Genomic DNA, 288,358 nt, shown 5'->3' on the forward strand with positions numbered 1-288,358 from the left:
ATATCTACCTCTCGGGACTGAATGAGATAATTTGTGTAGAGCACTCAGCATGGAGCGAGCGCTGAATGCTGCGATCATTAGGAAAGAAGAGGACTGGCCGGGAGGTGCGTGGAGCTGGCCCCTGGTCTCGCCCTCCAGAGGCTCTGCCATCAGGTGAGTTTCTCTCCTTCTAGATGTCCTGCTCTTCCCATAGACCCACAGCGGTGCCAGGAGGGGGTCTCAGGGTGCCCACCTGGAGACAAGTCCATCTGCCTCAGGGCTGCTGAGGCAACGCAGGCAGCACCAGGAGTAATGCCCCTGGCACCACCCCACCCGCCGGGTCCCTTGCTCCTGAGGACATCCCAGAGGTGGGGGCGGGGGTGGGTGATGCCCCCCAGAGGACCAAGCTCGGGGGATGCTGGTTAGCGGCCCCGTGGGCACGCAGCCCGTGCCCACCCTTTCACTGTGCTTTGCCCCCAGGCACTAAAACGCAAGCTCCCAAGGCAGGCAGGGCACTTTCTGTTTTGTTCACGGATGTGTCCCCAGTGCCTTAAGGAGCGCTGAGCTCTTAGTAGCTCCTTAATTCATGTTTGTGAGCGAATGAACCTGAGGGCGGCTACCACAAACCTGGGGACTCAGCCCCTTCTTTCCCAGCTCTGCAAAGACAGCTCGGGCACCCAATGTTCTCAAACCAGAGCTGTAGCACTGAGCCAGTCCCCCTTCCTGTCATTTCTCAATGCTATCAGGGAGTGGGCCAACAAGGGGCCACCACCTCCCTCCCGTCCCAGGAGGCAGACGGGCCTGTGGGGAGTTCCCAACCTCACACAGGGGGTCTAACCCCGATAGGGACAGAAGGGCAGTCTACCCACTGCTCCTGTGTACTGAACAACAACATCACCTGTACGCGGGAGGAACTTCTCTAGGGTCTCAGCACCAGGGAAAGCTATGCTTCACCCAACAGCCAGGGGTGCTCCCACCTTCCTGCCCCCTGGCTCTTGTAACAGCTCTGCTTCCCTCTTTGCTCTGACCACCAAGAAGCTCAAAGCTGCGTCTGTGGCTCATCTGCGCAGGATGTTGTGGTGTCATCAGCTCTGGATTCTCCTTGTTTTCTTGCCTCTGCTCTCCACACTCCCCTCCACTGTTTCCTTATCTAGTTTGTAAATAACCCCGAAATGTTTCTTGGAATAAGGTGGGGTAGAAATAAAATGAAATCGTAAATTAATTTATAAAAATACAAAGAATAATAATTTCTTCCTGAAAATTAAAGACTTGTCAGAATCTTTGGGGATCATCTAGGGAAGTCTTCTGTTTTTAGAATTTAAATGAGTTAATACATTCTAAATGGAAAAAATATATATGTACATACACACATATATGCGTATGCATAATATATACATATACACATATATACATATACATACATATAATTATATATATTCCTTACAACACCTGGATGAGTCAAGTACTATTACTACTCCCATTTTATAGATGAGGAAACTGAGGCACGGAGAGGTAAAGTAATTTGTCCAAGGTCACACAGCTAGAAGTGGCAGAGCCAGGATTCGGACCCAGGTGGCTTCCCTCCAGAGTCCATGCTTGAAATCACTCAATTACACTGCTTCCATAAAAGCACATGAGCTCCTAAGACATAGTAAGTGTTAGCTAGTATTTCAGCAAGGATCATTTTCAACCAGGGCTGGCAGCTGGACATCAAACATTTCCTTATATTCCTTCGGAGAAAGAGACATGCATACTTCCCTTGGTCATCTGCTTCAGTCTCACAATTCCTGTAATTAAGAAATTCTCTTAAATCTAGTGCAGGGATGGCCAGCAACTGTCAGCTTGAGTGCAGACTCCAGTGGATTGGTAGTGACTGAGTAAAGCATTCTGTTAAGAAGCCTCTTAATTGATTAGCGATGTCTGCCATGGACAGGAGTGGTGGGGTAGTGGTGGGCCCCACCGCTCAGATGATTCCTGCTGCTGCTTAAATCTATCCTCCATGGTTGTGTTATCTAGGCACTGACCACAGTAACCAGTGTCACCCCAGAGGTGCCCCTGAAAAACACTCAGAGGGTGGCAGACAGGCATTGTGACCAGCTGCCATCTCCCTCTCCCTGCCTCTGGCTGGCGGCATTCTTCCTTTGCGGGAAGCAGAGAGAACGGGCTAGGGGGTGATTTCCACCCCGGCCAGCTTCCCATTTCCTCCTCATCCTGCCTTGTGGTTTCAGCCAGAGTTGGGTGAAGACTCAGGCCTCTTCTGCGTCAGGCTGAGAATCCAGGGAAGCTACCTGGGCTCCTCTCCCTCAGTCCATGGGAGTGGTGGCTGGGCCGGCAGGGATTGTGAGGAGAGGCTCACATCCCGCCCCCGCCCCGGCCCCGATCTGCTCTGCACTGCAGAGCCCCCAGCAGTGACAGCACCCTCCCTGGCTGGGGAAAGTTGTGGGGTGAGGCCAGCAGAAGCTCTCAGGATGCTGCATTCCTGGTGAGGGCAGCCCTCAAGTCAGGCAGGGACCCAGAGCTGACTTGGGTTAGCCCCGCAGCCTGGCTGTGGGAAGGAGGTATATGTGGAAGGTCCCTGGAATGGGGGGAGGTGAGGACCCTTTTTGGCTCTGTCACAAAGAAGGGGAAAAGCAGCCCATTTCCAGCAGGTGGTCTGTCGAAGTTTCCTATGGCAGAGTTTATTTTGGAAGACTGATGACAGGAATTGAGATCTGACGTCCAAAGCATGGATGATAAATCATCCCTCCTCTTTTCAGGGAACGACAGGATTTTCCTCTCTCTCTGTAACTGAGCAGTGAGCGAGCTGGGCGGGATCGTCAGCCCAGGTTCAATGTGCCTTTCAGGACACAGATGGAATGGAACATCATGGTCTTGTTACAGCTTAGGCGGCTGTTCTTGTTGGTTCAGATCGAGAGAACAGCTATGGAAATGACTTCTCCGAGGAAGGGACGATGATAGGGCTGCTTTCATTATCCTTGAGAAAGATCTGATGTGGAGGGCTCGGCCCTTTCAACTCCGATACCCAGCTCCCCCGGCGACCTCTGGGCCTTTTGTTGGGATATCAAATGCTGTCCTCAGAAGACATGCCCCTGTTCTCTGGATCCATTACTTCGAGGAGACGGTCTCCTCGGGCTCTTCTCAGGTTCTCTGGAAATGGCTCAGCTCCCCCGCCCTGCCTCTGGCTTTAGGGTGATGCCAGGGGAAGGAGCCCGACAGGCTGCCTCTAGTTTGTGTTGTTTCCCAATCTAACCTGCTGACATCATTCTCTTACATAAAACCCCTGCCACTACCACCAACCACCACCTGCCCGAAGTGATCTGGCAAGATGGAGATGCCCACTCGGCGGTGCGGACACCGCATCCTCAGGAGCCGTCCACGCTTAGAGCCGCTCACCGACCTGTTTACTGAAAGGGCAGGGGACTTTCAAGGACCAGACCCGACCAGAGATGATCTCTTTCTTCTTTCTAATACCAGGTGCTTCTATGACTCCACTTGCCTCTTTGGGGGACAAAGGAGCAGGCTAACAATGGGGCAAACCAGCCTTTCAGATGGCAACTGGGACGTCTTCTGCCCGGGGCACAACTATGTCTGGCCCTGGAGGCTGCAGAGGTGGGTGGAAAGCAAAATGACTGCCGTGTCAACCTTCTGGAGGGACCCTGCAGACTTCAGTGGAGGGTGTAGGGGCCTCAATCCCCCGACCCAGGGCCCGGTTACCAGCAGGGAGCAAGGTCTTTCAGATGCGTGAGACCAGGCTTCAAGGGAGTACTTACAGGAGGTCCTGAAAGAGAGAGAGAAAATGCCGGGGTCAGTGTCAGTGCCATAAGGGCTGCTTAGAAGCAGCGTCCAAGAATTCTTCAGCTGAGGGGTTTCCATCTGGTCTTCGAAGTTTGTATTTTCCTGGCCCACTGTCACCAATATAATCTCTTCCCCCTTTGTTTCATCTCTGTATTTTTATCACTGGATGAGAAATCCAGAGGTCTGGGCCCCAGGTGCAGCCAGGCCGGGGCCCTAACTTCCTGAACTGTCCTTTCCACACCTCAGCTTCCGACCCCACAAAACGCGCTCCCTGGGACCCGTCCCAGGTTGGGCACACAGTGGCTTTGCCGAACACAGGGCGCTGGGCACCAAGGCTTTTTGCCAAGGGTCAGAGTGTTACAGAACCTGGAAGCTGTGATTATCAGCATGCCCGTTGTCTCTCCACGCTCACACGAAATGCAACAGAAAACAGGCAGGAACAGCAGGGGCCAAAGGAGGTTTCTCACTGGGTTCCCCACCTGATGTTTATCAGGCCTGTCCTGGTTTCTGTTAAGCTCTGAGTCAGGCTTTCTGCCCTCCTGGGTCCGCTGCCCACTCCCTCTTTCTCACCGCCCGCCTCTGTGCCCTGGCCCTACCCTCCCTCCAAGCTCTCTCCTTTCTTTCCTCCTCCTTGTGGCCACTCTCCCTCCTCCCTCCCACAGGCCTCAGCATGAGCCCTATCTCATTAGGACAACAGCGGGCGGAGAATTACAAATTCAAATGGTCAGCAAAAGGGGCAGGAGGACGGGTGGGGAGGTAAGGGAGAGAAAAAGCGGCGGCTGAAAGATAGCAAACTGAAAGGCATTTCTGCAAACGTGAGTCACCAAAGCCCCAGGGCCCGTGGGATTCCCAGCTGGGCCCGGTGTGTCTGTCCAGCCCCTGGTGACCTGGCCACGTTAAGACAGCTGCTACTCCCGTCGCTTCTTTTATGCTCAGCCAATAAAGACTGCTTATGTTTCCCCTTGCTCTTCACATTCCCAAAGCCAGCTTCCTTCTCCGCCTTCATCTGCCTGTTTCTCCATCCTGGTCCCCTTCCAGCAGGAAACAGCCTCTTTCATGCTGGCCTCTGTCAAGCCGTCACATTAAGGGGGAACAAAATGTTTTAAATTAAAAAAAAAAAAAAAAAGAGTCAAGGGGTGTAATGCCTGGGTGAGGAGGCCCCAGGCGGGCCGGCAGTGAGGTTTCAGAACAGCGAGAAGGAGGGAGGTCAAGGGAGGAGGGGACATCTGGGACCTATTAGGCTGAGGGGCAGGGGAATGTCACCCAGAACCTGAAAATATCCCCCAAGTGCACTTGCCAGGGGGGCCAGCCCAGCTGGAAGGTCCGTGCCTCTTGGTGGGGGGACGTGTCCTCGTGAGAAACATGCTGGTGACAAAGTTCAGCCCACGGCAATTTGGAGACGGTTTAGCCACATGGAGAGCAGATGTCCTGCACCCGCCCGGGCTCCCAGAGCACACATTCTTGGTGGTGGTGGAGGTGGGGTGTCCCTGGTGACACAGCAGAGCCCTGGTGATGGCCCGGCCCGCTGTTAGCAGCCTCGGCCGCACAGGTATCACCAGGTGTTGCCGGGCAGCTAACGTGAGACTCGCCACTCAGCCTAGTCCCTGAAGGGCAGTTTGCTGGGTCCTCCCAAGTGATGTAAATTCTACTGGCGATTTCAAGGTTTGTTTTTTTTATAGCCCCATCACCACCGCTGCACACACTTCTGTGGTCCTTTACTACATGCCGGGCACAATTCTAAGTGTTTTCCACTCCAGAGAAGATTCTGTCATGCCTACCTTGTAGATGAGGAAACTGAGGCACAGACAGGCTAAGCTTCTCCCCCAGGGACAAGCCGCTAGTAACCCGCAGAGCTCCTGACTCCTCATCCCACTGCCTCTCTCCATGCCTCTCACTCAGAAAGCAACTCACTTCACCCCCAAATCGCCCACAGACCTGTTCCCTCTCCAATCCTCTCCCCTGGATGCCTGCTGTGTTCAGCCTCCGGCTCCTCTCTCTGGGCCCAACCCTCTCACCTCTCTTTTACGGGCCCCTTTTTCTGATGCAAAGGAATTTGACTCTGTCAAGCTCTTGCAGGCTAGTGTTCCCCTACCTGTCACTTACACAGACTTCAGGATGGGAAAAGCCCCTGTTTGATTCTAGTTGATTCTGTACCTTAGGAAGGGGGAGAGGGATAGAAGAATTATCAAAGAAGACTTTTTCTATCACTAACATTTTTTTCCCCTGTTAATGCTAATCCTCAAGGGTCCCCCTGGAAAATCTTTAGGCGCCTTGGAAGATCTAACTACTGCCCTACCCCTGGCAGCTTTCATCAGACCTCTGGATTTCAGAGTGGATGCTTCATCTCGTGCTGTGTTCCAAGCCCAGCAGCTCTAAGGTGGCTGGGGAGCCGACTGTGAAATCAGTAGTGCTTTGATGTCACTGGTTGGTCTCCAATGTGGGTCACTTGGCCACGCTCAATAACATGGCTATTAACTGACTGGTCACCCTGGCCAAGCACCAAAAGATAGAGTCACACCAAGGCATGACCAAGCACCCATTGAATGGATGGGGAAACAGAAGCCTAAGGAGGGTAGTGACCATGCAGTGTCACTGCATAGATGGGTGGCAGGGATGGGACCAGAGCCCAGGTCTCCTGACTCCCCATCCAGGGGTCTTCCTAACAAACTTCACTGTCTCTCATGGCTGTGCAGTTGATCCTGTCACCTACCACCTCAGTGAGGCCACTGCTGCCCTTCCCAGGGATTGGCTGACCTCCTCCAAGTAAGACAGTCGTGTTCCTCCTAAAGGGACATGTTAGGCATGGACTCCAATAAAGAATCCCAGGTAGTGTTCTATGTCACACCTTTCACTGAACCATTTTTAGTATGTTCATTTATTCATTCAGCAAACATTTAATGAATGCCTGCTGTGTGCCAGTCGCTGTGCTGTTCTATGGCTCTATAAAGATGAATAAGGCACAGTCATTGCCCTCTGAGGAAGGAAAACTTCATTTTTTAAGCACCTAATATCTACCAGGCCTGATGCTCTAGTGATACAGAGATGAGTAACTCATTTCCTCCCGTTGAGAAATCAACAGTTTCCTATGTCAGAGAACTGGAGAAATTCCAGAGAAGAGAACTAAAACGAACAAAAGGATTTAAGGGAGAAAGGTTTGCTGTGTGAGGATTCACCCATTCACTCAATCAACAACATTTACTGAGTGCCTATGACGTGCCAGACATAATGTTAAATATAGTCATTATAACAGCACATTCAATTCTTATAACAACCACACGAGGTTGGCATTATCCTCACTTCACAAATGAAGAACGTGAGGCTCAGAGGTTAAGCAACCTGCCTAAGGTGGTCTCCCTGTCTTAAATGGCAGCATCTGTTACTTTTTGTAGGTTTAATTTCCATGCAGCAGAGCACGGGTTTGAACCTGGTCTCTCTCAGCCGGAAGCCCGTGCTCTCCAGACTGGAGGTCATCAAGGTCATCAGGCTGGGTGGGGCCCCTCCTGTCTCTTCCCCTCTTACCACCCTCCCCAACCCCCGTACAGAAGGCTCTGCCCCGTCCAGACCTTGGATCCAGTCCTGGTCCTGGACAGAGAAGCAGAGAACCACAGAGTGTGCCCAGGTTCTACGTCACATGAGGCGTGAACTGCCCCTGCTTGGCTGCTGGGCTCCCAGCAGCTGGGGTCTTAGCCCCAACCTATGCCGCCTGGTGCCTGCTGCCAGGCCGCCTGCAGCTGACCACCTGCCACTTGGCTCTGCCACGTGCCGACCCGCCCATCCTGCCAGGACAGATGCTCTGTAACCCTGGCTCTCCTAGGACCTGGGTGGCTAACAACAGTGCCTGTCACGCTCTGTCTGGGGGAACATGGGTTCTCAACCAGGGTCGATTTTGCCCCTCAGGGAACAGCTGGCAATATCTGGAGACATTTTTGATGGTTACAGCTGGGAGGCTGCTTGTGGTCTCTAGTGGGTAGAGGCCAGGGGTACTGCTAGACATCCTGCAGTGCACAGGCAGCTTCCTACAACAAAGCATTATCTGGCCCCAAATGTCAATAGTGCCAAGAGTGAGGAATCCTGCACTACCAGAAGCAGTCCTGCCTCTGGACTCCCGCTGTGCCTGCAGTCCTGCCTGTACTCGCCAACTTTGGGGATCTTCTTCTATAGGTTGGCCTGTTCTGCCTCCACTCAAGACCTTGTTAGGACAAATAATAATTCATTTATTGAGCAATTATTGCGAGCCTGACACTATGCAGAGAACTTTATGTACCGCCCAACAAACCAGTGAAGTAGCGACTATTATTATTCTAGAGATGGAAAGGCCGACGCCCAGGGAATTTAAGTATGTGTTCATGGTCATGGAGCTCACGTGTGCCTGAGCGGGTAGCTGAACCCAGGCCTGCCACTACCGTGGCGTCAAGCAGCCTGGCACAGCCTCCCAGGGCCATGGGGCCCCCGTGCTTGAAGGAGGCACACACGTAGGTGAAATAAGGGGGCAAACTCTGCCTCGAGGACTGGTGAAGGAGGGAAACGCGAGTAGCTCAAAAACCATCGAGAGAAATTTGTCAGGGACAAGCATGACGGCCTGTTAAGGGAATCTGAACGGGATCTGAGGCAGCCTCTGCCCTCTGAGGCACACATCAAAGAGAACAGGAAGTCCTTCTCCCGGGCAGTCCCAGGGCGGGGATACTGGCTTTACTGGGGGTCACGGCAGACCTCTGGGCAGAGCCTCTGGATTCGGTGCTGCGGGCGCATGTCTCACAGATCATGCTTTGTGACCAATGCTTCCCCGTATTGAGGTTCACCACGATCCAGCTCCCATTCTACAGATGAGGAAACTGAGGCTCAGAAGGGATGTAACTCAACTATGGTTCACGGCTGGTAAGGGATCCTGAATTCTAGTCCAGTGCCCTTCCTGGAACAGCCCGCCACTGGCAGAGCTTTGAGGGGTGGCAGGCTTTACAGTTCTTAGAAAAAATATACAAGTACTCAAATGGTGTCTTGTGAGGGCCGATCGTGCTCTTCCCAACTCTGTGTTCACATTGGCAGCTAGAAATCAACCACGGTGGGAGTATTCACACCACAGAAATTGGCAAAAGCTACAAAGCAGCCTCACCCCGACCCCAAAAGCCAATTGTTAACCATTTTCCAGCACACTGAGACTCCGATCTGTCCCATGATGACGTCAGCCACAAGACATCCCCAGACCTTTCCAGCTCAGGCTGATGGAGAATAACAGGTCCTGAGAGGAGTGGGCAGCAGCTAAAATCACACACACCACACTTTCTACTCTTGCACTCGTGGCAGACACGGCTAATTGATCACAGCTAGTCTTCCCACAATGCGCCTTGACAAGGCTTCACAATTGTTTCCAACATGGCCACTATCAATCAGCACAAGCTGGCACATGAGGTGAAATCTATTAGTCATCTTGGAACTAGAGCCGTCTGGCTGGTGAGACACAGGGAGACAGGTAGGCAAAGCACGAGGGTCATTTTCTGACTTATCAGGGAGGACTGGGTTAGGCCTGGGGGGCAACAGAGGTGGAGAGGCTGGCTATCCTGGACTCCGCAGCTGTACCTTATGCCAGGGGTAGGAACTAGCATTAATTGCAGCCCTCTCCCCCTGTCCCCAGACAGTTGTCAAGACTGGCAGAGAGACTGGGGAGGTGTGAGCACAAAAGGGACAGGAGCCAGCAAGACCCCCTCCAGTTTAGTTCATGTCCTGGCCCCAGGAGGTCCCCGATGACCTACTGCTGCCACACCTGGAACCACCAGAGGGCAACTCGAATGGTCACCTTCCTGCAGACACCATGGAAGTTGCCTTCCCACCTGATGGGGTCTTGGGCCAGCTCCAGGTGCTCTCGGAGCCCTCTGCCCTTAGTGAACACCCCCTTCACCGTGCAGGCTGTCCCTCTTCGTGACCTTGCTCCCCATCTTACTTGGCGAGGGCCTGGGGACAGGTGGAGGCAGTGGGATGGGGGAGGCTCAGGTGCCCTGCCCTGCACTTCTGGATGTGGAGGGGGTGTCTGGGTAGCAAACTCTCTCGTCTCCCCAGCACCCACTCTCCCTTCCTCCTTCCTACAGAACCTCGATTCTATTCTCGTCTCCACCCACTCTTCACACAGCCCCATGTCTCTGGGGAAGCCAATCCCAGGCCTAGCTGGGAATGGGTGAGGGTGTCTGGGGCCAGGAACCCTCATGAAGATGGCTCTGGGGGGGGTCAGTCTGCGCAGGCAAAGAGGAAGGCCACAGCTGAGGACACTGAGAGGGGGGACATCCCAGTCCAACTACCGCAGTTCCCACCACCCCAGACTCCTGCGTGCCCTGTGACTGGGGAAGCAGCCCCAAGGCTCCAGGGAGTGGCCGTGAGGGCTGCTGGCTGGCAGGAGGCCACAGCAGAGAGCAGCGCCAGGCCCCGCAGAATGGACAACGGCTCCGACCGAAGATGGCCACCGGCCACACCTGTGTCCCCTCCCCAGCACCACGGCAGCTGTAATCCTGGGAGGATGAGAGAGGAGGGGATGTTGTCCTGAACTGACTGAGTGGTGAGTCTGAAGGGCTGAGTATTAAACAGGAAGTGGCTGAGTTTCTCTAGGTTATTTCTCTCCCCCTCAGCAGAGGCAGGGGCTCGAGAGCAAAGCTGAACGCAGTATTGGGAGGGGGAAGACAACCGCATCTTTGCACACGTGAGCTGTGTCCCCTTCATGCTCGCTGCACGAGCATTTATTATCATAAACATCTGCTCAGCCCTGGCTGCATGGGGCTGCTGTGCTGGATGTTGTGAAAGTCAGGCACCGTCCCTGTTCCCAGGGGCTCCTCTAGCGCAGGAGATGCCTCCCCACTCCAAGTGACACCCACATACCCTGTCCCTCAGCCTGAGCTTCTGGCCAGCTTTTTCCTCGAGACTGGGGCCAGGAACCCCCAGAGTCAGACTGCGGCTGTCCCTCTGGGTTCAGGGGCCGGACCCTGACTTCCGTCCAGATTAGAGCCGGCTTTGCTGTGGATCTTGGAGGGATGCTGTCCTCTCTCCCTCTTGGCTGCCACCCACCTGGCGAGCTCCTGCCTGGGGTGCCATGTGCGTGGACTGGGCTGTCTCATTGACATTCAGCCCTCCGCCCTCTCAAGGATCTTGTTTTATCTTTACTCGTTTGATCCTCAAAACAACCCTGAAAGGTTGGAGCAGGTATCAGCAGCCCCATTTTATGGGCGGGGGACTGAGGTACAGGCAGGGGAAGTGCTACCCAGCAAACTCTGGTCTCCCCCTCTGGCTCCAGCCCCCGGGCAGCCCGCTCGCCTGCAAACTTGGGCCCAGTGACCACTGACTGCGCTGGAAGCAGCAAGTGGTCTTAAGACACTGGACCGCCACCCTCCTCCCACCCCGCCCCCCTGCACTGGAGCCCTGAGCCGGGGCTTGCTTTCTCCCTTCGGTGGTCACATGGGTCCTGCAGGAGGACAAGCCTCCGAGGCCCTGCACCTCTGACCCCAGACCTTCTTCCTGACACCGGATCTGGCCACTGCATCCGAGTTCCTGTGGCAGGCCCTGCTCGGGGCAGCTCAAACGTCACAGCTCTGCAGGCCGGGCCCCACCAGGCAACTGCTGGAGGGAGAGAGGGGAGGGGTTGGCCAGGGGTCGAGACCCTGGTCAGACCCACATGGGACGTTACCCCCCAGAGGCCTGGGAGAGGCCACAGGCTTCATAGGTCTTGTCTTTACAACCAGGCCTGGACCTCCCAAGGATGAGCTTTTGTTTTTATATTCAAGTCACAGTTATTGACAACTCATTAAGAGGCTGGCATCCTGAGTCTTTTGTCTCATCATTGTCATAAACGCTAACGTTTATTAAGTACTCACCAACCTCCATCAAGAGCTAAGTCTGTTATACATCGTCTCACCTACTCTTCACAATAGCCCTGCAAGGTGACACTATTATTATTCACACCTAACAGATGAGGAAACTGAGGCAGGGAGTCACATTAGCAGCCCATGGTCATACAGCCGGAGCCCAGGCATGTCCTTAGCTGCAAAGCTATGCATTACCTCACTGACCAGCCACCACAACCCAGGCAGGTTCAGTGCTATTACTGCTATTATTGCTCCACAGGGGGCTCCTGGGGCACAGAGAAGTGAAATAATTTGTCCAAAGTTAGACGGCTGGAAGAGGCAGAGCTGGCACTCGGAATCAGTTATACCCTAAAGCTTTCCTTTTTAACCCCTACCTTTATTGCTTCCGTGAAAGCAAATAAGAGTCAGCACGACAGGTGGTAGGGCGAGAGGGCCAGACTGTTGAGCACGAAAATCTGCAGTAAGTCCTTTCTAGCCCCTTTGAGGACTGTGCATGGCCTCATCCATGGGCTAAGTTCAGACCACTCTCATCTCTCTTAAAGCTGGCTCCCCGAGTTCCCCCACTGAGGACTGATTGTAAACCCCACCGAGACACTGCCTGTCTGAGCAGGAACTACAGCCAGCCACACGCACACTCGGTCTCATGGCTTCATTGTTCCTTTATTTAGAAGTAGCAGGTTAAAAACTTGACAACTTGCATTCTTCACTTATCAAACTGCCCAGAATCATGGGAAGAGCACGAGTTTTGAAGCCAAACAGCCACAGGTTCAAATTCCAACTTTACTACTTGCTAGCTGTGTGATCTTGGGCAAGTTGCTTAACCTCTCTGAGTTCCAGTGTCTTTTTCTGTAAAATGGGGGTAATGATAGTATCTACCTTGTTGGAATTCAAGGAGTAAATGAGAGAATACAGGTAAAAGGTTAAACACTGCTCCCGGCTTAGAGTAAGCATATAGTAAATAATAGCTATGGTAATTACTATGGTTATGAACTTGGAAAAAATGACATCCTATCCCAGAAGGCTATGATACCTTCCTCCGTTCTAAGCACAGGTACGGTTAACACAGAGAGCTCTTTCCATGTGCCAGGCACCATTCTTAGTGTTTTATGGACATGACCATATTCAGCCCGTACAAGCCTTATAAGATGAACATCTTTGTGACCCTCATTTTACAGATGAGAAAACTGAGGCACAGAGAGGTGGTGTCTCCGGCGTGGGGTCACAGCTGGCAGGGGCAGGCTGACTCCAGGGCCCAGGCCGTTAGCCTCTGTGCTGCACTGCCTCCCAGATGAGCCCCCAAAACACTGGAAACCACGAAGAACAAACAGGCAGGGGTCAGGGTAAGCTGAGATAAGCAGAGCAGGATGGATCGGGCTGGGCAAGCATCTGAATAAAACAGTACAAAGTCACCAGCTTTGAACCCGTGGGACAAATTACGTATTTTCTTGCTTCCCTGGGTCCTGACACTTCCAGGTTGGGGTCAGAATCACAAGTCCTGAGTGAGGAAATCTCAGGACAGTTCTCACTGATGGAGAGTGCAGGCCCAACTCTGCAGACTGAGGCCAAGGGCAGGCATTGTTCTCTGGCCGCCAGTTTCCTGGAGTGGCCTCTGGCACAGGGCAGAGGGGCCGGGCTGCCCGAGCACAGATGGGGGCCCAGGGAATGGGGAGAGGTTTTCTATCAAGACACCCCCTGCGTTGTCAGGGTGGAAATCAGTCAGGGCTGGGGCATCCATCAGACTCTGCTGGCTCTGACCCTTGTTTCGATAAGGATCTGGGACCTCACTTGAACTTGTCATCCTTGACTGAATCTCCAGGAAGCCGCGAGATCCTCCCACAAGCTCTGGAGGTACCTCCCAAGAGGAGTTACCTCCTGCCCCACCCCCACTGCTCACCTTGGGTCGTCCCCAAGAAGTCAGCAGTGTGCAAGCGATGCTCCCTTGCCACATCCAAGAGGCACACAGAGCTCTCCAGCAAAGGTCACCACATGTACACCGCGGCTCCACACCATCTCCTTTAGGTAGCTGGCTTTGAGTTACCATGACCCCAGAGTCCTGTGCACGATTCTCTCCAAGCCCTCAAGACATTCAGTTAGTTATTGGTCTCATTTCTATGTGAGAAAGCCAATTCCATGTTTTTCTTCCTTGTCTTTTCTGTTAGACTGCAAGCTTTCTGATGGGTGCAATCATTTACTCTTTGGTCACTACTCTAAGAGAAGCTGAGGGAGATTAGATGCTGCCAACCCCAATGCCTGTGTAATACACGCACTGGAGTTGTACTTGTCTGTACAGCCAGACAAGTAATAAGTGAATGAAGCAGGCCAGGTGTAGTGCGACAGGGAGTGGTAGAGGCTGTGGCAAAGCACTAAAGGCTTGCTTGGGTGCCTAAAACAGAGTTACCACCTATGAGTTCCAGCCAAGTACTGCCAGGTGGGGATGCAGACACAGTATTGTCAGATCTTGAAAATATTTAAGAAAAGCCAAAATTGGATATTTTATGCAAAATCTTCTGATTTCTAAACGTTGATACTAATTAAAAAATTTTTTTAAACTATTCAGCAAGCCAAACAAAGTTGCATTTGGTCCTTGAACTGCTAATTCACCGTACATAATCTCTGGGGATCTTCCAGACCTGATGCGTTCCAATTCCACAGTCAGAATATGTGCTCAGTAGATCCTTGCTGAGGACATGAATGGGTGGATGGCTGGATACACTGGTTATGACGGAGAAGTCTGTGAAGAAACAGTGTCCTAACAGTATTTGCAAACTGAATTTATGTTTGAGAGTTAGCTTTAACCAAGTGTGGAATTGCTTAGTTATGCCACCTTCAAGAGTGTTTACGTCCCTCCCCTCTTTGCCGTCCTCCTTCTGCTGGGCATGGAAGCCCAGAACTGACGACTAGCACTGAACAAGGCCCGAACCTTAGGGTGGCAGGTGAGTTAGAAAGTTGAGTTTTACTCAGGCTTGGAGGTAAAGCAGGGTTATGTTGAGCAGTGACTGAGATTAACAATTAATGTGGTGCTTAATTGCACCTATTTGTGTCTATTTGTATTGCACCTAAATTGTATCTATTTTTCTTAAATCTTACTTTAAAATGCACACAATTAAAAATATATACTGTGATGAATAATTAGTAAATGTTAATGTCTGGTCATAATACAGAGTGTTTTAACTCAGGGGTCGCCAACCCCCATCGCTTGCATTACCAGCCTGAACCATCCCCCGACTCCAGCCCCGTTCCGTGGAAAAACTGTCTTCCACGAAACCGGTCCCTGGTGCCAAAAAGGTTGGGGACTGCTGTTTTAACTTAGAATAGCATAATCAAGTGAAAAATTTGCTTGTCTCTGTCTCTCAATTATGTCTCAAGCAGCTGTGCTATCTGCCCACAAGGTCACGGTTAAGGTGTGCATATGTAATTGTGGGCCATTTAGCCCTAACGACATACATAGCCTCAGGGGCAGCAGCCTGGCAACCCAGCATGGGTCTTCTTCCATGCCACCTGCCTGGATGGTACCACCAAACCCTCTGAACAGGATAACAGCTAGTGTGTGCCAGACAGTAGACTGGGCATTTCCTATTCACTATTTCTAATCCTAATATCACATCTTATCTGCATGTATTCTAATTTACAGATGAAAACACCAAGGCTCAGTAAGGTTAAATAGATTTTCCAAGGTCAAATAGCTAAAAATGATGGAGGTGGCATTCTCTCTTGGGTCCATCAGACTGAGAAGTCCATCCTCTTTCCACACAGCACACTGCCTAAATAAGGGCACATCCTCTCTTCCTTTTACAGGACAAAGTTATTCAGTACCCAAGATTCTTCAGGGAAGCACTGGCAGGGTTGAGACGGAAGCCCAGACGTCAGAGCCCTACTTGTAGTACCAGATTACTCTGGAATAGCAAATGCCTGGGATATGTACCACTCACTACTCATCTATCCAGCGCCCGTGGCAGACATAAGCAATCTATTTCTATGCTGCTTCTCGTACTTGTGGCAGCCACAACCAATCAAGCACAGCTGGCTCCCAAGAGGAAACATATTCGCCATCCTTGGCTAGGCTCTTAGCACAACTGCCAGTCAAAGAACTTTCATAAACTGAAGATGTAGAAACGCTAACTGGAGTCTGGTGGCAGGCAGAGATAGACGGAAACCACTATCTTCTGAACTGAGAGGGCCTTAAACATGTGATAGAAGAGGCAGAAGGAAAAAGAAAGGATGAAGTTGGGCTCTGTGGTCTTATATCCTAACCTAGACAGAATGGGGGTCGGACCCGGTTTGCACTGCGAGTTGGGTGACCTCGTATGTCTGTGCTGAGGCTGCGGGGTACTGCGGTGACCAGGGGCCAAGGAACTGGATACGTCTGAGCTGAGAAGAGTGAAAACCCTTTGGATCTTGCATCTGGCTTTGCTTTCTAAAAAAAGTTTGGTTTGTTTTTCTGACATGTATTTATTGTTAAAACAGCTCTTTAGGAACATTAAAGGACATTTCGTGAAAGAAAAGCATCATCCCCCAGCCCCCCGCTCTCACACGACTGTCTCCGTTTTCCCTCCTCCCCTCTGATCCTCTTCCCCACGCACGGCTAGGCGGGGCTGAGCTTAGCGAGCACGCAATAGGGGAGGCCGCTTTCTTTACTTTCCATGACAGGGTAATCGCATTCCCACCCTTGTGCCGCCTTCCAAGAGACATTTTTTAAATGGCTGCAGAGTATAGCATGATTGGCCTAGATTTGTTGGCTACTACATCTGGAAGTCTCTATGTTTTTCGTATTTTATGCTATGATGAATAACTTTGTGCATTTAGCATCTCTCTTGTGATAAATTATTTTCTTAGGCTAAGGAAGTGAGACTATTGGGTCGACATGAAACCTTGTATGAGCATCGCTCTGACTTTCTGCCCTTGCTTTTGACCTCACATGTGTATAAACCCTTGAGAGTTCTGGAGCACTGAACCCCAGCTGGGAGGTTAAGAAGGCTGCTCCAGGCCACCCAGCGGAAGAGAGGCCTCGATGGAACCGATGCTTGCCTCTCAGGCTCCTCGTCCAAAGCTCCTGCGTGCCCATAAGCCCTCCCTGCAGGGGTGGGGGGCTGCACATGGACAGGGGGTGGGCTGCGGAGCCCACAGGAAATGGGGACACGGCATCAAGAGGAGGGTGAAGCCTCTCTGGTGGCCTCCAGCGTCCCCTTCTCATGGAAGGTCGCCTTCCGACAGGAGGCCCTGCCTGACTTTTCAATTAAGAGAAGATGCTGTTTAGAGGGGGCGGGGCACCCCGGGAGCCCAGGTTGTCTTAGGTGCTGACCCGCATGAAGGAGCTCACAGCGGAGAAGCCTCTACCCACTGTACCCAGCCCCTCCACCCCACCCCCTGCAGCTGGACAGCCTGAGGCCAGGGCTTCGGTGGGGAGGGCAAGCGGTGTGAGAGCTCTGTGCAGGGAAAGGCTGGGTGGTCTCCAAAGCTCTGGACCCTTTCCGCCCGAGGCACCAGGAAAGCACAATAAACACAGGCTGAGCAGCTTCAGCCCCAGCTCAGCCCCAGTCCCCGGCCCAGCCCCTGCCTCAGTTGCTACGAGTCCACCTTGGCTCGGTGAAGAGAGTATCACTTCACTGCCCAGGAGGAACGTTTGTAAGTTGAGTCCAGCCAGTCCCCACTCCTCTCCCCACTCAGCCCACTGGGGGCTCCCAGGACTGGGTGGGTATGACTGCAGGCCACACTCAGCACTACCCGGGACCTCACCTCCAGCCCACTGTTCCAGCCTGGGGTTCCACAGAACCGCAGAGCCGGTGCCCACACCCAGGGCTGGAGGCCAGCCCTGAGCTCACACGAGCCCAGCCTCCCCACCCAGCAAAGTCCTAGCCAGCCCACAGTCAATGGCTGCTTATGGAGCTCTTGCTTTCTGTGTCTGGCTCTGTGCTAAGTTGGTGCTGGGGTTACAGAGGTGAAAATGACAGAGTCCTGGCGTGTGACCTTGGGCAAGTCAACCTCTGAGCTTCAGTATCCTCATCTGTAAAATGGGGGTAAAGCAATACCTACCACGGGGGTGCCGTGGTAATTAAGTGAGGTCATATATGTGAGGCACTTAAGCCAGTACCTAACATACAGTAAGAGGTATGTAAATATTAGATTTTACATTGTCATTATTCTTTCTAGTTGCAAGCAACAGACAAAAAACAAACAAGCAAACAAACAGAAACAAAAAACAGAAATAAATGAGAAAAATCCAGGCATTGATAACTGCCCTGAAGTTAAAATATGGTAATGTACTGGAGAGAGGCTGGAATTAAATGAGAAAATGCTTTAGCTTAGATGGTGGAGGAAGGCCTTTCTGAGGAGGTGATACTAAGCTGGAACTTAAAAAACGAGAAGGAGCCAGTGTGAGAGGATCCAAGGGATGATTATTCCGTTGAAGCCACACAGGAAGTGCAAAGGCCCTGAGGTAGGAACAAGCTTGGGTGTCTGGGAAACAGAAAAAAGATCTTATAGCTGGAGCTGTGATATCTAATTCAGTGTCCATTAGCTACCTGGGGCCATTAAAATTAAATAGAATTAAAATTAAATAAAATTAAAAATTCAGTTCCTCAGTCTCACTAACCACATTTCAAGTATTCAATAGCTACATATAGCTAATGGCTACTATATTGGACAGCACAGGTATAAAATATTTTCATCACTGTAGGAAGTTCTATTAGCAGAGTTATGGAGCTCTTTTTTTCCTCCCAAAGCTCTGCCCTAGAGCTTTGGGAGGAAAAAAAGAGATTGACATGAGATGAGGCAGGAAAGGCAGGTGGGGGCCAGAGCTCAAAGGGTCTGGGAGGCCAGAGCAAGGAGCGTGGCGTCTGTCCCAAGTGTACTGGGAAACCCTTGAGGTGTCCAGACTTTGGACTGGGCTCGGAAAGAGCTCCCTCTGATTCTCCCACTTGTCTGAGCCTGAGGAATCCTCCAAAGCCAGAGCTGAAGGGGAACAGACATATTCACTGAGTCTGACGAATCCACAAGTTCTGAAGCGTATACAGGAATGCCCCAGAAACTCCCCGGGACCCGGCATTTCCCTGGGGGATGCGTGGCTCCCTTAGGGAAGGCAGAGGTGCTGCTGGCACAGAGCCCTCACCGTCAGTGCTTTTCAAGGATTGCCTTGGCTGAAGAGAAGCCTTTTGTCCAAGGCCGCCACAGCAGGCCAGCCCCCGAGCCCAACCTGGGACGGCGCTGAAGGGCCATCCCGGCTTCAGAGCGCCCTGGGGTGGGCTGGGCCTTCCTTGAGACTACACCGCAGCTCAGCTTCTCCCTTTGCCCACTCCTGCATCCTTCCCTTCCCGTCACCCGTTTCAAAGCCAGCTTTCCAGGGCACCCAGTCTGCCTCGGCCCCTCTGCATCACAGGAGAGCAGCTGGTCCTTTTGCCTGCTGGTGGGAGACAGTGGAGGAGTCAGAGCATAACGTACTCCCCATGACGACAGCACTAAGTCAAGCACAGCGCTGACCGGAAGGCAGCCTCCTCTGAGCGAGGGTGGCCCCCGGAAGGTCCCCAAAGTGCCCTCACATTGGACATGCCCCAAGGGGTGAGAAATCATATTCACTGAGTGCCCTCCTGTGCCACGCAGTTTACACGTGTGGTCCCAGGGCCCCTCACCAGGCCTCTAGGAGCAGCATGGTAATCCTCATCCTTCTAGAAGCAAAGCCTGGGCTTTGAGAGACATCATAATGAGCCCAATTCCCACAGCTCCCAGATGCCAGAACTGGGATGTGAACCCGGATCTTGTTGATTCTAGAATCCACTCTTTTTGCCTGTACTGCCCTGTGCAGCCGAAACTCACCGAGTTCCGAACACAAGGATTTCATGCATTGAAGCACAAGTTCATGCTAAGGAACATGGACATTTGGGTCTCCTCTCGCCTTTGCTGTAGTCAAGAACCAAAGTGACTCTCTTCTCTCAACCTCCACCTCACCTGGGGGGCAGGTTATGGTATAGCAACAGTTACCATCTGTCATAGTCACCACTTTTCCAGGCTCTACAAATACTGCTTTGATGTGCTAACAGCCCCTAATGGAGACAATGGCTAATAAATCATTCACTGGAGCCCAGGATGGTCAATCCAAGCTACTCTCCTGACCTCTGACCTCACTCGGGAGCTGGCTGTGGGACCACGGCACATCCCAGGCACTGAGGCAGGACAGCTCAGGGAAGCTGAAATCCCCCGAAGGCAGTGTACAGTGGGCAAGGCCTGGAAAGAGGCCAGGAACATTGCGACTTCAGCAGATGGGAAAAAACGCCCATAACAGAGTCACCTGGGGATGACAGTGGTGACCTGAGCTGGGGACAGGTTGAGGCAGCCTGGGAAGATGTCAGGAGACACCAGCCATGTCAGTAGCCCCTGAACATGACGCAAGACTACACAGTTGGCTTCTGAAGAAACAGGACCCCCATGCTACTAGGGTCAGAAAGTCTGCAGAATAGGGGCTGGGGTTGGTGGCAGGGATGCTGGTAGGGCTGGGGCCAGGATCAAGAAGAGATGTGAAAAAAAAGAAACAACATCCTCTCCTCTTGTTAAAAAAGAACAAGAAAAGAAACCTACCATCGTGAGGCAATAATTCCACAACCCTTCCCAAAGACGGGGCAGAAGGGCTGCAGAGCCTGGTCCCTGCCCGTGGGCTCCGTGCTGGGGCGGAAGGAAACGGTGAGTTACTGTTGCTGCCCGAGTCCCCCTCGAGCACCTGGTCAGGTGACCAGGGCATCTGTGCCAGCCCCCAGCTGCCGTCCTGGAGGAAGCAGGAAAGGAATTCGAGGGGAGGGAAATCCCATCTTGTCTCTGGTGGGACAATGGGTCTGAGGCCTGCACGTGACTTTCTGCAGGTTTAGGGTCAGGAACCTGTTCCTTGTAGGCACTGTGGTTTAAGAACCTTTTAACACTCCAAGACGTTTGAAAAATGGTCTTAATATTTCTCTTTGTTTTTATGGGGGTTTTTTGGCTGTGTCGAGTGGCTTGCAGGATCTTAGTTCCCCAGCCAGGGACTGAACCGGGCCACGGCAGTGACAGCATAGAGTCCTCACCCCTGGACTGCCAGGGAATTCCCTCACTTTGTTTTTGGTAAAATTGTTAAGGCAATTTCAGTCCATCTGAGCCGGAGGGGAATATGGAGATGAACTGCCTGTGTGACTCAGGCAGAGAAGTGGGGCACGGTACCCTGGGCAGCTGGGGACCATGGCAACAGCAGGATACCCCATGGGGATGGTGTTTCAGGGGCAAATGCCGGCTGGATGTGGCAGCCCTTAGCTGTGTGGATGTCCGCACTGCCCGTGATATGTAGGGATAAGGAGAGCTGTTGGATGGGGCATGTCAGGGGGGTGGTGGTGGTGTAGCCTTTCTTGCCCTTAAGCTCCCCACTAATGCTGGTTGTTTCTTCTGTGGGGGATGCTTCATTCGGGTTTTATAAGAGGAGGGGGATCCCCTTCTTGTTCAATGAAACATCCTCGTCCATCTGTCCCCAGAAAGACACAACGGAAGTCTGGGGTGGGGAAGACAGGTGAATCAGATGCCAACCACGTGAGACAGAAAATCAGTCCACACCTGTCGGGCTCTTCCCTCTTTCACTGAGGGGGGTTGTTTACACTCTCAGCATTTCTTATAACACTGGGAGCCATGAGCTTTGGAGCCTTGGAGCCAAACAGACCTGGGTTCAAATCCCAGCGACTCTCAGTAGCTATGGAGCCCCCCACAAGTTTCTTTTAATTTTTTGGGGCCTCAGTCTCCTTATTTACAAATGGAACTAGTAGTAGCAGCGTGTAAGATTGTCATGAGGGCAGGACACATGGATGCAAGGGTCTTGCACTGAATAAGCATTTGGTAAATGGCAGCTTTACTTCTTGTTACTCGGCCACCATATGGGTCAGGATGTTTGCTATGGGTTGATTTTAATTCAATTCAGGCCACAGTTCGCTCACACTTTGTCAACAACCTCAGCTGTACGGCTTTGGCTGTACAGCTGTGATACTCTTTGGCCATCTATCCACCTTCTTGGCAACCTATGCATTTGTCCTGCCCCCTCCCCCAGAGCCCCTGGTGTCAGCTGCTCCAAGGGGCTCCCTTACCTCCCGACTTAGAGAACCTGAGCAAATGATCCTAGAATCCATCAGGCCTAGACAACCCCACTCTTAGAACCCAGACAGGCTAGGAAGGGGAAGGTGGGTGGAGCCAGGGGGCAAGAAGGGCTGTGCTTCCTGCCTGAGTTCCAAGCACACTGGCTCTCAGAAGGTGCTCTCATGCCCGTGGGTCAGAATGTAGCCCTCTGCAGGCAGAGGGCCTCCTCCCCGGCCCCCTCCCCTTGGGCCAGTCCCACCCCACTGAGGACCTTGAGGGGAAGAACCTGTTGAACTTTCTTTAAGTTCTTGGCTGGTTTTGTGGGGCCTGCCTGGTTGCTTTTATGGGCCACAGATGGGGAGGGTAAAGGGAGAGTGATTCAGGGCCCCTCCCCCGCCTAGGCAGGAGCCCACGTCCCTCCCTCCCAGGGCTCCCAACCCCTGTAAACGCCTATCATCCTGAGCTGAGATGCTGCAGAGCCAGAGGCTTGTACACAGTCCCATTATTTATTGGGAGGCTTAGGGCCAGGATGAGGTCAGGGCCACATTCTCTTCTGTCCTGGCTCTTCTCACCTGGGTTGTAAGCAGGGAGAGAAGGAGAAAGGGGGGAGAGAGAGGTGCAGGGACAGGACGGAGGAAGGGGCACTCACGTGTTGAGGACCTACTATGGCCTGGTCCTGTACGAGGTATTTACAGGGGCAACTTCACTGAACAGATCACAGTAGGTCACTTTTACCTGAGGCACGTGCACGTGTGAGCAGTGTGGATGTGTGTGTTTGGAGACAGGATGGTACAGTGGTCAACAGTACAGCTCTTGAGTCAGGCCTGGGTCCACTCTCCAGCCCTGACGCTTAAGGGATGACTTCATATACACACATTCCTTCACCTCTCTGAGCCTTAGTTTTCTCATCTGTAAAATGGGGTTAAGAATGTCTACTTCCTGGAGTTCTAGAGGAGCTGGAGCCAAGCCTCAAGCACGGGTCCTGGCACACTGTACAGCTGCAGTAGACAGATGGTGGCTGTCACGAGGAGGCGGAGGAAGGGGCTAGGAGAGAGGGGCGTGAGAGAAGAGGAGAAAATAGGAGAGAGGCAAGGACGAGTGTCTGGGCAAGAGAAGTCACCCACTTGCCTGGGATTTGCCTGGACTCAGTTTTCCAGCAGCACCCTGTGGGTGAGCCCCTAAGGAGAACCGCAGCTCCCACTGGGAAGCCCCGGCTAAGAATGACGGAGGGGGAACCAGAGGGTCCCAAGCAGCAGAGCTGCAGCCACTGCCCCCACCCCAAATGCCTGCACACCAGGTTTCACCAGGAGCCATTGCACAGAGGAGGGACATCTCGGGGTGGGGGTGGGGGATTTGGTCCCTCCTGGGGCTCCCTGCTGAGATTCAAAAAAGCACCCTGCGTCTTTAAGGAGGCACCTGTTGGGAGCGCAGGAGGGAGGAAGGTTAAGATGATTAGCTGGTGCTAACAAATTTAGGATGTGGAAGAAGTCTTTTCTTGGCTGTCCATCAAAGGGAGGATTGAATGTCCCTGAGGTTGGAGAGAGCAGAAGGAGGGAAGGAAAGGGCTGGGGGAGGGGGGCAGGAGGGTGTTATGTGCTTACCAGCGGAGCCTTCTCCCTGGACTGGCCTTTCCCTAGGAACTGGGGGTGTGTGGGAGTTGGGCAGGCTTGCAGGGCCACGTGCTGCCTGTCCAGCTGCTGGCCTCCCTATCAGCCTGTCTGTCATTACCCCTCCCCCACGGTCCCAACCCCAGCTCAGGTTATGTCCAAGCAGCTGGGCTGAAAAGTGATCCTGGAGGAAGAAGGCCCTTCCTGTTGATTAGGAACCGGGACACTCTCCCCTAACCCCCCTCTAACATGATAGACCCCTGCCTCATCCAGGCTCCCTGTTCTGGGGGGACCCCCGGCCTCTCGTCACCAAGGGCTGTACCACCCTTCATCTAGGTTCCCCTGTAACCAAGGGAAACCTGCATGGTCTCCCAGAGAGATCACAAACCACTCACAAAAGCCTTCATAAAAGGTTATTTCCGGCACAGGCTGGAAGGAGGGGGGGGCACAGGATCCGCGCCACGTCCAGGAATGGTTCATTCAGAACTGCCTGGGTACGGGCTCTGGGCCAGGCCCTGTGCCGGGCACTGGGGAAACAGATAGCAAGGCACCGTTCCTGTCCCTGCCCTAGCTCCTGTCCCCAGGAATGCACCGTCCAGCGGGGAAAAGAGAGATGAGAACAAAACAATGCACTAAAATGAACCGTAGAGACAGCAGCGGTGTTCAGAACTCAGTGGGCAGAAGGATGACCTGGAAATGCCTATCTAAACGCAGGGTTCTAGACCACACCCTCGGAGATTCTGATGCTGAAGGTCTGGTGTGGGCCCTGGGCATCTATCTGCATGTTTAAACAGAGTGGGTGATTCTCATAGAATTGATGGACGTCAGAGTCATGGGGAGGAAGGCTGAAATGGAGGGAGCAGGGGTAGTGCCGAGAAAGGGTGTAGGGACGGGGCACAGGAAGCAGAGAAGGCTTTCCAGATTTGGTGGCCCGAAGCTGATTTCTGCTGGGGAGGGTGGACAGGCTAAGAGAGAGGAAGGGTTGAAGGAGGCCTGCGGGTTAGGGAATGCCTAGGTTGGTGTGGCTGGAACGTAGAAAAAGACCAGGCTGAGCAACAAGCGATATCTCGGGAGCATCCCAGGGGCATTGAATGTCTTCAGCAAGGGAGGTCTTGATTGGGTTGGCAGTTTTGAGAAACTGTTCTACCTGCCAAGTGGAGGGTAGGGGGAAGGGACCAGAATGGACGAGGGGCAACTGATAGCACACTGTGGCAAGGATCTGCAGGAGGGCTGAGGGTGGGAGTAAGACGGTGGCAGGAGCTGGGGGGCGGGGAGGGGGGGTGGGCAGACAATGGGGAATATCAAGGAGGCTGAGTCCGTAGGTCATGGTGCCTGGTGGACAGGGTGGGGGTGAGGGAGAGGGCGGAAGCAGCGTCAAGTTTCTAGTCTTGGTAGTGGGTGGTACGGCCTGCTTTTCCCTGAGGCTGAGGATACAAGAGAAATGAGCTGGTTCAAGAGGAAAATGGGGAATTTCATTTCGGACCCAGTAAAATCCAGGTAGAGAAGGAGGTGTAATTGGAGCAGATGTGAGGCCCAGGGGGGCAGGACACAGTGATGAGCTTCCTCCGGATCACTGATTCCATAAATCCTGAGTGTCTGGCATTTGAGTATCGGGCCTGTGCCCCATGCCCTCCGCACCAGCCATGCTGAGTTGTCCATCATTTCCATTGCACAGACAGCTTTTCTGCCCCATGTGTTAGCACCTGCTGCTCCCTGGTCTGGGTTGCCCTCCTGCCCTCTAAAAATCAAGCCCCACTCCTCCTTCAAGACCGAGATCCAATGATGCCTCCTCTGGGAAGCCCTCAGGGCTTGCTACTCCTTTCTTTTTTGCTTCTGACTCTCCTTGGGTGCTTTTTTACATTCTATACTTTATTTGTGGGCATCTCTCCTGGAAGATGAGGACCATTTCTCGTTCCAGTTTGCGACTTATCGAAAACCTATCACAGAGTCTGGCCCAGAGCAAAGGGTAAGCACCTTTTTATTGATAGATAAACCCAGGTGTACTGATGCCTAGCTCCAGCACCTTTTTATTGGATAGCAACACCTCTCTGGTGGATGCAGCCGGCCGTTGAGAATGTACGTGGAAATGAACAGACTGTCACCAACCCTGTCGCCACCTTCACCATCACAGTAAACATCAGTGGACAATACTCGGGGTCCTGTGTCAGGTTGCTTCACATTCATTATCTCATTTAATCCTTATCAAAATCCATAGGCTAAGTCTCCTCATCACCCTCGTTGTATAGATCAAAGCTGTCCAGCAGGACGTTCTGCCGCGATGGAAATGTTCTACGTCTGTGCTGTGCAGCACAACTGCCACGAGCCACACGAGCACTTGAAATAAGGCTGGGGTGACCCAGGAGCCGAATTCCAAACTTTAATTTTAATTAGTTTAAACATAGTCACATGTGGCTAGGGGCAGTCGTAATGGACATTTCAGCGTAAACGAAAACAGACTGAAGGGGTTGTGTAACTTGCCCACGACCCCACAGCTGGCAAGTGATAAAGGCAGGACTTGTACCCAGGGTTGTCTGGCCCCAAACCCATGCTTTGAGCCACCAGGCTTTAACTCCATCTCCTTTTCTCAGCCCCAGATTGTGGGTGTGGTTGGGAGGAGCTTTGCATCATCACACCAGCTCCAGTGCAGGCTGGTGGCCTCTGTGACCGACCACCAGTCGAATCCTCTGACGGTTTGTGCAGTGTGACTGCCCTGTGTGAGACTCTGGGCCTCCCCGGGGCCCTCCACTCCTGCTGTGACAGTGAGTGCTGGAGGAGATGATCCCACATCCCCCAGCACTCACATCCCACGAACCACGATTTCTTTGCAGGAGGCCTTTGGTCACAGGCTCCGCAGCTGGAGAATATAAACAGTTTACTCTCACTGCATTTCTGCAGCCCAGGCAATGGGGAAGATTTAACCTTGCTTAGTCCTGGCACCGACTTCCAATGTTTGCAGACCTGAGGCCTGTGAGAGCCACTGCTCCGGTGTAAATGGCGCTGGCCAATCACTGCGGCCCCTGTCTGAAACCCCCGCACAGTAGGGCCTGGAAGGAGCAAACCATGAGTGATGCAGTCCTTGCCCCCTGGCTGCTGCTGGGGACACTGGTCCCCTGGCAACACACTGGGGTTAGCACCTGGGCACCCACAGCCCGCTGTGACTGCTGGAGACAAGAGGGTAGAGACCGCGGTGCAGTGGAAAGCCAGCATTCGGGGTGGGGATAATGTTAGTGCCCAAAGCAGCACGGGCAGATGAATGCTCAGGAGGTGGGAGGGGAGAGGGGAAGAGAATCCTTAGAGACGTGTTGACCTCAGCGGGGCGGGGGTACAGAATATGGATGTCACATAGGGACTGGGTGTGAAGACACCCAGGTTCTGGTCCCTGCTCTGTACAGAAGTCAGTCTGAGCTTTCCAATGCACCAATAGGATTAGGTCATGGCTCTGCTCAGCACCCTTCGGTGGCTCCCCATTGCTCTCAAGATAAAGGCAAAAACCTTAACATGGTCCACGAGCCATGTTCCAGCTCCTGCCGACCTTCCAAATCTCGCCTTATGCCACTCTGCCCCCGAGCTCCCTGCTCTGGCCATGCAGCGCCTCCAGTTCCTCATTCTTGCCACCCTCTTTCCCACCTCAGTGTCCTTGCACATGCTCGTCCCTTTGCCTGGAATGAACCCTCTCCCTCCCCTCTTTGCCTGGTCAATTTCTGCTCCTCAAGTGTCACTTCCTTGGGGAACCTTCCTGGACCTCCCTGACACTGAGGACTCTTTCTAGCTTGTCATGAAAGCCTGTACTCCCTTTGGTAGGACCGGTCACCACTGCAATTGTACATTTGCTAGTGCGATCCATGGAGGTGCCTCCCTCACTAGACGGTAAGGTCTGGGACTTACTTTGCACACCCTCGGGTCCCCTGCACCTAGGAAAGTCCTGGCACGGAGCAGGTGCTAGGCAACACAAGTTGAATGCATGCACGGATGAATGTCCGAAAGGATGCTATTGTGATTGTGTGCAAGGCAATTCTGTTCTCTGGGCCTGATACCTTAAATGATGGTTTGTAGAGTATTTACTCCATGCCAGGTGCTGGGGAGGGCACAGAGCTGGCTGTGCAGAGGGAGACAGACATTTAAACAGGCCATGATGATGCAGTGGGATAAGGGTCTGCTTGGAGGACCAGCAGGCTGTGAGGAAGCTTTTAGCAGAAGCATTCGGTGGGAAAGGGGCTGGAAGTCGGGGAGGACTCCCCGGATGGGGATTACAACTGAGGCCCAATCCGAAGGGTAAGAGAGAGTTAACAGGCAAAGATGGAACAAGGGTGTTCCTGGCAGAGGGCAGAGCGAGGGGAAGAGAGCCCTAGCGAGGCTGCAAGGTGGGCGGGGGGCAGTGGGGAGAGATGGGGCCAGATGGGGACCGAGCTGGACTTTGTCGTGAAGGCGCTGGCGCCACTGCGGGCTTTCTGGCAGATGGACGACAGAGGAGTGTCCTCCTGTGTAAAAGGAGAGGACTGAGTGGGGCAGAGTCTGGGGCCCCTCCAGCTCTGGCGCCCGGGCGGGTACGAAGCTAGATTAGGAAGGTTCCTGACTCCATTGCCAGCACAAGCCTCAAGGGACTGGTTTCCTCCCTGACGTCAGCTTAAAGGTCACACAGATCCCAGGTTTCCTCTCCAGAGCCATTTAGGGTTCTGCATTTTGTCCTTTTCCCCAGATCCCTTTGGGATCCCGTGACATTCCCAGCCTGGACCACCTCGAGGGGTAAGCAGTCCCCTGAGCTCCTGAATCACTGTGAGAAGTAGGACTTCCTTAATTTGTCCTAAACTTACCTCGCTCATGTTTCAAAGGGGGCCTATCCTCGCCTGTCCGGAGTCAATGCTGAAGGAAATACACCAGGAGCTGTGCGGTGGGAAGGGGAACTCAGGACATCTTTACCCTGGGGGCCCTTTGCATCATCACATCAGCCAACAAGCTGTATGCCCACAACCATGCAGACAGGCCCGTCTCTCCCTCTCCCCAAACCCAGGCCCCTCTCTGCACCTAACAAACCGGGCATGAGCTTATGAACTGGAAGTGAAACTAGGCCATTCAACCAACTTCTCACTCCAGCCAACAGATGCCACAGCTGGGGGGCGTGTAAATAATAGGGCCACTAAGTAACCGGCGCCTTCACTGCCGCTGACTATCCCTTCAGCTTCTTCTTCCAGGCCTGATGCCATGCCTCCAGGAACCTGGCACCTTGGGCTGCAGCCATGCTCCAGCCCCATGCCCTGCACAGCCCAGCCAGGCAATGGCTCCAGCCAAAAAGCTCTCAGTCTTGCCTGGCTTCTCTCTTTCTCTCCCCGCCGCAGGCAGCCCAGCAGCAAGGCCTGCCAATGTTACCTCCAAAACATAGCCCAAACCTCTCCACTTTTCCAATCTCCTCTGTCACCGCTGCCTGCTCACCCACAGCAGGATCTTCTCTCCCTACCTCAGCACCCTGCCTCTGTAGTCCATTCTCTGTCAACCCAAGAAGAAGGTAAATTGTACTCTGAGTGCGTGGCTCCCCTTTTAAAACCCTCCAGTGGCTTCCTGGTTCATGAATGATGAAATTTACAAACCCCACAGGCCAGAGTCATGCAAGGCACCTCAGGGCTGCCAGCACGACCTCTCTCCCTTTCACTCACTCCATCAGGCCACTCTGACCTTCTTTCTCTTCTTCAGTCACACCAAGCTCATTTCTACCTCAGGGCCTTTGCACATGCTGTTCCTGCTGACTGGAATGCTCACACCCCATCCTCTGATATAATCAGTCAATTAATTAATTAGTTAATTTAATAGATACTTTTATAGTGCTTTGTTCTATGCCAGGCTTAGTCTAAGCACTTTTCAAGTTCTGAATCATTTGTTAACTCTTCACAAGGTAGGGTCCCTCTTGTCAGTTCAAATGTCACCTTCTCATGGAGGCCTTCCCTGACACACCTTCAAACAGATACCATTGCCCACCCCCCCAGGCTCCATGGAAAATAGGCCTTTGATTCATTTTCATCATAATAATCAATGGATATTTTCTTATTTATTTCTTTATATGCTTATTAGCTCTCTCTTTTAGACTGGAAGCCCCAGGAGGACAAGGCCTGTCAGTCAACTTGACCCTTATATCCCTAGAGCCTAGCACAGTGCCTGCCCCTGAGAATGAATGAATGAAGGGGTCACCTGCCCCGGAGAGGCTTCTAAGACCACCACACTCTCTAAATGCCACAGCTGGCATGTACACATCGCAGGATATAAGTGGTGAAATGATTCTTGTGGACACTGCTTAGGGCCCAATCAGGAGATGAGCTTCTAGAAGGCGGGGACAAGATCTTGCTTGTCTTTGTGTAAATTATGAAAATAGCAACTGGTATGTTTGCAGCAAATGGCAATTCACTTTAGAACTTTCAAAGGAGCTGCATACACATGAACTCACTGAGAGACTCACTCAGTGAGACTGTCATAGCTCCATTTTATAGACGCGGGAGCCGAGGCCCAGAGAGTCAGGGCTACACCGTGTTCACAAGAGCCAGGACTCAGGGCAGATCTGAAGCCTTTACAAATGTTGTATCCACCTGAGTGCCCGGTGCTCTGTATACAGCAGGGGCTCAGTGGAGATTTGCTGCAGCCAACAGGCAGCTGTTCAAACAGATTCCTCTGGAAGGGCTGGTCCCAGGGCAGTGGTGTTTCAGAGGCTCAGGAGGAGAGGCAATGTGGGCAGTCAAAAGAGTACTGGGTGGGTGTTCAGGAGAGGTGAGTAACAGCAGCTCGGTACCATTTAGTAGGCACCTCCCCTGTGCCCGGCACTGTGCCAAGGGCTTTACTTACATCTCAGTGCCCACAGCAGTGCAATGAGATAGATGGTATCATTATCCCCATTTTACAGATGAGAAAGCTGAGGCTCAGAGAGGTTAAGTCACTTGCCCAGTAACTGTAACATAGTCAAATCCTAGAACTCAGCCAGCAGACAATCTCACCACTCATTAGTCCAGATGCTTCCACACATGGCTGAAGGAACCTCCTGCCTTCTCTGGGTCTTAGACTCTGTCTATAAAGCCTGACTTCAAACTAGATCCTGTCTAGGCCTGTCCAGCTCTGACACGAGTCTGGGAGGGATGAGAGGATGTGTGGCCCCTTGCAACATGAGGAAAGGGCTGCCTGGATGCCCTGGAGCAGGGGCAGACCTTGCCCTGCCCAGGACTTGGTGGATGGAGTGCCCAGGGGCAAGCAGTCCACAGGGCCCTGGTCGCCTTTGCTGGCTGGATGACAAGGACTGGGTCATACGGGAATGGAGAAGGGCTGGGGGATCTCGGAGCTTCCCAAGACCAAGAGAGTGACTCATCATACCACAGGGGTTGTCAAGGTGAGCAAATGCTGTGAGTACATCCAGCCCTCCCACACAGCTGCTAAAGTGAACATCAGAAAGGGGTCCCCAGCCTGAGCTTCCTCTGGATAATAACATCTCATTGTTCCTTCTCTGTATGTCTCTTTCTTTCTTTCCTTTTTTTTTCTTAAGCAGAATCTTGGAGTTGTTGTTCTATAGAAACACGATCCTACTGCCTTAGGTGTCCACCTTACAAGGAGATGGGCAGAGAGGATGGAGAAGAAGTGAGAGTCAAGGCTGATTTCTAATTCGCAAGGAACCTACTGCCCTCCGCAGAAGCAAGACGGGGGAGTGACACATGCCCCCGGGGAGGAGTCGAGAAGACTGGATCTGGATTCATCCCTGGAAATAGTTGTGTGGTGGGTGGTGGCTTCAGGGGCCAATCAGCTTTAGGGACATGACAGCATCTTTTGTTCTGGCAGGAAGGACAGGCTGTCTAATGGACAGATGAATCCGGAACCAGATACCCAGCTTGGCGGGAGCTCCTGGCCTCAGGACACATTACGGTGTTGGCCGACACTGGCCACTGGGCAACTTTACAGTCCTTCGCCTTGCCTCAGTTTCCACAGAAGTTCTCTCCCCCTGTGGCCCCAGGTGTGCCTCTGGGGACCCGTTTGGAGGACAAGACATGGCGGAGAGAGCACGGCCGCTCCCCATCTGGCTGCGTAGATTGGGGCAAGTTCCTTTCTTCCTCCTAGAGCCTCATTTTCCCCAACTACAAAGTGAACAGGTTGGATGACACCGGTGGATTCTGAGTCCTGCTCCTAGAGCATCGAGCTACCTGGAGGGGTCACCAGTGGGACACCCCGATCCCACCTGTGGGGCTCTGCCCCTGTGTTTACATGACAGGTAAAGTTTGGATTGCAGGGAAGTTTCCTTCAAAGAAAGGGTTTGCCGCTGCCTCCCTGCCCAAGGTGGCCTCTGACGATGTCCCTTTGGTGTCGAGGTCTGGATTTGGCAGCTGTAAGGAGGAGATGTGCCCCCCTCCATCCCTGCAGGAACCCCCTCTTCCGTACCTGGTCAGGATCCAGAATTAGGCCGATCTCACCCCATACCTTACAGGCTCTGCACTCCCCTCGCTCAATGCCCAGCTTGCCCTCCTGTTCCTTCCTCAGCTAAGCTGAGGAGCACTTGGCAGATGCCAGGATTATAATTGTAAGAGTTGGGAGCCGGATTCTGCTAGAGTTGTTGAACAGACTTTCCAGACTCAAGGGCACATGATTTCAAAAGAATAACATGATTAAAAAAAAACTCCGTGAACTTCCAGCGTTGTTTCTCAGAGTCAGCGTCCATTCAGTCCAGTAAGTCATCTGACCCTTCCTCAACCCCACTCCCTGAGGTAAAAACAGAACATCACGTTCCGGTCAACACCTCTGGGCACCAATCAGCAAAGAGCGAAGCAGCCGGGATGATGCTGTCAAGTACCGGGAACTATAGCGACACGGAGACCAGCCAATCGCAGCCAGTGCCGGCGCCATGACTGGGTGAGGCCATGGCAATGGCCCTGCGGCCAGTGTCCAGACTCACGAGCGCCTGAGGGAGAGGAGAGGCTCATTCAAGGAGGACAGGCACCAGCTTCTAAGCCTGAAGGGCCACGAAGAGGATGTTCCGGCTGCCGAAGCCCTCAGGCCCTAGGTGTCTGGGAGGGAGCCTGGAGGCACGGCTGGGACAGCCCCCCACGCCAACATGCTGGGAGCCCACGGCCCCCTGCTCTGTCCCGCTGCCCCCCAAGGTCTGGGAGCTGCCCTGGCCTCCTCACCGTGCGCCAGGCGGCCCCGTGACTGTGCGCAGAGCTGTGTGGAGAGCTGGCGTCCACTCAGCCACCCACGCCTGCTGGGCCCGGCGCCACGCCAGGCGGTCATGCATTTCCTCCCCACTTGGGCTGGCTGAAGCGGCAGGCCGCACTGCTGGAGCCCTCTGCCCGCTCGACCCTCATTCCAGGCCCCACGAGCCTCCCCAGGGTCTCCACCAGGCGGAGGCGTTCGCCTGCCAAGGGATGCGGTGCCAGGGGCGCCAGACCAGCCGCCCCCGGTTCCTCTCGCTGCACGCCCCGCCCACTGGAGACATTCCCACTTGCCTTGCCTGCCATACCTGCCTCGCCGATGGCAAAGGCCAGAGGGGCCGGGAAGGAGCGCCAGGCTGCAGAGGAGTTCGCGAAGCGAGCTGGAAAGAACGAGCAGGCAGGCCCAGGGCCAGCCCTGCTGCCACTCAGCCACTGCAGGGCCAGATGCTTTTGGAATCCTCTCCTCTCTCCCTCCCCTACTCCCGCCGACCTCTGCCACACCCCCTCGTGCAGAGCTGGGGGGCTCTCCTGCTTCTCACCGAGGAGCCTGGTGCAGCTGAGCTACTGGGTCTCTTCTGACCCCCCTGGGCTAGGGCCTTAGGTACAAATGCCAGCTGTGCAGGCCACCGTCAACAGCATCGGTCCCCGCCCTGCTTGTGGCCCACCTCACAAAGGTGACCCCAAGACTACAGCTGGACTGCCTCACGCAGAGCACCCACCTGCCCCCCCTGCAGGGCTGCCCCCACCGGAGCCCTTGGTCTCCGCAGCAGCTGCTGCTTTACCTGTGCATCCCTTCACCTGAACTGTGAGCCCCTCTGAGTCTCCTGAGGACAGGGCATGGCACACAGCCAGTGTTTGTTGAGTGAGTGAGTGAAAGTGACAGAGACAGAGGGAGGGAGAGCGAGTCTGCATTCTGACACTGCTCTGGTTTGCTCCGAGTCAGACTTCTTGGGTTAAAATAATTCTGGCTCCAGCACACGCTAGTTCTGTGACCTTGGCCACATTACATAACCTCTCTGGGCCTCGGTCTTCTCATTTGTAAAAAGGAGGTAATAATAGTAACTGCCACATAAAGTAATTACGAGGATTAAATGAGATAATGTGATGAAGCGCTTATAACAGAGCCCGGCACAGAGTAAGCCCTCGATACATGTTGTTACCATTATTAATTAATGTCCTCCAGCCTTATCTGACACCACCTCCCTGGACAAGCATTATGGCCATTGCCAAGTCCTCAGTTTGCTCTCGGGGAGCACTCTGGTGGCTGGAGAATGTACACTAGAAGCAAGGAACTTCTGACGTTTCAGGGCTTGTTTCAGGTCCCCACCCTGCCACTTCCTAACCCTGTATCCTTGAGCGAAGTGCTCTGAGCTTCAGAGTCCTCATCTAGAAAACATGGTCATGTGAGTCTTAACCTCAGAGAGAGGCTGGGAGGAAGAAGTGAGGTGTACGAGGTATGAAGTGGGCAGTCAGACTAGCTGCTGTCAGAGACCATCCAAGCTGCCTTGATGGTGGACAGCAATCTGCCGGAGAGTAGCTGAGAGGCTGGCTGGGCTGTGACAAGGAGTGGGGCTCCAGCAAGGGCGTGCGCGGCAGGGTGGCTCCAGGAAGAACTGAGGGATGTGTCCACATGTCCAGCGTGCCCTACCTTCTAGCCTCTCGTAAGGGCCATGGCCCTTCCGGTTTACCGCCCCTTTCCTGCAAAGCAGCACCTGGCATTCCTTTAGCATCACTGTGGTAGAAACTTCTCTTGGGACGGTTAAGTGGCCTTTCCGATGCTCAAAAGCAAGGCATAGCGAGCTGGGGTTCCCCCTGAGGGCTCCCACCCCACCGCAAATGCTGCCATCACCTCTTTGAGGGCAGGCATGCAGCTCACCCGCTTCGCAACCTGCAGCGCAGAGCCCCGTGTCCTGTATAAAGGTATCCAGAATTTAAGTCAGTGTTGGAATGACTTAGCCACCAGCAGGGCAGAGAGGGAAGTGGGAGGGAGCGAACACCTTCTGCGGCTTCAACCACATTCCCGTGTTGCCTTCAGTGCGTGATGTGCATTCTCTTCCAGGACCTTCCAGGACCTCACTTTGCAACTGGGCAAAAGCCTTTTCCACTCAACAACATCATCATCATCATCATCATCATCATCACGGCAATGGACAATCGTCAAGAGCCAAGTTTGTGTCAGGCCCCATGTTGAGCCCAATAAGGTGGGTACTATCATTATTCCCATTTTATCTGAGGTCAAGAGAGTAACTCATCCACAGTCCCACGACTAATAGGGGTAGAATGGGATTTCTGGGACTTGACCCCGGGGATGATGGAATTCAGAGCCCACACCTGTAGGCGCTGGGTTAGCCTGATTCTCGAGGGCAGGTCAACTGGGAACCACGGCTACTGAAGCCGGGCAATTGCTTCTCCCTACAGAAAGCACAGCCCTGCCCAGGGTCATCCTCCTGTAACGCGGAAGACAGAGATATGAAAACAGATCCTGGGACTTCCCTGGTGGCACAGTGGTTAAGAATCCACCTGCCAATGCAGGTGACACGGGTTTGAGCCCTGGTCTGGGAAGATCCCACATGCTGCAGAGCAACTAAGCCCATGCGCCACAATTACTGAGCCTGCGCTCTAGAGCCCACAAGCCACAACTACTGAGCCCGTGTGCCACAACTACTGAAGCCCGCATGCCTAAGAGCCCGTGCTCTGCAACAAGAGAAGCCATCACAGTGAGAAGCCCGCGCACCGCAACGAAGAGTAGCTCCTGCTTGCCGCAACTAGAGAAAGCCCGCGCACAACGAAGACCCAATGCAGCCAAAAATAAATAAACAAATAAATTTAAAAACATGCCTCTTATTAAAAAAAAAAAAAAAGCAAATCCTGACAAAGACTCTGGATAATAGATACATAACATTTCATTGAATATTCATCTCTATTAGGTGGGCCCTAGTACCTTCAATTTATAGTGGTGGAGACCGATGCTCAGAAAAGATAAGGACCTTGCAGGGCTGTCAGCCCTCAATGCCTGGATGCTCCCAGGGCCACCAGCTGTGCCTGGGAGAGTCACGGGAGACGTCTCAGAGGTGGTGACACTGAGGAAGGGCAAGGGGGCAGCACAGCAACCAGGGGGGATTGGGTGCTAGAGTCCAGCTGAATAAGGCTTGGCCCCCTAGACATGGGTCCAGGTAGGGCTGGCACTATTGCTGCCAGAGGTGGCAAAGGCCCCACACATGGGACTTAAGCTCCAAGCGGTGGCACGTCCTCGTTGGTGGAGAACGCCAATTAGGTATTACAGAGTCAGGCCCAAAGCTTCCTTCAACATCTTCTAATCCAACAGTATCTTCTAATCAAACTTATGATTAAAAATGTTTAATCTTGAAATGTTGTAGGTATTCAAAAAGGTTTAACATGATGTGCCACTGAGTAATAAAAAGGGGTGGCATACTGGCACATGCTACAATACGGACGAACCCTGAGGACATTACACTAGATCCAGAGAAAGGAAAACAGATTAGTGGCTCTCTGGGGCTGGGAAGGTTGGGGTCGTGGAGGATGGCTGCTAAAGGGTACGGGGTTTCTTTCTGAGGTGATAAAAATGTTCTAAAATTGACTATGGTGAGGGTTGCACATCTCTGCGAATATACTAGAAACCACTGAATTGTATACTTTAAATAGATGAATTGTATATGTGAATTATATCTTTAAAAAGGTTTACAAAAAAATATAATGAACCTGGCATACCCACCATCCAGCTTAATCGTTACCAATACAGCCAACCCCCCAGGACCCCAATCTCTACCTCCTCCTCGCCCCCTCCACTGAGTTTGATGTTCATCACTCCTCTCCCATGCATTTCTTTACATACTTATTACTTATGCATAGACTCCCTGAGCAATGCATCGTGTTGTTTTATATGTCTCTAGTTTTACATAAATGAATTATATTGTAAATATTCTCTTCTCATTTGCTTTCTCCTTCAATAGGATGAGATTAATCTATGGCATTGCTTGGTCTGGAGGTCAAGTACATCCATGCTCACTGTGTAAGGTATTTCACTGATGAAAGTACTGCAATTTGTGTCTCCACTCTGCTACTGACAAACATTTAGGTTTTCTTTTCCTTTTGTCAGTAGCACACACAGTGCAGAGGTGGACACCCTTCCCTCTCTTAAGCACGTGGGAGTGTTTCTCTAGGATGTGGCTGGGAGGGGGGCAGCTCTCCACACTTGACCAGATTCTGCCAAATTGTTCTTCAAAGGCGTTGAGCTCTCTTTACCAGCGAGGAAACTGAGGCCCAGAGAGAGGGCAGTGACCTGCTCAGAGTCCTCAGGGTCTGGGACCGTTTCCCAGTCCCGGGCCCTTCCGGGCACAGCACACTGCCTGTCCGGAACCCTCCATTTCCTTATTTTTATTTTCTCTACAAATCGCTGCGACCACCCGGGTGGGTGTTATCAGAGCCGATCTAGGAGAAACACATTATCAGCGACGTCCAGGAGGGCTGGGGATCTGGAAGTGCTTTCCAGAGGAAATGGGGAAGAAATTAACTTTAGAGAATTCCCCAGGCGGCTCTAAAACTCCAAGCTGAGGGCCTTGAGAGGAGAGGCGCTTCCAGGGGCAGACGGGGGCAGTGTTTTCTTTGGGGGCGGCACCTAGCTCCCAGCTCTATGGCCTTTCCCATGCCTGTTCCCTGACCCTCCCCTTTCCATGAGGGCCGGAGGCTTCCTTACAGTCAGGTGCCCTCTCCAAAGGCAACAGCCAGCTCCTCTTCTGGGGAAAGCTGGGGCTGAAATGGGCCATAAAGGCTCCAGGACGTGCCTTCATCTGGAGCCCAGGGTGCAAACTTTATTGACTAGTTGTCTGATTTCTAAAGCACAAGGTCCCCGCTCCGGTTTGACTGTGGCTCCCTTCACCTACAGCCTCTCCATCCAAATGCCATCAGATGACCAGCAGCATGGGTGTCACCAGGGAGCCTGCTGGGCATGCAGAAGGGAGAATGGCAGGAGGGAGACTTGGGGGGTGGGCAGATCACATTAGGGACTTGGGCCTTTATACTAAGGGTGATAGAAAGCGCTGAAGTGGTTTTTTTTTTTTTTTTTTTGCGGTACGCGGGCCTCTCACTGCTGTGGCCTCTCCCGTTGCAGAGCACAGGCTCCGCACGCGCAGGCTCAGTGGCCATGGCTCACGGGCCCAGCCGCTCCGCGGCATGTGGGATCTTCCCGGACTGGGGCACGAACCCACGTCTCCTGCATCGGCAGGCAGACTCTCAACCACCGCGCCACCAGGGAAACCCATGAAGTGCTTTAACTAGGGTTATGCGTTAAGTTTAAAAAGACCATTCTGGCTTCGGGGTGAAGGGGTATTGGAAGAGGCCAGTTAAGGGCTATTACAGCGAGTAAGGTGAGAGATGGTGGCAGCCTGACAAGGGTGATGGTCGTGGAGATGGAGGGAATCGGTGGAGTGGGATCCTGAGACTCAGTGGTGAAGGGGATGGGAGGGAAAAGGTGGTGTCCAGGCTGATGCCCAGGTTCCAGCCCAGGTGGGCTGACGGCACCATTCCCCAGGACTGGGAATATTGGGAAAGGGCCAGGTGTGGGGGAAAGACACTGACTTCAGCCATGTGCCTTTTGAGGATGGATAGCCGGTAACCCACCCAGGGGGAGATGTCAAGAAGGCTGCCTGGTAGGGTTTGCAGGCGGGGAAGGTTCTCCCTGGCTGGAAACCCACAAAGGCTCCTCTCACTATGTAAGTGCCTCATACTGAGGTTTGCTGTCAAGCACCTGTAGAACCTACATCAAATCATTAACGATGATGGCCAAGGAGAAACCTTCGCAGGTATATACGTCTAGGTCTGTTTTCACTTCTCATTTGAAGACAGATTACTTGTCACAGGCCGTGGTTTTGCCTGGATTATGCATTGAGCACACACCAGGCATTATGTTAACACAGTAACCAAACAGCAGAACTACGCTGGGAGAGAAGGACAGAAGGAACTGCGGGGGGATGCTGTAGCAGGCCTGGAGGGGTGAAGAGTTCATGAGGTAGAAACAGAGAACAAAGATACCAGAACAGCATGAGTGGATGCGAACAGGTAAGACACTAGCGTACAGGCAGGGCGGGTGAGCAGCCCAATTTTACTGAAGGAAAAGGAGTACAGCACGGTGGAATATTGGTCAGAGACTAAGCTAGAGAGATAAGGTGGGCTTATCATTGGGGTAGGGGGTGTATATAAGCACTAGGGAGCCATGGATGCTTTTTGAGCAGAGGAGTGGAACTGATGGAGCATAGGAGGTGCGGGAGAAGGGGACACTGATGCTGCCACAATGGGTTGCAGCCTGAGCATCTGGGAGGTCAGATGGGTCTGCAAAGGACTGCAAAGTCAGGAGAAGGAGGTGGGACGGGGGAGGGGGGAACAAAGCTGACACAGCATGTGAAAGCAGAACAAGGGAGAGTCTGACTTGAATAGGAGGGTCTCTTCCCAGACTGGTCCTCAGGGATGTGTTTTAAGGAATAGCCAAGAATGACTCAGAATTAACCCATCAATTATTTACACGTAAAGCAGTGTTTCTGAGGTACCTGAAAACAGTATTTCTTTAGTTTAAACGTCCTCCCTAAAACAACCACCAGCCCCGCAATCCTTTTCTTCACCCATGGCACCAAAGGATACTTTGGTCTGCATTCTCCCTTTTTCTGTGTTAGCCAAGTCTGAAATAAGGAGAGCCACAAAGGAAGTGGGGCTACGGATCTGCTCTACTGCAGCCCAGTTTGGGATGGACGCTCTGGCCATAGGCTCTGCCCTTGTAAACACCATGAGACTGTTGGGGGTGAAATCTGGTGCCAGGACAAACAGGGCCATGCTAGACAAAGGAAGGACTTCAGGACATGTGGACACCAGCTCTCACCACCTACGGAAAATAACCAAGCCCGAGAGGCAGTTCCAACCTCAACACAAATAGCAGGGCATGAGAAAATAAAGCTCTGTTCACAGAATCACAGACTTTGTTGCTGGAAGGGGTTTCTCTGCCCTCTAAGCCATCCTTCACGTCATTCCTAGTTATTGCTCTAGAATAGGTATTGGATCAGGTCACACTGCCGCTTCCCCAAACCTCTCTGACACCACGTCATCTCCTGTGGGGTAACGGAGCCAGGGCACAGGCATAGCAGCACGTTAACTCCTATCATATCAGACATCATTAAGCAATTGCCACATTTTCTGATGAGCCTGGCTGCAGCCGCAGAATCTCAGCAAAGCCTTGCAGGCGGCCATTGCCAAAACACTACCACTCTCAGGATGACAACCGCTTGCCCCCCACTGAACAGAGACAGCCAGATCTCCTCAGCCTGTCCCTTTGCTGTCTTTTTCCACCCACATTTTCCATCACTACTTCTATGCTCCAGCTGCCTTCAACTGCTTGCCATTCCTAAACAGACCTGCCTTCTTCTCACTCTCTGAGCCTCTGTCCGTGTCGTGATTCAGCCTGGGATGCCCTCTATGCAGAGTTCCTCGGTACCTGTTCTCCTACCTCCCATAACAATAAAGTTGTATCTGGGCATACAGCCACCCAGCAAAAAACACTGCCTGGCCTCCCTTGGACCTGGGGGGTAACCATGTGCTAAGTGCTGGTCAATGGGCTCCGAGCAGAAGTCATGCATGTTTTATTTTTCTTTCCAAGTTTTGCACTTAAGGGTTTGGGCATATACTCCCCTGGGCCCCTCCCCTTTTACACAGGCCATTTGATGGTGAGAAGAGAGCAGCTGCCAGGGGCCCAGAGATGGAAGCCACATGATGAAGATGGCAGGGCCAGCCTCCCAGCCTGGACCACTGTCCTCTGGCCTGCTAAGGAAGAGACCTCCCCCTTTACCTTGTTGGAATCCCTGTGTTTGGTGGGGGTGGCGGGTGGGGTGGGGTGTCTCTGGTTTTGGGGGCAGCTGAGTCTATAACTATATGCCTTCCCACCTGCTTCCTGTTCCTTACAGCCACCCTCCAGTGCCACCTCCTCAGTGAAGTCTTCCCAGAGTCCCAGGCTCCTCTGGGATCCGCCGCACTTCGTGTACCCCTCACGTTGGCAGTCCTAAACCACAGGATGGCTACTGCCCCTCCCACTAGCCTGGCTGAAGGCATCTTCTCTCCTCTCCATCCATCCTGTGGACCAGTGCTGGCGACGGCACTCATGCCCAAACCTGACCACATCACCCCCTTGCCTTCGCTCTTGCAGTCCAGACCTCTTGGCTTGGTGGTCAGCACATGACTCTGGCCTGTTCTTCACCTTAGAGATGAGGCCCAGCTTGTGAGGGGATCTGCTCCAGCGGCTCAGCTGGTCACGGCTCCCTCTGTGTGTGCAACCATGGACCGTCCTGCCTGATGCCCGCCCCACCCAGCCCCAGCGTGGCGGGCCTGAAGTAGCTGCTTCCTTGCCGACTGGAGCCTATATTGTCCTGCTCCTCGTTTGTTACTGAGAACAGGGACAGAGGATGGGGAGTTTCCCTGACCTGTGTATTCTTCTCAAGTGGCCTAGAAAGTCCCACAACCTGTATATGTCTTCCCAGGCCCTTCTCCTGTCCCACCAGGCCAAACGCTTTGCAAATGGCCCACACCTATTCCTCTGAACTTCTGGCCACTGTGACCCTTCTAACAAGGCCCGACCTTTGGCATCCCATTCCAGGGCTGCAGGCCCATCCCTCCCTTGGCAAACAGTGCATGCAGCCCAGAAGCAGGATGCAGCCAGATCTCAGCTAGTAGATGGCTATTTTGGGACAGGGAGGATCCTGGGAGGATGCTGGCGAGGTCAGAGTAGGAAGGGAAAGAGGTGGGTTTTCTGCCCACGATTATGTGTCCCAAGCCTTCTGGATGCTGCCCAGGGGCCCGAGGCTGCCACAAGGAAGAACACACCCACCACAGGGCTCCAGCCGTGGCCCGGCTGGCTGCAGAGGAAAACTGGGGGCAGGCACAGGTCTGGGGCTCTAGGTTCCAAATCCAGTGGCCACAGTGGGACGGAAGAGTGTGTGTTTATTTTCTGTGTCCTAACAGCAAGTGATTTCAGCATCAGGCAAGAGTCAGAGCCGTCTCGGAGGGGGAGAGGCGTCAGAAGCCAACCGGAGGTCAGATGGAGAACACCGGAAAGCTTCCAATCACCCAGCAATGATTATTGATGATAATTTGTTGAACATTCATTGAGGATCTACTATGTGTGGAGCACAATATTAGGCGCTGGCCAGAAAAAAAGTGAATAATGCTTTGCGGCACTTTACAATTGTGTAAGTCCTTCTGCAAGCATCAGGAGCCTTAAAATGTTCATAAGGTGGTTTATAAACTCTGACCCTCAGGAGATAATCGCAGATGCATGATTCGCGTACAAGGATGAGAGTGGTGTTTTACTGACTTTGGGGACCGCAGACATTTCAGAATGCCAGAACTCCACCTTGCCTGTTTCCAGCGTTCCCGAGAAGGTCATCCATCAATGTCAAGTGCTCAGTACTGTGCCTGGCACAGAGTGGGTGCCCAGTGAGGGGCAGGGGCAGTAACCGCTGTTACTCAGCACAGGTTGGCAGCCACGTGGCCCAGGCCTTAGTGTGGAGGAGGTACCTTTACCACGGGGTGCGAAGCCTCAGGCTGGGCAGAGGGGGCAGGTTCAGGGACCCAGCAGGACTCAGCCCATCCTAGGAGATGCATTTTACTCTGTCGTTCTGCTGTCTGAGACACCTCTGTGCAGCCCTCCAGTCCTTCCCTGCTGACTCTGCAAAATGCTGGGAGAGCATCTTACTCTCCTTCTGATTTTGCCTCCGTTTGGGGCCTCTATATTCTCCCGGTGTTGCTCACCTGGCTCTGAGCTATATACTTCGGGCCAAACTGCCCTCTGGGGAATTCTCCAACACTCGGGACACCCTCACTGGTTCCCCTGCTCACTCTCCTCCCATCTCCCGGCCAACTCAGTCCCTGCTGTTGGCCCTTCGCACAGAGGACCAGTGTCAAGCCCTTCTTCCCCCCCAGCACCTCCGAGCATCCTTCCTCTCCACCACCTCGGAGCGGCTCATACTGCTTCACAGCTTCCTCTTCGCCATCCAAGAGCTGAAGCACCCTTCCAGTCCTTCCTCCCTCCTGCCACATCCCTTCCTAGCTCTCAGCCTCCCAGGACCATCCGAGTCAGACTCTCCCAAGCACTAAATGGATACCTATTGGTAGGCCCCCACTTTAATGGAGGCAGGACATGAGAAACCCAATCAGGCGGGGAAGGGAGAAGGACGAGCCTGTCTGCCCCTAAATGTGCCCCCGACACTGGGACACAGTGTTTGATAAGGATTTCAGTGCATCTTTAAAGTGCAAGAGGAATCGAGGAGAAAAACAAAAAAAAATAACAGTAGTGCTCACTAGGAATCAGGGAAGTACTAAGTACTCTCTATGAGGACCTCACTGAACCTCTGCCATATACCTGGAAGGCGGGTATTATCCTCATTTCTCAGACCAGGCCACCGGGGCAGAGAGAGGTTAAATAACTCTCTGAAGGTCACACAGCTGGTAGATGTCAGAGTTGGAATTCAAACCTAGATCTTCCATGGTTCCAAGTCTCCTGCCCTTCACCAGCATTCTATACTTCAAGCAAGAACAATTGCAACTGACCAAGAGCTACGAGGACGATAGACACAGTGGTTTGAAACGCGGGCTGCCCCACAAACCCCGATGCACACAGTTGCTCTGCCCAGGCCGCGTCAACACACCCTCACCTTCATCTCATCTCATTAATCCTGGCATTCTTTCCCCAAAAGCCATCACAGATCCCATGGCTCAATCTCTGGGACCCCAAGGGAGGGAGGGAGCTTCCCAGGGCTCCTGGACACCCTTTTAATTAACCCAGATGACCCTCTTCTGCCTGAGGCCAGCTGAATCCCGTCACGGTCTCACCAGCTCCCGTGGCACCTGAACTGTGACTCCCAACTGTGACTCAGCCCACTCACGCTCCAGTGAATGTGGTCCCTCCATTTCCCCCGTGTTCAGCATCTGTCGGCCTCTTGTCCCTGGCTTGGGGACCCTGAGTGGGGCCTCCTAGGGCTCCTCGGCCTCTGTGTCCAGTGGAGTGTCCTGCCACAGTGGGCATCCAGGGCCACACGCTGAGCTGGCAGTGGCCTGGAGCAGGGCAAACCCTCGGCGGTTCCTCGGGAGCGGTACCTTGCTCCACACCCTGTTTCAGCTTCCTCCCTCAGCCCCAAAGGGGTGCAACCCATTCCCATGACTCATGGCAACGGTGAAACTTGCCCATCTGTCATTCTCGTAGCTTAATAACGATGGTGGGTGACTTAGAAAACCATGACTTGTCAATATTACTAACTGTAGACAATGCAGTTAAACCTCTGCGCTCAGGACCCAGGCCACAGCTGGGACTGAATGAGCAGATGTGGTAAGGAGGCGGCCACACAGCACAGGGGAAGGGCACTGGAACACGTCCTCGGTAGGGAGTTGCCCATACAGGGTAGGAAACAGCAAAGGCAGACTCGGAATCCACCTTGGACTGGTCAGCTTGATCACACCACATCACGCAGCAACCTTAAGCTTGTTTGTGTGTGTGTGTGTGGCCTAGATACCAGGCGGTGAACACACAGGCCCTAAGCCACCTAGCTGGGGCAAGGTTTTGCAATTACAGGGCAATTCATTCATTTGGGCAACAAGCGCTTCTGAACCGACTATGTGCCAGGAGCGAGAGGCACAGTGGCGGGCTTCTCTTCAACTCCACGTAACACCTCACAAGTTGCCACACCCATTATCTTGCCTGATTTCACAGCCCGGTGTGCACAGTACCTGGCCCATAGAAGAGTTGATGAATAAATGAAAGATTGAATAAGCAAAGGAATGATGGATGGGGGATGGGGCCAATCAATCGGTACATGGAGGGTGAACATCAAGGACACTGTCATTTCCATCTTCCAAATGAAAAGTGACGCTCTGAACAGGGTGTGGCATGGCCACTGAGAGGGCCTCTGGTGTGTGTCCCCATCCTTGTCACCCCTTCGCAGGGTTCCTTACCTGGCGGGCAGTGACACCCTGGAGACGTCTTCGGGGTCTCCCGGCGCCTCCGTGAGTGGAGCTTCCATTTCTGCACAAGGAGACAGAGAAGAGCGGTCACTGGGAGTTGTAAACGCCAAGTTCTGGAAAGCGGCTGGGGGCTGGGGGGGGGGGGCGGGGGAGAGGGGCCGCCTGGGGGCTGGCAGGGGGACTGGTCCTGGATCAAAGGCTGGCCACCGGGCATCTGGATAATAAGAAGCAGACGCAGAGGTCCCGTCTTGGTAACCTCGGGGTCTCTCTCTTCGGAGAGCTCTGAAGGAAATTAACTCGAGCACAGGACCCTATAAAGCAGTGTAGCCTTCCTGCAGCTCACGGGCACAACGACCTGCTCTTCTTGGCTCTCTGCTAATTGCTTCCTGTCTAGCTCTGGGCACCTGTGGATCCCGGGAGCAGGGACAGTGACCTCTTTCCTTCCGGTGTTGCTCACAGAGCCAGGTACAGGCAGGCCCTCTGTCCCTCCATCAGAGCCCTTTCTCACCAGCTTGCCTATCCTTGGGCCAATCTGGAAGGCCCCAAAGATGCGGCAACAAGAAGACTGAGACGCCTGCCCTCAAGGACCTGCCACATCCGTGGAGATGAACCGATGACAGGTACACACCTGCCAGCCCTGACACCTGGAAAGGGCAGGGCGCTGAGCGCCTCGGTCCTCACCACCACCGAGGGAGGGGATAGCGGGGTGAGGTGGGGGGAAGACAGAGGTTAACAGGTGTGCCTCTGGGTCAGACCGCCTGGGATCCTAGCAGTTCTTGGCCCCTGAGCTGATAACAGTCCTGACCTTATTGGTTACTGAGAGGATCAAAGTAGTTGGTGCATAGAAAGAAAGGTGCCCAGGAGGCATCAATAAATGTTAGTTATTATTACACTCATTTTATAGGTGAGGGACCTGGGCACAGAGAAGAGACTAACCTGGCCGAGGTCACAGGGGAGGAAGGCTGAGATTTGGACCCCCTCTCTCTGAAGCTAGTGCTGCAGTTAGAAGCTGGTGGTCCCAGAACCAAATTGGCCCTTACATGTTTTTTGTTTTTGTTTTTGTTTTTGTTTTATGGTACGCGGGCCTCTCACTGCTGTGGCCTCTCCCGTTGCGGAGCACAGGCTCCGGACGCGCAGGCTCAGCGGCCATGGCTCACGGGTCCAGCCGCTCCGCGGCATGTGGGATCTTCCTGGACCGGGGCACGAACCCGTGTCCCCTGCATCGGCAGGCGGACTCTCAACCACTGCGCCACCAGGGAAGCCCTAGATGTATTTTTATTTGGTTCCCCCAGTGATTTTTTTTTCATTGAATTTGTCCCCAGTGTTTTGAAGAGGCTGATTTCACATGAAAGTCTGTGTTTCTAACTTCTCTTGAAAAACTGGAAGATCTGGGCCCATGGGGCCTGTACTGTGTGGCTGGCTGTGACTGGCTCTCCTGTGCACTGTGGTCCCCACCCTGACCTGTCAACCGGTTAGGAGGCCGGCTGGCTCCCCACAAGCATTTCCCCAGCACATGGCTTCCCGCTACTGTGGAGTTCTGCCACTCAGGGTGAAAGGTAAAGGAAGTCACGTGAAAGGTGTCATAGGACTTGGTGTCACCTCTGGCTTGGCAGTGGAGAGGGAAGGTCAGGAAAGCTTCTTGAGGATTCACATCAGACTAATGTCTGCTGAGCACCCACTGTGTACTGGCGCTAAGCTGGGTGCTTTCACAGGGAATCACATCTATTTTTCATAATCAAACTCTAAGGTAGGTTAAATAGTGACCTCATTTCTTGCTGAAGGAAAGTGAGGCTCAGAGAGGCTGAGTGACTTGCCCAAGGTCATACAACCAGTATGTGGTGGATGTGGGATGAGAACTCAGGCCTTTTGATATAAAGTCTACTCCATCCTGCTGGAGAAGGGTGTGTACAAACCCCCCTGGAAGAGGGAGCTCAGCCATTGTGTGTGTGTGCCTGTGTGTGCGTGTGTGTGTGTGTGTGTGTTGGGAGAGGGGCAGATCGACAGTGTTGAGGGGAGAGCACAAGGGGGCTGGAGGTCAAAACACACAGGAGGAGGAGAAAGCGAGGAATGTCCCAAAGGGAAGACCGTCACTCAGAAAGGGAGGCTGGCACACAAATACTAGGTGGATGACTATCGAGGTGGGCACAGAGTGGCCACCGGGCAAACCAAGGACATCCCAGGACAAGGTCTGGTGGAAGGCCCTGTGATGCCCAGCTCTGAGCCTAGCTCACTAGTACCACTTTCCAAGGAAGGGACTGTACATACCTGCTTCCACATCCCTTCCCACCAACAACCTGTGGGCTCTTCAAGGGGCTTATTTGCCAGTGGAGGAGACAGACAATGAATAGAGAAACAAATGAATATATAACCCAGGCAGCAATAAGCACTACAGAGAAAAATAAAGCAGGGTAAGGGGACGGAGAGTGACGGAAGGTGGTATTTTAAACTCGGGGGTCAGGGAGGTTCTCTCTGTGCAGGGGACGTTTGAGCAGAGAGCTGGCAGAAGTAAGGAAATGAGTCGTAGAGAGATGTGGAGGAAGCGTGTTCCAGGCAGAAGGAACAGCAGAGGTGAAGGTTCAGAGACGGGACTGTGTGCCGAGTGTTTGAGGAGGAGGATAGGGGACAGTGTGCCAGGAGGGACTCGGGTGAGGAAGGAAGGATGGGAACGTGGTGGGGGGGCAGATCTTTTGGGCGCTGGCAGAGACTTTGAATTTAGCAGCACACAGATTCCTGACATGTCCATGGCTTACTGACAGCCATAAAAATCTAGAGCTAGTACAGATGCTGTGGTGAGCCATCCGGGTCTCCCAGTCAGGAGAGGGTCAAGACTCACCCTTAGTGCCAGGTATGTTGGCTGCTGATGGCTGAGCTCCTCTCTAGGAACCACTCTCACCTTAAGCAGTTGCCTTGACCAGGGTCATGTCCACTCCCCCGGCAACCCGCAACCAATTACTCATAGATACCGTCTGATCCCTAGGCCTCAATTCAGGATGAGCTGCAGAGCCCCACGGGACCAGCTGAGGCCTCTGTCGTGACCGCGTCACGGCTCGACCCTCTGCCCACCCTGCCTCCCTCGCCGTCTCCAATGTTGATCCGATAAGCCTCTTGCTCACAAACCTCAGCTTCAGGCAAACCTGGAGTGACTTTCACATTCCCTGAGCCTTCACTTGACCCTCACCGGCGCCCTGTGCAATAGGCAGGCCACAAATCAGCCCCATTTTACGATAAAGGAAACAGACTCAGAGAGCGAAGGGGAATTGCCTTGAACAGGTAAGCCACAGAGAGCTTAAATTCCGGGTCTTCCACCTTCAAGTTCGGTATTTTTGTTCAATTCATCCCATATACGTGGAGCTCCTACTAATCGAGAGACTGCAAACTGGAGAACAAGACACCATCCCCATCGGCAAAGGGGCTTGCGCCTCCCGTGGGAGAAGCACGTTGAGAAGTGTCCCGCTGACTGCAGACTCTGAATGCTGAGTGGGTGATGGGGGCCTGTGTGCCCAGGTAAGGGTCCAGACCGAAGGAGCCAAGCAAGGGTTTGAAGCAGAGGAGGCACATGGTCAAATCTGGCTGGTATAAGGGCCCTCCAGCAGCATGCTGAGAACAGACAAGGACAGTGAGAAGGTTGGAGGCTGAGGCTCCTCTCTGAAGGCTGTCAGTCACCCACCCAACCAAGAGATGCTGGTGGGCTAGGCTACGGCCTGGCAGCATGACGGAGAGCGGCGGGGAAGGGGTACGCACGAGGAAGAAGGGACAGAGCACGAGGTGGACTTGGTGAGGGGGTAGGGTCCGGGTTCTGCTGTGGGTGGCCGAGATGCCCCCATGGAGAAAGGGCAGGGGCGAGGGCAGGCTTGTGGAAGGTGATGACGTTGGTTGAGGACAAGCTGAGTTAGTGGAAGGGTCCGGGTGGGAGGGGTACATGTGGCTCCAGCACTCAGGAAAGAGGCCTGGGTGAGAAAGGTAGATCCGGGAATCAGGAGCGTCCATCAGGAGGGGCAGGAGACGTGTGAGAGGGCAAAGCCACCGGGGACACAGAGGTGTGAAACTGGCTGCGTTCAGGGTGTGTGTGTGTGTGTTCTCTCCGCCCGCCCAGTGTTTATCTTTGAAAAGCATTAAATCAGAACATCATCGCAGCCCTTTGAGAGTCTGGGCCTCAGCCCCACCCACTGACCCTCGTCTGCAGCTCATTCCTTCTAATACTCAACCCCAGGGATCCTTCCAGCCCCTGGTCCTTCAATCCACGGGTCCTTTCCCCTTTCCACTGTTCCTCGCCTGCCATGTTTCACTTCCCTCCTTCTCAGCTCTAATTCTGTGGCCAGTGACTATAATCACTCCCCAGGCTCCACCCTCGGCTGTCTTGATGCCCTGCCCCGTCAGCACATGCTCTCGGCCAAGCCACAAACCTGGTAGATGCAACGTTTCCACCTACCCCACTCCAGCACCCAAGCAGCAGATGAAGCTGGGGAAGGGGCCCAGCCTTGCTGACCAGCCTCACTTCATTCATGATCATTATCTCAGAGGAAAGCCCAGCAAGCATACCCCAGTCCCTCCATCTCACTGTCCTAGTAGTTCTCACACCTTCTGTCTCCAACCCCAATGTCACTGTCACCTGATGACCGCGAAGAGGCTCCCGCCCCGAGGCACACCCGCCCACCTGCATCTGTGCTCTCAGGTTAGGCCAACCCTCCACCAGCACGCAGGCAGGTCCCCCCTCCTGCCCTTATCCTGGGTCACTTACACCAGGGGTCAGCAAAGGTTTTCTGTGAAGGGCCAGCTAGTAAATATTTTAGGCTGTGTGAGCCATGTGATCTCTGTCACAACCATTCAGCTCTACTGTCGTAGGCGAAAAGCAGAGGAAGCACGGCTGTGTTCCCATAAAAACGTACTTACAAAAACAGCCTTCCAGTGGGATTTAGTGGTCGCTTGCCTACCCCTGATGCAATCTTTATGCAAACATGCTGCTCTTCCTCCCACCATAAAAAATAAATGAAAAATCCTCATGGACCCTGTTTAACTCTTTTCCTAGAAAAACTCCCTGAAGGAGGGTGTCTCGCCTGCTCTCCCCTGGACCACTCCCACCAGGCTCTTACCCTCCCTCCACCTGGCTCGCTCTCCATGAGGCACCCCCCCCCCATCCCGGTCCCCAGCGCCCTTCTGCAATATATTTGCTAGCCTTCCTCCTTGCTTTATTTTCTCCTTCAGATTCTGTTGTTGTTGTTGGCTTATTTATATTGCTTATTGTCCCCATCCCTAGAAAGCAAGTTCCACAAGGACATGAATATTTTGATCTGTTTCATTCATTGCTATATCCTCAGTGCCTACAACATGGCCTGGCACATGGTAGGTGCGCAATAAATATTTGTTGCTTAGGAGATGTCATGTAGGTCTAGATCTCTGATCTCTCTTGTAAATGGGAAGATCCGGCAACACTGGGCTGTGGTAACAATCGGGTGGTGCTGAGTGACGGCTGCCCCTTTTAGGTGGGCATGTGCTGTCCAGCTACCCAGGGTACCACCCCACCCCCAGCCAGTCTCACCGACTTAGGTCACCAGCCTGGCCCCCTTAGGCATCAGAGTTTGAGACCCTTGGTTTGAAATCCCCAGGCTGAGGCTCAGGGCCAGGTGTAAAACTTTCTGAGGCCCTGGGGTGGACCTCCAGCGGCCCTGGACAGAAAAGCCTTCCTGCTTCACCCCTGCTGCAAGCCAGGGCCTCCTGGAATGCCCCACACAGCCAGAGCTGAAATACCACCAGCCTGATCATTGCAGCTATTAAAATGCCTGTATCAGTATCAAAGGGAAAATGCCAAGTGGCCACTTACTCCCCCCAGAGAATGCAGCTCCGGCCTGGCCTGCGGTTTAGGGCCCACTCCCTCCCCACGCTCAGCCACAGGCCTCTTAAAGGGCTCAGGCTCAACCTGGGCCCCTGTAATATGTGGGTGGGTCCAAGTTGTGGTGTGAGGAGGGAGCCCATAGCAGAGGCCAGGTGAGCTCCTCACTCCACAGCCATGACCTTGAGCCTGGCACCTGCCCTCTCGGAGAATCTGCAAAATGGGGATATTACCCACCTGCCAGCCTCTTAAGTGTTGCCGTGGAAAGTGCCTTGGAAGCCATGAAGCACTTACCAGCTGGAATTATTAAATAGGAGTTAATATTAATAATAATATTCAGTAGCTACACATACAGAGCAGTCTATACCGGGCACTGGGCTAAGTGCTTTAGCATTTAATAGTTAATTTTTGGTATTAGTGTATGACTCCTATTAGAAGCCACCTGCCCTTGGAGGCTGTGGTGGGACTCTCTTTTGGGTTAGCACAGCTGGCCCCCAAATCCTGATGAAGCATACTCCATGGGGAGCTCGGCAATACGGATACGCGCTTGAGCTGTCTTTGGGAGTGCCAGGACCTTGGGGTCTAGTCCCAGCATTCCCACTAACTGTGTATTAAGAGAGAGATGGAACCCCTCTGGGCCTTGGTTTCCTCATCCATAAAATAGGAATACTATTAGTTATCCACTGGACCATACTGGACAGCTGGAGGGGTAAAATGAGATGAGATCAGAAAACAAAAAGAGGGGTCCAGATGTGAAGAAGGGTGAGCACCTGCTGTGCCAGCCTGTTTTTCTGAGCAGCCAGATGAAGGCCACTTCTCTCTTGAGCTGGTGCCAGGCCTGCCTCCTTCCACCTGCCACAGTGAGGCTGGCCTGGCCTCATGCACTGCTGCCGACATGTGGTCACGCCCCTCCCCCTCCTGGGAAACTCAGACCCCCTCTTCCCACAAAGGAGAGGGTGATGGAGGGTCCTGTCTGCAACCCTGCCTTTTGACCACAAGAACTAGAAGTTGAAGGAAGGAGTCGCCCATTGAAATGGGCATGCTGGGCAAAGCTCTGGCCCCTGTGCCAGCATCTGATCACAATGCTGGCTCACAGTGGGTGCTCCATTCCAGCTGCTGGAGCCTTCTCATTACCCTGTGCCATAGCTGCTACTGGGCTGGTGCCCCACTGGAGGCTGAGCTGGCCCTTTGAGGGAAGGGCCTGGTCTGGTGTCTCTGAGCCACACTTGAACCAAATTACTTACTTTTAGGCCTGTCCCCCGCTAGGATCTATCCCTGTGGTCCCAGATGGGCTTTGGCCTGGGCTTGGGCAGAATTCAGATCGATGGAGATGAGGGTGGGGGAGGGCAATCCAGGGAGAAAAGCAAAGGCACGGAGGCAGGGCCAGGGCTGCACAGTGCTGGCTCTGTGGGCCGAATCCCAGGGACTGCAGGAGAGGGACAGATGGGTTTCGTTAAGGGGACAGGCCTGTGTGTGGCTGCATGCCCCGGAGTGCAGGCAGCAGAGCCGAGTGAAATCGAAGCGGAGGAAATGGAGACGCTCAACTCACCCCCACCAGAGCTGGACTTGCCCCGTCTGCTCCCTGCTCCGGGAGCCTGTGTGCTGGGGGCCGGACCGGGTGCCGTGGGGGGCCTGAGGAACTGTCTTCTCCCTCCCTCCCCCCCTCCCCTTCTCTTTGTGCAACGGACTTGGCGTCTGATCATAGACTCCCAGGGCCGTGAAGCAGGGCTGGAGGATCCTCCAGATGCCACGAGCTGCCTCTGCCACCCTGCTTCACCAGAACCACGGAGAGATATTGCTCCAGGCTCTGCAGATCAGAAAATTGGGGAAGGAGGCGCCTGTCCCTGTGTGAACTTTCTAGCCTTCATATGAGAAAGTTCTTCCAGCTAAACTAAGTCTCTGCTGCTGCCAGGGAGAAAGGAGCTGGGCCCTGGACTGTGCAGACGTGGGTGGGAGCCGGGTTAGCATGGGGTCTAGGACCTCCGGTTTCAGGGGCTCGGAGGTCATCCATGGACCCAGGGCAGGATGAAGCAGGGTCCCCCACAGTGGAGTGGGGAGGGGCTGGGGGCAAGAGTGCTGGGACGGAAATCAGAGCCTCTGCCCCACTCCTTTCCCTTCCACAAATGGTTATCGAGCACCTATGTCAGCAGAGCCACGCAAAGTGCCGGGGACCCACATGTGAGCGGAGCAGACATGGAGGCTGTCCTCATGGAGCTTACTCTCTAGGGAGGGGCACATAAGAGTCTCCAAACCACACACATCAACGTGAAGCAGCCACTGTCATCAGAGCTCTGGCCAGCGGGGGCCAGGTGCTGAGAGCCAGTCCTCGGGTACCGACTACGTTGGTTCTTCTTGGGGAAGTGACAGCTGATCTGACATCTGAGGATGCGCAGCAACTGACCAGGGGAGGGGCCCAGATACAGGGGAAACGGGCTAAGACCTGATGTAATACTGTGCTTCTAGTGAACCAGGCAGGAGTATTGCACATATTTACTCACTCAGCACTCACAGCAGCCCATTCATGAACGCGGAAACTGAGACAGAGACAGGTGAATTAACTTGCACACAGCCAAGAAGGGCAGAGGCAGGATCTGAGCCTGGCTCTGAGCCCATGACCCTCTCTGTATGCCTGTGCCTGTGTGGGTGGGGGTGAGGGGAGATGGGCTCTTTTCAGGAGATTGCAACATCTATTTACTGGAGAGACAGGCACTGCTCAAAGCACTCATCTTAACTTATTTTAATCCTAAAAACAACACTCATAAGATGGAGATACTCTTATCATCATCACCCCATTTTATAGAGATACAACCCAAAGCACAAAGGGGTTAAACAACTTGCCCAGTGTCACACAGCCAGTAATTAGCAGAGCTGGACTTGAACCCGGCAATCTGGCTCCAGAGTCTGTGCTCTTAGCCATGACCGTGTACAGTCATTTGGCTAGACTTCAAAAGTGAGCGGAGGAGAGCCATGAGGCTAGAGAGGGTGGCAAGGGCCCCATCCTGCAGGCCTCATGGACCATATTAGGAAGCAATAGGAAGTCTCTGTAATCAGGGAAATGTGGAGATCAAATTCAGAGTTTTTGAAAGATTACCCTGGCTGCCATGTGGATGATGAAGAGAGCAGGGCAGGGTGAACGGGTTAGGAGGCTCCTGCCGTGGCCTGGGGGACCCAAGGGTAGCTCAGGTAGGGAGGTACAGGCAGTGAGACAAAGAAGAAGACAGGTTTGTGGGAGGCCGAGAAGGTGCAGTCGGTAGGACATGGAATCAGTGCAGTTAGACGCCAGTGCTGGGCATGCAGAGGTTCTGGGGAGGGCCAGACTTCCTGCTCAGCTTAGAGACACTGAACGTGAGGTGCTGTCAAGACATGCTGGAGGAGTGGGATGACAGGTGTAGAATGGGTCTGGAGCTCTGACAAGATGAAGACCACACACAACATTACAGCCAGAGCTGTCTAATCATGGAACATCCAGCTGCATAAGGTAGTGATCTCCCCGTCACTGAGGGAGTGTAAGCCTGAGAATCAGGGGTGCTGTCGGGGATTCCTTTTAGCACATAACTCCTTTCTTTCTAACATTCTGAGTTCGTGGAGTGGGGAGACGCTAGAGGTGGCAGGACCACCCTCCCCTCCCATGTCACCGAGTCTCCCCCTACCCCTGGGAAACCTCAGTGCCAGCTCACAGGGAAGTCGCTAAGCCTGTTCCTGGAAAAGCCCCAGCTCATGCCCCTTTCTGCATCCCTGTTCCCAGAGGTCACCCTTCCTGTCCTGCCTTACAGGCCCCCTTGTCAGAGCACGACCTGCTGCAGAGAACCTCCAAGTGATGGCTTAAGAGGCACCTTCATGGGGCATCTGCGGCACAAGAGGTGACTGCAGGTGTAAAGTCCCTTGGATGGCAGAATCCCAGGCCCTGTGACAGCCTATGGGGGGAAGATGTGTCCTCTGGGGGCAGCAGGGCCTCCCCTGCTGAACTGAAAGAACAGGTAGGGGACTCCTCTGGCGGCCCAGTGGTTAAGACTCTGTGCTCCCCTTGCAAGGGGCACGGGTTGCACCCCTGGTTGGGGAACTGGGATTCTGCATGCCACGTGAAAAGAACAGGTAGGAATGAGCCTCCTGGCGGGGGGGCGGGCGGGAGGGCAGGTAGACCGGGTGAGCTGCCCACAGCAGGAAATGCCTGAGCTAAGGAAAGACGGAGACTTCCCTTTGGACTGTGGGCATGGAGGAGGCCTGGGAGGCTGGGGATGGGTGACAGGAGAGGAAAGGGGGCTGAGGAGGCCCAGCCCGTGTAGACTCCAGCCATGCGGGATTTTGGGAAAACCCACAATAGCCTCCAGGAGGGGAGACAGGGGCCCAGTGTCCCCTGGAAAGGCTGTGCCCAGCCTCTCAGGCAGGCAGTTCCGCCCCTTTGTGCTCGGCTTGCCCTCACTCTTTGAAGGCTCAGAGGAGTCCCCACTGCCAGCAGGCCCATTCCCGCCCTTTGGGCCACAGAGAGTTTTCTGCAGGGAGGCCCACACCCAGGGCAGGAGGCCTGCAGAGGAGCAGGGAGTGTCCGCATGCCTCTGCTGCTGGGGCCTGCCCGCCACACAGCTGGGACCCCAGCCTGCCCCAGCCCTCCCAGCCCCTCCCCACACCCGGGCCTCAGTTTCCCTTGGAGGAAACTGCTGACTTCCTTTCCTTATGGAGGACTCAACAAGACTGCTTCTGAATATAAATGTTTCAGACATTACATGAAATTCCTAAAAATCTTATATGTTCTGGTATAATGTTATAAGTCATAATTCTAGTTATTATTTTAAAATGTATATCTCAGAAATAACTAAATTTCCTTGTCAATTGCATTATTATGAACTTTCATCAAATCTTTAACCGTGGTCAGTTTTAAGTCTTTTGTTATTTACAGACAGTTCTGGATGTACTCTGAGGCTTTTGCAAAAATGTTCCTATAAAAGGGTTTCATCTTCAAGGAATTCACGGAAAAGACTCTGACAAGTACAGGCTTCTGGTAACTGACTACACTGCTGAACTGAATGAATAAGCATTTTCAGAACTCTAATGGAAAACTGATGAACTCATAAAAGTGCTAACAAAAGATCAAGATAAAAAAATTAATTACATGGGACTGAGTGAACTGATGAGGATGATTATAATTTTTGTGACTTTGTCTGAATAAAAAAAAAAAAAAAAAGAACTGCTTCTGGGAGGGACAGAATCCAACCAAAAGAGGTGGGAGAAGGATTCCTAAGCCTTCTGCTGAAACTTCCTTTCTTCTGGAGGGCAAAGTTGATTTTATTTTTTGAAAAACCAAGACCAAAACCCAAACCCAACAACCCCGCTCCAAAACAATAAATCCCACTGCTTTCGCTTCTTTAACCAACCCATACTTTCAAACTGTGCGGTGTACAGTAGGACTGTTATTGACATCTCATCGTGATCCTCATTACTGCCACCATCAGCCCCTGAAGCGCTGCTCAGGACTCAGGCGAGGGGCCTGGGGTAAACTGCACAGGATGCTCCTGGCTCAGGGGAACAGATACAGTCTCTGTCTCTGTCTCAAGTACTGTCAGCTGTGGAGTTTGTTAAACAACCTACTGCCAGACCCTACCCACGGGGATTCACATCAGGGTTTGGGGAAGGAGGTCAGCTTTGGTGTGTTTTAAAGTTCCGCCGGTGCCACTATGCAGCCTGCCCATCACCAGTCCAGGGACAGGCCTTTGAGGGTGTGCAGACATGAGAGAAGGAGGGGAGAGTCACTTAAAAAAGTTTAGTTACTATAGAACTTTTATCCCTATTTTGCTCCAAAAGGAGACACTCAGGCAGCTACAGAGGCACACAGATAGACACACATTATATAGCAAAGCAGCAGGACAGAAGAGAGAGAAAGAAAAGCAAGGGCAGGGTGATAAAACAGAGCTGAGACTGGAGCTTATGCAAAACCTTCTGCCCGAAGGACTCTGCTCTGCTGTGGGGTGAACACCAGATTTGGGGCTAAGCTTCCTAGAGGACAGTTCAATGTCCAAGAGACAAGACCCAACTCATCCCTCCTGGAAGCCCAAACATTCTGGAAGCCAAGGCTGGACAGGGACTTTCTAAGGGTCCTCATCACCAAGGCCTGCTGTATCAAAAGGCATTCTCAGCTCCATTCTTACAACAAAGATGGTAATGTGAGCTGATGCCAAGTCAGTTCGGTAAATGCCACCTCTGTGGGAGCTGAATCAGACTGAACTAAACAGGTCCCTAGCCCTGGCCTATGTGACCTGCCTCAGCTGACAGTGAAATATGGTACTCTATACAGATTGTATACACATGTGGCTCTGAATGCCAGCTCTGGGGCCAGACTGCCTGGGTTCAAGACCTGGCTCTGCTACTTACTAGCTGTGTGACCTTGGGAAAGTTATGCACCTTCTCTGGGCCTCTGCATTCTCTTCCGTAAGAAGGGAAGAGTAAAAGTATAACCACTTCATAGGATTATTGTGAGAATTAACCGAATTAATAGATGTAAAGCTCTTTGGATACTGCTTAATAAATATTAGCTATTAATAAAAGTTGTAGACATGATACAGCCTCATTTTATCTCCGCCACTGATGAGGGATGTGGTAATGGTTACAGTTGCTATTAACTGAATCTTGCACCAACTCTGTGAGGAGGATGTTATCCCCATTTTGCAAATCAGGACACCGAGACTCAGGTAATACAACTATTTAGCAGCAGAGGTGCTGTGGGCTTGCCCACTTTACTGTTTTGCCCCAACCAAAAACATGCCAGGCAGCCTGGGCAGGTGAAGACAAAGCTCCTGACACTTGGGAGTAGGGGATGGGAGGGGACGGATGCTCCTAGCTGCTCTGTACAGGTGGGCACACATCACACTGAGCTATCCCCACTCTCAGCCAGGACCAGGGGTTGCAGCTCTGACTGAAGAGGAGTTAATCAGTTCATCCTCTACTGATTGCTGTGAAACACCCAGCTCCAGGGCACACCCCCTGAGCAAATGCTGAGCAGACAGCTGGGTCTGGGTTGAGGGCAGTGGGCGGAGGACAGCTGACTGAGACGGCTTCACTGGCCTCCAGCAGTAGGACCTTAAATCAGCAACTAATTGCTGAGGGCTGCCTACTTTGTGCAAAGCCCCAGGCAAGACTCAGTCAAGGACTCAGAGACCAGTGACCTCCTATCCCTGCCACTGGGTTGTATGAGGTCAAATGGAGAGACGAGACGTTTAAAGGCAATGGAGAGGAGGGCACACTGCACAATGTGTTTGAAACTGAGCCGTGGTCGGCAGATAGATTTTTATCTGGTGCATTGACTCTAATAGACTGGGAGTGGCAGCCTGGAGAGCTGTGTCGAGAAAGATTCTGAGGCCTAGGTAGACTCATGGGGCATGGGCTGAGTGATTAGTAATGCCTGCCGTGGTTCTCGGGTAAGAAAAGTCAGCACGTGTCCTGTCTATTTTCCTTCTCTGAGCTAGATGCTTGGCATGGCCAGGCAGTTCTTCAGGAAGTCGGAGCAGGGAGAGGGCCTATTTGGGGTCGGGGTGGTTTGGGAAGACTTTCCAGAGGGCACTGGGGCAAGTCTGGAATGATCAGGAATAAGGGGAAAAGGCATCTTTCTGAGGGTGTCAAATTGTGAAACTGTGCATAAGGCAGATGGCATACTGCTTCAGATGCTTTGACTTTTTCCCACCATCTTCTTACGAGGGCTGGCTACTTAATGAGGTCCTCAGTCTGGTTTGGAGCTACTTGCTAAGTTTAAGGCCTTTGGAGAAGCAATAAAACTTTAACAGCTCTCCCTAGTTTTATCTATGGTAAATATTGCTCTGTATTTTAAAAAATTAATTAGAGTCAGGAAATAGCTCTTTATCTTGAACCTCAACTCTTGCTAGTTGGGTAGCAGTTTCCTGGAACAGTGTTGAAAAGGATTCCGAAGCTGTATGTAAGCTCAATGTGAAAGTGTGCGGCAATCGATTAATAATGTCTGCTGAGGGCAAGAAGTGGAGAGTGGAGTGTATACTTGCCTTGTCTTGGCCACCACTTGGCCAGACAATTACTACTGTCCAGAAAGGAGAAGGTGTGGTGTGGAGGAGAGGTGACTGATGGAGACAGGGGTCCTACCTCCAGCTACTCTGATACCTGGTGTGCAGCTTTGCACCTGTTTTCTCATCAGTAGAGTGAGGGGACTGGACTCAAGGGTCTCTGAGGATCTTCCCTCTATTAATTCCCCATAAGACTAGTCATTTACTCATAGTGTGGAAAGAGGAGTAGTATTAGGATTGACTCAGTGGAGCGCTGGCTGCATCTGAGGGCATCTGGAACTAAGCTCTGTCCATTAACTGAGGTCCAGGCAGCTGTGATGTACACAGGACACTCTACACAGGCCCACACCCCACCATTCACACACTCTCCCTTTAAGAACCTGCTCCTGTCCTCAATCCTAGAGGACCCCATCCAGAGCCCCAATCTCTCAGCCACTGCTCTGATCTCTCCTCCAAATGCTCCTGGAAAGAGCGCAGTAGGGGGCTCCTGTACACACTCTATAAATGTAAAACATTCCCGTTACAATGGTTGCTATTGTTATTTTTAGGGATGAGGGAGTCTGCCTGGGGTTCCCTCAACATTTTAGCTTGGAAGTTTCAACCACTTCCTCGCCCAGGGGTTTCTTGGGGTGGAAAATGCCCTCAACACCCAAAGGACTGGATCACAGATAGTGAGATGGAGGTACAGTGACATCAGTTTTCTCAGCTATAAAATGGGGTAATGAGAGTATCAATCCTTAGGGAAGTCGTGAGGAGTGAAAGAGATAATACACATAGCACTGGGCCATTGTGCATACCCTATAAATGCGGGACACTCCTATTACAGCTGCTGTTACTCTTGCTGTTGGGGATGGGGAGTCTGCCTGGCATCCCTCAGCGTCCACCCTGAAGGAGGCTGCTGACACCCCTTGCTCCCCCTTGGCCTGCAAAATGGATCTGGCAAGTTTAAATTCCACCCTCTTCTCTATCACCGCACACCGTCTGCCCAGCCCTACGTGCCATCTGATTTCCTCCATTTGGGCCATTCCAGTTTCTTTTTTTACAGCAAGCAAATCAAGTAACAGGCAGCTGGAGCGCTCATTAAGGGTTCCAGACCAGGAGAGAGGCGCTGATGGGGGAACAGCTGGAGCTGAGGCCTGGAAGCCACACTCCCAGCTCCCCTGAGCTGGCTTCCTGCCCCCATGCTCCTCTCCTGGCACTGACCCACCCCTCCCAGTGGCTCAGCCACTCAGATCTGGGCCTGTGCTCACATCAGTCCCAGCTCACCTCATTCCAGCCTCTTCTCCCTACTGGGTACCCTCAGCCTGGCCTGCCAGCTCCCTCTTCCTCCTGTCTCACAGTCACAGCCTCTGCCCCCAGCATGCTGCTTTCCCCACTGGGATGAGTGGGGTGCATGTGCCCCTGGATTCCTGCCTCCAGGCCTTTGCCCAGGCTGTGTGCCTCCCCAGGATCGCTCTGCCCGATGCCCTGCCTCCATCCTTCAGGGAGTGGCCCCGGGCTCACCTGCTCCGGGACGCACTGCCTGCCCCGGGTCCCCGGGAGCTCCCCAGACCTTTACAGAGAAGGAATCTGAGGTGCAGGTGCAGGGCACAGCTTACCTAAGGCCACACGGCTGGCAAAGCCCAGCTGGAATCCTGGCACATGGGGTGCCTTTGTGCCCTTCGCAGGCACGAACCCTCTGCATGTCCATTTCACAGAATCATTCTGCAACAAAACCATTCCCCCTCTCTCCTCTGCCAGGCCTTCTCACCCGGGGGTTTCCACTGGTCCCAGTTCTCACTTCTCTCCTCACCCTTCCTCACCTTTGCCCTTTGCTCTGATCTGGGAGAACAGACCTAGGACAGGAAAGGGTGGAGGAAGGGCCTCCAGTTGCTCCTGAACACCTTTGATGGCCCAGAAGCTGCCTGCTCCTAGCACAGCGTCATCCCGTGGACCTTTCTGCGGTGACGTGCATGTTCTATGGCTGCGCTGGTGGCCACTAGCTACAGGTACCTTTGAAAGATGGCTAATGTGACCAAGTAACTACATTTTAGATTTTATTTAATTTAAATATAATGAGTGACATGTGACTAATGGTTACCGTACTGGACAGGGCAGACCTTAGAGTGTCCCTTCCGGAGCCACTGGACTGCAGGCTCCGTCCAGGGGAGGCCTCCTGGGGTTATCACCATACAGACTAGACCACCTGCCCCCTCTACCCACAGGACCGCTCCCTCCCTCTGGTCCCAACGCCCTCTGCTACTGATCTCAGGTCCCACCACTGTGGCTGCCATTTCCATTCATTCCCCTGTCTCCACTAGTGCCCCTGACCAGGTCACAGTCCCCTCTGGCTGCACTAGCCTCTCGTTTGGCCTCCCTGCTCTGCCCTGCTCTTCCACCCATTCTGTGTACGTCGCTGCCTTCCTCAAGACCCTTCCACGGCTCTCCAGTGCTCTTACAAAGAATGAACCGTCTCTAAGGCCCCTCTTGACCTAGGCTGCCTGTCTCTCTCCAGCCATATCTTCCACCACTCAGTTCCCCAAGGCAAACCCCTCCCTCTGGCTTTTGGCTTCCAGAAGTTATTCCCTTTGCCCTGTACTCATCCCCATTTGCCTGGAGAACTCCTATTCACCCTTTAAGTCTCCACTTGAAAATCACTTTCCCAGGAAGCCCCTGCCATCGGGTAGCTGCATGGTAATCCATTCCCCAGATCTCCTCTGCTTCCATTATCGTAGCTTTTTTCACACGACATGGTCACTGCCCATTCTCTTCTCTGTGTCCTATTTGCCTGTAAGTTCCAAAGAGCAGAAGTGTGCCCCCACAATGCCTGACCCACAGCTGGCTCTCAGGTTCAATTGCCGAATGAGTGGATGAGGATGAACAAAGGAAGGTGGCGGGCAGAGTGGGGAGGGCACTGGAGGCGGGGTCACTGGAAGCTTAGGTTCCAGTCCTGGATCTTGCCACATGACTCTGGGTAACCTACTGCCCCTCTCTGGGCCTTAGTTTCCCCATCTGTAAAATGGGGGTCTAGAAGTCAGTAGGAATTTGGAGAGGAGGACTCAGCCTGGCAGATAATAACACTGTCAGCCCCAAGGCCCTGAGAGTATGATGCTTGGCCTGGCTAAGTCTTAAGCAGAGGAAGCCAAGATCTGGGAAAGGGCTGGGCATGCCCTGGCCAGCAGGAGGGGCCAGGAAGGGGAGAGGATGCAGAGAGGAACTGAGCGGAACATCCAGGGTCAGATGTTTGTCCCTCAGCAGCCAGGGCCCCAGGGATCCCTGGGGCAGCCCTCACTGTCCTGACACCCTCCCCACCATCCAGCAGTCCCATGTGCACTGTCAACTAGCCGGCAAAGGCCGCCTGCTGGCACTGCTGAGTCCAGACGCTTCCCTCGGAGTCCCGGGGGACATTGGGTGGCCTGACAGAGCCCTCCAGCTTCCCTGAGGCCCGGTGGGGCATGGGAATGAGCTGAAAGTAGCAGTCATGGGTGCGCCTCTGGCATCAGTAAACTTGTCCTATGACCACCCTGCCTGCTCTGGCCCTCTGACCTCACTCTCCGTGATCACCCTGGAGAGCTACTTTGGCAAGGAGCAGCCTTTGCCTGGTGGAGGCACCCAAGAAGAGCCTGGCTGTGGGGAACTGGTGCACCATCGGCACCCACTGCAGTTAGTGCTGGGCTCTGATGCTTGCTGTCATCACCACCGCTTCGATGGTAGATTGGAACTCAGAGGGGTTAGGGTATTTACCCCAAGTTGCACAGCTTCAGTAGCAGAGTGGGGACAGAAACCAGGCCTGCTGGGCTCCACCTCCTGCTTTTCACTGTTCCATACCACCTCCTACTAAGTCAGAGGTCCCCTCCCAGCTCTTCCCCTCGGAAACCGTCCACGGCCAGCCTGTTCCAAGAGTTCTCAGACTGCTGTGGCCTTTACCTGTGGGTCCTCCCCTTCATCCGGGCCCTGGATCCCTGTGCTGTCCAGATTCTCAGAAGTCACCAGGCCTCACGGTCTCCTGGCCCAGCCTTTACTCTGGTGGCACTAATGAGACCGTATGTCCCTACTTCCTGTGGTCTTTTCATGAAGTCCCGAGATTGCCCTGGCTAAGAGACACTAGTGGGTTCACATTTGGGTTCAAGGACATTTTGGAAATGGGAGAAAGCTCAGCATCCTTTTCCCAGAAAGACACACCGACACAAAATGTTGGGGACCATTCCAGGGAACCAGGGACAAGAAACCCAGCTTCAGAACAAGAGGGTAAGCGCTTATTCATGCCCAAGGACAGCAGAACCAGAACGACCAACACCTGGGCCCTAGCGTTCTGGGCAGGGACCAGGACACCACCCCTTGCAAGGACTGCCTCCCTGTCCCCCTCAGCCCCTTGGATAACTCACTCCCTCTCTCTTCCCAAAGGAACATGGCAATAAAAGGCAGCACTGATCGTCGAGGGATAGATGGGGAGGGCCGCGGGGGCCCAGCAAGCCTCGCCCCCGGCCATCGGGCTCAAGTCCCACCGCGTGGGCGCTGGGCGGCTCTCTCAACACCCTGGCGGGGTGCCGGGAGGGAGAAGTGGCTCCTGGCCGCCTTTGCGCGCCTCCGCGCCTTGCCTTCCATCACCTGCCCCGCGCGCTCAGGGCGATTCCGGCGCGGAACGCGGGAGACGCCTGCCAGAGGCTGGAGCTGACGGGTCCCGCGCTAGCCGCCCGGGTCTTCCTGGCACCCTGCAGGACGGCGTCCATCCCTGCCCCCACCCCTCCCGCAGACAACTGGTGCGAGGCCGGGGCGCACGACGCGGCGTAAAGAGCAAGAGCCCACGGGCACTGGCTGGTTCAGAGTTTGGAGGCTGCGCGAGGGGGCGCCGCGGGGAGGGATAAAAGGCAGCAACAAAGAGCACAGACCTCATCCAGCAGTTGGTTGACTCGTCCCAAAATAGCCGGCTCCATTTGCTGCTCCCCACGGTCTGCTTCCAGGCGCTGCACCCGGGCCTGCAGCTCGGCTGTCCGAAAGTGGGCGAGCAGGCTGAGCGCCAGCGAGCAGAGGGCCAGCACCAGTAGCCCGCACGACCCCGGGCTCGGCAGCCGCGCGCAGCGCTCCACCGGCGCCACCGCCAGCGCCACCGTCCCGGGCGTGTCCAGCTCCCCAGGGCCGCGGGCACCGGCGGCTGTCGCTTTGCGGGAGCGCTCTGCTACCATCCCCTCGCGTATTGAGAACCAATAAATAAATAAATAGAATAAATAAAGGCGAGAGCCGCTGTCCAAAGGCGCGATCCAAGCTGCGGGGCAGGGGGAAAGGGCTTGTGTCGCTGGAAAATGTCCCTATCCTTGGCTCCCGGCAAAGAGGATGGAAAAAATAGCAGCTGGAGGGGGAAAGCCGAAAAAACACAACCAGCAGTAATTGGGGTACACCCAGGTAAGAAAAAGAAGTTACTTCGAAGAACGTTCCAAGTCCAGGAAAGTTAGGGGAATTTGGCCGGCTCTCCTTTCCGCCCCGTCTTTCCCTTCAAGTATCTGCAGAGTCCTGGAGTTGGTTCTGCGCCGTCTGTCCTTCTTGGTGTCTCCCGTCTCCCGGGCGAGCCAGTTTCCGTCCCGGGGCGAAGGGGTGCACGTGGAGGGCCCCACGGGCAGAGGTGGGTCGTGGCCGCTGCCGAGGAGCGCTGGGGCCGATTCCGGCGCCTCTGTAACTTGACACACTGGCTGCGGCTGCACGGATCGGATGAGCAATCCGTGCTACTTCCCAAACTAATCTCTCCCGCCCCGCTCCCTTCTCCTCCTCCCCGCTCCTCCTCCACCTCCTGCAGGGCCGACGGCTTGGATTTGTTTATTTATGCAAACTCGCCCGGGGTGGGGGGCGTGGTCTGCAGCGCCCGCTGCCCCCACCCACCGGCCCTGGGAGCCCCTCTCCCGCGCTCCCTGTCCCCTTTGAAGCGACACTTGGGGTTATTTATAGACAGGAAGGGGGTGTGGAGTGGAGCTGGGGCTTCACTTCTCTCCCTTTCTCCGAATTCACACTGAGGGCCCTCTTTGCTTTCCTCATAAGTCATGGGTGCAGGCATCACTTTGCTTTCTAACAAGTTGGCAAAGCCAGCCTTTGGGATCCTCCAAGGAGCCCGGCTGAGTTACTGTCAGGCGTCTAGATGTGTCTTTATCTCCCGAGCAGGACTATCTGAATCCCTTCAGCTGCCATTGGGCATCCCTGTCCTGTCTCATCCTCTCTCTTCCTACCCAAACCAGCCCCACCTTGGTCTCCATACCTCCCACGTCCTGCAGCTGCCCCAGCGCCTTGGGTGGGGCTCATTTCTCCAACCGCATTTTTACTCCAGTGTGAAAAGTCAGCCCTCCAGCGGGGTAGCAGAACTGGTGCCCTTGTCTCTCTTTTAGGACCAAGACATAAGGTTCAGGTGAATAAAAACTGAGCAGAGGCTTATTCCAGAGTACCCAATGGGCCAGGCAGTCCTGCCGCCTGCCAGTCCTCATGCCTCCTCTTCTTGTCTGCCATCGACCTGAGACCTGTTCCAGCCCTCCGCTGTCAGACCAGCCTGCCCCAAACATCACAGCCATTAAAGGTGAGCAGTTCTCTCCTCTGCTCCCTCCTGCTGTCATTTCCTATGCTCCAGTTGAGAACGCTGCCTGAAGGGCATTTTGTAGCTTCCTCTCTTCTCTTGTCACCTCTCCCATTTTAAGTAACATTTGTATCCCACGAGACTTTATCTCCTTGCACCTCTTGACATTCCTGCGGATGAGGTGATGGGACGGAGTTTATGGAGAAAGCCTACTTCCCAGGAACAGTGCGGGGGCGGGGTAGGGCATAAAAGGCTGGTCCCTGAAATGGAAAACTGAGGTGGGTAGGGTGACAGGGGTGTTTCTGTGATTCCATTTTATAATAACAGGGTTGCCAATTTCACGTTTTATATATTGACCTGATCAGGCTTAATATATAATCCAGTATCACAGCACACCTCAGAGTGTGGCATATTTAATAGAGTAACATAGCAACACAGTACTTGTATCATAAATAATAAACGTTACAACATTGCCTGCCAGGTCAGTTAGCCACTAGGGAGGACTACAGGGATAGAAAGTGATGCTGCGGAAAGGACTGGTGGCCAGGAGCTCTGGGTCAGCTCCAGCTCTAGCATTTCCTTGACATGGGACATTGGGTAAGCATGCCTGTTTCCTTACCCTGTGAAGGATATCTCAATTGAGCTGTAGAGAGTAATTCTTGAGAGAACACAGTGGTGTTGATGACCACCAGGGGACGCCAGAGAATTTCTGCACTGAGAGGTACAAGCCCCGGGATCCAGGGACTTTGATTTGGCTCCACCTTCACACACACCCCCACACCCCCGGCAAGGGTAGCGGGAATGGAGGAATTAAACTAGGAGGGTAGTTTCATTCCTTCCTTATTCCACAAGCTGATCTTTTCCCTTTTAAGACTTTGGGACCCTCAGGAATGCTACGGCAGTGAAACCTAAAAGATTTGGGGCTACAGCATCCTCTGTGATTGGGAGCTGAAGGGGGAGGGTGCAGCAGTACTAGCCTGACCCTTGCATCAGAAGTGACATGTCTGGTGGCTTCCCTGCTGGCGCAGTGGTTAAGAGTCCACCTGCCAATGCAGGGGACACGGGTTCGAGCCCTGGTCCGGGAAGATCTCACATGCTGCGGAGCAACTAAGCCCGTGCGCCACAACTCCTGAGCCTGCGCTCTAGAGCCCGCAAGCCACAACTACTGAGCCTGCGTGCCACAACTACTGAAGCCCGTGTGCCTAGAGCCTGTGCTCCGCAACAAGAGAGGCCACCGCAATGAGAAGCCCACGCACCATAAGAAGAGTAGTCCCCGCTTGCTGCAACTAGAGAAAGCCCGCACGCAGCAACGAAGACCCAACGCAGCCAAAAATAAATAATTAAAATAAATTTATAAAAAAAAAAAAGAAAGAAATGACATGCCTGAACCCTGAGGCATCCAGGGGGCTCTGGGGTCACAGAAACTCGGGAATTCTCTGTCAATGTTGGATCAATGTTCTGTCAATGTTGGAGTTAACATCTCTAGAAAACAGAATTTCTTGCTTGTAGCAAGAAGATAGACTTTCAGTGCTAACCCAAAGAGTTTGACTTTAATCTGTGGTCATGATTCCACTCCCAGATAAAAACAGATACTCTTGGGTGCCAGAATGGAAAGCTAAGAAAAAATGTCCCTGCACACACAAGCTGTACTGTTCCTAAAGTACTTTCTGTGTTTTTCTGCTTCCACATATTTGCTCATGCTGGTCCCTCTGCCAGTGAAGTCCATCCTTCACTCACCTGTTCTCTGTACCTTAAAATCCTGCCAATTGCTCCAAGTTGAGTCCCTGTGGCTCTAGTGGGGTTGACCCCATACCTGGCTCTAGGGTATGTGAACTAATCTAACCAATTAGCATCTCCATCTCTCCTGGCTACAGTGATTGGGCCCAAGATGGGTATGTGGCCCAGTTCAGGCTAAGGAGAATCAGGCTGGAATGATTGAGAAGGGAATGCTATTTCTTTGCAAAGGGTTTTCTGAAAGAGTAACAACTACCGCAGTGGGCAACTTGCCTGTGTTCTTAAAGATCCTGCCTGAGAATGAAACCAACACAGGAGGCAAGCAGAGGCGGAGACACTGAGTCATGAAGACAGTATTTGAACCCTTGGATCAAGTCCCGAGTCACTACTCATCTGCCTGTTTGTTTGGCCCTCAGTTCATTCTGCCTGGAACTGCTGTTCTCTTTCCTGTGCATATAGGTTCCTACACAGGCCCCATGGGACTGCATGGTCTGTGAGCACCTGACACTGGGTCTTGTTCCCACCAGGAGCTCAATGGTAGGTGTGGACTGACTGATGGATCAGTGACCTGCACCATCCCTCCCCTCAGTTGCAGGAACACAGAGTTTGGGAGGAGATGTGAACTCTTGTTCGGTCTTTGCTGTATGTCCCCAGTCTCTGCAGCTATGATCATGGCAATGATGGGCTGTGTTGAGTACCGACATGGCACTCAACATGCACCATCGCATCCAATACTCACAGCGGCCCTAGGAGATAGGAATTGTTCTCCCCATAGTTCAGATTTTAAAAGCAGGTGCAGAAGTGGTTAAGAATCCACCTGCCAATGCACGGGACATGGGTTTGATCCCTGGTGCAGGAAGATCCCACATGCTGTGGAGCAACTAAGCCCGTGCGCCACAACTATTGAGCCTGCGCTCTAGAGCCCACAAGCCACAACTACTGAGCCCGTGTGCCACAACTACTGAAGCCTGAGCGCCTAGAGCCCGTGCTCTGCAAAGAGAAGCCACCACAATGAGAAGCCCGTGCACTGCAACGAAGAGTAGCCCCCGCTTGCCGTAACTAGAGAAAACCCGCGCACAGCAACAAAGACCCAACACAGCCAAAAATAAATAAATTAAATTAAATTTAAAAAGCAGGAGCAGAGAGGCTACACAATTTGCCCAAGATCACACAGCTAGTAAACAGTGGAGCCAGCACCTGAAACCACTCAGAACAGCCTCCAAGTGAGCAGGAAATGAGTTCCAGAGCTGTCCATGAAATGAGGCCAGGTAGGAGATTTGTGCCGAATTATTCTTGAACCACCTGAGACCAGAGGGATGTGAGCTATTTGGAGCCTCCAGCTGTTCCTGCAAGAGGTCATCAGGAGAAAGCTGGGAAGGGTCTGGGAAGTAGAGTGGACAGTTGGGCATGACCTTTGCTAACCACAATATTCCCCAAATCCAACTTTTTAGGGTCAAGTGATTCTATGGACAGGTCCACTAGCCCACCCTACCAGGCATTCTTCTCAGGCTGGGGTAGACAGCTACATCTGTGGATTCCATCTGGAACCAGGTTCATAGGTAGGTCCCTCCCCGACAAGAATCTGGGCTTGGCCAGGTGACTCGTTTTGGCCAACGAGACATTAGCAAGTGTCACACAAGCAGAGGCGTCATAAACACTTGCCACTGGCACTTGCAATCTCCCTTTGAAAGCCAGCCACCATGCTATAAAGAAGCTCGGGATAGACTGTGGGATGATGAGAGGCCACCTAGAGTGGCCCCGTGGGGATGAGAGGCCATCTGGAATGTTCCAACCCCAGCCAAGCTCCCAGCCAAACCTCCACAACACAGCCTCAGGTGTGACCTCAGCTATGTTACTTGGAACAGAAGAATCACTCCACTGAGCACTATCAACTCACAGAATTGTGAGAAATAAGAAATGATCCTGTTTAAGGAACTAAGGCTTGGGGCCATCTGTGATGCTGCTATAGATGCCTGAAATACTGTCCTGGTTACTGCACTCTCTCTCCTAGGCACGGTTGGGGTCCTGACCATTCAGAAGCACGCACACGTTCTTACACACATCTTGACCAAAGCAGATTGTCCACGGGTAAGTCAGCACACACCCGTTCTGGGCACGTGTACGTACGGGTGCACATCCTCATCCACGCACACGCTGGGGGTGGCTTGGAGACAGCCCAGTTGTGCTGTGGGGCAGCTCTGGTCACCCACAGCATTTGCACTCCCCTGCATGTACATCCTTGTACGTGTGTGCAGAAATGTGCATGATCTCATGTACCAAAGCACAGGAGCAGAAAAAGGCAGGTACACACAGTGAGATCCTAGGTTGAGGGAGCTGGGGGGTGGTGGTCACACCCCAACACACGTGCACACAATCATTCATGGCCTGAAACCGTAAGTATCCAAACTCCTCCAAGTGAACAGGGTCCCCCAGCGTTTTCATCAGCGTAGCCTCTGCACTTGGCTCTGCTCTCTACTTAATGAGAGAGTTTGTTTTGGCCCCAGTTAACAAGGCTCCCAGGGCCTCCTGGGCAGGCTGGCCCTCCCCCGCACATCTGCAGCCCCTGTCCCTCGACACCCATCCTCAGCTCTGCAGAGTCACAGCCCGTGAGCTGATTGGCGTGGCTGTGTGGGAAGGAAGTGGGGACTCAGGAAAAGGCATTTCCAAATGTCCTATCTGCAACTCCAAGCAGGGGCCTCGGGCTGGCCCCCAAAACCCCAGTGCACTCTCCTCAGAGACACTGCATGCTACTGTCCTCTAATCTGGGGCAAACTAATTTAATCTCAGAGCCTGTACAAGGGCAAGATTGAGAGCTTGAGACCAAGAGAATGCCTGCCTTGCTCACCTTATTTCTACTGCAGGCCTGGCCTTGGTTCATTCTCTTTGGGATCCCCATCTGGTGCAGGTCAGTACCTCCCAACGCCCAACACAGGGGCAAAGCCTCTTCAGTGGCTCCCCTTTGCCCTCAGGACAAAGTCCAAATCCTCTGTCCTCCTCAGCCCCTGCCCACCTCTTCAGCAGAAGCCCCCACCCTGTCCCTTTGCACTCCACATTTCAGCCTCAGTGAACCACTGACAATTTCCCCCAAACACCACACTCTTTCTCCCCTCCAGGCTTTTGTACAGGTAGGTTCCCCTGTTTGGCGCGCCCTCCCTGCACCCCTTTATCTGATTAACTCTGCTCATCCTTCAGGTCTCATCCCCCGAGCACCCTCTCTGTCCTGCATTGTAGCTCTTATCCCTGTCGGCCTCCACCATTAGTCTGCCTTGTTCACCACTGTGTCCCCAGCACCAGCACAGGGCTTGGCAAGTGCTCCATAAATATTTGCTGAATGGATGAATGTTTGAGTTATGAAGACCCTTATACATCCCAGTTCTCCTTGCCTTCCCTTGCCCATCAGTTTCTAAATCTTACAAAAAAGGAAGTAGATGCCCAGGTTAATGGAGCTGAGAGAGAACCAGAACTAGAATCCATCCATCCATCCATTCATTCATTTGCTCATTCGCTCATTCATTTGCTCATTCACTCATTCAAACCACCATTTCTTGGGCACCTACACTGTGCTGAGTACTGAGCATACAGAGATAAATACGGTCATCCTGATCTCTAGAAACTCATAGCCTAGGGGAGGGAAAAGACACAGGTCACAGTTAGGACATGATTTAGCCTACACAAGACAGACTAGGATAACAGTGGCTCAAATGAAGTAAGTTACTTCACTCGTGTGAAAGTCTAGGCTTGTCTGTCACCTCAACTCCACAAAGTCACCAGGGGCCCAGGCTCCTTCTATCTTGTTGCTCACTACATGCAGGAGTCAGAAACAGAGCTGAGAAGCAGGGCTGTGATGCCCATGATCATAAAGCCTGGGAGAGAAATAAGGAACAGGGAGTCTACAGTGTATGGGAGAAATTATGGTAGGTCCCCAGGCCAGGCCTCCTTGGGTGAGGTTTCCCAGTTGGGGCTACTGTGTGGGAGAGTTGGACCTGTTTAGAGGACTGGGCATGGGGCAGGCAGCAGAGCAGAGAAATCCAAAAGGAAGGACAGATCTGAAAGAAACTAAGCAGGTGGAATCTACGGAACGTGATCCCAATTGGATGAAGTGGGTAAGGGTGAGGGAAGAGGTGAACATCCAGCCTGAGCCTCGGGACGATGCCTATGCCACAGACCAAGGGAATGAAAGCCAGGCAGTGCCAGGGGAAGCTGACTGTGAGGTGAGGTGGTGGGGGAGGACAGCACCGAACAGAGCTGTCAGAGGCAGCTGGAGACACGGGTGAGAAGTGCAAAGACCGAACAAGAGTTCACATCTCCTCCCAAACTCTGTGTTCCTGCAACTGAGGGGAGGGATGGTGCAGGTCACTGATCCATCAGTCAGTCCACACCTACCATTGAGCTCCTGGTGGGAACAAGACCCAGTGTCAGGTGCTCACAGACCATGCAGTCCCATGGGGCCTGTGTAGGAACCTATATGCACAGGAAAGAGAACAGCAGTTCCAGGCAGAATGAACTGAGGGCCAAACAAACAGGCAGATGAGTAGTGACTCGGGACTTGGAGAAGGAGAGAAAGGTGGAGACTTAGAGTTGGGTGAAGGTGCAGGATGGCTTCCTGGTAGAGAAGTGAGTACTGAGCAGGGCCCTTGAGCATGGCAAGATCCAGACAGAGGAGAGGACTGGGATAATAGAGCAAAAGTTCCAAACTTTTGTGGTACATCCTTGCCAGAGATGCATCATGTGACCACCTGACCCCCAACAGCCCTAACCATCTGTCCCTTCCATTCCTCTCTTCTCAGGTGGCATGGTCTGGTCATGTTTGGCATACATACCAATACTCCCATTCCCACATCATCAGCAGACATCACTAATCAACTACAGACCACCACTCCTAACACACACACAAAAACACTCTGCTTAGGCTTCTCAAAGCAGGAAGCTATTATCAATCGATTGAGGTTAGCGCTTGGGGTGAAACCATTTTGCTGACTCAGGCTGAGCTAAAACAAAGCACCATCTTTGAAATCCAGAAACGCTGAATCCTGGCCTCTCCATCTGCCAACTGTGTTCCTTTCAGTTAGTGTCTTCACCTCTCTGGATCTCAGCCTCCTGCCTGGGGCAAGAGAATATTAATTCCTACTCAGGGGAGTGCTGAGAGACTCAAACGAGACCATGTGTGCAAGACTCTAGTAAAGCACAAAATCCAAAAGAGATGACGGTGATGGCCACGCTGCAGCCAGACGTCAGAAGCCTCGAGCAAATGCAGCCATTAAGGCCCCATTTGCAGCTTTTTGGAGGAAGAACAATCATTTCAGGAGTGAGAGTGAGACGTAGCCCCTCTGAGCTGTCAGCCCGTGGAAACAGGGCTTGGAATCTGGGCCTCAGCCGAGGGATGGTGGAAGGGCGCCCCAAGCATGTGCTTGGAGAAGAGGCCTAGGACTCAAGCTCTCCCTCACAGGGAGAAAGAGGGGGGAAGAGCTGTCAGAAAGGCAGGCAACTGTGGGTTAAGAGACAGATGTTTTTGGTTGCTGACAGATGGGTAATGAAGAGCACAATTAGTTTACTGAAGCAGATCCTTGTTTACCAGCATCTGGGAACTGCAAGTTATGGTGTTGTATCTCTGCGTGCTCTCCTGTCCCCAGCCTTCTGCCCACCCCCATCGCTGTGGAATTCTTTGTCTTGACCACGGAGCTCTGTCTCTAAGCCTCAACTTAGGAGTGGCTCTCCTGGATTGAAGGGGAGAGTATACCCCTTGCTCAGAAGAACCTTTATAAATCCCCCAAGCCTCCACTGGCATATGACTCCTGCAGAAACTGAGCACAGAGAGGTCAGAATGTGGTCCAAGGTCACACAGCATACTAGTGGCAGCGCTGGATCTGGGCCAGGTCTCTTCCCTACCAGGTATGGCACAGCCCCCAGGTTCAAGTCTGGCCCACTGTCTGGACTGCAGCCGATGGCCAGTAAATCCAGGGGAGGCTTTGCCCTCCCCACAGAGCTTTGCTCCCTCTTGTTCCTTCACCAGCAGTAGCTGTGAAAGCAGAACAGCCTGGAATATTTGTTCCTGTAAACTTCATTACAAAGGCCTTCTTTTTCTTTCTCCTTTTCCTAAAGCCTGTTGCTTTGTTAAGGTTATTTCTAAAGTTGGGAGGGAAATGCCCCGTTTGTCTTTCCTATATGTCCCATCAGGAAATGAGGGCTCTTGCTTTCCCTGAGTGATCCGTTCCTGACGCTAGCTCGCCAGTGACAGTTGGGTCTGCTGTAGATATATTGACCTGAGTCTTCCTTTGGCTTTATATGGCTCTCGGACAACATCTGGAAACAGATGTTTGCTTGGAGATGGAGCAGGGGCAGGAGGCCTGGATCCAAAAGCAAGCCCCGCCCCCCAGAGAAGGGGGGCAGACGTGCTGAGGGCTCCTACAGGCGCAGGCCATGGGCTGCTGCGGGAATTCTGCACACTTGAAGGAACGGCGCCCTCTCTGGGCTAGGCACAGGCTGCTGCTACGCTGGGCCTGCCCAGGGATTAGGGTCAGTGCTTCAGAGGTGCTGGACTCTGTCCCCACAGCTCCCCTCTTTGCTCCATCCCATGGCCAAGGACTAGCAGTCCAGCTCCTTGAACATGTCAACTTTCTTGTTTTCCAGAGATGGAAAATTCCTGAAGGGCTGGAGACTTCATCAGATGCAAATTTGTTGAGGTTCCAAATGTGAAGTGCAGGGCTTGGCGCATTATAATCCTCAGGGCGAGAGTGATGATGGTAGGAATGGTAGTGATGGTGGTGGTGGAGGTGGTGGCAGAGATGACAGGGGTGGTCGTGTTAGGTGGGATAGGTCAATGTGGATACACACTAGGTTATACACCTGCTCGCCACGTTTCTCCCAGTTGCCATGTCTGTGCTTGGCACATGACCAATCTGGGCTAATCGTAAGAGCACACATTTCTAGCCATTGTGATTGGCCCAGAAGGTAACCAAGCTGAACCAACCAGGGAACTTCCCTGGGATTTTTCAATCTGAGCTTCAGAGATGAAAATTCTTTTGCTTTTGGGTCACTGAGCAGCCAGGATGTAAATCCCTGGCTCCCATGGACAGGTGTCTGTCTACAGAAGAAACTTAAATGAACAGCAGAGAGAAGCGGAGATGAGAGATGGAGCATCCTTTTGGTGTTTGAGTCCCTTGGGAACAGTCATCCCTAGGAAGGTCTTGACCTTTCCAGTTAAGCTAGTTGACTTGGGTTTCTGTCACTTGCTACCGAAGGCTTCTGACTGACCCTGAGCAGAAGGTGATCATGGAAGTATAAAGACGATCATGTGATAGGGAGCCTAACGGTGATAAATGAAAATGAAGGCAGCAAAGACAACATCAATGATGGAGGTGGTTATGGTGATGCAATGGTGCTGCCAAAAATGGAGGTGGTGGTGATGACGGTTCAGATTTGATGGTGACATTGATGGAAATGATATTGGTGATGATGGCAGGAATCATGTAGATCGATCATGATGCTGCTGCTGAAGACGCTGAGGCATTACCGACCTAATCTGGGTACATATCTTAGAAGCACAGGCCCAAAAGACGCAAGAAAGGATTATAAAAAAGGGTGGGAGGAAGAACAAACTCTTCCAGAATGTCAGATGCTGTCCTTTTCCTTAGCTAACTAAGTCCTAGCTGAACCTGGAGAGGAGGGTCCCAGAATGTACCCCATAGAACTTCAGAACCGTGTTGGAACCTTCTGGAATAGAAAGACCCAGGGTCCCCAACCCCATCAGGTCCTTTTGGTCATTGCAAGTGCCTCCAGGGGTTCAGGCAAGAAGAACTTGAGGTGGGACAGCAAACGTAAAAAAGCACTGCGTCTCCTGTCTGACCATTTATACTTTGTTTATATCTGTGACTATTTATTCATCGTGATCTACTTGGTGAAAATGAGTTACTTCTGGAGAATAATAGCAGCTAATTTCTGTTAAGCATTGACTGTGTGCCAGGGGCTGTTCTACGTGTTTTATATACCTCATCTCACATGATGAAATCACCACAGCCATAGGTATTTCTATCCCCCATTAAACAAAAGAGAAAACTCAGGGAGAAGAGGCTATATGAATCACCCAAAGTCACACCATCATAAAGGCAGGGTGGGAAGCCAGGCAGCCTGGTCACCGGGGCCCATCCCCTAACTCGTTACACCCCACTGGGAAATGTGCTCAGGGTGGAACCCCACCTCCAGCAATGCTTCCGATCCAGTGCCCTCCCTGGATGCCTCCTCTTTCACCCCCTTCTACCCAAGAAAGCATTTTCCAGAGACAGGACCTGGGGCCAAATGGGGAGGAAGTGAACTGCTGTGGGTCCCATGGAAGAGGCCACCTGCTGTAGGGAGCTGCCTGGTCCTGCTGCCCCCGCTGGGGAGAGCTGACTGAGGAGAGCTGGGTTACTGGGAAGCGCCTGCCTCTTCCTTGGGGTTCAGTTCCTTTTCCCCAACAGAGGGCTCCTGCCTGCAGTAGTGAGCACACAGCTCTCTGCTTCTGATTCAGGCATAAGACTGTCAGTGTGGCGCTGGGGTCAGACAAACCTGTGTGTAATTCTTACTTCACCACTTTGGGCTGGTAACTACTTCTCTGAGACTTGATTTTCTCCCTTGTAAAGTGCAGATGAGAATTCCTACTTCCCAGGGTTATCGGGAGCATTCAGTGTATAAAGCACACAGCCCAGTGCCCGGGACCCAGTAAGCGCTCAACGAATGTCAGCCAGTGGTTTATAACGTTCTCGCTACTGTAATCCCTGGACTTCAGTCCTCTTGGTCATTCTCCTTCTCGTCCATGAGCAAGATCCCTGCTCTGCTACAAGGCAAGGAGAGAGGCCTAGGAGGGAGGAACCCAGGGCTAAAGAAACCCAGATCCGCCTCTAGTACAGGAGGGTCAGCACTGGTATCCTGAGCCGCCTCCCTCCCCCAGAAGTTATAGATCCCTGTGGCTGGGTTTCTAAAAATAAACACATGCCATTTCCACAATGGAAAATTTGCCTTAAGAAAAAAGAAGGAAAGTAAGTAAAACATTCCTTTGTCATCTCCCTTGGCCAAAGAGAACTAAGAAAGATAAATGAAGCCTTTTACACAGACATGGGAGGTTCCAGCTCTGGGCTCCACCCTGACGTGGTTCTGGTTTTGTTGGAGGCTCCCAAGGCTTCAGGAGCACCCATCCCAGTGCCCCTGGGAGGCCAAGGGGGGAGGGGGGTGGTTAACAGAGGGAATGTGGTCTTTGGGAGGGGAGTCCCGCTCCCTCCTCTTGGTGGTGCCCCCTGCAGGCAGTCAGCACCACGGGGCCGAGAACCATTATCTACAGCACGCTGCATGTTGGTAACCCCACGCTGAGGATGCGCCAGGTAAAAAGACTGAGTCCGAGATCACCCAGCAAGTAAATGGCAGAGCCAGGACCAGAGGGAAGGCTTCAGACTCCTGGCCTGGGAACTCTTCTTCCATACCAGCCACTCTGCCCCGTCAAAAGCACATGCTCCAGAAACTCTGACATGAATCTGTTGTTCTGGGGTGTGGTGAGAAAAGCTGTGAGTCTGGAGTCAGAAGCCATGAGCTTTATCTGCCTGCTGTTTGCCTTCTGAGTAACCCAATAAGTCACTGCACAGCTCCGAGTCTCCCTGGTCTGTTCTGCAGGAAGGAGTACTGAGGCTACCGCATGGGGTTTTGTGGGGTGGGGCATGAACCACCTAGTACATGGAAAGGACTCAAAACATATTTTCAAACTCAAATCACAAGAAACCATCATTGCTTCTCATGGAAAGATTTATGGGTATTAATTAACTTGGCTGTTCTAAATTTTCCTACTATGAGCATATATTCCTTCTCTAACAAGAAAAAAAATTCTGTGTTTAAATAAAACACAAACCCGTTGTCTGTGCTTTTCAACTCCATTTCCTTTCCACCACTATTACCAGGAACTATTACACCCAGGAAAAGAAGAATTGGGATCGGGCCTCTAATATCATGCCACGTAGACAACCACCTACCTGACCTAGTGTCATTTGTTGGGTGGGATCCCCAAAGAGACAGACTTTGAGAAAGAGATTTGTATGCAGGGGGTATACTGGGGAACCAGGGCAGTGGGACAGGGCAGAGGAAGAAGTTTAATTGCACGGCAGTAGTAAGGGGTCTCTGTCAACCCCATGGAAAGCCGGGAGTGGGGATGCCCGGCAGAGTTGCCCTGAATTGAAGGAGGATTGGTCTCTGTACCTCCATTCTCCCTCCAGTCCTGGGATACAGGCTACCCCCCAGGGAGGGAGTATGATCTTGGGTGACGCTGTTCCCTTTAGCCAAGCGTGAGCCATCAGCAGCAACGCCCCTGTGGCTGGGGAGCCAATGCCTCTGTCCTGGAGGGGATCTGGGTGCTGCATCCCAGCATCCACTGCACCAAGGTTAAAAGCTAACCCTGCAGAAGGCAGACTCTTGATGAAAAGACGCCAGTCCTTCTCTGAACTGTCAACTAAGCACACACCTGACTCCTTGCCATCACCTACGTGGCCACCAAGACAGGGAAATTCAAGAATCAGGCATTTCATGGAACTTCCCTGGCAGTCCAGTGGTTAGGACTTTGCCTTCCAATGTCGGGGGTGTGGGTTCGATCCCTAGTCGCAGAGCTGGGGTCCCACATGCCTTGTGGCCAAAATGCCGAAAACAGAAACAATACTGCAACAAATTCAATAAAGACTTTGAAGATGGTCCTCATCAAAATAAAAAGAATCAGGCATTTCAGTGGTTGCGTCTAAGCTCCTCCCTTCTCCTCCACCCCCATCTGAGTCCAGAGCTCCATCCACAGGGTGCCTGGAGGTGCAGGCACACAGCTGACCAGCGACAGAATTCTAACCCTCTTGCCAGGCCACAGAACCTTAAAAGAGCTCTGTATGTCGAGCATACTCCCAGATACCCAGGAACACTGGAACTCTAAAGGAAGGTCTGCGAGGCACTCTGAGGGGAGCCACCCTCCACCTTTTATCTGTCATGACACTCGGAGTAGACAGCCTGTTTACAGCCACTTCCACAGGCTGCCCAGACTTGAAAGCAGCTCAAAAATGTTTAGAATGTTCTGGGTTGCAAGTAATAGAAAGTCTGATTCAGACTGGCTGGAAAAATAAAGTGAAGGTACTGACTCACGTGAGTGAAAAGTCCATAGGCGGGTCTGGCTTCAGGTGATGTTTGATACAGAGTTGCAGCATCACTAAAGACTCAGTTTCTTTCTTCCTTCCCTCCCTCCCTCCCTCCTTCCTTTATCTCTCTCTCTTTCTTTCACTTTCTATTCCTCTCTCTCTCTCCCTCCCTCCCTCCATCCCCCACCCCTGCTTCTTCTGCTATGACACCCTCACCCTCACTTCCTTTGTGGTCCCAAGATGGCTGCCCACAGCTCCCAGCACTACATCCTTTCTCATTCATATCCTGTCAAAGAGAAAGAGCATCTTACCCTAGCATTGCCAGCAAAAGTCCTGGTAATGAGGTTCATTCTAATTGGACTGGCTCGGGTCATGTGCTCACTCTGGACCAATCCTGGTGGGCAGGAGGAGGGAATGTGCTAACTAGTTTCACCCCTGGTGTGGAGTGAGTGTTGGGTCCACCCTCCTGAATCATTATCCTCACACAAAAAACAGGGTTATGAGGCTTCCCTGGTGGCACAGTGGTTGAGAGTCCACCTGCTGATGCAGGGGACACAGGTTCGTGCCCCGGTCCGGGAAGATCGCCCATGCCGCGGAGCAGCTGGGCCTGTGAGCCATGGCCGCTGAGCCTGCACATCCGGAGCCTGTGCTCCGCAACGGGAGGGTCCACACAGTGAGAGGCCCGCGTACCGCAAAAACAAAACAAACAAACAAAAAAACAGGGTTATGGGGAAGCGCAACCAGGTCCTGGCAGGCAACCAACAAATGTCCACATGGTTCATGGTGCTGTGGACCCCATAACCTCTTTATCAGTAAAAACACATTTAAATATTTTAATAGCACAAAAAGTTTTGTGATTCCTCATGTAGATGTAGGTGTTTCTAGGACCCTAACTGCGCACCCATGTAGAATGGATTATGGGCTGCTGATAATGTGGTTTTCTCTTTAGTTGTGTGCTGGATACTTGTTTCTGTTACATCTTATGATCTCCTTATGCTCCTCATGGAACCAGCACCCCAGATTTCATTGGGGGAACAATTTGTCCTTTTCACTCTGTGTCCATGTGATTTTGAATGGGACCATGCAACGTAGGTTGACCATGTGATCCAGGATTAGCCAATCAGTGCAGTTGCACCCTCTTGGCTTCAGTGATTGGTTCAGGGATAGACACATGACCCAATCTGTGCCAATGACGGCCAGGTGAAAACATTGTTTTCCATAATTAGGGGAGGAAAAGCTCCTCTTTTCTGCTGAGTTTGAGTCTGGGAGAGTGTAGCCTGGAGCTGACAATGGCCATCTAACCACAAGTTGGAGCTTGATTATGAAGACAACCAGAAAAGAATAGGACTGAGAAATGGACCAAGACTGCTTCCTAGTGACAATCTGAAACCGTGGAACGTGCTGCACCTGAAGCCAGAGCTATCTATGTTGGATTTTTCAGGAACAAGCCCTAATAATTCTCTTTTTGTTCAAGCTCAATGAAATGGGTTTTCCGTCACTGGCACCCCGATGTGTCCTAACAGAGTATGTGTTTGACTTAGCCCCAACCCCACTCACCGTGGACTAAAAGCTCCTGATTCATCTTGAGCAGAACCCAGGCTTTCAACGAGGGCACTATTTCCGTGTCAAATGCTTCTGCTCCGGGGTGTCGAAACATGGGGCCTGTTAAGAAGAAAAAACATTTGTCTACAGTGGGTCCAAGTCACAGTGTCAGGCCATCATTACTGTGATCATTACTGTGAAATGCTGGAGAAAGAGGTGCTCCAAAGGGAGAAGAGAAAGGCACCCTTACAGAGGCATCGCAGGAGGCCTAGAGGTCATTCCCCAGGGAAATGAAGCCCGGCTGGTGGGAATGTTTCCCAAGAGATCGTGCATGGCTTTGCTGCAAACTCCCACTCATGCCTTTCCTCAAATGGCTAAATAATCTGAAGAGCTTTGCCACGTATTTTTCATTCCACATCCATACTCTGCCCGCCTGTCCCAGGCAGCTAAGTTCAACACGACTGAGACGTTCTTCTTGTGGAATTCAAGTCAACAGAATCCCATAACTCGTGGGACCGTGTGTCAACTCTCCCACTGTGTAGATTGATTTTGTCCAATTCAGTAGATACCACCGGGTGTCTTCTCCTGTAAGGCCTGGGTTCGGCTGGGCCTTCAGCAAGCACGGATGTGAATTAGATGCAACCCTTGCTCCTCAAAGAACTCAGTTGGGGGAGGTAGGATGTGAAAAGGCAGGCTATTATACAGGCTAAAAGAAATAAGGGCAAGGGAGAGTTGGAGCCCTGTGTTTTGAGAATGTGCAGGAGAAGGCGGGGGGCGGGGGGAGACAGGCATGACAGGACTCACTGGGCCTGCCTTGGTGCTTACCCTTCAGCAGTGGGGGAACCCCACTCCAGAGAAAGAAGGGAGGCTTTCTAGGCCCAGGGAAGAGTGGAGCAGAGACTTAGAATGATACAAGGCCACATGTTCATCTTTGCTGCTGCCTTCCTTAGGCCATGTCTCTGCATCTAAAGCTCATTGGGATTTACGAAAACATCGTATCCAATGGGTTAACTGTAGGAACTGAGCCTTCATGGTCACATTACGGCCTTCCCTCTTAACTAACTTCTTGCTTTTTTGGCCAGGACTTTCCTTTCTTTGAGCCAATCTGACAAGCTCAAAGCAAAGCCAAGAATTACATCTTGGGCTTCCCTGGTGGCACAGTGGTTAAGAATCTGCCTGCCAATGCAGGGGACACGAGTTCAAGCCCTGGTCCAGGAAGATCCCACATGCCACAGAGCAACTAAGCCCGCGTGCCACAACTACTGAAGCCCGCACACCTAGAACCCATGCTCCGCAACAAGAGAAGCCACTGCAATGAGAAGCCCACGTACCACAACCAAGAGTAGCCCCCACTTGCCGCAACTAGAGAAAGCCCGCGTGCAGCAACGAAGACCCAACGCAGCCATAAATACATTAAATAAATAAATATTAAAAAAAAAAAAGAATTACGTCTTACGGCATCATGGTGGTTTCTAAATCACCTCCTACATGAGAACCCAATGGCACAAACTATAGCTGCGAACTTTACCTGTCGGGAATTGGCTGTATTAGATCATGAGCCGCTGGTTGTTGCCATTTCCACGTTGTAAGGGTTTGGTTTTTGAGTGCAAAGGATTTGAGAAGAGCAGAGGCATGAGTCAGTTTCCAAAAGAGGTGATGATGGTGGAGGATGGGAGCATGGGCTAAATGAAGATATGGGCCAGGAAGGAGAGAGGTGAGGAAGAGTGGGGGAGCAGATACAGGAGCTCTATCTGGCAGTATAGACACTGAATATTTACTGCTCTGTGGTTTGGAACCACCATTCAACCCCTCTGTGCTTCATTTAGGAAAGATAAAAATATTGGAACTTCTTAGAGTGGGTGACTCGCTCCTTTGCTCAGGGGTGTGGGGGGAGTGGAATTCCAGCCCACCATCTCAGGAGTGACAGAGACAGAACTGTCCCCAGTCTTTGCTACTCTGTTTCTATTTCAAGGCCTTATTCTGCCACAGTAGTAGTGGTATAATCCCAGCCAATTTGGAGTCCTCTCCTTTTTAATTTCCCGGAAGCTTAAGTGGTATCCAGGCATCTGGTCTTCACTGTCATTTGTGATGTCCATCACTATGCCTGTCCCTGTTCATTGGTCCCTCAAGTTGCTGTGGAGATGGCCTTTGTCCCCTTGCAAGACCCTTGCCGGTCTCTCTCTCTCATCTGGTGCCGTGCCACTCTTGGGTCATTCCTGTTCTTTGGGGCCATCCTGGTGTGGGGGAACTTTCTGCAAATTTGAGGAGTAGAATCATTGCTCAAGTTTTCTTCTGAATTTTGCTGGTGTGAGCCCTTTATGCTGCCTTATGGCCCAAGAATTTTCAACTCAAAACCAGGAGACTCCTTTCCCTGCCTTCCGAGATCACAGTCCTCCCCTGAGACAACAGCACAGGACAGAATTTGGGTGCAGGTGAGAGGAAAGGAGCAAAGTATGGAAGGGGGAAATACTAGAGAAGTAAAACATTAGTTAATATTTCAAAACACAACCTGAGGTGTTGCCAAGGCTCCCCTGAAATTCAGAGAGGTTTAAGTGACCTATAAAGATAACACCACGCTAGTCACAGATCCAAAATGAGAATCTGGAACCTCTTTCTCCAGGCCAAAATGCAGGATTCGATCATGCTTAGGGATGGTGAGAAAACTTAAAAGACCACCAGTCTGACTGAACCATCCTGGGAGAGAAAGAACTGGAGAAGTTTCCAGCAATCACCCATAAGCATTAGGTGGTTGTGAGTTGCTGGCATTCATCTAAGCACTTTGGGCGCTCAGAAGAAAGCCATGGCGCCAGGTCACAGCTGAATCTTGAGGACCATTGTTTTCTTGAAGGAAATCTGGAAGAGAAGGTGGCTCTGAGGAGGGGTCAGAAAACCCTGCTGTATGAGGGAGGGTGAAGAAACAGGGAAGATTTATTCTAGAGGAGAAACATCTCTGAAGGCTGTCAGGTGGGAGAAGGACTTGATCTGGGACTTCCTGTAGGACCTGAGGGACACAGGGAGTCAGACTTCGGCCCTGCTGAAGGAAAAGACCTAAGGATTGGATTGAAAATGGAAAGACTCTCCCTAGAGGTAGTGAGTGATCAGGCAGAGGATGGACGATCGAGCAGAGGACGGACAAACCCTTGATGGTAAGACAGACCTTTGCATGGAACGTTCAATGCGACCTTGGAGGTTCCTGCCCTGCCTAGATGTCATGATTCTCTACACGCACTGAGTTATGGCATCTCCCACCCTCATACGTTTCAACCCCACTAATCCATACCTTGTGGTAACTCAGACAGGTGCTATCTGAAGACATCACCAACTACGAAAAATGAGTTTGCTGAGAGATAGAAAGTGAAATTAGATTACAAGGGAAGGGCTTGCCCTGTCTATGAGAACAGACTGTTTCCGAGCCTTTCCGCATCTGTAAGCAATCACCATGGTAAATGACATCACTGTTCACTCTCTGCTCTCTGTGACCTTGCCTCATACCTGAGGCCATCAGCTACGAGTTCTCAATTCCCAGGCATCCTCACCCTCAGGTCTTGCACTAGTCAGATGTCCTGCCTCCCTCACTGAACGCCTCAGAGGATGAGGTGTCTCTCTGTGTAAAGGCAAGCATCCCACCTGTGTCTTTGACCTCTAATTCTCCTGCCTCCTCCAAGAGGCTACCCCATCCGTCATACTGTCCTCTCCTGGATCATCACCTCTTCCGGTCCACTGGCTGCTTCTCCTCTGCCTAAAACTCTACTCAGGCCCCTTATATTCCCCAAAATGAAATCCTCCATGTCCTCCTCTAGCCTCTGTCCAAATCTCTCCTCCTTCTCATCCAACCTTCTCAAAAAAGCTGTCCACACTTGCTGTTTTCCAATGGCTCACCACCCACTTAAACCTCAGTCCACTGCAAACTGGTCAACTGAAGCTGCTCTTAATGTTCTTACTGACCCTGACTGACAAATCCAATGGACATTTCTCAGTCCTTAGCTACTGGTTCCCACTGTTGTCTTGAAAACTATTAAACACTCCTCTTCTGGAACTCTCTCTGTTGGTCTCTGTGATATCAACCCATCTCTTTTGATGTCTTCTTCTCTGTCTCCTTCAAGGGCTCTGTGGTGGCCAGTCTCCAAGATGGCCCCCAAAGATTCTCACCTCCTGGAGTTCATGTTACATAATCACTTCCCACATTGTACCAGGGTTGGACAGTGTGGCCAATGGAATATAGCCGAAGTGATGGCATATCACTTCTGAGATTAGGTTATCAGACAGCGTGGCTTCCATGTTGGTCTTCCTCTCATTCTCTCTCTTGGACCACTTACTTTGGGAGAAGCCAGCTGCCATATATTGAGGACCCTCAGGCTATCCAAGGAGAGGCCCACTGGGTAAGGAACTGAGGTTTCCAGATGATAGCCAGTGAGGAACTGAGGACTTCAACCAATAGCCCTATGAGTAAGCCTTTGTGGAAGTGGATCCTCCAGCCCAAATCAAGGTTTTAGGTAACACAGCCTCGGCCAACAGCTTGGTTGCAACCTCTTGAGAGATCTTAAGCCAGAACTACCCAGATAAGCTGTTCTCAGGTTTCTGCCCCTCAGAAATTGTGAGAACATAAATGTTTGTTGCTTTAAGCTACTAAGTTTTGGGGCAACTTGTTACTCAGAAACTAAGACTCTCTTTCTTTGACCACGTATATGGAGCACCATGAAATGTTAGTTGTCCCCAGGACCCCACTGTTATGACCTTGTTTCTCACTCTTGGTGCTCCTGGGGTGGGGCAAACACTATGGGTTGCCTATCCAATAGTCTTCCCACAAGCCCTATTTCTCCCCTGCTGGTAGAATCCATCTCCCATAATTGAGGCTCAAAATACCAGACACCAGCCTCCCTTGCAGCTAGAATTTGGGCATAAGATCCAATCCTGGCCCATGGGACCTGAGGAGTAGTCTGTTGGGTGTTCTGTGAAAGGTTTCTCTCCCTGATAAAGAGAAGGAGATTAGTGAGAAACTCTCCTTTTGCCTTCCAGCTTTTAAATGCCTTGTGTGAAGCATGATTCTTGGGGCAATAACAACTGCTGTTCTGAGAAGTGCATTCCATCTCCCACCCCATTATCCTCCTCAGCCACATCTACAGTGAGCACTGGAGAATATGCCCTCCTTGGGGGATGCGCAGTTTTCTCAGCCTGTTTCCTGCCTGTAGAATTTTGCACTCCCAAGAATTAAAACTTGAACAGTCACAAGGCTTTTCAGTCCAGAATTGTGATGAGTTTGACAGTACAACTCAAAGACATAGCAGTCTTCTTATCTATTTGATTCTAGACAACTCTATTTACCAACAGCCACATTCATTTATAGTTTTTATTTTAGATATACATTTTAAATTTGCTGAATTTCTTTCCTCTCTTATTCCCATTGGCCTCCACTTCCTTTAAGACACTAAGTTTTGGGGTAATTAATCACAGTTACGTTGGGTCTCTCAGGCTTAGATGGGAGAGCACCCCTTCAAGTCTCTGTTCCCTGAGTCAGTTTGTCCATTTGAAAAGATTCACCTCTTAGTTCATTCAGAGTTTTCAACAATGGGTATGACAGCCATGTCATCAATTTGCTCCTTACCACAGGCTAAGATTTTTCTGGGCCTGAATTTAAGGGTTTCTTTTTTTTTTGCTTCACATTGGTTTTCAGCAATTTGGTTGTGATGTGCCTTGGTGTGCTTTTCTTTGTGTTTATCCTGATTGAAATTCATGGAGTTTCTTGGATATATGGATTTATATTTTTCATCAAATTTGGAAAATGTTTGGTCACTATTTTTTTTCAAATATGCACACCTTCTCTACTCTTCTCCTGGGACTCTAATTACAGGTATGTAAGACCAATTGTCCAACAAGTCACTGAAGCTCTGTTAATGCTTTTTCTCTCTTTGTGCTTCAGTTTATCCTGTCTTCAAGTTCACTGATCTTTTTTTTTTTTCTGTCATGTCTAATTTGCTATTTAGCCTATCCAGTGAAATTTTTATTTCCTATACTACAGGTATTAGTCAGGATTCACCACAGAAACAGAACCAATAGGATATATCCCTATCTATCTATGTATCTATCTAGGTATCTAGGTATCTATCTAGGCATCTATGTATCTATCTATCTATCATGAGATTTATTTTAAGGAATTGGCTCACACAATTACAGAGGCTGAGAAGGTTATGATCTGCCATCTGCAAGCTGGGGAGAACCAGTGGCCTGAGAGCCAGCAGCACTGATGCTCTAAGTTCCCAGGCAGGCAAAGACTGCTGTCTTAGCTGGGCAGTCTAGTGCAAAGAGAGAATTCAACCTTTTTTGTCTCTTTGTTCTATGTATCTGGGCTCTCAATGGGCTGGATGATTCCCACCCACACTGGGGAGGGTGATCTGTTTTACTCATTTCACCAATCCAAATACTAATCTCTTCTGGAGACACCCTCACAGACATATCCAGAAATAAGGTTTAACCAGAGTTGTGCTCATCACATGGACGAGTCAAGGTGACACATAAAGTTAACTTTCACACTGTATTTTTCAGTTCTAAAGCTCCATTTGGTGCTTTTCAAAAAAAATGTTCCATTTCTTTCCTCCTTATATTAATATTTTCCTTTAAATACTTGAATCTATTTATAATAGCTGTTTAAAATTCTTGTCTGCTAATTCCATCACATGTGTCCTGTGTCTGAATCAGTTTCTATTGATTGATTTTTTTTCCTCTTGGTTATGAGTGTCGTCTTTTGCTTCTCATATCCAGTGATCTCTGACTAGAAGACAGACATTTTGAATATTATCGTATTGAGCACTGACTTTTGTTATCGTTCTTTAAAGAGTGTTAAGTTTTGTTCTGGCAAATAACCTGGAGATCAGGTTGATCCTTTCAAGGCTTGTCTTTATGCTTTGTTAGGATAGGTTTATAATAGCTTTTACCCCAGGGCTAGTTTAGTAGACTAGTTTAGCTAGTAGTTAATAGACTAGTCTAGCTCTACTCCTAAGGTGTGGCCTTTCTGAAGTCTCCACTAAATACTCTGGGTGCTCAACAGTCTCTCCACCTTGGTTAGCCTGAACTTGAACATCTCCCAACTGTTTCAGCTCAGAGAGTCGCTCAGTTTACAGCTCCCCAGTAATTGTTCTTTCTCCAGTATTTGTTACTTGTCCAACCTCATGGAGCCCCATCATACACATACACAGTTTAGTACAGTAAGTCCCCGACATACGAACGAGTTCTGTTCTGAGAGCTCATTTGTAAATCCAATTTGTTTGTTAAGTCCAACAGAGTTAGCCTAGTTACCTTACCTAACACAGTCGGCTATATAGTACTGTACTGCAATAGGTTTATAACACTTTTCACACAAATGATAAGTACATAAAAAACAAACACAAAAAATAATACATTTTTAATCTTACAGTACAGTGCCTTGACAAGTACAGTAGAACAGTACAACAGCTGGCATACAGGGGCTGGCACACACATCCGCATCTTTGAAAGTTTGCAACTTGAAGGTTTTTATGTAGGGGACTTACTGAATTTAGCCAAAGACTCAAAAGCCAAAGGCTCCTATGTGATTTTCTGAAGCTCTCTGTCTGAATAGCTCCCTCTTCTCCACTATTCTACTTTGCAAATTCCAGCTGCATTAGTTTTCTGAATTCTGATCTGTGTCTCCTCAAAACAGTGAGATTTCTGTGCTCTGCTTGGGTCCCCCTTCCCAGGGCCATGGTCTGGTAAATGCCTCTAGGCAGAAAGTCAGGTTGATCATAGAGTTAATCTTATTTTTCTTCCCTCAGGGAACACAGTCTTCTTCAGCTGGTTATCCAATGTCTGAAAACAGATGTTTCATATAAGCTACCCACTTTTCTATTTGTTTATGGTAGGTGGGGGCTAGTCTAGTATCTGTAACTCCATCATAGCCCAAAGCAGAAGTCCACACAGGGTAAGTTTTCATCAGCCTTTCTCACTGAAAGCATTTTTAAACTTTACCTTTTACTGTTTAGGGTTAAGAAGCAGCTGCCTCAGGGGCTTCCCTGGTGGCGCAGTGGTTGGGAGTCCGCCTGCCGATGCAGGGGACGCGGGTTCGTGCCCTGGTCTGGGAGGATCCCGCATGCCGCGGAGCGGCTGGGCCCGTGAGCCATGGCCGCTGAGCCTGCATGTCCGGAGCCTGTGCTCCGCAACGGGAGAGGCCACAACAATGAGAGGCCCGCGTACGGCAAAAAAAAAAAAAAAAAAAAAAAAAAAAAGCAGTTGCCTCTTCCAACCCCATAAGTACTAATTAGCAGACATTTAATTCCCTCTCATTCCTGCTTGTCAACCAGCCAGTTCTTCCCTGAGCCTATCCCTTTTTTACCTCTTTCCAAACACAGCCAAAGGCAGGCATCACATCTATTAATCAATTGTTTTCCACCCACCTTCCCCTGGGTTCCAAGTCCTTTAGGACCCTCGTCTGTCTTCACGTTACTGCAGGACATACAGTTATGGATGGACAGAGGTGGCAGAGCTAAAATATATAAAGATCTGGGTCCTTGATGACATATTGAGAAGCAGCCCAGGACCTACCTCCAAGCTTATTAAGTGAAATAAATAAACGCCTTCATTGGTTTTAGCCACTTTTAAGTGTATGTCCTGTTCCTTGAAGCCTGGAGCACGCTGATGAGCACATGAATGATCCCACCCCCTCGGTGGTTTCTAATGCTCATGTCTCTCAGAGCTCTGCCTCCAGCCCGTATCTTCCTTCACAGGGGCAAACTCAAATATCCACCTAACTGCTGGTCTCTCCCTGACGTCCCACCCACAAGGTCCTCCAACTCAACATCAAACATTGATCCTATTTTTTCCCCTTCTAAACTGCTTTCCCTCAGAATTCTCAATCTCAGCTGAAGGTACCACCGTGTACTTTATAACCCAAGCTGCAAACCTAGCTGTCATTCCGCAATTTTCCTTCTCCTGCTTCTCTTTATATCCATAAATCACCAGGTCCTACTAATTCTGCCTCCTAAGCATTTCTCAAATACATCCCCTCCTCTCCATCCCTCCTCCTGCTACCAGGGAGAGGCCCTGCCATCTCTCTCTCCCAGTCTGTCCCAGCTGATCCCCCTGCTACCACCAATGCATCCTCTACACTGCTTTTTTTTTTTTTTTCTGAAACACAGATTTATTTGTATCATTTCCCTACTCAGAACTTTTTTTATGTCCCCCCCACCCTTGTTTATATGATGAAGTCCAAACCCTTACCAAGGCTTTTAGGCCTCCAAGGTCTGGCCTCTGCTGATGACAGGTAGCAACTCTTGCTACCCCCCATCTCCATGTGACATCCTAGCAACACCAATCTGTGGTCGATTACTCTAGTCATCCTGCTTTTCTCCCCTGTGAGCCTTTGTGCATACTGTGCCCTACCTGAGATGCCCCCTGATGGCTCTGCCCCATCCCCCAGCTTTTCCCCTGCAGGCATCTATTCGTGCTACCCAAGTAGGAGGTCCCCTTTTCTTCCCTCTAGAAGTCTTCCTTGGTGACCCCAACCTCCACTCTTGTATGGTTGCTCTTTTCTGTGCTCCAGTAATCTTTGTACACATCACTCTCGCCACACCTACCACTCTGCTTTATGGTTATGTGTCTGGCCCCCGCTCCAGACTGAGCTCCTGGAGGGCAGACACTGAGACTTACTTAGCCTTGAATCCCCAGCCTCTGGCCCATGGTGGCTGTGCAATAAATGTTTAATGATTGAATGGGTCACCCAATAAATCCCTTATAGCAGGTCCCCCTACAGACCATCTCTGTGGAATGCATAGTGGTTAGCTCACTCAAGTAAGTGTATTAATTTTAAAATAATAAAACTATGTTTCCTTAAAATCATTTTTCCACCAGCGCTTTCCTTCAATTAGTACAATCAAGGACAGAAGTGTGTTTGTGGTGAGGTTTCCATAGCACTTCTCTCAGAAGGGGTATTTACATGTTTCCAGAAGCAAAGAATCATGGCTTAGTAAGAGAAAATGTGAAAAGAGCATGGCGTGGGTATGAGAAACTGCTGGAAAACTTTTCTAGGCCATTATAATCAGAATGGGCCTTGACCATCCATGAAGGGGGTGACTACAGATGTGGATGTCTGATAGTCCCTTCTCCCCCAGGTGCTATGCTTATCAAAATTCCACCATTAGACAGTCACTCCTTTCGACTACCCTCACCCTCTCCTGTGGAACCCTTACAAGCCAAATTTCCTGTGGAAGGAAGACCCTCTCTCCTTCCAGGAATTGCTTTCTTCTGCCTGAGAATCATCCACCTCCTCCTCCGTCCACCCCCGTTTTTCCTATTCTTTAAAATGTATATGAAGTCCCTTCTCTCCCACCAATCCTCCCCAGATCTTTCTTTTAAGGTTGGGAGATCCTCAAGAGCAGAAACCATGTCTCATTCAACATTGTCTCCTGGGTGCCTGTCACAGGGCCTGGCACATGGTAGATGCTGAGTAGGTGAAGGGTAAACGGGCCTGATCTCACTCAATGCATAGTCATTTTCCCGTCTTCACACATTCTGGATGCTTCTATCAATGCTGGTTCACTGGTACGCTGGTGATTGATGGAAGGTCTTGTGAAAGGTCTATTGTTGCTCTAATGAGATGTTCTTTTTGAAGTGGATTTAAAAAAAAAAAAAAATTCTTCCTGAATACAGATTAGTTTCCTCACCTGGGTGGCTCCAGGTAGGCAAGGGTTGTGCCTTTGCCCTTCTGGGTTTGCCCTGTGGGTGGAGATTGGGGCTGGGTCAGGGGGAGACACCTTGTGGACAGAAGTTTCCCAGCTTGGATCAGATGGTGAGGATAAAACTTCTAGTGTATGGTATGTGGGACACTATTTGTACTCTTATTCTAGACCCCCAAAGATGATGGGGCAACCGTTCATGGGTACCCAGGGGTGGGTGATGGGAATTTTCTCACAGAGTCATCAGATAGGCACTCAACAAGGTCCAGTGGCCAGGGCGGTGGTTCATCTCTGGCCTGATGATTGGTTCATAGGGATGAAGTGAAGTCACGTGCCAACTAGTGTTGGCCTGTGCACCAGTGATGGGAATTTCTCGCTCTTGGGTTGGCAGGTGGTAACTCAGAGCCCGTGTGGTTCCTGGGCCCTCAAACATGGCTCTTCCACGAAGTCTCTTGCCAGATTAGCTCACTTGACTCTTCGTGGGCCATCTGCCCCCACTCAGGTCCCAAACTTTCCCCATTTATACTTTTCCCACAGCCTCACCTGAGACTCTTGGGGAGTCCCTCTCTAATCCCCCTTCTGGTCTGAGATCTATTCTCTTCCATTCTTTCACCTAATAACCCTCAACTTCCCAGTGACTGAGAAACTGGTTTCCTTTGCTTGAAGACAGGGAGGCCTTAATCTCAAATCTTTAATCCTTAAATGAGGAAGGGAGGGGAGATATTTGCATTCAGTCCGTTCTAGTGCAATAGAGAAAGTGGGGGAAAGTTTAACTTCCCTGTTAAATGGAGCTGAATCATTCTTTTTATGCTGAATTGGCTGATAGGTTCCTTGGCAGCCAAGCCTTGGCATAACCTCACCCCAGGGGAGAGCTTCTCTCTGTCTCTTTACTCTGGGTGAGGTCGTGTGACTTACTTTGGCCAATGGCTTCAGGCAGAAGTGAAAAGGCACTGGCTCCTTAGGGAGCTTCATGTTTCTCTGCTTCCCTCTTACACCTCTATTGCTGTCACAAGAGGAACAATGCCCTGCCCACCCCCTTGTCCCAGGAGGATAAGAGACACAAGGAACAGACCCTCCCCAGCTGATCCACAAACCTGCAGTGAGAAGTAGGGTAAGGCAAGCCCAGCTGAGATCAGCTGAACCTCTGTCAACCACCCCAGGAGTAAATGGTTATTGTGGTAAACCATTGAGTTTTGGGCTCTTTTGTTATGCAGCATTATTGTGGCAATAGCTAGCTGATATACCATCCTTCTAGAAGGCCAGAGTAAAGCACTGAGCACTTAGTGGTTGCACAGCACAGGATGAGTGCTTAGTGTTTTTTTCTCCATTGAGCCTTGCTGGCTGGCATCATGAAAGAATACAAAAATATCAGACCTGGAAGAGCCTTTAGAGGGGTTGTCTCCACTCCCTCTTTGGCCACATGGGGTAAGTAATCCTGGCCTCACAAAGGCACTATGAGGATTATATGAAATGCCGCAGGCGGAGCACTTGGCCTGCACCTAGTACCCAGGGCTTGTTACCTCTACCTTTCTCAAAACTCATTGTTCATGAGAAAGTAGACTTTCTGATCCCTAGTTTAGCATGACCTTGCAAAGGAAGGTTGATTTTATTCAAGGAAGTGTTGGCCCCATCCTAAAGTATGAAGTCTGAGAATGCTCTCTCCTGCTCCTCCCCTGCCTCTTCTGGCTCATTCTCCCTCAGGTGACCCCTAGCCCCTGTAAAAGTGACATCCTTTTTCTTGGAAACCCAGCATTCTCATGTTCTTTCCCTTCTTCGTAGCCAAACCCTGCCCTTGGAAGAAGGTCAGATGAGCCATTTACATTAAAGTGTAAATGACTGGTGTGGCTGGGGCTTTGCCTCTTGTTAGGGGTTGCATTTCAGAAGGAAACAAAGCCGTCAGTGGGCACAGTGTTAAGAGGGTCCTTCGGGGAACAATGTACAAATGACGGAGTCATTTGCAGGTTGGAGAGACCTCCCCAGAGGAGGGCTAGGATTCTGCTCTTCAAGACTTGTCTTTGAGCAAATCAGCTCACAGGGCACCCTGGCTCCAGGTGACCTCAGCCCACCCCTCTGGCCTCTCTTGGACCCTCCTTCTGGTAGCATATATGGACCTAAGAGGCAGCTATTTCAGAGGCTCCCCAGGAACCCCACAGACCAACCATGACTCCAAGCCCTGCTCACGTTCCTACCTGAGCCACTGGCCCCAGCTGACCATGCAGCCCTCTCGTCCTTTTGCTCAGATCCCAGCTTCCAGGAAAACATGTTCTTCCTGGGGTTTGGGAACAAGATGGCCTGATTCATGCTAGGAGATTCTTTGTCTACATTCTCCAGGGCCTTTCTACCCTTAAGAAAAAGGAGAAAGAAAGAAATGAAAGGAAGGAAGGAAGGAAAGAAGGAAGGAGGAAGGGGAGGGTGGAAAGAAGGAAGGAAGAAAGCTTGTGCTTTGGTCAAAAGAGTTTAAAATGGAATTTTCCCTCTTTCTTTCTTCTTCCTTTTTTTCCCCCCAACAGTAAACTACCAGACTCTGAACTGAAAGGGTAGAGACCCCTCTGGCTGTCAGAAGAGACGGGGATGCCAGCCCCACCCGGGGGAGCGGGGCAGGGGGATGCCAGGACCAAGGCCTCGCCCACCTGCCCCCATGCAGTGGACGGTGCGTCCCGCTGCGCTGAGCGGGCCCAGGAGGGACTTACACACCCCTGAGCGTTCTTGGAGCCTCCTTGCTCCCACACCGCACTTGCATTCCCTGCTGCAGAGGAGGGGCGGGGAAGGGCAGTGTGCACCCCGTCCCCACCAGAGGCCCCTACTGCCCTTGATTTCTTCCCACCATGGCTTGTTCCCTGAGAGCACCTTGTTGGTTTATGTGGTGTTGCTGTCACAGAACGTGAGTTCCCTGAGGGAAGAGGTGAGGTCTTCCTCACTCACACTGTCACTGCTATGCCCAGAACGGTGCCTGGCTCTGGAACCACGTAAATGGAAGGAGAGGGGGAAAGAGGCAGCTCACCTGGGATCCTCGGTTCCACAGTCCTCCCCACCCATGCACACACGCACAAGTACACACTCATGCACACGCACAGGTGCCCATAATGGGAGGGTCTCTCTTCTTCAGAACTTCTGAGTTGGGGGGTGGAGGAGAACAGCAGGTTTCTTAGCACCTTGGGAACGACCCTGAGGCCAGAGCCCTGCCCTGGGGGCCTTGCCTGAAGAAGAGGACGGTGACTCAGTTCTGTCACCTGGGGAGGGGTGGGGGGTCCCTTAGCTCAAGGACGAATGTGTAGAGCCACCTGAGCTGCTGTGCCCCTCTTCCCAGAGGCCCAGGACGCTGGAGGATACGTAACTGTATCACTGCTTCCCAGCTGGCAAAACCTTTGGCAGCGATACCGAGGGATACACCCAAACCTGGAGGGCAGGGCGCGGGGAGTCAGGTAGTCTCCCTGGCCCTGTCAGCACCCTGGCTGCCCTTGCTGCCCTTGCTGCCCTTGGCTGGCAGAATGACATTGTTCTGAGGAGAAAACGGGGTCTCTGCCAGAGCCCGTCTGGCCCAAGCTAGGCTGGGTTTGGGGCCCCAGGAGCCCCTGGCCAAGAGTTGTCTGGGCAGTCGCCAGCTTCTACCACGAGGGCGCTAGGGGGACTGGAGAGGTCCCGCCCCCTGCTACTTGCCCCCTAGCCAGCCGTCCTCTGCAGGATCAAGTTTCCCTCCCCAGGCTGAGGCCACCACACCCGCTACTGGCCTTTGTTCAGTGGTTCCACGGTAGATCCCGGCTTGCTGAGTGTCCACTGCATCGGCGGGTTATCCCAAATCCTCCCAATGTGAATGTTGAACACAGGTTGTTTTACAGATAAGGAAACTGAGGCTTAGAGATGTTGTCATGTGTCCAGGGTTACAAAGCTAGTGAAGGGTGGAGTCCGAAGTCAGACCTGAGTTGGTGACGCCCCTTGGTCCACTGGCCTCCCCCTACATAAGTGCCCCCCACCCCGTGGGAGATTTCACATCCTGCTCTGTGAGGCCCCTCCCCCAGCACAAGCTGAGAAGGGAGTGGGAGAAGTGTCCACCCCTTCCTGCCCCCATTCCAACCACACTGGGCCCAGAAGTTGGACGAGCCCCTTGGAGCCCAGCAAACATCTCTAACCCTGTCTCTCATCCAATACACCACAAGGTCCTGAAAGATAATCTTTCCTTCTATGTCTGCAAAACATAGATATCCTCAGAAGTTTCTGGCCCCAGAAAAGAAAATGCTGCTTAAGCAAACAGATTCTGGCACAGCTCCACCCACCATTCCAGTCTCACCCCTGCTGGACTCCACTAACACTACCTCAAAAGGATGAATGGACAAGCCCCATGGAAAGCGATTAAGACTAGGGTCTGGCCCACAAATGCTCAAAAGTCATGTGCCCCTATCATCATCACCAAATGACAACGTTATACAGTGAAAAGAAGGCCAGCTTCCGACTCCAGCTTTCTTCGTCACTGGCTGGGCCTCAGTTTCCCTACTTTTAAAGCGAGGCTGGCTCGCTGGACGCTTCTGATGGTTATCAATGCTTCAGTGTACCCTGAGCTGAGCAAGGCCTGACCCCCAGAGATAACATGTGTTCCAACCACTATAAGCATCTGTTTTCCCAAGTCAGTGTTTTCCAGACACGCTTTCCTCATCTCCACAGAGTAGGGGGGAAGGCAGGGACCAGGAGTTCCTGCTGACAATCAACACAGATAGCTGCCCAGAGAGGTTATGTGACCTGCTCAAAGTCACAGAGCAGACTCCACACCACAGCCCAGCTTCTTTCACTGCCTTGCAAGGGCCGTAGTGGCTCATTTCACACTGAGAGCTGGGAGAAGGAATCACGGGCAGAAGAGTGAAACACATCTAGAGAAAGGAAGCCATGTTGGGGGGCTGAGCAACATCCTGTCCCCTCCCCACAAGAGGACTGCTGGCTATTTAGGGGAGTGAGAGGAAGGCGGGCAGCAGGATAGGTCTGGGTCTGAATGCAGGCTTTCGCCAGGAACAGGGAGCAGAGAGCGCCTAATGACTCCAAGCTGTCCTGGAATGTTCCCCTGGCCGGGGGAGCCGCCTCGGAGTCTGACTGCTGTGCGTGGCAGCTGTGTGAAGCACTTGCTGGCTGCAAGCCCGGCCACCAGGGACCACCGGCGGCCACAGTGATGGGGCCACTGGCAGGTGGGGCCAGGGGAGGGCAGCTCCCTCTTCCCTCGACATACGGGTCTCCAGAGTCAACCTGGTTAGCGAGGGGCAGGAGGGGCAGCGTTGTGTGGCCAGAAGGGGTCGGGTCGGGCTCCTCCTCCCTTCCTGCAAGCTGACAGGATAGGCCCAGCCTAGGGCCAGAGGGCACTCACGGCACCTCTCCTGTCTCACTAGCCCTCAGGACCCACGCTGAGCCACAGGCTCCTGTCTTCCCTCCCATCAGCAGCTAAGTGCTTACATGTTCCACCGAGACTTAGGTAACTGTGGGTCAGGCCTTTGCTGGGTGGTCTATGTGATAAGTGCAAGGCCATCGGGGGGCCTTGGCAGAAATGGTCCCCTGCACTGGCCTCTGCGGTCTCCCTTTTCTCTGTGGGAGTGGAACCCGAGCCAAGCCCCTCTTTATGGTGTAACGACATTAATGATGATGATAATGACATTAATGATGTCTAATGACGTGACCGATGATGGTAACAGTTAGCGCTCGTTGAATGCACCCTATGACGAGCCTTGCGCTGAGTGTTGTATGTATTAACTTAAACGAACTCAGAGTCACCCCAAGATGTTGCTACTTTTATAGTTTCTATCTTATAGATGAGGAAACTGAGCCCCAGAGAGACTAAATAACTGGCTCAACTAGTGGCAGACTTGGGATTCCCATCCTGGCCATCTGGCTTCAGACCCATGAACTTTTTCTTTGGCTCATTTATACTTATATCTGTTCTGTAGTTTTTCACTAACACCTGTTTCCCCAGAAGCTTAGGAGCTCCTTGCCTGTGGAGACCTAGTCTACCTCCTTCACTGCTGTGTTGCAGGGGGCCTGGTACCTGCAGGTACTTGTAGCAGAATATATCAGTGCCCTACCAATAGCTCCTGTGCCTTCCAGCACTGTGTCTCTTTGCCTGAGGCTTCTCTCTGGCCACCGGAGCCAGCTCTGCCCACAAGTAGCTCTCAACCAGTGACTGACGGAGTTGTGGATAAACACCCAGGTCCCTCACCCTTGTGGGGAGATAACTCTGTGTCATGGGTCCTACACAGGCTCCCAGAGTTCTCCAACAAGACGGAGCCCCAGCTGCCCAGAGTGATGACCTGCTGGAAACATACCCTCTCCTGGCTGTCTTCCACTCCCCATCTCACTTCCCCACTCGACTACTAATAAACCATTCCCAAATAAACCTCACAAATAAATCACATCCTTAACTCAGAGTCGGCTCCTAGGGGAGCCCAAACTAAGACAGTGCTTCACGTTTGTGAAACGATTGGTCCTACCTTACACGGTAGGGTTAGAGAGGGTAAACCACTAGCCTAATCGTTCACTACAGTTTTCATTGTCATAAAAACATGTATTTCTTTTACCATCACATTAAAATATATTTGTTTAGAAAACAGTAAACCCCACTTTATAAAGACAAGCTCCAGCCACAGAGAAGGAAAATCCCCTTCCTCCCCAATGGAGCATGATAAAGAACACCAGGAAGACCCAGACAGGAAGGTTATAAGTGTGTTCAGGGGAAAGAGAAAAGGACAAATGCCTGGGAGTGGCATGAAAGATCAGGGAGGGCTTCCTGGAGGAGACAGCAAGGGAACTGGGCCTTGAGAATGGTTTGGAGTGAAATAGATGGTGAGTGAAGCTTTCAGATGTCAATGAGGGTGTGAGCTCCCTCTACAGGAAGGAGCAAAGGAGAGGCGAGGTCTGCTTGTGGGGTCTTGGGAAGCCCAACTCTGCTGCTGACCAGATAGGTGACCTTGGGCACTAACTCAACCTCTCTGAGCTTCCACTCCTCGTCTGTACAGTGGGCATCATGACTGTGCTACCTCAGGGGGTGGCTACGAGGATTAGACAAGGTGATGTGGGCCAACCAAGAGCCTGACACGGAGAGTGTGACCAGGGCCAGATGGTTCCTGGTGGTAGTGCATGTGGGGACACTGAGTGGTTCAGTCTGACCCACTGTCTGCACTTCGGACAGCTCAGAAGTTGCTGGGGTGACATCTGGAGAGGCAAGAGGCCAGCTCTACTCAATTCCAGCCTCCTCTGTAAGTGGTTTCACCTTAGTGAGCCCCACGTCCCTCATGTAATCTTGTGCAAAACAAGATTTGAATTTCAGCTCCACCTGCATCCAAAGCTATAGGGCAGAACTAGATGAAGAAACAGATGTGAACGTAGTTTATAAACTGTTAAGTGCCAATACTTTGGAGAGATTAGAGTGACAGTCACAGTGATTCAAATTCAAGATGAGACTGGTCATAGCAGAGATTTTATTACGGGGCAGAAGTTCCTAGAAGTTTCAAGCTGGAAATGATTCTAGATGATCAAGTTCAGCACGCCCCTCATGCCCCATTTTAAGATGCTCAAACCAAGGTCCAGAAAAAGGAAAGATTTACCCAAGTCCAGACAGCTGGCAAGAGGTGGGGCTGGGAATTGAACTGAGGACTCTGGTGGCCAGCTAGTCCAGGGCACCTTCCTCTCCACAGTGGCTGCCAGGAGCACAGCCACCTTCTAGGCACCCCCCCCCCGCACCCCACTTCCGTCCTCCACTTTGCCTTCCCAGGCTATGCCATCTGTCTGGCTTCGCGCTCTCCCACCGCCTCCTGTCCCCACCTGCAACCCACACACACTCTGCAACTGCCCCACTCCCTCCCATTCTCACCTGGTGACTTGGCTCCCACGTGTTTACCTCGGAGAAGCTGCATCGGCACGGGTCTCTGTAAAACTCCCCACCTCTGTTTACTGGTGTTTATCCGGTTGTATCCTGTCTACCCTCCTAGCCTGGAAGCCAGAACTGCTCGTCCTGCCTGCTGAGTGCCATCATCCACTCCCTGTGGGCTCGGACCTCTGCATGCAGCAGACACTGTGAGGTGGCCAGCAGCCAGCTGACACAGTGCTTGGGCTTGGGCAGGGCTCGGTGGCTGACACGGGTAGAGATGTGAGGACACCCCAGAGGAAAGAGGGCTGTGTTTCTGGAAACAGCGTCCAGATATTAACGATCGTATTCTCGTAATATAAAGTGTCAGTTTATTGCCTTTTACACTATGTAGAGACTGTACTAAGTGCTTTGCACGTATCGTCTTGCTTAAGCTTTACACCACCTGTCAATAAGATTAGTTATTGTTACTCTTATTTTTCAGATGAAAAGGTTCAGAGAAATTATATTTGCTAGAGATCACAGAGCTCATGGATGGTGGAGCCAGGATCCAAACCCAAGTCTTAATGGCTCCAAATCCCCTGCTTGTAATCACTGTATTATATTGATTACCAGGCCCAACTAGAGTCCACCTTTCCACACTGCTGCCAGATGACTTCTCCAGAGGGGAAATGGGTCCCAGCCATCTCAGAGCAACCTGCCAGGGAGCCCTGGACCCGGTCAGGTAGGAGAACCGCTGCCTCAGACTATGATATGGGATTAGTGAGATGCTAAATTGATTCAGCCTTTTAGAGGGCAGTCTGGCAGAAGCTAGCAAAAATAAAAACTGTCACGCTCTTCGACACACCAATTCCTCTTAGAGAAAGTAATCACCCAGGGGTACAACGATACCAATACATGATGTTCATTGCAGAAGACCTATGTGTTCATCAATGGAGGAGGAGTAGTTATGTAAGCCCTTGGACATCCACAGGGTAGCTATGAGGCAGCAGTTAAACTGAATGAGGCCGACTTATATGAACTGATGTGGGAAGATCTTTAAGACATATGGTAAGCAGAAAAAAAGCAAAGTGCAGAACACTATGTGAGGTGTGTATATAAAATGCCCCAAACAAGTCCAAATGATATATATGTGCAAAGAAATGCCAAGAAAATGGACAGCAATGATACATACGGAACTGTAAACAGTAGCTGCCCCAGGGGAGAGAACAGGTTTGAGAGGGCGGAGGGAAAGTAGAATTGTTATTGTTTACTCTGTGCATTTGTGTATTTTTTTTTCTGAGGGCAGCTGAGCAGACGGTCCAGAGGCTGGACTGAGCCTGTGGGAGTTCCCTGCAGCATCCCCAGGGAAACCTTGGCCTGACGCTCCCCAGGGCAGCTCCCTGTCACCCCAGCAGTGGTCTGCAGCGCCTTACGCCTAACCAGCCCATTGACTTTTGACCTTATTCGGCCTGCGCAACCACTACAAGAGGAGCTGCCTGAAACTTACGAGGCTCATTTGGCGGATGAGAGGACTCAGAATCACGGGCGACAGGACCGGACCAGGGGGATCTGGGAGCATATACTCCCACAGCAGGGGAAAAGGAGCACTCTCAGGGACCACTGGGGGTGGCAGTCCCTGCTGGATGAGGGAAAGGGGCAGATGCACATGGGAAGGAGTGGCTTGGGAAGAGTGTCCCTTAGCTGGAGAGTGGAGCTGAGTATCCCTCACCTTCTCCAGGACCTTGTCCCTGCATGTCACCCCTCCCAAGAGAGCCCCTTCCTTGCACCACGATTTCCTGGTCCCCTGCCTGGAGCACCGACTCTGGAGTTGATCAGACCCGGGTTGAATCTGCCTCTTATTGGCTTTGCCTGTATGAGCAAGACACCTACCTTGTGAGCCCCCATCTCCCCATCTGTAAAATGGGAAAATCATAGAAATGTCTCACAGGCCTGTTGGAAGGTTACAATAGATAATATTTACAAAGCATCATCACAGTGCCTCATGCACAATAAGAGCTTGATAAATGTGTTGATTTAATTATTCCTGGGTCACAGCTAAGGCCTGGGCAATGAAGAGGGGCTTTTAAGAGACCTCAAATCCGGCACAACTCCAGACCTTTTTTAAAAAAAAATCTCCTAAAACCACAAATGAATTTCCCCTTCATTTCCAAAAACAGGTTGACAAACTCCTTCCTAAAACCCTTGTAGCTGGATGTGTTCCAGCATTCAGAACTTTTGGGGTTTGAGATGTCTATTTAAACACATGAAACCCCTAACAGCGTCTAGGGCAGCACCTCATGACCAAACATCATAATATTTTTGTGGCAAAATATGTGGATATGGGCTTCCCTGGTGGCGCAGCGGTTGAGCGTCCGCCTGCCGATGCAGGGGACACGGGTTCATGCCCCGGTCCGGGAAAATCCCATATGCGGCAGAGCGGCTGGGCCTGTGAGCCATGGCTGCTGAGCCTGCATGTCCGGAGCCTGTGCTCCGCAACGGGAGAGGCCACAAGAGTGAGAGGCCTGCGTACCACAAAAAAAAAAAAAATATGTGGATATTCACACCAAAGAGGATACATAAATTCAATAAATAGTCTCATATCAGTTTAGCTCAAGTCTTGCTGCAAAATGGGTTACAAAAAGCTTTGTTTCTCAGGGCTTCTGGAGGTTGGAACTATGGATGAGGGCTGGTGGACTGCTTTATAAGTCCATTGTCCACTTCCAAAAGCTGCACTGCGACAACTCCGAGAAAAAGGCATTTTTATCATCACTTTACAGATGACAAAACTGAGGCTGAGAGGTGATGTGACTTGCCCAACATCACACAGCCAGTGAGTGTCAAAGTCAGAACTAGGATCTGGGATCTTGAGTTTCTGGGGACGGCAGAGAGAAACAGGGCTCAGAGGTGGGTGGCACGGAGGGCCTTCTGTCCCTTGCCCTGCTCCCCCTCAAGCCCCTAGGCAGCCCGCGTGAGTGCCTCTCCAAGACAACAGGGCACGAGTGTGCTGCTCCTGGCTGGTCTGTGCCATCCTCCGGCACACGGAGTGCCAGACGCTGGCCTCAGAGGTCTCCCCCTCCATCCACGAGTTTCCGGGGAAGATATTAATGAAAATGTAACAGAAGAGTTTCCATCACACCTATGTTTTCACTTCAGCCGTACAACCAAGATATTTTCTGGCATTTGGGTTCAGCTGCAGGTGGACTTGGGCGCTGGTGGTGGTGGAGGAGGAGGGGGCAGAGGGAAAGCAAGGCTGAGGCATCCCGTTCCCACGGCGGATGCGCCGGGAGCTATCGGGGCTGCGGCATACACTCTCCTTGTCCGCTCGCTACCGCCAAGACCAGCCAGATGAGGTGGATAACCGGGGTGGCAGGGAGTGGGGGAAATAGAGCACAGAGACCTGTCACATTCAGTGGCCGTGCTGATCCGTGCGGGATGTTTGTCTCACGGGGAGGGGTGAGTGTTCAGTGGAGGCGGCCGGATCCTGACCCAGAGTCTCTTGGGTAGATGGAGTTCCCAGGGATGAATCCTCCCTGTGACCTCTGAGCCTCAGGACAGTGTTTGGGTCTCTCTCTGGGAGCTGGGCAGCTCAGCTCAGCCAGACCTACACTCTCCCTGGAAGCTCCAGGAGGCTCAGACACCTAGTTTGGACTAAAAGCACTGGTCTTGCCCCAAGGGCAGCTGAACCTGTGCCCTGTGCCTGCCCTGTCCCAGCACTGGAAGTGACAACAGGCTTGGCTGGCCTGTGACCCCACAGGCTCTGGGGGTTAAGCCCAGCTCGTCTGGGAGGGTGCATCTGTCTTGCTTTACTCTAAACTATGAGCTGGTGACCCTGAGCCAAGGTCTTTACTAGCCCAAATACAAGATGCCCTCCACGTCCTGGTGTGTGCTCTCCCAGGTCCACTGACATTCACTCCGGCAGTCGGTGGCAGATGGTGTAGCGTAGTGACCAAATACACAAGCTCTGAACTTATACAGACCTGAGTTCAAGTCCTGATTGTGTCATGCACTGCCATGTGACCTTGAAGTTACCTAAATTCTCTGTACCTGAGTTTCCTGGTCTATAAAATGAGAGGAGAAATAGCACCCATTCACAGGCTTGTAGGAGTTAAATGAGCTCATTTACAGTAAGTTCTCTATAAATAGAGGCTATTACAGAGAAACAAAAGCTGAAAGAGTTTCTGGACATTCCCCTCACCCTGCAAATGTGTCTCACTGAGACCCAGACAGAGGTAGGAGACCTTGTTAGTGATCAGGGATAAGGTCCAGACTTTCCACCCAGGCCTGTGTGTGCTCCATCTTTCTCAGCCCTTGGGTTGAGTCTGTCTCCATGCCTCCTGGTAAGGCTGTGTGTGTTTCATCTTCCCACAAAGCAGTGGTTATCTGCCATTAAATGAAAACAAACACACAAGGAAGTCTCTTTCTCTGAAAAAGTGGTACCATCTTTGAAAAAATAGATGTATGATATTACATACCTGCACATACTTAGTGAAAAAATCTAGACAGAAATACCCAGTTCAAGATGGAGTGAATACTCATGCTTATTCTTTTGCCATGGTGAAACTTTCCCCATGATTGCGCCAACTTTGTAAAGTGGATGGATGGATGGATGGATGGGTGGGTGGATGGATGGATGGATGGGTGGATGGGTGGATGGATGGATGGATGGATGGATGGTTGGATGGATAGATGGATGAATGGGTAGACGGGTGGATGGATAGATGGATGGATGGATGGATGGATGGATGGATGGATGGATGGATGGATAGATAGATAGATAGATAGATAGATAGATAGATAGATAGAATGCAAACCTTTAGAAAGCCTTCAGGTTGTTGGTCAGAGAATGCCCAAGTCACCACCATGGCCCAAGGGCTGCAAGCTGAGGAGTGGGCTTTGGCTTCAGAAAGGCCTGCATTCAGAATAACTAGGACTAGAGAGGCAGGGAAGAGGGACACGACCTGTCAGGGATGTGTCCAGGAGAGGACAGTGAGGCCTTTTGCCTAGCCTTTGCCATCGGGGGGAAGAAAACCCATCTTTACTCTTCTGGGTGCCAAGCAGCCTGGTCTCTGGCTGCCAGCCTGTTGGGTGTATTTACAGGGCTGACTTAACCAGAAACACTCTGGAACCTGGCTACTTCTGGGCACAGGTGTCACGTGTTCCCAGAACAGGTTGTAGACGGCATCGCTAGACTTGGAGGGGCTGGTGAGGGGGTCCCTCTTCCTTACCATTCTGCTTTTGACTTCCAAGCTCAACGTGTGGCTTGGCTCCTGTCTTATTTCTCAGGGTGGGACAGAGTATGCATGTGTGGGTAGGTTTTGGGGGGCTGAAAACTGAATCATTTCAGTGTCAGAAAGACATGTCTCCAAGAAACATGTAATTGTATTCCTGGGACCCAAGCTCAGAGGAAGGAATCTGAGGCAGGCAGCAGCTAGTACAACGCCAAGAAGCCATTGATGTCACTCAGCCCATGACTGAACACCTCCTTTGGCTGGAATCTCACTTCTGCCTGAGATGGCCCATTCTGTGCTGATTTAACCAAGGACTTCCATTCCCCTAGAAATGACTCTACTTAGCTAAGAAAGGACAAGTGAGTCCAAGGTCCTTCCCCACCCATCTATGCCCAATTATTCTGCACCTCTAGGGAAAACACCATACTTTCCCCACTGTCCTGCCATGCTACCTGTATCATGTATCAGAAAGGGTCTGGATGTGAGTCAAAAGATGCAAGTTCAAACCCTGACTTTCTCACTCTAGCTGTGTGACTGTTGGCACGTCTTTGAACCTCTCTGAGCCTCAGTGTTTCCCACCACCTATAGACGGTAGGAAGACTCTCTGCTTGTCTGTTTCATTTGGGTTGCTGGAAACTAAAGTCATTAAGAAATTGTAAAAATCAAAACATATGATGACAACGACAAAGATGATTCAGAGTGGCCAGACATGAAGGTTTCCTCCATTCTCAACACACAGGGGGAACGACTATTTCAGATTAGCTTAGCCTAGTGATCTGAAAGAACACCAGGGGTTACACAGAGTGAGGGAGGATCTATAGGGAGGAGACCCCAGTGAACAAAAACTAGACTGGGGTGGAAAGTCCTGGAGAGTCAGGGGCAAGTGGGTCCTGGTGCCTGTGATGGGGCAGAGGACCTGGAGTGGGGGAGAAGCCCCACCTTGAATGTTTGGTTGGGCCGCAGTTGGGGGGAGTCGAGGCCAGCTCACCTGAGCTTGGGAGGAGCCCACAGACTGACTAGGCAGCCCTCCCACCCTCCAAAGCCTTCACACAAAGCAGCCTGACGGACAGGCCTGCCCAGCTTCTCTGACCAGCACCTGAACTGTGAGTGGTTCATCTAGGCTCTGTATTATGGGATGTTTTCACACACCATCAGCCTGGAACTTCCAGAGGGTAGGAAGCATAAAGCCTGGCACACAGTAGGCGTTTAATAAATGTCTGATGAGTGAAAAAAAGAATGAATAATTGGGGTTAAGCCACAGGCATGGGGATTCTAAGTTGACCTCACTTGGCCTCAGCACTGTCCATCCTGGATCTGAGAGGAGGTTTGTTTCTTCCTTTAAACATGAGCCACCTTGGGCTTTCTCCCCTGTGACTTCCACGGCACCGCCCTCCCCAAAGCCTCCTTTCTCCTCAGATCGGAGTGTCCATGCTCCCCTGAACTCTCTCTCCTGGAACAACTCTTTCTCTCCCCTTCTCTCTGAAATGGGCCCCCCCTTCATCTTTCTCAGCTCCCTTCTCCAGAAGCTTTCCAGCTCTCCCACAGTCTCCTCTCCCTCCCCCCAGAGTTCCTCTGAATTCACCCACTTAGTAGTTATCTATATGCTCAGCTGTGGGTTTAGCCAAAAGCCAGATCCTTTTGTTTCCCTTTGTGGGGTTGCCATCTGCTCACTGACCTTTCCTTCAAGGGAGGAGAAAGCCTAAAAACCTCCCCCCATCCCCACCCGAACCCTGCTCTTGCACAACGGAGACCCCAGAGTTCTTTGCAGTGCACTGTGTCTGGAAAAATCTGAGTGGCCCACACACAAGGCCAGTGTTCCAAACTGGGAGAAACAATTTCCATCCTGTGAGCCACAAACCACCCCCGGTGCACCCACCACCCCCGGCACACAGAGGCCAGAGCCCAGGACATGGCCCGGCCCAGGATACGCTCCTGCCTCGGCCTGGTGGAAACGGAGGAGGGCGAAGTGGAGAAAATGGGGAAATTGGTGGTAGGGTGGAGCCAGAGAGAAACAGAGAAGCACAATGGGAGCCCACCTTGCAAATATGAGAACACTGGGCCATAGCTGCCTGTCTTCATGCCCTCTACCTCCCACTCCCACTCCTGTACTAGACTGGCTCCATAATGCAGATTCCCCCACAGTATAATAAGTCCTGGAGGAGTTCCCTTCTTCGCTAGGAGCTGGGTCACGCCATATGCGTCTGCTAGATGCTCCAAAGCTATTTTCCAGGGCATCTCTGATGGGCCAAGCCTTCCTGTTCTAGGCTTCCTGTTTATAGACGGACCCCAAAATGTAGAAACACAATGCACAGAAATGTGCTTTTGTCTTATTACTAATCTAGACATTAATTCTAAATACAAAACCTAGAGCCATACCTTCTAGATTATTCCATGGGGCCCTTCTCCCTAATTCCTCCCTGCAACCACTCATTCCATCAATTACTTTGCAATTTGCCCTTTCCCACCTGTTCACCCGTGCCACCTTTGGAACGACTGCTCAACTTTACATCAGCTCCTCCACCTGCCTTTGTTTAGAGGAACCCGGATCATAGCTCCCAGTGTGCCCTGAAACGCAACCCAGGCAGCCAAGAAACACAGCGCTGTCTGCTGCTGTAGGAAATTGAGGAAAGAGGTTTATGAGCCTTGTGTTCTGCTCAATTAAGCTGTCACTGGGTGTTTTGAAACTCTGGGCCAAATGCAAACACACACTTGTAATCACTTTGTATTTATGCTTGGCAACTTACTTTCAATATTACCATTATTACACTGGAAAATATTTTCCCTTTAAATATACAATTTAGTTTAAAAAAAAAAAGTCATTTCATTACATCTTGGAATCAAAATTTTCCCTCCAGAGGAATCCATCTCCAATTTAACAATTAAAGTCAAGGAAAAACTAGGGTACAATATGCAGAAACTACTCTTGAAGTTGATTTCCCTCCCTGCTAATGTCTGTTGCAATCATCCCTCCTCCCCTTTTATTCTCCAGGTCCTCTGGCATTTAGGGCCACCTGTTGTGGATTTCTGTAGTTCTAACACAACCATGAAATCCTGAGTTAAACCCCTGAGAGAAAAATGGTCTGGGGAAGAGATCAGAGTTCACGGTACTTTAAATGCAGCCCCCAAAACACAGACTCACGAGGGTCTGCAGTTGTCAACTCAGAGCTGGGCCAATACTGGAAGCTCATCCACCTCCAAGTAGACAACGATCTGTTTTTCAGAACGACCATCTCTCTTTGTCCTTCTGAAGTTCTCAGGAGGTACCAACTCCACAGGCACCTGTTGCAGGGTTTTGTGGCAGAGAACCCTTCTTCTACAACCCACTGCAATCTCTCCAGCTTTAGCCACATGGCTAGGGTTGCCAGATTTAGACAAAACAAAAACAAAATAAAGAACATCCAGATACATTTCAATTTCAGATAGTCAACAGAAAAATTTTAATGTAAGTATTTCTCCTGCATTATTTGGGATATACTATGCTGATAATAATTTGTTGTTTATTTGAAATTCAAGTACAACTGGGTGTCCTGCATTTTATCTGGCAACCCTTGGCATGACCATATCTCAGGCTGACCCCAGCCCGTAAGTGCGTAACTCATGCCCAGCTAGGGACTGGCCTTGAAGCACTGACTTCCCACTGCAACTTGAAAGGCCCTGCCCTGTCCCACAGGAGAGAAGCTGCTTCGGATGCCACCCCCTAGGCTGGACAATAGTCCCCATCGGGGTCAGTGGAATTGGGGTCAGTCCACATTGAATTCAGAGTGAAAGGCCATGATCCCTGATGACTGATGGCTATCACATGTCAGGAGGGATGAGCGAGGGTGCTCCCATCAGCTGGGCAGGTCCTGGCAGCCAGAGTCGGACATGAGGCATTGGCCCTTCTTACCTGCACTGGTGACGAGATGCCACACACAGTGCACTGACAGCCCTGGGAAAGCCAGAGCAGAGACTGCCAAGAAGGGGCTAGGCAGGAAGCAGTAGCCGAGGGCCAGATCCCAAACAGGGAAGAGGGAAAGGGTGCAGAGAGGTGGGAGGAGCGGTGGAGAGGAGGGGGCAGAACCAGAGCAGAGCCCAGACTTGGACAGCTTGGGGAGTGGCAGGAATTTCCCAGGCAGATGCTCTACAGTTGAAAAGGTCTAGGTGGGCTGCAGGCCTGGAAGGCTTCCCAGAGCAGGAGTGGGATCCGCTGGCACAGAGCTGGGTGGGCTGGAGCCCTACTCTTTGGATATAAATGTCCGAACCAAATATGGTCAGTTAATAGTCCTCTTTCCTGCCAGTCTGTCCAGGATGGGTTCTCAGGAGAGGTGAGGTTGGCCCTTTGCCAGCCAGTGAGTACAGAGGGTCTCAGGAGGCACTGAGTGTGCGGGGCGCTGCCAGGAAAGGCAGGGACGCTGCTGGTGGAGCGGTAAAGGCAGAAGGAGGAGGGGCCCTCTGAGGCCCCAAAGAGAGAAAATGTGGGTTTTTGTGTTTTTTTTTAACACTTTATATGTTTTGGCTACTGAATTAGCATTCTCAGCTGCCAGTGAAAGAAACTCAAGCCAAGCTGGCTTAAACCACAAGGAGAATTCATTGGCTTGAAGAGGCTGGAAGGAGAGTTTGCCTTACGTCGATCTGGATTGAGAAGCCCAAGCAGTGTCAGCAGGCTGTCTCTCACTCTCTGTCTCCTGGATCTCTTTTTCAGTGTGTTGGCTCATCAGATGCTGACTCCCTATGGCTCTGGGCTCTTCTATCAGCTCAGAAGCCCCAGGAGTGTGTGGACGACAGCCCCTGGGCTCAGTCCCTTGGTCTGGCTTGCTTCACGCACTCATTCCTGAACCATCATTAGGCCAGGAGGAGAGAACACACTGATTTGCCAGGCTGGGGTCAAGGGTGAGGGCCTGGGGGCGGGCTGGGGAGGTCAGCCACGCCCACCTCTGGGGCTGACTGTGAGAGATGTGGTCTCTCAAAGGGAAATTGGATACACTTAGCAGAAAGAGTGAGCGGTAAGGAATGGATGCTAGTCAGGTAAAAATCACCAACGTCCAAGCTAGCGAGCTTACATATCAATGCTGATTTCATCTGATCCTTGCAGTGAGGGTGCTGGGTGGGAATTATTCGCTTATTTTACAGAGAATGAAACTGAGGCTCAGAGACTGTGACTTGTCCAATATCATACAGCAAGGTGGAGGCATAACAAGATTCAAACTCAGGTTTCTGGGCCCTGACATGGCCACACCAACATAGCCAACCTAGCCAGATGCCCTCCCAGTGGAAACGTGAGGCCTGGTCCCTACCCTCCAAGGGCTTCACCCGCCAGTGCCAGACCACGCCCAGCCACTGTGAGAAGACCGCTTCCAAATTCCATGCAAAGGAGCGAGAACTTCTCAGCACAAGCCACGTGCATGTGGAAAGGGGTCAGGAGAGCAAGTTAGAGGCCTCAGAGAGAAACGGGGTGACTGCCGCTGGGTATTTACAAGAGCAGGAATGTTTACCGGGAGTGGCAAAGGAACAGGCCCCCCTAGCTGGGGACCCAAGGAGTAGGGCTGGGTAAACAAGCCGCTCAAATGTGGGAACAGCTAGGAAGAGCTTCCTGGGAGCTCTTGCAGCCCTGGGAGGACCCACAAGACCTGGAGCCCCATCACCAGGGAAGTGGCCTGAGCTGCACCTACAGGCCAGGGAGACCTGAGGCTCTGTCCCGCCCCCATCCACTGTACGACCCTGACAAATCACACCCTCCCCTGGGCCTCAGTCTTCTCATCGTAAAATGAAGCATACAGACCAAATCAATGCCTCCCTCCCTGCCTGCCTGCCTTCTCTTCCCTCTCTCTGTCTCTGTCTCCCCCTCTTTCCTTCTTTCTTTCTTTCCTTCCTTTCGCTGCAATCCAAAGTAAGAAACACCTTTGCCACTGACTCAAAAACACCCACAGACAAATTTCACAAAACAATATCGATCCTTACTACAAGCACTATGCTCTGATATTTTCTAGTTCATGTACTGCATTTTTTTTTAAAGCTGGATTTTATCTGCTCACTCTTGGAAAACTACACTGGACTAGATGATCTCCAAGGACCTTCTTAGAGGCCAAGTCTTTTGGGCAGGGCTTTTGATGCTGCAATATCTGTTAGGCACTGCAGGGCACAGGGAGGAAACAGAGGTGGGCGTTGGAGGAGCTGATGCTTAAGAACTGCCCCCTCCATGCCCCCTCCAGTTCTCTCCTTTGCTCTTCCAGCTTCCCAGGGAGGCTGTGGATCAGAGGCGAGTCTAAAACACTTTGAACCTGGACAGTTCCCTTCCTTGGAGCTCCATTTCTTGACCTGTAAAATGGGCTAGTAGACAGTATAAGGCCGGATCGTGGCCAGGAGCACAGGCGGCTCTGCACTCTGCCCGACACGGATCTGTGACATTCTGGTCATCACAGCGACTCTGAGCTCCCCCGGCTCGGCTCCAGGCTCCCTCATTGCTCCTGTCCATCCCGCCTCATGTGTCCCTGAGCGTCTTGTAAATGGTTTTAAGGAGAGCAGCTGCACTGCCGATATTTGACAGGCGGTTTAATCAGACTGCAGTTTCTGTTTGAAGAATGAGGGAGGACTCCAGAGGGAGGCCCAGTGAATTTGCAAGGAAATACCGATGGGTTGACTTTCTGTCTGTCAAAGACAGCCCTGCTGAAAGGGCTGCAAAGCCTTAAGTGATCAGCTCCCAGCTTTTTTCTTGAAGTCAAGAGTCACTCAGGCAATTTCCTCCCTCTTCTCCCAGGGGCCCCCCGAGTTGAACTTTTTGGAGTAACAGGCCAGGTGACTGCCTTTGCTTCTGCAGTGTTGGGCTGGGTTGGGATTAGGCCAAATTTAGGTGTGCTGAAGCTGGCCTCTGACAGGACTTTTAAAAACTAACTTTTAATTACATAAGTGGTACATGAATACAGTCTCTTTTTTTCAGCCTTCCTTTGAAAAATTAAAAAATTGCAGGTAAAGTCCAAGGCCCCTTTGAGTGTCACACCCAAGTCCGTTCCTTACTCCCACACCCCTGCCCCATAACCCCCTGTGTGTGTTTGGTACAAAAACAGAAACATGGGTCGGTTTTCTTTTCCATATAAATTGTACCTGCAGCCAACACTGTCCACCACCCACCCAGCAGGTGACGGCACCCATTTCCTCCCTGCTAATGAAACCTGGATGTACTCAAGTGGTCAGCAAAAATCTCCTGATATCAGGGAGAATAGATGAGAATGAATCATGATAGGCTCCCTGACTTCACACTACACTACAAAGCTACTATAGTCATCAAAACAGTATGGTCCTGGCACAAAAACAGACAGACAGATCAATGGAAGAAGATAGAAAGCCCAGAAACAAACCTATGCACCTATGGTCAATTAATCAATGACAAAGGAGGCAAGACTATACCATGGAGGAAAGAGAGTCTCTTCAATAAATGGTGCTGGGAAAACTAGACAGTGACATGTAAAAGAAATGAAATTAGAACTTTCTTTAAAACCATAAACAAAAATAAACTTGAACTGGATTAAAGACCTAAATGTAAGATCGGATACTATAAAACTCTTAGAGGAAAACAGAGGCAGAACACTCTGACATAAATTGCAGCAATATTTTTTTGAGCCGTCTCCTAGAGTAATGGAAATGAAAACAAAAATAAACAAATGGGACCTAATTAAACTCAAAAGCTTTTGCACAGCAAAGGAAACCATAGATGAAATAAAAAGACAACCCACAGAATGAGAGAAAATATTTGCCAACGATGCGACCGACAAGGGATTAGCCTCCAAAATTTACAAACAGCTCATGCAACTCAATATCAAAAAAACAAACAACACGATCAAAAAACGGACAGAAGACGTAAATAGACATTTCTCCAAAGAAGACATACTGATGCCCAAGAGGCACGTGAACAGATGCTCAACATTGCGAATTATTAGAGAAATGCAAATCAAAACTACGAGTTATCACCTCACAACAGTCAAAATGGCCATTATCAAAAAATCTGCTCTAAACGATTTTTGACAATCTCATCCCTTTAAGCAGAAAGGTCTAAAGGTTAGTGGATGACCCAGTTCTTCATAATGAGATATCAGGGGAATTCTACTGGGGAGGGCTTCCCCTAACAAAGAAAAAGCCACAATTTTATGAAGAGAAAACCCTTTCACTTCTTCCTTCTTCTTGCCTTGAATACAAATGTGATGTCTGGAACTGCAGTAACCATTTCATGACATGAGGCAATGAGCAAAAAGGAAAGGCCAAGAGAATCCCTGAGATGTATTACTGAGCAGCTGACCCAACTCCAGTAATTGCTACTTTTAGACTCCTTGTTATTGGAGAAAAAATAAACTCCTCTTCCTTTAAGCTAGAGAAGGTTGGGTGCTTGGTTACTTAGGGCAAAAAGGAATCCTGACTCCTATGTCAATCTATGACTTGCTTTTTTCCCACTCAACAATGATTCTGAGATCTAGCTGCATAAGTATATAGGGATCATCTTTTACCTAGTAAACTGTGTTCTGTTGTGGAATAAATCATACTTCAGTGAGCTTTTACTGATTGGAAATTTAGTCTGCTTCACATTTTTATTTCACCATTAATACTGGAATGAACATCCTATACATGTGTTAGTATTTCTTCAATAGGTTCCTAGAAGCAAAATTGCTGGATCATACACGATGCACATTTTCAGGTTTAATACATTATTACAGCTGAATTGCTGTAGAAAGTGGTTGTACCAATTTACACTTCTGCCCTGGTGTGGATGAGTCCCTACTTCGCATCTTTATCTACCTTTGTTTGACCATTAATAAGGTTGAGGTTTTGCCAATATGATGATAAAATTATCATTGTGTTTTAATTTCCCTGATTACTAATGAGGGTGAGCATGCTTGACTGTATTGGACATTTGTGTTTCTTTTGCAAAGTGTTCACAATTGCTCACTTTTCCATTTGTGTCATTTGTAAGCATTCTGTTTGTAACATGTTATAAGAAACATTTGTGTATAAATGAAACATTACTGATTTGTAACCATTCCTGATATGTTATGGATGCTGATGCTTTCTGGGTTGTGTCTGTTTCAAGTCTTTTCTCCCAGTGAGTTACTTGTCTTAACCCCAGCCCTGGGGCAGTACTCCTGCCACCCATCCACGGGCACAGAGCACGCAGTGGTAGAGCAAGGACTTGAGGCCAGGTTACCTAACAGGAAGAGTCTCATTCCCTTTCCCTCAGTCCTGCTGCCTCTGCCCCTGGTGCTCTGTAATAACGAGCTGCTTCTCCTCCTCTCCGACCTCCCTGGGTGCTTCCCTCTCCTTCTCCTTTGTCTGAAGGTTCCACCATTTGGGTCACTGCTCTGGCTTAGGCGTCAAAGGAGAGGCACCATTTCCAGAGATGACCTTGAGTTTCCCAGAAGAGGAGGAAAAAGCATGGGAAGGCCTAATGTGGGGGGATGGGGGAGCCCCTTTCTCTCTAGGGTCACAAGGATCTGGGGGGTAGCCTCACTGTCCACCTCCCATGGTCCAGTGAAGTCGGCTGCTCCATTTATTCCTGGGGTCTTTGGCTGCAGCTCCCAGAACCACAGTTCCTGCAGTTCACTCCTCCTGCCTCCCTGGGCCTCCCCATCAACGATCCTTAGGGGCCTCTCAGGGGCCCTGCATGGGAGTGGGCTCTGGTCTCCATAGCCTCAGGTGTCACAGGCATCCTTCTCTTCCCAGCCTAGGGGTCTCTCTAAAACTCTATCTCAACAAGTGCTCCCACCTTTCCCTGAGGTATCCTCTGTGTTCTCCCCACACAGGGCAGTCGGCACAAGGACCCTGTAAGAGCCCGCGCTTTGCAAACAAAAGCTTCCAAATGGGCTTCCAGCCGGCGCTGCCCATTAGGCCCTATATAGCTTTTCCTCCTCGGTCCTACTCTCAACCTCCCCCACAAGATTAGGGTCAAAAAAAGCTCCAGAATTCCCAGCTCTGGAAACTCTCCATTCAGTCTCTCCTTGGCCCCAGATCTGCTGTGTGCCCTTGGGTGGCCTGGTTGATCCCTCTGGCATCTCTGCAGCAGCCCCTGGCCTGGGTCTCAGTCCCAGAAGCAGCAGCTGAGGTCAGAGGCCTCACACCCCTGCCCTGCAGGAAATCCTCCCATGGTTCCCCGTCTGCTGAGGGTCCTACCGGGCTGCAAAGCTCCTGACCCTCTGGCACAACCGCCCCTCAGGCTCACCTCTGTGGTGAAGCACAGGCACCAGTCACACCAACGGTCCTGTTGTCCAGACCTGCCATGTGCTTTCACACCCTCAAGTCTTTCCAAGACTGTTTCCTCTTCCCCAAAGACCCTTCCAACTCATCGTGTCTACCTGGTAAACTCCTACTCATCTTTCAGTACCTTGATTCCCAATATCCCCAGCCCCAACAGTTAATCTTTCCTTCCTCAGCATCTCCAAAGCAGTGTGTAGAATCCTGGCCCTAACCACGCTGTATTTTATTATTTGTTGACCTATATGCCTAGATTAAGCTGAAGGCCAGAGACGGCAACTTTTCCATCTCTGTACCTCAGTGCATTCAAGAATATGGCACAGAATAAATCTCAATACATGTTTGGAGAGAGAGAAAGAGAGAGAGAAACATATACTTCTTTAAAATCCTCATGAAGTGGGTAAAATTTCCCCAAGTTTTCAAATGAGGAAGTGAGTCTTAGGAGGGTTAAGTCATGTGCCCAAGGCCCCACAGCTTGAGAGTGGTGGCAGCAAGGTCTGGGACCAGACAGCTGGACTCCAGGGCCTAAGCACCTTCCCAGAGTGCTCCACTGCTCCCACGGGCAGCCTTTTGTAGACTCCGGAGCCCTGGCATCTCCAGGCTTCTCTGATGGTGTCAGAAGCCATGATATGGAGCCAGTCTTGTAAGGCTGTGTGTCCTGGGGTGAGCCACTTAAACTCTCTGGTCCAGCTTCCCCACAGGCAGAGCAGCAATAACAATCTCGCATGGCCTTTTTCCCAGAGCCTTACTGGGTTCACATCGGATGCCGGATGAGACAGGGCCTTGAAGAGTCTGCAGGGCCAGACTCCTGTTCATAAACACACAGAGCAGAGGCGCCAAGCCCAGACTCTGCTTCCCCTTGGGGGACTCCACCTCCCCACTCCTCACCTGCCTGCTTTGGAAAGAAGCAGGTGGTGAAGCCCCACCAGTGGGGGCTGGCGAGCAGCCTCCCTCCCCAGCCTCCTCTCCCTCCGTTAATGCACAAGTGTTGTCACATTCTGGGAGCAGCCTCAGGCCCCAGACACCCCAGAGGTTTCCACAGTCGGTCTAAACACTGGGTTAGCTAGCTGCTGAGTGGGGAGGGAGACAGCGTCAAACAGACACGCCCCACCTTGCTAAGGACAATGTTACCCCACGAGGCTCTGGCCAAAACAGGAAGGAAGACACTTGGACAAGGTCTGGGAGCGGCATTTGACTGCAGTTCTCCACACCAGGGGCCTTGGGTCTGCCTTCTGAGGAGCTGTCTGTCCCAAAGCCAGCCTCCTTGGAGCCCTCAGGCCTGGGCTAACTTATTTCAGAAAGGAAGAGTAAGGAAGCATGGCCTCCTTCCTGGATAAGTGGAGGGGGCTGGGCAGAGATGGGAGGATGCGTTCACTTATGCAACGGACGTTTCCGGAACAGGCCGTGTGTGCTAGGCCATGTGCTGGGCGCTGAGGGACAGGCACGGTCTCTGCACACAAACTGCTCTGGCTCCTTGGTTTAATTCTCAAGAATATTTAGGAAGGGAGCCCCCTCCTGACCTATCAGCAGCTCTGCATGCTTGCACAGTGTAAAAACAGACTCTCTACTTGGATTTGATTTTAGAGCACGTTCCCTTCACCCAGCTACAATCTTGCTTTATTCCTTGAGTGACCCTGCGAGAAAAGCTGGGCAGGGGATAATCCCCACCTGGCACCAGTTGATTGGAAACTGGAGTGCTGTGTTCAAAGAGATCCCGAGGTTACATTTGGGCTCAGTGTTATAGAGCGCTGTGATTGATGAGCAATGTCTGCAGTGAGGGCAGGAAAGGAGAGGAATAGTACTGGTGTAATGGAGTGGTCATCCCTGTACCAGAGTGTACCTTCCTCAAGGGCATAGGTCAAGTCTTGTTCACTAATGGTCCCACAGTACCTGCTACGGTGCCTGGTACAAGGTAGATGCTCAATAACTATGCATTGTATGTAAGAGAACGAAGAACAGTGAAAATGCTGAGACCCAGAGTGAGGGATGGGACTTGTCCAAGGACACAAGGTGAGTCTGGGTCTCCTGATTACCCACCCTCTGCTATCTTGTCAAACCCCACGCTCTCTCCATTCCCAAGGTATGTATCTGTACTTCCATCTGAGGGCAAGGATTCAAAGCCTCCATTCCCCATTCAACACGTGTCTTTGAAAGCCAGAGCTGCAGGTAGCCCAGGCTGGGGTAGAACCTGGCTAGAAGAGAGGGTCGCTGTGTCCTACGTTTTCAGGGTAGGGTACCAGGATTACACATTGGGTCAGCTCTGGGCCAGAGAGAGACCAGAAACCACAGGCTGGTCAGCCCCTGTGCTGGGCTCTGCATCCAGGAAACCTGGAGAAAGGGTAGGCCATCCTCCTGGGTGTGTGTTGGGGGAAATCCATCCCAGGACACCATCTGCCCCCGATCAGAAAGGGGGCAGACCTTCTCTTCTTTGCACAGATCACCAACAAGTATTTCAGGGGGTATCCAGGCCCAGATCTGGCCAAAATAATCCTAAAACTGCATTTTTAGAATTCAAGAATTTTTTAAAGAATCCTTCCCAGCAGCTAAGGGGTGGATCCCTATCCCCCAACATTGTGTTAACGGGCATCTCTTGATGGGGTTCTTTATTCTTCTCAAAGTGCTCTCATAACCACTCTCTTAGATGGAAGAGAATCACAGGATGTTAATACTGAAAGGATCCTTAGGGATCCTCAGAAGCTGAGACCCGGTGAGGGAAAGTGACTTGCCCAAGGTCACACAGAGGTGGGTAGAGCTGGGCCAATTCCTGGCAGGGGCTCCCAGGCATTTTTCATGGCTGTGACTAGGTGACAGTGCTGAGGAGTCAGGCCTCTCTGGGAAGGTGGGAAGGACTGGGAAATGTGACTAGAAGGAGGGCAGCTGGAGAGAGCCTTGGGGTCAGGCCCCAACCCCACTCAAGCGTTTAATCCCCAGGGTAATGAATGCCCTGTGGCCACCCCATCTGCCCCAGGCCCTGTCCATGCTACCCACAAAAATTTCTCATTCATTCGCTTATTTTTAAACATCTTTTTTGGTTTTGTTTTTCCAACCTTTGTGTTTATAAGGAAAGCTACATAAACAATCCCAGAAAGAGGCCACCAGCTCCAACCAGCTGCTTGGGTTCAGGGACGAAATCAGTATTTTTGGGAAATGGGTCTTTCCTCTGCCTCTGCCTCCATCTAGAGCTGAGGCCCTGATGTTTAACTCAAGGGCAGGGAGAAGGGGCATGCAGGGAGGGCTGTGCTCTACACGCTGGGTCCCAATGTCCCTGGAATCACCCAACATCCCCATTTTGCCACTGGGGAAACACACTTGCCCAAGATCACATGACCGGCAAGTAACGGGTAGATCTGGAATTCAAACCTAGGCAGTCTAGAGTTTAAATGCTCGCCACTTTGCTAAGGGGGCCTCCTAAAATGAAGATGGGCTACAGGGAGGGGGAGGGAGGTGGGGGATATGGGGAGACGAGTGGGGAGAGCAGGGCTGCAGTTTCCTTCTAAAGAAGGGCCCACAGGGTGGAAACCCACCCCCGTCCATGTCCTGGGAATACTGCACAGTGTGTATACACATTCATGCAAACCCACACGCACGCATGTGAGCACACACACATGCTCACTCACACGGAGATCAGCCCCACTGCAGCAGGGCAGGGGCTGCCCGACCAGACCACATCCTAGGACACATTCTTTACCCATCGACCTGAAGAACGCAGACCTGTGGGACCAGCTCTCCCACAGGCAGCTCGTAGATGCTGGCCCAGGAAGCTGCTCACTTGCCCTCCACTTTGACAGATCGTCCCTTCTCATTCTGGTGTCACTGCCCACTGGCCACGTGCAGTTGAGAGAACAGAGATCAAACTGGGAAAGCAACTTATCTAAGGCCCCACAGTGAGTCTGTGGTAGGCCCCTGCCCACCCGGATGCTTTCTTTAACCATATTTTAAGACTTTCTAGCTTGGGATCCTCCCTGGCCTAGTTGAGAAGGATTAACAGATTCCCTGGCAGTGAGGGTGAGTCGGGGGCGCCTGTGAATGTTTGCTGAATGAAGGAGTGAATGAATGAATGAATGAATGAAGAGATGAATGGATAAGGGAGTGAATGGATGAATAGATGGATGGATGGATGAAGTGAGTGAATGTGCAGGGAAGGAATGAATGAATGAATGAATGAATGAATGGATGGATGGATGGAGGAATGAATGAATGCATGGATGGATGGGTGAATAAGTGGAGTGAATGAATGGGGGAAGGAAGGAAGAGAGGAGTGAATGAATAAGTAACATATTCAGGCCCTCCAGGGCTTACAATTCATTCAACTGGAAATAGCAGACACAAGACTAGACTCTGTCCTCATAGAGTTTGCATTTTCATGGGGAAATCTGATAATTTTTGGAAAATATACATAAGGAAAAAGGGCCCACAAAAGGCCACACTCCACAGCATCCTGAGAGTCACCCTTTTGGGAAGATCTCCAGGTAATCACCCCTGCCACCATCATACTAACCTGGGGTGGGGACAGGGGGGGAGCGCTGTCTCCCACTTGGCATCTGACCCAGGGGGCGGACTCACTATTCCCTTTTAATTTCCTGTAGTGCAATGAGAGAAGGCTCTTTTAAATGAGACTTTACTAAAGGCTTGAGGGTAACAGTAGGAAAATAAATCCAGAGGCCCAGCTCCTGGCATTCATGTCCCCTTTCCCTGTTACCAATGCAGACATCACTAGCTGATCTTGGCACTTCCTCCCTGAGCACAGGATCCTTCTCTGAACCGTGCTCCAGGCAGCCACGAACAGTCAGTGGGTGCTGACATGTGAAATGATGCCTAGTTGCCCTCCCTGGGCTACAGAATCTGGCTGTGGGGACGTTGCTGACATATCGTCCTCTCAGGGAGTCCTTGGAGAGGTCTCCCTGCCTACTTTTTCCCTGCTCAGCACAGAGGACCACACATGAACCATGCACCTGGTGGGGCTTGGTCAGTGGATGAAGCAGGAGCCCTGCTGTTGGAACAGAGTGCCAAGGACAGAGTGGACAAGCAGCCTGGCCAAGCTCCTGACAGGGACTCTCCAGCCCAAGACAGCAGCAGGGCCAGAGGCTGGGGAGGTTAGATGTCATCGCCTTCAACTCTCACTTTACTGAAGAGGCCCAGAGGGGCCAGGTGACTTGCCCGAGACCACATGGTGAGTGACATAGTTGGGTCTAAACCCAGAACCCCTGACTCTCATGGTGCAGGCCCCAGATCCTCGCCTACGGCCCTTTCATTACTCCACTCTGCTTTCCTTTCTTTGGAACTTAGAGAGATAAAGAGTTCTGTCCATCTATCCTGAATTGCATTTGCTGGTGACACCTTCAGTTGCCTCCTAGTTTTTGAAACTGTCTTTCCAATGAGGTTTTTCAGTAGAAGGGGTTAAGAGGTGTGGAACCCATCTCATGCTCTCCCAGTAGGGCAGTACTTGCACTATAAGGGGGAAAGAAGCAGTTTCTTCAAGTGCCCCAGCCCTACCCGCCCTGCTCCTTTGAGACCTGAGTAGAAAATATCTCTGTCCAAGATGAGGCCTCTAATACAATTCTTGGCCAGTCCCAGAAGAGCTGGTGAATCACATTTATTAGCGCCTGAGGGGCGTTGGGTCCGGAAGTAGTGGCTGTGATTTACGAAGTGTGGGCTGGGCATTAAGTAAGTGGGCAGGTGGTCGGTTAACATGGATGGGCAGCGAGGGGCTATGTGGGCAGCTGAAGTTGTCTGGGGGAGGTGACGGTGCAGAGCAGGCTGCCCAGCAGTTGGGTTGGTAGGCTGGGTGTCAGAAATCAACAGGCCTGGTGAAAGGTGAGTAGATACAGCCAGAGATGACCCAGGTAGGGTATGGATTCAGGGCAGGCCAGCTGGGAGGCATGGGTCTGGGCTTCAGCGAGTAGGGTCAGCATTGTAGGTCCAGATGGGGGTCAGGAGTGTGTATTCTGAATGTTAGGTGGGCTGGGTACTAGCTGGGTGGCTCAGTAGTGGCACGGGAGGTAAGGGGTTGGCTCATTAGGTGGGTGGGTGGGTAAGCCAGTGGTTGGGAAGAGATTGGGTATACAGACGGGGACAGGGCTTGGGAAGGCAGTTTTAGGCTGAAGATCTGTAGGCTCCACTCCATCTTCTCTTGGCATTTGCTATTTGAGCCAAATGCCTGGCTCCCCTGTGGCTCCTTCAACTGCAGACCAGCTTCCAGCCCTCCACGCCTCCCCACCCACCAATTAGCGGACCCGGGCGGGACGGTGGCTATTCAGAGCAGTGGTCGGGGCCCAGCCTACTTGGGCCAGCCCAGAGTGACCTCTGCATGCTTTCTGGAAACCTCTGGCAAGTAGCCACCCCTCTCACATTGCACGGGCTCAGCTGTTTGGCCTAAAAAGATCCACTCGTGTAGATCCTTTACAAAAGAGTTCGGATGTGAATCTGGGCCGGCATGGGCTTTTGTATCATCCAGGGAGAAAGAGTACGTGGAGCCAAACTAGGACTAACAGGATGACAGAGGGACCACGGAGCCACCTAAGAACCCAGAGGCAGTCTGCATAATCGCTCCGGAGCAGGGGCCGTGCGGCTAACCTGCAGATACGCAAACCCCACCTCTGCTACCTCCTGGCTTTCCTCACTTTCCTCATCCATGAAATGGGGATAATATGATAATACCTACCTCATAGGGTTTTGAAGATTAAATGAGTTAGCATGTGAGAAGTGCTAAAAAGAGTGGCAGGCAAATGGTACGTGGTATATGAATTAGCTATTATTGTTGTTACTTTATTGTTAGTATTATGGAGACAGACTTGCCAACCACTTCTCATTACCCAGCTGCCCCCTGGGCTTGTCTCCGCACTCATCTTTCCAAGGGGAGGCCCAGGGACAGCCCTGGCAGCTCTGTTAGTATGGAGTCAGCCACTGAAGAACTTTAGAGAGCAATGAAAGAGCCTTTACTCATTTAGATATTTCAGGCAGAGCATATTTCATCGAGCCCTCCTCGGCATCAGGAATGATCCCTTCGTTCCCAGTATCCACCCCAAGTCAAGGAGCATGGGCAGAGGGGGACAGAATGAGAATGAATGGTGCTTAATGGAGGAGGCCCTTCCTGGTTTGGGGGAGACTAAGGAAGCGAGCAGGCTCCTGCCAGGCCCCTGTCCCCAGGCATGCCAGGGGACAGGTGTGGAGACCACACGCCGCTGTGGAGTGACTGCAGGTGCGTGGATGAGGGCAGTGGATGGCCTCATTGCCAGGCCCTCTCACCCTGCAAAGGCCCGGGCATCAGCTGTCCCGCCAGAAGTGGCTTCAGTAGAAGGGGCTGGCCGCCGGAGAGGAAGCCCAGTGCATGCCAGGCTCCCCAGGCTGCAGGTCAGGGGCCAAGGCGGCTCTCAGGCCACAGCTGCTCCACTGGCTCATTCCCACCCCGGGAACTGGCAAGTACACAGTCACCCCAGCTAGGAGCCGGCTGCTCACTCTGGGGTCTTGCTCTGCGCCCAGCCACTTCCTGCTTCTGGTCTTGGCCCTTTTTCTGTCCCTGGCTGGGCCTCAGACAAAGGACAGACCCTGGGTCCTAATGACCTGACTCTCAAGGCTTCTCAAAGGCTCGGGGAACAGGGGTGTGTGTGGGGCAAAGGAAGCTGAGTGAGGGCAGGGCAGCGGGATGCACTGTCCTCTTCTCAAGACCAATGTGGAACCATGGACAAGTGAATTCACCTCTCCATGCCATCTTGCCCTGAGCTCTAAAGCTATGGGTGAACTTCTTTCATTGGGATGGTGGGCTGGGGGGCGATATTAGTAATGTCTCAAAAGACTGAAATCAGGGCTTAAACATGAGCTGATTATGGAGTCACAAAACAACAACTTCCATTCCCTCTATTATTATCACACACAGAGCCACCTCCACGGCCAACACAAGCATACCACTGCCTCAGCACAGGTCCGCCCAACTCCTCCAGTAACCTGGGGTGTCTTCTTAGGTATCAGGTATGGAAAAATGTAACTGAATTGGCAAAACTGGAGGAGTTAAAGGGAATACAGACTGGTGTGTGTGTGTGTGCGTGTGTGTGTGTGTGTGTGTGTGTGTGTGTGCACGCACTTTGGTGTGTGTGCTGGGTCTCAAAGCCACATCATAGGGCTCTGGATTGATCTGTCTATCCTGTAACACTTGTAGCACCTGAAACCTATAACACAGTTGATCGTAACTCCCATCATTTCTCCTCCCCTTAGAAGCGGGAGAGTGAAGAGGAAAAGAAAAGACCCAAGCATTTTTCTTGCAATTTTCCCAAAAAGAAACTCGGGCCCAGAGAAGTTAAGTGACTTGTCCAAGGTAACCCAGTGAATGAGAACTAAATCCAGGCCTGGAAGCCAATCTGAGTCCCTTACTGGACAGTTCCCAACAGGAGGTGGGGTCAAAGGCTGCTGTTGGCCCGCCTCCTTGTATCTCTTCCTGCTTCTGGGGCATCTCAAGGGGCGTCCTCCCCTCTGCTCGGCTGGGGCCCCAGGAGGAGAGGCATTGGCCAGTGGGCTCCATGTCCTGCTCGATGGGCCTTCCCTGTGGGACTTCACAGATCAGGAATGCTCGAGGCCCTGGCCTTCCTGAGCACAGGCCAGAAATAAAGCCATGAACTAGACCCACCCAGTCCCTGCCCTCATGGAGCTTACGAACAGTTTCTCACTCAAGGAGTCTTGCCTTGACTTCAGAGCAGGGCAAATGAAGGGGCGAGGTGAGGGGCAGGACAGCCCCCAACCCCCAGAGGGGGCATGTGAGGGCTCATCCCCATCTGACAGCAAGGAGGGATGCCGGAGGCAGTTACAGCTGGTCCCGGCTACACTGTGGCTGCAGCAGGCAGGCTGAGCTCTGCAGATGCAAAGTGTGGGACAGTGGACCCCTCTGGTCACCGATGGCCCGAACTGAAACATCTACCTTCCTCCAAGGCCCAGGTGTGTCTCCCAGGCCGACCAGACCCTACAGTCACTGGTTCACAAGCTACAGAACAAGGGGGCCCCTTCAGGTGGTCTTGTGCAAACTGTTCACCGTACAGAGAAGGACATGGGGTCCAGAGAGGAGGAGAGCAGAGGCTGCAGCCTTGGCCCAGACAGCCATGTGGACAGCCTCACAGGAGGCCCTTCCAGAGGCAGGAAAATTGCTGGCGCCTGCATCGATGTGGAGCTGTCAACCCACACTGGGGAAGGGGCTCAGTGCTGGCCTCATTCAGCTCAGGACAACCCAGAACCTTCTTAACCATAGGAAGCTGAGGTGGGGTGGGGCATTCTAGGGTCCCACAGACAGTTAGTAGGAGAGTCTAGGTGGAACCAGGCCTCCTGATCCTTAGTCCCTTCTGCCATCTATCCCCTCCTCCAAGAAACAGTGTCCAGAAGGAGGGAGGAACCCCAGGCACGAGGAGAGACAGAACTCAGAGAGTTCTAGGGTTCACCTTCTCTCAAGACCCTTCTGTGCCTCAATTTCTCTCTCTGGAAATAGAGCCAATTTTTCTTGACATTCTCCTGGCTGCGTGTTCTGGAAATGATTCATTGCAGAGCCCTGGCGATCTCTCCCTCCCTGCTACACCCCAGCCATGCTGTCTTGGCTCAGCCTGGCCAAGCTTCTGCCACCGCAGAGCCTTTGTCCGTGCTGTCCCTCTGCCTGCAGCACCGTGCCCTCTTCTCCCAGGTGTCCCTGATGGATGAGTGTAGCGGGGAGACAGGCTCGGGACAAGCCCTGGGCTCCAACGTCAGATGGGAAGGATGGGGAGGCAGCAAAGGAGAGCAAGAAGGGCGAGAACTGGAGAGAGCAGTCCCAGGAGCCGGGCAAAGAGAGTCACGGGTCAAACAGTAGTCAGTGGCGGCGGGGGCAGGGGGGCTCCAGCCAGATGCCCTGGTTTAAAGTCCAACATCCTGTCCTCCTTGCCCATCACCCCAGACCACAAGATGATGCTGGTGAAGGGTCTCGAGAAGAAACAAGGATGTGGACTCTCTGTGCCACTCACCTCTGAGCCTTTGTTCAGCCAGTTTCTCCCTGGAATGCCCTCCCCACCCTATGTCTCCTTGCAAATCCAGCCCATAACTGAGAGCCGAACCTGAGTGCCTCCCCTCCCTGGCTACAAGGCTGTCCTGTATGCCCACTCAGTGGGACCTTTCCCTCCTCTGAGCCAATATCCTCCTTCCAGGTCCTCTGTCCCTCTCCCCTGCAGGATCCAGAGAAAGGAGGACCCTGAAGCTCTATCTCCCAGGCTCCCTCCGCATTCTCTCCCTAAGTCCCTTCTGGAATGAGATAAATATGGCCCGTGAATATCTGTCCAGGCTGCCCGCCTCCCCACACCTCTGCCCGCCCTGGGTCCGGCTCACCGTGTGGCACTCGTGGGTCACACAGGGTCTTCCTGCCTTTCGTCTCGCCCCTCTGGATTTCTCTCTTAATCAGCACTGTGATGCTTTCGCTGCAAACCCTCAATGACGCCCCACTGCCTGTAACTCTGTGGGGACACCCAAGGCTGCTCCTGCCCTAGCTCCAGCCCACCTTTCTGGCCTCGCCCTCCCAGTTGGTGCCCCGAATGCTCTGTCTGCTCTTCCTCACACAGGCCCTGAGTTTCGGGCTCCTGATTCTTGCACACACCGGAGTTCCCGCTCTCCAGCTGGGGAAACCACTCTCCCTTCTACAGCCGCTTCAAGTGTGACCTCTTCTGCAAGGCCTCCCTCGGATGCTTCCAGACCTTCCTCCCGCACATGAGGCAGACAGCTGTGTGAGGACATCCACGGATTGCTCCTTGTGCTTCCAGCTCCCCTGCTCCTTGAGGCCAGAAATCTCTTCTTGTGCATGCCCTGCCCCAGAGTGCGGCTGTCCTAGATCTTGAGACATGTTTATGGAATGGAAAACCCAGAGCAGCCTTTAGAAGCAGAGCCTGCCTCTCCCAGGACCACAGAGCCCAGGAAAGCCTCCTCACTTCATTCCTGGCCTGTCCCCTATATCCCCTTCCCTGGATGATGTCTTAAGAGGGAACACAGGGCTTCCCTGGTGGCGCAGTGGTTAAGAGTCCGCCTGTCAATGCAGGAGACGCGGTTCAAGCCCTGGCCCAGGAGGATCCCACATGCCGCGGAGCAACTAAGTCCGTGCACCACAACTACTGAGCCTGCGCTCTACAGCCCGCGAGCCACAACTGCTGAAGCCCTCGCGCCCAGAGCCTGTGCTCCGCAACGAGAGAAGCCACCTCAATGAGAAGCCCACACACCACAATGAAGAGTAGCCCCCGCTTGCCCCAACTAGAGACAGCCTGCGTGCAGCAACGAAGACCCAACGCAACCAAAAATAAGTAAATAAATAAATTTATAAAAAAAAAAAAAAAAGGAGGGAACACAACAGGGAGAAGGAAGGCAAATTCTCACTAGGGTGTAAATGGCCGATATCCAGCTGCTCTTGAGAACCTGTCAGGTCCTACAAGCCTGAGGACTCCAGCGGGGGCTGGGGAGGGAGGGTGGAGGGTGTTGTCCAGGGCTGGTCAGCATCCTGGCCACAGCCCTGAGTGCAGTGTCCCCCAGTGGCCCTGTGATTCTGGCTCCAGAGCCTCCTCCACTGATTCTAGGGGGTCCCTGGCTCAGCCTGCAAGGCCCAGCTTGTGGGGGAGGGAGGGTGCTGGGCAGGGACACGGAGCCCAGCTCCTTTCCTCCCTGTGTAAACAGATTACTTAAAGGCTTAGGGGCAGAAAAATAAATAGCCCTGCTGGCCACAGCTGGCCTTGGCCCCAGGGAGCTCACTTTTCCTTCAGGAAGCAGCCTCTGCCTTGGACGCTCTGGGACACTTGGCACCCACCCCCTCCCCAGCCACCCACCAGCCTGGGAGGAGGGCCTGGCTTGGCTTCCTACTACTCCCCCTCCCTAGGTTCCAACGACAAGGAAGAGGGCCCTTCCTAGATTCCCATCCTCTCTATGAAAAATCTCACGTATGCAAATGATGTTGGGGAAAAGAAGGGCACACTGGGACTGGCCCCTAGAAATCACTGGGGGTGCACATGAGATGGCATAGGTGTGCAGGGGTGACCTGCACCGGCTTCCGTGTGAGTCCAGCACTGCCACTGGCTCATCGGGTGAGCCTGGCCCAGTGACATGATCTCCCTGCATCTAGGCTGCCTAGAGAATGGGGACAGTAATAGTACCTGTCCCACAAGGTTGTTGCCAGGGTTAAATGAGATAATATGTGTAGAGCACAGCTGGCACGTAGTGAGTGCTCCACAAATGGTAGCTATTACTGTTATGATTGTTAATGCCACCTGGCTGCTGCCCTTGGGATCTGAATCCTACCCAAAGAAGCCAGGCCTGGCCCACTTCACACCCTGGGGTGGGAGGCTGAAGACCCCAGGCTCACCCCCATGCCCAGCTTTTTTTTTTTTAATAGATCTTTATTGGAGTCTAATTGCTTCACAATACTGTGTTAGTTTCTGCTGTACACCGAAGTGAATCAGCCATATGCATACATACGTCCCCATATCGCCTCTCTCTTGAGCCTCTCTCTCACCCTCCCTATCCCACCCCTCTAGGTCATCGCAAAGCACTGAGCTGATCTTCCTGCGCTATGCTGCTGCTTCCCACTGGGGCGAAGTGAGAGTAGCATTGACATATATACACTACCATGCCCAGCTTTGCGCAAATACTACCCTGAATCTCTGAACAAAATGCACCCTCTCCCCTCCAACATCAACATAACCTCCACCCAGATGTCTGCTCTCAGTTGACACCCAGCACTGAGCTTTGAAAACATCTGGATGGTGTGTTTTGGCTCTTTCTGCAAAGTCCAGATGTTTGGGCAGCATGTGAACTCCCCTTTCCGGCCTCCCCGAGGAGTGGAGTGGGGGGCTCAGCATGTAGTGGCGGACATCTGCGACCGCAGGGAGCCCAGCCCTCCCCTGCCCTAAGCCGGGCCTCCCGACCGACCGGGGCCCTCACACGGGAAGTGGGGATGGGGTCAGTCTGCCTGCTGTGGGCCACCCCCCTGCCCAGTGTGAGAACCAGATGGCCCCCTTGCTGGGAGTCTGGGAGGCAGGCCAGGAGGGGCGCTTAGGGCTGGCAGGGGGCAGGAAAGGGCACAGGGTCTCTGCAGACCTGAAGCCTGGGGACCGGGAGTGAGGAGACCTGGGTTCTAACCCTGGCTATCCTATGCAATTGCTGTGTGACCTTGGGCAAGTCACTCTCCCTCTCTCGGCCTTGGTTCCTGCACTGAACAGTCAGGGGCCTGGGCTAGAGCAGGTTACTAAGTCCGGCTGGCACTGAAACCCCCAGAAGGCCTGTGAGATCCCAGCCCTCCCACCCAGTCACCACCCCCCACCACCGAGGTTCCAGTTCACCAGGTCTCAGGTAACAATTCCTGGGAATTTTTAACAAAGGCCCCTAAGGTGTGCCTCCAGGTATGGGAGCCACTGGCCCAGATGGTGTGTAAGAACCTGCTGACCTTCTGGTGGCCTCTGCGTGATGTCCCCTGGACCTGGTTCTCATAGTCACTCTGGAAGGCTGACGTCAGCCTGCCCTGGCCTCAGACAAGCACAGAAGCAGAGCCCGGAGTCGGGCTGGGCAGTGTCAGCAGGGGGTGTGCGCTAGATGAGGCACACGGCTGTGGGTGTGTGGTGGAAAAGGGCTGTGTGAGTGGGGAGTGAGAGTGTGTCTGTCTAGAAGTGTGTGCTGCGTGTGCATGTCATCAGAGTGTGTGTGTGTGTGTGTGTGTGTGTGTGTGTGTGTGTGTCCACTCAGCACCCAAGGCTGGGTTCTGCATAGCGAACTGCTCTCCTGTCACCTCTGTGTTTCTGGGGATGGACAGGTGCCGAAATGGCCCAGGAAGGTCCTCTTGCCCCTTACCTGCCCTCCGGGTGAGAGTGAATGCTTGTTCCCATGGGGAGTTGCAGAGCTGGACAATGGTCTGGAACGCACTGCGGTCAGTGGCTAGGAGGGGGCAGGGGCTGGGTCAGGCGAGCAGCAGGCTGGACAGCCAAGCCCAGCTATTCAGCTCACCCTGCACTGAGGCCTTGACAAGCTGGAGACTTGGGGAGGCAGCAGATCCACAGAGATCCCACTCCCACAAGACTTCCAGAACTTCTGAGTGGCCTTAAGCCTGGGCAGAAGTCCCATGGACCCTTCAATTTTACCTGTTTTCATTCAACTCACTAATGGTCTGAACTGAGGGACACCCCCTCCAATATCCAGGCTGCTGTTGCTATCTTGTCCTCTTCTTCATCCTGTACGGAACCCATTTGCTCTTTCTTTTCCCCGACATGAGTCGGTCTCATCCAGCTACACACACACACACACACACACACACACACACACACACACACACACACACACACACACACACACACACACCTCTGCAGGTGGGGAAATCCCAGGATCTCCTGTTTTCAGACCCCCCTCTCAGCCCCTGGCTGGTAGGCCTTCTGCTGTCTCCTGCTGGGGTATCACAGAGCCCCAGCCTGACAAGGCACGACAGCTCTGAGTCAGGAGATCAGGTGTCTGCTCCCAGCACAGGCTTGGCATTGCTGGGGGATTCTGGGCCAGAGCGGGGCTAGGTTCAGTTGCAGGCAGATCCCAGCAGCCTCCATGGAGATTAAGCAAATGGGAATAACAATTAGGATCTCACTGAGCATTTCCTATGTGCCAAGCACTTTACATGTAATGGCTAAGCTGATGTCACAAGGACTGTGAGAGGTAAATACTATTATTATTCCTATTTTGCAGGAAGCCACTGAGGCCAGAGAGGTGAAGCAACTTGCCCAAGGTCACACAGGAAGTAAGCAATGGATATAGAATACAGAGCCACCACGTAAGTCCTTAACTGCTGAATCAGGTTACTTAACAGCGCCTTTTTCATTCCTGGAAAATAACAATGTGCCAGGCCTGTGCTGAGCACTTTCCATGCATTCACTGATTTTGTGAGGGTCCTGCTTCTTTAAGGTGCAGAGCTAGAGGAAGAGGAAGCAGGAAAGGATGCGAAGAAAAGCTTGGGCAAAGGGCTGTGGAAAGCTAAGGAGGGAAGCTCAGGATATGGCAGCAGTTAGCAAACGTTTTCTGTAAAGAGCTAGACGGTAAACATTTTATATGGTCTCTGTTGCAACTACTCAACTCTGGCTTGCAGTGCAAAGCAACCACAGACACCATGTAAGCGAGGGTGACTGTGAGCCAATAAAACGGTATTTATGGACGATGAAATCTGAATATATGTAATTTTCACGTATCACAAAATAGTCTTATTTTTTTCCTACCATTTAAAAATGTAAAAAGAATTCTTAGCTTGTGGGCCTTACAAAAACACGGGTTGGGCTGGATTCGGCCCATAGGCTGTAATTTGCCAACTCCCTTTTGGGTTTAGTTCACAAGGGCTGTGCTCTGTGGCTCTGTTGGCTCTGTTGGTTCCTGCAATTCTTCAGGCAGGTTGGAGCTCCTGTCCCGGGACGCTGCATCCTGACATCGAGCTGATCGAGAGTTCTGAATGAGAGCTGGACAATGGTTACTCCTGATCCTGAGCTGGTATCCAGATCTAAGCCAGGAATTCCTTTAAGGATTTGAGTTTTCAGCACCACCATTTCCTGGCTGAGTGATGTTGGGCAAGTTTCTTACTCTCTGAATTAAATGGGATTCCCTTCAGGTGCAAAGGAGAGAATTTCAACTCAACTGCTTAAGCTAAGAAGATTCATTGGCTCCTGTAATTGAAGAGTCCAGGAGCAGACATGAGAGCTTCAGGTATAGTTAGATCCAGGTGCTCGAATAACATTTTCTGAAGCCTGTCTCTTTCTACCTCTTGGTAGAAAGAAGATTCATTGGCTCCTGTAATTGAAAAGTCCAGGAGCAGACATGAGAGCTTCAGGTATAGTTAGATCCAGGTGCTCGAATAACATTTTCTGAAGCCTGTCTCTTTCTACCTCTTGGCTCTGTGTTTCTGGGTTGACTTCATGCTCCATTATAATCACCCTAAGAGATGGTAGAAATGGACACCAGAGAAGCTGGAGGCTCCATCCTGTCTGCTTATCAACCCCAGCTGAAAGCAAACTCTACTTCTCCAAACACTTAGCACATTTCCAAAAGATGCTCACAGGCTCTGGCTGGCCAGGTCTGCGTCACGAAACTCCTGCTGAATTAATCACCATGTCCAGAGGAAGTAGAATCCTTGCTTGCCCCTGCAGCCAAGGGGCAGAGTTGGCCCCCACTGAATCAGCACACACCGAGAGTAGGGTAAGGATGGCTTCTTAATGGAAAAACCAGAAGGAGGTGAATGGAGGCTGGGCAGGCAAGAGCAGCAGCTGCCTGCCATAGAATCAGAGGCTCAGCGTCCTCTTCTATAGAAGAGGAATTATGACCCCACCTCACAGTCAGTGTGGCAGTGGGAAACCAGAGCATCGTGACAACCTAAGCCACCGTAGAGAGGAAGGAAGGAAACTAGGTGCGTGCGGTAGGCCTTTCATCTGGAGGCCCTCTGACATTCCCACCACAACCTCCTACTAAAGAAAGACCCACAGAATGTAATATGGTACAACTGCTGTGGGAAATAGTATGGCAGTTCCCGAAAAAATTAAAAATAGAATTACTGTATGATCCAACAATCCCACTTCTGGGTACACACCCAAAGAATTGAAAGCAGGAACTCAGATATTTTTACACCTAGGTTCACAGCAGCATTAATCACAATGGCCAAAAGGTGGAAGCAATTCAAGTGTTTGTGGATGGAGGGACAGATAAACAGAATGTGGGATATACACACAGGGAATATTATTCAGCCTTAAAAAGAAATAAAATCCTGACACTTGCTACAACATGATGAGCCGTGAGGACATGATGCTGAGTGAACTAAGCCAGTCACAGAAAGGACAAGTACTGTGTGGTTCTACTTCTAAGTGCCTCCTCTAGGAAGTGGTCAGACTAGTCCGATTCGTAGAGACAGAAACTGGAATGCTGGTTGCTGGGGCTGCAGGAAGCGGGGAGAAGGGGTTACGGTTTAATGAGTACAAGGTTTCAGTCTTGGGGGAGGAAAAATTCCTGCAGATGGATGGCGGTGAAGCTTGCACAACAATGCGAATGTAGTTAATGCCACTGAACCACACACCTAAAAATCATTAAAGTGGTAAATTGTTTTACAATTTTTTTAAATGTTTAAAAAAAGAAGGAAGTTCCACAGAGGACAATTCTTAACTCAAAGATGATTAACTCAAAACTCCTTTCAGCAGTCGAGTGAGGACGTCACTGGGGCAGACTCCTGGCCAGAGCCTCCAAACCACGCCAAGGGAGCGGCTGGGTGCCCCCCTGCAGACCAACGGAAAGAAAGGCTAAAAGCCTCTCTGTTCTGCATTTTAGGGCCAGTGGAGTTTGTCGTTGTTGTCGTTGAACATTTTCCCTCCTTCCCTCTCCACAGACATAGAAGAGAAGCTTCCAGCACTGCCGTTTTCCCCACCCGAGATTGGGGGTCCTGCCTCTTGCACCCCTCCCACAGGGCCTCTTGCCTGGGTGGAGGCAGGAGGTTCAGGGGGACGAGCCTGGGGTCCCACACCTGTTGGTGGCAGAGCCGGGCCTGGACACTGAGATAGCCTTTCAAAGGCGGCACTCAACTACCGCAATCTATTCACGCGGTGACCATTCTGACCTTGAAAACTGCACCTCGACTAAGGTCACTCCTGCTTCGAACCCTCAAATGCCTCTTAGAATAAAATTCAAACTCCATCCCACCCAGAAGATCCTCAGGCGCTGGCCCCTGGGGCTCTCCAGCCTCACCCCAGCACCTGCTCCAGCCGCCCCAACACGTGAGCACCTGAGGGCCTCTCTCTGCATTGCTGATTCCACCGCTGTGAATGCCCTTCCTCCAGCTTTCCTTAGGGCTCCATCTAATCCTTCAGGCCTCAGCTCAAATAACATTGTCCCAGAGGCCTTCTCAGATGCCCTATCTAAAGTGGTGTTTCCCAGTGACGCTCTGGCTCTCCCCATTTGTTTCCTTCTTAGCTCTCATCAGCTCAGCTTCCCAGAGGGGTGATGGTGGGTGAATAGCCAGCATCAAGCCGGCCACAAAGGAAACTATGGCAGCCACCGTGCCCAGGTTCAACCCCATAGGACTCACCAAGCTCTGGCTTCCCCAGCAGCTGTCAGGAGGGGCCAGGCAATACAGTCCAGAATTACATAGCAGTCAATTACATGGTGGATGGAGAAGGACCAGCAAAACACCATCTGTTCTTTCTCCCCCCCGGCAGAAGCTTGTTCTGAGACACAGTGGTTCCACAGGACCTCTCCAGGGACAGTCCGCATGACTGAGCAACCAGCTGTGTTTTCTGAGAAGCTGAGGCCAGCTCGGTAAAACATCACCTTGGTTTTGCTTTCCTTCCTCTCTGCCTTACTTCCCTCCCCTCACTCTTGCTTCCTGGGATTGCACCCTACAATCAAGCATTAGCACACAAGCACTGCTGCAGGCTCTGTTTTCTGGGGAACCCAGGCTAAGGTGTTTACCTTGGTAAAAACCAGTACAACACCTAGCAAAAACATGTGCTATAGAATGTTGGATGGATGGGTGGGTAGATGGATGGATAAGGGGGTGGATGGATGGATAAGGGGGTGGATGGATGGACGGATAGAGGGATGGATAAAAATCTTCACTAAGAGAGCACAATAAGGAACTTCTTCTTAGAGATGCAAATGTAGATACCCACATATTCAAGCTAAAAACACTAATGCACACAACCAGGGAAACACTGCCCTATACATGCCGTTCCCATTCTCCTTCCATATATTAAAAACGCACACCCAGACATTCCCCCCTGACCTGTGTATAGTTCTGTCTCCTCCAGAGCAAGCCTCTTATGAGTGAACCAAGACTGCATTTGTAGATTTGGAACAGAGGTCTCTGACACACAGAAAAACTTACCAGTGCATAGATAATGCTCTTGAAAAATGAGATCAGGCTGAACACACGTGCTCTTGCATTCCACACACAGCTCTAAGAGCTCTGTGTACAAACTCACTGGATCCTCGCAGCACCCTCGGGGGTAGATACAATTACTTCTTGCCCCTTATAAGAAATGAGGTAACTGAGACACAGAGAGTTCAAGTACCTTCCCTAAGTCACCCAGCCAGCAAGAGGCTGAGATGGGATTTGAACCCATGGCTGTATTGCTCCAGCAGCTGTGCTCCTACACACTGTTCTTCTAGGGAGTAGAGACAATTCTGTTCTTCTTCACCAGCCCAACCTAGCGATCCTGGTTTCCCCATCATCCCAGCCAGGGCAGCCTTTGAGTAAGCCGAGCAGGCACTTGCAACATCTCTTAAAGGTGACCCTCGCATATCCATGTAACAGCTGGCTTGGAGGGGAGACCCACCGCAAATAACCACTCACAGAAAGACCTGAAGGACTCCTTCCTCTGCTTGGGTCTACCACTTCAGTCTGAATGGATTTATGAGTCTCCACCTCCGTTCTCCAGATATGCCACTGGGGATTTTTCTCTCAGGTGAAGGGAAGTAGAGCGATGGACTAGGGAAAGGGCAAGGAGTGATGAAGGGAGGCCAAGAGTGGGAGGTGGCTCACCCCTTCCTGGCCCGCCCAGTGTGAGGACACCCATGTCATTCAACTCAAATGTCACCTCCCTAGAGACGCCTTCCCTCACCACCGTCTACAGCGGCCCCCTCACCTCCCCACACCCAGGGCTCTCTGTAATTGTCTACCCTAACCCTCTTGGACACTGTCTTGCCTCTCTCTCTGCCTGTCTTCTTATCTGTCTCCTCGAACTCTAATGCACACCCCATGAGAGCAAGGACCTCGGCTCAGCTGTATCCCCACATATCACATGGTGCCTAGCCCATTGTAAGTGTTTAATAAATATTTGTTAAATGAATGACTGGGAATGTCAACAAGCCCTTGTTGAATTAAGTCTCAGGCAAAAGAAACCAACAGTAGAACAACCTTCCAAACTTAGGAAATGACAAAAGGGGGAAAATCAGATAAGTGTTATTTTGTTTTTTCATTCTTGTTTGAGCTGGTTGATGTTATACTTTTTTTTCCTGCTTTGCATAAAGTCAGGAGATGGAGGTTAGGTGGGTCATAAGCAGGCTAGGTTATACAGCTGAACAGGTTGTGCACTGCACAACTCCAGGGAATGCCATCCACGGTGAAGTCTTGGGAAATAGCACTCCCAAGGGTTGTGCAATACTCAACCTGTGCACCTGAGGGGGCAGCCTGATAGCTGAATGGGAGAGAGGAAGATGATAGCAAGGGAGAGACAAAGAGATGATTCAGTTTATGGAAAAAAGCATTGGAACAGACCTGGGTGATCATCCACTTTAACTGTTCTCCCTTTCATTTTAAAAATAAGGAAAATGAGACCATGAAACGTGAAATAACTTTACAAAGCAAAGAAGGAACAAAGCCACTCAGAATTCCACAAAATGCCAATAACATCAATACCATCACATCTCTGGTTATATATTTCATCACCTTGTGGTGGATAAAGGAGACCTTTCAACTCCATGGAGAGAAAGCAGGGCCCTGGTCTAAAGCTGAGACTGAGAATTTAAAATTCTCTAGGGCAGCAACTAAATCTCCAACTGAATAAGCTACAAAAGGTCAGATCCCATATCTGCCTAGTACACCACTGCAGCCCCTGCCCCCTCCCATGCTCAAGGCTGAAATGCAATAGACATTCAAATAATAACAGCTACCCTTTACCAAGCCCTCACTACCTGCCGGGAGCTGCTTTAGGCACTTTATAAATATCAATGCATTGAATCCTCTCAACACCCTTATTAAGCAGGTTCTGTTACTACCCCCATTTTACAAATGGGGAAACTGAGGCACAGAGCAGTTAAGTAACTCACACACGGTACACAGCTAGTAATGAATAAATAAGTGAACAAATGAATCTGTTATGTCACCACTGAGTCCTCCTAAGACATCCCACCCAGGACCTCAGGGAGTGCAAAGCCCACCCCCAAGGGAGCAAGGTGCTCCTCTCCCTGCAGGAATCAGCATGTGCTATGGTCTGGGGAGGAACTTCAAGAGTGTCCCGAGATGAGACAGGACTGGAAAGGCTGGTGGTCAGCGGGACCAAGAGCGGAGCAGGGAACAGGCTGGTGGAGGAAGTGTATTTTGTTTGTTATTTGGAGGTGCTAAGTGGGAAGGTGGCAGGGGCCTTATACACACACTCACGCACACACAGTGTCTGGGCTGACAGGAAGAGGAAATGCCTTGCATTTTCCAGCCGCTTGTCCCCAGGCCAAGCCTAAATGCCAGCCCTAAAAATACTGCCTGGAAGCAGAGCTATGCTAACAGCTCCCTCCTGTCTCTGTCACCCTCCTCCCCTCCTCTCCACAGGTTTATTTTTGAATGAGGACGCTGTGTGAAAGTAACTTGATGCTGGCAAAACCTGAACCCTTTGCTTTCATGTCTCCTTCCATTCACGTTTCTGGAGGGGAAGAGAAGGGAAGGAGGGAAGTATGACTGCCTTTGGGTTAGGAGGAAAGCAAAGGGGATGGGACAGAGAGGGACACATACAGACCCTTTCTGCAAGATTCTGCAAGATTCAGTGACTTGATTGGCAGCTGAATTTGTCAAGCTGACCAGCCATGTTAGGAACAGTATGAGGAACCAGAATCAAATATACCATCTCTGCCCTCAAGGCACTTGCAGTCTCCATCAAGCATGGACCAAAACAGGGGAAAGAAAAGCACACCACCCAAGGCTAATTCCAGGGTCCTCCAACCAGTCCTAAAATGCTACCCCTTTGAGCTTGTCCAAAACTTACCAGGGCAAATAAAAGCCAAGGATGAGTGAAAGACTGAATACCTCCCTGCTATGATTGGAAAGAAGGCAAGGAAGCCCACTCTTACCATTCCTATTTAACATGGTACTGGAGTTGAAGCCAGTGTAATTAAGCAAGAAAAATAAATAAACAGCATCTAGATTGGAAAGGAAGAAGCAAAACTGTCTTTATTTGCAGATAACATGATCACTTACACAGAAAATCCTATAAAACCTACAAAGAAGCTACTAGAATTAAAAGTGAATCAGAAGGTTATAGAATTCAAGATCAAATACACACAGGGAACTATACTCAATATTTTGTAATAACCTATAAGGGAAAAGAATCTGAAAAAGAATATATATATATATATATATATATATATATATATGTATATGTATACATATAACTGAATCATTTTGCTATACACCTGCAACTAACACAACACTATAAATCAACTATGCTTCAATTAAAAAAATAAATAAATATGATCAATATACAAAAATCAAGTGTATTTCTATATACTAGCAATGAGTAATCAGAAATTGAAATTTAGGGACTTCTCTGGTGGTCCAGTGGTTAAGACTTCACCTTCCAATGCAGGGCATGTGGGTTTGATCCCTGGTCGGGGAGCTAAGATCCCACATGTCTCGTGGCCAAAAAACCAGAACATAAAACAGAAGCAATATTGTAACAAATTCACTGAAGAATTTTAAAACACATCAAAAAAAATCTAAAAAAAGAAAGAAATTGAAATTTAAAACATTGCCATTTACAAGAGCATGAAAAAGTATGAAATACTTAGAGATAAATCTGACAAAAGATGTGTAGGACCTGTACACTGAAATCTACGAAGCACTGCTAAGAAAAATTTACCAAAAGAACTAAATAAATAGAAAGATATGCTATGGATTGGAAGATTCAATATTGTAAGGATGTTGATTTTCTGCTAAACTGATTTATAAATTCAGTGGAATCCCAATTAAAATCCCAGCAAGCTTTTTGGAGAAATTGACAAACTGATTCTAAAATTTTACGGAAATACAAACGATCTAGAACAGTCAAATAACTTTGAAAAAGAACAAAATTGAAAGACTTACTCTGGTTTTATGATGTATTATAAAGCTATCATAATCAATGCAGTATGATAGTGGTGTAAAAGATCAATGAAGATAATAGTCCAAATATGGTAAATGAATTTTGACAGAGGTGCCAGGCAGTGAGTAAAGTATAATCTCTTCAACACACAATGCTGGAGCAATTAGATACCCATATTAAAAAAACAAACTTGGATTCATAACTTGCACTATACACAAAAATTAACTCAAAGGATCATAAACCTAAAAGTAAGAAATAAACTTACTGAGCTTCTGGAAGAAAACATAGAAGAAATCTTAGTGACTTTGCTTTTGTCAAAGATTTCACAAATAGAATGTAAAAGTACAAACTATAAAAGAAAAAAATAAATACACTGGGCGTCAACGAAATCTTAAATGTTTGCTCTTCAAAAGATATGGTTATGAAAATGAAAAGGTAAGTCACACACTGGGAAAACTATTTGCAACAGTTGTCCAACAAAGGCTTTGTATCTAAACTATATACTATATAAAGAATTCTTACAACTCAGTAAGAAGACAACAAACAACTCAATTCTTTAAATGGGCAAAAATTTGAACAGACACTTCACCTAAGATCTGGAAGACAGATAAGCAAGTGAAAAAATGCTCAACATCACTGGTCATTAGGGAAATGCAAATTAAGAGCAATAGGAGATACTACTACCTCATCCACTGGAATGGCTAAAAATTACCTAAAAAGACTAATCATACCAAGTGTTGTCCAGGATGTGGAGCAACTGTAACACTCATACCCAGCCGGTGGGAATGCAAATGGTACAACCATTTTGAAAAACAGTTTGACAGTTTCTTTCCATTCCTAGGTATTTACCCAAGAGAAATGGAAGCATATGTCCACACAAATACGTAGTTATGAATGTTCATAGCGGCTTCATTTGTTATAGCCAAAAACTAGAAACTCAAACGTCTATCAGCAGATTCATGGATATACAAACTGTGGTACATCCACACAATGGAATACTACTCAGCAATAAAAAGTAATGAACTACTGATACACACAATAACATGGATGAATATCAAAATAATTAGGTTGAGTGAAAGAAATTGGACCCCCCCAAAAAGTACATACTGTATGATTCCCTTAATATAAAATTCTAGAATGTTATAGTGACAGATAGCAGATCTATTTTGAGGGTGATGGAAATGTTCATTATCTTGAATGTGGTGATCATTTCACAGTATATACACATGTTGGAATTTATCAAATTGGACACTATAAATACACAATGTATAGTTTATTGTCTGTCAGTCATATCTCAGTAAAGCTATAATTAACATAGGTTTTTTGGGGGAAAAAAGTGCTAAGGATAGGCCTAGGCAAGGATTCTTAACTACTTTTTGGATTATAGCTCTCTGAGAATCCAATGAAAACCACAGAAAGTCCCACATGCAGAAAGTGGACATGATTCCAGGTGGGTCTGTGGATCTCCAGAGACCTGTGAAGCCCACACTCAGACCCCAGCTTTCATATCCCCAGTCTACAGCAGCATCGATTACCACATGTGTCCACGTGCTGATTCTCAACCCCAAAATAATGCTGGATGGACCCCTTTCCCTCAGTATTGCCCACCCTTGCCTAGTCTCGAGCATGTGTTTGTGACAAAGCCAGCAGAGATTTGTAATCTGGGCCCTGGGCCCTGAGATGGAGCCAAGGGGTTGGGCCCTCCGTGGGTCATGCCCAGGGGGCTGGCCTCTGATGCACTGTGCACTGATCCCTGGACCCTCAGTCCCTAAGTATGGCAAAGAGCTGGAGCAGCCATCCTGGGAGAGCTGGGGGAAACTGGGCAGCTCCACTTGCACTGTCTTCCTCTCCTGCCTGGGTCTCCCAGACACAGGGCTCGTTCACCACAGGCAGACGTGTGGCCATAGCCTATAATGAGATGGACCTGGCCACTGGTGCCTCCCTGGTTACTAAGCCTCAACCCTGGACACAGCCTGACCCCTACTCTGCCAGGATGACCCTGGACCCCAGCCATTGGCTGGCCCCTGGCTCCATACTGAATTCTAACTCCCATCGCTGCTGATCCTGACGCTGACCCCACACTGACCTCTGTGTGTTATAAACCACAGAGGAGTCCAGACAAGGAGCTGTGGGTGCTCAGAGCCGAGCCCCTCTTGGGGACACAGAGCAAAAATCAACGTTTCCAGTCCTCTTACCTCTAAATATGAGCCACTGCATGTCACCTGATGATGATGGTGGTGATTATGATGATAAGAATGAAAAGGTGGAAGAGCCTTGGCATGATTTCTCTGTGTGAGCATCGGGAGACAGAGAAGAGACACAGAGCAGCCTGGCCTGCCTTGATCTTCCCCCGTTTCGAGGGGTTAGAGGAAGCGGGTCTCAGCACCCCTTCCCACTGCACCCTCCCATCTTGGGTCTCCTCTTCACCCTGGGAGTCCCCGGGGAGAAATAGCTCAAACCTCCCAGCAGAGGGCACCCCATGCCTTCTAACTCCACACAGTAGCCTGTTTCCTGGGTGCCAGGGCGGGAGTCCTTTGGCACGAACTGATGCAGCTGGGCTGCCCGGCAGGAGGAGAGAGCTCCTGACAAACGGCTCTGTGGGATCCCCTCCCGGCAGCCAGTCCTTCAGGTTCAGAGATGCCTTTGGGCTGGGCTGTCAGGCATGGGTGCTCTCCCTTGAGGCTCTTGTCTAAGCATCCTCGGACATGGTGCTGGCCCAGTGACTCTCAGCCCTGGCTGCCCATCAAAATCACCTGAAGAGCTTTTTAAAAATACCAGTGCCTGCATATGATATCGCTTATACGTGGACTCAAAAAAACGGTACAAATGAACCTATTTACAATACAGAAATAGAATCACAGATGTAGAAAACAAACGTATGGTTACCAACAGGGAAAGGGGGGCGGGTGGGATAAACTGGGAGATTGGGATTGACATATACACACTACTCTGTATAAAATAGATAACTAGTAAGAACCTACTGCATAGCACAGGGAACTCTACTCAATACTCTGTAATGGCCTATATGGGAATAGAATCTAAAAAAGAGTAGCTACATGTATATGTATAACTGATTCACTTTGCTGTACACCTGAAACTAACACAACATTGTAAATCAACTATACTCCAATAAAAATGAATTTTAAAAATAAATAAATAAAATTAAAAAATAAAAATACCAGTGCCTGGCCTGCCCACGGCCAATAAAAAAGAGACTCTGAGGGTGGGGCCCAGGCATAGTATTTTGTTGTCAGCTCTCAGGGTTGAGAGCCTAGGGGCTAGAGGCTCTGACAGATGCCTTGGTCCTCGCTGCTCCAAGTGTGGTCCAAGGGCCAGAACAGCAGCATCACCCGGGTGGCTGGTCAGGCCCCACCGCATCTCAACGAATCCAGATCCCATTTTCACAAGATCCCCAGGTGAATCATGGATGCATTAAAGTTTGGGGAGTGCTGATTTAGAAGCAAAACCATGGCTTCCTGACATTGAGAGGTTGATTTTGTGACTGGGCTGCTGGGAGGCAGGCCAAAAACAGATGCCATGTGGCATGTGAAAGAGGGCCAACGGAACAGGGATAGTTGTAGGATGTTCAAAAGTGAGTGCCCCTTTAGGGCTTCCCTGGTGGCGCAGTGGTTGAGAGTCCGCCTGCTGATGCAGGGTTCGTGCCCCGGTCCAGGAAGATCCCACATGCCGCGGAGCGGCTGGGTCCGTGAGCCATGGCTGCTGAGCCTGCGCATCTGGAGCCTGTGCTCCGCAACGGGAGAGGCCACAACAGTGAGAGGCCCGCGTACCGCAAAAAAAAAAAAAAGTGAGTGCCCCCTGAGTGCCTGAGTATTCTGAAGGCTTCTGGGTGGAGGTGGGATTTCAGCAGACTTGAAGGACAGTTTGGTGGAGAGGAGGAGGAGGCAGGGGAGGCAGTTGAGGTGGGTGAATGGCTCAGCAAAGGCCCATGGGCGGGAGGCACATGGCTTGTCCCAGGCACAGTGAGGAAGCAGCCTGGTGGAGGACAGCCTCCTTGGAGATGAGGAGGAAAATCCACCTGGAGAGGCAGCTTGGAGCCAGTCCTAGAGAACAGTGACCAGCGGAGGAAATGGAGTACTTCCTGTAGCAAATGGGAACCCTTGCAGATTCTTGAGCAGCAAAATAACCTGTAAATAACAGCCTAGAAGACCTGGAAGAGCATGCAGTATGAAGTGGAACAGAATGCCTTGCTCTCCCCATGGCCCCAGGAGGAGTGATTAATAATGAAAATAATAACGAGGAAAGGAATAGCTGAAATCTGTTGGTGCCTACTGTCTTCTCAGCATGATTCCAGTATACACTGGCTTTGGTTACAAGTAAAGTGGACGTTCAGCTGGTTTGTACTGGGCAGGCTCCTGGGTGGCATCTTAACTGAACGGGCAGAGTCCCCAAAGCCCCAGTTGTCAAACACGTTGATGCCATTGCTGGTTACGTCCAGGCTTTTGTCAGACAGATAGGGTGCAATCCACAGCGCAGTCATGCGGCACAGCCACCTAGAGCCTCTGTTTCTCTTGTGTTAAATAGAATGACAGTAACCGCACTGCATGGAGCTTTAGTGAAGATTGGATGAGACTGTTTATGGGGAGTGCTTAGCAGAATGTCTGGCACATAGTAGGGTCAATAAATGGAGCTACTGTCACTTGGCGCGGAGACCCAGGTGTGGGGTGACGCTCGAGGCCGGAGACTAGGTGTATAATCTGCACCCCAGTTCAGACTTGTGTGCACTGCCCGCCTCCCCAGCTGGCCGTGGGAGAGGCTCCAGGCCCAGTCCCACCCCATCCCCTTCGCGCCAGCTGAGCAGACCCATCTGCTCAAGGATGGCACCCTGCTCCAGGACGTGCGTGCCTGAGTCTCAAATCTCCCTCTGCCTTTCACATGTCACTGGACTTAGGGCCTTCACTAAAACCAAGATGACCTCATCTCGAGATCCTTAGCTTAATTACATCTGCAAAAACCTCTTCTCCAAATAAGGTCACATTCAAGTTTCTGGGGATTATGATGTGGATGTATCTTTTGGAGGTCACCATTCCACTCTCTACACCTCTGTCCAAGCCAGAACTTCCCAAACGGATTATGGAACTGCTCCCCCACCCCCCCCACTCCATGTTTTTCATGAACATTTGCTAATTTATAAAGCACAGTCTGGAAAGTGCTGTCACATATCCAGGAGGCCTGGAAGCCGGTATCTGGATCGTCCTGGCCAGCGCCGACTCCAGCGGTACAGATGGAGTCAGCGAGGCCTGGAGAGGGGCTGCTCCTCACCTAAGGGGGGCCGTCTCCAGGCTAGGACAGCAAGTCCTGACAGCCAGCCTGCTGCACCCCACTTCGGTGTTAATTCCTGAAAGGTTACCTCACTCCCCAGCCCCAGACGAGCCTCCTGTGGCTCCTCTGACCCAACAGGCCCAAAGCCCCTTCACAGTGGTCCTCTCTGAGGACAACGCCAGCGGGGCCATCCGCGTGCCGGGACAGCTGCCGGCTGGGCCTCCAGGAGACCCGGGAAATAAATGATGAGGATGGGCTGGGGGACTCGAACCCCCGGGGCTGGAGATTGACGTGGCTGCATGCAAAGCAACATAATGGGCCTTGCGGGCCGGCCAGGCAGGAGATAAAAGGCCAGGGACATAAATAACACAGGCAATAAAGGGTGGGAAGCTGGCCCAAAGGAATAAATCCCTGCTCCTCGACAGGCTCAGTGTGGGAGCTGGGGCAGTGCTGGTGGGCAGGGGAGGGGTGCAGGAGCCAGGGCAGCAGGGTGGGCTGCCAGCTGCCCCCTGGGGCCTCTGGTCACACTCACCCCTCCCACACACACAACGCTCACAGAGGCAGTGGGGGAGGGCGAGTCCTGCTTGGATCACCAACTCACACAACTGGCGGTCCCCCTCTCTGCCTCTGTTTCCTCCTCGGTAAAATGGGGTGGGGTCCTAGGCCAGCGTTTCCTGAGAGGGGTCTAAGGGCCACCTCCATCAGTATCACCCAGAAAGCTTGTTTAACATGCAGTTTCCTGGGCCCCACCACAGACCTATGAATTAGGGTCTCTCTAGAGGGTCCAGGATCAGCACAGCTAATAAGCTCCCCGGGTCTGAGACCCACTGGACCCTTCCACCATATAGATTAGATAGATAGATAAATGCATGAATGGATATATATATATGTATGCATGGATGGAAGGATGGATGGATGGATAACAGATGTTTGCCACCATTTATTAGCTGTTTGCTATATACTAGGCTGGATGTTTTGCTTGTGTTTGCCCAATCCAATTTTTACTTCGTTGCCCCTACTTTGCAGAAGAAGAAACCAGCTCAAAGGGGTTCCACGACCCACCTAAGGTGAACGCAGGGCCAGGCTCCTGGCCACCACAGTGCGCGGCCCCCATGACGTGGGGACATTATATACGCGTGTAGTGGTGATCCTCTGGTCAGCAAGCACTACAAGTTTGTTGTCCTTAGGACCCTGACATCCTTTAAAGTAGAACCTGATCCCAAGAGCCCCGTCCCCACTCCACAGGGTCCTTGCTCTCTCTCTGTGCCCAAGGGCCTGGGTGAGAGTAAGAGGACCCTGGAGGTGTGGCTGAGCTCCCCTCTCACCAGTCTGACAGTGAGGATGAGGATGAGACTGGGGCACTTTGAACGCTTGCCCTGGATGACCTCGTGGACGGTCCTCACAACTCAGGTGGAGCAGACACTCTCACTTCCCCTGATGCTCATGTGCCCTCCCCTTTCTTTTTAAATGGCCCCAAACTTGCTCACTTCCCTAATTCTCCAAGGAAACAAAACACATGCCAAATCCACTGTTTTGCCCTCCCCTCTAGCACGGGCCTACGTGCTTCCAGGAGGTCGTGGGGAAGAGAGAGCAGAGGGTCTCTCTCTGAGGAAGGATTCCCAGGGGATTGAGGATAGAGGGTGGCCTGAATCTGGCCTTCGGAGCTGATCTTCCAAGAGATCCAAAGAGAAAGGCTCTGCTCAGCTGGGCCTGCAGCAGAGGGAAATGGAAACCAGATGTGTGGGCCTTGGGGGGATCTACTCAAGACCGGGGGCGCTAGCACCTCATTCCCACTGTCCTCAGCCATGGCATGGGGTCACCAGAGGGGAGCACGGCCTTCTGTGTGGAGGGGACCCCCAGCTGCCTCTTTCACTCAGATGAGATGGGGGGAAGAGAACACCCCTGAACCGTGGAAAGCTGCAGGACCTCTGGGAATTCTGGGCTGAACAGACAGACCAAAACAGGAGTTCTGTTGCTCAGGGCCAAGACACGAGGCCCGAGGCATGAAATCACTGGAACAAGATCACAGGCATCGCTATTTGGACAAGGTATGACCCGGTCGTTTATTCTTCCCAGGAGTTCTGCCATTGTCATTCCTCTGTGGCCAAACAGACCCCTGGTGAAAAGGCAGACGCTCCTGGGAAGAGGATGACGTTAAACCGTTTTCCAGCCGTTCCTCCCTGAGTGCCAGTTATTTGGTCATGGCCCAGCATTTGAAGGTGGGGGACCATTTTCCACAATCCAGCCCAGTGGTTCTCAATCCTGACTGCACATTGAAACCTCCTGGGGGAGCAGTAAAGAAGAAAGCATGTGAGGGCCCCAGCCACTGCACAGAGATGCTGATTCAATGACAGGTGTGTCTTTTGAAGCTCTCCATGTGATTCCAGGGAGCAGCTGCACCCAGCCTCCAACACAGTGGCCCTTTAAGGCCAGCAAAGCCCTTAGCCTCCCCACCCGTGACCCGTGGATCAGCAGTGTGGGCAAACCCTGGAAGCATATTAGACGTGCAGCCCTCAGTCCCCACCGTAGCCCTCCTGATCAGAATCTGCCCTGAGCAAGACCCCCAGGTCATTCGCAGACACATTCAAGTTGGGCAAAGCTCGGACTTACAGGAAATACAGGCCTTTGCTCTCACCTTATTCCTGAGATGGCTGAGCAGAGCAGACTTCACATTCTCTCACCCCTTTACCACCCCCAGAAGCACCCCGACTGCTCCACCTCCCCCCCAAATCCTTTTCAGCTACAGAGGCGGCTCGTCTGTAGTGGGAAGGGGCATGTTTGTGTGGAGCGCCCCCTTTCTGCTCAGCCCCGGGAGGCCCTGAAACCTCGTGCCCCTCAGAGAGAGCGTGTGGGTGATTTACTGCTTCAGACACTGGGATGCAGGGACGGGGGGGGGGGGGGGGGGGGGGCCGGGAGACAGGTCAAGGGCTGGCAGCCAGCCTGACCAAACACATGAACAGCGGCAGCCGCCTGGGCCCTTGAGGAGCCACAAGCCTCAAAGATGCGTTAAGTCTACACAGAAAAAGATGGGCTGTTTGGTTTTTCTCCTTTAACAAGCGAGGCTTGTTCCAGGGACTGTGAGCATATGTTGCCAGGCCTGTTCTGATCAGGGCTGCACCTGCTGACTCTGTTCTCAAGACCTAAACACCCCCGATGTGTCCCCACCCCAATTCTACCCACCCCTGCCTCTGTCTCCTTTCCCTACAACCTCATGAGCTTCTGGAGTTTCAGGAAAGGAAGCCTGGACTGGAGCTGAGGCTGCAGGTAGACCCGTGACCATGTAGAGGAGCAGGAATGGGCTAAAGGGGGAGACAGAGACCCAAGGTCCAGAGTGGCCCTGGGCCCACTGAAGTCCAGGTCATGGGCAAAGCCAAAAAGGAGACTTCCCCTCACTGGGAGCCACTCAAAACTGGGTCCTGTGAAGCCAGGGTCAAGCATGGCCATGCCAGAAGGAAGGGCTGGCAGGTGAAGAAGAAACATTTGAAAGAGGGTCAATGAGTTAGAGATGCTTTCTCAACTACGTCACTCCTGAAAGGGAAGGACCTTCTCTTGTTCTCTCTGAAGCATCTTGCAGGGGGCTGGGAACAGTATGGTGGGCAATAGAGAATGAGTACGGAATACAGAAAAGGTCAGTGGGTGGACAGATGAAAAGACGAATAGAGAATGAATGACCAGGACTTCTGATTCCAACATTATGGCAAACTAGATACTGGGAAAGGCCTTCTTGCTAAAGAACTGAATCCTGAATAAATTATAACACACATTTTTGAACACATTTCTGAGCTTGCAGAATGATAGGGAAATATTCAAAGGAGGAAAACACAGTCACAAGAAGCTGAAACCCAAAGGTGATATAGACCTGAGGGTAAATACATTTATTGGCAACACCAAAGGGAGCCGCCTGCAGGCTGGGGGGAGCTGAAATTGGTACTCCTAAATTAAGTCTGGGATTCTTGAAAGGGTTACCAGGTCGGTACCAGACCTTGAAAGGGTCTGGATTCCAGACAAGTACAAATCCTCTCTGGAGAAAGGTGTTCCCAACAGAGATCTTTGGGACTGATGCCCAAAGATTAAGAAAATGTGAACTCACAATCAAAAATTACCAAACACACAAGGATATGAGTCACCACAGATTTACATTCCTAAGGACTACAAATGTTGGAATCCTCAAATATAGACAATTAAACAACTGTTTTCAGACACTGGACAATATGAAACTCAAGACTGAGAGGCGAAAGGCGGGAAAGTGGCGGGGTGGGTGGTGGTGGTGGGACAAATTGGGAGATTGGGATTGACATGTATACACCAATATGTATAAAATAGATAATAAGAACCTGCTGTATAAAAAAATAAATAAAATTAAATTTAAAAAAAAAAAGACTGAGAGGCAAGAAACAAATGAGATCAAACCAAACTGCAATCTTCTGCCTGGAGGGAATTTCTGGAATGCAGAGCAGGGTGGGTGAACCCAAGCAGAGTTCAGTAGCCTCAACGAGTTGAAGAGATAGAATTTGGAGTTTGGAGAGGTCAAGGTGCCTAGAATTTGCAGGACAGAATACCAGAGAAAAGAGAGTTATGAAGAGAAAGGACTTCTAAAATCTGCATGGTCCCCTTAAATCTTTGGCTGGATTTCAACCTATGCAGCACAGAGTAAATACCCAAGGCCGAGAAAAGAACAACATCTGGGAACAGAACAAGTACCAGGGAGCTGTATGATGAAAAATTCCCAGAGCCTGCACAGGAATCACTAGAGTTGTTTGTTTGTTTTTCACACAGCTACCCAATTGTTTTAGCATCTTTTATTGAAAAAGATGTCTCCTATCATTATCTCTATTCAAGATTTTACTGGAGGTCCTAGCCACTGCAATAAGTTAAGAAGACATAAAAGCATCCAGGCTGGAAAAAAAGTACAACTCTATTTTTAGGCAACACAATTGTGTACATAGGAAATCTTAAGTTACCTACAAAGAAGTTACCAGAGTGATAAGTGAAGTGAGCAAGTTTGCAGGATACAAAGTTAATATATTAAAATCAATTATATTTCCATATACTAACATGAATAGCTAGAAATTGAAGTGGAAAATACCATTTACAATAGTACCCCAAAATACTTGGAAATAAATTTAGTGAAGTATGTGTAAGATCTGTACACTGAAAACTGCCAAACAAAGGTTGACTATATCACGCTCATAGGTCAATACTGAACATATGTCAATTACCCCCCAATTGATGATCTACAGATTTAATGCAAATCTAATAAAAATCCCAAAAGGCTTTTCTTAGGGATAGAAATTAACAAGCTGATTCTAAAATTTATATGGAAATGCAAAGAACCTAGAATAGACAAAAGTATATTGAAAGAAAGAGCAAAGTTAGAAACTTATACTACCTGATTTCAAGACTTATTATTAAACTATAGTAATCAAAACATGTAATACTGGCATAAGGATAGATGTATTAGAAATTCCAGAAGTAAATCGACACATATATGGTAGTAAGTATGTATCTTTGATTTGACAAAGATACAAGGTATTTTAATGCAGAAAGACTAGTCTTTTCAACAAATGGTTCTAGAACAATTGGATAGCTATATGGAAACAAACAAACAAAAAAACCAAAAACAAAAAAACCTCTCAAACTCCGTATACAAAAATACTCAAAATGGGCAAAGACCTAAACATAAAAACTAAAACTTCTAGAAGAATTGTGACTTTGAGGTAGGACACAAAAATCATGAACCATAAAAGAAAAAAATTCATAAATTGAACTTAATTAACATTGAAAATTTCTACTCTTGGAAGGACCCCGTTAAGAAAATGAAAAGTCAAGCCATAGACTGGGAGAAAATAGTTACAATATATATTATACCTGACAAAGGATTCACATCCAGAATATATAAAGAAGTATCTAAACTCATAAGATAAGCAACCCAATAAAATATGTGTAAAAAAGTCAAGCGAACATTTCACCAAAGAAAATATGCAATGGTCAACATGTACATGAAAAGCTGTTTAACTTCATTTGTCATCACATCAGAGAAATGAAAATGAAAACCACAAGTTGAGTTACCACTACAGATTTGCTCAAATGGTTAGAATTAAAAGCTTGACAATACCAAGCACTGATGAGGATGCGAAGTGACAGGAGCTCTCGTGATCTGCACATGAATGTTACGGAAGGCTTTATTTCGTAACAGCCCCAAACTGGAAACAGCTCATGTGTCCACAGCAAGAGAATGGATAAACAAATTGTGGTATATCCATACTATGGGATACTATTCATCAACTAAAAGGAGCAAACAGGGACTTCCCTGGCAGCCCAGTGGTTAAGATTTTGTGCTTCCACTGCAGGGGGTGCGGGTTCCATCCCTGGTTGGGGAACTAAGATCCCACATGCTGTGCGACATGGCCAAAAAAAAAAAGAAGAAGAAAAAAGGAGCAAATACTTATACACACTGCAGCATGGATGAATTTCCTATCATCATGCTGAGAGTTGTGGGTTGGATTGTTCCTCCAATAGGATACATAGAAGTTCTAACCCCTTGTACCTGTGAACGTGACCTTATTTGGAAATAGGGTCTTCGCAGATGTAATCAAGTTAAGATGAGGTCATAGTGGATTACAGTGGGCCCTAAATCAACATGACTGGTGTCCTTATAAGAAGAAGAGAGACGCAGAAAAACACAGAGACACAAGGAAGAATGCTACGTGAAGAAGGAGGAAGCAATTAGAGTCATGTTGCCACAAACCAAGGAATCCCAAGGACTGCCGGCAACCACCAGTAACCAGACAAGAGGCATGGAACAGATTCTCCCTCAGAGCCTCCAGAAGGAACCAACCCTGCCAGCACCATAATTTCAGACTTCTGTCCTCCTGAACTGTGAGAGAATAAATTTCTGTTGTTTGAAGCAACCCAGTTTGTAGTGCTTTGTTATGGCAGCCCTAGGAAACTAATACAGTGAGCCAAAGAAGCCAGGTACAATAGAATATATACTGTACAATTCCAATTTTTATGAAACTCTAGAAAAGACGAATCTAATCTATAGTGATAGAAGACAGATCAGAGGTTGTCTGGGACTGGGATGGGGGTTTATGGGAAAAAGCCATGACGGAACCTTCTGGGGCGATGGAAATGTTCTCTATCTTGACTGTGGAGGTAGTTACATGGGTGTATATACATGTGCAAAACTCAAAACTGGTACCCTTAAAATTGGTGACAGATCTGCAAATGAACAGATTGAAATTTTGGAAACAAAAAAAGTATGTATAATTGTCCAAATTCAAAACTCAGGGTATGGACCCTGTTGTGCTGGGTTGGAATCTGAGATATTGGTATAAATACACATTTATTATAATATAGATGGATGGATGCAAAGATATATAGATGTAGATAGATGTGTGAATACAATGGATTAGTATACATGCATACACTTCCTAGCTCTGTCCACTAAGAGAATCTAGAAGCGCTGACACTCAGTAGTAATAAGCACACTTCATGCCTAGATCTTGGTTTCTAAATATCATTCTCCAATAAAAGGAACCAGGCTCCTTGATGAAATGCCTGACTCTACGCTTGGGGCAGGAAAAATGCAAAATGAACCTAAAGCACCTTGTGGTGCCAGGAAGTAAGAAAGTGCTTTTAAAAAAGTCAAAAGTCAGAGTCGTCAAACTGAAAGAACTTCCGATGGCCAAAGCTACAACAGTTTGACCAACAAAACAAATCCCCATGAAGCCATAGTGACATAAATAAGGGACACTTTACAATATGCCTGACTAGTATTCCTCAAACGTATCAACACCATAAAGGACAAGGAAAGACTGTAGAACTGTCACAGATTAGAGCCTAAGGAGACATGGTAATTAAATACAATGTGGTATCATTGACTGAATCTTGAAACAGAAAAAAGACATCAGTGGAAAACTGAGAAAACCAAATAATGTCTTTGGTTTAGTGAATTGTATTGTACTGATATTAATGTCTTAATAACCGTACCATGGCTATGTAAGCTATTAACATTAGGGGAAACTGGAGAAAGGGTATAGGAAATTCTCTGTACTATCGTTGCAACTCCTCTTAAGTCTAAAAACTATTTCAAAATAAAAAGTCATTATCAATTAGGTATAACTCTTGAAATACATATATAAATGAGGCATAAGCGTGAGATTAATCACCAGGTAGTCTGTATTCAGGCAAAAGCAGATGATCACATATATTCCTAGCATTCTCTATCAGCTCCCAATGTAATAGGGGAGAGTGACTAGATGGGGAGATGTGAAATAGCTTATACTTTATCATACTATGAAAGCTACTGTTACTTCACCCTTAAGCTAGAGTACATTGTGGCATTTATTCTACATATACAAGTATCCCCCACTTTTCAAAACTTGGCTTTACACCACTTCACTTTATTTATTTATTTATTTATTTTTTTGCGGTACGTGGGCCTCTCACAACTGTGGCCTCTCCCGTTGCGGGGCACAGGCTCCGGATGCGCAGGCCCAGCGGCCACGGCTCCCGGGCCCAGCCGCTCCGTGGCATGTGGGATCCCCCCAGACCAGGGCATGAACCCGTGTCCCCTGCAACGGCAGGCAGACTCTCAACCACTGCGCCACCAGGGAAGCCCAACACCACTTCACTTTTATGAAAGACCTACATTAGTACCTGGTTTCACTATCTGAAAGAAATCTGAAGAGGATTTTCGCTTTTACAAAAAAAAACAAAAAAAGCGAAAAGTGAAAAAGTGTTTAGCATTTGGTTTGCAGTGAGCCGTAACAGAGGCAGTGTGCACCCAGAGCAGCGAGAGTGGCACTGCCAAGCTCCTTACCCGGGAACCACACTCAGCATCTCAGCATCAAGTCTCCAGAGACTTGAACTGTCTGTGAGCATCTGTGCTTTATCTCGATTTGTTTTGTACATCTTAGGCAAGATGTATTTTAAGGGAGTTGCTTCTTTGCTTTACACCATTTCTGCTTACAAAAGGTTTCACAGGAAAGCTCTACTTTCGGATAGGGGGGGAAATCTATATCTGAATTGTCCTTTAATCTTTCGTTCTTCAAACTTACAGATTTTTATATTGTTTTCCCAAATAGATTTAAACTCCACAATGCCTAGAGATTATGTTTTAGTTTTAGTACCTTCTCCTATTTATCTAATTATTTTTAATCGTAGCTCTAGGTTCATACTTACATACCAAGAAGGGATATGTAATCTTGCATGTGTAATGTATTAAAAGTATCACTTTAATTTTCATTGTTATATGGATTGAATTGTGTCCCCCCAAATTCATGCTGAAGTCCTAACCCCTAATGTGACTGTAGTTGGAGATGGGGCTTTTAGAGGGTAATTAAGGTTAAACAGTTAAGGTCATATGGATGGGGCCCTAATCCGATAGGATAGGTGGCCTTATAAGAAGAGGAAGAGAGAGAGAGATGAAAGATGGAGGGGGCTGTCCCAGACTGGAAAGGAGGCAGATGCAAGAAGAGGTGGCCTGGTGCTGAGATTATAATCTCTTTCTTGGCATTCTCCTTTACTGTGCCTCCATCTGAACCTCCAGCAATAGCAGTTCAGTCCATGACCACCTCTGAGCGCTCCCAGAGGCCCTCTGAGCCTCCATTTCCAAGATGCTACCCTTGGAAGCCCAACAAAGGAAGTCGTGTGTGGCTCAGTCGCCTGATGTTCTCAGAGGGGCAAGTGTGCACACACACGACCACAGGCAGAAGCACAGCCCCTCATCTTTCTGGTTTCTGATTTTTGGCCATGCCATGCAGCATGCAGGATCTTAGTTCCCCAACCAGGGATCAAACCCACGCCCCCGCGCCCCCTGCAGTGGAAGCACGGAGTCTTAACCACTGGACCTCCAGGAAACTCCCCCCATCTTTCCTTCTCTGCATTTACTTGGGCAGCTGGAGCAGCAGGTGATCCAAGCCATGTGGCTGAAAGGACAGGTACAGCATCAATAGGAGAGACGTCATGTTTGAGAGTCACTGCAAGCACTGTCAAGTAGGAAATTTAAAACCAACTGCAGTTCTGCCGCTGCCTCTGCTGGCCACTTACCCCCAGGGAAGTCTTCCTGACAGCGTTATCTTCTGGAGGGATTCCCTGTTTTCCTGGGAGCCTGTTATCCTCCTCTCTGCCAGCAAGGAGGCCAGTCAGTGGAACAGTGAATGGTCTTCCTTCCAGGTAAAGGTGGACTGTGAACATGGTGGAAACTCTGTGGGGATGTTTCCCTGGGAAGCTGGCAGCAGGTTGGGGGTGATGGATGCCTTACAGCTTCCCAGCTTAGAGTCTTCCCTTCTGTCATCTCATCCACCTTTTCTGAGGGGTTTGAGATTTTTAAAAATACAAATCTTGGGCTTCCCTAGTGGCGCAGTGGTTGAGAGTCCGCCTGCCGATGCAGGGGACATGGGTTTGTGCCCCGGTCTGGGAGGATCCCACATACCGCGGAGCGGCTGGGCCCGTGAGCCATCACCTCTACCTGGTTCTGATCTCTTTTAGAGCATTACGTGCTCATTATTAAAGAGATGGGGGGGGATGGGGGCTTCCCTGGTGGCGCAGTGGTTGAGAATCTGCCTGCTAATGCAGGGGACACGGGTTCGAGCCCCGGTCTGGGAAGATCTCACATGCCACGGAGCAGCTGGGCCCGTGAGCATGGCCGCTGAGCCTGCGCGTCTGGAGCTTGTGCTCCACAACAAGAGAGGCCGCGATAGTGAGAGGCCCACGCACCGTGATGAAGAGTGGCCACAACTAGAGAAAGCCCTCGCACAGAAACAAAGACCCAACACAGCCCAAAACAAATAAATAAATAAATTCAATTAAAAAAAAGAGATGGGGGGAAAGTATCAATATAAAGGAAGAAGTAAAAATTACAGAAAATTCCACTCCCTGGGGATAACCATGAATAATACTAAGGTGACAGCTCCCAAACAGTGCACTGAGGCATCAGGGCACAATAACAGATCCACTAAGACACTGCAAGGGTATTTTAAGTTTTGAGGGAAGCACAGTGCCATCTGTCGGGTGCTCAGCAAACTGCTGGCTCTAGCAGTCCAGTTTCCACGTTAGATTATGAGGCATTCCTTCCAACAATGTCATATCTTTGTGAAGTTCGTTTTTTGGTGGTTGCTGTGATTAAAAGCAAATGCCACGTGAAAACCACTGTGGCGCAGGACACGAGTGATGGTGTCCAACATGGCTTCAAGGTTTGAGAAGCTGTGCAGCGCCCCAGGCACATCCATTAGTAAAGAACTGTGGTTATTTAAGAATGAAATATAAATTTTTTCTTTCAATTTATGTGTACTTTTCTTAGATGACTGCAAAATAGCCTTTGACTTATATAGACATAACTACTTAATCAAAGGATCTCTTTGGTATTTCTTTTGGCCTAAGTGCACCATAGAAAATTATTGACTCTAAGGGTGCTACGAACAGAGAAAGTTTGGGAACCGCCGTTCTAGGGCATCTGCTTCTGGCATTTTGGTGTATATAAACAAATGTGTATATTGTCTTCATAACTGAGCTCATATGTATACGCAGTTGTATAATGGGTACTACGATCCATCATTTTATAGTTGAAGAAGCTGAGCTCCAAAGGGGAAGCAGTCACACAGCTAACCAGGCCCCTCTTTGTCACACCCTGCTGCTTGCCTCTCTGAGACCCCCAAGGTGGTGGCCCTCTATGGTTCTGACAAGTGCCAGCCTCACCAATGAACGCTGGCAGGGCCTCAGGCTGCTGGCATGGAGTGGTGCCTGATTTGGTGATAAATCCCAAGTGCCCCAACCTTACCTCATTACCCACTTTGCTGATGCCTAAAAATTCATCTATGCTTTGACATAAGATTCTCATAAACAGCAGATGACTCTGGGAAAGGGAAGCCACTGAGCTATTATCAACCACTGGTACCTCCATGTGAATGAGATTTTCTGAACCTTTCCTGAGAGAAGTTTTGATAAGAAAAAAGAGGTTTCTGAGAGAAGTGGGTAAGGTGGGTGTCTCAGATGGGGTTCCCTGGAAAGACTGATTCGGAGAGCTGTGCGCAGAAAGTATTTAAGGGAGTGTTTGCAGGAGATACAAGGAACTGAGGAAGGCAGGACTGGGCAAGGAGGAAGTCAGCCTGCAGTATGTTTATAACTGAGGCGTCAGCCAACCTATGGAGCACTCTAGAGCTGAGCTGGCCCTTCAGAGTTGTCTCAAGTCGAGGCAAGCAGGCTGTGTCTCTGTATCCCAGCATTAGCCAGTCACTGTCTACGGGTCACCCCTGGAAGGACGTGTGACCTGGAGTGCGCAACTCCCTGCAGACCAGGCAGGGCACAGTGAGGGATGCAGTTGGGAGCCATTTGTGGCTAAGAATCCCAGCAGATGGACACTAAACAAAGAGTTAGTTACAACTGTGCAAAGTGCCTTGAAGGAGAAATCTAAAGAGGTTGAGTGTGTGTAATAAGGGAGAAGAGTAAGTATCTTAACTTAATCTGGAAATGTGGGGGTGGGAGGCTGTGCACAGCTTCGAGGAAGACTCCCCTGGAAGAGTGACATTCAGACTGTGAGGCCTTTCGCTTAAAGGGTTGCACAGGTAGAGCTGGGGAAAGCAATAATGGACAGCAATGTGCAAAGGTCCCGAGGCAGAAGGAACAGCCTTTAGCTGAGGTTGGGGCGTGAGGGACCATCACAAATCGAGGCTGGCATGCAGCCTGGGTCAAACAGGGCAGGGGTGCAGGGAGGATGTGGGACCTTATCTCAATGGAAGCCACTGACCAGGGAGGTGGGTAATATGATCAGATCTCTCATTTCCTCTCTGGGATCGTTTCCCTCCCCTCAGGCTGCCCTTTGATGATTAGACTAACCAATGTCACCTGGATGTAAGTGTGGTTTGTCCTAAGTTCCCTCTGAGCCTCTCCAGAGAGGTCCTACCCCAGACAACCCCAGGGTCTCTGTGGCAGCCAGCAGCCTCTCCCCTGGAGCTACCCAAGGCCCTGGAAAGAAGTGGCTGCCCTTGTCCTCCTCCCAACACCCTTTCCTGTCCAGAGCAGACAGAGCTGCTCCCTCTAAAAAAAGCCTTGGCAGGGGAGTGAATAATCCCTTTGCCAAGCTCCCCCAGAGGAAACAAGGCGGAACGAATTAGCAGAGCTCAAAGGTCTCATCTGGGAAACCACTCAGGGTTTCCAGGATCTGACCCCATGGCAACTCTGAGGGCACCTGAGCAATCCAGGAAACACTGGCAGCGAGTCCTCCGTCTGATGTCTCTCACCTCCGTGGGAACTTCTCTTGGAAGCCCTGGTTGGGGGTGGGGGGTTGGTGCTGGAACCAATCTGATCACACTCCAGCCTCCCCACGGGCACAGAGGTGGCTGGCCACCCCGTGCAAGAACGACAGCGTGCACCACAATCTGATCAGTATTTCTAAAAATATTCCAAACAGTTCAATCAAATCTACCAATTGCTTTGACTGTGTTTCTTTCTGACTCATTAGGATGATGCCATTTAATCATTCCTTTAACCAAGGCAACCATTTAAATCAGCTAATGCATGGTGCAGTCCTCAACAAATAGTCAGCCAGGACAGGGTGGCCTAGCGCATGACACTGATTTATTTAGCACTTCTTACATGCCAGACATTGTTCTCTGTGCTTGACAGACATTCGCCCGTTTCATCCTCACAATTCTGTCAGGCAGATAATATTATTGTCCCCTTTGTATAGATGAGGAAACTGAGGCACAGAGAAGTTCCTGGGGTCACAGTTGGTAAGTGGCAGACCTGAGATTTGAATGAGAGTGTAGTTCATGGTTTGTAACCCGGGCCCAGAGGCACCTCTGGGGCTCCGTGGAACCCGTTCAGGGCAGCAGGATGGTTACCTCCAACCCGTTCCCTCAGATCAAAGGATCTGTTTCATTGGTTTTCTCTCTAGCATAAAGATTTTTTTAAATAAAAGATTCCAAGGCTCTGAACAGATTTGCAAATCACTGGCAAGTGAGCTTTGTCTGAAGAGGCAGGAGAATTATCATCTCTTCTCTGAAACTCTGATTTAAAGGTCTAAATTAGAACTCAGAAATGAGCATTTAATAAACATATCAAGTGATTCTCATCTTTGGACAAATTTGGAGGAAAAAAAAGAGAGACTTGCCTTTGGGTTCCAGATCCTCCTTAACTTCAGTGGGCCTAAGGCAAGCCTTGGGACTCAGTTCTTTGCCTGTAAAATGGGCACAATTCCTGCCCTGCCTCTTTCCTAGAGCTGCGATGAGGTGCAATGAAATCAGCACTGTGCTCTACAAGGTAAGGGACTGTCACAACATCAACAATGATGGGTCCCTTCCAAGCCACAGCTGTGGGCTGGGTCTGCTCCTGAGCTTGTGATAAGGACAAAACAAAAAAGTAGCTGGGGAGGGATGTGCTGGGGCTGGGTTTATGAAGAATCCAAACGTTGAGATTATGGAGAACACACAGGCTGGAACAGAAGGTTTTGACAAAAGCATGTGTAGACCCCGGCTAAACACCGGGGTCTGAAGCTAAGATGGTTAAATACACCTGGGTCCCCCAAGGTGGGGCAGTCCAGGGAGGGGAAGGGAACCTGCCAAGAAGGGAGGGCATGCAGAGTGTGGGCTTGGGAGTCAGATGCCGGTTTGCAACTGGATCCCTGAGACGTACCAGCTCTGTGACCTTGGGCAAGTGGCCCCGTGCCTCTGTGGCTCAGTTTCCTCATCTGTAAAATGGGAGGAATCACAGAGTGTGCCCCATTGAGCTAATCATGAGGATCAAAGGAAACATTACCCGGGACCTGTCTGTGAGTGTCAGCACAGAAGGAACCAGACTTGGGCTGCAGCTAGGCTGTGCAAGGCAAAATAATTCACCTTTCCATAGTGATTTAATCTTGGGCTTGAGCTCCCCCACTCAGCTGTGGGGATGGACGCAATCTCAGAGAGATTGGGGCAACCCACTAATGTCTCCCAGGATGAGTCTGAGTTACGGGACCTCATATAACCCCAGGTACTGGGGGAGTTAGTGTGTCTCCGAAGCATTTGCCCCATGGGGTCCTCTGGGACATCTCTCAGTGGAGCCCTCGAAGAACAGGTATGAATCCATGAAGCATCTCCAAGACAACCCTCATTCCTGCGTTTTCCTGCCCTTGCCTGCAAGGTGCCAGGGCCCGGGGGCCATTTCTCAGGTCTGGGCCTCACCTGGGCATGGAAGCCAGGCAGAGCCTGAACTTGCCACCAGCCCTTCCCTCCCAGGTCTTGCTGTCTCCTGGAGCTCTCTAGGGAATCTCTCCCTTCAGTGGCCATGCCTGCTCTCACTCCAGACCTTGCTCCATTTCCACTAAGCCCCTGCATCCTCTCATTTCTTCAAAGGTCCAGGGCTGGGGGGTGGTCCAAGCCAGGCAAGCTCCTTGTTTCCACCCACCATCTGTCCCATCCCTCATCCTAGCCACACAGGCCCAGTGTCTTGAATGCAGAGCACAGAGTGAACTCCTGGGAGAAAAAAGTGATGTCTCAAACAAGCGCATCCCACCTCATTTGCTGAGACCATGACCATTCCCTAGCAGAGGAATGTGACGCTGTGGGGACGTGGCCCCAGCAGAGTTTGAGCAGGGCTGGAAGGATGGGGTGTCTGTCTCCGGAAAAACATCTTAAAGAAGAAACTGGTGAGCAGGGACCAGATGCTGGAAATGGAAGGAGAGCTGGGGGATTCAAAGTTGCCCACTGTGAATGTGCCTGGGACATCTGGGTATGGACTGTTGGAAAGAGCTTCTGGTGCTTTGTGAGGGAGATGGGGCTGGACAGGAGCAGGCAGAGGGAATCCTGACTAGGTGCACAGCACCGCCCCCCCAACACACATATACACACTCCTCAAAGTGCTCAGACCTCTGGGGCTGCCTGGGGCCACAACTGGTCCTTCTTCAGCCCCAGACTTCCAAGCAGCACCCCTAAAGGAGAAACAAAATAAGTTCATATTCCCTCCCTGTGCACAGCAGTTGCTTTGATGGCTGAAGAGAGGGCGAAAGGAAGGGAGTAGAAGGACAAGAAAATGGAACTGAGGTCAATCGGGCTCCTCTATCCAGGACCCCTCCCCCTCACCACTGTTCCAAAATGTTTTACAGCTCGTGCTCCCATTACACCCTTGAAATTGCCCTGCAACATCCTGTGGGTGTCCCATGCTAGCATGCTGTCCCAGCACCCCAGGTGAATTCAGAGAAGTGACAGAGGTGTGGCCAAGGGCAAGATCACAAGGCTATTAGACATCCAACTCCAAGGAGGACCTTCCCTCCCTCTGACCACACTTGCTCTGGAGGAGAAGGGAAGCTCTGGCTTGGCTGGGTATCCTCACCCACTCTCTCCCTTTGCCCACGAAGATGCTGCTGGAGAGGTTCCAGGGGCTGTGGAACCCTGGGTTCCAGTCCCAGCTTAGCCACCAGGTCAGGGGCCCTTCCCCTCTCTGAGTCTCCGTGTAGAAAATGGAGATCCGCAGCCCTTCCAGGACCAAGATTCTAAATCACCACCTGCTGCAGCCAGATGTCATCACTGAGAGCAGACAGGGAGCCTGCTTTGATCTTCCAAGGCGGGGCAGGACAGGCTCTCAGAGCTACGTCAAGGGTGTGGCTTGGTGGAGCCAGGAAGACAAGCTGGCGGGGAGACCGTGCACATGGGAGCATTCCAGGTGCCTGGCACTGCAGACATTCACGCCAGCTCCTGGGCACGGGTCTGTGACAGGATGGACGAGGGGTAAAAGCTAAGAATCCCCAGGACATGGTTCAGTCAAGGGCTCAGAAGTGGATCAGCTGTGCCTCTGCGACCAGACAAGCCTCTGGGCTGGAGGTGGGGGGGGGAGGGGCTGGGCGGGAGTGCAAGGAGTGCAAAGAGCCTGGGTGGGCACGTGCTTGTGGATTTCGTGGGCATCTAGAAGTGCTGGGTGTCCAGGGAGGGCACGTACACACACACGCGCACGCACGCACACATCTGTGTATGTGTGTCTTCAGGTTTCACAGTCAACAGAAGCCTTTCCAGGAAAGGCAGAGGCAGAGTTGAGACAGGCTCCAACCCAAGGTGAAGGTTCAGCTGGGGCCTCCAGGACCGCCAGACTGGCTGCTAAATCATTAAAATACTTTAATACCAGGGTAAATAGGTGCAGCCCCAAGCCCCTGGAGCGTCCCCCACTCCCACCCCAACCTAATACTCCAGTCCCAGGACTAAAGACTTCCCATAGGCCTGCAGCCAAAGGGTGAGCACCGGACTCAGCAGGGACGGACGCCAGGAACCCACTCCAGTGCCACGTCTGGCACCCCCACCGACCGATCGGCCCGTTTGTCACCGGGGATCACGTATGTGGATCAGCCTCCCCGCTCCCACCCCGGCTCCCCTCCCATCTCAGCTGTCTCCTGCTTTGCTTTCATCACATCCCTATTAGCTGCAGTAGGAACTCTGGGTTTAGGAGAGAGGGTTCAGATGGCTGCGCGTTCCCGCCTTGAGACCTGGGGTCCCAATGCCCAGGCCAGACACTCAGGAACTGCTCCAGAGGCTGCAGCTGGGCTGAGGGGCAGACAGAGGCATCTCCCACACTCGGGCCACCTGCCCCCCATACCCCCTTACCCAACAGCCCATGAGCTCCCGGCCCCTCCAGCCAGCCTTCTGATGAGTATTCCACACCAGCTCAGCCCCCAAAAGCAGCAAAGGCAGCCCCTCCCTATGGCTGTGTGCTGACAACCAGGAAAGGGTTTTAATCTCAGAAACAGTCAAGGTGGGGAAGAGGAATGAGGGGCGGCTGGAGGGCCATATGGAACCTGTTTGAGGAGCTGGGTCAGAGCCCAGCTACACCTCCATGCTCTGGGGCACCAGGCCAGCTCTCGGCTTTGCCTGCCCAGCTACAGCCAGAGAGGGGAAGGAGCGTGGGAGAACAGACAGGCCGGCCATGAGGGGACAGGCGCGCTACGTGTGTTCACAGGGCTGTGCCCTGGAGGTGATGACACCCTGGTTGGCTGCCTGTGGCTGGATTGGGGCACTGGCTTTTGAAGGCCTGAAAGCTCGACCACATGCTAGGTTCACAGGGACCAGCAGAGTGGCATTTCGGGTCTCCTCGAGGCAGGCACAGGGGCGTGTGTGGGAATGTCACCCCTGCTCAGCCTGCCATTTCCTCGGCCCAGCTCCTTGTAGAGATGCTTCCGGAAACCCCCAACGGCACCATTTCGTCGCCACTTTGGCTCCCCTGCCTGCGCCCGCAGCCAATCCTCTGTCTCTTGGTCTACCCGGCGAAAACCCAGTCCCATGACCGGATGTTGGGCCCACGCGATGCCAAGTGGCTGGGGGGACGTTATGTGTATTTGACTACACTGCTTGGACCTCAGCCTCACCACACTGATCTCGGGGCTGATCCGGATTTGGGACTGACCTTTCTGGATTTGGGACCGACCTCACCAGATTTCCAGCTCACCACCTCAGTACTCGTGAAGCCTGCCTGAACTTCTGTCTAGACGCCCAGGACTTCAGGATGAACCGATCAAGCTTCCGATTGATTTTGCAGAAGTCAAGACAAAACCCGACCTAAAGCAGTGTGGCCTGAGCTTCCCAAATTTTCAACGCACCTGACTGGATTTCTGAGTTTCCTGAATTTTCAGCACACCTGACTGGATTTCTGAGTTTCCTGAATTTTCAGCGCACCTGACTGGACTTCTGACTGGTTTGACTGAAAAGTTATAACCGACTTTACTGACGGTTATTTGAAAAGCTGAGCTTCTCCGGCGTTTGAATGAGCTCTCGGGATTCTCTTACCCTGAACTGGCAAGATGATGGGGGTACTCTCCGAACCAGACTAAATAACAGGAAATCGTGCAGAGAGCCAGCTGAGCCATCTGCAGCCCACCCCACCTCACACCCACGTCGCACCCGGAGCCAGCCCATCTCGTCTGAAGAGGGGACGTGACAAGAGGTGCCCTTGGTCCATTAACCCCCCTCTGGAAACATCTAACAATCTAGCACCTGTTTCTTTACTGATGCTTCCATCAACCGTTCTCTGCCTTCTCCTTGTTTCCGACATTGCCCCAGCTCTTGGAACTGGGCATCAGCAGTTCTAGGAAATGATGCTCTGGAGTCAGCCTGATCTGAGCTCCCATGTCCTACTAAGAAGTCATATAAAACAGAGCTCAAAACCGAGGGCCCCGGGTCAGCCTGCCCGGGCTCAGGGCTCAGCTCTGCCGGTTCTAGCAGTGCCATCCTGGGACATGTTCATAACCTTTTCTGGAGTTTGGTTTCTTCAGCTCCCAAAGGAACTGGCCAGTCATTTGTTATGGCGTGGCTCTATATTCTTTGGGGAGCACTGAATAGCCAAGGCCCTCCCAGCTGCCCCCAACCCCCAGCCCAGTACCAAGCAAGCCGTGGACGTTTTCAAACCCTCCAGGTATGTCAGAACCACAGGGCTAGTTCTGCTTTTTGGGACCTTTGTCCATCTCCTCACATCTGGTCTGATTTTATCATGAGAACTTCCTGGGTTTCTTTACTGACACTTTAATGGGAACTAGATTTGCAAAGCGTCCCCCAGTCCATAGGGTGGGTCGGTGATTGCCAGGCTGTGGGCTGTGAGGTGTGGACAGTGACAGTAGAGAAACTGGGCCCTGTTCGTGACCGTGAGCGATGCCAGTGGCAGCACTGGTTTTCTTGTCTCTCCAGGGTGGGAGAGGAGGCAGGCGCTTGGGGAGACGTGCAGACGATAATATTCATTCCTCACTCTAAGGGAAGTTCTTCTTTCACGGGGAGAGTGGGTGAGAGGTGCTGTGGGCTGCCCTGTTCAGTAGTCTCTGGCTTGTGTCCCTGTGTGCCTCTATTTGTGTTCCATCCAGACAGATGCCTCTACTCCCCTTCATTCCCACTCTTCCTTGCCTTTGCACGGGCTGCTCTGTTCCTCATTTGTCCTCCTCCTTTATACACTCATTCAGCATTCATTGACCATCTTCTATATGTTCAACGTGATTCAGAAGCTAGAGGCACAAAGACACAAGCCCAGTCCTCAGTGGCTCACAGTGGCAGAGACATGCAAAGTATCAAGGGATCACAGGCCTGAACACCTAGGCCAACGGGGGCAGGACAGGGGAGAGAATCAGGAAGGACCTCCCTCCTGCGGGAGGGAGCATGTAACTAGACTCTGTCTTGCCTACTCATCCTTCAACACCCTGCTCAAGGAGCACCTCTTGTCTGAAGGGCTCCCAAATCCCCACAAGCAGAATAAATGTCTCTCTCTCCAAAACTCCCTTGGCTTTGCACATAAAAGAGAAAGCAGTGACCATCACATTGTTTATGCCAATTCTGCCCACCCTGCCCTGGACCACAAACTCCCTGAGGACAGAACTGGATTTGCTTTTGCATTGCCAGCGCCCTAGAGCAGTTTAATAAATGTTTGTTCAGAGTAAGTCTGTGTATCCACATGTATTGTATCCACAAGTGTATGCACGTGTGTATGTGACCACACATCTGAGAGCGGGGCAAGATGGTCACAGGGGTCGGGGGAGTTCTTGGGTCTCATTCCTCAACATATCTGCTTCATTAAGATCTCTCAGCTACTCCCCATGACTCCCTCCTCTCCATGTGGACAAGAAAGATAGTGAGCTCCCTCCCTGGTGTTTACAAGTTGAAAGATTGATTCCCAGGGGAGGAGGAGGGGGCTAGGACTGAGAGACACTGATGCACCAGCCTCCTCAGCCAGCAGCCAGGCCTCGGGGAGCACACAGACAACTGGCCCACCTTAGCCGAAGGGACCCACCTCTTGACTTCCTACCCCTCTGCGCCCAGAAAAGGCCTCCACTGCTCCAACCCACAACTGAAGCTTGGTGGGAGGGTCCCAAGGGGCCTTAGTGTCCTGACCATTGAACATTCTGAACAGAGACTTAAGGCTGGATCATAGGTTAACTCCCATGTAGAAACTCATATCCCAGCTGAGCCCTTCCCCACCTGGGGAGAGCTCAGTTGTATGAATTGTCTAGTCCAAGCTGGGCCCCAACCTGACAGGCTCAGACGGCAGGGAGAAGGTCCCCCAGGTACAGAAACCCCACAGGCTGCCCAAAGTACCCCATTGCCTGGGTCTGATGGTAACAGTCCTCGCATCTATGTGGGCCTTTGTAATTTCCAAGGAACCTTCCATACATTGTCCATCCGATTAACATTTGTTGAGACTTTACCTTGTGTCCGGAATTGCGCTTTGCTAATAATAACATGAATGGGTGCTGTGCTAACACCTTTCACATGTATCACTGTTTGGTCCTCCCACTGACCCCTCTGTAAAGATGAAGACAAGGAGACTCAGTTTATCCATTTCTCAAGGACACACAGTGCTAAACAGTAGAACCAGGGTTTGAATTCACCTGTCTCAGGTGACCCAGACCCCCCCACACTCCCGCACTCCCCCATCTCTAGCCTTTTCACCTTCCCCCAGTAACACTAGACAATCTAGAGCAGGTATCAATGTCCCATCTTAAAGATGAGAAAACTGACCCTTGGTGGGCTTAGGGGACTTTCCAGAGATCTCCCAGGAGGCTGGGCCGGAGTGCCAACCTGGCTCCAACGTCCCCACTGCTCGCAAGAGAACACTCATCCCAACACTGCCCTCACATCCAAGCCCACGTCTAGTGCCCACTCTGCCTGGCTTTGCCCTGCACCCAGTCTCCCTCCCAGACCCTGCTGTGCAGGATGCCTTGACAGGCAGGAGACAGGCTCCCAGGAATGGGGATGTCACCCACCACGACTGGCCCATGAGCCATCAGCATTGGTGGCCAGATGGGCTCCGGAGCAGCCACCCCCCAAGTGCTGGCCCTGCGGGCTCCTCTCCCCACAGGCTCCCTCCTCCAGGGCGGGAATGACCAGCCTTCCTGGGGGCTGAGGCACAGAAACACTCTGAAAGTTCTTGCCTAATCCCCACCCACCCACCCATGGGCTTTGGGCTCCATGACAAGGTCAATAGTTGCCCAAATATCATCAGATCAGATCTATTTTCAGTCTTCAGACTGGCCAACACCAACTGGCCTATTTCTCATCCATCCGTTCCCACTAAAATGCTCGTGTCTCTCACTCAGAGCTAAGGACTCTCCCCGCGCTTTGAGACCTGCTCGGGGGTAAACTGCCCCCTAGAGCAGGGTGCAAAGTTCCAGGAGGCAAACACGAGGCAGGGTTTCCAGATCCCTGAATTCCACCCCCAAATCATAAGAGGGTCAGGTGAGTCCCAGGGAACCCCCAAGTCCATAGGCCCTTGCCCCCTGTCCACTGGGGGAGGTGGTCCCATCGTCCAGCCTAGTCCCATAGAGGTCAGCTTCTCTTGGGGCCTGGAAGTTTGAAAACTCTAACTATTCAGAAACTTGACAAGTATAGAAGAAAAACAGTTGCAGTAAGACTTGAGTTCAAGTCCCAACTCTGGCCACTCATAGTGTGGCTCTGGGCAAGTTTGTTTTGTCCCCCAATTTGTGCCCATAATTATTTTGATTACTTCACAGGTCACATAGGGCTTTACCAAACAAACAGCCACTGATCAAATGGGCTCTGGGCACCTGTTTACCCACTGTTTTAATGAGAGGCCAGGACTTGGACTCTGAATGTAATTCTAGCTTTGGAAATGGTCACATTCTTCAACATGACCAATCTAGGAACATCCTGCTGATGAGAAAGTTTTTGTTTTCAAGGCACTATTCTATCATTCCATCTACCCTCCCGTTATCTCTGACAACACATGGAATTAATTATCTGTGTGCTACTTAGAGGAACAATCAGACGAAGAAGAGATCTGCCATTTATGGAGCACTTACTATGTGCCGGACCCCCTTCTAAGCGTGTTCTCTACGTACTAACGCACGTAACCCTCCATCTAGCCTGTAAGACAGGTGCTATGGTTTTGCCGCCTGGAGACTCAGAGATGTAACACGACGTGCCAAGTGCGTGTGGGTAAAAAGCAGCAGGCCAGGCTTTGAAGCTGGGCGGCTGTCTCCAGAGCACTCGTGTTTAATGACCGCGCCACATGGTCACAGCGAGATGAAAGAGGCCCAGCCCAAAGGGAAGATAGGGCTTGTCCATACATTTTTCTAATGCAAGTTGGGGAAGTGATAAGTGACCAGAGGGAAACAGATAATGTCCCCTGGGAGTTCAGAGAAGGGCAACATTGCTTCCAGCTGGAAGGAGAGGGAGGCTTTATGAAGGAGGTGACATTGTAGCCGAGCCTTGAAGGACAGGTAGGATTTAGAACCATGGAGATTTGGGGAGAGGGAGCAGTAGGGTTCGAGTTTAGGAAGAGCTGCTCTGCCTGGGAGCAACAGACAGCAAGGAAAGTCGCAGATCAGAGAAGAGAACATCAGCCACGTTGCAGTGGGTTGTAAACGCCCCTCTTACACTGAATGAGGACAACGAGAGGCCAAGGTGTTTGGGATGGGAGAGACACGGTCAGGACTGAGCTTTGGGAATGGTGTGCAGGCAACAGAAGCCGGGAGGGGAAGAGCCTGGAAGCAGGAACAGCAGGAACACTCAGGGCTCTGGCAGGAGACAGTGCAATTCAGGGGGCTCAATCCATGGGTGAATGAGCCCATTGCTCAGGGAGGGGTGGGTGGGAGCGATGAGGGATGAAAAGGCCCCCAGAGATGGGCAGCAGCGGGAAGCCTTTACCCCCGTTAAGCTAGGTCTGCCGGGCGAGGGCAAGAAACTGCATCACTGGCCCTGGTAAGAGCCGGAGGTGCAGAGCTTAGGAATGCAATCGTGGCCAGAAACTTGGCCCCAGGAAGGACTGGAGCAAGAAGAACCCATCCTCAGATCTCCTCCTGGGGCTCTCCATGGGCAGAAGCCAGAGCCACTGGCAAGACAGTCCCCATGAAGGAGACTGCAGGGGTCGGTTTCTGGGGACACGGAGCAGGACAGAGAAGGATGGAGAGAAGATTGGGGTGCGGGCGGAGACAAAGAGAGGAGACTCACCAGCCCAGATCAGATTTAGAAGCTGTTGTCATGGTTTGGGAAAGAGACACTGAGAGACTGAACCAGGGCAGTTGCAGAGAAAAACGCAGTGTTGGGGACAGATGTAGGGGAGTTTAAGGAAGTAAGACCGGCAGGATTTGGCGAGCAATTATCTGCAAGGCAAAGAAGAGCTTAGGTACCTGCTACATGCCAGGTGTACATGCTGCCGACCTTCTATATGAATGGGGGAAAAAACACACAATGATCTGTTCGGGCATGTTGTTAATGAAACACTTGAAATCAACCCATGGTGATGAATGATACACCAGACAGGTTCTCACGGAAAGGCCAGGACAGCAGGCTCTCCTCCGCGTGTGGTCACAATCACCTGGCACGTATCCCTGTGCCTTGGCTTCTTGGGTGAATTACCGTCCCCATTCTGCAGAGGAGGGAACTGAGGCCCCGGAAATTCCAGTGGTTTGGAGAAGATCACAAAGCAAGACTGCCACAAGGCTGAAATTAGAAGCTGCCACAGTCTCCACCCCCGCATCGGTCCCCACCACCTGTCCAGCTGGTGTGTCATAGAAGATAACAGTCAGCCCAGTCCAACGAGGACTGGGGAAATCAGGGCACTTCTATCACCCTCTGCCTGCGATGGGCTTCGTCCCCTCTATACCCACCCTCTCTTTACCCAGCTCCTTTGCATCCAGGGCATCAAGATCCTTGCCTTGGAAAAGACATGGGAACTAACCAAAGATGGTGCCGGCCAGGCATCCCGAAAATGAACTCCCGGCTCTGGGTTTCTGTGGCGTTGTCGCCATTCAACAGGTAAGCGGGGCAGCAGAGTGCAATGACGGACTGGGAAGGAAAGATACCACTCAGACCCTGTAAAGCAGCTTCATTATCCTGCTGCATATTTTTGGCAATTCCTCAAGTCTGGCTCGTTTTATGTCTAATTACATATCACCATGCATATCCCCTGTATGTTATGTTTCACATAATAAATACACAGAAAGTTATTCTTTTTCTATTAGCCCCTGCCCAGAAATAAACCAATTTCTGGTGAGTGCTTAAGCAATAAAGAAGCAGTTGTTCCAGACACTGTGACACTTCATAACTGAATTTTTTATGGGCTCCCATCGCTCTGATTCAGAGGGCTTGAGAGAGGGACCTGGGTTTTCCGCCTCCTGTTTCTGCTCTGGAAGCAAAGGCCACTTGTCAGGAGCAATGTCCTGGGATGGCTGGAAACCCAGCCAGCGCCTCAGTCTGGGGAGACAAAGGACTGTCGGGCTATTGCAGGGAGACGTGCTGCCTTCTGGAGATGAGGCTTGGCTGCAAGGGCTTTCCCGTAGCTGCAGTGTCACAAAAAATGCCAGTGTCTCCTGAGTATTGATCAGTCACAGGGTACCTCATCCAACAATCAGTCGACATACATTTATTAAGCACTTTCTATATACCCAGGTCTGTTCTAGATGCTGAGTTGGAGAGGGAAAGGGTAGAGCATAGGGAGGAGAATACCAGAGAGTAGAGGTGTAGTTATGAGAGCAGGATTTGGAATTGGACAACCTGGGTTCAAGGCCAGGCTCCACTACTGACCAGCTGTGGGATGTTGGACAAGTCACTGAAAACCTCTCTGAACCCGTTTATACATCCATTACATGGGGATGCCAAGCTATGGCCTCAGGGGGCTGTCGTGAGAATTACATGAGATAATTCAAGTCAAAGGGCTCCCTGTGTCTGTGGCCCAGAGTGTGTGCCCAGAGACTGATCATTATTATAATCAGTAATTATTATCTTTATTCTCTTATCATCTGCAATGGGGTGGCGCAGTGGCGGGTTGCAAACGCAAAAGAAGTAGAAGACTTGGCTCTGAAATTCACCGTCCTGGGTTGAAGCCCAGCTCATGGCTGGCTGAGAAGGAGAGCCTTGTGGCACACCGGGGACAATGGGGAAACAATTTGGTCGTGGCTGGAACGAACTGTCATCAGTACAGAAGGTCTGGGCTGCTGCGGGCTGCAGCCCATAAAGACAACAAGACCTGGGAAAAGGATAAAAGCAGAGCGTGGCCAAAAGTGGGAAGAAAGAGCACAATGTTTTGTGAGGGCATAAAACCATTGATCCTCATGCCTCAAATGCCTATCGAGCATCTACTGTTATGAGTACTTAGTAAGCGCCAGGTAGCCTTCGAGGCATGGGGACACACAGCTCCCTAGTGGGGTCACAACCACACCCGGGAAACTGCAGGACACTGACCTCTATGCTAAGTAAAGCCTTGCAGTGCAGGGGGGCAGGATGCGTCATGGTCAGGGTCAGGAAAGGGGCAGAAGGGTGGCAACCTTCGACCTGGCCTACTTGACTACTGATGAGAACGTGCACTGGGGGAAGGAGGTCAGGAGGGGCAGATATTCCAAACTAAACGGCCCTTCCAACTTTGGGCCCAACAGCCCTGATGTCACCCCTAATACCATGACCCACTGCATGTTAGTTTCGTGAGGGCAAGGACTTTGCCTGCCATGCCTGGACATTAGCTGGCACACCACAGACGCTCAAAAAATATGTACTGTGTGGAGGAATTAATAGTAATTGAATCACGTCCTGGCCAGTGACATCTGTTTGCCCTTCCAGGTCCACTCTCTCCCTGTGTCCACCTTGCTCTCTGCCCAGGAGACTTATGGGCATGAACCACCTCAGTGGGCTCCCCTGCCCTCTGGGTCAGTGGGGAGCCCAGGTAGGAGACTGGAGGGAGGGAGGACAATGGGATCCGCGTGCTTGGCTACATCACTACAGAATCCCCTCTGCTGGCTGGGGCCCTCCACAGAAGTTCCTCTATTACACAAACCATGACCTCTCCTGGGCACTGGCAACCTCTCCCTCTTATCAGCAAGCCTAGGGATGGTAACCCAGATTCCTGCACCATCCATGGTGGTTCCCCTTCACCCTGGCCACACCTCTGTAAATATCTCTTTGTAAATTAAACCTCCTCGAATTCTCCTAATTTGTGTGCCATCTGTTCCTCCTTGAGACTGACATAATTCCCAAATTTCAATTTCTTACAGCAAAGTTCCAATATAGTGCTCTCCTTTTCATCTCAATTCCAGCAGTTTGGTGGAAGATGTAGGTGTCTGATGGACTCTTGACCAAGAATAACCTCCCTAATTCAACCTTTTTTTACTCCACAAATACTACAGAACAGAAGAGGACCTCAAAATGCAAAAGTAGAACGTGCAAAGAGAATTCAAGTGAGCGAAAGCGCTCGGCCATGCTGATTTTGAATCTTTTCTTCCTTTCCCCTTTGTTCCACTGGTAGCCTCAGGGGCCAACCCCTGCCCACATAAATGGCGACAGAAATCAAAGAACATAGAAGAGGAGCTCTGAAAGGAAACCTGAGACCATCTGGACCAACCCCTCCCTCACCACCACCTCTCCTTCCATCTCCACCCTCACCAGCTCTACTGTCCCCACCACCTCCCTGCCCGCCACCAACACCTCCACCACTCCCTACACCACCTCCACAACCATTACGCCCAACCTAACACCAGCACCATCCTGCCCAACACCATCACCACCACCACCTTCATCATCCCGTCGACCACAGCTACGATCATCTCCACCGCCATCACCATGTTCAGCCCTACCATAACACCTCCAGCATCCCTAACACCCGCACTGCATAGATAGAAAGAATGAGGGCTGGGAAGACGTGATTTGCAAGATAGGACACTTAGTGGCTTAAACAGAACTAGAGCTCAAATCTCTTCAGTTTTCACCAAAGAAGCTGAGTCTCAAGGAAACAGTTGACTTCAACCACAATCTAAAATTTAAAACAAAAGTAAGTTTTGAAGAGGAGGACAGAATGGTATTGGAAGACAATGTTTGTCTCATGTTGACTTTTTAAAAATAGACTTTACTTTCTGGAGCAGTCCTACATTCACAGCAAAATTGAGCAGAACGTACAGAAAGTTCCCAAATACCCCTAAATATGCAAGCCTCCCCCACCCACTATCAATTTCCTGCACGACAGAGGTACATTTGCTACAACCACTGAACACATGGACACATCCTATCACCCAGGGTCCATGGTTTACATTAGGGTTCACTCTGGGTGTTGTACATCCTATGGGTTTGGACAAATGTATAATGATACGTAGCCACCATTAAGTATCAAACAGAATAGTCCTTAAAAATCCTCTGTGTCCCACCATCCGTCCTTCTCTCTCCCACAACCTCTAGAAACCACTGACCCTTTTACTGTCTCCACAGTTTTGCCTTTTCCAGAATGTCATACAGTTGGACTCATACAGTAAAGTAGTATTTTCAGCTTGGCCTCTTTCCCTTAGTAACATGCATTTCCGTTTCCTCCACGTTGTTCATGGCTTGATAGTACATTTCTCTTTATTGCTAAACGATATTCCACTGTGTGGATGTACCAACAGTTTATTTATCTGTTTACCTACAGAAGGGCATCTTGGTTGTTACAAGTTTTGGCAATTATAAATAAAGTTGCTATAAACTATAAACATCCATGTGCAGGTTTTCATGTGGACATAAGTTTTCAATTCATTTTGGTAAATACTGAGGAATATGATTGCTGGTCATATGTCAAGAGTATATTTAGTTTTTTGGGGTGTTTTTGTTTTTGTTTTTAATTTTTATTTATTTTTGGCTGCACTGGGTCTCCATTGAGATGCGCGGGCTTCTCACTGCGGTGGCTTCTCTTGCTGCGGTATGCGGGCTTCAGTAGTTGTGGCATACAAGCTCAGTAGTTGTGGTGCACAGGCTCAGTAGTTGTGGCACATGGGCTTAGTTTCTCCGTGGCATGTGGGATCCTCCCGGACCAGGGCTCGAACCCGTGTCCCCTGCATTGGCAGGCGGATTCTTAACCACTGCGCAACCAGAGAAGCCCTATGTTTAGTTCTGTATGAAATTGCTAAACTGTCTTCCAAAGTGGCTGCACCATTTTGCATTCCCACCAGCAACGAATGAGAGCTCCTGTTGCCTCACATCCTCATCAGCACATAGTGTTGTCAGTGCTTTTGATTTTGGCCATTCTCATGGGTGTACAGTGGTATCTAGTTGTTTTAATTTGTGATTCTCTAAAGCAGTTCTCTGTGATATTGAGCATCTTTTCATATGCTTATTTGCTGTCCATATATCTTCTTTGGCAAGGTGTCTGTTCAAGTCTTTGCCCATTTTTTAATTGGATTATTCATTTTCTTATTGTTGAGTTTTAAAAGTTCTTTGTATATTTTGGATAACAGTCCTTTATCAGATAGGTCTTTTGCAAATATTTTCTTCTAGTCTGTGAATTGTCTTCCAACTCTCTTGTCCGTCTTTCACAGAGAAGGAGTTTATAACTTTAATGAAGTTCAACTTACCCATAATTTCTTTCACAGATCTGGTCTTTAGGGTTATCTAAAAAGTCATTGCCATACCCAAGGTCATCTAGAGTTTCACTGCTGTTATCTTCTAGGAGTTTTATAATTTTGTACTTTACATTTATATCTATGGTCCATTTTTTAAACCATATTGTTTTTTTCAATGATTTACCATCAGATTGTCTTCAAAGGACAAAATTGGTATTAAAAACCACAGAGTCCTATATTTCAGTTATATGTTACCTAACTCTGGTGAGCTTTTGTATAACAATCACAAGTTGGTACAGTCTTCTAGTTATGTTCCAATTTCCAAACCTAAGCTTTATTTTCTTCAAATTCAGTTTTCTGCCTTGATTGCAGGGGTTAGGTTGTGGAAGTAAATAAAACGTTCTTCCTTGGGTTGAAGTATGAACTGTTAAATTCACACACAAGTTTCCATCAAGAATGGTCACAGGCATAATCCTCAGAGGTGAATCGCGTTTGGCTTGATGTGTAAGTACAAGTAACTTCAACTACTTGCCAAGTAATAATACTACTGGCTTGCTTTTATATTTTTCAAAGAACTTTTATATCCATTATTTTATCTGCTCCTCAAAATAATCCCAAGAGGATGCAGGTGAGGGACTGACATGAGAATGCTCGTGGTCACAACACGAATCAGTGGCAGAGACAAGCTTAGAGCAAGACCAACTATGATGACAACAGTGATGATGATGACGATGACAGCTGCCGTTTGCTGAGTGCACCCTCCGTACTGAGCACCTCACCTGCCTATCACTGTTAATGAGGACCGGGTGGTTTGTCTTTTTTAGTTGCCCTGAACCCATATAACAACTGTGATAGTCTGCCACTCATACTGCTAAATCAGGCTCAGCCCAGCAACTCTGGGTCCTGTGAAAACAAAGAGCTACAAAGAACTCATGAGTGGGAAGCAGAAAAGTAACAGGAGTGGGGTTGACATTGCTTCTAAAATCTGTCTTGATTGCCCTTTGCCTAAAGAGATACCTGCTGATTTCTTTCAAAGGAGCACAGAAGTGAGAGCCAGGGCTCTCTGCCACCTTCTAGCCATGTGACAAAGGAAGACATTGACCCTCTTGGGGCTTTGCTGAAACCCTATGATGAAGGATACAACGAACCAACTGGTTCTGTTTCTCTGGTGAATCCTGACTGATACAAGGACATTTCAGGCAAATCAGCTCCATGAATGAGAATAAAGCCTGGACCCTCTCTCTGGTGAGGACCCTCAGGTCCAGGTGTGTGTAGAAAACCCCACATTCAACCCTAAGCTGCCTCTGAAAGGCTTTGACCAGGGTCCTTTTCTGCAAAATTCTTCTGCTGACCCTGATCAAGCTGCCCCTGCCCAGACAACATGGACCACTCCCAGCCACTGTGCTGCCTCCCTGGACTCCAGAGTAGGAGAGGTGTAAGCGTGGGCCTCCTTCCAGAGGCAGATCTGTCACTCTCTCGGGCTTGGTCCTCCCCACGGCTCTGGCGAGCTGTCTGAGGCATCTCTGTATTGTCCCGGGTCGGGCAGGACACACTGAGATCCATCTTCCCAGCGAACGCTCTACGCTCACCGAGTCTAGGCGGTGCCAGCCATCAGGCCAAGGGCTCCAGGGGCTCAGCACAGAACCGCAGGGGCTTGGGGAAAGCAAGAGAAATGTTCACGGTACGTGGGGGAGATTGGGGAGCGCCAGGAGCTGAGCGGGCACATACTCCCCGGAGTCACAGCTGCCCACCTGAGTGCCCTCAGCAGGGAAGGAAGGTGGCTAAGAGCCTGACAGCCAGGGCTGGGCTCGGCACCCCACCTGGCTCTGGACCTAACACACTGATCACAGGGTATCCATATTGGGTTCGGCAGCCAGGACCTGCTACATGCCAGGGACCTTGCTAACCCCCTTGCGTGAATTTGTAGCAGGCACCAATCTCACACAGTCCATAATTCAAGTGGGTAAGAAATACTTTCATTATTTTCTATGACTCAGCCTTATTTTCATTTCGAATCCCCATGCCAGTGGCAGCCAAATCTTGATCTCAGACAACTCAAATTTCATGCCATTTTGCCCAGGAGGATGTCCCAGTTCCCATGGGTGAGAGTAGGGTCATCATTAGAGACAAGAAGACATCAAGTGAGACCACGATGTCATGAGTCCACCTGGTCACCACGGAGGTGCCCTGTGATCCTGTCTGCATGATGCCTCCAATCTGGGAGGGGATGCAGGGTGTGGGGGGGTGTCTCTCCACTTCTTCTGGGCCACGGTTACCCCTGGGACCCATGTGCTGCTTCCACATCCTGATGGGGCAGGAGAACTCACAACGGGGCTGTTTAAGGCCATGACCTTGTCACGCTGCACAGTCCTTTCCTTTCTCTGGCCCTCATTGCCTCCCCGGGTTCTCCCCAGGAAGGGAGCCTAGGTCCCCTCTGCTCCCAGATCCCAGACCTCAAGTGGAGCCGTGGCCCTTCCCCAGGACCCAGCCTCGACTCACAGCTCCATCTCCTCAACCCCGCCCAGCCATCCTCCTTTTCCTCCCCATCAGGGAGTGGTTTTATAGTTGGTGGCGTGGGGTTGCACTTACTCACTCAGGATGTTTTTTTCCTAAATCTTTTCAGTTTCCCCTACAGCCAAGGCTTTGCACACAAACGTCCGGAGGAGACCCTTTCTATTTCCCTTTGCCTCCTTCTGTCACATCCTTTCCCTGAGGCAATGAGTACAGAAGAGGCTGGCTGCAGGAATGGGAGAAGGGTGGGGAAGGGAGGAAATACAATGGGGAAGAAATACCAGTCCATTTTTCAAAGTGCTATGGGGCGGCTGGTAGGTCATTAAACCGCAACAACGTTGTGATGTAAATATCAACACTACCATTATGCCCACTTTATAGATGAGGAAACCAAGGCTTAGAAAGAGTAGGGGACGTGCCCAAGGTCATCTGAACCCCGGTGCTTTGCCTGGCCGGTGCCCCTAACCCCAAGGCCATACTTCCTGCCTGCCGCCTGCTCTCCTGCCTCCCTGAGGCTTCCCAGGGGTGTGCAGGCAGCAAGAGCAGGGTCTGCAGGATGTCTGGGTCTCCTGCTGAGTCCTGCAGGTCCCGAGGGGGAGGTTCAGAGCCCAGCCCACAGGCACTAACACACCATTCTTCTTAAGAAGCAGATATTTGATCTGACTGGGACTTCCTGCCTGGGTCACAGCCAGTAATCAATAAGACAAATCTTGGCTACCATTGTTTGTAATCTCCTTTGGGCCTCGCAACTACCTAGTGAGAAAGCTATTCTGACATTCTGTTGACAGAGGTTAAATTACTCGCCCAGGTCACAGGCAGGATGGCTGCGCTGAACCCTAGCTCCCTGGCGGAGCTGTGTCTACCACCCCAAGCAGCACCCAAAGATGGAGCCACTCGGGGTCATCCTTCCCCGTGATAAGGCCACCAAGCTGCCCCCCTCAATAGCCCTGGGTAAGGGAGGGTCATCTCTCCCGCATCCCACACCCCCCAGCAGGGGATTCCCTCTTTGGAAGCCTTTGCTTTCCATGGCCTTCCAGCAAGGACAGACCCTTGGAAATGGGACTGTTGGTCCCCTGGGTCAGGGAGAGTCCCCTTCAGGCCTCAGGGAGGATCCTCCCGCCCAAGCTGCCGGGAGCCCTGGGCACTTTGCAGACTGACCTGAGGCTCATTCCTCCCCCTCCCAACCCGCCTCTGACTACAGAATAATCAGGTGGCAGGTTCTGCCAGGGGAGACCTGGCAGCAACGGGGCTTGGGGAGGTGGAGAGGGGCACTGCCACCAACCCCTCTCAGACATCCCAGCTGGCCTCCCATGTGCTCCTGACAGGGTTTCCTGGCCACTGTGGGTGCTCAGAGAACCTGGAATCTGGAGCTGCCCCTGGCCACAGCTGTGAGAAGACCCTGCCTCCAGCCTCTCATCAGGCCAGACTTTAGGGGCTGGTACTTTGGCAAGGCTTTCCCACAGAAGGCTTTGGCCCTCCCAACCCACGCTGCTGCTCAACTGGGAGGGAGATCTCCTAAGGCCTTTCAGAGCTGAGGTCCCTGTCCCAGCTGCAACCCCTCCTGCCTCCCGCCACTCATCTCCCCCACCCCCGTTGCCCATCATGCCCAGGCCAGCCTTCCCCAGAGGACAGAGGACGGCCCTACCCAGCGCCTCGATGCAGGCTGCTCCCAGCCCTCCCTGCAAAGCACCAGTCCCAGATCAGTTCCTCACAGGCCACAGGGCCAGGCAGTGGGCTGGAAGGGAGCTCTGCCGGCCAGAGGAGCTCCCCAGTGGCATCTGTGACTCCGCTCCAGCCCTCCGTTGCCAGGTCTTCTGATTTTTCAAGAGAAGCTAGAAATCTAGATTTGTTTGTAAAAGATTCTCCAATGTAAGTGCCAACTGATAACTCAAAATGAAAACAAAATGAACAAAAATATTACCGGGTGGGCCTATTAAAGATAAATTTTGTGCCACAGGCTACTTACCAGTGGAGAACCTGGGAGGGACCCTCAACAGCCCTGAACCCATAGCTTGACCCAAGCACCAGCAGGGGCCTTTTGTCCCTCAAAGGGGCCTGAGCCACTTCTCTTCCAGAAAGCTCAGTGGACTCTGGGAATGGGACCTAGCCTTCCTCCATCCCTCTCCCATGCACCCCACACACCCCTGTGCTTTACCCCTTGTGAGGTAACGGCTTCCCTTGGCAGAAAAGGAAGGCCTGCTGCTTTCCCACCTGCCAGGGGAACCAGCTAGGGGGCGACAGATCCTGCCACCATCCTTGTCCGTCCACAGAGTGCAGGGTGGGATGAGAACCCATGGCTGGGGGTTCTGGGTCTCCCCACTGCGCACATAGGGCCACCAGGACATCAGTCCCTGACCTGGTCACGTACCGGAGAGGCTTCCCCATAGGCTGGGGAGCCATATAAGGAGCCACATTGCAGAAGTGGGGGTTAGAATCCAGCCCAGCCCGCCCTTGACACATAGAATTCTGTGCATCCAGCGTAAGCTGGGTGGCCAGCCCCGCCACTGCGGGTCCCCAAGCTGGCTGTCATCACCCCCACACCACACTCTGGCCGGACAGCAGTCAGAAGGGGCAAGCACTAACTACCGGCCCAGCCCATCTAAGGCCCCAGGAGAGCCCCTTGCAGGCGGACTGGGGTCCTGGCACAAAGGATGTTTGTCTATATCCAAGCAGCCTGGCAGCTTGGGTGTGACGTGAACACATGGCAGGGCCCTGCAGCTCCTTATATAAACCGAAAAACTGCAGACTGCGAGACAGAGCTTTTTCAGCGAAAGCAGGACTAAAGCTTGCCTCTGATAAGCAAACACTTTCTGCTGAGAGTCCAGATCCTTACAAACAAGATCCTCAGAGGGAAGATACTTACAGATACTATGGAGAGCAAACAGATTGTAAGCACTCTGACCCAATAAAAAAGCCTCAATTACCTTCTTTTTTTTTTTTTTAATTGGGGTACAGTTGTTTTACAATGTTGTGTTAGTTTCTACCGTACAGCAAAGTGGAGTTCCCTGTACTATACAGCAGGTTCTCATAAGTTATCTATTTTATACATATATATGTCAATCCCAATCTCCAACTTCATCCCACCCACCCCCTTCCCCCCCTTGGTGTCCATACATTTGATCTCTACATCTGTGTCTCTATTTCTGCCTTGCAAACTGGTTCATCTGTACCATTTTTCTAGATTCCACATATATGCATAAATGGACGATATCTGTTTTTCTCTGACTTACTTCACTCTGTATAACGGTCTCTAGGTCCATCCATGTCTCTACAAATGACCCAATTTCGTTCCTTTTTATGGCTGGGTAATATTCCACTGTATGTATGTATATCTTCTTCAATTACCTTCTGATGATATTTTTAAGATGAGAATGGCAGCCATTCTCTATTTCTGACTCACATCCTTCAAAGACTGTGAGTGCCTTGCTTGACTATGTCATTCAGTGTATTTTCTTTTCAACAGGACATTCTCTAAATCAGACTGACCTTCCTTTCTGTTAGTCAGTCAACAAATATTTCGGGAGCCTGTCCAAATGGCCAACCAGGGAGAGGTCTGTTGACCTACTCACCCCTAGCCCGGGGCCTACTTTGCAGAGACTTCCTGCCAGCCACCTGCTGAGAAGACACATGTAGTTCTGGAGCCTGCAGGTCTCCCCCTTCTGCAGCCCCAGAAAGCTCTAGAATCCCAACCCTCCAGCCAAGAGAGGCAGCTGGGAGGGCTGGTCAAGTGGTTCATGAGAACCTGATAGCTGTGCGGCTGACATCTGGGAGCGGCCATCCGGGTGCCGGGCACCACTCGATCCCCGGCCAGCCCCTGATGAGGCCAGGGCTGCCACCTCATCCCTTGACCAGCCTTTGGCTGGTCTGGCCCACACCCGCCCCCGGCCTTGGCCCCTTTCACATCTTTATGTCCCAGGAGCTTCCTTTCCATTCGGGCCTAAAACACACTACAGAGCCCCCCATCCCTTGCAGCGCCGAGCTCTGATGCTGATTCGGCAAGGCAAGAGGCGATCTGGAGTTTGTCTACTCCTGAGGGTCAGCCTCCACTCCCCAAGGCTTTATTACGGGCCTCCAGACCAGACTTTAGGCATCTGGAAGAGCGGCCTCCTGGAGTGCTTAGCAGGGGCACACCTATCTGAGGAATCACAGGAACCAACAGGAAGAGATTCAGGGGCCTTGATCAGGGGAGGGGTCACTTGGTACCCAAAGCCCTAAGGCCAAGTACGGCTGGCCTGCAGCCAGATGGAAGAGCTGCAGCCGAGGTGCTCGCTGGGCCTGCAACACCCTGAGCCCTCTCTGAGCCTTGGCTTCCTTATCTTTAAATGGGATAAAGTCTGGAGCAGTGGGGTAGACTTAGGCGGTAGAGCCATACAGGCCTGGATTCAAACCCCAGTTTTGAGCCGTGATCTTGCATGAGCTCCTTAACCTATCTGAACCACAGATATATCATCTGTAGAGGGGAAAGGATAACAGCGCTCACCCTCTGTGGCTGTTGACAGTGCTAGAGGACATGTACATAAAGTACCTGGCACAGAGCAGGGCTCAGTAAGCAGGAGTTATTATTACGTCATAGGCCTGTTTTGAGGATTAAGTCCAATGAGATGATGTGTGTGCAAAGGCTTGGTGAAATACAGTGAACAAATGGTAGCAATTACCACTTATCAGTTTGTCCTCCTCTCCCTGGGCCTCTTCCCCCTCCTTCCCTTTTCTCTGTCTGGTTTATTTTTCCTTCTCTGCCTTAATCTTCCCTTGGCTTCTCTTCCTCTAGTCCCTCCCCCCTCCCCCTGGTCCCACAGACTTAAAAACCAGCCTCCAACACCAGTCTCATCTTCCCTCACTCCAGAACCTACAATGGCGTCCCAGTCTCCCCAAGCCCAAATTCAGCAGCACCGCCATCCCTCACCACCAATTTTACCTCACATCCCACCCCATCAAATTAAAGTAGTGGTTATGGGAAGGAAATCCAAAAAAGAGGGGATATAGGTATACATCTAGCTGAATCACTTTGCTGTACAGCTGAAACTAACACAACATTGTAAAGCAACCATACTCCAATAAAAACTAATAAAAACATTTAAAAATAAAAGAAAATGGAAGTAAAAAAAATTAAAGTAGTGGTTTGTAAAGTTTCTAGCATAGTGTTTAGTACATAGAAAATGATTAATAAATAGTAGTGACTTTTGTCATCCTGGTTCTTGGGCATATAAAACAAAGCAACACAGACAGGCAGGGAGTGTTAGGTTTTTGCTGTGCATTTAGCGACCCTTTGGTTAAAATCAGTCAACTCTCACTCATCGAGTGCCTGGCCAGGCTTCCAAAGCTCCGTGTCACAGTATCCTCAGAGTTCCAGTCATTCAAAACTCACTTACAGGGCTTCCCTGGTGGCGCAGTGGTTGAGAGTCCGCCTGCCGATGCAGGGGACACGGGTTCGTGCCCCAGTCCGGGAAGATCCCACATGCTGCGGAGCGGCTGGGCCCGTGAGCCATGGCCGCTGGGCCTGCATGTCCGGAGCCTGTGCTCCGCAACGGGAGAGGCCACAACAGTGAGAGGCCCGCACACCGCAAAAAAAAAAAAAAAAAAAAAACTCACTTACAGTCGACCCGTCTGTGCAGGGAGTTGTGCTAGGCATGGGACAGGGGTGACACGGGGGGCTGGCACAGCCAGAACAGGTTCACAGAAGGACTGGAAAGCAGGTAATAAGGACCCAGGCCCCCATGCCACCTCGGAACACAAGGGCACTGGGTGGACTGGGACACGACCCAGCTTTCTCTACATGGCCTGCCCTATCTACCCTGGGGCGGTCCCTTCTCTAGGCCCCAGTTCATTCTCCCAGCCCTGGCACTCCCTGCCCTTGCCACCCTGGCCTCCCTTCTGTCTGGTAAAGGAACAGCTCTGGCCTGGCGTGGAGTCTTTGCACATGCTCTTCCTCCTGCCCAGGATTTGCTTTCCAGCCTAGACACCTCCAGAGGTGTAAGAACTCCTCCTAGAGCCCGCCTCTGCCCATGCTTGCGGGATGGCTGGCTTTCTTTTAGGTTGTTATGAAAAGAGCTAGGTTTGAATCCAGCTCTCTCACCTCCCAGCTGGCCTTAAGCAAGTGGCAGCCCCTCACCTACACCAAGGAGTCCCATGACCACACGTGTCAGGGCATCCGACCCAGGCCAGGGGCCTAAAAACAGCGGCTGATGATGAGAGACAGGAACACACCCCATTTTAGAGGCTGGAAAGGGAGGTGGGAATCAAGTGGCTTCAATGCCAGTAAAGAGCTGGCCCTTTAGCCCAAGCCAGAGGGAAGCAGGCAGCATTGAGGAAGGTCAGGCAAGGTCTGTACAGGATGGATCCTTGGAGAGAGCAGGCAGGACCCCATGCCCAGATCTTTAGCCAAACCCTGTTCACCCTATGGTCCATGGGTGCACCCTTATCTTCTGTACCAGGTCAAGGGCAACTTGGGAGCAGAGGCCATGCCCCATGTCTCTGAACTCCTCTAAGCTCTAAGGCAGGCTGGGCACCCAGAAGGTGCCCAGTCAAGACTGTCACCGGACGCTGTGGTTGCATGGTTCTCAGCAGGCCACCTGGCACGGGCTTTCCGGGGTCTCTAACTCCCCTGCCCAGCATCTCTCCCAGTTAAAAAGATGGTCCCTTCTCCCTGCAACCCCACCCCTTTGCTCCCCTCAATTAGATTATGTCTGTAAAGCACCCTGAGGTAAGTGGGCTATAAATACAAGGCATTTCTATTAGATCCAGGCTAGGGAAGCTGTGAGGAGGCGGGCAAAGGACAGGGGCTCCAGGGAGTCTGCGCCAGCTGAACTGAATAGGGTTTCTTGTGGCCCAGATGCCATTAGTCAAAACTGACGGCTGCCGCCGGTTCCTCGGAGTTACTAGTAACCAGGGAGGGCAGAGTTGGCTGAGATTCGAGCATGTTGAGTGCTTCGGACTATCTGCCTAGTATTTGCAGCTGGAGTAAGTCCAGGGACCGTTCAGCCGAGCCCCTTTAAAATCCATTTTTCAGTCCACATGAATTTAAGGGTTTGGGGGGTTCTCCGGGTTCTCACTTTGCAGACTGTTCTCTGAGACCCCTTTTGAGACGGGACTGTGATGTGCTGGAGCGAGGCTAAAAGGCCCCACAAGCTGGAACCTGACCCCAAAGCTGGGCGGTCGTGGGTCTCTGGCTGAATGCTTTCAAGCACACTCCTCTTCCCATTCTCTCCTTCGATGACCTCTCCCTGGGACATGAGGGGATCTACAATCCTCATCAATCCTCTCTTTCCTTACCAGCCTCTGAACATCACTGTGGCTTTTTATTCTTGCTGGTTTGGTTCCCCACTATGGGGTACACAGCACATGGGAGCGGGACATAAGCTGGGCGTTCAACCCATCTCGTCTTCAGGTAGACGCGCACACTAGGACGTCCCGCCAGCTGACTGAGATCCACTGGTAGAGCTGAGCGTGACCTGGCAGGTCTCCCGATGAGTCCCTCCTTAGCTGACCACAACAGATCCAGCCACACCCCTGTTTACCTCCCCATCACTGCCTCCACCACCTCACCTCGCCCACCACCACCTCCCACCTCCCACCCTCAAGGAATAGTCAAGATGCTGATGAAGTCAAAAGGAGACCTTTGTCAGGAAAACTCCACGGAGGAGCAACTGAAACCAGAGATTGCAGAAGATCCTGGGAAATTTAGAGTCCGAACAAGATCTGCAAAGGGTGCAAGCGGGCAGCCAGCCCTGTCCGTGAAAGGACTGAATTCCATGTCTCCTATTTCACGTCCCCCACAGCCTGAAGGTTGGCAAAGGCCGGCCTGATGGATCAATGAACAGCCATTCACAGTGTGCCTGGATTTCGAGCAGCCCTTTGTCCTCCAAGAGGAAGAGGGGTGGAATTATTCATGGTGTGCCCACGAGGATGCGCCCTTTCCTCAAGGAGCTTGTAATATCTCGGAAGAGACAGAGTATAAAAATAGTAACGGCAGGAATAAGTATAAAGTTGAATGAAGGAAAGGTTGGGGTGCTGCAGGAGACGGGGAGAAGGGGGTCTGACCTCACTGGGTGTCTGGAAAGGCTTCTCTGACGGAGCTTCCCGCCTGAGGCCTCCCCTCTCCTGTCCCCACGGCCCTGGCCCTTTTCTGAATGCCCTGCTCCATGGCCTTCCTACAGGTACCATCTGCTCTCAAGATGCCCACAATTGAAGGCTCCCCCCAGCACCTGGACATCATGCTCGTCAGATGTCACAACCGGAAGAGGCCTTAGCAGCCCACTGCCTGTGATGCAGACTCTCCTAGCAACATGGGAACTCTGTGATGAACCCACTTAACTTCTGCATGCCTCAGTTTTTTCATCTGTAAAATGGGCCTGCCTTAGATGATTACGACGTTTAAGCAGGACAAGGGCAGTGACAGTCCTCTGTGGGCTGGGGGCATCGGGGGTGAAGTGTTTCTGAGGTCTGAAGGCAGCAGATAAAGGCCAGGACGATTTTCTTTCAGACAACTCCACCCCCAGAGGCGCCAGTCCCACTCAGGGATATCTCTGACTCAGGAGTGTGACCTCAGTCAAGGTTCGTGGGATCACACGGAGGGTCTGCGGAGGGTGGCGGGGAGGAAGGGGCTTGTTCCCATCCTGGGACGGGCCTGGCTGACTTTCCATCAGTAATGGCTTCAGGGTGCAGACAGCTGGAGACAGCGAGGTGGGGGTGGCTGGGAGAGCAAGAAGCCCAGATGGCGGACAGGAAGGTGAGCGCTCAGTGCTGTGGCACGCAGGCCCCTGAGCCCGGCCCCACGTTAAATATAACCCCGGCCCATTGTTTTCTCAGTTATTGTATTTTGCAGTTTTCCCTCTTGAGAGGCAGCCTAAATGAGGACTGGCCGAGTCAGGGGCCGCCTGGAAGTTCTAAGAACACAATTGTTTTCATGATGAAAATTAAAATTGTATATTTTCTAAGCTTAAAAAAGCAAACACTCCAAGGTCATACACTGGACCTGTGCCTCCTGGAATCCGGCTGGTTTGCTATTCGTCCTCAAGGTGCCTGAGTCTGGGGGCCCAGAAGGGTGGGTCAGCAGGGGGCCATCGCCTGGAAGATGGCTGAGAAATACACCCAGTGGGACGCTCAAGTCCTTAAGAAGCAGCTCGTCCTGGCCCGACAGCTCGTAGGCACCATGGGAGGCTCAAAGGGCAAACGGGCAGATGAGTCCGGCTCAGAGCCCTAATGCTGGGAGACCCACTCACTGCCTCACTTCTAGGGACCCAACCTGCCAAGAACAAGGCTTGCTGGCCTGGGTGATCAGGCCTGGAGGAGGGGGGATGCACCTCTACTTCGGGGCTCGAGACCCAGAGCTCTTCTCTCCTGGAGCAAGTGTGCAGCAAGGGGGCATCAAAGCCCCTCCAGGGGCGCACCTGATCGTGCACGGGGTCCTCGCGCTTCTGTGTTCTCTCCCTTTCTCTCTCTCTCTCTGCTCCCCTGACTCTCTCTGCTTCTGTCTCTCTAACTCTCTTGCTCTCCCTCTGTCTCTCTGTTTCTCTCTCTGTCTCTCTCATTCTTTCTCTCTCTCCCTCTCTCTTTCTCTCTTACTCTCACTCTCATATTCTCAGTCCTCAGAGAATCTCTGTTGAACTAAGGAGCCTTAATCCCACTTGACAGATGATAAAGGAGCCCCGAGGGATCCCTGAGAGACCAGGGGCAAGACCGGGGCAAAAATCCAGGGCTTGGGTGTCCCAAGTGGTTTGAGCACGCCACCTCCCCGCCAAGCGGGTTGGCCCAGAGGAGGCTGTGGAGACCACCTAGTGAGTCGCCATTTCCCCCTCCTTCCCTTCCCCACAGCTCTCCGTGGCACTGCCCCTTCCTACCACAGGGGCGGGGGAAGTGCCCTCCGTTCTTTCCCTCCACTCCCAGCACCCACTCCTCCCTCAGCTGGGGTGGTATCGGCCTACATGTTTACCCTCTGACCCTCCCTCTGACAACCTTGGCAGCCTTCCCCAGCTCGGCACTCCAGGGAAAATGGCTCAGTGCTCGGACCAGCAGATCTATGAGGCTGAGTTCCCAGCAACCACAGCTATGTGCTCCTGACCAGAGTGGGTCCTAGCTCCATCAGCGCTGGCTCACCCTGGCCTGCTCCTGGGGAAGAGGTGAGAGGAGGCTGGGTGGAGTGGGTCCCGGGAACCCCTCCCGGCTTCCAAACACAGCAGTCCTCTTTGCGTCACTGAGCAGCCAGAGCCTGGACGCGGCAGCTGGGGAGGCCCTGACGTGAGCTGGGAAGCTGGAGACAAATTTTCACCCTAGAAGGGCGCGCGTGTAAATAACAACAGCAAACCCTTGTGTAACCTGTTCTAAGCAATTTGTGCATTAGCTTGTTTCATCTCCACAATGGCCCATGATTATCCCCATTCTACAGATGAGGGAACCAAAGTCTGGAGGGGTTAAATGACTTGCCAAGATCCCAGGACCCCAGCCCTGCTGGCTCCAAAGACTGCTCCTGGGCACTTCCCCGGGCCTGCTCAGGGACAGTCTAACAGATCAAGCTCTTTCCAACACTGAGATGCTGAGGGATGTGCAACCGCAGTCACACCAGGCCCAGCCCACGCTGGGATTGATGCTCTGCAGCTGCCATCTTGAAATTCTGAGTAATTTTTGAAAAAAGGGCTCAGCATTTGTATTTTGCACTGGGCTCTGCAAATCATGTAGCCGGTCCTTGGAACAGAAACCATGCCCCCAGAGGTCATTCTCTGAAGGGAAAGCTGGCCGCTGAGCTCTGCCTCTCCACTTCTTGTTCACTGGTCTTTGCTTGGACTTTCTCTAGCTCCTTCTGGGTATACGCTGGGGGCCAGGTGAGCTCTCAGTTTGTGTCTTTCTCTGAACAGTGCCAACCCGAGAGACCCCAAACACTCCATACCTCTCACCAGCCCTGGAGAGAGAAGCTGGAGCAGCCTGGGCCGAGGTGACCTGGCCCCGGTCCCCAGGGCAGCTGGGAAGGGAGGCTTCTGGAGCTATTCTGTTCCATTCCACCTCCTGCTGATGGATGTGTATCTACAGCTCTCCTGAGCCTGGGGCAGGCTGCACGGCTGTAACCTTGAGCTCAGCCCAAGAACCCCCCACGCTCAGAGCCAGGTGGTGGGCTAAGCTCGGCCCCCTTCTAGGTGTTTTCTTTCCCGACACCCACCCTCTTGTGGGAAGTGATTCCAGGGTCCAGGGCCCTGGGAGGCTGGATTCCAGGCTGCAGTTTCCACAGTTCCAGCAGGCAGAGCCCTCTCCCCTCAGAGAGCAGGATTCCTTGTGATTTAATGCCTGAATGTTTAGACCCTGGGCCAGTTTCATTCCTGCTGAAGCTGAGAAGCTGGACAGGGACAAGAGGAGACCCTGGGTACAGTGGATAGAGGGCAGGGGCACGCAGGACACTAGCGTTCCATCCAGCTCTGCCACGGCATAGCAGCGGGACGGGAGGAAGCCAGGCAACCCTCTGGGCCTCTGTTCTCTAGTCGGTCACATTAGAAGACTGGACCTGAGGGGCTTTCTTTGAGGTCCCTCCTTGCTCTGAGAGTCAACACTTTGAGGACTCAAGAAGATGGACTTTTTTCTTTTTCTTTTTTTGGCCACGCAGCATCTCAGTTCCCCAACCAGGGATTGAACCCGTGCCCCCTGCAGTGGAAGCGTGGAGTCCTAAGCACTAGATCGCCAGGGACTTCCCTGGACATATTTTAAAGCCAGCCCACTAAGACCAGAATTCTTCTGATTGGGAAGCAACCCTGACATGATCCCCAGCCTCAACTAACATCCTATCATCTCAGCATCCCCAAGACTCCAGCAAAGGCCCGTATGACACCTTCATTCATCTTGCTTGGGGTCAGAAGCCAACTCTTGAGTGAGCGCCATGGGCAGAGGGAAGGAACGCTCTGGTTGACCAGGCTGGTCCCACCTGAACGGCCAGGAGTGAGCCGGCAGTGCGGGAGGCATAGCTCTCAGAGAGAAGTCAGGGGGAGGGGAGTCAAAGCTGCTCAGGCCATCATGACAACGAACATTCGCGCCGCACAGCCTCACTGACCACCCAAGAGGGGCCACCCCTCCTCTCTGGGGGCACAGAGCCCTCCACGTACCCCTCTATCGCAGCACGGCAGACGTGCCCACCTGCATCCTCTCTAAGGCAAGGGCTTCTCCGGGGGGGCCACCCCCCCCCTCTGGGGGCACAGAGCCCTCCACGCACCCCTCTATCGCAGCACGGCAGACGTGCCCACCTGCATCCTCTCTAAGGCAAGGGCTTCTCCGGGGGGCCACCCCTCCGCCCTGGGGGCACAGAGCCCTCCACGCACCCCTCTATCGCAGCACGGCAGACGTGCCCACCTGCATCCTCTCTAAGGCAAGGGCTTCTCCGGGGGGCCACCCCTCCTCTCTGGGGGCACAGAGCCCTCCCCGCACCCCTCTATCGCAGCACGGCAGACGTGCCCACCTGCATCCTCTCTAAGGCAAGGGCTTCTCCGGGGGGCACACCTCATCCACCTGACTGTCCCAGCGCACTGCTGAGGATCTGGCACAGTCGCTGCTCGGCATGTGTTTGCTGGGTGACGACTCGAGTCAGAGGGCTCCAGAAAATAACGCTATGGAGTTTGCCCTAGAGCACATGCTTCAAGACCCATCTCCAGTGTCACCTTCTTCAGGGAGCAAGAGCCTCCATCACTTAGGACTTCGTGTTGGAAGTAACAACAGTGAAAGCTTTCTCAAATGGATTAAACAAAAAGGGAATGCAGTGTTCACCTAAGGTGGCAAGTTCAGAAGTAGAGTGGATCTCAGGACTGGTTTGACCCAGTGGCTCAAAAATGTCACCAAGGACCTAGTTTCTTTCTTTTGCCTCTCTGCCATTCATGATGCTATCTTTATCCTAAGGCCGACTTCCTGTGTGGTCTCAAGGTAGCTTCCAGAATCTCCCCCAAACCACAGACTTCTCTCTCAGATCCAGAGAGAGAGGGAGTAAGCAAGCAACTCTGCCTCAGCAATCCAGGGAAAATCCTGAGACTCACTCGGACGGACCACATGTCCACCCACCAACAAATCGTTGTGGCAGGGGACGGAACGTGCTGACTGGCTGACTCCCAACAGGGTCTCTTTCTTCCCGAAGCTACAGTGGAGTCCACTGTGTCCAGAGAACCTCATAAAGATTCTCTGAGCAGGCACGGTGGACGCCCAGTTGAAGACAGGTCCTGTCGGGAAAGCAGAAGGGCAGGTAGAGGCAACCATCGAAATCCCATCACACCTGCCCTAACTCTGCTCACCCTGAGGCTGAGCTCCCAAGAACCCTGTTTCCTGCTTTATCTCTACACTTATCACACTAGACTGTAAAGTAGATGTTTACCCATTTGTCTGCCACATGAGACCATGAACTTGCTGAAAGCAGCCACCACATCATAGCCACCCCTAGGGCCTGTTTCAGGCCCTCACTCAGGGCTGCATACTCAACAGGTACTCAGCTTACATTTGTTCAGCGAAAAAGCTGCCCAGAGTAAAACTCTCATGAAACGGATGTCCCCCTGTCCAAAGAAGCCATAACAACTTCCTGTTTGTTTTAAAATAAGTGTGTGTAGTCTTTTCCTTGCATGATTTCTTAATGGGATCTCTTGCATCCGGAAGAATGGCGCCCGTAATTCCAGGAAGCAGGTTTGTATGTGCCATGCCGCCTGTGCTTCCTGTTGCAGAGACAGGAGGGGCTGGCACACGGGTCCTCCAGGTGCCTGTTCCCCCGTTGGGGTGGCGGGTGGACATAAATGTGCCCACTCACTGGTCCAGTCACCACATCCATACACCAGAGGCGCTGGGATGGTCACAGGAAACCGGAGAGCTCAGAGCTCTGCACATCACAGGCCCGGACTGGGGGCTAAAAACGGCCGCAGGAAGACCAGCCATGGTGGATCAAAGAGTTCTTCCTGCTTTGGAGGAAACCCCCCAGCACATGAGCTCATCCCACGCTGCTCCCAGGAGGATTCCAGATCTCCAGATGGGAGGCAGGCTGGATGGCCAAACTGCCCTGTCTCCTTAGTTACGTTCTTTGTGTAATCCCTGCGGTTCCAGTTGTGACGGGAAAGCAGCATCTTCGCCCCCATCCCACCGGCCTTGCCAGGCCTGTCCCAAGGCCCAGGAGGACGGAAAGGACCAGGGTCCAGCTCCCAGCCTCTTCCAGCCCACCAAGCAAGGCCTCAAAATACAAGCGAGGATGCTCGGTCACGTGTCCAAGGGGACCTGGAGCTTATGAAGAGCCACTGCCCAGACCTCCCTCGTGTAAACCAGCTGTGTAAACCTGCCCCTCTGGGGCTGGTTGGCGGAAACTGGGTCAGAGCACAAGAAACTGTTAGGAACCGAGCAGCGTGCAGCCCCGAACAACACTCCTGCTCTTCCTCAAGGAAGCTGAAGCCTCCACCTAAGAGTCAACACATCTTCGTTTTGTTGCTTGGAAAGTATAGACAGGGAGGGGCACCGTGGTGTGAACCCCAAGGTGGGGGAAGCAAGCAAGGGCTGAGTCTGCGGGAGGCCAGCAGCTGGAGCGGGGGCTAGTGGAGTCAGGCTTCCAGCTCAGCACGCCCAGCCCAAGCACACCCCATCCCCACCCCCTTCAGAAACCCACACAGCCAGGGCCTGTCGGGCCTTGCATTTTTCCTTGGAAGATTCCTTGGTTCACTTTGCGTTTATCCTCATGGGTTGCCAACACCCAACACACACACACTCTCATAACACATCATCATGAAACACACACACAAGCCCTTTTTAAACCTCTGTGGGTTCCCTTCCCTCCTTCCTAGTGTATACACATTCCTTTTAGACATTCCATAATTTTATGTGTTATGTATAAACATTATACATGTATTTTTATTCTGCCCTGTCTACCTAATATATCACATACAGTATAAACATTGTTTGACGTATAAACAATGTATAAACATTGTTTGATAGTACAGCTACTCTAAAAGAGAACAAGTGCAGAAGGCCATGTATTGTGGTCTGAGGGTAGGGGTGGAGGGAGACACGAGAAGCCTGGAAAGCCAAGTCCACAGAGCTTTAAGCATTGAACACACAGCACAGGATGCACCCAGCGGCTCTGGCCTGGGGGACATCCCTTCGAGCACCCATTAAGCTCCTCTGGCCTCAGAGGAGGAGACAGACGGGGGCAGATCCCAGATCTACAGCTGGAGGGCAGAGGTTCCTTAAAGAAAAGAATGCAGAAATCCAAAAACAATAAATAGGTACAAAGGTGAAAACTTATTTAGAATGAGAAAATCAAAACAAATTACAAGTTTTAAAAAGCTGACGAACTCCACAAACATCACAAAACGCTATTCCAGACCAGCTTCTGCCTTTGCACAGTTCAAAGCTCATTTCCCTCCCCTCCACCTGCTCTGGGGCCTTTCACATCACCCCAGGAGGCACCTCTGTGCCAGGAACAGGGGGCGGCAAGAATGCACAGGAGCCTTCCCCACCCCAGGACGGCCAGCCACGAATGCCACAGCCATGGTGACATGTCTCCTTAAAGCCAGACAGACTCCCCCCAACTCCGTGTCCCTTGAGCCAGACCCCAGTGATGCCCTGACAGGCCCCTGCAAGTGTCAGGCAAAGTGAAGGGAGAACGCAGTGGTCTTAACAGATTGCAGTTAAATTATTTTATTTATGCAATTATTACAAATACCTGTGGCCATGGCGACACATCGCAAGGGTCCCTGCTGGGCCTGGGAAGGCTCTGGTGCACTGGGGCGCCCTGGGTTTGAAGCCTCATCAGCTTCTGGTGGCACCACCTCTGCTAGAGACCTTCACCCTTCACCCTTCACTTTGCCTGGTGGACTTTGTCACAGTATAAATGTCACTTCCTCCTGAACCCCAACCTACAATAGGGCCTTGCTATTCTCTCTCGCAGAACCCTGCTTTTCCCCTGTTGAGTATTTTTCATAATTTGTAGCTATATTTTTGTGTGTCTATTGATTGGTGTCTGTCTCTCCCAGCAGATGTCATGTCCCAGAGGGCAGGGACCACATCTGTCCTGTCTACTGTGTGTCCCCAAAGTCTAGTACCCACTAGGCCACTATCCACAATGACAAGGAGAGTAAACAGCGTGCTGCCGCGCGGTACACTGTGTGGTGCCAGAGTGCCAAGCACCAAGGTGCTAATGAGCTCCTCTGCTCTCTACCGGCTGAGTTACCCCTTCCCAGCAGCTAACTGCCTGCTAAGTCCAAGCAATGCTCAGAGATGCACAAGGCCTAAAATAAAACAAGAGAAAGGAGGAAACGATACCAGGGGAGGTTATGGGGACTCATCCACGGAGTATCACACCTCATACACTGTTTATTAAGGACATGAAAAATATCACACAAAATGTGAAAACACAAAAACAGTGTGTTTTGTGTGTGGGGGGGGTTGGTTTCTTGTTTTCTTTTGTTTCGTTTTTTGGGGAGATTTTTTTGTTTTGTTTTGTTTTGTCTTAGAGAAGGACAGCTTGACTGCTTTGCCAGGCAAAGAGGGACATAGCGGGCTCCTGCTGTCGAAAACTATGTGTACTTTGTGTGTGTTTTGTTTTGAAAAAAAATCAGAAAATTCTGGAAGGCTCAAAAGGAGGCAAGACAGACACACAAGATGGAACGGGTTAAACCTTTTTTGTCACACAAGAAACACATTACATCACAGATCCTCCTCGATTTACACAATGAAGTTACGTCCAGATAAACCCATTGTGAGTGGAGAATGCATTTAATACACCTAACCTGCCGCACATCATACAATAGCTTAGCTAGCCCACCTTAAACATGCTCAGAACACTGACGGGAGCCTACAGTTGGGCAGAATCGTCTAATAGCAAGCCTATTTTAAAGTGTTGAATCTCTCGTGTAATTTATTGAACACTCTACTGAAAGTGAAAAGCAGAATGGCTGCGTGGGTACAGAATGGTTGTAAGAGTGTCAGCTGTTTATCCCCGTGACGGCATGGCTGTTGGAGCTGCAGCGCTGCTGCCCAGCATCACATATCGCTAACCCGGGAAAAGATCAAAATTCAAGATTCAAAGTTCAGTTTCGACTAAATGTGTTATCGCTTTTGCACCATTGTGAAGTTGAAAAATCGTTAAGTTGAACCATTGTAAGTTGGGGACCATCTGTATATGAATATTTCCTAGAAATATGAAATTAGGCTAGAAAACAGACTGGCCAAAGAAATAAGAGAGGAAGAAAGATTGAGGGATGGAGAGAGGGAGGAAAGGAAGGAAGGAGGAAGGATGGAGGAAAACAGGGAAGGAAGGAATGAATCATTAAGACCTCAAAATTAGGCAAAATGAGACAAGTTACCTAAAAGACTGTAACGATTCTCAGCCTGAGCTAAAACTGGCTTGTCACATCTGCAGTGAAGTACACCTGATTACAGAACTTTCAGGGTGCACCACCAGTACCTGTGCCATGCAGTGAGTTGGTTTTAGGGAGGGGGACCAGAGCTGGCCACCAGCCCTCACCCAACACCCCAGAAAGGGCTCCTGCTTGCACTCAACAGGACTAAGGGAGGTCTGGCCATCACACACTCAGAGGACAATCCAGGAGCCTCCAGGAGTGGAGGACTGATACACCTTCGTGTCCCCCAGACCTGTTTCCATGGTGACAGAACCCCTCATGCCTTGTAAACCAGGAGGGGAAGCAGAGCAAGCTCTCCTCCTCCCCGCCCCCAGCCCCTCTGCCCCCTCCAGTAGGTCCTTTGTCTACAGCTGTGTCTGTAAACACCTCTCTGCACACCCCCTCCTCTAGCCCCCGCTTCTCCTGTCTGCAGTGTAGCACATATTCCCCACCCCCCAACTGATCTATTTGGGGAGAATGGGGGAAAACGACTCTTTAATTTCCTGCCTTCATTAATTATTGTAATGGCTTTCAACTTGGGGGAGGGAGGGGGCACAACGCACCTAATATGTTTCTATGTCGACAAACACATTCTCTCCTTGGCAGAGAAAGAGGCCTGCTTGGGGTTTGGGGATGTGGAGTGATTTACAAGGAACATTAACACCAGAGAAATTCTCCTGCTACAGATTCATGGGCTGGCTTTCTGTGTTGACTTGAACTCTCACCCTCACCCTCTCCCTCTCCCCTTAAGATCCCTGTCTCTTCGCCTCACTTTTCCCCCATCCTAATACTCTTCTTCTCTCTCTTAATCCACCTCTTTTCCCCCATGTTCACATCCCTCTTTTCCCCACCACATCCCTCTTGCTGCCTCTCGCCTTCTCGCCAAAGCTGAGGACTCTTGGGGAACATGGCTGATGAGCGGAAGCTCTCAGGCTGACATCATTCGCTGCAAGCAATGGGGCCAGCGTACTGAAGGGCGCTGTGGGCAGGAAAGGTGGGAACCGGGTCTGCTTTGCCCTGTTTCTCTGTGGAGACCCCTCACCCCAGCCTCTAGCCGTGTCTTACTCTCCCCATTAGAACGGGAGAAGGTTACCAGGGGAACCCTGAGTAAACAGAATGCTCTCCAGGCCTTTGTGGCCCTGGGCGGGAAAGCCCACTGGAGAAGTCTTCCAGGTCTGCCATCAGTGGGAAAAAGCCCATTTGGGTTGGCAGAATTTCTGGAGAGAAGGAACGAGATGAAGCTAAGAAAAACAGTTCCACAAATCACTCTTCAGTGAGGTGAGTCTCCACAGCAACCTGCCCAGGGCTGAGAACCACAGAGGCAGGAGATGCACTGTTGCCATGGAAACCACATCCTAGAAACCCACTGGCATTGGTCCCTGTTTGCGTTTGCAGATAAGGTGCTGGGGGCAGGGGCTAGACCTGCAGGGTGCCTCAGAGGAACAGGATGCAGGAGAGAGGGAGAAAAGAGGGGAGAGAGACGAGGGGCAGGAAAGAGAGGCAAGAGGGGAGAGCAGATGGAGAGAAGAGAGAGAGAGGGTGATAGAAGGAAGGAGGGAGGAGAGGAAGGTTCTAGGAACCAGACAGCCTCTCAGGGGGATCCTGAGTTCTCTGGGCTTTGCCCAGAAGAGAAGGAAGCGCCCTGTGCACTGAGTATGGGCATGTACAAGTGAGCTGAGGGGAAGGGGACTGAGCTGAAGCCCAGGCTGAACCTCACGTCAGCCGAGGCACCCACTTGTCCTCATTGCTTTTACTCCATCATTGCTCAAAATGAGAAAATGAAGCACACCCTGGGGCGCCTGCTCACTGACCACAGAACAACCCCCCAAAGGGTCTGGAACCAGAGGAACCCCACGTGGGGCCTCCTGTCCCTCCTCCCCCAGGGTGCCCAAGCACAGGGGTTCCAGAGGGAAGGTGATTGGAAGTGGCCCCAAAGCCAGCCTCTTCCCTGATTACTCCCAGACACGGGTCTGTGGTTCCCTTTTTCTGGGAGTTAAGTGGCCACTGGGTGCCTAGCGCCACCTGCTGGTGACCACTGGGAGCAAGACAGCAGTGACTAGAATTGGCCGAGCCCACTGTTGCCCCCACCACTGAGCCTCAGCAACCTCTTCAAGCCAGGGGTGAAACTCGTACCCTCCTCCACGCCCCCTCGGACGGCCTGTGGGCCAGATGAACTCTTCAGTCAAATGAGCCACAGTCGCATTCGGTGTCTGATCTTGGCAAGTCAATTCCCTCTCTGGGCTCCCACGTCCCATCTGTGCAATGAAGGTCTAGAAGGGCTCTTTATGGCTTGGATACTCTGATTCCTTGACTCAAGCCAGAATTTAGCCCCTATCTGGAGTATTTCTTTAAGTCTGAGGGGAGATACCAGAACCCCTCCCCCAATGTACTGTTCCTTGGACTGGGGGCTCTGTAAGCCCCACGTGGTTCAAGGGCAGCCTGGTAGGCACCAGAGTTTCCCCGTCACCCTCCCTTTACCAAGTGGGCCCCGCTGAGAGGGAAGCAAAAGCTTAAGCACCGTAACACACAGCACCCACTACAAGACATGTCCCAGGCCCTGCAATCCCACCTACCCCTCCTCTGTAGTCTGAGAAAGCTCCCGGGTCCACAAAGGCTCCTAAAAAGCTGTTAGAGGGGAAGGAAAGCTGGGGAACCAGCATGCTCCCAATCAGTGTTGGTGCCTACCACATCTGCAGGAGAGATGCCACTTTGGGACACGGTGCCAAATGCAGAAGGCTTCCTGAGCCCCTGTGATGGCATCAGTGCCTGCTGAGCTGTCTGCTGCAACCGAGAGAGCCAGGGCTGCCGTGGGGGAGGTCTGGAGGCAATGGTGGCTCCCCAGAAAGGCAGGAAGTGAGTGAATACAGGACTCGCGTCAGGAGAGCCAAGTCCAAATCACAGCTTTCACGTTTAGTAGTTCCATGACCTGGTGCCATTTTCCCATTTGCCAACCGTAGGTAACAGCAGTATCTACCTCCCAGAGTTCTGGTGAGGATTAAAATGAGATGATGCATGGGAAGCCCTTAGCACAGGGCCTGGCCCATAGCAGCACTCATCATTACAGACTCAATTCAGAAACTCTGGATTTGGACCAGGCCAACTCTGACTCATCATAATATTAACAACATGTAAAAAGTTCCTCCTATTAATAACTATTCGTGGAGCACCTACTATGTGCCAGGCACAGTGCTGCACAACAGGGCTAGAGCAACAGAGGAGACAGACATGATGCCAGACTTCATGGAGTTTCTAGTCTGGTGAGAGGTAAGGGAGAGTGGTAGACGGTCATCAAACAAATAGACACAAAGAATAAATTACTCTCCATTCTGAAAGGGAAGCAAAAGTGCCAAGGGAGCATATGACTGGAGAGATGACCTGATCTGGGTGGTTAGGGATGATTAATCTTTGCCTCTCCCTCCTTCATGCTGACTGGAATGAGGACATGATGGCTGGAGCTTAGCAACCATGTTGGACCATGAGGCAGGGCTGCTGGATAAGAGGGACCTACATGCCTGATGACTTTGTGAAGGTGTCCAAACCCTCTCTGTATTGTCTAATTCTGATGTTTTTATTCATTTTCTTGACAGAAAATGATTTTAATCTTCTTTAAGAACAGTATTTTTTAGTTTTTAATTGTCCTTATCCTCAAAAAGCTCTGAACCACTGGACTGGGATTAGTAATGAACATGCTGCCTCTTCACTAGACTGTAAGAATGTTGGGGGCAGAGGGAGTCTCCAGCCCAGGGCTTTCTTCATAGGAGAGTGTTTGTAGAGTTTTGTTGAGTGGGAAGGAGTTAACAAGAGACAAAAATCATGGACAGATAAATTGAAGCTGGATGTAAATCTGGGGCGAGAAACCCAAACCATTTCAAGCAGTGTCTGAGGACAGAGCGAAAGGAAGGCGGCACAGAGAAATTCAGCAGCCAAGGACAGGACCTAGCAGAACAAGAGCTGAAGGACTTGAACCCAGGGAAAGAACTGACCGCCAGAACAAAATACTTTTGGGGTGTTAGAGGGCTCCTCAGGGATGGCTTGAAGTTGACCCTGACCTTGAATATCATGTCTAGGGAAGACAGCAGAGACCTGGGTTTAAATCCTGCTGTGTCGCTTACTAGCTGGATGAGTTTAGATAACTTGCTTGGCCTCTCTGAGTTTCCGTTTACTCATAGAACAGTAAAAATAGATGGAATGATATGTATGAACTCCCCCCGCCGGACCCCCGCGTCACTGCCTGGCATGTGGCACCCAATCAATCGTAATGATGTCCAACAATCTTTCAGCTGCTGTGGCGGATGGACTTTCAGGTGGCCACGTGATCTGGCCTCCTGATGTTCATGTTTTTCTGGGATCCCCTCCCCTCGAGTGTAGGTGGGCCCTGGGACTTGCTTCTAACCCACAGAGTGCGGCACAGGTGACCGGATGTCTCTCCCATGATTGTATTACATTATGTAAGACTCGGTCTTGCTGGTGGACTTGCTTAAGAGTCTCTCTCCATTGCTGGCTTTGAAGAAAGAGCTGCCACGAGTCTTCCAGTGGCAAGAAAGTGCGGTCTGCCAATAAATACCCCGAAGAGCTTGAAAGCGAACTGTTCCCAGTCGAGCCTCTAGATGAGAACCCAGTCCTGGGGTTCCTGTTTGCAGCCTTGCAGAAGACCTGGCTAAGCCATGCCCAGAAACTGAAGTGATAAACATGTTGCTTAAGTGCTAAGTGTTTGGTAATTTGTCACATGCAGAGAAAGGGAATACAGGTGCTATATCAAGAGTATTTTACGCAGTATTTAAGGAATGTATCACTTTACTTTCGTCAGCACATCAACTCTAATAGGGGGTATTATTACCCCTACTTACAGAGAGGAAACAGGCTTGATTTGCCAAGGTCACACGGCAACTGGGGAAGAGGGAGCTGTGACACAGGCGCTAAAGACTACACAGTGAAGAGCCCTGTGACTGGCCTGCTGGCAGCATTAGCTTCACCCTGCGCAGTGCTGTGCAGCTACATGAAGGCCTTTAGGCAAATGCTCTCTGCCCAGTTCTCCACAGACCCCACCCCTCCCTATAGCCTGGTCCCCAGCTGTTTCACATGGTTCTCTCAGCCACCTGCCAGGCTCCTGAAGGCATTTGAGTCTCCAACCCCGTATAACTAGGGCACTGGGAGTTAGAGGCCACATACAGCAGGTCCTGTTTCCTCAAGGGTTTGGGAGCAAAGGGCAAGAGCCGAACTACCCGGGGAATGGCGCAGAGAAAACAAGGTAGCAAGCATCCCCAGCGCAGTTCCCTTCCTGAGCTGTGAGGCCACAGTGCATCATTTTCATGACATCTGTGTATGGTGACGTCAGGGTCGCTGCACCCTCCACACCCCAGGGCTGGGCCTGGTTTAAGGACCCCACCCCAGGGAGCAGCGCAGCAGAAGGATAGGGATGCATGGAGACTACAGCCTTAGAGGGGACCCTCAGCTCCCGAGGCAGGGGCAGCGAAGGGGCCAGGGGACTCGGGGAGTCCTCATCTGGTGGTCTCTACGGGAGGGTTACTGCTTCATTTAGAGAAACACAGGGACACAGGCAGACAGCACAACAAGCCCCAGGAGCCCTGACTCAGGGCTGCACTTACACTGTTGACCCAGGTTCTTTCCTTCCTTCCTTCTTCCCTCCCTCCTGCCCTCCTTCCCTATTTCCTCCCTCCCTCTCTTTCAACCACTTGTGCTGGGGGTGGACAAGGGGGGACTGTCTGTATTTATAACTTGAGAATTAAGGCCAAGTGCACAGGTGACAGTTTTTTTTTCCCGATCCACCGGAAGTCACAGGATCCACCCAGCCAAGGCAGGAAGGGTGAGCTCTGCCCTTGGGTCGCCCTTCTCCTTTCAGTTCGGCTGGTCGCTTGTACCTTCTCATGCAATTCACTCAATGATCCCTAAGCTCTGATTAGGGCCCAGCCTTCATCAGGGGCTGGGAGTACAGAAAAGAACCAAGTAGTGTGTGAAAGGACAGGCACCACAGACCCCACTCCCCATGGCGAGAGAGCCTTCTGCCAGAAGCAAGTCTGGCCAGCCCAGCCCGGCTTCCAGGGCTGGACCCCACACTGCAAGTTTTAAAGCTGCCCACCCAGGTGAATCTATTGTGCGGCAGGGGTTGAGAATCACTGTCACAGGGAAGGGAACACTCTGTCTCAGGCATCTGTGGTTGCCTTGTCCCTTCCCTTGCGGAAAGCATCTGGATTTTAGTCACTTCATCAGAAGAAGATGGTTTCTCAGGATTAGGTGAGCTCAAAGTTGCAAAAGAAACACCTCCCCTAGGCTGCAGCGGGCTCTAGCCCAGGCCAGTGCCTCAGAGGCAAACTTCGTAGCTGCTGTATACTGGTAACTGCCATATTGGAAATGTTCTCAGTTATTTTTCTCCTGGAATTTCAAAAGCAAATTACATTCTGAACACTGTTGGCTAAGGACAGCCAGTTTTCACCAATGAGCACTGCAGGAAGGGATCCAATACAAACCATCACCACGGCACGCTGCTACACACCAGGTACTATATACGTCTACCGTCTGGACCTCACAACAGCCCTAAATGACACCTTCTCCCCATTTCACAGATGAGGAAGCTGAGGCACACAACTAGCAAGTGGGAGATCTGACTCCCTTACTCCTTGCCTCCTATGTAAAAGACAAGCACTACACAAGGGACACTGTGTCCTGAATGACACCAGATCACAAAATCACATTCATCAAAGGAAACTGGGCAGAATGAAGACAGGTGAGTGTGGAAGTGCTGGTGGGCACTGCACTGGGCGGGCTGCACTAGACACAGCTCCCCCCAGACCCAATCCAGAGAGAGCCCAGCCTTAGAGAACAAGTGAGTCTCTCCCGCTGGGGCCACCTCCGTGATGACAGCAATCCTGGACTAGAAAATCACCCAGTGTGAGACTTCTCATTCCAACTCCTACCCTGGAGGCTTAAGTACCAGGGGCTCTTCTTCAAAACAGGCCCAAGGCCCTTGGTGACAGAGTCTCTTCCTGGGGGCCGCGGCCACCCTGCACCCTCCCCTCTCCCCTCCCCTAGGGGTCCCAGCCCAGATCTGCCATCTCTGTACAACCACGTGTGAGTTGCTTTAACCTCTCCAAGCCTCAGAGTCGCCATCCGTGAAAAAGGAAAAGACGTCTATTTTTCTTTGCGGGAGGATGAAACGAGACAAGAGTCTTACCCCAGGATGAGACCACAGTAAATTAATTCCAGTGGAATCGCATGTACTCTCCACGAGAAACCCGAGTTCTGCTATCACGGAAATGCAAGGCAATCGTAAGCCTGGGCTGGCTGAGCGGAGCACTCACCTGGGCCAGGAGGAAGGATGAGTCGATGGAGGGATAGAGATCATGCTCCTGCAGAGACATTCCACCAGGTGGCGCCATGGTACAACATTCACAGCCCTTCAGGCCAACACACCAGGATCGCTGGGGTCTCCAGGGTCTTCCTGCACAAGAACAAGACTTCATTCAGTCAGAGCTAAAGAAAGCCTGAGGCTGTGTCATTCTTCACAGCTTCCCTCCATCTCCTTCATCTAGATCTTCATCAAAAGTGTGGTGGGAAGGGGGTGGGGGCACAGGGACAGTGACAGTGGCAATGCCAGGCCATGTCAGCAGCAAAGTCCACCAAGCACCTACTATGGGCAAGGCCCTCTGGCAGGTATTGTCGAGTTTCAGAGCTGAGAGGGGCCTTCAAGGAAATCCACCTTTGCCCCTTTGTTTTTCCAGAATGGAAGGAGGCCAGGGGAGGGTCACACCTGTCTGTTAGAGGTGGTGGAGAGGCCTGCCAGGCTCACCTTAGGGTGCAGCCTGACTCAGGAGGACAGGTTTCAGGTGAGGCCACCACGCCTCCTCCCCTCCTCCTTGCTAAGCTGAGCCAGACAAAGCCAGGGGAAGACAGGAAAGGCATCCCATCCGACTGCAAAGGGAACAGAGAAAATGAACTGGGTGTGACTTCCTAGGCTATTCCTGCCTCACCCTCTCCTGGGACACAAGACACTCTTCCTGAATGTCTGCTGAACAGACTGCAGACCTAGGACCAAGTTTAAACCATCCAGGGAGCTTCCTCCTCCAGCCCTGAAGAAGGGGGACATTTCTCTCAGGGTCCCCTCATTTCAGAGAAACAGCCCCATGGAGTGGTTCAAGGTCAGTGCTGCAAGGCCCTTGGGGGTCAACTGGGTCAACCCCCTGTGGTACAGATGATTCCGTTGAGAGCAAATGAGGGTCAACAACTCACCTCAATACCAAAACTCTACAGAATGAGGCAGCTTTCTATGCACTAATATGAAATGTGTCCAGGATACTGTTAACGTAAAAAAGAGAGGGCAGAAAACGTGTCTAATTTTCCATTATTTATATTAAAAAAGACAAAATTAGTATATTTGTGTTTGCACATAATTGCATAAATAAGTTCTGGAAGGATTTAAAAGATGCTAAGAACAGTAGTTATAGGGTTGGAGGGGGGATGCATGGATGGATGGATGGGACAGGGGAGGGAGGGAGACTTTGTCCGTATGCATTTGTACATCACTTGATCTTTGAACCACGCAAATGAATTCTGTTTCAAAGACTAAATTTTAAAAACAGTTTGCCCAAGATCATACAGTGTTTCCCACAGTTGTAGGTAGGATGCTTTCACATGGTAAGATGCTTTCACGTGAAATGATCTGGGGTGCACAAGGTGACTGTAAGCAACTCACAAACACAGCACTGAATCATTCAGTGAGAAAGCCATTCCCTTTTCATTTCTCTTCACTCTTCTGAATCCGTCAGGGGGAATGCCTCAGTGAGATGCTAGTAGGTCTTTAATACCTTTCTAAATCCTGGTAAACTGCCTTTTTAACAAAGAAAAAAGGCATCAGGCTTAGAGCCTTGGTTGACAGCGGCAGCTAGCTAAAGGGTGAAAATGGAATCATGTTATTTTCTCTACACTCAATTTACTTGTACTAATATCTACAAGGAATGGCAAGTAACATTGGTCTTCAATTTGCAATAGCAATATGAGTCTTCCTTTTGGAAATATTTTAAGTAAATTGTATGTTGCTCTAAAGAAAACTATTACATAAACCCTAATGCCATTGCTTTGTGAATATGGTATTATCAAGTGCTAACCTTGCACCAGAAACTGCTAAGTGCTTCCCATGAATTAATATACTGACCCTCCCATCCCTGGGAGGTGCAGATGAGGACACAGAGAGGCAGGGAGAATGTGGACCTTGCCCAAGGTCACTGGCTGACTGGAGGTGGAGCTGGAATTTGAACCCAGGCATCCAGCCTCCTGTAGGGCCCAACACCGGAGGGACTAAAAGCTGGTGGCCCAGTGAATGCAGACCAGCCCTCCCCCCTCCAGCCGTTGGCAGCCTGCACTTTAGGTAGTTGCCCTAAAGGCTCAGCCTCATTTGGGTCCCTAAAGCCAAATGGTTTCAGCTCTCCCTCCACCCCCTAACCAAAGGATTATAGAGTCTCTCTCTCTCTCTCTCTCACTCTCTCTCTCTCTCTCTCTCTCTCTCTCTCTCTCTCTCTGCAATTCCACTGAAGCACTCCATCTGCTTCCTGAACTTTTTCGCTCTGTGGGGTCCCAGGCAGCAGCACAAGGAGGGCTAAGCTCTGCTTCTCCCACCGTCGTGCCCTGCTAGACAGGTTGCAGGCTTCTCTCTGCATCTAGTTTTGGGGGAAAAGCCCTCTGCCTCCCTCACCCTCACCTGTACCATCCTTCAGGGACCCTACATGAGGTAACTGGATTTCTCCCCTTGCCATTTTGCTGTGAAACGTCATGCATTCAGGAAAGCAGGGAAGAGGGCTGCACCCTATTCAATGGCTGTGGCCCAGAGCTGGAAAGCTAGGGAGGCCACCCAGCCGGGCAGCTGCAGCCAGCATCCTCACACCCACCCTGTGCCTTCCGCCCTCACAGAGCTGATCTAGTGGTCACAATGGGTCCCAGCAGGTAGTGAGGCCTGTTCCTGCCCTGTTTCTCTCCTCTCTCTGGGCCACAGGCACCCTCTGCACAGTCAGGAGATGAACTACCCCTCACTCACAACCCTCCATCAGAATCACTTGGAGGGCTTTGTAAGAGGAAGGCTCTGGAGCACATCCCTCAGCGCTTCTGAGAAACTCTATGGTGAGGCCTGGGAATCTGCGCCTGAAACAAGTCTGGAGGTGATGCTGACATATACCAAAGGTGAACAGAGGCGTGGTCGAACATGTGGGCTTGGCCTCAGTCTGCATCCTAGCTCCACCCCCTACTCACCTGGGGGTGGGAGGGGTGCGGGAGTCCTGGGGGCGAGTTATAAATGCTCTACAGTGTGCTCAGCAGTGAAATGAGGAGGACAGTGATTGTACCTCGATCATAAAGTTCTAGTGACAATTAAATGACACCAAGTGCTTAGCATAGTGTCAGACACACAGCACACTTGGCAAATTCCTCCTGTCCTGACACTCGAGACCTGCAACAAGCCCCTCAGCTTCCAGGGGTGAGAGAAGCAGCTGCATTTCTTCTCCAACGGGAGAAGGTGGGTGGATGGTGACACTGGTCTTAGAAGCCCAGCACGACCCCAGCTGGGGGTCCTAGGAGCTTGGGACATGGCGGCTGCTCTGGCTAAGCCCACAGCACGGGAGCTGTGGTCCAAGGCAGAGCATCCGAGGAGGAGGTGCCGGAGCTGGAGCAGTCCTCCCCATGCCCTCTGTCCATCTCCCTCACCCACTGCACTGAGGGTGATCCCTGAGGCTCCGGACGGCAGGACGGACCCAGAGGGACCATCACCCCTCCTTAGAGATAAGGAACAAGGCCCTAGAGACTGAGTGAGCTGTCCAAGGTCATGGACCCACAAAGGAGAGCAGGGCCTGCAAGCTTCCTCCAGGGTCCAGCCGGCCAGGGTTGGGGGGTCTTCTCTGCCCTCAAGGTCAGGTGTCCTTGGGCAGAGGCTCTGACCACCACACCAGGGTTTTTCCTCAACTCACAGAGCCAGAGTCCCCAGTCAGGGAGCCCAAGTCCCTGCCTCTGCCAAAAGGCCCAGGAAGAGCCCTGGAGGTAGCAAATCATGTAGCTCTCTCTCAGGCGCAGCATCTCTTCTGGGGATATGGAACTGTGGTCCCCACCGGCAGGCTAGCTGGAGGGCGGGGAGGGGTAGAGCGTGCAAAGCAAAGGGCTTGGAACTTGCGGAAGGAAGGGCCCAGGAGGCCGCTCGTCCTGGGAGATGGAGTAGCAACACACAGTCGGACCCCAGCAGCTCCTCACCAGGTGGCCCCAACCAGGGAGTCAAACAACCCCATGGGGGGTGGGAGTTATTTCCAGCCCCATGGAGGCGGCGGAGGCCTGGTGTGAACCCCGCTGTGGCTCACGAGGCAGCCAGGCCGCAAATCCAACCTGACACGGAGACACAGGGCTCCGAGGATTAGCCCTAGAGATTAGCAGAAACCTCCCTTGAAATCTGCCCCCAAGGTGGCCCAGTCTGGGGGGTCCCGTCACGCAGCAGGTAGGGTGGGGAGGGGGGGGCAGAGGAGGCAGGGCCCACCTTCCTCAGCAAGCCTCCAGCTAGGATGCACACTAGGCCAAGGTGGCCCTTGGCCTCTCTCAGGGGCCCGTCGGGCTCTGCATCTGGCCACCCAGCCAGGCAACAAGCCTCTACCTGCTCAGAACATGCCTGCACCATGATTTCTGAGCGCAGGCGGGCGAGAGCCCACTGAAGGACATTCACACAAGAGGTAGAGACGCGGCCCCCAGACGGCTTATAGCAGCTCCACAGGCTGCACAACCCCAGGAGGCGCCTTCCCTCAGCACGCTGCTTCTGCCGAGGCAGACTTTCGGACCCTGGACCTTGAGAAGTGAGGCAGAGCATTGCTTAGCAAACTGCCCAGAGCCCGAGGGGGCATAGGGAAGGCTGGTTGAGGAAAGGAGGGTCGAGAGGTGGGCCCCTGGGCCCTCGCCCCGGGCCACTTCAACCAGCGCAGCTCTGTTGGGTCTGTGTCATGGGTGTCGAGCTCAATCAACAAAAAGCACTTCTTTCTTGAACAACTCACTTTGTCCGAGCCCCCAGCTGCTTCCCTTAGGCTGGCTAACAAGTCCCTGGGGCAGTGCCCAGGGCTCCTCCTGCCCCCCAGGGCCTGCCCCAGTCTGTCTCCTAGTCAGAAGCAGGAAGGAAAGCCCTGCCTTCTCTAAAGCACCCTCAATTCTCCTCAAAGGCCTCAGGCTTTGGGAATGGAAACTGAATTATGGAAAAAGACACAGTTCTCAGCCCTGAATTTGTGGACTCAGATTCATACTCCTTCAAGGAATTTTATATATTGAGGGTCCACTTAAGATTTATTTCTTCAGAAAGTCCCACAGCTTTACAAGGCAAAAAGAAAGGGAAAGCCCAGCCACAGATATGCACTGAAGGGGGGTGTCAGGAGAGGGAGTGCTGTGGAGGATCATCCCTTCCCCCACGGCTGCTGGGCTAGAGCCACAGGAGCCTGGGGGCTGGGGGATGTGCTGGGCAGAAGGAGATGCCACGGGGAACAGCTGGGATACCAACCAGGCCTGGGCACCACCTCCCCTGCCCAGGCCCCAGAGGAGCCGCCGGGAGCCAGACCCTCCCTTCCCTGTTCTGTAGAAATAAAGACACAGAAAACCCTGAGATAGGAGTCCTATCTGAACAGTATAAAGCTTCCCCGGGAATGTCTATGATAAAGGGGGACAAGGGCGGGAGAAGAGGGTTCTGTTCCCCCGGAGCACCGCAGGCTCTCCGGAGGGATGGAATCAACCTCCATCTCTCTCCCCCATCCTCCCCCCACATACACCCCATGATGGTTTGCTGCCCTGGCCCTGGCTTTCAAGAAGCACCTCTAAAACCTGTCTTCTTCCCCCAAACCACCAGACCCAGAAGGATCTTAAGAGGAAGGTGAGGTGAGAAATCTGGTCCCTGAGCCGGGGAAGCCCTCCAGCTCACGCAGCCTCTCCCTGACCTTGAACGGTCAGCACTGTAGGCCCAGAGCCCTCAGCCATCCGATGCCACACCCCGCCGCCCAGCAGGGCCTCCACACAGACCCAGGGCTCAACCAGCCATAACGCAAGGCCTCCACTCACGGAAAGCAGGGCACCCTCAGCCCGCGTGCACGGAGTAGTCAGCGCCAAGACCCCTGCTTTCTAAGGAGAGTGTGCCGAGGTTAGAGGCTATGAGAGCCTCAGGAGACTGAGCGAGGTTGAGCAGCCTCTGGTCAGAGACCCTGGGAGGGGAGGCCAGCACCCCGGCTGTCCTGACCCCGCAGCCTCATTGGCCCTTCTGGTCAGAGAATCTCTCCCACACCACCCCGGACAAGGCCAACATCTCAGAGTAAGCCAGAGTTATCCAGGCATCGGTCAAGGGGCCCAAGTACAGGCTTCACCTGGCCCCCTGCCCCTGCTCTCAGAGCCCATCAGGAAGAGGTTAGAAACCACCCTCCAAGGTCAAATGCCCCCTTCTACCTGGTCCCCAATCCCAAACCACTTTCACCATGTCTTCCAGATCTACATACAGTTGTACAATTATTTACGAATGTCTTTACATGGACTCACTTTTACTTAAATTTCTTTATTGAAAACGCCACCACAATAAGGAGAATACCAGTACCACCTGTCGTAAATAAAAGGTAGCCAATAAAAATATCCCATTAAAACAAAACAGAGCTATAAAAGTCTAGAAACCTTTCCCACCTGCCCTAAGCTCAAGGCCTGCTCCCTAGTAACGGGGAAGTCAGCCCGTGTTCCAGACGCACAAGAACATATTGGCACACAGCAGACTTTCTTCGTGGCATAAAAGGATTGGGTGAGAATTGGAAAGGGAATCCCTTTCTCGCTCTGACTTGGTGCTTAACGCCTGATACGACCGAAATGCATCTCCAGGGAATGAGGGTATGACCTGATCCTTTGGGAACGTTGGACTAGAGGCTCCCTCTGCCTCATGCTTAACACAACATGGAAACATGCTCTCTGAGCACACGTTCAAGGCACCAGTGAAGCTCCTCCCCAGGTGCCCGCTCTCACACCGAGGCCCAGCAGCTCCCTCTCCCACACACCTGCTCCAGCAGCCCCCGGAGGTCACCGCTGGCTCAGGTGGGACACCAGGTAGACGAGGCCCACCAGCAGGAGTCCACGCACACCAAGCAGCATGAGCAGGAAGACGAGCAGGATGGAGGTCACTGGCTCCACGGCGTGGTTGCCCAGATGCCACTGGGGGAAGCCCATGTTCAACAGCTGCCGGTTGAGGTCACTGAAGGGGGACTGAGCGGCACCCAGCCTGGCGCCCGCCTGCTGCTGGCGAGGGCCGGGACCCCCCAGCGGGGTGCCATGGCCCCTATTGAGAAAGCTCTGGAAGGTGAAGACAGAGAGAGACGAATGAATCCAGAGAGAGCTTCGCTGGAGTTGAGGCACCAGAGGCAGGAGGGAACCCTCTGGGTGGGGCCCTGCTCTCCCCTACGGCCACCCAGGGCCATGCCCTCCTTTCTCAGCAATCCTCACATGCCACCCATGGGGATCCCAACCACTGAGTCGCAAGCTCTCAGAGCACAGAAAATGCCAGTCCAGGTTCCCTATGTCACGTCAGGGAGAAGCTGCCCGGGACAGAGAAGAGGAAGGGGGCAAGGAGGGTGGGACTACACCCAGGGCACAGCATCTGAGCAGGCATTTTTAACACTCCTCACTCCTTCCTTTAAACTCATCATTGTGTGGCCGTGGGTTCCTCTTCTCCACTTACTCTCCAGCTTCCCTCTCATCCAACAGACTCTAAAAGATGCTGGCTCCAGTGGGGGTTGCTGACCAGGTTAAGGGAGAGAGAGCTCTTAGGTTTCAAGTCTGGGAAGGCTGCCTGGAGAAAGGAGAGCTGGGGAGGCAGGGGGCTGGGCAACAAATCTATTGGGGTTTTCTCCAAGTCTTAAACCCCCATGCTGCTCAGCCTGGCTCTCTGCAAAGAGGACTTCGGGCTAGAGAAGGTTAATCACCAGAAAGGGAGCTTCTGGGAGCTAAGGAGTAACTGGTACAGAGGACGGGAGGCCAGCTGCTCCCCTCCACAGGGGCGGGGCGACTACCTGTCGAGGGGTGCTGCTGCGTGGTTGGGCAGTGTTCCTCACACGGGGGTCATCGTCCTGCACAATTTCCCCATTGGCCAAGATCCGAACCATCCTTCCAGGAGCTATGGGTTCCAGCTGGGCTGCACCTTTCCCCAGACCTCGAAACACCTGAGGGAAAAAATTTACCAAACTTAAAGAGATGCTTGCTTTCAGTGGGAGAAACTGCAATTCTGGGTGCTCACACTGGTGACCCATGCTGAGTAGGCAGTGTGTCTGACTAATAAAAAGGAGAGAAATAAATACAAGTTGTTTGCCAAACAAAAATCTTTCAGACTTTGAGTCCACTAGGAAAACTATCAGAAAGATTCTTGGAGAAGAAAGTTTTATTATTAACCACCACCTCCAGCAACAATAGGGATGACAACCCTTGCTGGGGCCCAGGCCCTGTGGAAAGTCCACCCAGGCTCATCTCACTTACACCTCCCAACACTCCTCCGGGGCAGATACAGCTAGGGACCCAGAGGGGCTTACTTCACTCACCCGGGACCATTCATCCATGGGCAGCAGAGAACGAGCACGAAGCCAGGAACTCTGGCCCTAGTAGGGAGTCCAGGACACCAGGATCCCCAGTGTCTCCATTTCCCTTCCGTTAAAAAACGGTCCAGGGAGATGCTAAGGACTCAGGCCTTCTCCCCGCAGGAGACCGGGGAGAGCTACTTTCCTGCAGAGGGCATACTCTCACTTGTCTCTCACCTCTCAGGTAACACCTGGGCGGGCGCGGCCAGCCTTCCCGAAATACGGTTTGAGGGATGCTGCGGAGGCCCCACTCACAGACCACAAGGGGGTCCACGGGCTGGAGATGGGGGCCTTTCCACGCCTCTCCCGAATCTGGGTAAAGGCCATCATTTTTCTCAGAAGATGAGCCAGTTTTCGTCTAAATTCTCAAAAGCACTCGTGACGCACACGCCAAAAGAGATTAAGAGCCCTTGTTCTCACGCCCGTGGCCTGGGCCGGCGGGTCCCCATTTTGAAGCCTGCTGGCCCTTACAGAAGGCCAAGCGTGTCCAAAGGGTCCTCCGCAGTCCTTTTGTGCTTTGTTATCCCGCCTCGCTGGGTGGGCTGAGGGTGCGGCGGGCCCTCCCTGCGCCTGACACTAAGGGGGGATGGGGGCGGGGAACGGGGCTGGGCTGGGCTTGCTGCCGCGGTGGGACAGGCCGCTGCCCGGGCCGCGGAGCCCGACTCCGAGACCAGGCCCGGGGTAGGGGAAGGATGCGCCCTCGTTCCCCCGCGCCCAGGGCCCGGACACTCACCTACGGGCGACGGCGTCCAGTCCCCGCGGCTCCCAGGCCGCTTCCTCCCACCTGACCTCACAGGAAGCGCGCGCCGCAGCCGTACGGCCCCGCAGGTGGCGCAGCAGCTCCCTCTGTAGGCCTCTGGGGGAACTGCAGCTTCCGGACCCTGGGCGGCGCAAGGAGCGGGAGAAAGAGGACGGGAGAAGAACGAAGATAGGAGCGGGTGGACCACAGGGCAGGGAGGGAGGAGACGAGTGCGGAGGAAGAAGGAAAGCAAAGAGAAGGGAGAAGAAGAGGAGGAGGAAAAACCTACGGGGTGGGGGCGCCTCTGGCCTGGGTGGCACAGGCTCAGCCCACCCGTATGAGTTTGCTGAGCCCGCTCAGCGGATGCCCCTTCAGTAGGACCCAGCCCTGTACTCAAGAAACTCCAGCTCCTGTTCCAGTGTGGAACCTCCCCGTGCGGAAGACAACACATGAACCACAGGGCAAGTGCAACTAACTGCAACGTGAAGGAAGGCAGGCTTCCTAGAGGAGGTGGCCTTTGAACTGGGGCAAGAAGTGTAGGTAGGAGTTTACCTGTCAGGCAAATAAGGAAGGGCACCTGGCAAAGGAGTGAACGATAAACCTCTGCCTCTTTCCCAGTGTTTTCACCCCCCACCCCCGCCCACCTTCATAAGCTGCTCCCTGTGGACCTGTTCACCAGTGGAAGAGAATAAGCTCGGCAACCCCACAACTTGAGTCAGACTCTGGCAAGTTCCAGAGATGCTCAGTCTCTTCATCTGCAAAATGGGGCCAAACATAGCAGTTACCTTCAGGATTGCTGTGAAGATTAAGAATAAGAGTCTCTGGCACATGGCAAGTGTTGATAACCATTTGTTATGATTATCAAGCAGTAGATGTTTCTGGGAGCAGATATTTATTAAGCATATATAGACCTAGATGCTCACTAGCCCCTGGGTGGGGGAACAGAAAGATTGAGACTTAGACCTTGCCTCAAGGGCTCATCTTCTGCCACCACGGTTTAATTATTTGATTATGAAAACTTATCAGTAAAAAATGTTGAGCAGGACCCCTGATATCTGTACCTCATTTGTGTATTATTTAGTTGTTTGTTTATAAATTATACATGTGTGCTATGAGAGCAGATTGGCATTGTGGGTAAAAGGTGGATGCTAGAGCCAGCCTGGGTTGGAATCTGGCACGGCTGCCTTCTGGTGGTGTGATGGGCCAGTTACTCAACCTCTCTGGCCTCCGTTCCTTCATCTGTAAAATGCAGATAGTAACAGTACCCACTTCATTAAGTTTTTGTGAAGCACTAAGTGCTTAGTGTAAAGTGCTTAGATGAGAGCCTTAGATGAGGCCGCAATATGTTCTCAGTAGTCACTGTCATTGCTACTGCTCCACTACATTAAGTACTATATTGTAAAGCATATACATTAGAAAAGAACAGGATTTCAAATAAATATAAACTGAAATCCTAATACTTTCTTCCTACACTCTTGCTGCAGGTGGGTATAGTGCATCCATTGAAGGGGTAATCCCAAGGCAGGATGCCCAATTTTCAGAGGTGGCCTGTGGATCTCAAAACTGTCTGCAGGGGCTTCCCTGGTGGCACAGTGGTTGAGAGTCCGCCTGCCAATGCGGGGGACACGGGTTCGTGCCCCAGTCCAGGAGGATCCCATATGCTGCGGAGCGGCTGGGCCCGTGAGCCATGGCCGCTGAGCCTGCGCGTCCGGAGCCTCTGCTCCGCAATGGGAGAGGCCACAACAGTGAGAGGCCTGCGTACCGCAAAAAAAAAAAACAAACCTGTCTTCACATTGAAATTATCTGTGATGTTTAAAAACAATGCCAATGCCTGAGTCCCACCCCAGAGGTGACAGTGCCATTGATGTGGGATACAACCTGGGCAGGAAGAGGTTTTAAAAAAAACAAATTCCAGGTGATTCTAATGAACAGCGAGGACAGAGAACCACTACCTTCCATGAACTGAGCTCTATACATGGGGCTCATAACCTAGGAACCCCAAGAAGGGAGAGACCTCTGTGGGCTGGGGAAACCAGGGAGGAAATGAGAAGTTTCTAGGAAGGCTTGAGCCGGTACCACAGCTGCCAAATAGACACAGTCTAGCCAGAGGTAGCCGTGAGAGCCCATTGGAGGAAGTAAGTCCCTCCAGAGGGGGTCAAGAACCGCTTTAGGAGGCAGTAGTGTTTGACTGCACTTAGAAAAGTCCTATCATTACCAATTAAAACAACTTCAGGAGGCTGCGAATCACTTTTCCTACCTCTCCACTTCCTTCAGATGTCTCCCCTACTCAGCAAACTGCAATGGTTCCCTATTGTCTGCTCCAATAAGACCCACTCGTTGGCAGGCTCCAACAGCCCTCCAAATCTGGCCCCAGTACACTCTTACCAACTCCCTCCCTCAGCTCCGCCTGCCAGGGTCTCTTCACTCTCCCTGAAGTACATCACCCGTAGTCCTGCTTTGCTTGGGCCTGACTATCTGCCCAAAGGCCCTCCCCACCCAATCTAAATCCCACCCCATCCCCAAATTTTAATGCCAACAATATAAACTTCAGTTCTGATTGTTCCATGTAGTAATGATAACCTCTATGTGTACAGAGTCCTTACCACTTCCAAAGTGCTTTTCCAGAAACCACATCATCCTTTTTGGATTTTGAAATAGGAAAGGTGTAGGCTATCGTTCCCCTTTTGCTAATAAAGAGACTCAGACGGACTCTGGGTGACCATCCCGCGGCCAGTGGCAGAGCCAGGATCCCCCCAGCTCTGCACTGTAGGCTCTGTATCTAGCCACCACCAAACAGCCTCCCCCAGCGTTGTCCCATCTCTGCTGCCTCTTTACTTTGTGCTCTCCCATCCAATGCCATTGGCACAAGACTGGCCCCAGGTCATGTCTTACTCCCAGAAGGTGCCCGGTAAAAATGTGCTTTTGGTTTTCCTGGTCTTTGCAGGGTTACTCTTACATACACTGAAGTTTGACAAGCACTACTTTGGACCAGGGGCTTTTCAAGCTCTTTTGATGGCAATACATCTTACATCACAACCTAGTAGCCCCTCCCCACACACACACGAAAAAGAAGTTTCAAAACAATATTATCCTTTCTATATTAGCTATACGGCAACATTTTCTATTTTGTAAGGGAAGAAAATGCCAATCGAGACCTCACTCGATTTCTCTATCCACTAATACAATGGTTCTCAACCCTGGTTGCACATTAGAATCACCAAAGGGAACTTTCATAAACCACGGGTGCCCAAACCAATTGAATCAGAACTTCTAGGAGGTAAAGCCTAGGCACCTCCATTCCAGGTGACTGAATAGGCACTCAAGGTTGTGAACGCTGATGTGTAGTCATTTTTAAAACACTGTGGTAGATGCCCCTCAAACTTAAAGCCTCTTCGGATACAAAGCAGCAAATTCCACTTTGCTAACAAAGATTAACTTGTATAATAGCCCAAGCCCCAGACGGGGAACATTGCCCAAGGTACATCATCATAATTACAGTCACTTGCCTCCTTTGAATATCCAAATGCCAACAATAAAGACCAACCCTGAGCCCCCAATATAGCTCCAATTCTTAAGGAGACCCTCCGGCTAGTTGATGGCAAGTTGATTTCACTGGGCCCCTCCCAGCCTGGCAGGGCCGGAGATTCCTTCTGGCAGGAATGGACACACACTCCAGGTGTGTGTGCCTTTCCTGCCTGGAGGGCCTCAACTAGCACCATACATCTTACAGAGTGTTTAATCTACTAGTATGGGATCCCCTATAACATTGCATTAGACCAGTGGTCCCATTTTACAGCAAAACAGGCGCAGGATCGTGCTCATGACCATGGGATTCACTGGTTATATCACATATGTCACCAGCGAGAAGCTACTGGCCTGAGGGACTTCCCTGGCAGTCCAGTGTTTAAGACTTCGCCTTCCAATGCAGGGGGTGAGGGTTTGATCCCTGGTCAGGGAGCTAAGATCCCACATGCCTTGGGGCCAAAAAACCAAAACATAATACAGAAGCAATATTGTTACAAATTCAATAAAGACTTTAAAATTGGTCCACACACACACACAAAAAGAATATTTTAAAAAAAAAGAGGCTACTGGCCTGATAGAACACTACAACAGCCCACTGAAGGCACAGGCAAACGCCAGCTCAGAGGCAGTACTCTGCAAGGATGGGGTGTCATTCTCAAGTATGCATTCAATACCTTGAATCAAAGACCTTTACAAGCTGTTGTGCCTCTAATTAGAAATGGATTCAGGAACCAAGGGGTGGAAGCAGCAGTAACTGGAACCAGAGAACACAGCAAGAGTCCTGTCAAGCTAAGAGTGCAGCCTGAGTACTTTTTTTTTTTTTTTTTTTTTTGCCGTATGCGGGCCTCTCACAGTTGTGGCCTCTCCCGTTGCGGAGCACAGGCTCCGGACGCGCAGGCTCAGTGGCCATGGCTCACGGGCCCAGCTGCTCCGCGGCATGTGGGATCTTCCCGGACCGGGGCACGAACCCGCGTCCCCTGCATCGGCAGGCGGACTCTCAACCACTGCACCACCAGGGAAGCCCAGCCTGAGTACTTTGAGTTCCTATTTCTGGAGACTCGCAGGCATGAAGAGGAGTCACTGTCCTGGCAGGAGAAACTGGTCCTGATCACCAGGGGAGGTAGGGCTGCTCTTACAAAATGGGGACAGGCAGACCATGTTTGGCACCCAGGTGATCCACTTGGATGTCTCTGGGTTCTCCTTTACCCAAATGTAATGGTAAAGGGCAGGTGCAGCAACTCTGTCCTGAGACGGGCATGTGACCAGGAGCCCAGAGCCCTCAGGGACAAGGGTCTGGGTCATGCCACCAGGTGAGCCACTAAAACCAAAAGAGGTGCTAGCCGAGGGGTAGTGGACGGACCATTTGCAGCTACAACAGAGGGGACTATAGTTTGTCCCACTAGTATTTCTCAGAAAGACCCACCAGAATCCTTAGAAAGGAGATCTGAGTGGTACAAGGAGTGGACTGTGGGAGACATGAGGATTGCTGGCCAGCCCCCTCCAAGAAAGGATTTGTTGCCCTAATTTCTGGGAGGCCATCAGGGCAGCCTTCAGCCATCAGCCCCTTCACAGATTGCTTCACCACAGAGACACTTCACCCAAGGTCAAGCCCTTCCAGAGGCTGCCCACATTCAATGACTGATGGAGGTAGGAGGTATCCATGAGCCATTTCAGCTCCAGAGTTCCTCTTGAGGTTGGCTGAGGCTGGAAGGTGCTTTTGGAGAAACTGGTCCATTTTGTCGAAGTTGTCGAATTTGTTTATAGAGTTGTTTGCGGTGTTTCCTTATTATCTTTTTAGCGTCTGCAGGGTCTGCAGTGATATCCCATTCTTCCTTCCTGATACTGGTATTTGTGTCATCTCTCTTTTTTTCTTTCATTCTTGCTAGAGATTTGTCAATTTTATTGTTCTGTTCAAAGAAACAGCTTTAGTTTTATTGATTTTCTCTATTTTTTTTTTGTTTTCCATCTCATTGATTTCTGCTCTTTATTATTTCTTTCCTTCTGCTTGTTTTGGGTTTATTTTGCTCTTCTTTTTCTAAGCTCTTGAGGTAGAAGCTTAGATTATTTGTTTGAGACTTTTCCTATTTTCTATGGTAAACATTTACTGCTATAAATTTCCCTGTCAGCACTTTTCATCTGTGCACCACGAATTTTGATATGTTGTGTTTTCATTTTCACTTAGTTCAATGAATTTTTTATTTTTTTAAATTTTTATTAGCTATTTATTTTTGGCCGTGCTGCGCAGCATGTGGGATCTTAGTTCCCCAACGAGGGATCGAACCCGTGCCCCCTGCAGTGGAATGGCAGAGTCCTAACCACTGAGCAGCCAAGGATGTCCCTATCTATAGTACTTTTTATTATATCTCTTTATATATCTTATTTGGTGGTTACTCTAAATATTATATTACATATACATAACTCATCACAGTCTTCTGGTGATATCATTTTACTAGTTTGAGTGAAATATAAGAACCTACTTTCTTTTATATCCATTTACCCTCCCAATTATAATGTAATTGTCTTAAACATTTACTCTACGTATATTTAGAACCACATCAGACAGTGTTATCATTTTAGTTTCAAGGGTCAAACATAATTTAGAAAACTTAAGAGGAGAAGGAAAGCCTATTTTATTTACCCATATTTTTGTTTAGCATGTTCTATGCATGGGCAATCCATGCTGGGGAGTCAGAGAGGCACCCATCAACACTGAAATCAACGGCTGACATCAAGACCCGCAGCAGCACAAGTCTGAGGAGAGACCTTCAGGTTTCACCTGCAGAAAACTGGTCAAAGCCAGCATGGAATGGGTACTAAAGCAATCGCTGGAGAAAGGGGTCAAACCAAGAAAATTTGTGAAGGTACATTAAAGATACTTATCACACACCCAGAAGGAAGATAAAGAATGGCTGTGCAACCCAGAAAAGAGCTGCTCACCCGGGGCTAAGGGATCCGTAATCCTTCTCCAGCTCCTCCGATTTGACAAACTACCCTGACTTACAAACTCCTCAGGCTGCCTGAGGAGAGGGCCTTGACTGCCCCACAGCCTCCTACAGCGCAGACGAGCCTTTCCAGGTCATCTGACTATACCACTGTAGCCCTATCTTTAAAACTACATAAACCATGCTAAAAGGAAAACATACAATAGTGAACAAAAGAAGCCAGAAGCAAAATGAACCTTACTGCATGGTTTCATTTATATAAAAATCAAAAGAAGGTAGAATTGAAGTATACTATTTAGGGATGCATACTTGGGTGATAAAAGTATAAAGAAAAGCAAATAAATCATTACCAAAATTTAGTGGTTAGCTCTAGGGGAGAGAGAGGAATTGTGCATGGCAAGGGGTATGCACACGGTAGGCAGTGGAGGCTATAAGGGGCTGACAATGTTCAACTTCTTGACCTGGTTGGTAGTTTCACGAACATTCACTTTATAATAATTTGTTAAACTGCACAGGGAAGTGGGGGGGACAGAACTGAGGAAGGAGTCAGTCTATCCAAGTCGTGGTCAAATGGGTCTATTCTTTCATTAGAGGCTGCCTAGGTATGGGTTAAGCGTATGGCCTCTGGGTTCAGTTGACTTGGATTTGAATTCTCTGGCTCTGCTACCTACTTGCTGTGTGACCTTGTGCAGTTTGCCTAACCTCTCTGTGCCTCAGTTGTCTCATCTGTAAAAATAAGGATAATAATACTACCTAATGTGAAGATTAATAGCTCTCAGGTGTGCAGTAAACTGGGCATGAGCTTTGTTAAATAAGTAAAAAGTTGTACATTCATTCAACCTAAAAATTCCTCGAGGACCTGTGCTCTTGGGCCCATCAATAAGCCTTCACAGGCCCGTGGTCTTGGGCCCAAGAACTGGAGCTCCACCTTAGAGGCAATGAGGCCACCACCCACTAAAATCCAGACCAGATTGCTGGCCCAGGCCAGGCTGAGCCAAGGGGTTATCCAGAGGGTCCCGGCTTGGGGCACCCCTTCAGGGACTGGAAGCCAGGCAGGCCCCCACTGGCCTCCTGCTTCCGCAGCTGGGCTGGGCATGGGGGCTTCGGGCAGTCTGGCACCAGAACCAGCGGCCTCTTCTACTCCAGGGCTCAGAAGAGCAGAGAGAGGTCAGACTGTGAGAAAAGACGAGCAGGGAGAGTAGAGGAGCTGGGAGGGTCCTGGACGCCTTTCATCCCTTCCACAGAGGGAGCAGCAGAAACAGAAGTGCGGGGGTGGGGTGAGCAAAAAAGGAACCAAAAGCAGAGAATGAGGCCAGCCCAGCCAAGCGCTTTTTGTGGGGTCTTAATTAAGCCCATTGTTCCTTTCAGGGTAGAACATATGTTCAGGGTCTGGCTGAGGTTTGGGACTGAAATTTCAATGGTGCTGGGCCCTATGGCCTGCCGGGGAGGGGAGCCAGCAGGGGGGGAATTGAGGGGGACCATCCCTAAGCCCTATAAAACTGACAGTGTCTCCCAGAGTCACCTTCCACTATTTCCAGAACAGGAAATAAAACAACCAGAAAGGGTAGCAGAGCCCTCACCCCAGTGTGGGGAAATGCCCGTGGGGTAGGACAGAGCTACGGCACCCGAGCAGGCTGTGACCCTCTGTGGGACTCAGTTTCCCAAAGTGTGCCATTCAGGTGAGGCTGTCTAGGACAGCAGACAGTCACCAGTACCTGCCACGCCCACGAGCAGGACCCACCCCACTCACCCACCCCCGACCTATCCCCATTCCCCCCACCTGGTCCCAGCAGCCAGAGAGCCCAAGGGTGAAGGGCTGAACTCAGAGTCAAGCTTCCACCTGAGTGCTCACTCTGCTGCTCATCAACTGGGTCCCCTGGAGTGAGTGACTTAAGCTCTCTGAACCTGTTTTCTTATCTGTAAAATGGGGTGATAATTCCCATCCTCTATGTTTCCAATGGAAATTAATGAGGATGAGCCTTGTCGAGCCCTTAGCACATCGTGCCTTGTGCATGTTTACTGTTATCAGCAACCCATCATCACACATGTGACCTTCCCCTCCTGCAGCCCTGACACAAGCCCAGGAGGACACTCAGAGCAGAGTGAGGAAACAGACAGTAAAAAACGAAGACCAAGAAATTTCTGAAGATATGGAAGTGGACTGTGAAGAATTTTTAAGAGACTTGTAAGCATGCTAAGCATTTCCTCTACATTCTGGGATGTCAAGCCAAGTTAAGGGACCTCAGGAAAACCATGTAGAGTTTGACATGTGCTCCTTGGAGTTTGAAGGATGCAGGAACTGGTGTCCAACTCACATCTGAAAAGTCTAAAGAAAAAAGCCAGATGGCGGCTGCCCTGGGATAGCTGAGGGGAGAAAAGCAGAAAGTGGGCAGGCAAAGAATCCGTGAGTTCCTCTGGGTCATATGTGGAATCTGAAGAAGGAAGCCACGCTGGGTCACCTTGAGAGGGTGAAGGGACTAGGTGACCCCCCCAGAAACCAAGGGGCAGAGAGGGGTCATATACAGAAACAGCAAATGGAGACAATGTCTGTGCCAAGGGAGCTATAGGTGAGAAATCCTTAGTGAGAGAGATGGTCTGCGAAGAACCCAGGAAGCTACTTCTAGAGTGAGATGACGAGCATTTGGAAAGAACCACAGCCACAGAGCAGCAGCACCAGGTGACAACTATAGCAGTCAGGCAAGAACTTTCCTGATTCTTCCCACTTTGGGGTAGAAACCAGCAGCTAGGGAGGTGGGCAGGAGAAGGAAGAGAGAAGTTGATCACACCCCCCGTAAGCTCACGTGTCCCCCTGCAGGGCTCCCAGTCTGCTATAGGTCTAGGCTGAGGGAGGCGAGAAGCCCTAAATGAAGTTGGAGTTCTTATAGTACACTGGACTGGACATTCTAAGATTTGGAAAAAGATGCTATTCATTAGCTGTTAGTGATTGGGAAAGCCCTGAAAACAGCCAGAGATCTCACCCAGGGGCAAAGAAGAATAAGATGGGAAAGCCAGTTTAAAAGGGCTGGGGAGAAATGATATATATAGCTGCTTTCTATTTGCATCCTAGCAAGTTTAGCTCATTCAAAATCCAGTTACAGATACACAACTATGGAGTGATAGTTGCCAAGTGAAAAAGGCAAGGTACAGAACATTGTATAGAGTGGTGTCTTTTATCTAAGAAAAGGGAAAATACAAACGCAAACAACTAAATACATACATACATACATACATACATAAATTTCCTTATATATTTAACATGGAAGGATAAACCAAAAACTAACAAAAATGGTCTCCAATAATGGGAGAAGGAGACAGGATTGGAAATTAGATTTTGCTGAAAGTAAAACCCAACCATGTTGGCACCCTGATCTCAGACTTCCAGTCTCCAGAACTGTGAGAAATAAATGTTTGTTCTTTAAGCCATCCAATCTATGGTGTTTTTGTTATAAAAGCCCAAACTGACTAAGACAGATGCTTAACTTAAAAATTACTGAATTACTCTTGATGAAGCTCAGTATCTTTATTGCAATGATGAATTTTCAGTTTCAGGTTAATATATGATGATGATGTAATGTTCTGTTTCTATGAGCCCTTTTTTTGTCTTTTAGGAAATTGATCACACAGGGAAAGCTGCTGTGTTTGTCACACGTCATAATCACATCGATGTACTTTAAAGCTTAAGATCACCAGTGTAAAGTTACTACACACACGTTCTTTGCTTCTAGCTCTTTATGCCATGAGCCCATATTCCTGTTCTTCTCCAGAGTCTGACATAAATTGTGTTTAGGGCTTTCTTAAAGCCCTGGGTTGTGATTTTCAACTGTATCCTGGACACTTTGGCTATTTTGCCTGTAAAAGATCTTTGAAAGGTCACCTGTTGCTTTAGCCGGCCCAGCATGTGTTCTCCCTTCTTCTGATATCAGCAGGCCAGTTTCTCCTGAATGAATGGGCCCTTCTCCACTGTTGGTCCATTTAGTTCAGCTGGAGCTAATCCCACTCCCAGGTCCAAAGGTGGCCATGTGGACCAGACCTGGTCTGACAGTATACCCTATCCTGCCAGCTCTGAGTCCATACTGATATAAATAAATGATTGAATAAATAAATGAATAGTAAGAAAAGACAAATTTCCCACACAGAAGAACTCCAAATAATTTATGTAAATATTTACTCCTCCAGAAATGGGAAGTTAATGCTCCATACCATAAGTGTGGACAGCACTTAGTGACTTGCTTCCAAAAATTATAGTATGGAAAGGAAAAAAGGAATTACAGCAGAGAAATCTGACAAACACTATCTCACCCAAATGATCGTGATTAATACTATCAGTGATAAACCATGCTGCTAATGTCATGTACTTTTGCTATGATGTGATAAGAATGGAGACGGCAGCAGAAAACATCAGGGAAATAAGTCAATCTAAAGAACAGAGGGAAAAAATACTGGAAAAATTTAAACAAAATCTCAGAGACCTGCAAGACAATAACAAGTCATTTAACATGCATATAATTAAAGTCCCAGAAGAAGAGAGTAAAATCAAGACAGAAAAACAATTTGAGGAAATAACAACCAAAAATTTCCCAAATCTGATGAAGAACATTGACTTGCAGATCCAAGGAGCTCAGCAAACTCCAAGTAGGGTAAATACAAAGAAAAACACACCTAGGCACATCATAGTCAAACCAGAGATAAAGTGAAAACCAAAGATAAAGTGAAAATCCTGAAAGCAATTAGAGAAGACACATTATGTATAGAGAATCAATGATATGAATGAAAAGTCATGTGACTTTTCATCAGAAAAAAAATGGACACCAAAAGACAATGAAATGACATCATTAGAGTGCTGAAACAGAAAAATAAAATGCCAACCCAAAACTCCTAAAGCCACCAAAAACATCCTTCAAGTTGAGTGTAAAATGAAGACATTATCAGATAGATGAAATCAGAGATAATTTGTCTCCAGTGACCTGGGTTATGAGAAATGCTGAAGGAGGTTCTTCAAGCTGAAGGGAAATGATACCTAACGATAACTAATGTACAGGAAGAAATGAAGAGCGCCAAAAATGGTAAATAAGTAGGTAAATATAAAAGGCTATATTATTTTTTATTCTTGGGATTTCTTTAAAATAAAATAGACTGGAGCTTCCCTGGTGGCTCAGTGGTTGACAGTCCACCTGCCGATGCAGGGGACACAGGTTTGTGCCCCGGTGCGGAAAGATCCCACATGCCGCGGAGTGGCTGGGCCCGTGAGTCATGGCCGCTGAGCCTGCGCGTCCGGAGCCTGTGCTCCGCAACGGGAGAGGCCACAACTGTAAGAGGCCCGCGTACCGCAGAAAAAATAATAATAAATAAAATAAAATAAAATAGACTGTTTAAAGCAAAAATGATAATCATGTAAGATAGGTTTATAACTTATGTAGAAGGAAAATATATGACAAACATAGCACAAAGGATGGAGAGGACAGGTAAATGGCATCATACTTTTGGAAGGAAATAATAAAAGTAGTGAAAAGGTATAGAATTAAGAGGCCAATAGAACAAATGAGTTAGAACACTTAAAAACATTTGATTGACCCAAAAGAAGGCAGAAAAGGAAAAATAGAGGAACAAAAAGTTGAAGGAACAAATGAAAAATAAGTAGCAAGATGATACACTTACACCCAACCACATTAATAATTACATTAGAGGTAAATGTATTTATGCCATCTATACCATCTATATTATAAAATAATCAGTTATCTAGGTTTCCACATTAAGAAGCTAGAAAAAGAAGTAAATAGAAGAAATTCAACCCTAAGTTAACAGAAGATAAAATAATAATTAAGGGCAGAATTCAATGAAATGGAAAGAGATAAATAAAGGAGAAAGTAAAGACAAAAGTCTGTTCTTTGGAAAGATTAATAAAGTTGATAAACCCCTAGCTAGACTTATCAAGAAGAAGGAGAGAGTACAAAATACCAGTATCAGAAATGAAATGGGTGGTATCACTACAGATCCTACAGACTTTAAAAGAATAATGAGAAAATATTGTGAACAAATTTTAAAAATGAAATAATATTGATCTTAGACACTCTTTTGGAAAATAGAAGAGGAAGGAGCACTTCTGTATCATTCAGGGTCCAATCAGGAGACAGAAACTACATGGTAATTCACATGGTAATTTGAAGTTTAATATAAAGAAATATTATCAGGAGATTGGGGGGAAAAGGGGAAATTGTCTAGTAAGAGTGCAAGAGAACCCTAAAGAATACTGGAATAGCAAACATAGTGAGTAGCCGCTATTCCTAGGGGCTGAGCTAGGGCAATCATAAATATCCCCCTCCCTGGGCTGAGATCCAGACTTCACTGAAGAGGACATGGCACAGCACATTGGACAGTGGAGAGGGTTAAGGTGCCCGAGGTACCATGTGACTTGATGGAAACCTGTCCTCTGAGGTGCAGAGGGAAGTCATCCACAGTGAGGTGCTGCGCCTTGGAACCTGCTACAAAGGTTCCTGCTACAAAGGGGTGGCCATTTATGGGGAAGTACCTCACCAGCACCACTCCACCGCCACCTGAGGAGGTACCCAGGAAGGCTGCTGGCTGCCACGTGCTGCATGAACAGGGAGGTGGGGGAGCCACCATGCTGATCTACCTAAGCACTGGGAGCTCATGCTACAGGAAGAAGAGAAAATCCTTCTCTCCCCCAGTGTCCCTCGAGCATCCTCTACTGACTTAACGTGGTGCCTGCTGACCAAGGTGAAATATTTACATGACCATCTCCTTGATCACAGAGCAGGCAAAGAAGAATGGATTTGGAGTTGATAGGCAATAGACTGATAACTGGCACAGCCTGTCAATTCATTTTCATGTGGGCAGAAAAACTCTGAAAACAAAACTGAAAAAACTTACAAGAAAATTACAGACCAATATCCTTCCTGAGCACAGAGGTAAAAGTCCTTAACAAAACATTAGCAAATCTATTACAGTAATGTATGAAAAGGATAATACATCATGACCAAGTAAATTTTATCTCAGCACTGCAAGGCTGGTTTAACATTTTAAAAAATCAATCAATAAAATTCACCACATTAAAGAATAAAAGACAAAAAGTACAAAATCACCTTGATAGATGGGCAAAAAGCATTTGACAAAGTTCAACAGCCATTCATGATTTAAAGTCTAAGTGAGCTAGGAATAGAAAAGAACTTCCTCAACCTGATAAAGGCCATCTATGAAAAACCTACCAATAACATCATACATAGTGGTGAAAGACCAGAGCCATGGAAGAGAAGTAAAAAAAAAACTTAGCTGGTAAATTTGCTGCTGGAGGTGCTGCCTTAGATAGACAGGAAAGGTGAGAAATAGCCTGGTTTCTCTTCTTCCCACCCTTTCATCTCCCACCAGTGTCTCCTACTGGCTGATCCCAGGCAGAAACCACAGCCTAGGAAACATAACCCAAGGTCAGCTCCTTGCAACTCCGAGCAGAGCCAGGGAATAGCAAAGAGGGGATCTCAGGGAAAGCAGGGACTATTCCAGAGATGCTGCCGCCTGCTGGGAAATCGCCATATCTCATGGCAGAAGAGGGCGGGCTTGGCCCTGCACGGCTAGGGCAGCTCGTGGTAGTCCAGCCATATCGTCTTTCTATCTTGGCTCTGGAGGGCCTCCTGCTGCTAGTATGGACCTCTTCCTCCTCCTATAACCCCTTTTCACATAGCCATCTATTGAGTCACCAAGTGACCCCAAGTCTGATACGCTTGGCAACCTAGCCCCACCCCACCCCATGCCCCCTCCTTCTTGCCTGACACTGAGATCACCCAATCAGCCATGCTACCATGTGATTCTGTCTGAACTCTGGGTCAGCCAGGCTCATCTGGATTTTCTGGCCAAGTCCTGTAATAACCCCCATGTTGCCAGTAGAACTTATGATTTGAGTTGTCTTCCCAGCCTGGAGACAAATCATCTCTGGCCCCTCTGTGTTCTCATCACACTCTGTTCACACTCTAATAGGACACTGACCATTCCTTCTGGTAACACTACAGTGGCTTGACTACGGGGGAACTCTTCCTTCCCATTCTGAGTCCATTTGATTCAGATGAAATGGACCCCTCATTTCCCCTCCCCATCCTCATACCCAGTATTCCAGGGATGGAGCATGTGGCCCAGGCTAAGCCAGTCAGAGCATCTCATTTCTCTTGTCCTAATAACTGGGTCAGAGATGGACATACAACCCCAGTCAGATATGAATCAGAGCTAATGAGACTCATAATACTAATTTGAGCTGCAAAGGAAGCAGATATATCTGGCAAGGCTTATCCTCAGACAGAAAAGAATGTTTCTTTATTGGGACATAGGCTTATCCCAACAGTCCCTAGAGCACATCTTTGACTCAGACCCATTAATCTGACCATTTTCCCTGTGACTTGCCCACAAATAGGAGAGGACCTGTAGGGCCCAAGCAGGGCAAGTCTATGGGGCATAGGACTATTTCTGTTGCTACCCTACTCCTTCTGCCAGGCCTGGGGAGAGCTTGAGACAGAAGCTAACTAGCAGCTCTAACATTATCCTGGTCTATGGGGCAGGTCACTGTGTTTCTATTTCTCAGCTCCTTCTATACTCTGCTGAGCTGTGCTGGAACTGAGTGTGCAAACCAGATACCTGCTTTACCTGCCAGCTTCCTGTAAGGTTTGACCACAGGGGTCACTAGAGGGAGACTGGCAGACAAGAAGAGGTGAGAAGGGACTTGCTTCTCCTATTTGCTGGAGTTTCCTATCAGCATGGCCCCAACAATGGCCCTGACAGTGGAAACTGATTCTAGGCAAGAAACTTCCAGCTTCCTTTGGCAATCTCAGCACCAGTCTCGTCACTCCTTCTTAGCTAGCAGTAGCAGCACCAGCCAACGACCCTCCTCAGAGCTCTGAGCTCTGGCTTCAAGGAAACCCTGCTCTGAACTTGTAGATTCTAACCCCCATTCCTAGAGATAGTAGCTGCTTCCTGTAGTTATTACTCTGTGTTCCCTTGGCATAAACTTTTTGCTTTTTCACCTTCAGGTAATTTTTGCTTCCAACACCTGCTTGACCAATTTCCTATATTAAATTCCCTCAGCTGAAGTACCTAGAGTACTTTCTCTTTTTCTCACTGGACCTTGACTGATTCATCTGTTAAAACATGTCAGCAAACTTTCTTGTAAAGGGCCAGTTAGTAAATGTTTTAGGCACTGTGGGCCATAAAGTCTCTGTTGTGACTATTGAACTCTGCTGTTGTAGCACCTAAATCAATGAGCATAGCTGTGTTCAACAAAACTTTATTTACAAAAACAGGTGGCTGGCTATAGTTTGCTGGCCCTTGTGTCAAACCAAGATTTCAAAGGAGTCATAATAGGTCAAGTCAGGAAGCCAATCCTTAGACAACCTGGGAGTGATTAGATCCAGCAACTAACTCTGGGCAAGACTACTCTTGAACTTTGGAGTCTTCATTTAAAAGATGAAGTGGTTGAGGTATTACTAGATTATCCTTACATCCCTTCCACCTCTAAAAGTTCAGTAGTTCTATTATTATCTCCAAAACACTAACTCTGCAAAGCGATGTCTCAAGTCAGCTTCCCCAGGCAACAGACTCTGACGTGGAGATTACTGTGCAGGGAGTTTATGGGAGAGTTCTCTTAGGACCAAACCTGTGGAGGGGACAGGAAAGGAAGAAAGCCTGACTGGGAAGAGGGTGAAGTTGGGCTGAGATATGTTCTCAACAAAGGTCTCATTCTACCCAAGAAAGCTCTGAAGCTGGGATGGTCCTTAAGGTTATCCCAAGTTGGGGTGATGGGGATGGATATCTATACCCCACTTTGACCAGTCATCAGATGCAGGCTGTGCAAGAAGGAAACATGACCTTGGCCATGGCAACTACATTGACCTGAGGCAATCTCTGAGGAGGGTTGACAGCCAAAGGCACTTCTAGCATCTAAAAGAGTAAATCCTTTATTGCTAAAGAGCAAACTGGATGGAGCACCACTGTAGCATCCACTACAATCCACCCCTTGTGCTGCTCAGATCTCAGATTAATTTCTTTAGATAAGTTCAGGGTGCAACTTCTCTAGAATTATGGGACGGTTTATTTACTGGGGGATAACTCAGAAAATGAAGGCATCAGCTAGAAGAAAACAATACCTGCTATGTATCTGATCTTGGGCTACAACTGATACACATAATCCCCCTCATTTTCAATCCATTCTAGATTTCCTTCCCCCATAGATATTATCTCTGCTGGGCTCAGTGGTTTACCTGATGGCATGACCCTCATCCCTGAGAGGTCTGAGCCCCTATCACCATGCCCTACTCAGGTTGTGGCTGCTACACTTGTCTGTCTGTCACCAAGATTCATCCAAGTAGATCATCTGGGTAATGAACATATTACTCCCTGCCTCCACTTTGCATCAGTTGTCTACATCATTCTGGGGATTGAAATCAACTACTCCTGCCAAGATGATGACTCACCTTCCTGCTTCAAGGAGCTTGATATGCCAAGGCTGCAACCTAAACTTGTAGTTCCATGCGCTCATGTTCTATCTCCTGTTGGAGCACTCTCCCTTTGGGTTCCTAGGGTCTGCACACCCAAAATGGTGGAGGCAGAGAGCTAAATTCCCCAAAAGGGTCATTGAGTGTGATAGAAAGTGGGGCTACTCCTGCCTCCACTCTATTGATTCCGGGACTTGTGCGTTCTACCCTACTGAGTATACAGCACCATATAGATTGTTGATTTAGAATGTACACTATGTCTGCCAAAGAAGACATACAGATGGCCAACAGACACATGAAAGATGCCCCACAACACTAATCATAAGGGAAATGCAAATCAAAACCACAACGAGGGCTTCCCTGGTGGCGCAGTGGTTAAGAGTCTGCCTGCCGATGCAGGGGACACGGGTTCGTGCCCCGGTCCGGGAAGATCCCACAGGCCACGGAGCGGCTAGGCCCGTGAGCCATGGCCGCTGAGCCTGCGCATCCGGAGCCTGTGCTCCACAGTGGGAGAGGTCACAACAGTGAGACGCCCACGTACCACAAGAAAAAAAAAAAACCATAACGAAATATCACCTCAGACCTGTCAGAATGGCTATCATCAAAAAGACAACAAATAACAAGTGTTGGTAAGGATGTGAAGAAAAGGAAACCCCCATGCACTATTGGTGGGGATTGTAAATTGGTGCAGCCACTATGAAAACAGTATGGAGGTTCCTCAAAAATTAAAAATCAAATTGCAATATGATCCAGCAATTTAACTTTGGGGTATTTACCCAAAGAAGACAAAACACTAATTCAAAAAGACATATGCACACCAATGTTCACTGCAGCATTATTTATAATAGCCAAGATATGGAAGTAACCTGTTTGTTGATAGATGAATGGATCAAGAAGATATATATATACACACACATACATACACAATGGAATATTACTCAGCCATAAAAATGAAATTTTGCAATTTGTGACAACATGGCTGGGTAGAGGCTATTATTCTAAGTGAAGTAAGTCAGACAGAAAGACAAGTATCTCACTTACATGTGGAACCTAAAAAAACAAAACAGAACAAAATAAAAACAGACTGATAGATACAGAGAATAAATAGATGGTTACCAGGGTAGGGTTGAAATAGATGAAGGGGATTAAGAGGTAAAAACCTCCAGTTATAAAATAAGCCATGGTAATGTCATATACAGCATAAGGAATATGGTCAGTAATACTGTAATAACTTTGTATGGAAACAGATGGTTACTAGACTTATCATAGTGATCACTTCATAATATATGCAAACGTCAAATCACTGTGTAGCACACCTGAAACTAACATAATATTGTAAATCAACTATATTTCAATAAACAAACAAACAAAAGAATGTATGCTATGTTCTGGAGGATGGTATCCTATCCTTTCTGACTCATTGGTACCTTCAGCAGCCCATTCCAACACTCTGTTAGGCCAGCAGCTTCTCAAAGATGCCATACGTGAAATAACCAGTGGATGCCATGAACCTGTATCCAATCCCTCACCTTCTTTTCTATGACATAAATCCCTTGATCATACACAATGCAATGCGGGCATTCTAAGACAGGAGATTTATGTTGGAGCTGAAATGCCAGGAAAGGCCTCTGGAGAAGTGGAAACAACTTTTTCCCCTAAGACACGGATTTGAAAAAATTGCATATTTTAATATTTCAGGACCATCACCTCCTGCTTTCTCCTAGGCTTTTCCCCTCATCCTCTGTCTCCAGACTTTCGTCCTCATGGCATTTCCTGGGGTGTAAAATATGGACCAGCAAAGACTGGCTAATGAAACAAGATTAGGGATGAATTCCATAGTGTCTCCCTGCACTGTAATGTGAGTTCTTACCACACACCTCATGTGGCTAGTCTCATGCGTTTGCAGAGCCCTCTGCTGTTTGTAGAACACTTTCACTCACAGCACTACATTTGTAATGACAATGCTTTCTTATATCCACATGGAACATTCAGCTCTCCCTCAAGCTGGTTCATACCTTGTGTCCTACTCCAGGCAGAATTAAGAGACCCTTCCCTTGCCTTCAGGACAACGCACCTTCCTGGTGGTCCTCCTTCCTTTCTGGCCACTCCTCCTCAATCTCCTTAGCTCTTCCTCCTCTCTTATGCCTTTAAAGCCTGGAGTTCCTTAGACTCCCAGGCCCTCCTATTTTCACTCCATGCTCTTTCTCTAAACTGTCTCATCTATACCCAAACACTGGCTATACCCAGATGGCTTAACAAATGTGCATCTCCAGCACACACTTCCACCAAGACCCGTCTTGGACATCTCAAAGGCACCAAATGCAACATGTCTTCTGGTGATCTCCATCTCACTGACAAGGGCCCCATTATTTCTATTATCCCTTCCCTAATGCCCCATACTTGATCTATTGCCAGACTCTGCCCACTCTCCCTCTCTCAGCTAGATCCAGCCATTTCTCTCCATGCCCTGGCCCCAGTCAAGCCCCATCCTCTCACCTGGACAGGCCCCTTGGCTTCCCATCTGTGTACACCAATCTGCTCTTCACATACACACTGATCTCTCCATAAATGTACATTGTGAACATGCCAGTCCCCAGTTCAAAACCACTCAGTGGCCACCTACTGCTCTCAAGGTAAATACCCATGAAGCTATGCAGGGCCCAGCCCTACCAAAAGGAGCCCTGCCAGCCTTCCAGCTTCATCTCAAACCTCTCTCCCTTCTTCTCTGTGCCCCATCCACAAGGCCCTTTCACTAGATCAAATGTGCCATGCTCTTTCCTGCTTCAGGCCTTAAATGTTGGTCCTCTCTCTAGAACATCTTCCCTGATTGCAAGCTTCCTTTGCACCCTAAAGCTTGTCGCTCATAGCTCTCACCAGGGTTTGTCATCATCTATTCGTATGACTGCTTTGTTAACATCTGCCTCCCCCAAGTAGATGGGCTGTCAGCCTGTAAGAGACTGTGTGTTTTACTCTCCTGTGCATCCTTATCATGGACCCAGTGGCCAGCACCCAGTAACCCTCAATAAAGCATTGCCCTTGCTATGAGCTGGGCACTATTCTAAGTGCTAGACATCTATTAGCTCATTTAAAACAAGAAAAACCTTGGATGTGAGCATGGTGGTTGCATCCATTTTTAGATAAAAGAATCAAAGCCAGAGAAATTAAGTAATTAGTCCAACATTACAAAGGGATTAAGATCCATCCATAGTCTGTATTCAGACCTACCTAGCTGACTCCACACTTTACTTTTTTATTGTTTGAATTTTTGAATTTTATTTTATTTTTTTATACAGCAGGTTCTTATTAGTTATCTATTTTATACATATTAATGTATACATGTCAATCCTAATCTCCCAGTTCATCCCACCATCACCACCCCCTCTCCACTTTCCCCCCTTGGTGTCCATACGTTTGTTCTCTACATCTGTGTCTCTACTTTTGCTCTGCAAACCAGTTCATCTGTACCATTTCTCTAGGTTCCACATATATGTGTTAATATACAATATTTGTTTTTCTCTTTCTGACTTACTTCACTTTGTACGACAGTCTCTAGATCCATCCAAGTCTCAACAAATGACCTAATTTTGTTCCTTTTTATGGCTGAGTAATATTCCATTGTGTATATATGTGCCACACCTTCTTTATCCATTCGTCTGTCAATGGGCATTTACGTTGTTTCCATGACCTGGCTATTGTAAATAGTGCTGCAATGAACATTGAGGTGCATGTGTCTTTTTGAACTATGGTTTTCTCTGGGTATATGCACAGTAGTGGGATTGCTGGGTCATATGGTAATTCTATTTTTAATTTTTTGAGGAACCTCCATACTGTTCTCCATAGTGGCTGTATCAATTTACATTCCCACCAACAGTGCAAGGTGTTCCCTTTTCTCCACACTCTCTCCAGCATTTGTTGTTTGTAGAGTTTCTAATGATGCCCATTCTAACTGGTGTGAGGTGATACCTCATTGTAGTTTTGATTTGCATTTCTCTAATAATTAGTGATGTTGAGCAGCTTTTCATGTGCTTCTTGGCCATCTGTATGTCGTCTTTGGTGAAATGTCTATTTAGGCCTTCTGCCCATTTTTGGATTGGGTTGTTTGTTTTCTTAATATTAAGCTGCATGAGCTGTTTATATATTTTGGAGATTAATCCTTTGTCCGTTGATTCGTTTGCAAATATTTTCTCCCATTCTGAGGGTTGTCTTTTCGTCTTGTTTGTAGTTTCCTTTGCTTTGCAAAAGCTTTTAAGTTTCATTAGGCCCCATTTATTTTTGTTTTTATTTCCATTACTGTAGGAGGTGGATCAAAAAAGATCTTGCTGTGATTTATGTCAAAGAGTGTTCTTCCTATGTTTTCCTCTAAGAGTTTTATAGTGTCCGTTCTTACATTTAGACCATTTTGAGTTTATTTTTGTGTTTGCTGTTAGGGAGTGTTCTAATTTCATTCTTTGACATGTAGCTGTCTAGTTTTCCCAGCACCACTTACTGAAGAGACTGTCTTTTCTCCATTGTATATCCTTGCCACCTTTGTCATAGATTAGTTGACCATAGGTGCGTGGGTTTATCTCTGGGCTTTCTATCCTCTTCCATTGAGCTATATTTCTGTTTTTGTGCCAGTACCATATTGTCTTGATTACTGTAGCTTTGCAGTATAGTCTGAAGTCAGGGAGTCTGATTCCTCCAACTCTGTTTTTTTCCCTCAAGACTGCTTTGGCTTTTCGGGGTCTTTTGTGTCTCCAAACAAATTTTAAGATTTTTTGTTCTAGTTCTATAAAAAAAAATGCCAGTGGTAATTTGATAGGGACTGCATTGGATCTGTAGATTGCTTTGGGTAGTATAATCATTTTCACAATACTGATTCTTCCAATCCAAGAACATGGTATATCTCTCCATCTGTTTGTGTCATCTTTGATTTCTTTCATCAGTGTCTTATAGTTTTCTGAGTACAGGTCTTTTACCTCCTTAGGTAGGTTTATTCCTAGGTATTTTATTCTTTTTGTTGCAATGGTGAATTGGATTGTTTCCTTAACTTCTCTTTCTGATCTTTCATTGTTAGTGTATAGGAATGCAAGAGATTTCTGTGCATTTATTTTGTATCCTGCAACTTTACCAAATTCATTGATTAGCTCTAGTCGTTTTCTGGTGGCATGTTTAGGATTCTCTATGTATAGTATCATGTCATCTGCAGACAGTGACAGTTTTACTTCTTCTTTTCCAATCTATATTCATTTTATTTCTTTTTCTTCTCTAATTGACATGGCTAGGACTTCCAAAACTATGCTGAATAATAGTGGAGAGAGTGGACATCCTTGTCTTGTTCCTGATGTTACAGGAAATGCTTTCAGTTTTTCACCATTGAGAATGATATTTGCTGTGGGTTTGTCATATATGGCCTTTATTATGTTAAGGTAGTTTCCCTCTATGCCCACTTTCTGGAGAGTTTCTTACCATAAATGGGTGTTGAATTTTGTCAGAAGTCTTTTCTGCATCTATTGAGATGATCATATGGTTTTTATTCTTCAATTTGTTAATATGGTGTATCACATTGATTGATTTGCATATATTGAAGAATCCTTGCATTCCTAGGATAAATCCCATTTGATCATGGTGTATGATCCTTTTAATGTGTTGTTGGATTCTGCTTGCTAGCATTTTGTTGAGGATTTTTGCATCTATATTCATCAGTGATATTGGTCTGTAATTTTATTTTTTTGTAGTATCTTTGTCTGGTTTTGGTATCAGGGTGATGGTGGTCTCGTAGAACGAGTTTGCGAGTATTCCTTCCACTGCAATTTTTTGGAAGAGTTTGAGAAGGATGGGTGTTAGCTCTCCTCTAAATGTTTGATAGAATTCACCTGTGAAGCCATCTGGTCCTGGACTTTTGTTTGTTGGAAAATTTTTAATCACAGTTTCAATTTCATTACTTGTGATTGGTCTCTTCATATTTTCTATTTCTTCCTGCTTCAGTCTTGGAAGCTTATATCTTTCTAAGAATTTGTCCATTTCTTCCAGGTTGTCCAGTTTATTGGCATAGAGTTGCTTGTAGTGGTCTCTTATGATGTTTTGTATTTCTGCGGGTCCATTGTAACTTCTCTTTTTTCATTTCTAATTTTATTGATTTGAGTCCTCTCCCTCTTTTTCTTGATGAGTCTGGCTAAAGATTTATCAATTTTGTTTTTCTTCTCAAAGAACCAGCTTTTAGTTTTATTGATCTTTCCTATTGTTTTCTTTGTGTCTATTTCATTTATTTCTGCTCTGAGCTTTATGATTTCTTTCCTTTTACTAACTTTGGGTTTTGTTTGTTCTTCTTTCTCTAGTTCCTTTAGGTGTAATGTTAGATTGTTTATTTGAGTTGTTTCTTGAGGTAGGTTTGTATAGCTATTAACTTCCCTTTCAGAACTGCTTTTTCTGCATCCCATGTTTTGGATCATTGTGTTTTCATTATAATTTGTCTCTAAGTATTTTTTGGTTTCCTCTTTGATTTCTTAAGTGATCTCTTGGTTATTTAGTAACGTATTGTTTAGCCTCCATGTGTTTGTGTTTTTTACGTTTTTTTCCCTGTCATTGATTTCTAATCGCATAGCGTTGTGGTCAGAAAAGATGCTTGATATGATTTCAATTTTCTTAAATTTACTGAGGCTTGACTTGTGACCCAAGATGTGATCTATCTTGGAGAATGCTCCGTGTGCACTTGAGAAGAAAGTGTAATCTGCTGTTTTTGGATGGAATGTCCTATAAATATCAATTAAATCTATCTGGCCTATTGTGTCATTTAAAGCTTCTGTTTCCTTATTAATTTTCTGTTTGGATGATCTGTCCATTGGTGTAAGTGAGGTGTTAAACTCCCCCACTATTATTCTGTTACTGTCGATTTCCTATCTTATAGTTGTTAACAGTTGCCTTATGTATTGAGGTACTCCTACGTTGGGTGCATATATATTTATAATTGTTATATCTTCTTCTTGGATTGATCCCTTGATCATTATGTACTGTCCTTCCTTTCCCTCCCTCGCTCCCTCTCTCCCTTCCTTCCTTCCTTCCTTCCTTTCGCGGTACGCGGGCCTCTCACTGCCGTGGCCTCTCCCGTTGCAGAGCACAGGCTCCGGACGCACAGGCTCAGCGGCCACGGCTCACGGGTCCAGCCACTCCGCAGCATGTGGGATCCTCCCGGACCAGGGCACGAACGCATGTCCCCTGCATCGGCAGGCAGACTCTCAACCACTGCGCCACCAGGGAAGCCCCATTCTTTATTTTAAAGTCTATTTTATCTGATATGAGTATTGCTACTCCAGCTTTCTTTTGATTTCCATTTGCATGGAATATCTTTTTCCATCCCCTCGCTTTCAGTGTGTATGTGTCCCTAGGTCTGAAGTGGGTCTCTTGTAGACAGCACATATGTGGGTCTTGTTTTTGTATCCATTCAGTGAGCCTGTGTCTTTTGGTTGGAGCATTTAATCCACTCATGTTTAAGGTAATTATTGATATGCATGTTCCTATGACCATTTTCTTAATTGTTATGGGTTTATTTTTGTAGGTCCTTTTCTTCTCTTGTGTTTCCCACTTAGAGAAGTTCCTTTAGCATTTGTTGTAGAGCTGGTTTGGTGGTGCTGAATTCTCTTAGCTTTTGCTTGTCTGTAAAGCTTTTGATTTCTCTGTTGAATCTGAATGAGATCCTTGCCGGGTAGAGTAATCTCGGTTGTAGGTTCTTCCCTTTCATCACTTTAAATATATCGTACCACTCCCTTCTGGCTTGTAGAGTTTCTGCTGAGAAATCAGCTGTTACCCTTATGAAAATTCCCTTGTATGTTATTTGTCTTTTTTCCTTTGCTCCTTTCAATAATTTTTCTTTGTCTTTAATTTTTGCCAGTTTGGTTACTATGTGTCTCGGCGTGTTTCTCCTTGGGTTTATCCTGTATAGGACTCGCTGCGCTTCCTGGACTGGGTAGCTATTTCCTTTCCCATGTTGGGGAAGTTTTTGACTACAATCTCTTCAAATATTTTCTCTGGTCCTTCCTCTCTCTCTTCTCTTTCAGGGACCCCTATAATGCAAATGTTGTTGCATTTAATGTTGTCCCAGAGGTCTCTTAGGCTGTCTTCATTTCTTTTCATTCTTTCTTCTTTATTCTGTTCCGCAGCAGTGAATTCCACCATTCTGTCTTCCAGGTCACTTATCCGTTCTTCTGCCTCAGTTATTCTGCTATTGATTCCTTCTAGTGTTGTTTTCATTTCAGTTATTGTATTGTTCATCTCTGTTTGTTTGTTCTTTAATTCTTCTAGGTCTTTCTTAAATATTTCTTGCATCTTCTCGATCTTTGCCTCCATTCTTTTTCCGAGGTCCTGGATCATCTTCACTATCATTATTCTGAATTCTTTTTCCGGAAGGTTGCCTATCTCCACTTCATTTAGTTGTTTTTCTGGGGTTTTATCTCGTTCCTTCATCTGGTACAAAGTCCTCTGCCTTTTCATTTTGTCTATCTTTCTGTGAATGTCCACAGTCTGCTCTTGATCACTCTCTGTAAATGCTCTTCATGAATGAGTGAGCAGTCTACAGAGGAGCTGTCTACAGTTCCACAGAGCTGGAGTTAGAACCCAGAGCCCAGGACTCTTCCTGCCACCCTTGGTTCCTGCATCTTTGCCTGCAGTGACCTCCTCAAAAGCTTATAAGCTAGTCATCTGTGGCCTGGTCCCAACTCTGGCTTCATATCAAAAGCACCTGGGGTACTTGTTCAATTTTCAGACTTCTGGGCTTCCAGAGGGCCTGATCTGCGATAGTAGGCACAGAAGAGTTCTGTAATTCCTAGTCTAGGTGCCTGTTGTCTCGCCACTAGACTCTGAGCTCTTGAGGCAGGGACTAGATTTATTCCTAGCGCTGACCACAGTGCTTGGCCCACTTCAGGTTTCAGTACATATATGCTAAATGACTGAGAGACCTTCATTTTGTTTTGCCAGAACTTTATTCAAAGCTCTTTATTCACTCAGAGCCTCAGCACATCTCTATAGAAGAGAAAAGAATTCTCAAAAAAAAAATTCAGAGAGATTGTATGACTTGCACAAAATTTCTCAGCAAACTTCAGACCATAGTAAATTCTTAATGTTGGGGGCAGAGGGCCAAGGACCCCTTGATGACCTAATGAAACTCAAATTTTCTCAGAAAGATGCATGCATACACGGAACATTGCCTACTAACTCTGGGGTTTCACAATCCTTGGGAGCCCCCAGGCTGGGGGGATGGACACTACATTAAGGATCTCTACTGAAGTCCAAGAAGGAAAAGTTCATCTTTTCTAATAACTAAGTGTGATAAAGACTGTTGTTAATAGATTTCCAATTTATAACTAGGCATATGGTGACCTAGACTTCAGACTACATTTCCCAGCCTCCCTTGCAGCTAAATGAAACATGGGATTAAGTACTAGTTGATCTGAACATAAGCAGAAGTAATGTATACCACTTCCAGGTTGTACCCTTAAAGGGAAGAATGTGCCTCCCTTTTTCTGCTTCCATCATCCCCACAGCCTCAGCTCCGTTACCTGCATCAGAGTTTACAACAGCAGACGGGGTCTGATCAGCCCCTTCCACTCCTTCCATATCCTGCCAACCTCCGGCTGGTTGCCCAGATGCTCAGGTCTCACATAACCTTCACCTGCCTGGGCCCATAAAGCTGGTCTCTATTGGAGACCCACCATTTACAACATCCTTGCTAAATTCTCAACATGACACAGCCCTTGTCCTCAGGGAGCTCATCCTCTACTGAGGGAGACACAGGACAAGGGACCTCCACACACCAGGCAGAGAAGGGTGGGTACCAAATGAGAACAACACAGAGCAAGGGCTCTGGGACTTGATCATGGAATAATAGTGGAAAGAGACCTGAGTTCTGACTTGGCCACACTTGTAGTGTGACACTGGACAAGACAAATTTCCTTTCTGTTCCCAATCATGTGTCAACTTAGTGTTGGGGACCACATACTAGTGAAGGTATTCCTCAGCCCCAACCCTCTGGTTCTTGATATTTCTCACAACACCTAGCATATCATGGGTTTGTGCTATCGTTCTGTAATGCTTCAGAAGGGGACTGGTATTACTTCCAATTCACTCAGATTAAGAACTATAGTAATAAATTCCACCCATGATCTTGAAGGACTTCTGTGGCAGGTGACTTGACTCCCCAAGTGTGTTCTATAAAACTGAATAGTCCCAGTGGAAAAGTCATGGGGATGGATACGGTCTCCTGGGATCATCCAGGCCATCCCCCTGCCTCTAAGCAGACTATATAACCATTCTATGCCAGGAATGGGAGGTCTTTACAGAGAGGATTCCACCTCACCTGAAGAGGACTCTCACCATGTTTATCTATTAGGGAAGACATGGTCATAAATAGCCTAAATCCCTGCCTTTTCAACTCAAACCACTTCCCCTGAGTCTTATCTCTGTGACTGTAGGGAACAGCTGGCCACCACTGTCTCCTGATGACCCTTCATAAACATTTATGGGACAAAGGTAAGGTGTGCCCAATTAACCCAGGCCATCTTGGTATCTGGGCAGTTGCATTGACAGGAATTTGATTTGCTGTTTCCTGTGCAGACTTGAAGCTCTGCATAAAAGTGCTCCCTTCTACACTTAACATCTGCAAATTGTACCCCACCCACCAAATAAGGTCACATGCCAGGGGCCTCCAAGCCCACTACGGTTTCTGCTGGACAAGAGTGAATGAGCCATATGCACACACCACCAGCTCATTGATTAGCCCACACCCCCTTCCTTGGTAGTTGTTCTGCAAGAGCCTAACTGGGTTGGGTTTACAACCAGCTCATAAGTGGGATCCACAGTGTAACATAGAGCCAGGGTGGACGAGGCACAGACGTGGGGTCAGAAGACTTAGATTCTTATTCCCATTCCACAGTACAAATTGGTTGCCCTTGGGTGAGTCATATCAGCTCTGTGAAGCCTCAGTTTCTTCATATGTAAAATGGGATTAAGATCTCTGACCATGTGGCCTCACTGGTGTGGTGAGAAATAATAACGGGTGATAAAGTACCCATCAAATATAAACCTGTGTCATAACTGTTGATGATACGGCTACGGTGGCTGCGTAACACAGCAGGCTTCAAAGTGGGTTGCCTGGACGGGGGAGCATGAGAAGAGTCACATATTAGAACTTCTAGTTATATTTATTTTTATTTCCTGGGTGCAAATTTCTTTGAAGGTATGTTTTATAAAGTACATATTACATTGTATTCGTAAAGACTGAGCACTCACTACCTGCTGCTGTTGATCACTTTAAACAAATCCGATCATTTAAGCCCCATGAGGTAGGTACTCTATTATTATGCCCATTTTATAGGTGAGAAAATGGAGGTGGCTCAGAGAGGTTGAGTCAATTAGCCAAAGTTACACAGCTGCTAGACACAGAAATCCAAAATGGAACCCAGGGTGTCTGGCTCAAATCACATTCTCTTTTCCACTACTTGCCCTGTCTGGTACAGAAAGACATCTATCATTTACAATAAATCATATTTTGCATATGCTTTATACTGTACATAATATGTGAAGAATTATAAGTAGCTAACATATCTTGAAGGGTGTGCCTAAAATAGTTTTCTGATAGTGCCACATAATCAAAAACACTTGGGCCCACCTATTTTACAGTCTAAAGTGGGGACAGGAAGCTTATTGCCCTCACAGCAGGGCTGGGGCTGCAGTGAGGTTAAGTGAGGTGCCTTGGGCACACAAATTAAGAAGGTGCGCACTCTCAAGGGCCTGCAAGCCTGGCCCTGCCTCCGTAGCATTGCCGGGAGCTAGGGGAGGCTCTTGGAAGCCACAGGAAGACGAAGACAAGAGAGAAGGGAAAAGTCTGCCTTATTTATTGTTCTCAAACCCCTCAACTCCTGTGCCCCCAAAGCCCTGGCTGAGACCTGCCCATCTCCAAAGGGCTCCAGGGGGTGGCAGGATGCAGATCCTGGAGTGTGGGCAGTGGGTAGGGGGCCAGGAGGGTGACTAAATGAAGATTCCCTGCCAGCTGGCTGGAGGGGACACAGGGAAGAGGAGTTCCAGACTCGGCTCTATGACCTTGAGCTTCAGACTGGTGAGGCGTAAAATGGGAACAAGAAAAATCCCTTCCTGGAGCCCGCACAGGTTGTGTGAGAGGGTGCTCTGCCTCCTTCAAGGTTCTATACAGATAGAATGCTATTAAGTGCTTCGTAGAAAGCTGCACTGCATTACATTCTGTGGCTTCTCCACTGAGTTACTCTAGAATTAACTCTTGACCCTGCCCACCTTCTACCCCTGTCCCTTTATTAGGTTGCCTTCCCAATCTGATAACTGGAGGTGGGGTGAGTATCTCATCTATGGTGACCTCAAAAAGTGAGGTGCCCTCACCTCAACTCACAGCAGTTCCGACACCCTTTGGTTCTGACTGCTGTTGCCTATACAGAATCCCCACAGGGCTGGGGGTGGTTGGGTAGGGAACAGCAGGACAGGGGAACAGAGGGACCACCAGGCAGACGGCTCCCCTGCCAGCACCAGCCCTGACTTCTACAAAGGAGATTTCTCCCAAAGGAGACTGCCCCCTGCCCTGGCCCAGTGGACCTCAGAAAGGTCAGAACCCCTACAGTCAAAAAAAAAAAAAAAAAACCACGCACACAGAAAATAAAGACAATTTGTGAAAGGCTGAGGGAAGCTGTCTCTCTCTTTCGGAACGAGCAGAGTTCATCCAAGCTCACAGTGGGGGTGGGAGGGGCATGTTCTTCTCCAAAAACAGGCCTGGAGAGACTAAAGGGCTTAAGAGCCTTACATCCACCACCCAGCTTCCCAGCTCCATCCTGGCACTGGAAGAAATGAAGGTCTGAAAGCCTGGTTTCATCAGGCATGCCTGACTGTCACCGAATGTCACAGTGGCCCAAAGGTTGCCTATGCCCTGAGAGTTGAAAGACAGAGGGACAGAAGACAGCTTCCTAAACCCCTCAGTGTCTGTCTTTCCCTACGACCAACACTGCCCTCAGCCACTCAAATGTTGGTGAAAGACTCATCCAACCAGAAGCTCACATCTGGGAACCAGATGGGTGTTGGGGAGCGGAGGATAGCTGCACTGCCTCTGGGTTTCCTCCACTCACAGCCTAAGGCCCATTGCTATCCAAGACTTCCAAATTTTGCAAAACTTGAAAAGAAAATTACAAAGTATTTCCTTCACAGCTTTTTCCTTTAACAGAGGGGAAACCGAGGCCCGTGTAAAATAATTTGCTCAGGTGGCACAGGGATATTGGCAGAGCCAGGCCCCCTCTCCCCCATCCACTGCTCTCCTTATCATGCTCTGTTAGCGCACCCGCCAAGGAGATAAGTGGGCTGGTGAAGCGCGCCCAACGGACTCCTCCGGCCCTAGTGCGCCTCAGGTGGATGCCCACCCAGGGAATCCTGTAAGGACCAAGGCGTCTTCACCACTCAGGAGTTTAGAAGCCCAGCGGTCAAGTGAGGGCCAGAGGTCAGGCAGTGCCGAACCCGCACCTGCAGAGCTTCCAGCCCTCATCGCTTCTCCCAGGGGCCCCTTTCCTGCAGCATTTCCTTCTGCGCTCTGCGTCCACACCTTGCGCTCTCCTGGCCCCCAGCGCCGCGCAGTGCGCCACCGCGCCAAGGGGCAAGCGCGAAATTGGAGGTGCCTGGAGGGGCCGCACGGCCCCCCGGACGATTTCCGTTTCTTCCTTTCTGGGGAGGGAAAAATCACACAGTCCTGTTTGTTTCCCCAGTCCGCGCGGGCGCGGAGCCCGGCATATGGACATTTCGCGCTCCGCATCTGTGTCATTTGTCGCGTTTTCTGTGGATGTCTGCGTGTGTGTATGTGTGTGTTTGAGGCCCGGGCGCTGGGAACAAACGTGCATCTGTTAAATTTGACAATAAAGTCCTACAGCGAAGCTGCCAAGACTGGGACAGCGGGTGGGGGCGGAAGGCAGAGACGGTGGGGAGAGCTGGAGTCTCAAAAGGCTACGCCAAAGCGCCTGGCCCAGGTATTATGTCGGGAGAAGGTGAGGAGAGCAGCTGCTCCTTCTCTCGGGGTGTGTATGGGAGCGAGGGTGCGTGTGTCCCTGTGAAGAGTACACACCGATCTGCTCAACATATGTCGCCACAAATCACAGTATCTCTCCCTCCTCCCACCCCCCACTCCCTCCTAACTGAAGGCAGAGCAGAGAGAGGCGCTGAGAAGAGGCGCCGCTTCAACAGGTGTCTTGGTGCGCAATGCACCTTTTCACGCATTCACTGTCTCCGTCCGCGGCGGAGATAATGTAGACACTTTGTTTCCAGGCGCTGCGTGCGAGCTACGGACGCCCGGGGGGGAAGCGGCCCTAGGCAGGGAGGGGCATCTGCAAATAAAGACCTCGGATGCCCCTGAGGTCCGGGGCCCTCTCTTCCCTTTGTTCGAGGACTCCCCGGGCCGGAGCTCCCTCGTGCGCCCTGGGGGGTGGCATATGGCGCCCTCTCACCTACCCAAGAAAAAGAACCGGCTACCCATTCAGGAGCGCACGAGCTCCCTGAGTCGGGGAGGGGGAGTCTCTGGGGGAACAGCTTCTCTCCCAAAGCAAATGAGGAGCCCTCCTTATCTCTCCCCACCCCACCTCCGCCATCCTTTCAGCTGGCGCAGCAGCCGTTGGGTGGGGAGCAGAGCGCAGGGCAGCACCAGCCTGCGGAAGCGCCCCAGCTCCCGGCAGATGAAATATGGGGCTGGTGAGCCCCTGGAGACCATATGTTTTCAATAAAAGAAGACAAATAGGACCGAGATAGGCCTTGCAGCCAACCTGTTATAAATGGGTGGCAATTGGGCCAATGTACACGGGGGAAGGCCAGGGGAGGCGGGGGAAGGCCTGCTCCGTGCCAAATCCATGTGTCAGCTTCTGGGACAGGTGTGCCCAGGGGCCAGGGGCCAGGTCTCCCCCATCTGGGTTTATCACGGCAAAGGTAATATTGTGCTAACTATGAGTAAACAGTCACTGTGAAAACGAGAGAGGGTTTATCAGAGGCAAACTAGTTGGGGGGTGGCTTAACAATAAAGTTGCCCGCCTTGGGAGCAGGTGACGGCTGGCTGCGGGACTCCCGCAGTAGATGTTTTCCAAAGCACTCCACTTTACAATCTCTTGTAATTATTTATTAAACGAAATCTATTTATTATTATTTTAGCAAACACTGGAGACAGGTGGGGCTTTCTTTTCGTCGTCTCCTTTTGTTTGAAGGGCTGTTTGAAGTGGCTAGTCTCGGCCTGGGCAGCTCGCTCGCCAGATTTTTGTCTTGCCCTCTTTCAGTGTGGAGGCGAAGGCGAGAGAAAGAAGCCCCCTCCTCTGTCAAGTCATTAGCTATTCAGCCTCCTGTGGCCCCCCTCCCTTCCCCTCGTTTCTCAAAGAGCCCCCAGGCACTGCTAAGATTCCCCCCGCCGACGGGAAGGCGGCAGGGCAGACCGCTGCCTTCCTTCTTTTCCAATCTGCCCGCGGTCTCCAGGCATCAGGCTGTCGCCTCTCTCCTGGGCCCCCTCAGCCTCCAGGCAAGCCTAGGTCTCAGAGAGTTGAGGGGTGCGGGGTTCCCAAAGGCCTTAGAGGCGGTGGCCGGCCGGGGGCTTCAGGAACAGGCTCTGCTCCCGGCTGGAAGAGCCCATTCACAAATACCGCCAGCGCACACTGAGTTATCACAGCCTGCGCCTCCGCCGCCAAAAGTACAGGAATTAACTTTGGAGAGGGGGCTGCGCATCCTCTACAGCTGAAAGGGAAGACGTGGATCCTTGATCTCTAATCCCCCAGGACTCCTCGACCTCCGGCCCCACCCTCCAGACCAGAGGAAGGGCTGCGGAGAGTTCTTGAGTGCCTCAAGGAGATCGCTGCCCCCCGGTCGCTGCGCGCTCCTCGCCCTGTGTTTTGCGCAAAGCAGGAGTGGTGGCAGCCCACAAGCCCTGGAGAGCCCTGAGCTGGAATGACGCTGGGGAAGCTGGATAAGAATTCTCAGAAGGTGCCAGATTTCTCTCCCAGTCAAGAAGATTCCCAAATATCCCCAGAATCTTCCCTGGTGCAGAAAGCTTGCCCTGCGGCTCTCATCAGTACACATGGGCCACCTGAGGCAAGACTGAGCCAAGGCGAGTCCCGCCTTCAGTTCTCATCTGAGGGCCACTGCAGGATGAGAGCCCTGGTTGTGGGCTGCTCTTCAGGCCTCCAGGGACCCATAGGGGTGCTTTGATCCCTTATGGCCAGGGCTCCCTCCTCGGCGCCAGGCTGGGTCCCCTAGCCCTAGGGAAGCACGCTTTGGGTTTCCTCTCTCAGATCCTAATTTGCAGGATAGAAATCAAGCAAGGCAGGTGTATAGGGTGTGAAAGTAGAGAGACGGAGCCTGAGTGCATACTGGCTCCCCTTGGCACTGGGAGATGGGGCCACTATCCTTTTTGTCCTCTGACTCTGTCATTCCTCATAGACACAGGACTTCTATCTTCTACATTTGGGGATGTCTGGTTTTGCCTTGAAAAAAAAAATTTCCCCCAATCAAAGAGAGGCAACAGCTGCAAGGGAGAATCTAGGACTAGGAGTCTTAGGACCTGAGTTCTATGTGATTCTGCTAGAACTTGCTGTGTGACCTTGTGGTGAGTCACTTACCCTTTCTGGGCCTTGACTTTCCATTTGTAAAATGGGCCTAAGGGGCTTCCCTGATGGCGCAGTGGTTGAGAGTCTGCCTGCCGATGCAGGGGACACGGGTTCGTGCCCCGATCTGGGAGGATCCCACATGCCGCGGAGTGGCTAGGCCCGTGAGCCGCTGGGCCTGCGCGTCCAGAGCCTGTGCTCCGCAATGGGAGAGGCCACAATGGTGAGAGGCCCGCGTAGCGCAAAAAAAAAAAAAAAAAAAAAAAAAAAAAAAAAAAATGGGCCTAAGGTTCTTACGACTAGAAGACAAGTTTGGAGCAAGTTGTGACCTAAGGGAGGAGCAGCAGCAAAATGTGGAACTCAGGAGTCTCGGCAGGGTCCCTTTGTTGGTCTGGAGCCTGGCTCCTAGCTTCAGTTCCCAAGCAACAAGGGAAGGAGCCTCTGCCAACAGCACAGCAGCTGAGATCCTGAGGACAGCACCGTCGCCTCCACGCAGACCTAGAGCCCTGGCTCCCTGGCTCCCAAGCATATCCACCCTCTCTCTGCCTCAAGGTAACTTCGCCCTCCGAGCAGACTGGGCAAGTGTCAAGAGGCTGTCACTAGGGCAGATATGCAGACTTACTTACCTCATTCCCTCACCCTATCCCCTCAGTTTCCCTGCCGGGTCCTGCCCCCCTCTGCCACCTTCCAGAGGCTCAGGTTATCTGGTTCCGCCAGAAAGTGAAGCCTTCGGGGCCTGCAGGGACTTAATCCAGACCCCGGTCTTCCCAGACTCGGCTTTCTCCCCGGGGGCACACTCACCCTGACTGACCAGAAGCAGAAGACCACAGGGTGTCCAAAGCAGAGACAAAGGGACAGGCGGGGGAAGAAAGGAGGGATGGTGTGTTCAGGCTCACTTTTATTTCCACACATTGCTAACTGGGGGTCTTGAAGACACCCTGCCTTGTGCTCACTGCCTGACCCCTGCCTAGGGGTTTGCACCAGGTAGTGCAGGCAGCCCCTGCCGGCCTGTGATTGGACAGGAGGACTAAGGGGAGAAAGAGTTGATCTGCTTCTTGAAGCACCAGCACTCCAGGGGCATTTAAAATACACAGGGGCTCGCTGTGAACTCCTGGCCCTCTCCTGACCCCTTCTCATCTGAGCTCTTCCCCCACAGGCCCCGGCAGATTGCTAGGGTACTGTCCACAATTGGCAGTGGTGGAATGCCCCTGGAGGTCCCACCATAGCCACCCTCCAACTCTGAGGCACGATAAAAATGTCTTAGGTTTCTGATGGGTGGTGGGATGAGGGGAGAGGTTCTAAGCACCTACATCTGAGCATGGGGCATCATCTCAGGGCATGGTGGGGGGCTCATCATCCCCAGGCAAAGGTCTCTAAGTGGCAGGGACATAGGCAGGATCTCTCTCTGTGGTCACCCTGTGCCTCCTCCCCAAATAGAAAGGGTCAGTGAAACATCACCCTCTGTATTTCCTAACCTGACCCATAGAGGAGGAGAGCAGAATGGCACTAGGAATTAGTGGCTGCTCCTCCAAGCTGACAGGACACCTGGCTCCTTGTCCTTTCAGAGTGGTTTGGGGGCAAGCTGCCTCCTTTCTGAGCCTCAGTTTCCCCTTGTGTAACACACGGGGATTGACCTACCCTACTGACTTCTCAAAGCCCCCTTCAGGGTACCAAGAAAGGGTCTGGACAGATGCCAAGGAAAGCCAGAATGGAGCAAAGCGGTTTGGGGCCGCCAGACGCGAGCTAGACAAGGCCCTTCTCACTGGGCGAGGCTCTTTGAGGAACCGAGAGTTGCTGGGACAGAGCCCGCGGGGAGAAAGCAAACAGAGCGGCATTCCCCTCCCCCGACCCCATCCATCCCTTTGTCCGGAATCCAGCTGTGCCCCTCGAAGGGCGGAGCGGGCTCGCGTGGCGCGGCCCCCTGGCCCGGGCGCTGATTGGACGGCGGCGCGGGCAGCAGCGGGGCAGGCACGCTCCTAGCCCGGGCGCAGCAGATAAAGCGTGCCAAGGGGGCACACGACTGGCGGCTCAGAAAATCTGCAGGGTCTCGCAGCCGCGCCAAAAGAGAGCAACAGAGGCCCGGGGCCCCCTTTACACTTTTCTTCTCTGGGGCCGAAGAAACTTTCCAGCGGCAGCGCCTGCTTCTCAGCTGAACTTGCAGACGAAAAAGCCAGCGCAGCTCACCGCTGCTCTCACTGCCTACGGCTCTCTACCCCTTTGCGCCCTACAGCAAGGTAACGCCTGGAGCCACAGAGCGATGAGCAGAGGGGAAAGGGGGTCCTCTGGTCCGGCGGGGGTGGGGGGTGGCTTTCTCTCGATTTTTCCCACCTGGCCCCAGGATTGGGAACTGCGCTCGGGTGACTGACCCACTCTTACCCTTACCTCTTACCCCGCCGCAGGATGACGCCTCATCCCTCGTGTGCGCCAGGTGTCCTAGTGACCCACGAGACGGAGCAGCCCTTCCCGGGTGTCTCGGACGACGAAGTGACCTGCGTCGCATCCGCTCCGCCCAGCCCCGCTCGCTTGCAGGGGAACTGCGCCGAGACGGAAGGGGGCGGTTGCCGAGGGTCCTCAAGGAAGCTCCGTGCGCGACGCGGAGGGCGCAGCCGCCCCAAGAGTGAATTGGCTCTGAGCAAGCAGCGACGGAGCCGGCGCAAGAAGGCCAACGACCGCGAGCGCAATCGGATGCACAACCTCAACTCCGCTCTGGACGCGCTGCGCGGCGTCTTGCCCACCTTCCCGGACGATGCGAAGCTCACCAAAATCGAGACGCTGCGCTTCGCTCACAATTACATCTGGGCGCTGACGCAGACGCTGCGCATAGCGGACCACAGCCTCTACGGGCTGGAGTCGCTTGCGCCTCCCTGCGAGGAGCTGGCCAGCCCGGACGGCTGCTCCCCGGGAGACTGGGGTTCCCTCTATTCCCCGGTCTCCCAGGAGGGCAGCCTGAGTCCCGCCGCCTCGCTGGAGGAGCGCCCCGGGCTACAGGCGCCTGCTTCCCCTGCCTGCCTGCACCCTGGCGCCCTGGCTTTTTCAGACTTTCTATGAAGGGGCCTATCCGCTGCTGGGCAGTGGGTGATGGTAGAAAGGGAAGGGGCGGAAGCCGTCGGAGACGCCCGGTGGAGGCCCTCAGGCGTACTTGCTCCTGCTGCCTCTGGCTCGCTGACCCCTGGCGGGCCCAGGCGCCCAAGAGGGTGGCAGGCCGGGTTCAATCCCTTGGTCCTCTGCGCCGAGCCAACTGCAACCCTCTGCCGCTGCCCGCGCGAGTGGGCACTGCAGGCTCCGCGCGTTTTAGGCCCTCTCCCTGTGGCCACCCCAAAATCTCGTGCAGAAAAGACGAGGATGATAGCACTACACAGCAGGTGACACCCACTGTCTCCGCCACCCTACCGCCACTGAAGTCTGTCTGCCCGTCTCTCTCTTACCACTCCTCCCCCAATGCGGCTTAATCCAATATTTGGTTTCTCAGCACTTGCTCCTGTTGCCCAGCGTGTCTTCTTCAAGGATGCCGCCGACCTCCTCTAGTCCCTATCAAGCCCCGGGGTTTGGGCCTCTCTACTCTGCCTTAATTCACGAAGGCGATCCTCTGCCTTCTCCTTGTGCAATTTCCTGGAGCCATTGCCCTCCCAGGGGCGGGAGACGAGGCTATGAACAGGGGGAGCGCCTCCACCACCACCCTGCAAACTGAAGCACCCTTGTCTTAAAAAAATCAGTTTGTAAATTATCTGATATCTTTTGAAATGAATTTTTGTCTGGTAAATTATATGGCCCCTCCCCTGTTTTACACGTTTGTATTTATTGATGAGATTTCACAGTGGGAAAAGTTTTTATGTTGTACATAAGATGATTTAGGGACTGGTGAATGAGATTTTGAACCAATAAAAAGAAGCCTGAGCAAGGTAACTTGACGGTGCAGAGGGGAGGGGCCAGCCTCTGTGGCTGGGGTTGGGGGAGGAGGGCCCTGTCCAAGGAGAGGGATGAGAGTTTTTCTGGGGATCTGGGGCCGCTCCTGAGGCCTGGTCTGAGAAACTATGGCGCTAGGCTGGAGGCCAGGCAGACTGCCTTCTCAGGGCAAGTCAACTATACACACTTGGAAAGGAAGAGCTGGAAGGCTCTTAAAAATCATTGGCTCAGCCCCCTTGTTTTATTTATGGGGCAGCGACTTGTCTTTTTCCAAACAGTGGTTTAGGAGAAAGACAAGCCTCCAACTAGGGTTACTCACTGGTGGTGCTGACCCTTTCCCCTATGCTACTAGCCTGGATTTAGAGTGACTGTTGCATTGGGGGAAGGGAGGGAGTAATAACCCTGCAGCAGGGTCAGAACCCTCAGAAATGCTGGTAGGCTGGGCATCCCAGGAATTTTCCCAAAGTGCTTAGAGCCCAAGCCCATCTTCTGAGCTCATTTTACGCTGCCGCAGGTGCTGAGGCTGTGGCATTAGACTCATGGAACTAAGCAGCAGGGAGTAGAGAAAGTGGAGGGTCCGGCTGCAGTCTCTGACACCTCCCAACACCCAGCAAACTTGACTGAATAAACTACTATTCTTTTCAAGGAACTAGTCAAGGTTTCCAGCCCCATGTTCTCTATTACTTCCAAGGTAGAGTAGGGCTGATGCACAGTGACACTGACATGTCCCCAGAGCACTGCTGGAGCAGCCCTACATTAGCTTCCAAGACCCCCAGGACCTCTGGGAAGCAGGTTTGAGCTCTAAGAACCCAGGCCTGACTCTCAGGAACAGGAAAATGGAAGGTGGGCACACTACCCTACGAGTTGAACCCCGGAGGCCTCCTTGGATTGGCCCGGGGTGCCAGGGGAAGAAGCGAGCCAACCCCAGTGGGGAATGCATGGCACAGTCAGGAGCTGGGAGTGGTTGGGTAGGGTAGGTTGCTTTCCAGTGTTAGAGTGCAAAGGTGGTGGCTTTGCAGGGGTTAATGCCTCTTGTGTCTGCCTCTTATGCCCTCCCCGCTTCAAATTGAGCTATTCCTTTCTCCTCTATTCCTAGGTCCCTAGAGGTGGCTCAGAGGAGATAAGTCTTAGTTATCAGGGCCTGGATTGGGGGGGGCGGGGACGGGGACACTGCAAACGAATGAATGAGGCTGTTGTATTTCATGGCTTTAATCTGGAAGGAAAAGATTAATGGGTTATTGGTGACTTCTGCAGCAGCCAATTTTCCACCTGGGGCACCGCCCTGGGGCAGGTGTCGGCAGCTCCAAGTTGCACAGACCAAGCCAGGGTCTGCTAATTACTGGGCATTGGGGGGAGGGGTGGAAAGACATAAAAATCAGGAAGGTCCATCTCTGTCCTCCGAGGACAATAGCAAGTATATAGACAAAATCATTCAAGGCTAAAAAACATTGGTGCTGAGTGGAGGTAGGAGCCACAGAAGGGACAGTGGGACTGTTATCTGCAGCCAGATTGGGAAGCTTGCCAGAGAAGGTGGCATTCTGGGCCAGGACTAAAGGTTTGGAGAGGAAGTCCTCAAGCAGGAAGATCATTCTTCCTGTGAAAGGCTGTGGGAAGTAGTGTTCAAATAGGCAAGGGACTCCTTTCGTGCAAATGACTTCCAGAAGCAGAAAAAGTGTTGACCCTGTGTTCCAAGTGGAGACACCCACTGCCCAGTCCCTCTCCTGCTTGTGAGGGTGCTCATTAAGGAGTTATTAGTCACCCAACACACGGAGACTCGTCCTTCACCCCACAAATTAAAAAAAAAAAGTACTATTTAACCAACTCGAATGCTGGGCTGCCACCTTGGGTTGGGGTGGATTTGATCCCCCAGAGCTGTCAGCTCTAGTCTCCAAGTCAGGAGGAGGTGGAGGAAGGTTTAGGGCTCCTTGCCCAGGATGAGTTCCATCAAGGCGCATGGAACCGTATTGAGATGGGAAACCTCATCCACGCCTCTTTCCAAAGAGCCCCTCATCAAGAAGGGCGAGGAAACATTTCTGGGTGGCGCCTACAACTAGCCCAGTGGCATCACCACCACGCCCCCCCCCCCCACCCATCCTCGGGCATTTTGCATTTGGCGGCTTTTACAATTGGTCAGGCTGCTCTGGGTCTCAGCTGGAAGCCCACCCACTACACCTCAGCTAGAGTGGCTGCAGGGCCTCCCGTGGTCTGAGGTCGTCGCCTGCGCCCCAGCTCCCCAAAACCTAGACAGGGTCCCAAGCGGGGCCAGGAAGGATGCTCCGGTCAAAGGACTCTTCCCCCTCTTGTGCCTTTGTCTGAGCCCTGGCTTCCAGAAAAACAGCACATGAATCTTGCGGCCACCCCATCCCACCCCGTCCGCACACACAAGCAGGTAGATTTATGGTGTCCTGCCCCCATCCCACCCCATCCCCAAGCCGGCTGCAGGCGGAGGACAAAGCGTCCCAGGGCTATTGGAATGCTAATGTCTGGGAGCCTGGCCGCAGGGCTGGCACAAAGGCAGGCGGGGCCGGGGGAGCACACAACCCCACAGACGCCCTCTGCCCCTCCTCTCACCCAAAGGCCACACTGCCCGGCTGTGTGACCTTGGACAAGTCTCTGAGCCTCAGCTAATTCACATGAGAAGCTGGAGAGAGTCCCTAATACCCTTTCACTGGATTTCTGGGTGCTTAAGAGAAGGCCTTGCTTATGATGGACGGAATTATAGGCCCGGGCGACCCCGGAAAAGTGACAGTGGGAAAAAGCCTTTAGACCCAGGGTAACAGTGTGTGTACAGTGTGTGTGTGGGCGAGAGGGAGAGGAGATTCGACTGAGAATGCGGTGCAGAACAAATGCTGAGTATATTATAATTACATTTTACATATATGTAATTAAGATTCTCTGTCATGTTTCTTTTCCCTCTCCTCCCCTTTTAAATATCTGCAGACTGTACTCAAGAAGGAGTCGGGGGCGTCAGGGACACTCACTCACCTTACTTGCCTGCTCCACCTTCAAAGGGCCAAAAGCACAGACTGTGGGAGACTTGGGGCTGGACACTTCTTATCTCAGGTCCCCTCCTACAGCCGGTGAGGGGGGCAAGGCAGGATGGTGACACCCATGGAAATAGAGACCCAAAGTCTTGGAAGTAGGTGACGTGCCCAAGGCCCTCAATCACTCAGTGAGTTACTGGAGCAAGCTAAAAGTATGACCCTGGCTCTAGGCTAGTAGTTTAGAGCTCTCTCCCTCTGTGCCAACTCAGTCTCTAGGTGTTTATGTACTGACTTGAGCTGTGTCCTCTGGGTCTTGTAAGACCAAGAGACTCCCTCGCGCTTTGGCCGCTCTCCGGAACCCTAGCGAGATTCACAGGCTGCTGTGTGCCCCCTCTGCTTCTGCGATCCGAGGACCAAAGCGGTGGGAGAGAGCGTATGCCTGGCTAACAATGTCGGGCACCGAGGTCCTGAAAAGCGGCAGCGTGCCCCTGACCATGGTGCTGAAATGACTGCATCGGTTCAGAGGAGAGACGCTCCTGGGAACTTGGCGTTCTCAGTAAGGAAAACCACCTATCAACAGCCTCTGCCCACCTTTCCAGTGCTGAGTCCCTAGGGAGCCCCCTGTGGATATGTAGACCCAGAAGGCTGTCGGTTTCCTTGATATGGTGGTGAAAGCACAGACTCTGTTGCTAATAACTGACTGTATGACCGACCCCAGACAGGCCCTTTTCTCATCTAGGACAAAGAAAATTCCCTTATAAATGATGGAGTTAGAATTGAGTTAGTTACCAGCTGAGGAATTTCTGACAGCATATGAGAGGTCTGAAGTGGAACAATATTGGAAGTTTAGGATGCAGCAGCCCTAACTGGAAAACTGGTTTGGAACTTTGCCCTCGATAATTTTTGAAGACAATCTAGGTTAAGCAAGAGCAAAGTGCCATTGTTTGCCTTTGATAGGGGGGTGGGAAGGGGGCATTCTCCATACATATTCTTTTTTAACTTTGCACCTTCCTTATATAATAGTTTGTATTTTGGTTATTTGCTGCCCTGGATACTTTCAGGAAGAATGAATTAAATACGCAGGGTGAGTGAGTTCGGTCTAAGATCTGAAGTTTTCAGCTATGAAAACAGGAAAAATATACGACATTTTAACTTGACTGTGGATGATGACGGTTGCATGTTTCTAATTTGTATGTGTTTCCATCTTTGTGACAAGATGCTTTAATAAATCTCTTAAGTATTAAAAGGGAGGGGTCTCATTCTTTGGGTTAAAATGAAATTTTAGTTATTCCAAGAACAAAGACGAAAGGAAGCCCTCCAAACACATACATAAATGGCAGAGTGGTTAAGAACAGTTACTTCAGAATCACACAGACATTAGTTCAAAGCCTGGTACTGCCACTAACTAGTGGGTTTCAATTATACCCCTTTGCCTCCCTAAGGCCCCTTTTCCTCACCTGTAGGGTTGGGACAATAAGTAGTAGCCACTTAATTGGGCTGATTAAATGTGCTTGCTTTCAGTGCACATTAAGCTGCCATAAATGGTGATTATTATTATTATTAACATCTTCATTTGTCTCAAATTCTTCTCATTCTCCCAGGATATTTTGGGATGGAGGAGGTTGCTTTTGTATGAATTTGAATCTCCTGTGCAGTGCAAGCTGACACAAAGGCCAAGGGCCACCCACCCCTTCCCGGTGACCCTCCCCAGCTGTGATCTACCTTTCCCATGCTCCAGGATTATACATCCAGATGTCACTTGGGCACCCCAAATGAGACATGTTCAAAATGGAATTACTCTCCCCTAACTCCAAACTAATGCTGCCTCTTGTACCTGATCTCACTAACTAGCATCACCCAGTCATCCGTACTGGAAATCTAGGGTTCATCTTGATTCTTCTCTCTTACTACCCACAACCGATTAACCTTTAAGACCTGCTGATTTGTCCTTCCCACTATTTCTTGAACCTGGCCTCTCCTTTACCTCCTTATGGTGACGTCTCTAGTTCAGGCTCTCAACTTTCACATGGAGAGACTGCCCAACTGATTTCTCTACCTTTTTTTTTTTTTTTTTTTTTTTTTTTTTTGCGGTACGCGGGCCTCTCACTGTTGTGGCCTCTCCAGTTGCGGAGCACAGGCTCCGGACGTGCAGGCTCAGCGGCCATGGCTCACGGGCCCAGACGCTCTGCGGCATGTGGGATCTTCCCGGACCGGGGCACGAACCCGTGTCCCCCGCATTGGCAGGCGGACTCTCAACCACTGCACCACCAGGGAAGCCCCCTGATTTCTCTACCTTTAATCTCAATACTTGTCCCTATACCCTCCATGCTGCAGCCACAGAAACATGCAAATATAAGACTGTCACTCTCCTGTTTAAAATTTTCAAATGGTTCCAATCATCCCTGGGATAAAGCTCACGTTCCAATAGAGAAGGATGTTGTAATGTGAGCTTTGATGTGATATGGATCTGGGTTCAATTCCCATCTGGTTCACCAATTATCAGTATGACTCATGAACAAGTTCTTTAGCCTTTCTCTCAATCTCTTCAACTGTAAAGCAGGGATAATAATATTACCTTATGGAGTTTAGATTAAAGTAAACCCAGGCTGCTATACCAGACTCACCAATAATTCATTCTGAGGTGAGCATTCCATGTGAGTGGATAACTCTGCTCTGTGGCATCACTCAGGGACCCACACTCCTTCCATCTTCTTCCTCCCCCAGCTCCTAGGTCCCTGCCATCCACATGATTGAGGCTCATTGCCATGGGTCCCAGCCAGTGGGAAGGGGAAATAAGTCATGGAGGAGCCTCACCCGCAGTCTTAAAGCTTAGACTCAGAAGTAGCATGTTTCACCTCTGCTAACACTCCACTGGGAGTACATGATCGTATCCCCTCAACCTAACTGGAAGAGGGGCTATGTGCCTAGGAAGAAGTGAAGAATGGGTTCTGGCAGGTGATGAGCAGTCTTCACCACAGGACTGTTGTCAGGATTACATTGGATTATATGTGCTAATATTTGTTTTTATCATCACGAATCACTCGTGCTTATGACCAGAGTCCTGCTGCAACAGCCTTTCTTTCATAATGTCTTGCTTGCCTTGGCATTTACCCTCAGAAATACTGACCTGCTTGAAGTCTTACCCTTAAACACAGTCAGTACCACTTCCATGCTTTTTTCCCACACTGCTGTCCCTGCCCAAACCCTCATTTCCCCCTCCCCAAATCTCCAACGTGGATATCACCTCTTCTCAGAATCTTTCTCTGAACTATTCCTCCCTCCTTGCTCCTGCTTCCATAATATCCTGTGCATAAGAATACCCTTGCACTTTCCAGGTAGCATTTGTGATTATCTGTTTGCTATTTGTGCCCTCCACTGGCAAAAGGAAGTGTCCTTCCTGTCTCCAGTAAGTACCCATTCTCAACCATATGCCACATGTTTTTAGAATGAATTAGAGTAAATGAATTGACTGACTGAATGAAAGGTATTTCAATTATATGTTAGAAATTTCTATCCTTCCCCCGACTGGCTGCTGTATAAAGGTCAATGAATATTTGTTGAATAAGTGAATGAATAAATTAATAAATTATACAGAGACCCATTACCCTTCCTGCATCATACCCTCCTCGGCACCAAAATAGCCTGTCTTTGGCTGCCAATAGGTTTATTTTAGAAGATGCCCCAACTGATTTGGTGAGACTGGGTTATCACAAGAGTATCATTGTTTCTGAGATCACCAGTAACAATTCCAATCCCTCCTAAGATAGTCCATTAGAGTATGAAGCTTGGCATCTATCTCAACTCCAGCACTTCCTAATTCTATCACATGAGCAAGTTACTTAGCCTCTCCAAGCCTCCATATATAAAAATTTCTCCAAATAACAACATGAAGAAGACCACACCTACCTCATAGGGTTTTATGAGGATTCAGATGAGATGACAGGTATGTCCATACACTTCACGTGCCTGCCTGCAATTTAAAGCAGACCTCATTATAATTCCCACCCCATCTTCATCTTAAGCCTACAGAAGGCTAGCTAAGAAGGCAGAGACCAGGACTGACTTTCCCACATTAACCAGGGAGAGTTTATATGACTTGCCCAAGCCTGTTAATTATGGAGACAAACTGATGCTCCTGCTATTCTAACATCTTCACCAGCTATAGTACCTCTGTCCTACTAGTTATCTATTGCTGCATAACAAATTACAAAAAAACTCTATTACTTAAAACAAGAAACATTTATTTTGTGGGTCTTCTGTAGGTGAGGAATCCAGGCATAGCTTAGGTAGGCATCCCTGACTCCAAGTGTCCCATGAGGCTGCAGTCAGGGTGTCAGCCAAGAATGTAGTCTTACCTGTTGGATTCGCTGGGGCCGGATCCACTTCCAAGCTCACTCATGTGGCTGTTAGCAGGACTCAATGCCCTGAGGGCCATTGGACTGAGGGCCTCAGTTCCTCAGTGGCTTTAGACCAGAAGCTTTCCTCAGTTCCTTGCCACGTGGCCCTCTCCATAGGGCAGCTCACAACATGGAAACTGGCTTCCTTCAACGCAAACAAACAAGAGGTAGAGGGACACCCAAGACGGAAGCCACAGTCTCTTTGTAATCTAATCTCACAAGTGACATCTCATCCCTCTGCCACATTCTATTCACTAGAAATGACTAAATCCAGGCCACAGCCAAGGTGAGCGGATTGCACAAGGGCACGAATACCAGGAAGCATGGATCACTGGGGTCCATCTTAGAGGCTGCCCATCACAGCGGCAGTAGCAGAATATTTGCTGCCTGCCTTCTACACCCTAGAGACAGACAGACAAACACACATGTGCACGCACATGTGTGCACTCACACACATATACCTCCCTAGGACCAAATATATCAAAGTTCAAAAGAAGAAAGCCTAGGTGATTTGACTCCTGGGCCTAAAGCAGATGTCTCTCTGCCTCCCGGTGCTGGGTCTGTTTCCAAGAAGGGCCCAGGAGGGGCACCATTAAGTGAGCACTGGAGCTACCCCAGCTGATCTCTGACATCCGTTTACTGCTTTCACAGGCCTTCCCACCCCCACTCTCGGAGGCAGAGATTTAGGACGTCTGGAGCCTGGACACCGTACCCACTGAAGGGAAATTTACTGCCTCTAGAGAACCAGAGCCTGACTTGGGGTCTTGAATGCATCTTTTTCCCCTTTGCCTCTGCTTTATTAGGTTAATCATTGCTTGAATCGGTTGCCATGGTTTGGGCAAACCCATGGTGACTCTATAATGAAGCCTGAAAGACTTGGACCCCATTTATCATCCCCAGTGTTTGGGAGGCCCAGAGTCTCATTTGCCTGCCCCAGGGTCTGAGCACCACCATTCTGCCTGGGGCCCCTATGCTCCTTTTGAACAAGGAATGAACATGTGGCGACTTGGAAGAGAAGAGGATACCCACACAGGTGGAGTGAGCAGGGCATTGCACATTCCCCACCACACACACACACACACACACACACACATACACACACACACACACACTTATATTTTCCACTCTAGGAGTCCGGACACAGACCAAACACACAGGCAGCTCTGCCACAATTCTTCTTTCTGGAAAGTGAGAGGCAGAGAGTGATGGTCAGTTAGAAGGGATCCATGGCTGCCCTTAGAAACAGGGGAGCTTGTGTCTCAGCAGATCCAGATTCCACACCCCTTAATCCACGGGCACAAATTAAGCAGCGCTGCAGTCCTGCAATGAGGTGGGAACAGATGCAGCAAGGCCCAGTGGGAAAACAGAGGTTCAGTAACATGTTCAAGGTCACCTAGTGATGGTGTAGCCAAGGTAGAACGCAGAACCAGTAAAATTCATTTTGAAAAAAATCACAGATAGAGGTGCATAATGAATTCTCATGTATCCATCACCCAAATTCAACAATGATCAACTCAGAGCCAATTGTTTTTCACCCACATACCTACCCACTTCCCCCAGCACTACCTCTGTGGATTATTTTGAAGCAAATCCAAGACATCATACAATTTCAACCACAAATCCTTCCCCAGTTTCAGGGGTTTTTTGGGTTTGTTTGTTTGTTTGTTTTTTGCATCATAGAGCATAGCAGCTGAGAGCTGCTCTGAAGACAGACACTCTGGGTTCAAATCCCAGATCTGCCCCTTCCCAGCGGTGTGACCTTCAGCCAGTAACCTAATGTCTCTGAGGCTCAGTTTCCTCAACTATAAAAGGATACAATGATATCTCAGAGGGTAACTGTCAGAATTAAATGAAATTTTACAAGACAAGTGCTCAGCATCTGTGCCAGGGGCAGAGTAAATGGAGGCTTTCATTGTTTCCATTTTTGCTACCACTGTACCATCAGCAATGGCTGTAGTCTGGCAGGAAGTCAGCTCTTGGCCTCCAACATCCAGGTCTCTTGGTGCTGTCTCCTGGCATAGAGGCAAGTGGCTTGTCACTACTACTCTGTGCCTGGCACTGCACTATGAGAACACAGACCTCAGCAGTGAGCTTGGTGTCAGGTGCTGACGGCCCCCAGCCTCTACCACTCACAACCCTGCTCAGCTCTGCACTATGGACCCCCAGATCAGCAAGACCAGGACCCCCTTCTCTTCTCCTTGCATCTTTAGGCCTTCTGACCTCTTTCCTGATGGTCCCACTTGTGAGCAGGTGTCAATCTACCTGCCTTAAGGTTGCATGTATATGTGTGTGCATGTACATGTGTGTCTGAGTGTGTGCTGTCCCTCTGTGTGAACTAGCATATTCTCATGTCTCCATGTGCTCAGCCTTTGAGAGAGACCCCAGATGGAGACTAAAACCTGCCCTCTTGCAGTTCACATTTGACTGACAGAGACCAGAGTCAAACTGGTCAAACAAAGGCATGACGGCACAAGCATGGTACTGAGACCTCCTGGAGGAAGCAGGGAGAAACTAAGGTCTACCAAACACATAAGATTGGGAACAGAAGAGAGGGGCAGGGAGGGGGCTCCGTGGAAGCCGAGGGTGGGGGAAGGGAGCCAGCCTACCGAGGTTCGTTGTATAGAGGAGGCCCGGGTCCTAACAGCTGACCTCTCCAAAAAAGGTTATTCCAGGAAATCACCCACACCCCCAGGATCAAAGCTCCAAAGAGTTCTCTTGGGCGGAAAGGGCCCCCCAAACTTCCCTTTTTCTGGATGGCAACTAATTTTTATTGAGTGTTTACTATGTCTAAGCAGAGTTCTAGTGCTTTCTGTTAATCTATGAGATCAGAATTATTATTCCCATTTTACAAATGATGAACTTGAGGCTGAGAGCCATTAACATGTTACACGTTACCCAGCGAGAGGTGGAGTTGGATTGAACTCAGGGTCCTTTGCCCTGGAGGCAGTAGACCTAACCACGGCTACACTGTACCACTGCCATGTTCTACTTTTCCCCTTTTTAAGTTCTGGTTTTGGACATTTTCAAACATGCATAAACTAGAATAGAATCCCGTGTCCTCATGGATCATCACTCCGCTTCTGCAACCGTTAAGTCATGGTCAACCTTGTTTCATCTATTCACCCCGCCCCCGTCTGCCCCAATCCTGCACACACACTTCTGTATTTATTTGTGTGGAATTTTTAAAAACACATCCCAGATATTGATCATCCCACTTGTAAAGACTTCAGTGTCCATTTCTAGGTGATAGAACGTTTAAAAAAAAAAAAAGCCATTTTTTATACTTAATAAAATTAACAATTCTATAATATGATCTAACAGCTAGTCATATTCAAACACTTCCAATCAACTTTTTTAAAATGTGCAAAGAATCTCCATCTTAGAATCTCCTCTCTCCCAGCTGAGCAGGTGAGCCAGGCGGCCAGCTGGAGGCCAGGACCAAGGCCAAGACCAAGACCAGGCCAGCCTTGACTCCCTGGCTTAGTGGGACTGGCCTTGGGCAAGTCAGTTTCCTCCCCGCCCCACCAGTCTCACCCCAAAGTTTGGTGACCAATCATTCTGGTTTGCCCAGGACTTTCCCAGTTTTAGTACTAGAAGTCCTGTCCCCAGCAAATCCCGATGGTTGGTTACCCTGCAAGGAACCAGAAACCTGTGTCCACCCCAGCCCTCCCTCCCCCTCCTAGCTCCAGTGTGGTGTCACCCACTGAGAGCAAGGGGAGCCTGCCACCGAATTTCAAGGGCCCTCGAAATAATAAATAATTTACCGAAAGCTTTGAGGGGCCCAGGCGTGCCTAGCTCCAGGAAGAAGAAGGCCCAAGGCCCCCCCAGCCGCCAGCAGAGAATCAGGATCTTTTCACACCCAAGGGGCCAAATTCAGCAGTCTCCTCCCTCCGTCTTTTTCCCCTCTCCAGATCTAATGACAATCCAAAGAGTTCCTGATAGGGTTTTAAAAGATGCTCTTCATTCACTATCCACCAAGCATGAAAATCTAGCTCGTTTGTCTCCATTCTTTGCCCTAAAGGCCTGGCCGGCCTCGGGCCTGCAGCCTCAAACTTGTCACTCACTTTTCACTTCCTTTTGTTGGATTCGCCTTTATTTCATTCTTCTGTCTCCCCTGTGCACCCTCCTCTCCCCCTCCTCACTCCATCCCTGTCCTTCCCCTCCGCCCTCCCCCAGCACTCCCCAGTTCCTCCATCCACACAAAAAAAGCAACAGATCAGTCTGGGAATTTCTTTACAGTCCCCATGTCCCCTGCCCCCATCCCAGCCTCTTCTCATTGCTTTTAAAGAGTGGGAGCAAAAAGCTAGCAGCAACTGAAAAAGGACTCGGGATCCAGGAACAGAGCTGCCTCTTGCTCTGGCTGGCAATGGCCTCATGGACCCCTGAGTCCTGAACTTTGGCTTCACAGCTGTGGAAACTGAAGCCCTGAAAGGGGAAGAGCCTGGCCCAAGGTCACACGCAGAGTTAGTGGCAGGTCCGGGTCCGGAGCTGAGTGTCCCAGTTTCGCAGCCTAGACTCGCTACGCAGAATTGAGGCTACCCCTCCATGCCCACGGCACCAAGTTTATTCTCCTTTTATGTCTCAGCTGTCTGGCTAAGAGAGGGTCATAGCTCGAAAGCAGGGGCCATCACAGTGTCCAGTTCATCGCAGTGTCCCCTGAATGCTTGGCATGTGGTAGGCATTCAGTGGTAATGTTTTTAATGAAACTGAACTGAATGAATGCAGGGGCCAGGCTGGCCCCTACTCTCTGGATCTCGTATCAGCCACCTGCTGGGCTGTGGTTTTGTTGCCAGGCCCAGGGTGTTCCCTTCCCTGGGCCCAGCGAGCAGGGAGGATACATAAGAAAGAGGTGTACGTTTAGCAGTCAAACCCCTTCTAGCCATTTCCCCTTCTAGGAACAGTCAACACTGGCGGAAAGGAGAGAGGTGCTCTCACCCTTCTCCAGGGGCAGGACAAATAGGTTGGAATCCTCAAAGCCTCAAGCAGGGAGGGAGGTGGCAACAGGCATCTCACCAGGTCAACATGAAACAGGAAGGAGTAAGAGAGAAGGAGGAGGGGAAAGAGAAGCAGGCAGGTTTACAGGGGCTCTGGCTCCACCGGTCCTCAGTGCATGCCAGGCCCTGTGTGAGTTGTGTGAAAAGAGAGTCCCATGGGCCTCAGCAGGAGGGGCCAGTCAGACCCACAAGCACAGCCCTAGCAGAGCAGAGCAAGGCTTCTCCTCTGTGACTGGTCACACCTCCTCCTTAAGGCTCCACTCCTACAAACAGCACCACCACGAGCCACGCGCCTCCCAAGCTAGAAACCTGGGTGCCAGCCTCACCCTGGCTCTGTTGATTCTGCCTCTGCAATGTCCGTGGAGCCGCCCTGGCTCTCCTTCAACTCTTGGCTACACTATGGCAGAGGTCCCTGCCGGGAGACTTCTTGTCCCCTCTCCCTCTGGTCCAGCCCGCACGCCACAGCCTATCTTCCCACTGCAGCTCCTGTAGCTCCTCCGCACAGAGCTTTCCACGGAGGCGAGAGAGCCACTTAACTCTCTGTTGTAGTGGACAAGAGCGCGGCTTAGGAGCTGGGCTGCCTGTACTTGGATGACAGATCTGCCACCTACAGCTTGGTGACCTTAGGCAAGCTCTTTAAGCCTCGATGCCATTTGTGAAATAGGAATAATGATAGTGCCTCTCTCATAGTATCTACAGTATAATACAATATCCAACTATACACTATATAGTATACACTATATATTGTATATAGTATACACTATATACAATATAATAACATACAAAAGTAGGAGACTGCAAGAGATCATCAGTGAAGGTTAGCTGTGGCTACTGTCATGATTAGTGTCCTTCTGTACTTAAAATTTTTTTATAATGTCCATATACTACTTTAATTATTTTAAAAATTGACCCATCCTTTCTTGCTGGCAGTATTATCAAATGCCTGAAAATGGTCAAACATCTTGGCCCAGTAATTCCTCCTAGAGAAATCATCAGAAATTGCATAAGGGACTTCCCTGGTGGCACAGTGGTTAAGAATCCGCCTGCCAATGCAGGGGACACTGGTTCGAGGCCTGGTCCGAGAAGATCCCACATGCCATGGAGCAACTAAGCCCGCGTGCCACAAGTACTGAGCCTGCGCTCTAGAGCCTGCAAGCCACAACTACTGAGCCCGCATGACACAACTACTGAAGCCCGCGCACCTAGAGCCCGTGCTCCGCAACAAGAGAAGCCACCGCAGTGAGAAGCCCGCACACCACAACAAAGAGTAACCCCCACTCGCCGCAAGTAGAGAAAGCCCGCGTGCAGCAATGAAGACCCAACGCAGCCAAAATAATTAATTAATTAATTTTAAAAAGAAATTGCATGAAAATGTGTCAACAAAGGCATTCATAACACCATCTTTTATAATGGCAAAAAAATGAAGATGCAAAGGAAATGTTCTATCATGGAGAACAAATTATATTACTATATATTAGACAGATTATATTTCAAATTACACATTACATTTAAATATTAGATTATTAGATATGTGTCTAAAATATCAAAAACAAAAGAAATGTTCAACCACAGAAGACAGATTAGATTATTATATATTCTAATATATATTAGATTATTATATATATTCAGTGGGGTTACTATGCCCCATTGAAAATTGTGTTGTAAAATAATGCTTCTTAAAAGGGGAAATGTTTACAATATATTGCTAAGTGAGAAAAACTGGAGTTTAAGCAAGACGGCAGGCAAGGCAACTTGCAAACTACTACAAAATATCTAGAGACCTGTGGCCTGTGGGGCCAGTTATCCAAGCTGAGTGGGATTGTGTGCAAAAGAAGAAGAAGTGGGATCTAAGTTAGGAACTCTTCCTTTTGAGCGCATGAGCTTTGAGTCTTGGACTTCGTGCCATCAGGATGATGCCAGAGGAGATGGGAAGGAGGGCGGCCTCATCTAGTGGGGTCGGGGCAAAGACCTCATGGTACCAGCTGGGGGCTCTCAGGAGTACAGACATCAGGCCGAACACAAACTTGCTGCGGTGGGCAGTGTCCAGCCTAAGGGCTCGTCAGAGGAGAGAGTTTCTAGACGACTGAGGTGGCCCAACCCTGGTTGGGGGAGGAGTCCCATGAGGCCACCTGGAGGAGGTGGAGCTTGAAGGAGGGAAGACCCTCACGACAAAGAGGCAATGGCAGACAGTGAAATGAGCATGGGATGTGAGCCCACACACCTGGTTCAAACATCAGCTGTGTCACTCTTAACAACTGGTAGATATCCTTTCATATATATATTACACAGGAAAAATGATACTCTACTTTTGTCGGACTATGATTACTTCACTTAATATATTACAAATATCTTTCAATCTCAGTGAAATACAGATCTACCTTGTTATTTGAATTGCTAGGTTAATTGCTTCCATTTTCTCATCTATAAAAAAGCTAGTATCTGACTTGCTATGTTCTCGTGCTTAGGGGAGGTTTAAATGAGAAAACCTGTGGTACTGCAGAAGTGTACTTGTGGAGGGGTCTGTGTGTGGGTCGTGGACATCTGCAGGTTGGATTTCATTAGCCATCCTGTCTAGGGCACTAGCACTCCAAAGAACAGCGCGGGCCAGGGGAGGTGGGGCAGTGGTGGCAGGACAGAGTGGCCTTCCTGCAGCTCCCCATCCATCAGTGCTGACAAACCTGGCCCCCTGTGAGGGCTCCAGGCTCAGCTGCTGAGCAACGGCAGGCATAGAACAGTAGCCCCTCCCTGAGCCCTTGGCACCCTCCGCTTAGGTCAACAGACAGAGTGGGCTCTGTCGGCCAGGTTGGGACAGGGAAGATTAATGGAGCAGGTGCAGGCTGGAGGGACAATCACCTGGCTACAAGGTGCCTCCTGGAGACTGAATGCCCCACCCAGGCCAAGAACCAAACCTGATGTCATTCGGCCTGGCTCGTACTTGACCAGAGGTGAGCTGGAGCCAGCTTCGCTGCCCCTGCTACCCACCCTGTCCCCAATCCCACCTGGCCTCACCTGGCCTCATTCGGTCTCTAATGGGGGGGAGCCTGCAGAGACTCCTAGAGCCCAACCTGTGACACGCAGCTTTAAAATAAATGTTTTTCCTGCTTCTTCAATCTCCCCAGTAACCCACTGCAGAAAAGTGTAGATTAGCAAAATATTATAAATCACCCATTAATCTCACCACCAAGAGATAACTCTGTTAACATTTGGTAGATATTACATCTATCTTTATCTATCCACACACAGACATCTCACACACACAAACACACACGTACATATATGAAGAGAGAGAGATCACTCTCGTATACTTTTCTTACCATCTTTTTTTTACACTTAATACATTATGATGCCAATGAAGTAGAGATCTATCTCATCATTTTAATTGCTACACATATTCTAAGTATTCAGGTATAGTATCATAATATATTTAACCCCAAATCCCCTATTGGATATTTAAGTTCTGTCCAATTTTTGCCCTTTATAAATAACAGTTAGATGAACATTTTTACGCATATATATTTCAATTATTTCTTTAGGAAAATGTCCTAGAAGTGGAACTTTAGGTCAGAGTATATGTACTTTTGCAGGCTTTTGATATATACTGCTAAAGGGTTATACCTGTGTTTATTGGAGCCTGTGGACTGTCCAACCGGCACTGGGGTGAGAGGCAGAGGTAGGAGGAGGGTGGCCTGTGGACAGAGGTTGGAAATAAGGCCAATCTAGCATGGACCCCACCCCACCAGGGGGGTTGTCATCCAGGCTTCCACCCAGGAAGAGAAGTTGTTGAGCAGGCAGGTAAGGAAGCCCATGGGTTTGGGAGGTGAGTACTGGAAGCACCATAGAAGTCAGAGTAGAGGAGGAGAAAATCTACAGGGGAGATGACGTCAGAGGGGGTGACACTTCTGCCAGCCTTGAAAGGTGAGAAGGATGTGGCTGCTCAGCGGCAGTAGTCCACGTGGGGCAAAGGGTTGGGGAAGAAGTGCGCCACCTTCCTAGGGGAGGTGGGAGATAGAGGCAGCCAGGGCCTGCCCTCAGCTGTGGTGACCGTCCCCCACCATGTTAGTTGAGTCTTTGGGAGGGCAGAGCCTTGCCCCATGGCCAGACCTAAACTGACAACAAGGGCTGCCTCCCACACTTAGCTTTGTGACCTTAAGCAACTCACAGAACCACTCTGCCTCTCAGTTTTCCCATCTGCAAACGGGGATGATAGTTATATCACTCTCACACAATGGCCATGGGGACTGAGGGAGAGACAGGGGGTGGGCCTTTGTAAATTGTGACTAGTCTAAGAGATTAATTTTTTTTTTTAATAGAAGCTGCTTTCTAGTTTTCTGTTCTAAAAGCTAAAGTATATCATATTTCCATGCTGTCATTTCTGGGCTATCTTGTCTGCCTATAGGACACACAGCCCCAATAGCTTAGCGGAGGACTCCTAGGAGCAGTTCCACGGGGCTCAACAAAGGGAGAGAAAATTAATAATTATTGAGAGCCTACCAATGCTGGCACTCCACGTCCACACTCCTTCTGTCATTCATTGCATCTTTACAGCATCCCTGAGGAGTAGGAGTTATTATTTGTCCCAGTTGACAGGTGAAGGAACTGAGGCTCAGAGCATTCAGTAATTGACCTCGGTGGGCACAGCTGGTGGGTAGCAAGGATTCAACTCCAGGTCTGTCTGACCTTCCCATAGCTCTTGAGCCTTCCCTGGGCCAGGCTGTCACCAGAGCTGGGATTACTTCTCAGCATCACTTAGGGCAGGTGCCCTTTGGATTACAACAAGGGTCTGCAGCGCTGGGGAGTGTGGGATCCGGGGCTGTGGAGATGGAAGGCAGGGACTCCCACAGGCTCCTGCCCCAACACCACCAGTAGCCTCCTCGGCATGGGGCAGCCACCTGGTGACCCGACCTTGTGCCTCTGACAATGATTTAACCACACTGGTGGGGGGTTGGGAGAGATCTATAAAGCTGTCAGTGGGGGAGGGGCTTTAACTCCAGCCTCTTGGCTCAGCCACCAGCTGGGAGTGGGAGGAAGAGGACCTAGGGAGAGGCCAGGGACTTCTGACTGCACTTGTGTTTCCTGCATTGGGGTCCACTGTGGAACACCAGGACCCACGGAGCCCGTGAAGTTCTGTGCCTTTCCTGCCCTAAGTCCAGATTCCCTGTAACCTCAGGCAGCTCTGAAATACTGTCACTCCTCTCTCCTGTCCCATCTGGGCAGAGTCAAACTGGCCACAGAATATAGCAGAAATCACCCTGGCTTAAGAATCCAGAGATCAGGGTTCACATCGCAGCTTCCCCACTGTCCCTGCAGAGGCCCCAGAACAAGTGCTTCAGGGCAAGCAGGCAGCATCACGATGGTAGTGGCCAAGTGGGGACTGTAGTCACCTGGAGAGGCCACGTACCCCTAAAGGAGCCAGCTGCTGCTTAAGTCCAGCTTATTATTTCTATGCAACAACGAAGGCAGACTTTTTCAAGAGAAGCTAGAAATTCAGATTTGTATGTGAAATCTCCCCAATGTTAGCAACTACCTCGGGAGAAAAAAAAAAAAATCTAACACGTGGTAGGCCAAACGAAATAAGTCTAAATGTAGCCTTAGGCTGGAGTCTGTCGTCTGGACACAGACACCATAAAGACCAGAGGGGGACTTCCCTGGTGGTCCAGTTGTTAAGACTCCGTGCTCCCAACGCGGGGGGCCTGGGTTTGATTCCTGGTCAGGGAACTAGATCCTGCATGCCGCAACTAAAAGATCCCACATGCCACAATGAAGATCCCGCGTGCTGCAACTAAGACCCAGGGCAGCCAAATTAATTAATTAACTAATTAATCAATTTTTAAAAAGACCAGAGGAGCCACTATTAGATACTGCCTTTTTGTTTCAGATGGGGAAACTCAGGCCAGACTGGGGAGAGAGGCATAACTTGGTTAAGGTTGCGCGGTGAGTTAGTGGCCCCCTGGGCAAGGAATCCAGGTCTTCTGCCCCCAGTCTGTGCTTCTGCCATAACTTGCTTAGTTGGGGGGACCTGGGGAGACACTGGAGACTCTGAGCAGGGAGTGAGGATGGGAAAACTGAGGACTTTCCTCCCTGCCAGCCTCACCTGAGGCCCCTCCAGTCCTCTGTGAGCCCAGGGGTCCAGCACCAAGGTGTTCCTCATCACCTTTTCCACCACTGCTCCCTGCCTGCTCCAGGTCAACCGCACAAGGCGGGTGGGGAAGGGATGGCGCACCCTTGCTCCCTCAGGGAGCTGACTGATAAATACTGATTTCTAAACCAATTAAGAAATTAGACAAAGAAGCAAGGCAGATAGAGAACAAGTAGCACATTTACTACACATGAAGCAAATGCTGAAGAACATGGCTTATGGCTGTGGGTAGGTGGGCATCCTCGCGGAAACCTAGAACTAGTTAGACTTAAGTCACAGGCAACTGGGGACCATCACCAGCCTCTCCAACCCACTAGGGCACAGCAGAAACGTGTGTTCCCTGCAGGTAGCTTGTACCTAGAGAAAAGGCCTGGGCTACCCAAGCCTAGCTCACCAATCAAGTAAGCCACTCACTATTTCCTGGAGCAGAACAAGGGAGAGACAGCAGAGACGCCAAGTACGTTATGCTGATGGGGCTCCCCGCACACAGAAGAAAACATCAAGATTCCACTGTAGCTCTGCTTTTGGCTTAGTATCTCTACTTGTCATTCTCTTCATGCTTGCTCTATGGTTTGCAATATGCTTACTGCATATCGCATATCACATATCGCAGTCTGCCATCATGTATAACGTAAGAACCTTCCAACAGTACACATCCATTCTCCCCTTCCATCCTTTGTGCCATTGTTGTCATACATTTTCTTTTCTCTTTTTCTTTTTTTTAGATGGGAGCCAGGAGGCTTCCCAGGGCCTGAACCTGGTTCCCTGGGTCCATTTACCACACTGACATTTGTTGCAGAGCCCAGAAGACATTCCCAAGACAGCAATTTCAACATTTTCTACATATATTATAAACCTCCAGATATTGCATTATTACTTTTGCTTTATACAATCAATTATCTTTTTAAAAAAATACTTTCTATTTACCCAACTGTTTATCATTCTTGCTCTCTTCATTCCTTCATGTAGATCCAAGTTTCTACCTGGTATCATTTTCCTTCTCCTGGAGAATTTCCTATAACATTTCTTATATAGGTCTGCTGGCAACAAATTCTATCACCTTTCATGTGCATGAAAAAAATCTTCATTTCAACTTCTTTTTTTTTTTTTTTTTTTTTTTTTGCAGTACGCGGGCCTCTCACTGCTGTGGCCTCTCCCGTTGCAGAGCACAGGCTCCAGACGCGCAGGCTCAGCGGCCATGGCTCACAGGCCCAGCCTCTCCGCGGCATGTGGGATCCTCCCGGACCGGGGCACGAACCCGTGTCCCCTGCATCGGCAGGCAGACCCCCAACCACTGCGCCACCGGGGAAGCCCTCAACTTCATTTTTTAAAAATATTTTTTAATAGATCTTTATTGGAGTATACTTGCTTCACAATACTGTGTTAGTTTCTGTTGCACAACAAAGCGAATCAGCCATATGCATACACATGTCCCCATAACCCCTTCTTCTTAAGCCTCCCTCCCCTGCTCCCTATCCCACCCCTCCAGGTCATCGCAAAGCACCAAGCCGATCTCCCTGTGCTATGCTGCTGTTTCCCACCAGCCAACTATTTTACATTCGGTAGCGTATATATGTTGATGCTACTCTCACTTCACCCCAAATACTGTATGCTAACGCATATATGCGGAATCTAAAAAAAAAAAAAAAGTGGTACTGATGAACCTAGTTGCAGGGCAGGAATAAAGAGGTAGTCATCTTCATTTTTGAAAGATATTTTCCCTGGAAAGAGAACTCTAGATTAACAGGGTTTTTTTTTCCTTTCAGCACTTCAAAGATGTTGTTTAATTGTCTTCTGACCTGTTTCTGATGAGAAGTCTCTGTAGTTGTTATCTTTGTTCCTGGGTGCATAATGTCTTTTTTTATTTCTCTGACTGCTTTCAAGATTTTGTCTTTATTGCTGGTTTTCAGCAATTTGATTGCAATGTTCCTTGGTGTGTTCTTTGGTGTTTATCCTGCTTGGGTTTCATTGAGCTTCCTCGGTCTGTGGATTTATAGTTTTCATCAAATTTGAAAAGAGTTTTCCTATTATTTCTTCAAATGTTTTTTCTGTCTCTACTCTCTCCTTCTGGGACTACAGTTTCATGTATGTCAGATACATGATGTTGCCCCATAGGTCACTGAGACTCTATTGATTTTTTTCTCAATTTTTTTTCTCTCTTTACTTCATTTGGACAGTTTCTAAGGCTACATCTTCAAGTTTACTAATCTTCTCTTCTACAATGTCTAAATAATTGTTCATCCTGCCCAGTGAATTTTCATTTCATTTCATTTTCATTTCAAATATTTTTCATTTCTAGGAATTCATTTGGGTCTTTTTATCAACTATTTCTTTCCTCATTATGTTCACATTTCCCTCTAAATCACTGAGCAAAATAAGTATATTTATAAGAGTTATTTTAGTATCTTTGAATACTAACTCCATCACCTCTGTCATTTCTCAATACATTTCCATTGATTTATTTTTCTCCTAGTAACAAGTAACATTTTTCTGCTTCTTTGCATTTCCATTAACTTTTGATTGAAGGTTGCACAATGTAAGTTTGTTTTTGAGTACTGGATTTTGTTGTAGTCCATTAAAGAGGGTTGGACTCTGCTCTGTCATGTCATTAAAAGAACATGATGATCTTTCACAGGATTGTTTTTAAGCTTTTAAAAGGTAGGACTAGAGTAGCTTTTCTTCTAGAGATAGTTTAGTCCCACTATGAAATATGACCCTCCTGGCATCTGGCATCAAATATATAGACGCCTCATATATTCAACAATGTCTTTCTACCCTGCCTAGTAGGAAATCAAATGATTCCCCATCCTGTGTGAGCTCTGAGAATTTTTTATCTTACAGCTTCCCTGGAAGTTGTTTTTTGACCAGCCTTGTGGAATTTCACTCTCCACATGCACAAATTTGTATTCAGCCCAAGACTCAAGTGAATACACACATTTCTGGGGTTTTCTCTGCAAAGATCCCTCTTCTCCATTAGTCTGCCCTGCAAATCCTAGCCACATCAAATTCCTGAACTCTGTTCTCTGTCTCATCAACTCACAAGACCACCAAGCTTTGTTTAGTTTCCTCATCTTTATACCACAGATCAGAAATCACCTCCAGGCAAAAAGCCAGGGTGCTGACAGGGCTCACCTCAGTTGTTTCCCTTCTCTCAAGGATGATAATCCCGTGCTGTCTGTTGTTTATTGTCTAAAAACTGTTGTATCTTATGTTTTGTCCAGTGTTCTAGGTAAGTCTTCCTTCCCCTACTACTCCCTCATGGCTGGAAGAAATCTAGAAAGAAATATTGGGAGTGAGGAAATGTTTCTACCATTAACAGTTCCTGTACAAGGATGAGAAAGAATCAGAAACTGGACCATTTTAGGGTCATACCTGTGCTCAGGGATGTTCTATTTGATCACCTAGCTGCAAGGCTGTGTGGTGCAATGGAGAGAGCAATGGAGAGAACCATGGAACAGGGATTTCTTTCTGCCCCCTCACTGTCTGTAGTAGAATTTAAAGTTTTTGTCTGTCCCACATCCTTGTCCTCCTTCTCCTGGTCACAGCACCCATCTTCTTTTGGAGAATTCCATACAGTTCTGCTTGGGCTGCCTATCATATCACCTGCCTTCCAGGTGACAGTGATGGGTATCTGATCCACACGCAGCAAGTCAGAGCTCTGTAGCCCTCTGCCTTGGTTATTCATTCAGGGATGAGTACCTGATCCAAGTCGGGCCAATCACAACCCTTCCTGAAGATTTTTACATGGATGCTAGGAGAGAAAACTTTATTCTAGGGGCATCGCTAATCTGGATAGAGGTAAGCCTACAGTTTTCTGCAGCTACATCCCACTCCTCTCCCCATTCCTGCAGTAAAAAAGACCAGGGCAGAAGGCCCGAGCAGAGGAGCAGAGGGAGTCCTGGCAACATGAGTGACATCCCTGCAGTCCCAGAGGCCAGCTCCGCCTCTGCACTTCCTGTTTATATGAAGCAGTAAATTCCCTTTCCTACTGGTTTGAGTTGGTTTTCTGTCACTTTCAGCAACAACAAGAACAAAACCTACCTAACTGTCCTATTTCTACATCTTGATCCAGGTGTCTTTACAGTGCACTGTGTACACTCCAAGGGGGCACAAGATGATTCGTCAGTGTGTGGGAAGGAAACGTAAGATCTCCTATTTATGAGCGGGCATTTTCCAGATGGAAAAGGCATATATCTACGTGGCAGAATAGTATGTGCAATGGCATGAAGACTAGACTCCAGCCTCTGTGAAGGCAGGGCCAGGATCTGCCTCGTCCTTTTCTCCCCCAACACTGAGCCCGGGGCCTGACTCACAGCTGACATCAGATAAATGTTTGTTGGCTTTTCCACACTACTTATAAAGGGGTCCCTATAGCATCATTCTGGGTTCCCGTCATAACTTAAAGAACAACTTTCACAATGTCTGGAGCCCCAGGTGGCATGAACCTTGACAGCCAAATGGAACAGTACATGTACAAAGGGAAAAGTGATGGCATCTACATCATAAATCTGGAGAGGACCTGAGAGAAGCTTCTACTGGTGGCCCATGCCCTCGTCGCCAATGAAAACCTGGCTGATGTCAGTGTCATATACCCCAGGAATACTGGCCAGCAGCCCGTACTGAAGTTTGCTGCTGCCACCGGGGCCACTCCTTTTGCTGGCTGCTTCACTCCTGGAACCTTCACTGTTCAGATCCAGGCAGCCCTCCAGGAGCTGTGACTTCCAGTGGTTACTGATGCTAGGCTGAACACCAGAATTCCAGAGTGAACGGACTGCTCCAGCTTCTAAACTTACTGCCACTCATTCTGAAGTCGCAGGCTGCTCTGAAGGCACAGGGCCCCTCCGTGCCTATTCAGTTCCCGACAGAAGACAGAGCCCTCAGCCCGCGGCTCAGAATGGGTCTGCAGCTCTCACTGCTCAGGCCACTGAACGGGCAGGAACAACCACTGAGTGGCCTTAAGCTGTTCTTCCCCATCCTCTTAAGTAGAAAATGAAACTAAAATTGATGAAAAATGAACAGTTTCTAAAATAAAGAAACAAATATTTGTTGGATAAACAAATGAATAAAGATGAAAAGACGGGAGTGTATAGATAAATGCTTATAGCGCAATGTAGAGTACACAGGCAAGTGAATCCATAAGAGAAAGTAATATGCGTTTTTGGTGAGGGGAGGGCACAGGAATCCGTAAGCAGGGAGATTTCTATGCTAAACGGGTTCTCTTTGCAGGAGAAAGACTGAGCAGTGCCGCCTGTGAGGAGTCTTCTTCAATCGTCTTATGAGATGCCGGTAGAGAATGAGGGAGGTGCTGACACAAGAGGGATTTAAGAGGCAGAACTACCTTGGTCACTGGGTAGGATGACAATGGGGCCTGGGGCAGGTTTTGGTCACAAAGGGGGATGAGAGGTGCCAGGACAGAGGTGGATCAATGAGGACCTAGGAGTTTCCACTTTGGGGGCCTGGGACAGAAGATTTCATGGTGAGAAGAAAGTTTGGAGGAAACACGAGTTCAGTTGATGGTCTCTCGTGTTTTTGAGTTGAGATGTCCAGGTGGATGTGTCTTATAAGCGGTGGGATTTGTCAGCGATGGAAATAAATTTGGGAGTCATCAGGGAAGAGATAAGATTAAAACAATGAGACCGGTTATAGATGAGTAGGTTAAGGAATGAACCCCAGGTACATTCAGTGGATGGTACCAGCCCTGCCAAATTACAGTACTCCAGTAGGCTAGAGACTATGTATTTTTAAAATATATACACACACACACACACAACCCTGGCAGCAGATGCCCAGGATGGACTCATAGGAAGATGGACATTGAATGCTCAGAGAAGTAGGAAGAGGCCAGGGAGAGAGCGTAGTCCTGAAAGCAAGAAAGCCTGAGTATAAAGAGGAGGGGCTGGGCTTCCCTGGTGGCGCAGTGGTTGAGAGTCCGCCTGCCTATGCAGGGGACATGGGTTCATGCCCCAGTCTGGGAAGATCCCACATGCCGCAGAGCGGCTGGGCCTGTGGGCCATGGCCGCTGAGCCTGCGCGTCCAGAGCCTGTGCTCCGCAGCGGGAGAGGCCACAACAGTGAGAGACCCACGTACCGCAAAAAAAACCCAAACAAACAAACAAACAAAAAAAAACAGGAGGGCCTTTCAAAAGGGTCAAATGCCACAGGAGGTGAAAAATAGGGACTAGAAATGGGTAGATGGCAAGGATATACAGGGTGAACTCTGCTACTGACTACCTGATGTTCTTAAGCCAGCCACCCAGCCTCAATACCTCCTAGAGTATTGAAATGCCTGGCACCATGCCGAGTAAATGCTTAGGGAAAGCTTTATTAGTGTTGATTACTCTCTTTTCACCTTCTCTAAGCTTCTTTGACTGCTTCAGCCTGTGCAGACCAACCTCCTCTTGGACTTCCCTGCCTCTGCCTCCCTCCCCAAGCATCTGACTGACTGGAGAGCTCCCTGCAGACTTGGGGTGCCCTGGGTCTCTGGATCAGACTTGCATTCCCTAATCTCCTCTCCTGCAGCATTCTGAAAGCAGGGATGGCCTAGGAGAGCAGGAGGGAGCATCCAGTCCCCAAAGTGGGGACTGTTCAGTGGTGAGTGGGTGGGGCTTAATCTGAGCCAGTCCCCTAGCATGCACTGCCACTTTCCCAATTTGCTTTAATTTCCCCAGGGTTTGGGGTGGCAGTGAGAGTGAGAGCCAATGTTGTCCCACCCTTGGGCGCAAACTCCCCTGGGACCAAAGCTCCCCCCCACAAAAGCCTCCATTTGACAGAAGAAACAGGCAATGTCCCCAGTTTGGAGAGGTCACTGGCAAGGGCGTCTCTAAAACCCCAAATCCCCCGCAAAGCTCCCAGGTCCCTCTGCCTCGGAAGGCTACCTTTCAGGTGTTCTGAGCTGGAGAATTCAATTCGCCAGTGTAGAGAGAGAGGGGACAGGGAATGAGCCACAAAGGGTCGCACTGTGTGGCCTCGAGGCAGGCCAGCTTTTCAAGGCTGATTTGCTCTGGCTGAGCTGGAGGAAGCGAATGCTAATTTCATCCCAAAGGGGGTCTGCAGCTCTTCTTCCCAAGTCCAAAGTAAAAGCAGGAGACTAGACTTTCTTGCCGTCCTGGGGCCACCATCATCTTCCACCTCCCTTAGCCCCCTCACACTTTCTGGGACCCCAGTGACCACCCCACAAAGCACAGAAAGCAGGTCTGTCCAATAATACAGTAGATCCCACTTTGCCCCTATTCCCCACTAAGCAGTTGGGCAACCAAGGTTCAGGGCAGCCAGGCTGATGCCGCTACAACCACCACTCCAGGGCCAGGGCTGGGAGGGCCTAGAGGAGAGGTGGTTTTTTTAATCCTCTTAATCCTCCTGGATTAGGCCCAGGGGAAATCAGGGTTTGTTGCAAACACTTGCTAACACCCCACCCTACCCCACCCCCACCCCCCCCACCCCGGCCTTACCACTCCCACCCCACCCACGCCTAGATTTTCTCAGCTTCCAGCTCCAAAGCCCTTGGCCACCCCAATACCTAGCTGAGGTTTAACAACATTGGGTTATTGAATCATATTTCGCTTTAGAGTTAGCTTCTACTTTTTCTATTTGCATTTAGGATAGAAATTTTTCTTTTTAAATCTAAACTTTAAAATAATACACTCTAAATAAATTTAAAGAAAAAGGATTAATAGTTTAACTGGATGTGGCAAAGTATGCAGTGAATTCCTGATGATTCAAGTCTGGCAAAACCCGGTCTGATAGGCAGAGAATGGGGTTCAGAGAGGCTGGGGCTTGCCTGAGGGGTGCTCTCTCCTGCACCACCCACGTGGCTTGAAAGAAGGCGGTCTGGCTGCCCGGAGGATCCAGGGACCTGGAGCTTCCCTGGCAGACCCTCTGGCAGAATGGAATGAATTAAAACCCCCAGTACCAGCTCTCCTGCCTCCAGGCCTATCCCCCATGCCCCCTAGGGCTTTGTTTCTCCTGGCTTGGGTGGGAGCCTACACACACACACACACACACACATCCTCTCCCTTCCCTTCCCTCTCCCCCTCTTCCCCTCCCCTTCTCTCTAAGCTATGAGGCCCCTTTGGAGCCCCTTTGTAAGGTAATTGGATTTCTCCCCTTGTTAGTTTGCAATGAAAATGTCATCTATTCTGGGCCACCGCCAGGGAGGGGTGAGCTCCATTCAGCGAGCCAGCCCAGAGCTGTGAAGCTATTCAGGCCTCCCAGCCTCCAGCCGGGCAGCTGCGGTTCCCTGACAATGCACCCCTTCGCCTCTGCCCCACCAGCGTGCCCAGCCAGAAGCGTCCTCAACAGGGCCAGGGCTGGGGGACTGGATTCTGAGGCTCCAAGATCACCACCACCCGCCCCCAGCAAGTAGGCACTGCAGGAATTTGACTTTAAGAGTATTCCCCTCACCTTGGCGGGGAGGTTCTGTAAGTTAGGAAGCCATGGTGGAGTCTCGGAGCTACCCAACCTCAGCTGGAACCACAGACAAGCACAACCTGCTCATCCTCACGGTTCCTAGTTAGAAAGATGAGACGGGGAAATGGATCACAATGCATTCGGATATCCAGCAGAATACTTCCCTGGGACCATGCGAGCAAAGTGAAACATGGGGGGAAATGAGATGGAAAGGCAGTCACGTGAGTCTGTAACCTTGAAAGGCTTTCCCCAAAGGGAGAGACAGAAATCCCCCCATCCTTACCCTCACTACTCAGATGTGAACACTGAACTCAAGACTGCGTGAGTACTTGCTCAAAATTACACAGCTGGACTTCCCTGGTGGCGCAGTGGTTGAGAGTCCACCTGCCGATGCAGGGGACACGGGTTCGTGCCCCAGTCCGGGAAGATCCCACGTGCCCGCAGCTGTGCCTGTGAGCCATGGCTGCTGAGCCTGTGCGTCCGGAGCCTGTGCTCCGCAACGGGAGAGGCCACAGCAGTGAGAGGCCCGCGTACAGCAAAAAAAAAAAAAAAAAATTACACATCTGACAAGTGGCCAAGAGGGGATTCTTGTGTGTCTGGACTGTTATGCTTACTGCTTCAAAGAGCAAACGCAACTTTGAATGGCATTAACATTCACACAAGGGCCAGGAGAGTGCCACAGCTGGTGCTCTGGTCACAGCCCAGCTGAACAGCAAGGATGCAAATCCCGTGTCTGCAGAACGGAGGGCTCTAGGGCACTTCCTCTCCATCTGGGGACACTGAGGGGCCACACTAGGCAGCTGGAGTCCAGTCCCCCAGGGCCTCAAGGAATAGCACAGAAGTTACCAGGAGACAGGTGAGGACTCAGATCAAGGAAGTACTTTCTGAGAAAAGATGGAACGGGTTGTCTTAGTGGGGAGCAGGGGTTGTGAATGGAGGCTGGACTACTACCAGCTGGGATTCAAAACCACTTTAGTCCAAAGTGCCATTTGGAACTCTGGAGCCAGCTAATCCCCCTCCTGGTCCTCTCATCACCAGACACAACTGCGAGCTTCTCCATCCACTTGGCCTCTCCCATGATCTCCCTGCACGATTTACCCTCCTCCCCCCAAAGCCTTCCTGGATAGCCTCTCCACCCTGAACTGCCCCCAGTGAGGAGTCTGCTGGGTGGAAGGAGGCACTGGCTCCTCTGGGCCCTCAGGAGATTTCCAACCATCATCGCCCTTCCCCCTTCGTACGAAACCTTATCTCGCTTTGAGGTACACGGTCATCGTCGTGGCCATCATGGAATGTTCTGATGACCCCATAATTTCAAGGACATCGGCATCTGGATCACACTTCCTCCTCCAACTCAAGGTCTGCCATTATTCTGGGGAACTTCAGCACCCCTTGGAATCTTCACCTGGCACCTCTGTTCCTCAGCCCAGCCCAGGATGGTCACCTTTGAATCGCTTTGGCCGCCCACACCCTAGAGCTTGGCATCTCCAGAGCCATCCGACTCTGAAGTTGGAGACTCGCTGGCTGTCGGCTCCTGGCCTCCCAGTGCTCTCCCTGAACTTGGGACACAGCCCGGTTGACCTCCTCTCGTCTTCTCCAAGACCCACCCCACTCCCTCCTTCCCTCCCAGTCACAGGGCAGAAAGCAGGGAAACTGCAGATCCCTGATCCCAAGGTCCATCACTTAACATCTTTTGCCACATGCCCAGATCCCCAGACACTTGTCCTCAGCCCACCTCAGACAGCCCTGACCTTGAGCCAGCCATCCCCTCCAGCATGTGAACGCTGTTGGGGTAAACTCTCCACAGGCAGGGTGCTGCCCCTGTGGATACACGGAGCGCAGTCTCCACCAGGCCTCCAGTGCCCCTTGGCAAGCCTCTCTCTGTCTCAAAGCAGCCTTGCTTCCCATTCCTCTTAGAAAAGTTTAAAACCTCAAGTCCCTTGTTCTACTCTCCCACCACATTACATAACTGGGGACCTCGCCTCGTAATTCACAGAGAGAGAGAAAGAAATAGAAGCCATCTGATTGGAATCTCCTCACTTTTATGCCCCCATGCCTATAACCAGTGGCAAAGATGACTAGCCATCCTCCCCCAAATCCATTCTCCCCTTTTCCATCTTAGGAGGATTGTGAGCTATATATGTGGCCTCCAGAATAAAGACTGCATTTTCTAGTCTCCCATGCAAGTAAGTGTGGCTGTATGCTAAGTTCTGGCCAATGGGAGAAAAGGGAAAGTAATCCGTATGTTTCTGGGTCCCTTTCCTGGGGGTTTGACCTCTGATCCCTTCCCCTTTTTCTTACTAGCCAGAATGTGAACATGATGGCTGGAACAGAAGCAGCCATATTGGTCACGAGGTAAACTTGGGCCTGGAGGTCAGGTCATGCTGTAGATAGAAGAAATCTGGGTACCTGACCTCATTGAATCAGCCCAAAACTGATTCCCCCAGACTTCTTCAGCATGAGAGAGAGACTGTTTTGTGAGCCCTGTTGCTTTGGATTTTCTATTATTTGATCTTGCAGTAGTGGCTGTGCCCTTCCTCTCCTTCACAGCTGTGTGCTCTGGGACATTTTCCTCCTCAAGGGTCCTCTTCTGCTGCTCATTTCTTCTCTCTCCTGTATCTTACACCCAGCTCCTTCTAGGAACAGATGTCCTTGTCTCATCCACCTTACAGGGGCTTTCAAGCTCTCCAGCCCGTGTCCCATTCTACCACCTGCCCTCTGGCTCCCCTCCTTTCAGAGCCTCCTTTCAGATTCAAAGAGCATCATGCATCCTCTCCCCGCCATGCCCTCTTCAATCCACAGTGACAAGAATTTCTTGCTCACAACTCCTCCAGGAGGCTGAATTCACCAAGGTCACCAAGAACCTCTATTGGCTAAATTCGGGGGCCATGTTTCCGTCCTCATTTTCCTCCAAGTCTCTTCAATATTGGATGCCGTTACCCACTCCCTTCGTTGGGACTCTCTCCCCTTCTTTGTTCTTCTACCTTCTCAGACTAGTTGGCCTCAATCTCACTGTGACTCATTTCTCTTTTCCTCCCACTGCACACTCCTCCTGGTGAGTTCATCTACTGCTGAGGCTTTAACTCTCAGGCTGACCATTCTCTCCAGAAGCAGAATTCCTTTCCTCCCAGCTGCCCATGGAGCCTCTCTTGCTGCATCATCGTAATGATGATGATGATTGACACGACTGAGTGCTTCCTGTGGTCCAGGCTGCCCTGGCCCTCTGCGTGGGCGCTTGCCCTCCATGGAATCTCCACTCCTGTGACTGAGGTACCGTCACTTCCCAGGAGGCACAGACAAGTTAAGGGACCTGCCCGAGGTCACCACAGCTGGTAAGTGGGGGAGTCAGGATTCCCACCCAGGCAGTCTGACTGAACAGCCTGTGGCCAAAACCACTCAACGGCTTCAAAACAGACCTCCTGCTCCTCTGTCAGCCCTGAGCCTATTAAAGAGGCCACCATTCACCCCCTCAGAAAAGCCGGGGTCCTGGGAGCCATCCTCACCTCCCACTTCCTCCTCCTGCCCACATCCAGCCATCACCAACCCTGTCAAGCCCCACCCCGACCCCAGTACCTTTCAAATCCATTCTTGTTATGGACTGAATGTTCATGTCCCTCTGAGATTCATGTTGAAGTCCTAACCCCCAACAGGATGGTATTAGAAGCTGGGGCCTTTGGGAGGTAATCAGGTTTAGATGCGATCAAGAGGGTGAGCCCTCATGATGGGATTAATGTCCTTTTAAGAAAAGGAAGGGACACCAGTGCTTCCTCTCTCAGCCCTGTGAGGACACAGGGAAAAGGTGGCTTGCACTGGTGGTAGCAAGCCAGGAGGAGGGTTCCCACCAGAACTGGACCATGCTGACACCCTGCTCTCAGAGTTCCAGCCTCCAGAAATGTGAGAAATAAATGTCTGTTGTTCAAGCCACCAAGTGTGAGATGTTGTTACGGCAGCCTGAGCTAAGACAATTTGCTTCCTCCACTCCCAGGGTCCACACACCCCTTTCATAGTCTGGGCCTCCATCAGATCATGCCAGGATTACTGCCAGAGTTTCCTCTAGTGGGTTGAATTGTTAACACCCCCCCCCCACAAAAAAAATTCATATGTTGAAGTCCTAACCCCTCAGTACCTCAAAATGTGACTTTATTTGGAAATAGGGTTGTTGCAGATGCAATTAATTAAGATGAGGTTACACTGAAGCAGAGTGGGCCTCTCATGAGTGGTATCCTTATAAAAAGGGCATGCACACAGGGAGAATGCATTGTGAAGATTAGAATTATGTTGCCACAAGCCAGCAACTACTAGAAGCTGGGAGCGAGGCCTGGAGTAGGTCCTCTCCTGAGGCCTTCAGAGGCAGCATGACTCCTGGACCTCAGACTTCTAGCCTCCGTAACAGTGAGACTATAAACTTCTAATGTTCTAAGCCACCCATATTTGGTACTTTGTTACAGCAGCCCTGCCAAACTAATACACTTCCTAACTGGTTCCCCTGCCCACACCTTGCTCCTACAATCCATCTCCTCACAGCTGCCAGAGGGATGGGCAGCAACATAGACCCGGCATTGTCACCTCCTGCCTGGAAACTCATCGGTGTTCCCACCACCCTCAAGTCCAAATTCCACAGTATGATTTAGCCCGGCTTGCTGCTCCAGCACCATCCACTGTTGGCCCCTTCCTCACACGCTGTGCCTCAGCCACCAGCTACATCCTGCATGTGCTATGGTGCTCTTCATACATCAGTGTCTGCAAGGCTACAGAGCTCCCCCACTGCTGCGGCCACTTGTTCTCCTGAAAGACACCTGCTCATTGGTCTAGTGTCCCTCCTTTGGGAAACTTGCCAAGACTTCCCTCTCTGGACCCCACCGCAGTGTGTCTATGCCTTTATTCCATTTATTCTACTTTTTCTCTATGTCTGTTTCCTTGTCTGTAAAGTGGGCAAATAATCGCAATCACCACCAAGGCACTGTTGGAGGAGCCAATGGATTGGTGGTAGCTGGTCTCTGAAGATGGCTGCCAGCGATCCACAGCTCTGGACAGTCCCCCCGCAGTGCTGAACCTGGGCAGGCCTGGGACTAAGAGGATGTGGAAGGAGGGTTGCTGCGCTGGTCCCAATCCTAGTCTTTAAGAGGACCAGCAGCTTCTGCTTTCCCCTCTTGGAAGGCATGGCCCTGAGCTGCCATGGAAGAAGTCCTGCTGTCCTGCTGGAGGAGAGGCCACCTGCACACAGGTCACTTGAAGAGAGGCCCTGAGACGACATGGAGAGGGAACGAGGACCAGCCATCCCAACATCTGAGTGTCCCAGTCGAGCTACCAACTGAGCCTTCCTTCTCCAAGGAAGACCAGAAGAAGAACTGCCTAGCTGAACCCAGTCATCCTATGGAAGTGTATTAGGTAATTAAGCTACTACATCTCCAGATGGTCTGTTATACAGCAAAGAATAATTAAAGCAGAGTTAAACAAGTAATATGCTTAGGACTGTACCACAGTAAACACTGAATTGCTGGTCCATTGTCAATTGTCCTAGAATCCTTCTGGCTCCCACGTATGCCCAGCTCTCTGGGGTAGGGGCAGGAGGCCAGAGAGGAGAAATCTGGAATCAGGAAAGGCTCCCTGGTGGAAGCAGTTCTTGAACAGGCTTGATTCGCGGGTTGATGCCTTGGTGCTGCATACCGTGCAGCTGGGGTTTACCCTCTTCTGAAGTGGGGTGGAGGCTGGTCTCAAGGTCTCTCCCATCCTCATTGGCCACTATGATGCCCCAAGCCCCTCTCCCCAGTTGCATGTTCCTTTACTGACCCCAGCCCACCATATCCACCAGATTTGAGACTTTCTCTCCTGGGGGCCATATTCTGGGTATCTCCAGGCCTGTGGATTCTGCAGGGCATGTGCCAGCCTCCCTCAAATGCTCTGGTACCTTGGACCCAGGGCTGGTTTCTTATGGAGGCATTTTGGTTACTGAGCAAGCTAATGGGAAAAATGTTCTGTGGGGAGGAGGCCCTCAGATCACACCAGATATTCCATTTTATCAGCTGGAATAATTTTATAAAGCAATAACTCCTTTCATGTATTATTTGGTTACTCCATAGTACTAGTTATATAAGAAAAGCAGTATGAATGCTTCTTTCCCTTTATTTATCAGGTTTTAAGACAATAAATGGTTTCTCTGTCATCCAAAAGAGACAAATTAGTTTTGTGGAGTTTTTTCTTTTATTATCCTTATGAATTCATGCATTAAACACTTGATAGATTTGAATTCATTATCATTATTATCCTCATTGAAGCTCAAATTGTCCCACTTTGGCCAGTGGAAGCCTCTTTAAGTTGGCTCCTCGGTCCATAGGACACAACTTTAGTAGCTTGATAACTTCCTCTCTATCTGGTATGAGAAGACGTTCCAGATTAATCTTAGATGTTTCCTGTCCCAAACTGGAATCTTCTATTTTTCCAAAGTCCTGTTTTCCTTTCATGGGAAATGGCACTACAACATTTTAATAATCTGGGATTTTCTTAGCATTTCTCCTAGGAATACTCATTGCTGCTGGATAAGTCGTTGTTTCTAGGTCTTTTCAGTGGGCAGGGATAGAAAATATAAATAAAAATACATAAATATTTTAAGACGAAATACCTCAACAGTTCATTCTGGGTCTTCCAATTCAAGTCCAATATTACAGAGGGTTTTTTTTTTTTAATTCTTTTTCTTCTTTTTTTTGGCTGCACCACGCGGCATACGGGATCCTGGGCATGCAGGATCCTAGTTCCCTGACCAGGGATAGAACCCGTGCCCCCTGCAGTGGAAGCACAGATTCTTAACCACTGGACCTCCAGGGAAGGCCCTACAGAGTTTTTACGTAACCTCTAGTATATTACATCTATACCTCCTTTCTTTCGAATCGAGATACCTGGTTACCAATACCAGGCTATGAAATGATTAGAATACCCCATAAACACTCATTTGCTTTACCCCACTTTGTACACAAACAGTATCAGAGTAGCAATACTAATACTACCACAACTGAGATAATTATTGAAAATGGTTACACTCTCCCATTCTCCTCCAGCCCCTGTTATTTTGGAGACTGCACTATAATTACCCAGTCAGATTATATAGCCATTGCATTCTACAGATAACTATGTATTTAACATTCACCAACAGTCCTTATGCTGACCTGATGCCTCTCTGGTCACTCTGCTTGTCTGAAGCTCATTCTGTAGCAGATTCCCAGGAAGAGGTCGTGGGAACAATACTCTCTGAGTTCTCGCATGTTGTTAACAGTTTGTCTCTGCTTTAAGACTCTAAAGTCAACTTTGCTGGATATAAATCCTTGGCTCACATTTTCTTTCCTTGAGTATCTTAAATACGGTACTGAATTTTCTTCTGTCCTAAAGTTTTGCTGTCTAAAGATCTGATAATAATCTAATTTTCTTTCCCTCTAACGCACTTGATTTTTTTGCCTAGTTGACCAGATCATTCTTCTTTTTCTTCAAATCCAGTAATTTTTTTTGAGTATGTTTTGGTATAGTTCATTCCGGGTTGACACTCAGATGTGTGGTGTACTCTTTCCCACACATAGCTTCTAATCTTTTTTTTATTTCAAGAAAGTTTTCTTGAGTAATAGTTTTAAGTATTCTGCACCCTTATTTTGGTTTTCTTCTTCAGGGATATGTTGGATCTTCTTTTTCTGTTTCAATATTTGTCATTTCTGTTTCTCTTAACACATTATCTGTTTTCTTTATTCATTATGTTCCTTCTGTTTTAGTCTTAATTTATGAAGTGATGTTTTTCCTTTTATTTCTAATTCTTTCCTGGAGTTCTGCCATCACATTTCATATTTTTCTAATTCTTAAGTTACTCTTTCATGTTTTATATCAGTTTCTTAATGTATTTTTTACCACTGAGATAATAGGTTACAGTTTGATACTTTTTGGTGTAGGTTTGTCTTTCTGCTGTGCTTTCATTGATGTAGCAACAGTATTCTGCTCCTTAGTCCCTCTTTTTTCTTATAATAAATTTGAGTAAGATTTGACCTCAATATTTCTTGATTGTTTGTTTTTATGTGAACTTAGTTTTCCTGAACCTTATGAAGAAGGTATGGTTCAAGATGTTTTTTACTACTGCACAAATCTCTCTTCTATTGTTTTTACACAGTGTTAAAAATATGGTGGGTTGCTTACTCAGATTTTCTAGCTCGGTTTCCCTCACCCCATTTTTCCCTGGATCAGCTCTTTACTTCATCTCTATTGTTCCTGTCCTGAACAATTTTTATTCCACTCCAGGCCTTTATCATGTCTAGTGATAGTCTCTAACAAATGTTAGAGTTGTTATTAGGGATCTCTATGGAATTTATCAGTAGTATTTTTAGCAATTATTGATCAAATTATGTGATCTTTGTCTTTTAAATTATTCTTCACTTATGTTGACAAATTTCCTAATTTTAAATTTTGTATACTCAGAATTTTTGCATTTATATTCTTAAGTGAAATTGGTCTATAGTTATTTGGTACCATATTCATCAAGTTTCATGATTAAGATCATGCTTGCTTACAAAGTGGATTGGAGGGGCTTTCGATCTTTTTTAATAATCTGGAATAGTTTGAGTAACAGAAACCTTCATCGTTTAAAAATTTGGTTAGAACTCAACATTTCTTCCTCCTGGGCCCACACTAGACCACATTTCTCAGCCTCTTTTGTTGTTAGGGTACCATGTGACTGAGTTCTGGCTAATGGAATGGGGCAAAAGCAGACCCCTTCCAGTCCTGGGCCAGAAAAACCTCCAATTTTCCACCCTCCTTGTACCATCTTCTTTTGCAATGACCTCAGAAGCTATCTATTGAAGATGGTGGAGACAGGATGGAAGAAACATGGATTCCTGAATTACCATTGGGAAACAGCCAACAACCAATGAGGAACACCTGTTTTGGTCTCTATGTGAGTAAAAGATAAACTTCTGTTGTGTTAAGCCCCTAAGATTTAAGGAGGGAAGTTATAGCAGTTAGTAATGCCTACTGATACCATAATCAACTGTAAAATCATCTAGACCTGATGCGTTTGTAAGTCATAGTTTTTTGTTTGTTTGTTCTTTAATTTATTTATTTTTGGCTGCATTGGGTCTTTGTTGCTGTGCGCAAGCTTTCTCTAGTTGTGGCGAGCGGGGGCTACTCTTCATTGCAGTGCGTGTGCTTCTCCTTGCGGTGGCTTCTCTTATTGTGGAACACGGGCTCTAGAGCGCAGGCTCAGTAGCTGTGACGCTCGGGCCTAGCTGCTCTGCGGCATGGGGGATCTTCCCGGACGGGGGCACGAACCCGTGTCCCTTGCATCAGCAGGCGGACTCTCAACCACTGCGCCACCAGGGAAGCCCATGACTGTTTTATATTCTTTGTGAGGAAGAAGTTTTTCTTCTAGAGATGGGTATTGGATTTGATCTATTGACACAATATAACTAAATCTCCTAATACTGAACCATCAAGTGAAGCCACCCTGGCTTTGTTAATTTGTGGATAACCTTTATTTTTTACTTCTATTCTTAGAGAATTCTTTATGACTTGCACTTAAAACCTCTACCGGGCTGTGGATTTCCTTCTTAAATTTTTGCCTAGTAAGGAGTAAATTCTGAGTCTACCCATCAGCCCTGTCCCTTTTCTTTTCCTTTTCTTTTTTTTTTTTTTTTCAGCCATGCTGGCTTGCGGAATCATAGTCCCCAGACCAGAGATCAAACCCGCGACCCTTACAGTGGAAGCGTAAGTCTTAACCACTGGACTGCCAGGGAAGTTCCCCTGTCCCTTTTCTTTTCTTTCTTTCTTTTTTTTTTTTTTTAACATGTTTATTGGAGTATAATTGCTTTACAATGGTGTGTTAGTTTCTGCTTTATAACAAAGTGAATCAGTTATACATAAACATATATCCCCATATCTCCTCCTTCTTGCGTCTCCCTCCCACCCTCCCTATTCCACCCCTCTAGGTGGACACAAAGCACTGAGCTGATCTCCCTATGCTATGTGACTGCTTCCCACTAGCTACCTATTTTACATTCAGTAGTGTATATATGTCCATGCCACTCTCTCACTTCGTCCCAGCTTACCCTTCCCCCTCCCCCCCATGTCCTCAAGTCCATTCTCTACATCTGCGTCTTTATTCCTGTCCTGCCCCTAGGTTCTTCAGAACATTTTTTTTTTTTACACTTCATATATATGTGTTAGCATACGGTATTTGTTTTTCTCTTTCTGACTTACTTCACTCTGTATGATAGTCTCTAGGTCCATCCACCTCACTACAAATAACTCAATTTTGTTTCTTTTTATGGCTGAGTAATATTCCATTGTATACATGTGCCACATCTTCTTTATCCATTCATCTGCTGATGGACACTTAGGTTACCTTATCTTTGATAAAGGAGGCAAGAATATACAATGGAGAAAAGACAGCCTCTTCAATAAGAGGTGCTGGGAAAACTGGACAGCTACATGTAAAGGAATGATGTTAGAACACTCCCTAACACCATACACAAAAATAAACTCAAAATGGGTTCGAGACCTAAATGTAAGACTGGACACTATAAAACTCTTAGAGGAAAACATAGGCAGAACAGCCTATGACATAAATTACAGCAAGATCCTTTTTGACCCACCTCCTAGAGAAATGGAAATAAAAACAAAAATAAACAAATGGGACCTAATGAAACTTAAAAGCTTTTACACAGCAAATGTCCCTTTTCTTTTGATAAGTTAAAAAGTACAGAAAAGTGACCCCACAATACAATCTTGAAAAAGAAGAACGAAATTGAAGGACTCACACTTCTTGATTTCAAAACTCACTACAAAGCTATAGTAATCATAACACTGTAGTACTAGAAGAAGGACAGATATACAGACCAATGCAATAAAGTAGAGAACCTAGAAAAAACCCTCTCATATATAGTCAATAGATTTTCCACAAGGATGCAAGACCATTCAGTAAGGAAAGGACAATCTTTCAACAATTTATTTTTAGAAAACTGGATATCCACATGCAAAAGAATATCCCTCACACCATACACAAAAAATAAACTCAAAATGGTTTAAACACCTAAATATAAGAAATGACACCATAAAACTTCTAGAAGAGAACATAGGCAAAACATTCTCAGATATAAATCTTAGCAATATTTTCTTAGATCAGTCTCCCAAGGCAAAAGAAATAAAAGCAAAAATAAATAAATGGGACCTAATCAAACTTAAAAGCTTTTGCACAGCAAAGGAAGCCAGCAACAAAATGAAAAGAAAACCTACAGGAGAAAATATCTGCAAACGATGCGAGCAACAAGGGGTTAATATCCAAAATATATGAACAGCTCATACAACTCAATATCAAAAAAACCCACAAACAACCTAATCAAAAAGTGGGCAGAAGACCTAAACAGACATTTCGTCAAAGAAGACATACAGATGGCCAATAGGCACATGAAAAGATACTCAACATTGCTAATTATTAGAGAAATGCAAACCCAAACCACGATGAGGTATCACCTACACTTGTCAGAATGGCTATCATCAGAAAGTCTACAAACAATAAATGGCAGAGAGGGTGTGGAGAAAAGGGAACCCTCTTACATTGTTGGTGGGAATTTAAATTGGTACAGCCACTATGGAGAACAGTATGGAGGTTCCTTAAAAAACTAAAAATAGAGCTGTCATATTATCCAGCCATCCCACTCTTGGACATATATCCAGAAAAGACGAAAACTCTAATTTGAAAAGATACATGTACCCCAGTGTTCATAGCAGCACTATTTACAATAGCCAAGACATGGAAACAACCCAAGTGCCCATCAACAGATGACTGGTTTAAGATGTGTTGTACATATATACAATGGAATATTACTCAGCCAAAAAAAAAGACTGAAATATTGCCATTTGCAGCAACATGGATAGACCTAGAGAATATCATACTAACTGAAATAAGTCAGCGAGAGAAAGGCAAATATATCACTATACGTGGAATCTAAAAATTAATACAAATGAATCTATATACAAAACAGAAACAGGGACTTCCCTGGTGGCGCCGTGGTTGGGAGTCCTCCTGCCCTGGTCAGGGAAGATCCCACATGCCGCGGAGCAACTAAGCCTGTGCACCACAACTACTGAGCCTGTGCTCTAGAGCCCGCGAGCCACAACTACTGAAGCCCACGCACCTAGAGCCCATGCTCTGCAACAAGAGAAGCCACCACAATGAGAAGCCCACGCACCGCAACGAAGAGTAGCCCCCGCTCGCCACAACTAGAGAAAGCCCGCGCGCAGCAACAAAGACCCAACACAGCCAAAAATAAATAAGTTAATTAAAAAAAAAAAAAAAAAACAGAAACAGACTCACAGACAGAAAACAAATTTATGGTTACCAAAGGGGAAAGGGGGAATGAGGGATAAATTAGGAGTATGAGATTAACAGATCCAAACTACTTTACATAAAATAGATAAGCAACAAGGAACTACTGTATACCACAGGGAACTATATTCAATATCTTATAATAACCTATAATGGAAAATAATCTGAAAAAAAATATATATATATAACTGAATCACTTTGATGTACACCTGAAACTAACACAACATTCTGGATCAACGATATTTCAACTAAAAAAAAACCAACCAAAAAAATACAGACATAACGTAACATAAATTTTCATCTACCAATATCCTGAATGGACAAATATTCACATTTGAACATTTCCCTTTACAACTTTTAAAGAAAATAAATAAGCCATACAGATAAGATTGAATTCTATTCAGTCCCCAGCCCCATTTCCCTTGTCCCCTTACAGAGTCTCATGATTTTGACCTATCTCCATCCATTCCTCATTTTTATACTTTTACTTCTTATATAGATATCCATCTGCAATATATCATTTTAAAATAAATACAATGACATCAGAGCAGAAGCAAGAAGAACTACAATCCTGCAGCCTGTGGAACAAAAACCACATTCACTGAAAGAAAGACAAGATGAAAAGGCAGAGGGCTATGTACCAGATGAAGGAACAAGATAAAACCTCAGAAAAACAACTAAATGAAGTGGAGATAGGCAAGCTCCCAGAAAAAGAATTCAGAATAATGATAGTGAAGTTGATCCAGGACCTGAGAAAAAGAATGGAGGCAAAGATCAAGAAGATGCAAGAAATGTTTAACAAAGACCTACAAGAATTAAAGAACAAACAGAGATGAACAATACAATAACTGAAATGAAAACTACACTAGAAGGAATCAATAGCAGAATAACTGAGGCAGAAGAATGGATAAGTGACCTGGAAGACAGAATGGTGGACTTCCCTGCTGCAGAACAGAATAAAGAAAAAAGAATGAAAAGAAATGAAGACAGCCTAAGAGACCTCTGGGACAACATTAAACACAACAACATTTGCATTATAGGGGTCCCAGAAGGAGAAGAGAGAGAGAAAGGACGAGAGAAAATATTTGAAGAGATTATAGTCGAAAACTTCCCTAACATGGGAAAGGAAATAGCCACCCAAGTCCAGGAAGCGCAGTGAGTCCCATACAGGATAAACCCAAGGAGAAACACACCGAGACACATAGTAATCAAATTGGCAAAAATTAAAGACAAAGAAAAGTTATTGAAAGCAGCAAGGGAAAAACGAAAAATAACATACAAGGGAACTCCCATAAGGTTAACAGCTGACTTCTCAGCAGAAACTCTACAAGCCAGAAGGGAATGGCATGATATACTTAAAGTGATGAAAGGGAAGAACCTACAACCAAGATTACTCTACCCGGCAAGGATCTCATTCAGATTCGATGGAGAAATCAAAAGCTTTACAGACAAGCAAAAGCTAAGAGAATTCAGCACCACCAAACCAGCTCTACAACAAATGCTAAAGGAACTTCTCTAAGTGGGAAACACAAGAGAAGAAAAGGACCTACAAAAACAAACCCATGGGCTTCCCTGGTGGCACAGTAGTTGAGAGTCCGCCTGCCGATGCAGGGGACACGGGTTCGTGCCCCGGTCCGGGAAGATCCCACATGCCGCGGAGCGGCTGGGCCTGTGAGCCATGGCCGCTGAGCCTGCGCGTCTGGAGCCTGTGCTCCGCAACGGGAGAGGCCACAACAGTGAGAGGCCCGTGTACCACAAAAAAAAAAAAAAAATCTCCAGAAAGTGGGCATAGAGGGAACCTACCTCAACATAATAAAGGCCATATATGACAAACCCACAGCAAACATCATTCTCAATGGTGTAAAACTGAAAGCATTTCCTCTAAGATCAGGAACGAGACAAGGATGTCCACTCTCACCACTATTATTCAACATAGTTTTGCAGCACTATTTACAACAGCCAGGTCATGGAAGCAACGTAAATGCCCATCGACAGACGAATGGATAAAGAAGAGGTGGTACATATATACAACGGAATATTACTCAGCCATAAAAAGGAACAAAATTGAGTCATTTGTTGAGACATGGATGGATCTAGAGACTGTCATACAGAGTGAAGTAAGTCAGAAAGAGAAAAACAAATATCGTATATTAACACATGTGTGTGGAACCTAGAAAAACAGTACAGATGAACCAGTTTGCAGGGCAGAAGTTGAGACACAGATGTAGAGAACAAACGTATGGACACCAAGGGGGGGAAAGCCACGGGGTGGGTGGGGATGGTGGTGTGATGAACTGGGCGATTGGGATTGACATGTATACACTGAAGTGTATAAAATTGATGACTCATAAGAACCTACTGTATAAAAAAGTAAATAAAAAGAAATACAATGACATCGTATTCTACGTATCATTATGCAGCTAGCTTTTCCATTCAACATTGCATTCTTAAGCTCTGATACGTAGAGCTTTGATTCCTTCACTTGAAGTGCTATATAATATTCCACTGGAAGAACATACCACCTGGTAGGGATTCGCTCCCTTTTGGCAAACACTCAGGCGGTTTCCCATGTTTCACTATTACAAACAGCACGGCGATGGACATCCTGGTCACCATTCCTAGTGCACCTATGTGCATGTCTAGGGTTCACCCATGTGGGTGGGCCACGGGCAGCGGAGATTCTGGTCCCCGAAGCCCAGGGCCTGGGTGCCCCCTCCCTTTACCTAGAGAACCCATAAATATTATCACTTTCTCTATAAGCACTGGAGAAAGTGAAAGAAGTGCCACAATCGCACATTTTCAGCTTTACTGTGTCCTTTTCTTTTTTAATCAAGAATTTACGTCCTTTATAACTTTACTGCCTCTCTTTCCTTGTATGTGTGTCTGTGTGTGTGTGTGTGTGTGTCTGTCTGTCTGTCTGGTGGGAGGCAGAGAATGCCTGTCCCTCGGATGAGGTTTCTGTGGCCCTTGTCCCCGTTTGTTCTCATAATGCTTTGTCTTACCCTTTCCCTCTGCATCCTGCGAATGCCTCTCCACCTGGTCCTCTGTACCTCTCATTTGATTTTTGCACTTTCAGGTCTACTATTTATTGCAACCAATGCAAATTGTAACTCAGCTCCTGTATTTTTTGTTTACCATTGTCTCCTCCCATGAATTCCCCTCATTTAATAGAAGCTGTATTCTCTTGCACCTTATATAGAGCCTAAAGTACAAATATTCTAACTTTGCTGGTAAAATCTATTGCTGAGGAAGGTTATACTCTGAGTCACATATTCATTTGACATATTTATTGAGCATCTGCGTGTGTCTTGCAAGGTGCTAGAGCTACAGTGATTATAAGATACAGCTCCTGCCCTCTCGTCCTCCTTTCCCCTTGGCTGCATCTTTTTTCATAGGCCCATTTTTTTCCCTGGTGACTCTTCCTCTAATGAAGAGTTCTTTCTATGGGCCTTTGTTGGATGCATGGATTGTCCCAGCTCCCACTTAGGGCCCCCAGACCCAGATGGAATCTTCCTCACAGATCTAAGGTGGAAGATGTTGCGCTATGTGGTACCCAGCCAAGCCCTGGCCAATGTTCCCCACGTGCTGGTTGCCCTTCTGGGTGTGAGACCCTGTTCTAGTTCTCCAGGCAACATGGCGCAGGAGGCTTCGGGTGGCTCTTCGCAAGCGAGTCAGTTTCTGAGACCCATCTTTGCTGCCAGCAGGGTCCAAATGATTCTAAAGGGGCCTCCACTGCCAGAGGCTCTCCAGCACCACCTTGGAGGGAGGACGGCAAAGGCTAGTCATAAAAACCCCATCCGGGCCCTCACTAATGGCGTCTTAGCCTGAATCCTTGCTAGAAGCTGCTACAAGAGCGGCCTCAAGCACAGGCTTAGTTTCTTAAGTTGATGCAGACATTTTTCTATTTGCAGCGATTTCACTGGGGTTTTCACTGGATACTGGAAGGGGGAGGGGCAGCCATGGCATGTTCACTTTGGCAGATGGAGGAAAGAAGCAGGGAGAAGGAGGGGGCGGTACAGCCATGACAGGGCAACAGGTGCATTGCATTGCCACCCCCTGAGCCACCACACCTGGAAACCCTTAGATGCTCCTCTGGAGAGGAGGCGAGAGAGGCCCTCTGGGGTACAAAGATTTGACCAGGCTGACAGCCTGCAGAGCAGGGCAACACGCCAAGCCTGGCCCTCTGGGGTTCACACGTGGGTTACAAGGGGCCCACTAAGTCCCGGAGCCCCGCCCAGCGCAGGTACCCCGTGCTCCGGGCTACTTCCGTTCCCTCCGCCAGCTCCTGCTCACTGAGCACCCACCACGCTCCACCACCAGCGCTGAGTGCCGGGGAGACAGCAGTGCACGGAGCAGGCAAAATCCCGCCTGTCAGTGGCTCAGTGGGCGAGACGGATAACAGCAAAACAAATCAGGAAAATATTATAGATAACACGTGCGGTGGCCGCTATGTTACGATGGTTGCTCGTACACACGGCCTGCTCAGGCCCGCTCAGGGCCGGGGCAAGGGCTTGGGGCAGGGCTGGCTGCGGAGCCCTCACAGAGCAACAAGTGGACCTGCATGGCTTCCTGTCAGCCCACGGCGACCCGCCGGGCAGAGGTGCTTATCCTCCTTCCAGAGCCAGAAGCTGCCCTCCAGGGCCCAGCTGCCCCACTGCTCCGCCACCCTCCCAGCCTCATTCGAGGCCCCTCTGCGGCTGTCCGAAGGCCGAGGCCTCCCTCTGGTGGTCGCATGATGCTGGGGGCTGAGGCTGTGCTGGCTGAGCAGGGTAGCGGGCTTTCATCCCGGGCTCCCGCTCGACGCGGACGAGGAGGCGGCACTGGACCAACAGGTGATCCCGACAGGATGTGGGCAGAGCGCTTCAAATCCTGGTTCTTCCCTCTATTCCACGAACCGACCTAAGCCCCAGTTTCCTCACCCGCAAAACGGGAATAAAGCACCTGTGACGACTAACGAGGATGAAGAC

The 288,358-nt window shown here is 50.2% G+C and overlaps 2 protein-coding genes across 3 annotated transcripts; one reads left to right on the forward strand and one right to left on the reverse strand.

Moving 5' to 3' along the window:
* Nucleotides 1-3,729: 3,729 nt before the first annotated feature.
* FAM241B (family with sequence similarity 241 member B) lies at nt 3,730-206,758 on the reverse strand. 2 transcript variants are annotated; one of them, XR_009522473.1, is made up of 7 exons: nt 206,669-206,758; nt 205,378-205,527; nt 204,370-204,661; nt 197,650-197,789; nt 79,243-79,347; nt 44,446-44,515; nt 3,730-3,757 (listed from the first exon to the last, which is right to left on the reverse strand). XR_009522473.1 is itself a non-coding variant. In XM_060034876.1 (3 exons), the coding sequence occupies exons 2-3, from the start codon at nt 205,468-205,470 to the stop codon at nt 204,392-204,394; spliced, it is 363 nt and encodes a 120-aa protein (XP_059890859.1). In that variant the 5' UTR covers nt 205,471-205,527; nt 206,669-206,758; the 3' UTR covers nt 203,871-204,391. The 2 variants fall into 2 exon arrangements, 1 of the variants encoding a protein (XP_059890859.1); XM_060034876.1 differs by lacking the exons at nt 3,730-3,757; nt 44,446-44,515; nt 79,243-79,347; nt 197,650-197,789 and having other exon boundaries at nt 203,871-204,661.
* A 35,868-nt stretch (nt 206,759-242,626) lies between these two features.
* On the forward strand, nt 242,627-243,274 carry NEUROG3 (neurogenin 3). The gene has a single exon (XM_060033744.1). It carries the CDS (start codon nt 242,627-242,629, stop codon nt 243,272-243,274), a length of 648 nt encoding a protein of 215 aa, XP_059889727.1.
* Nucleotides 243,275-288,358: the final 45,084 nt, after the last annotated feature.

Source organism: Delphinus delphis, chromosome 16 (genome assembly GCF_949987515.2).
Source record: "Delphinus delphis chromosome 16, mDelDel1.2, whole genome shotgun sequence".
NCBI lineage: Eukaryota > Metazoa > Chordata > Mammalia > Artiodactyla > Delphinidae > Delphinus > Delphinus delphis.

Excerpts from the sequence above, each read along its gene's own strand:
- FAM241B (XM_060034876.1), bottom strand. The coding sequence starts at position 205,470 with ATGGTTCGGATCTTGGCCAATGGGGAAATTGTGCAGGACGATGACCCC. Across the intron at positions 204,662-205,377 it reads GCAGCAGCACCCCTCGACAG|AGCTTTCTCAATAGGGGCCA; the intron begins GTAGTCGCCCCG and ends TTCACCTTCCAG.
- NEUROG3 (XM_060033744.1), top strand. The coding sequence starts at position 242,627 with ATGACGCCTCATCCCTCGTGTGCGCCAGGTGTCCTAGTGACCCACGAG.